Consider the following 288358-nt stretch of genomic DNA (forward strand, 5'->3'; position numbering starts at 1 on the left):
TGCTGGTAATAGAAACTGTTAAATTATATTTCCACCCCTATCTGAACCTACCAGTCTTCTTTTTCCTGTTCTTCCTGTTTTCTCCCCCCATCCTGATGGGGTGAGGTGGGGAATGTGCGCGTAGCTGTGTGGGTGCTTGCCTGTGAGCCGAGGTTATACCACCACAAACATATCCCTTGTGGCTAGTGTCTTTGCTTATCTATTCCCCAACTCTATATATAGACTTTCCATTTGAAAATAAAAGGTTGTAGTGATGATAAAATGTTCAACAATATCTATAATTAGAGTTCTCTCATTGATCGCTAAGCAGCAAATTCCCAGCTTTTCAGTGGACATCTCTTGTTAGCATGGCACTCTGTCATTAATGACTACACGAAGAAATGTGTAATTTGCAAAGCACAAATAAATTTGTATTGAAATGATGAATAACGGCCATGCAGAAAGATACAATCTATCCCTCCCCATGTGCCAATCTATGGATATGAGTACCACATAGAAATAAAATAATTTTTAATGCGCAATTTAACAATATTTTATGATTTTAAGAATTTTGTTGACAAATAGATTAATATACTTTTCTCTGAAATTTGTAAAGTAGTGCAATTTTGGTGATGAAAATGAAAGGATGCTGATGGAGTCTGAGGATGCAGAAGGTTAAAGGAAAATATTGATTTGGAATTAAAGTCAAAAACTGCTTAAAGACAGTCATGAAAAACTTCACCAACATCCTTCTAAGCATCTAGGCCTCCATCCAGCAAAACTCAGAACCATCTGCTTGGTTTCTGTCAAATGTCATATCACTGAAAGCTGTGTATAAGTCAGCCCATGAGGTTAAGCATGTGCTTAAGTGTTTTACTTGCAAGGTTACAGGGTCTTTTCAAATATAGAATGGAATTACATCACCCAGGCCCTGCAAAATGTAAGCCTGAGCCATTGCCTGCTAGATTGGAAGCTGGGCTTATTCATGTGATTGCAATGGTATTGCCTTGGCAGCATTCAGGAATGTATTTGACATGAACCTCTGTATAGAAGTAATTTCTTAGCTGAACACAGGTGCCTCTGACTTTCAGAGCTCAGTTCTGGAACTTTTTCTCCATGGATGGCCATGAAGTATATTTAGCCATGTAATCATTCCAATCCGCTTTCTAACTGCTGCTCTTTGCAAGTCAGATTATACCTGATCTGAAAAAGTAAAAAACCATTGTTTTACTTCAGGTCATTAGAGCTCTAATTGGCCATTACCTAACCAGAAACGTATATCCATTATTGCTGTTATAAATCTTTCCTCTCTTTTTCCTTTTCTTTTTAACCAACCAGAAATGAGAAAAAATCCAGCTAGAACTGGATATCTGCTTCAGATTTTTTTGCATTTCTAAATGATTTGATGTCCAGTCTGGAGATGGGTTTTCTTGAGTACTTAAAGAGTTACTTATGTTTAGGTTTGAAATGTTTGCATCAGGACAGTTGAGTTATATTCACTAAGAAAGGATGTGGAGTAGGTATTCAATTTTCTCTATGTAGTTGTGAGCAGTCAGTCGTTAAAGATGGTGTGATAGCCAAAGCCAAAACCCTGAATCTGGAAGTATTTGGATTTTATCATCCTGTTAAAAAAGGAGGGTGTATGTTAGAAAGATTGATGCCAATAAAAACAATGAATCTCTGGCAAGGGAATTATTTGAAAAATAGTTTCCTTGGAAACTGCTTTATACTTCATACATGCTATCTTTGAGATAACAGATTTTTCTTATCAAAACACCCACATGGCAGAAAGTACCTGTTTGTATTTTCTCCCTCTGCTTCAGGGAGAAAGAAAGGTTACAAGAAATTGATAAATTCAGAATATTTTCCCTTTCTTCTGACTTGTTTTTTCCTGGTATGATTGTTTTCCATCCCAAAAGGAAATGCAAGAAGGTTTATGTCAGTCCTGCAGCTTAGCTCATGGTACTGGTGGGAGTTAACATTTAAAAGCTAAGAAGTGGTTTACTGTCTCTGAAAGGGCTTCATCATTGAGAAATGCCACAGAACTTGTTTCTAGTGCTTGATAGAGTCTTTTGCAACTAAAACAATTATTGATGTTATAATTATGTCCCAAAGGCTTATACAAGTTTTAATTTCCGATGGTGACAACTGATATCAACTTTGATTTCTTCAAGATTGCTCATGGATTTCCTTTGAGGGCCAGGAGATACATGGATGAAGTTTAATGAATTGTGAAGCCTGAAAAACAAACAAATCTTTCCAGAGCAAATGGGGGCAAAAATATATTTGGGTACCTTTTCTTTTATGTAGAGTCACTTGAATGAACTATAATATTTATGAAGATTTGAACATGTAATTTCTTTGGAAGTCAGGCATACCACAATATTATGGCCACAAATTTTTACAATAGACATGCTTTTAAGTCAGAAATTACATTATGGCTGCTGCCCTACCTGCTGGTACCTGTGCAAATCTGAAGGATTTGAGAACTATGAAGAAGTGTGAATTCAAGAAATGACCTTAAGTGAAATCTCCTGCAGATTCCTAAAATAGAAGTCAGCTATAACTTTATGGTGGGATCCTAATCAGCTTTCAAAGTTTTGGGATGGTTATAGTCTGTGTAATTCTAGAGTGGAGTATCAGACTCTGGACTATCTTTGTCATACTTTTCCTAATAGTACTTGGTTTCTTACAAAAACCTAGGAGTTCAAAATTTTATGGTGGCATTCATCATACCTAACTTTATCTATCTAAATACAAAAAAAAATTTTTTTTGAGACGTCTGTACTGTTTCTACAGCAAAGGATGTGTGTCAACCATTTCCAGAGGATACTTAACAAACACCTTACAGTAGCTGTAAAAAGCAACCTTAAGTCTCTCTCAGACATGACTCTTTCTTTCCTTTAACGGGGATTGGAATCTTGATGACTTAGTTGGACTAGATAACAAAGTTTGAGACCTGAAATATTTATTCCTCAAGTCAGGGTCCAGGGAACAGGGTGATGACTATGTTCTCTCACACTCTGCAGCATTGATCCTGCTTTCATAAAAATAAATCAGTCCAAAAGAAAAGTCAAACATAACCAAACCAAATCAATAGTACAGTTCTCTTTGATGATGTGCCCAGAAATTAATTTTTACTATGGAAACCAAATCTTAACAATTGAAATATGCATCTTGATAAGCAGTTCTGTTTTGGTTTAGTGACCTTGTCTCAGAAATTTTAAGTTAAGGTCGTTTCCATTGCCTATTCACAATAATTCATGATAATTTAGTTATTGAAATTCTGCTGGGTGTCTAAAAAAGGAAAAGTTTCTAACTGAGTGAAAATTAAACTGGTCAATAATGTAAACCAAATTATATTTGCTGCATTTGAAACAGGTGGAGGTTTTTATTCTGAGTCTTTTGGTCCAGTGAACCACTGGGCAGTAAACGTAAAATATTATAGCCAATTGTAATTATTGAAATACAGATGCATTGCAGTCTTTAATGGAAGTAAAAACAAAAATCTGCTTAATTATGTGGCAGTGAGAAAGCGTATCTAATGTTGCTGAGAAACAGAAATATCAGTATGTGATTTAATTGGCCTTTATAAGTCATTTCTGTTTACAACCCCAACATTTCTGTTGATGACTTTTCTATATTTTTTGTTTCCTTAGTTCTATTTCACATATAAAGGGGGAAAAAAAAGAAAAACAACATAAGGAAAAACAGCAAATTGGTGCAACTCTGAGTAATGTAGATTCAAAACACAGCTTGGTAGCCTACTGTTATTGTCTAAAAATTCAGAGAAACTTGCTAGTACTGGAAAAATTGATTATGCAAATAACAGTGACTCATGCTGACCTGTCTTTTCTTTGGCTTTATGGCTTTGCAGCTTCTTGCTTTGCCTAAAGATAATCAATTACTTCAATCTAGTTTATAGCTTTCACCACAAGCATTTTCAGTAGATGTTAGGTCTGTGGACTTAACCATAAACGTTATACTGGTTGTACTGGTTGTACAGGGAAAGTTGTACAAAACTGGATTTGGCAGAGCGAGTTCAATCACAGAATCTTTCAAGAAAAGATGCTCTTTTTGTTTTACTTCTCTCCAGTTCTGTAGTTTCTAGTAGTATAAGTTACTATTAACTGCCTTTGTATGCTATGTTAATGTAGATATGGCTCATTAGAGGCACCATTCTGTATGTACTGGAGTAATTTGAAGATTTTTCTGTTTAGGTCTTCAGGAATGGGATCAAGCCTTAAATAAAACACTGTGGTCTCAATTAATTTTATGAAGGATCCTTGGAAAAATGTACTTTAGTCCTAATTTGTTTTAATGGTAAAAAGACTATTTATGTGTTTATGTTATTAATTTATTTATTTTTAGTTTTAAGGCTTCTCTTAGCTGAGCTTTGGCACCATGTAGAAGTGCCTGAATTAAAGTTTTCAGTTCAATCAAGAAGCCTCAGCCCCTTTGCAGTCACTGGGGAGGGAAAGGGACCCTCACAAAGGAATTCACATCTTAGCTTCAAAGGACTGTCTGGAGATGCTCCCTCTTCACTGGCCTTAAAGTGAACATGCATTCCTAAAAATTTGGGAATTGAATTGTACATGCTTTATTGAGATGTTACAAGAGCCATAATGTGACTGTCAAGATAGGAAAGAATGCTTCTCTGTACCAATTTGGAAAGAACCATACAAGATTTTATGCCCTACTGCTGCAATTAAAGCAAGCCACAGAAATTCCAGCCTCTACTATTTGGCATCTCTAATTTCCTTGACTTCAGTAAGGATAAATGGGTGTTTTTTCTCTTTTTTTTTTCTCAGAAATATTCCAGATTTAGCATCCTTTGCATGATAATTTAGAAAAACATTTATGTACATGTACATGTGTTCCTTAGTGTTCTTATGGCTTCAGCGTGACACAAGACTGTCTTGGGTTTAAGTATTTAAATGGGTTTCTGAATACAGTCCATACTTCTTTTTTTATGCCTTTAGGTGGAGTTAAAAAGCTTGAAAAATGGTGTTAGTTACAAATAGTCAAAATTAAGATCTTTTGTGAAATACGTTCTTTTTAGAATGAAATGAAAGCCTTAAAATGTAGTAATGAAAAAAGGAAGGAAATGAACTTCAGTAATTAGACCCTGGTGGGTGTTTCTGCACTGCCTATTTTTTTCCTGCTGTCCTGTTAGTTACTGAACTCCTCATGCAAATTGAGAGTGCTCCAGCCAGGGAATGTGAGAAGAGCTCCCTTTATAGCTTGGAGATTAAGGCACTCATCTGAGCTGTAGGTAATCCTTTTTGAAATTCCTGCTGTCAGCAAGAGTTCTCTGCATTCCATCCTCATTTTGACCATAAATTCCATCTTTGCTTGTTTTTGTTTTTGTTTTTCCTAAGGGAATTTTTAGAGGGGCAATAAAAGAATTGCTTTGTTCATTGTCATTGTGTATTGGAAAAAGATAAGGCAATCCCAAATATTGATATAAAAACAAACAATCAAGACAAGCAACTGAACTGACCTGATGATGTAAACTTTCTGTAATATTCTGGAAACTAGTCTTCCCTAGATATAGTGCTCTCATTTCATTGAGTAGTAGGAGTGCTAAATCCTCATAGCCTTCAGCACACCAGTTAAAAAAAAAGACAAGAAAAAAAAATAGTAACAACTGGTAAATGTCTTGCACAGCTGCATTATTGCCTACAAAATTGTGAAATCAACAAACTCACATCCAGGATAAATGAGATAGATAAACCCATAGAGTGCACCCTCTGAAAATGATTTTAACTCATCATCAATAATAAGAAAAGTGTCTAAATACCTTAAAGGGACACTTGAAATTTATGTAGTTTGACACTTAAATAATTCAGAAACATCCAAAGTAGTATGAAAATAACAGGTCTAGAGGTTTTAAAAAAATGCACAGAAATCTGCAGTATAATTCGCAGTCAGCTAAGATTTCTTTCAAAAGAAAATTTTAAAAAAAAATCCAAATGAAGGACCATAACTATTTCATTTGAGAATATAAAGAAAATCAACACAAGGAAAAAAAGAGGCAAGAGGAAAAGAAAATGTTGGCGACTTAAATGCCAGCTTCTTCTCTGTCAGCTCCTGATCATAGTTCAAGATTCAGATAGCAAGAAAATATGCTTTGTAGCCTGCAGTGGCTAAGAATTTACTGTATGCTTTATTTACATAGGCTGTGACAACTTGATTTGAGTTTGTTTCCAAGGAGATATTTCTTTGTCACTTTATTGTAATTTTGTTACTTTCTTTGAAACTTAGTGTTTTAACTTGTAAGTCCATCCAGGAAGATACCAAAAGTTCTGGTCTCTGTTCACTGGGGAACTTTTAAACATGCTTTAGCATTAAACGAATTTCATTCAGGGTAAAAATCAAAACCATATCTAACTTCAGTTGTAGGGTTCTGTCATCTTCTTTAACAAATACCCTGCTCTCAATTTCAGTTTTGCCTCTTATGCATTTAGTGTCTGGGCATCTGTAAGCATCAATGGTCTCTGTGCAGGATGGTCAGCCTATCTTGGGCCTATGCAGCATGTCAGTGCTAGCAGATCCACCTATCTTTTTGACACTCCTTATGGATATCTAACTGCAAGTCTTGTGTGGCCAAAAGAGAGCTTTTAATTTTGTCCCAGACTTCTTCTGCTCCATCTGTTGTTTTGGCATCTCAGGACTACATCATCATATGGCCTATCAGTCAGATGTGTAACTTGGGCATTAGCTTCAATTCGAATGTCTAAGTTCTTCCACCTGGGATATGGCAACATATTTCAGATTTTTTCCCCCATGGCCTTCAAGCACATGACTGAAACTGTCTTCCAGGCTCCTCTGCATTAATTACAGTGGGATGCTTTCACTGACTGAGGGAGATGACCTTGCCTCAGCCATGTCAATGCTGAATTCTCCTCCCGTAAAAGTTATTGCTTTGGTCTGTGTCTTGAAATATCCATTACTGCCTCTCTTTCAGTTTCCTTGATGGTTTCTCAGTCTTGCCATCTCTGTCTTAAAGAAACTTTATGACCATTTTTTTTGTATTAAGTTTTTGACTCCTGACTCTGGCTGATATCTACTGTCACTGACCCATGGAATGCTGATTCATTAACTACAGTTAAACTACATTTGTGACTATTTCCTGTGCTTTCCTTCGTAAGTGAGAAAAACTACCTGTAAAAAACTTACACTCTCTTTCCTATGCTGCTAAAACTGTTTTGTTAATGTTTCCCTCCATCTTGCTTGCTGTATATTGTCTCAACTTCAGTGTATATCTATCTATCTATCTATCTATCTATCTATCTATCTATCCATCCATCCATCCATCCATCCATCCTTCCATTCATCTATCTATCTGTTTTATTGCCTATTACATGGATTACATAGTTTTTTGACCAAAACCGTCTTTGTTGTAGGATCCTAAGGAATCCTATATGCAGTAAGACAAAAAAAACCATTTATATATAAATTGTTGTTAAAGATAAACCTAATCTAGAACACACGCTGCTATAATCAGGTTAAAAGTGCTGCTTGTCTTTACGGCATGATTTTCTGAATCAGTGCCTGCTATTCTGTATGCTTTCAAAATAAATCTTTCTGAGCAAGCTGAGCTCTAAAATAACTTCTCCTTCTTAAGAACAGCCAATTCAAAATAGTGATACAGAGGAGCACATATATATGCTATTTATTTGTGGGTTTTGCTGTAAATGAAAGAAATACTGCATTTTGTGGTGAAGAAATATAGATTTTTCACTAAAATAATTTTCAATTTGTCTTTCTAAGTGTGTTTTTTTTATAATGGACTATATCTTCATCTGAAAGGGGCATACAGAGTCTTGTGACAGGAAAAGAGATACATACCAGACTCTGGATCCATCTTCTCTTTTCCTATTTTGCTTAAGTGAAACTTAGAGTTGGTTACTTGTATAACAGCAGACTCCAGGAGATTCTATGCACTTATTCATTCTCCCAGCTGGTGCAGTGTTCTTCATTTTCTTCCTCTTCTTCTCCCATCATTGCATTCTTTCTATTAGTACACCGTAATTCTCATGACCAGACCAAATGTCAACTGTGAACAACAACTAGAGAAACTGTGTCCAAGTATTTGAGCTGGGTCTGACAGAAAACTGCTTCTAATTTGTTTATTTTTGAGTTAAATAAAATATTAGGATAGATGTGACTGGTTTCACTGCTACATATGAAAACTCCTATTGCAGTGTTTTCTATTAAGTTTTGGAGTTCCACTGGTACTAATGTTTTACATAAATCACACACTATATATGCTATTTTCTGTGTCAGCATGCTTGAGCCTATGGAGAATGTACTGCAGGACCAGACATCTGTGCCCTACAATCTAAGGGACTGTTCTGTGTTCCTTTCTCTACCAACAACTTTTAATTTTACAAGTTTTAAGGGAGTTTTGTCCTCATTACTTCTATGGATGTGTCCCCATTTAATTTGCATCTAGCTTGGATCACTGATCCTTGGTTTGTACTCAAACAGTTAACCTTTTTTCTCCACTCAACTCCAGACAACTTGAATATACTGCCTATTTCTGTCATGTGAATTTTCTCTTTTCCACTTCCATTGAAAATTCTTTTCACACAAATAACAGTGACATTTCTGACATTTCTGTGACATTGCTGACATTTCTAATGACTTGTTCCTGCTTGCATCAAAGAGCATAGTCCAGTTTTGTGGCCTGTGACCTATCAGGTGCTTTAACACCCCTGATCATTACTGTCATCTTGATTTCATCGGTTTTCTTGATTGCATTCTGTTTTGTCAGCTTTTGCAGCTCCATCACCTCCAATGTCTCTCATTGTTGCTTGAAGTGACCATCGGAGTGACCTTCAATACTGTAATGTCAGTCTCCTCAAGTCCATTCAGAATGCTAATGGACAGTCTCTTTGCTATTGTGCAAGACTTGAGGCTGCTGGAAAATGGTGCAAATATCTTCCAACATCAACTGCAACTTGAAAACAGATAAATTCAGTCATCTTCAAAGATTTTGAGAAAATGTTGCACCAAAATATTATTTACATTCTTAGTTTTGTTAAATCTCAACAAGACAAAGACAAGCATTCCTTTTAAGATTTCTACCTCATTGCTGTCAGAGAGACTAAAAATGAAGATGGGATGGGAAAATCTCAGTCAATTTAAACCAGAATCAAAATTCCTTTTATTTCAAGTCTTCAACATCATCACAAAACAGAATATTACAAGATATTGTAATATCTTGTGCAAATATTTAAGAATATTTGTACAAGAGGGAATATTCCAAGCCCCTCAATAAAGCACCACAACAAGGCAAACTGAGCAACCAAAATGACTGAGCTACCTCATTCCCTTCTGCTTGTAATACACCTGCAATGCATTATCATCTTGCAGAATGTACCCTCTCTGGGACACAGGATTTTGTGTTTATGTCATATCCAGGACAGCTGGGTTACAACTAGAATAGTGACTTTTGGTGCAATATGCTTTTAGAGTAATAATATCTACTTCTTTTAGTTATCCTCTCCAGATCTTCCATAATCAACATTTCTCCTCACAATCTTGCATCCATGGCTTCCTTTTTGTGTAGAGTTTACTCTTCCTCATATCTGCCATGCATCTCAAACACCTTTTGCCACATCTGTTCTGAAAGGCCAGTCACAATCTTAGACTTCTTTGAAGAAACCCTACCTAATTAGAAAGGATCAGGCTGCTGCTTCCATACACAAGGATCTTTCAGATACTACTAGGCTCATAACAGGCATGTCTCATGTACCTTGATACCCCAGAGACTGTGAGAGTGATTGAGATTAATTCTGCTGCTTAACTGATTCCTGCTCACCCCTCCTTCCATGATGCAACATAGTCTGGCTGGTGGGGAAACACCGACAGCCAAAACAGCATGCTGACAATAAGCTTATTTGAAACTATAATTAAGTTACACTTCTGTGAACAGTCCTTCACTATAGAAATCTGTTTTCTACCATCAGTGAACTTTATGGAATGTGTTCTGTAAAGCATGGTCATTCTTTTTACTCCTGGGAAAGGAAAGATGCAAAAAAGGAATGCATATATTTTCAGCTGTGTCCATCTGGTGTTTTTTAAATCTCCTTTTGTGTGCACAATATTTCATACATGTTTTAGACAGTTTTCAGGGATTCTGACTGCAGGGCCACTCAGCTGAAAAGGAGTTATACAAATGTCTAGGAGCCAGACTGTTTTTATCTCTTGCTAATATTTGAAAACTGGAGGCTTTCAAAAATGTGCAATTAGGTCACCTGTCCCAAGAAGCCCAGTGTAACACTGTAATCTTGGTCCAGCACTCTCATTTCAGCTCTTCCATCTCCTTCACAGCAGCCTGGCTTTTTCTTTCATCTCTTTTCAAGCTAGAAAGTGCAATAACAAAGTGTGGTGGTTGCTATTACTGTTTTATGTATATGCAGGGTTACTACCCTGACCTCTTAGAGGAGAAAACACCAGAAATGCTTTATACAGACCCATACATATTCAACACAACACATACTCATGAAGGAAATAGATTAAATAATGCTTTAGAAAGCTGAGGCATCATGCATACAAATACATTCTGTTTATGCTTTCCATGCTGACCTCTGGAAAATAAATATGCAGCTTCACCTTTTCTCAGAAGTGTACCTGTCATGAGATGGGGACAAATGTTCCAGTGTCTGCCAGGTACAGAGGGTGTTCATGGGGCTTCATTGGTGATTCTGAACAGAGAAGGTAAGCGCTGGTGCCGTGTCTGTCTTCCTCAATCAATAAAGACAGTTAGTGACATGAAGCAGAAACCCAGCCTGTACAGAAAAGTACTGGGGACCATGTGAGGTTGCTTGGAACTAATGCTGATAGCTGGATAATTCGGAAATGATGATGAAAAGCTCATGACATGCCTGAAAGACAAATGAATCAAAGATAAGAGCTGGAAGAAACCGACTATGTCACCTCATCTATAGCCAGCTGCCAGGGGAAGACTGTTTCCTGCAGAAACACAATGAAGTCACACTTGAAAACTTCTAGCCTGGATAAAAAGTGGGGGTTTTATTTTGTTTTGTGGTTTCTGTTGTTGTTATTTTATTTTTAAGGAAGATGTTGGTCAAAATGTGCAGTTTGTGAGACATGCATCTCAATACAGATTTAACCTCACCCTCATGATAAAAAATTGCCACACTCTGTACATTTTAACCATTTTCTAAATCAAGATGATATATCTTTCTTTTTCTTTTTATGTTCTTCACTTTTTATGTGCTTATTGTATAGTTTTATAAAAGTATTTTGAAAAAGCCAAATATCTAGTATAAGATATCTAGTTTAAGTCAGGAATTTTCATGCAGAATATGAGGTGTATAGTGCTATTTATTGCACAGATAAAAAAACCTTTATGCTTGGTACAATATAAATAGTGAGAGTGATGGGCTGATGAAGGGAGAACTGCAATTTGTACTTGACAGGGAAAAACATCCTGCTTCAAGTGTTATTCTGGACAACAATTTCAAAAGACTCTTAGCTCTAATCTTTACTCATAAAAATGTTTACCAAGTTATCCTTCGGTCTCCAGCGTTCTAGTCACATGCATGAAGACCAGCATCCTATTATCTCTTCACTTCTTTCTTCTTACAGTCTTTTGTCCCCAGGAAAAGCTCATATAAATTGCTACAAACTCAGAAAAAAAAAATTAGATGCCTCAGTTTTTTTTCCTTAATCTGTGGTTAAATGAATTAACAAATTATCATTTTCTGGGGATTACAGTACTGTGGTTTTCCATACAACACTGATGGTGTCTAGGCTTTTTCCTGCAGCTCTTCTGTATTTCTGTTTGCCCAGTTAAGATGGGAAATTAGGAGCTTCCAGTCTAAGAAACTGACACATACGACAGGTTGCAAGGCATTGGTATTGACAGTTATGGCAGAAAAATTAACAAAGGGTTTTCATGTTGGCGGCTAATTCTCAAATGGATCAGGTCTACTCTAAGATGATTCAGAATCATGGATCCAGAATAGTCTTTGTAAATATTTAAGTTGTATTTGAGTGTTATTTAAAATCTTTGCTGCATAAAGACCAAAGTAGATTTTTACCTTCATGTGTTTATTTTACAAGTTTACTGTTGTGAGATATAAGTAATATGTATTTCTTATTTTTCAATTAGGAATAAAAGCCACAAATCTGAAATCTGAGGATTGAGGTCCATGAAGAGGATTTTCAGAATCTTCTTAGTTAATGGACTGCATAGGTAAAGATCATTTCAGAGATAGCAATCTGGTTGATAGTGAATATAGTTTTATCAAAAATTGGAAGAAATTGGCTTCCTTTATGTAAAAGCACTACTGTAAAAAAGTTCCAAGGAAACAAAATGTCAGTAAATTGTTTTTTCAACCAACTCAAAATTAGTAAGTTTTTCTTTGACTAACTTGTTCTTTTCTGCCTCAATTTTCCAGCCGATTTTAATGGGTGTGTCCTGGGGTGACATTGTGATGTTTCTATCCCCAGTCGCCTGTTGGGTGTTGGGTCTGTGTTGGATATTGCCCTGTGTGCCTTTGGTGTTAGATCTGGGAGCAAGGGGAAGGGAGAGGCATGTAGTTTATTTTCCGAAACTCTCCTCGGCTGGCTGGCCTTGCGAGTCAGAGTCAGCAACACACTGCGAGAGACCAAGGGATCTTTCTTTTTCCATTTTTTTTTTTTTTAGTAGTTAGTTAGTTGGTGTGTAGCTAGCAGAGGGGGAGAAGCTACACGTTTTGTTCTCCTCCTGGTTTCTTTTTTTTTTTTTTTTTTTTTCTTTTTTCTTTCCCTTTTTTTTTTTTTTTTTTTCTTTTGTCCCCTATTTTTTTCACCTTCGCTTGAAACTGTTAAAATCTCTGGACTGAGGGCTTGGAGGAATGCCGTGGGGGCTTGCACCTGGAATCCACCGAGGTTGGCCCTGAGCAGCAATATTTCCCAGCGCAAGAGGGACTGAGACAGAGCAACCATCTCCAGGAAAGACTTCTGTTCTAAATCTATCATCTCTCCAGAGTGGCACAAAATTCTTGTCATTGGGTATTGTTTAATTTATTGTGCTGGGCAGTGCTTTGCCTGTTTAATAAACAGGGTTCTTTCTACTTTTTTCTGAGGAGGTTTTCTTTCTGAACTGGTTGGGGGAGGGGAGGGAGGGCCCCTTAGGAGGTTTCCTCCCAAATTTGCCCTAAACCTCTGCAGGTGCTATTTACACCAGTGGGACAGGTGAAGCATGAGGTTTTGGTCTTTGCTTCATTCATTTCTAAGCACCAGTGCTTTAAAATAAAACCTGATAAATTGAAGGCAGTTCGGAGACGAGCAACAAAAATGATCGAGGTAGTCAGGAGGGACTGACTTATGAAGAAAGATCTAAGTAACTAAGCGAGTTTGTCTTGGTAGAGGAGATGGGATGACACACCACAACAATGACATGATGCAGGTGAGAGAAATTTCATGGTGCAGCAGACAGGATGGTAACTAGGAGTAATGGGATGGAGTAGCAAGAGTAATTTTTTTCACTGAATCTTTGTGCAAATATCCTGATGGTGAGATGTATTGGACTGTGGGGTTGTGTCTCAAGGGGTGCAGTTGAAGCCCTGCCATTTGAGTCTTTTTATGCTAGAGATGGCAAAATACTCACAAGAAAGGGAATTACCTGGTTTTGCACCCCTCCATCACCAAGATCTCTATTTCTATAATGCACTACAGAGGGCTGACCCTGTCTGGGTGCCCAGTGCCCACCAAAGTTGTTCTATCATGACCCTCATCAGGAGAACAGAGGAGAGAAAATACCATGAAAGGCTTGTGGTTTGAGATAAGGATAGAGTGAGATCACTCAGCAGTTACTGTCATGGGTAAAACAGACTCAATTCTGCATTAACAATCAAATCAGATTTGGATAGTGAGAAATAAAAATTAAACCTTAAAAGCACTTTTTCCCCAGCCTTCCATTCTTCCTGGGGTCAACTTCACTCAGCAGTTAGGAGCTAGGTTAGGGGCTCCAGAGGCAGGCTGTGGAGCATTGCCTGTGGAGAGCCAGTGACTGTGGAGCAGGGCATTAACTCATCAGAGCAAGGCCCCATCTACTCCCTTCCCCACAAACATGCACCCCAAAACGTCTTGAGACATCAATCTTTCCAGTCTCTCTGCCTTGGCTGGCATTGGCTCTGTCAGACGTGAGAGAAAGTTCTAGCATCTTCTCACAGAAACCAGCCCTGTAGTCCTCCCATAACCAAAACCTGTCCACACAAACCCAGTGGATTTACAATTATGTTTTTGCTGCAGAGGAAGCTCTCCTAGCAGAGGTAAGATAAATATTATTGTCAACAGCAAAGAACACAGGAATATAACAGCTAAATTTAGGTTTTTTTCTTTTGAAAATGTTTGCATTTGTAAGCTTGGCTGTGCAAATCTCTTCTTTACATTAACACATATAAGTGTGTTTGAAAGCTGTGACAAAATGCTGATTTCAGACACACGGGAGGAAATGTAGTAATTTTAAAACACAAATGAGAAGAAAGGTAAAGAGAGAAAGTATGAAGCATAGGGGGGAATGACAATTTGCAAACTCAGCCAGTTCAAATCTTCTGCCACTTGGATCAAGATCCAGCTCCTGATGTGGCCCAAGAAAGGTCTGTGTAGTAATGTTTGCTTTCTCCCACACTGCTCTGGCTCTTTCACACATTCCTTGTTTGATAGTTCACAGTGCTCTGTCAATTATTCTTTTATCTTATTGCAGATTAAGTGTGTTATGTACCATTTTGATCTGCCTGAACTGCATTTTGTAGGGGTTAAAGGACAGTCAATACCTCTGTGAGCAGATATTTCATCCAATGACTATGCAATTCATCCCAAATTTGACAGCTTCACTCCACATTCTCCACAGAATCACAGGATTACAGAATCAAGTGGCTTGGAAAAGACCTCCAATATCATCAAGTCCAATCCATTATTGAGACCCAACATGTCAACCACACCATGGTACAAAATGTCACACTCAATCTTTCCTTAAATACCCCCAAGCACAGTGACTTGACCACCTCCATGGAAACTAATTCCAATACCTAATCCCCATTCTGTGAAGAAATTATTCCTAATGTCTAACCTGAACCTCCCCAGGCACAGTTTAAGATTATGTCCTCTTGTCCTGCTGCTGGTTTTCTGGGACAAGAGACTGACTCCCACGTGGCTACACCCTCCTTTCAGGCAGTTGTAGAGAGCAGTAAGGTCCCCCCTGAGCCTCCTTTTCTCCAGACTAAACATCCCCATCTCCCTCAGATGCTTTTCACCGGACTTGTGCTCCAGACCCTTCCCCAGCTCTGCTGCCCTTCTCTGGACGCATTCCAGCATCTCAAAGTCCTTCCTGAACTGAGAGACCCAGAACTGGATGCAGCACTCAGGGTGTGGCTTCACCAGTGCCAAGGATAGCAGGGAGAATCACTGTCCTAATCCTGCTGCCCACACCACTGCTGATGCAGGCTAGGATACCATTTGACCTTCTTGCTTGTGTGGGCATTGTGCTGACTCATGTTCACCTGGCTACTGACCAGCACCCCCAGGTTCTTTTCCACTGGGACATTTTCCAGCCACTGTTCTCCCAACCTGCAGAACTACCTGGAGTTATTGTGGCCAAAACAGACGACCTGCACTTGGTCTTGTTGAAGCTCACACAGCTGACCTCAGCTCAGTGATCCAGCTTGTCCAGGTCCCTCTGCAGAGTTTTGGTGCCCAAGCTGGCAACCCAACTTGGTGTCATCTGTGAATTTGCTAATGGTGGACTCAATTATCTCATCCAGATCACCAATGAAGGTATTAAACAGGACTAGGCCCCATCTTGATCCTTAGAGGACACCACTAGTGACTGTCTGCCAACCAGATGAGGCACCATTTGCCACCACTCTCTGGGCCCAACCCATTCTTAACCCAGCAAAGAGTGCTCCTGTCCGAGCCATGGGCTGCCAGCTTTTCCAGGAGGATGCCGTGAGATATGGTGTCAAAGCCTTTGCTGAAGTCCAGATAAACTACCTTCAAAACCTTTCCCTCATCCACCTGGCAGGTTACCTGGTCAAAAAAGGATATCAGGGTGGTTAGACAAGATCTGCTGTTCCTAAAACCATGCTGGCTGGGCTGGATCCCTTGATTGTCCTATACATGCCATGTGGTTTACCACAAAATTATCTGCTCCATTACACTGTTGAGCACTGAGGTCAGGCTGAGAGACCTGTAGTTCCCTCAATCCCTCTTCCAGCCCTTTTTGTGGATGGGTTTCACATTGGCCAACTTCCAGTCATCTGTAGACCTCCCTGTTTAGCCAGGAATTTTGATAAATGATGGAAAGCTTAGAGAGCTCTTGCACCAGCTCACTCAGTACTCTTGAATGAATCCCCTCAATTCCTGCAGACTTGGTAGTGTCTAAGTGTCTCAGCAGGTCACTAACTGCTTCCTCCTTGATTACAGGGGGTCCATTCAGCCGCCTGTCCCAGTCTACCAGGTCAGGAAGCCAGTTGTCCTGAAGATTACTGGTCTTATTCTTGAAGACTGAAGCAGTTTTTCTCTCTTATCTGTTTTGGACAAGATTTTGTTTTTTGCTCACTCCTAGTTATTTTGTCCACTTAAAAGCAGGTATCAAAGCTTAAAAGATCCCACAGCAGTGGCTGGGACCTAAGAGGCCTCTCTGAATCAGATTTTTATTCAGTTTTGGAACCACAAACCCATAGATGTATTTGGGGCCCCATATTCTGCTGAATTGTGTGGACTTGAGTCTCTGTTGCATCTTTGAGGACCAGAGTCCAAGGCTGCATACAGATTTCCTGCAATAGGTGCTTAGGTCTGTGCACACAATCACTAAAGAGGAAATAATTCAAATCAAGATCTTGGTTTTCAAAGGCTGACAGACACTGGCTTGGTTTCCAGCTATTGAACTCCAATTGGCTGTGAAACTTGGGTTAATAAGCTGCAGAAGACAGTCACAGTATCATCTCTGTCTCTCATGACTGGAGGTTGATTAGCAATCCCTGATGACAGGTCAGATTTTCATTACTATATTAAACATAATTAGGATGATATTGAAGTTGGTATCTGAATAAAAGAAGGAGAAACTTATTTTGGCTTTCTCCCATTAAAATCATAGTGGGTGTAGGCTACTCAAAAAAGCTTTTGAGATGTAAAAGCAATCTTAAAATACTATGACAAATCAATGTTTTTGGTGTTTGCTTCTTGCTTCTGCACTGTTCAAGGCTGTTTTACATCCAGAAAACTGAAATAGTGTAATTTGTAGAATGATTAATTAAGCACATGATGTGTGAGAAGTTCAATTTTATTTTGAATAACTAGTTAGGTGAGCAATTGAGTACTAAAGAGCATCTTTTTCATAAAATATTTTGAATCTCTTGCTCACATCTAGACAAAAGAAACAAAATCAGAGAAGATGAAGGTTAGTGAAGACTAAAACAAATGGGTTTTGAAATATATGATAAAGTAGAAAAATAATTTCTGATGAGCAAAAGCCACTAAGACACACAAGAGAGGGGTAAAGGAGGGGAATTGTAGTGAATTCAGTACTGAAATGATCTGATCTTGAAAAGCTTTAAGAGAAAAATGAAAGAACTTTGTGGAAGCCAATTTAAGATGCTATTGTTTACAAAGGTCTAAATTATTCTTAACTCCAAATTACCTTCAAGTATATTTCTTCTTCTTCTTTACGAGGCTGCCAAAATTTGGTATTCTAGCCTGCTTTTAACCTTCCCCACGAGACTCATTCCAAACCTCCTTGGAAGTCTTAAGAGAGTCTGGACTGCTGAAATGCTTGGCACTTTCATGAAGATGATTGAATAATAAACCTCTACAATAAGAAAGAAATAGGTTGGGGGAAGAGAGCTGTGATTTTTTTTTTCATTCTTTTCCAGAAAATGTGGTGAACTTGAGGTATGGTATTCAAGTTGACCTAGCTTATCTTTAAAAGAACAGGTTTGTGCTACACAGAACAAGACACCTCTGAAAATGCACACTTCTTTAACCACTTAAAGGCAGAGATTAAATGCTATGGCTGGTAAATTAACACAAAGAGATTAAAAATTTGAGTAGGGGAATGTCTTTTTTTGTAGGCAAAAATGAGAAGTAGAGGAAACATACACATGGAAAACCCATAAATGATCTTAAAGACTTTTTTTTTTTGGAAATTAAGCCTCACTGTACTACTATATTCCTATGCAATAACAAGTAGAAGGTCATGCACGTATGAGTTAAAAATAATGTAAAATCATCTTAACACAGGCAAAAGATGGACTTTTTATGGTTTGATCTATAGTTTAAAAATCAGGTACAAAGATGTGCCCATGTCACTCATTAAAGGATATATTGCTTTCTCCAAAGATTCTGTGTTTTATCATGACCTCAGAACTATCCTGTCTACCAGGACCATCAGACAAGCTGTAAAGCAGGAAAATGGCAGTGAATGGAGGGGCATTACTTTGGAAGCAAGATTCTTTGGTTTAGGTACTGACCCAGAGAACGTTAGATTGTTTATATAAAATGTAAAAGCATCAAGAGAATAGTGGGTAATTCATTCCTACCTGCTTGTCCCCCTGCAGTTCAGTCATTTGATTCCCTCTCAGAGAAAGGAAGGAGCCCTGAACATGCAGCTTTACTGCTCTTGTTGCTAGTATTTACTAGGGTTTGTTGGCTCTTTGTGCAGTTTTGGCTGGTATAGATTTAAATTTCTTCGTGGTAGCTGTCATGAGGTTGTGTTTTGGGTTTGTGATGAAAACAGTGTTGAGGAGGGGGAATGGGATAGCTGACCACAACTAACTAACCAAAGGAATATGCCAGGAAATATGGTGTTATGCTCAGCATGCAAATCTGCAGGAAGGAGGAAGTAGGACACAACTGGTGTGACAACATGTCTTTGCAAGTCAGAGGCGTGATGGAGCCCTGCTGTCCTGGGAATGGCCTGCCCATGGGAAGGGGTGAATGTGTTCATTTTGCTTTCTTTGTGTGAGTGGCTTGTCTTTACCAATTAAACTTTATCACAGCCCGTGAATTTTCTCTCTCTTACTCTTCTGGTTCTCTCCCCCATCCCACTGGAGGGAAGTGAGAAAGTGGCTGCATGGAGCTGAGCTATCAGCTGGGATTTAAACCACAACAGTCTTCAAGTTTAGGAATTCCTTCACCATGCTTCTTAGGGTAGACAAAGTGTTATTTCTCTCCCTTAATTTCCTGATGTTCCAAAATATTTACAAACAGCTCAATAATTCTTGCTCTCTTTTATTTAACTGTGGGGAGTTCAGGAGATCAGTCCCTCGCTGGTTAGAATGACTGAATACGTGCTTGAGGTTAAAGCAGGGGAGCAATTCATATGGCATATTTTCTCTAGGAATTTTCATAAGGGCCATAGCCTCAGGAGACAAAGTTGAAGGACATACACCACCTGATGACACCTGAAGATATTGGTCCACCTGAAAGCAGTTCCTAATTCATGAGCCTCTGAGAAGTGCTCTGAAATGAGCAGGATAGTTCTGGCATAAGAAAAAGTATTATGGTAACTTTTCTGGACTTGATGTTGTGTGACATGCACAAGTAACGTGATTCTATTACTTTCTAGAAGTTTTCTTCTACTAATTTCTTTGCAAATTAACCAAGAATCATTTAAAATGAAAGTTTTTCTTCCTTCAAGCTGTTAAAAAGTGACATGGGAATACAACAATGCTAGAATTTTCACACTGCTATGGACACTTTAAGTTTTCATTAAAACGTTGATGTTCTCACTGCCTCCAGCCAAAATTCTTAACAAAATTAAAGCAGCACCATTCAGACTGCTATAGGAAAGGTTGCTTTTGTATCAGTTTCCTACTGTTGCTGTAAATATTCACTCTGAGTTGAAACTTGGTACAAAGTGCATCCTATTGCCCTTAGAATGATTATTTTTTTGTATTTTATCTGATAACAGGTTTCTTTTGGAAGCAAATACTATACCAATATACAACACTGGTTGTAAAAGCACTGCCTGCTTCTACACCAGTTGTTTCCCAAAAGCATAACATGTATTTCTTTATTCTACAAAAAAGGAGGGAAATTCTCTGTTATTTACTTATTAGGGAGACTTGTTTGAAATGGAATTCGTCTAACACAACTTCAGCTGTGCAAAAGTTAATAATCTGTCTGATTTTCTATGAGCAGGCTTCCTCTTGAAATCAATCTCACCCTCTTCAGCCACCTTGTAATTCAAAGACTTTGTCTTCGTTCTAGAGTTTTCTTCTCTCACCCTACAAATTGCCATAATTTTGTTCCCGGACTGGCCATTAATTTGCTACCCAGCAGCAGCATTGACTGCTATAGCGCTTGCCTCACCATGCATCATTCAAATAGAACTGAAGGCTGGATTTTTGCACAGGTCTTATACAGAACACTCAAGTCACAGGCTTAACATGGTGATGTTGGCAGCAGCTAGCAACCAGAAGACATCAGCCCATGTCCAAAGAATCTGAGCCAAAACTCCCCTTTTGTGTATATGCAAAATGGTTTTATTTTCCCTTTTACACAATTATCATTCAGTTCTTACTGCATTTAGTTCATGCTATATATATGTTGTGAATGGTTTTGGTAAGTTGCCCAACTGGTAATAAAGGTTCGTAGACCTTTTTGAGTTATTTAGATGGATTACAGCTTTGCTCATTTCTCATCTAATTTTTTAACACTGTCAAGCTCCCCTCTCTTTCACTTGCATAGTCATGATTCTTAGATATCTTATTTTCCTGGGCCTGGAAAACCCTGATCTAGCCTCAAACCACAAAATATACAGGGACATTAGAAGACTAATTTAGACTAGCTGCTCAGTTTTAGGGCTCAACAGTTATATGAATTTAATTCCAACATCATCCCATTCTGCTTACCTTTCCACTGAGAACAGGAGGTAAAAGTAAGTCTATCTGACACAGATGAGGAGTTTTATTCAGATGTCTTCCTTATTCTTCAGTCTTAGGGAATGGCTGGATAAAAGTCTGTCTGGGAGCTTGATCCTGGCTGGAAAGGAGTGCATAGATACAGTATTTACAACCTTAAGATAAGGATTAATTCCGATTCCACATCAACTCCCTTCAAAGTGCACGTTTATTTATGAAATAACTGAAAATAGTATCTGGTTCTTCTTAAAAATGTGATATGGTTGGTAATAAGTATTAGTAGAAATAAAGAACTACAGTGCAAATAAGCACCAATGTTGGGCAGGTTTACTTTCTACTTGTCTTTCAGAAAGTGTAAGATCATTCTCTCCCGAAATGCTGACAACCTCAGAACTAAATTAGAATGGCTTTATGAAGTAGTCTTGAAATACCTTGGAGCCTATCTAATCCTTTCTTGTGGAAACAATCAGGAACAAAAGAGTCAAGGTTTTGAAATGTGTGGAAGAAACATGTTCTTTTTTCTATAAATAAAATGATTTTTTTGCTTTTCTTTGATGATGAGAACATCCTAGTCTTTTTCTCTGTGTCTTGCAGTTAAAAACAACCTCTGAGATTACAGAAAAAAAAAAAAGCAACAAAATTATTAGTTCCTTTTGTGACTGGTTGAACAGAGAAGGTATGAACAGAGTTTTTATTTCCCTCTATGTCATTAATGAAACACTAATAAAGTTAATTCATGCTCTTCTAAAAAGAGTTTTGTGTGTATGACAGATTTTATTAATTTTTCAGAAAAATATGAATTGATTAATTTGATTTCATATTTGGTGTGAGTCTATCTTTTATCAGGTAAGTTCCATCACAAAGGACTTTCATTACAAAAAGAAGATAATGGTTTAAGAAATGACAGTGCTTGATTCAAATTATCTGGATGCATCATAGTAAAGTAAAGGTAAAATCCATCTTACAACTTTCTTGAATAGATTTCCTCATAATTTGAGGCAAATTAGAGTGAGACTCATTTAGTGGTGGGTTTAATTTAATCTCACTTTCTTGTCTGAAAATTAAGCATCCAATCTAATCTGTTAACCTATGGTACTTCACTCATTAGTGGACACAGGCTAGTTCTACAAATTGCAGTTTGGGGTGGCCTGAAGTGGTTAAGAAAAAACTCACACTGGATGGTAGCCCCTGGCCCTATGCCTCTTCTGTGCTTGCACTTCATTCATCATTCACAAAGTTGTATTTTTAAGATGTGCTGGCTCTTTTGCGTGTTCATAGAGTCAGCATAACAAAGTCCTATCTTGTACCTGAATACCCTGCAAACATGCTGGGATGGGCAAACCTAGACACAGACTGTCTGGAGAAAGTCTCATTTGTGGGTCATTGCAGGTTTCTTCAGGGTTAGCTTTGATTCCCAGCTCCTGCCATATGGTTTCCAGTGTTCATCAAGACCTTGCTCTCTTCTCTCTCCTCTAGCATGCACACATTTTGTCCTTTCTACTGACTTGCAATGTAAAAATATATCTGTAATACATACAGTTAGTGATCTGACTATCTGAATTCAGCCAGCGGACTATAAACTGAATCAAGGGCAGCAGTGAGTATGGAAAGCAAAAGTGGTGCATTTCACTTGAGCAAAAGCAAGTATCTCCAGTCTGTCTGAGCTAATTACCCCAGGCTCTCTTTGTAGGCTGCGAAGACAGATTGTCCATTTTACTGTTCAATTCATCTAATCCTGAAGGAGCCATAAAAAGTCATATGAATCTTATTTTGAATGTAACTGTCTCTCTGCTTACTACACAGAGAGCTAGGGCCAATGAGCTCAGGTGTGAAGTCTATACTGAATTTGACTAGTTTGGGTCAGATATATACACTTCCAAAGGCACCTGTGTAGGCAATATTCACAAGTCGGAGTGCAGGTCACATATCTAAAAGGGCTCCTTAGGGATCCTGGATGGTTAGCTTTAGTGTATGATGATGTGCTAACTGTTCTGGTTTAACACAGCTGCTCACTGCCCCACCAACAGGATTGGAGAGAGAATTGGAAGGGTAAAAGCCAGAAAATGCATGTGTTGACATAAAGACAGTTCAAAGAGGAAGCAAAACCCACACACACAAGCAAAGCAAAAGAGGAAATTAATTCAGTGCTTCCTAAGGGCATGCAGGTGTTCAGCCATCTCCAGGAGAGCCGAACCCCATCATATATGGTAGAAAAACGACGTCACTCCAAACTTTCTCCCCTTCCTCCTTCTTTCCCTCAGCCGTATATAATGACCATGATGCTATATGGTCTGAAATACCTCTTTGGGCAATTGGGGTCACTTCTTCTGGTTGTGTCTCCTCTCAACCCAACTTCCAATGCACTTCCAACTTCCTCACCAGCACGGCAGTATGGAAATCAGAAACAGCTTTGGCTGTGTAAGCCCTGCTCAGCAATAACAAAAACACTTCTGTTAAATCAACTCTGTGTTCATGACAAATCCAAAACACAGTGCCACTGTGAAGAAAATTATCTCTACCCCAGCCAAAACCAGCACAACTGTGAAGACCTTTGTGTTAGTATCACATTAAGCTGCACCTGTTCATACCACTTCACAATCCCACAATGAGGTCAAGACATGCTTTCTTGATCAAGTGACTGTGTAGCAAACTTTTTTGGTTTATGTAAGCAACAACAACTTTGCTTTTTTTAACTATACCAATTTGACCATGCAATACCATGAATGGCTGTTACAGGACAGCCAAAAGGAGGATATACTGTGGTAGAAAAACATAAGAGGGGGAATGAAACAGTTAAAATGTGATTACCACGAAAGCTGTGTAAGGTTGAAGCTGAAGTTTAGAGACTTAGCTCCTACAGAGTTCTTAGGAGAATCAAGTTTTCTTCCCTTAGCTTTTTAGTGATGCATTTCCCCTTAGAACCACATGTAATCAGATATCTTTAAAATTACATGTGTAACAGTCTGGTTTTGGTTTTTTTTTTTTCAACAGTTTGTTTATAAGCCATGAGTCAATAACTCTGTTTTTAAGCAGTAAATGTCATTTTGATATAAATGCATGCACTTGCCATCCATTGCGAGGTGATGCCTAGTGTGACCATAAAGCTAAACTTCATTGCCTTGATAAATAGCTCATATCTTAGCTGCTCAACAGCAGGGTGCGGGAGAGCCCTTAAACTAGTAAGTAACCTGTGGGGTGAGTGCCTTTGAAAACTATAATTTGTCTCTTGATTTTAATTTCTATCATCTATTGAAGGAACAATAAGCACGGGAGAAAAGGAATATTTCGAGGAAACATAAGCTGTCTAAATAGTTGTACCTACCTTTTGGGTCAACAATGGATTAACTTTGTAGTCCTCTGGTAAGGGTTGAGTTGTGTTGTGCTGCTTTGGTCCTGATATATTTTATAAGCACCAGCTTGTGTAGTTCAGGAAAACCATGTCAACATGGAGCATACACTCTGCCAGAACAAATAGCAACAAGTAGACTCCTTTTCCTTTGAATAGGATTTACATGATTCTAACTGATGCCTTTTATTTTTTTTTTAAATCCCGATGCAAAGCTCAGTATTTATATCAGAAATACTGTACTCTATGTTCAGTTTATCTAGCAGAAACAATTTCTGATGAATATATGGGTGAGACATCACGATATGGTAATGTTTACTTGTTCAAACTTTCATTGTGCCTTTTAGTAACAATGCTGCATCACAAAGAAGGACACATAAGGTATAAGCAAGCTGTGGGTAAAGACATATATCATGTGCCTGGTAAGTACTTTGTGGCCTGGGGGGCAGATTCTCAGCAGGAGTAAACCGAAGTAGCTCTTTCAAGTACATACACTTGCACGGTGTGCACTGACAGTCAGGCTCTGGGGCAGACAGGCAAGCACAGCACACCATGCCAGGTTGATTTTGTGCCAAGAATCTTCATTTCACTTCTGCACAGAACTTTTCTCTACTTCTGCAGGCTGTAAACAATCTTCTGCTCCCTTTGCCCAGCTACCCAGAAATGCAATCTAAATCCTGGACAAAAATCCGTATTACAGAGAAAGCGTTTAAGGAAGACAGCAGATGTGTGTAACAAACATGAATGAATGGCAACAGCTGTCAGCAAGTGCAGCTCTGGTAGACACTGTCCTAGGAAGGAATTGAAATATATAGGGTGAAGAAAACCTTTGGGAAGGTTTCTTTCTACCCATTGTGCCTTCCCCTGTTAGGAAATAGACACAAATCAGGGTCTGATCTTTTCAAGCCCGATGCCAAATAACTTTTTCATGCACTGTGGTTCCTGTGCCAGTCATCAGATGCTGGTGGCCTAGGGATTTTCTTAGAAAGGTTAGAGTCCTGAATACCCATATCATTGTCAAGTGAAGTACTCCCAGGGAAAGTCTATTTTCTTCCTCTGGTTATACACGGATCTCAGAATGAATATTTGGGATATAGGCACTGCAGATATCTAAAAGGGTTCTGTCCCTGGTGTCTGCATTTTTAGTCATATAACCTGCACAAATTATCTGTGAGTATCTTCACAAAGTGTTCATGAGAAAAACCTATTAAAGACAGGTCTGCACTCCTTTCTCTCTTTTTCTCTGTGGGTGGTAATTTGCTGAGAAAACAGCTCAAACTCCAAAGCTGCTTCTGCCTCTGGCTGCCTACCCACCTCCCAATTACCACCTTGACGTAAAAATCTCCTCGGTTTTGAGTTATCTGTGCATAAGTAAGTGGTATCTTAAAATCCCATGTAGGTTCAATCAGGAACTGTGGGTAGATGTTCAAGAGTTCAGCTGCTGAAGGTTAATTTCATATTTGCTGTCAATTTCCCATGATTGCCCTTTTCTGTGTGACAGAATGCATGGAGGGCAGTTAGCAGGGCCAGCACTCAGATATTGATCTTGGGTTGGTGGCACACATCAGCAGAGCATGTCTGGACCAGCAAGTTGATTCAACATGTTTTCTGGGTTTCAAGCTCCCTTACAGGACTGGGAAGGAATAGGTGTCATGGAAACACAGGATGGTTTGGGTCTAAAGGGACTTTAAAGATCATCTACTTCCAACACCTCCACCACAGGTGGAGAAAAGACCACACTGGAATATCTGTCTGGCATCTGTGTCCTTCTACATATTTAGGAAAGTTAAGATGTATTTCACTCTAGTTAGTGACTTAAAAAATGTTAGATTGATCTCTGAGATTCAATAGGTGCATGGGAAGGTTTTCTAACCTCTTGACCTCCAAATTTCCTTAGATTTCCTGTCAATCTTGTTTAGCATTTTATCAGTAAACTGTAAAGTGACAGGCCTCGTTACTATTGAACACAGGAATTAGTGGCATGCGAAGGACTGAGGATCTGTCATTCAAATGCAAGCACCCTTTGGGACCAGAAAAAAGTCGTTTGGTGGAAGGGGGGAGGGGCAGAAAAAGGATGTTTAATTTTTTTAGTGTGTGATTTAGCCCCCTCCTCTTCTCCTATTTCTAATGGTCTTTATTGACAAAGAGGGAAGTAGTGATTAAGTTGTGATGAGGTCTGTATTACAGTCTGCTGCTGCAGGCTTTGCTAATTTTAATGTATTAAAGGCAACAATATATCACATTTACCCAAAAATAGTAAAAAGAGGCATCTATGTTGTATCTGTCTGTAAAAGGCAGGCTTGCCTCACAAGAAGCTGGCTAGAGTCCAAAGCACATTCATGATCAAAGCACATTCTGCAAAGAATGCAGGGAATGATTTTGCTTAAAAATCAGCTGCTGAAACAAACATCTAAGCATTCATTTATTTCTCATATGGCAGCATTAAAATAATTGGCAGCACTGCAGCAAGCACAACAGTAAAATGTATTTGTGCTTCATGCCACAACAGAATGATTTTAGTGGGGGCTATCACAACTTGAATGCCAATAAGGTACTGAGAGCTCTGAAACATAACCACCATACCATATTTGAGACTTAGGATTTACTCTACTTACTACAAAATCAATAATAGGATCATTTGTAACAAAATCTATTTGCTGAGAAGGATTGTCAGTGTAGGTGTTCATCACAGCAACGGGACGCAGCCAGGGTATAGTGCCAAAGCCAAGGATAGAAATGAAGGTCTTTTACAGCACACTGGCTTATAGCTGACAGTTTCAGAAATCTTGGAGGCTAGAAGGACATTAATGGGACTAAGTGGATGGGAAGATATTGTAGAATATAAACATCCACATAACCTTTGAATCATTTTGGATCTCACATTTCCCAAGACTAGCCAAAATGATCATCCCCTGTCATCTCAATGTTTGTTGGCCTCTTTCATGATTACTGTCTTCAAAACAAGTGAAGCTGTTGAAAGTAAAACCCTTCAGTTTTCCTTCTGAAATCTGTTCTGAGCCATGGCAGAAATGGAGTTTTGTATCTTTTTTATAGTTCATTAAACTTTTCACTGTATTTGTCTTTCTTTGCCTTAACTGTGCCTTCACTTGTAGCCACCACAAGTTAAAATGTAAAGCCGAAAGTGCTAGTGTTCAAAACATAACTGTGTTTTCCAAGGGAAGGGTGATATGGTTGTGTTACCCAAATCACTCCTTTTAGTAGAACTAGCAGGGTTTTTGAAGTAATCAGTTGTACTAGCTTTTCAAGCTGGATATCCGAAAATGGAAGTACCTCCATTTGGCGGGTGTTCACAAGCCTTGGTCTTCAACAATCTTCTGTAAGGCATGAATCTTCTGGGAAGCATAGGTCATTACCTTCTATGAAGACTTACCTAAAATAAGGGGTTTCTTTTGAGTAAGAATTCTTTTTCTTTTTTCTTTTTTCTTTGAATGCCCATTCTCATTTTAGGCATGTTTATGTTATATCTAGAAATGTCTAGGTGAAAAATGTCTAGCTGTTAAGCATTCCCCATCTTTACCTGAAATCACCATTCTTATAGGAGACAGTCACCTCTGATTCTACTTACTTATATTTTGTATGCATAAACAATTCCAACGATACAGATCAAACAATGTATTCAAATGATTGGGTTGCCTTCCTCTAACATCAGCTTGTGATCCTGCAGGTGTGAGAGGGGGAAGAAGTCCTCCTTTGCTATGGTTTACTGTTTATGGGTGTAATGTGTTGTTATAGATTCTGTCATCTCTGTCAGACCAAACTGCACCATTTTCCATGTTCTGATCAGCTCTACCTCTATCTTTGGACTAGATGATTCCTAAACTGTATGTATGGGAGCTGCATGTGATCCAGGACATCTTCTGTTAATCTGCACTTTGACACTGACTGTGTATTCAGTGAGTAACTACAGAACAGATGAAGCTTTTAATAGGAAGTTTGGATATGAGATCTACCTTTGACTGTTTTGTTTCTGTGTGAAGACAGAATCTGATGATTCTGAAGAGAAGATATTGAACTACTCTTAACAATATTGATTTTGGAGACCTTTTTATGTTGTCTGAATATTACTCAGCATGATATAAGATCCCACCAGAACCTACAAAAAAGACAGAAGATGAAGTTCACCCCTGTTGAAAAGTTCAAAATCTGAAACTGGTGGTCTTGGCTCAGGATCAACATTAACATTTAGAACTGACAATATAATGTTGAAATTACACAGAAGATAACAATTGAGTGCATTAGCCGAAAGTGCTACATATTCAGAATCTTTTGGAAAGACAGCAGGAGGAAAAGAGATTGGTGCTTATTTGCCCTGCTTTCTTAGGAAGAATTGAAATGGATAGTTTGATTTCTGCAGCTGACAAAATTGTTTTGAAGGGTGCTGCTGGAGGGACAATAGCAGAGTAGTGAAAGAGTGGGATACCAGTGGATAAAGTACCCAGTTAAACTGAATAACAAATCTCAAAACAACCACTACAGCTGCGGCACCTGCTCTCTGCCATTATCACTGCAAGTTGGTTGGCACGAAAGGACAAGAAATTTTTGCAATGAATGTCTGCTACTATGAATCATCCCAATGTTTCAAAGTGTTTTTCAGCAATGAAAAATCAACAGTGTGTTCGCATAAAAAAATGAGGACAAAGTCTCTAACATCTCTTTTATATAGCACAATGTATCAGACAATAGTGACTCAAACTAGAAAAAAATAGTGACTAAAAAGTTCTTAAATGTTTAAGGTGCAAATGGAAACAGTCAATTCAAAAGATAATGGGTGAAACAAATAATTCTAAATGATCGTCTGCATAATGACAATTCTGTCTGCACAAATGAAAGAAAGTGTTTAAGTTTTGCTGTTATGAGAATGGATTAGAGGTTTTTATAGCATGAAGTTTTTTCTGTTCCTTTGCAGTATATGATACCAAATAAATGAAACTGTGTAATGACCCAAATCTTCCACAGATTTTAGTGAGTGACTCTAATATGGTGTAAATCAGTGCAAAATTTGGCACTAGGTATTAACTGGAATCTGTGATATTTCTAGGGACTTCTATGCATGCAATCCATGAGCTTTATCTGAAGTCGCAAAATTTTTCTTGCATTGGGATGAAAGTATGAACTTAATTTAGCCTCTCAGATTGTTCCTGGCATTTAAGCTGTCATTAGTCTTCATTCTGATTTGGGAGAAAGTGTGTGCTAACAAGTCAGTTAGAAGACAAAAACTAGTGACTTCCAGCCACTAAAATGTTTGGCAATTTAGAGAAAAATCTCCTAGGACAAAAACCTGACTGCTGCTGCATAATAAGACATTTTTCCATATATTCACTTTTAGATTAACTTGAGAGAAGAGTTTGTCAGAAGAGACTCAGTCAGTGCAGAGAAGCTCGCTCTGATTGTTTGGCACATGGAGGAATGAAGTCCAGGAAACAGAGCTCTGACTAAGTATAGCTAAATACTACTTAGCACTGCTGAAAGAAAGGCTGAGGACAACATATGATACAGTTTTGTTTTTTTTTTTCTTTCTTCATTTTGTTAATCTGTTTTTAGGAACAATTTATGACTTTTGCAAGTCATCTTGTGATTTTATGTACTAGTTATGACATACCAAAGAAATATTTTCAGCAAATATTGCACTCTTTATCTTTGTTTCTTCACCTTAATTTTGTATTGAAATTTAGTACTATCACAGACAGTGCATAACTATTTATTCCCAGGAGAGCTCAAGTCCCTGGCAGGTTTACTTAGACACTCTCTTTCCCAGGTGTAATGTGATCCTTTCTCTTCCTGGTATGGATTGTAACCATTATCCCACATCTTCTGTATTTGTGATGTTTTGTCTGGGGCACTTTGTAGCTACCAGATGCCAAGATAAGTCCTATGTTTCAAGTGCTGATTCTGAAATTAATTTAGCTCAAGAAAGAATTGGAACACTACTGAAATGTTTGTCCTATCTTCTGCTCTTTACTTGGCATTTAGGTAAGAATTTATAGGCCCTTGAATGTCTGTTGTACTAAACTAAGGATCTTCTGCTTTTAATATAAGTGATCAGGCATGTGATGAGAAGAGTTTATTGATGGCGAGTGAATACGCAGTGAATTATTTCTTATTTCTCTCTTTCTCTTACTATTATGTACATAAAGAACAGATATTAGGGTACTAAACATTTTACATAGATGAAGTTTTTAGCCATTAAGAAGAGATAGGATCCTACAGAGAATAGTGTATAGAGAAAAAGAAAAGATCTCAAGGTATCATCTAGTGTATCATCTCTATCATCTTGTAATCCTTTTCATTAAGTCTAATTGATAATTTCTAGCTACCAGCAACATTTTATGTTTGGCTGTGTTGATTATTTTTTCACATTTTTCTAATTCATGTTTTCAAATTATGAATGTGTCCTTCAGGGTACTTACTATTCGTGCCCTGACACTCAAAAGTCATCATCCTCTGTGAATTTAATAAACTCTGTGCTCCAACATTGTGGTTGTAGATGAATCTATGGATGAGTAGAACCACACCCAGAACACAGACTTGCAGGACCAGAGGTCCTTCTTATTCTTTTGATGGTAATACAGAATGACTGACAATCTCTCTGTGTGCAGGGTCTTCTGGATAGTTTTATATCTAGGCCACAGCATTTCATCCACTTCTTGGAAGGGTTGAAGCATCGTCCTGTAAACCTGTTTGTCCTTTGCTACTGTCAATACAGAGAGACAAGAAGATTCGTAAGACCCCAGTAAAGACTTTTAAATTTAGTAGGGAAAATGCCATCCTTTGTAAACACAGTATAATCATGGTGCATATGAGTGCTTAAAAATTATTAGTGACAACTGAGAGATGAAGGAAGTTTGAGGGAAAAAACAATGGGGAGCTTTGGCAACAAACAATGTTTTGTTGCTTGCTGTATCTGGACCATGCTTTAGCCAGGGCAATACAAAACAAACAACTGATTTATTTATAGAATGAATAGGTCTGGCCACATACTCCTGACTAAGAGAAGCAAGAAATGTTTCTGGTATTGTGTATTATTATTGATAACATTTCTTTTAATAAGTGCGTAAAAAAAAAAGAAAAAAATGTTATCCTGAAAATGAAATGTGATGAAGGACTACCAGTGACAGACTCTGGACAAATGAATGCCTACAACTTAAGTATTTGGTCTGAAAAGTAGGAAATGGAGATGACCTAGTGGCTTTCTGGAGAATCTGGACAACTTGAGTTTTCAGCCACGGAAGCCTTGACTTTACATTGCCCTTTTTGATGAGATAAACTGGTTTTGGCTGCATATTAACACCACCAAGTAATTTCTCTCTCTTCTGGTGTTGATTGTATATAAGCTGTGCCTCAACTACATCTTGTCCTGCCCTTCTTACTCTTGTATTCTCTAAATGGAGAACTGAGGATTTACTGTTTTCCATGAAGTCTCAGGTCAGTGAGGAGCTAAGGTCACTGACTGCCTTGATCTCCCCTAGATGCCTCAGGGGAGGAGATGTGCTGGAAGTACAAAATGGACAAAAAGTATTGCAAAACATCAGTGGTCCTGCTGATGTGGCTGTGATTGTTATTGGATGTCAAAGAACTTCCAAAGTTTCAGAGGTTGCTCTAAATTATGCTGAGAGTTGAGCAGTTTCTAACTCTAAGGACTGGAGGGATGGACTACAGCCCCAAGTTGTTTTTACAGTATTAAATGTTTCTGTCATATTACACCATTGCTTTCAGAAAGGATTGATTGCCTTTAGCGTACTGGTCTAATTTTTGCAGACCTTTTTCAGTTGCTGTATCTTGTATTTGGTCTACATAAAGGAATGAGAAACAGAAAAAAAAAGGCTGGATTTAAACTTTTTGGTGTTCCTGATGCAAAATCAGAATCAGCAAAAAAGGTTGAGGTTTCAAAGTCACCACCACATCGAGTAGAAGGTTCTTCTCCTTCTTATGTTTTCTTTTAAGAGGCAGAAAGAGACAGACAGAGCCATAATATAGTGTACATTGCACCTGCTGTGGGTCTGACTGCCTTTATTTATGAAGGTCATCCCTCATGTCCTATTCTCTTGGAAATATCATCAGAGATATTTCTTCTTGACAAATATGCTTTAGGGGATGAATCAAATATTATTGAGCTGTCATTGCCTACAGGTTGCTTGGAAGACCTCTCCTTCCAGAGTAGTTCTTTTGCCTTTTGATATTTTAATGGGTTCTTGTATTAAAATCCTCTTGTATTAGAAACAAGAAAAAATTAGAATTAGAATTAGAATTAGAATTAGAATTAGAATTAGAATTAGAATTAGAATTAGAATTAGAATTAGAATTAGAATTAGAATTAAAATTAGAATTAGAATTCTCTTGTATTAGAAACTCAGGTCAGTAGTTACAAAAACTACAAATTGAAACTGCAGTTCTCTTAGCAAGTTGGAAAATTTTGCCAGCTTCCTTCTGTTGGGAAGTTTACAGTACCTATTAAAATATCAAGCCGTTAAGGGAAAACTGACTTCCCTGAGAGTGTCAGAAGCATTCTCATGTAGAAAAAATGGAGAATGTGAAAGCTGAGAGAGCAAGATAGAAACTTTCCATAATGCTTTTGTATCAGACATTTAGTACCAAAGCTATGTGTGGAACAGCTGGGCATTGGAGATTTGAGGTTTGGAGATTTGGCCTTGGCCTGGTGGGGGAGTGTTCTGGACAGTCTTTGATGGAAGGCATGAGATGGGTCACTCATTGTAGTTTTGCTGTGGATTCTTATCAGTGTCTTTTCCTTTGTTCAGCTCTGGGCACCTGCATCCCCCTGTGACAGCTGAATCATGTGCATGCTTGACAGACATAAGAGGGCTGAAGAATTTTAACTAAGTAGGTCCTTTGAAGTGCTGAATGTCTGCAAAACTGCTGTCAGAAAGTGCCAGATCTCCTTATTAAAAGCAGTTGTTATGTTTCCTGTCCCAGATTACTTCTCATGACTATCTGGCTTCAAGTATCCCATGAAAAAAGCTATTTTTAGTATGCCATACATTTATTCAGTCTTCTTGGATGCTTCCCAAAATTCAACTAATAAATGGCTCATTTTTCCCCCTCCAAAAAGCTTTTTAAAATCTGTGTTCCTCCTGCAAGCTTAAAACTCCAGGGGCTGAGACTTTCTGCAGAGGTCTGCATGTGAGCACACTGCCAGCCTTAGCCCCTGCTGCAGGAGTTAAATGCCTGTGTTGGGTTTACTAGCACAGACTCTACTGAATCCCCTCATTTCCCACCAATTCAGGACACAATCTGAACCTTAGGGTTTCTACATCTCCACGTTCTTGTGATTTTGAAGACCACAGACATCTCAGTTCTGTAGAAGGCCCACAAATCTAACAGGTATCATTGTTAAAACGACCTTTCTTTAAGACATGGAGTTTTCATATATTCATTTGTATGGAAATCATCTTGCACATGTTTCTAAGTCTCTTTTTGCAGCTATTTTGCTTTCATGGAGAAAAGACCTTTTGCTTAGGGATTTCAGTCTATATCAGAGTTTGAAACCAAGACATTGGAAACAATGTTTATTTTTTTCTGAACTTGCATGCCTAATTTCTGTATCATTGACTGGAACATACTGTGGAACAATATCTATCACAAGTACCTTCTAGAGGAAGCTGATCACCTTCATGAATACAATTTCTATTTTTCTCAATATTAGAAATTTAGCCAGAACCTCTCAAAAAAGAAAAGTAATTTGAAGGTGACAAATAATAGGTTTTAAAGATACTTACTTACAGGAATACACATATATAAACATTGTATGTTTCTGTATAAGTCTATAAGTGTATATTTATGAAAGTTTTATTACATATATATATATATATATATATATATATATATATATATATATACACACTTAGATAAAGGGCATTTCCTTCTATATAAAATAATAAACAAGGTCTGACCTCTAAATGGCCCTGATGACCTGGTGAAAAGTTATCTGACTTCTCCTGGCAACCCACTTTTCTTCCTAGGCTTTCAGGAAGCCCATTCATTTGTTCCCACCCAGCTTCCATAGGTTTAACTATGAGTGTTCTTTTCCTGTGGCTCATGTAATAACTCCAGCATCTGTATTGAACCTTTGTGACTGCAGTCGCTGTACCCTGTACAGCAGCACTTTGATACAGGTCATACTAGAGTAGGTACCTTTTTTATAAAAGCACATGATCTGTACTTAAAACAAATGAAATTGTTTCTGTCTGTTTTTACTGCCTGGAGTAGGTTTAGGGAAACTGTTTGTCTGCTTCATTAGCCCCTGATTGCCTACTATGCAACTATTAACATAAAACCTGTACTCACCCCATGCAGTTACAGCAGTGGTATGAACTGTGAATAGACAACAGAGCAGATGTTGGAAGGTTATTGCAGAATCAGAAATTATGTATCTTTAGATTTAACATCTATCTTCCTGATTCCTAGGAATTTGATTCCCCCTTGATTATTAAATAAGAAAAGAGCATTTGTTTTGGGTGAGCCTTTTATTTGATGCTCACGCAGTGTATAGCACAACAGGATGCCGGGCCTTCAAAAAGCGATGATTGATGATAGCTCCATCTCCATGCCTGTAATGGGTTTAAGCAGTAATTGCCACATCAATGCCAAAAGATTTACAAAGGTCAAAATCAAGAGGGAGAGAAAACCCCTGTCCCTGCCACCAGGAGAGTAATTGTTATCAGTAGCTCCAATAATGGCAAAAGTGCTGAGTTTGCTTTGTGATTTTGCCTTAAAAACTTGATTACGTTTCCCTGGTTTGAAAACCTCACTGTCAGGCTTTGCATGCTGATGACAGTCATTTTTCTCCCCACTTGATGTTGACCATTACAGTTGTCCTTGAAACATCCCCCCCTCACCACCCCCTTCCACCACCCAATCTCATTATAGTTTCAGCAATGTTCCTGCTGTACAACAAAAGAGGCTCAGAGGTGGATGCCTCCTCTGATATTCCAGCAGTGGTGGATAGCAGAGAGTGGTGCAGTGGGAGAACAATTTTCATTGGTTCGACCAGACATACTCTGGCATCCTGAAGAGGCACAGACATTGTGTTGGTTTGTAGAGAAGGACATTTGGGATATTTTGTAGGCATGGAAGTGGCTGTCAGCGAAGCTGGCGGTGTTATGATACTTCTTAGTTCAGTATTGAGCTCTGCCACAGGTGTTTTGACCAGCATTGGTTGGTCAGCCATGAAATGGCCATGTGCAGGGAATAGATTAGAGGCTGAGAGAGAGAAGGAAGATGCTGGTACTTCTGCCCTCCTTCATGTTTGTTTCTTGCATGCAGCCCTGGTGTCACCGTGAACTTTGTCATCTCTGTTCTTGACAGCACCAATGTTTTGCAGAGGTGGAAAAATGTCCTCCCTCCTTCTCACTGACTTTTGCGTATGCGGGAAGGAATAGGAAAGAATATCTTAGAATACATCTGGAATGGGCTTGAACCTTTTCATCGCTTCCATAGATGTCAAGGCAATGCACCAGAAAGCCACTGTTATCTTCTGAGGGTGAGGCTGGATAATCAGGTCTATCTGATTAAATATGAACTAATTTATCAATTTTGTTGGTTAAAATACACACCTCTTAGTTATGAAGTTTAAATTAGATAAAAATTAATTCAAGTATGAACAATATGTTCTGCCAAATCTGCTTCAGTCTAAGTTAGGGCCTTGTACCCTAAAAAATTTGTAATTTTTTTTTTGTTTGTGCAACATTTCAAGAGGCTGAAGAAGCATCAAGGGATTTCCACATGACAGCCTCAGGCCTAGAAGACCCACAGGCTGGCTTGGATTTTGGGGGAGACCTGTGGGCAGTGTAAAATCAAGCAGAGAATAGCTTTAGAGAAGACAGTTGTAGGGAGGTTTCCTTTCATGAAAACCACATTTCAGAAAGCTCTTGACTCCTGTTAATTACATAAATCTGAAGTTATCCCCTGATTCACTGGAGTTTAATCTCTTTTTCATCCTTCTTTCTAAAAGTTGACAATTACAGATGGGTGGCTGCTCACTGAAACATGATGATGCTTCCACCCCCAAGGTAAAGCGAGGTTTGTCTGGATGCACATCCACTCACTGGCTTTATTAAACAAGTTGTCCTAGTGTAACTAAGGCAATTGGGTTACACAGTGCATATCCTTGGACAAGCAAACCACTTTAAAACTATGTTTGCATTGACTCGAAAGGGTTAGTTTCAGCTCACTGGGTAAAAGTGTAGCTTTAACTACTGTGAGTAACTCTATTAGAGAGTTACCATTATGTTCACATTCTTATAACTAGGTCAAAATTACATTTACTTAGTTACTCTGCTGCAGTGTTTCAGGCTAAGGAAGTCTCCCTAATCCTTAGGATCCATCTCCACAAAGATCTCAAGGCTCTGATTCAGACCAGACAATGCTTTACTCAGTGCTTAGACCTGAACACAAACAGGGTATTTTTCCTTGTAATAACAGAGCATCTTCTTCTCCAGGCTGAACAACTCAAGCTCTCTCAGCCTGTTTTCATAAAAGAGGTTCTCCAGCCCTCTGAACATTTTTGTTGCTCTCCTCTAGGTGGACTTCCACAGGTCCAGATAATTCCTTAGCTTTGGGTCCCAGAGCTGCACACAGCACTCCAAGTGGGGTCTCATGAGAGCAGAGCAGAGGTGGAGAATCATCTCCTTTGACCTGCCACAGTCCTCTTGATACAGCCCTGGAAGTAGTTTGCTTTCTGAGCTGCAAATGTACATTTCTGGGTCATGTTGAGCTTCTTGTCAACCAACACACCTAAGTCCTTCTCCTCAGGTTTGCTGACAATTCATTCTCTACCCTTTCTCTCTATTTGTGTTTGAGATTGCCCCAACCCAGGTGGAGGATCTTGCACTTGGCCTTGTTGAACCTCTTGAGGTTCATAAAAACCCACCTCTCCAGCCTGTCAATATCCCTCTGAATGAAATCATTTTCTTCTAGTGTGTCAACCAAACCACACAGCTTGGTGTCACTAGAAACTTGCTGAGGGTGCACTTAATTGCATCATTCATGTCACCAACAAAGACATTAAACAGTGCCAGTCGCCATACCGATCCCTAAGGAACTCCACCCATCATCGGACCCCACTTGGACACTTGACCACAACTATTGGAGTGTGTCCATCTGGGCATGTTAGGCCAAAAAGCAGTTTTCTCCACACCCCTGAGAGGAGACATCTCTGGATGTCATTTTGTATATATCTACAAGTGCTTGAAGATATTAATTTCAGATTTTTGTAAACTAGGAGGTGTGCCAGGACAAATTAGTACAAAATTTGTTTCTTATATACTTTACCCATGCCTTTAGTTCTGTTTTCACTTGAAGACATGGTATGACAGTAAATAGACCTTTAAACTAGCTCTGTATGTGTGTTATTTTTATACCATTTATTTAATTTTTATGTCATGTTTCCATTTATTTCATGGGTCTGAGTGAGTCCTATGGACCAATTCACCTTTATTTTTTCTGATGCTTTAGCAATTTGTCTCTTTCCCTTCTATTATTGTAAGGTATAAGGAAAGACCAACTCCCTGAACCAAAATTGCCTCAAACAAAACTCCTACTGCTATGCTTCATATGTTTGTTTTGCTTCTAAAATTTGTAAGTATTATGTGGTGGCATTAGTATTATAATTATGAATAGATTGCAAAGCAGTATCCTTTAAGAAAAGAGTGCTTGCACACCTTTATATCAGATATGAAGGTAGAATTTTCTCATGTGAAAGGGTAATCTAATTTCTCTATGGTGTACATACAAGCTAATGCACAAGGCTGGATAAGTGGAAAAAAAAAAGTTACTTATTTCTGCTTTTTCAAAATGTGTCTTCAAATGCTGATTTTTTTAAGCAGCTTACAATACCCTTAACAACCATGAGCTACAATTGAAAAGAGATAATATCATTAATAAAAAAATGTAGGAAAACTTAATTTTTAGGTTCAGGCCCAGTTTTTTTACAGCTATATTCATCAAGTAAAGGTTGAGAGGTTGGTAACAGCTTTAGGAAATAATGGGAAAATAGAACTAGGTTTTTTTTCTTATCAGAGTTTAGTTAGAAGAAGGGTCAGGGCCAGGATTTGAAACTGGGGGTGCAGAATGTCTTAGAGTGATAAAAGCTATGGATCACATGCATTTACATGTCATAAGTCTTGTCATCCATAAGGCTTGTACCATGACTGACAAGGGAGGAAGTATTAATTTGTAAGGATAGAGAATCTGGAGTTAATGGAATTTGACCATGCCAGCCATCAAAGGTACAGAATTGAAATGTTTAAATGATGTAAGAGTGAAACGTAGTGATAGTTGAAATAGATATGAAGAAACCTAGGAACTTTGTCTTTTCCTCTTCCCCTTGACTTTAAATATTTATTATTCTTGTGTATGTCTTTGGCCCATTCATCAGTCTTGTCTAGATTGTGAGAAAGTGTTGTTTTTGCGCCTTTCACACGTTTTATACCCATTATATGTTTGGCCTGTTTTGCTGAAACATCATAAGTTCTCTTTCTTTCTGATTTCCCTGGATACATGAAAGAAAACTACATTTAGCTGTTACTGTTCTTAACATATACTTGAAAGTGGATTTGGGACAGAAGCTGAGACATTCTATAGGATTATTTGAAACAGGGGTTTACAAGATCTATTTCTTCCCTGCAATTTTATTCCTGTAATGGGAGCAGTCATCCACAGGAACCGGGTGTGATGCCTAGCAGGGAACTTGCTGGAGGGTCTAGTCAATTTTTTTGCCTTGAGTCTTCAAAGGAGATGGACCATGATGTTGCCTAACCTGTGATGTTTTTCCACTTTCCTCTGTTTCTTCTATAATCACATTCTAGTCAATACTATGGGCTATAGTTGTGAAACCTTTGATTGCTCTCTGCATTTCCGAATCTCATTGCTTCTTTGTCCATATTTAGTTTAATGAAATGTTTTCTGAATACAGGAGCAAGCATAAAAGTGAGCAGCTGCTGGAAGAAAGAGATTGGAAGAGGAACTCTCTGCTCAGCCTGCAATATGCATGTTAACCTCATATTTGTTGATTTTCTTAAAAGCGATGGCCAGTTTAGTTTTGCATGCATTATCATGCAGAAGTTACAAACATGTTTATATTTTGCAGAGCACTATGGCCTTGCTTGGATCTTTGTGGTGTTTCCCCAGACCTTTACCTTTGTATTCTGGCTAAACATGTCCAAAATCTCATACACCATGTGTGCCCTGCAATATCCCACCTCCAAATCTGTCCTTGAAAAGTGGTTTTGAACATTTCAAACCCCTGTTTTGAAGAGATCCTCTCTGCGGTGGACCAGAAAAATGAGTGTGCATGGTTTTGTGCTACATGCTGTAATCTATCCTGCCATGCTGTACAGAAATCTCTAGAGGTAGGGACATTTACACTTCTGAATGCAAAAGGTTAAGATAAAATTCACATTGTTTTACCTACCCTCATATTTATGGTTCCTCATCTTGCCACTGCTCATTTTACAAATGAATTTTTTAAACAAATATTTATCATTCATAATGCTACCATGCCATTAGCAAAATTATTCAGTTAATTGAAGAAGAAACCAGAGAGGAATAACAAGTCTTTCCCCCTGACATCCTATCTGTGAGTTGACATTTTGCTTTTCTGTGCTTCTGTTTCTTTATTTGAAAAGTTACCACACAGTATATGATGATTGCAAGAATATTAAACATGAAAAAGAAAACTTTCCCACACCAGGTCCATGACAGTCAGGAAAGGCAAACACAATGAAGTAAGTAATAAAAAATATTTTTTTTTCTTTCTGGATATAATTCCAGAAGTTTTAGGCATTCAAAGACTGCAGTAATGGAGACATTAGAAACACCAAAGAATGACAGTATCACTGCTTCTGTTGCAGTGGGTGCAGGGTAGGACACAGACATAAACTAATGTTTTAAACACAAAGTTTGAATGTAGTAGCAGTTCACACAATTAAGCCCGTGACTCAGTGAATTGCATCTTTTAGAATTTCCTCAGCTTTGACACATCATGGGGTGACTTTATGTCCCACTGTTTTCACATCCTTGTTGATATCTAGAATTAGCCAAGCATCTGTTACTCCAATGAAATCAGATATCTGTTCTAATACGGTTGTTTACAATACTGCAGTAGATCTGATTATTCTTTGTACTGAAAAAAAGGGAACACATTCAATCCTGTTTTGTTTTTCTTTGTTACAAAGGAAAATTATTTGTTTCATTATACTCTTTTTCTTACTGTTCAATTAGACTTACCTACCAGTAACTTCCATCAAATCTTCTCCTGATCTGATTTAGTATCTTTTAGATGAAAAATTATTAAATTGAGAAAGGACTTAATCTGAAATATATATCCATGCTCTGACTGCACACTCTTTGGGTACTAATAATGTTAGAGATTTATTTTCCACAAAACATTACATTTTTCTGACCACCCAGCCCTAATTAATCCTTGAAATCTCCTCTTTTTAATTGTATTTTTTGACAGGATGACTTATTTTCCTGGCCCAGCACGACTTACTGCTTCTAGTATCCAGTTCATGTTTAAAATAAAGGATCAAAATATTGTTCTGAGATTTATAGGTATAGATTTGGAGCAGTGGAATAGCTCCAAATTTTCCCTCTGTAATGGGAGGGTACTTTCTGAACATGCTTAGAGCTCTGCTGTCTTTTTAAGAGTCAAGGGAAGGAATGCTGCACTTCTAATGCATTTATGTGATTCCTGGTACAGGTGGACATTCATATCTTCTGAAAAGTGTTTTACATTTTTCACTAATAATGTATGGAGTGACTCACATCTTCAAGGGAACCAAAACTGCATTTTCTTGGACATCAAGGGAGATATCCCTTCTTCAAACTTCTATGTGGCCTAACACTTTTAAGAAGTATTAAACAAGTTCTGAGATGTATCCACATAAATACTCCTGGGTCATCTGTTTTGACTCTGGTGTTTCCTGACAAAAGGTAACATAAATTATTTTTATAGGTTACATGTGATATATACTCACTGTTTCCCTATAGCTGAGATTAGAATTAAATGTTTAAAATCCATACCAACAGCAAATTAATGAAGTTAGTCCATTCTACTTGCTTCTTATATTATTGCAGCTTGCAGCCCTCCCACTCTGCCAGAGTCCAAAATGTAAATCTCCAACTAGAACCATTTATGATGTAATTGGGACTTTTCTGTAATATAGTGCATCACTGAATCGATAATATGCAAAAAATCTTCCCTAATATAGACATTTGCCAAGCTGCTGAGTTCTGCAGTGATATTCATGTTCAGTGATGTTATGGAACCACTCTAGTTCATACATTTTCTTCTAAAATCCATTTTGGATGTCCTATCCTCAGTTAACAGGGAATGACTTGGATCTAGGGAGAATATTTTAAAAGCTGGATCTTCTGATTTACTGGGTATATTGCACAGCAGGGCCTCTAACTCTTATGGAGATATTACATTTATAGACACTTTGTAAGTCACAAGAAGAAAATTTTTGAGAGGAGCTGCACAAAACTGTCAGCAGCAATTCTAATTGATGCATACTACAGAGATCAAATGGAGGCTTTTTTCATTTATCCTCACAAGTTAGGGATACAGCTTTTTTCTTTTGGGATATATTGACATTCACATAAGATACCCTAGAGACCTCTGTGAGAAGAGCTGGAAAGTGGGATCTAACCAAACTATAGATTACTTACTTAATATATTTGCTTATTTATAATGCATGATTTGAAAGTATTGTTCTGATGATCATAGTTAATTTTAAAAAATGTATTTTCTAATTAGAGAATACGTACAAAAGCTTTATTAGGAATTCATTTGTGCCACCCACGATTATATATCCCTTGCCTCAATTTTACTTACAAACCTCTAGGAGTGTCTTTCTCCTGCAGAATTTCAGAGATTTCCTCAGTGTAATCTGGAAGTTCTTCCTTGTTACTGTCCATTTAATTTAGTTGATTTTATTGCCTCATTTCCTTCCTTATAACGCTTTCTCTCCTAAAAGAACATAACATATACTAGTCTATATGATCTAAGAAGTAAATTCAGTGTATGCCATTTCACAGTCTGGATTGACTCTGACGTTGCCTGAATCTTGGATACCTTGGTGGTTTACAGCATTCTAACAGCACAGCTATGGTGAGGTCTCAACATAAACTCAGATGGGTATTTGAAAATAGGAATTAAATTAAAATTTTCCATTGTCTGGTTGAAGTGGAAAGCATATTTAATTAGCACGAAATTGTCCATACTTTATTCAGTGTACTATTTAATGCAATGTTCAGCACAGATTATTTCCAACAGTGTTATACTTCTGATATTGTGTCTCACAGGAAGGAGAAGAGAAAGCAAGCATTGGATAGACATTGGTCACTTTGCTCAATACACATGCTGCAGTCACAGATGTGAGTATCTACACACTGTGAGAGAGGGGTCAGTGTTCACAACCACCCTTTGCTCTTTAGTCCTTTAATGGGGGGGGGGAATTACCTGTAGAATTGTAAATAACTGTTTGAGATCAAGTTGTATGCATTGCTATTTTTTGAGTGAGTATTAAACATTTCCTGATTAGCTAAAATATTTATCATTAAAATGTGTGATTTATTGATGCTATTTAATAGAGTTACTTCTTTTTCCTCATAGTACAGCAGCATAAGCTTCTCAACATTTTTATTTTAGAAAATGTAGTAATAAGCTCAAACTGACAGAGTCTAAAAGGTCATGTTGAAAAAGGCATAACCTTTGATTGGGATCTAGTCATAAATAGTCTCATTATAGAAGGTTGTGAAAAACTGTTGCTCTAGGGGAAAAAAATGCAAGTTTTATGGAATTTACTCCTGTGCTTGATCCAGAAACACATTTTCTCAAACTTGGTTAAAAAATATCAAAATATTTTCCAGCAATGGGGTGCTGTTCAGAAACCAACTCAGTGAAACATCAATCCTGGTACAGTTCAGAATATGAAGCAAAGCATGACAGGCATATCTGAAAGCCATGTACCATGTTTGTGATTTACAGAATTGAATGAGAGGTTAAATTCATAGCAAAAAAAATCCAGTTATTCTCAAAGGATAGAAGTGGATTATAGACATAGATCAGACTTTCCTGGTCTTTTGATTCTGTGTGTCTGTATTATCTTGGTGGGAAATGATTTTGCACTTAAGGTGACAAAGGCTTGGACGAAAGGCCACACTCATGTACAGTGTTGTGGAAGGCTGCTAATTGATCTGCACTGTAGGGTAAATTCACTTGGGATTTTTCATGTGGGTCAAAGTCACAGGAAAGGTATGGCAAAAATAGCCTCAAGGATCCAAGCAGATGCATAGGACTTGAGACCCTGGAATTTTGGACAGCCCATGTCAAAACTCATACTGTTGCTTACTTTTTATCATTCCTTTGGTTGTTTATTCTTTAATTTCACCACTGAGCATAATGCAGGTATAGTAAGTCTTTCCTCAATCTAGCATAGCCCTTCTGCCCTTTTATCATCTAATTTGATCATCATTCAGGTGAATGGAGTACAAAAGTGACAGGATCCTTCAAGTACGTTCTAGAAAGGGGGGATAGGGCAGACATGGAGCACATGCTTGTGTGCCCACATGTGGGGGTGTGTTCATACCAGCCTGCTTATGGTTCTTGCTTCATGAATGTGCATTTGTGGGCATAAAGAGTCTTCCATGTTCATTTCTCATAGACTGGGGGAAGGTTCCCATGGCTGTGCCAGGTATAAGGCAATTGTGGGCCATTTGAATGTTATTTACATTAGCCATGGACTTCTGTTTGCCAAAGTTTGATTTCTAATTTGAAGGAAGAATAAATTGAAGTGAAGAAAGAATTCTTCCTGTGGTAGCCTGCCGCATGTCCTATACCATCAGAAAATATATTCTTCCCATTCTGTGCGATTGGATGCCCTGTCCCAGTGTTTTCTAACAGTCCAAAAAAACCCCATCTGGCATAAACTACATTTGTTCTGTTCTAAAGGCTCAGTTTGGAGCTGAAAAAATGACCTCTATGGTTCCTGAATGTCTTTAGATGATGTCTCTAAGACATAAGATACAGATAATGGTGCATTGTGTTTAAAACTTTAGGATGGATTGCAAGAATACTAGATATAGTTTCTTTATAGTTCTGGACAAATACCTCCTGTCTGCTGTCCGTACACTGAGGGCAAAGCTGTTGTAATTCATGTCAAAATCCTTACAAAGATAAATCCATAAAGTCTCAGGATACACAAACATATCTCTCCAGGGGGACTATATTGATAGATAAAAGCCACTATGCTGTCAACAAATGTCTTACCAGTATATACAAAAATTGATGAGCTTTTCTTACTCTATTGGATGTCCTGAAAACGAGAAGAATTGTGACCCATCTCTGTCAGTTATTTTAATTGTGAGATGGATTTTCTAAGTGCAAAATTCTAGCCTGCAGTGCTCATAATTACCTTAAATAAAGAGCAGGAATTTTTTTACAAATTGTAATAAGCACGTCTTCATCTCCTAGGAAATTATAAGCCACTGTGTTTATTACTGAAAGGAAACAGACCAGGAAGTAGTTATGATGGTTAATGAGCTACAGATTATTATTTGTGAAGAATTCCAGACCTGTTCCATGAACCAGTCCTGCATGAGGTCTGAAACGGAAGTATCTGGTTCATCTTTTAAAGTCCAACAAACTCTTTTGTTTTGTTCCATATAATGGGTGGAAATATGTCCAAGAAAAAGATATGAAAGTGGTATACAGTTTTTTTTCTTTTCTATTTGTAGTGAAATTGTCAGCCAAGAAATAAATCAGATATCATGTTGCATCACAGTGTCTAGCAATGAAGCTGACAAAATATCTAATAAAAATGAAGTTATACGGCACATTTGGTATGTTCAATGGGTACTTTACTAAAAACTCTCACATTAGAGAAAACTATCAATGAAAGGTCATCAAAACTTGACCTTTGAGTTTGCTAAGTCATATAATGAGTTTTCCTAAGATATGCAGGAAATACTGTGAAAAAATGTTACACTTTTTGTGTTTGGGTGATTTTACAAACCCTTGAGTAGTATACCTTCAAATGTGGGAAATGACCTTTCCTTTTACCTGTAAGAGGGTCAGGGTGAAACATAAAGTCTGTTTGGCGGCATGCAATAGAATGGAAGTATCATTTCCCGTGTCTGGAATGTCACTGGACTCAGTCTAGATGAGTCTCTCTGATTTGACTACTTGTAGATCTGAAAACACAGCAGTCCAGCTTAACCAAGCTGAACTGCCTGGCATTGAATGTAATTATTGCTAACCTGTGAGCTTACCATAGCTGGGTGCTCCCAGGTTGGTATGCTGCTTGTGGTTCTTCAGTACTTGCTTGCTGGGCAGTTAGGTGTTTAGAGACAGTTACGTGTTTATACTTTCTTCTTGACCACTTTGCAAATTAGGCTGAAACTTCCAACTTCTTAATTACTCTTCACAATAGAGATGTACCTTTTCCCAGATAAAGCAAATATTCAAATTGTTCTGGTAGTAAAAGCAGAGCAAAATGGCTTTCCAAAATAGATTTTTAAGTAATCACACCTTTCACCCACAAACTCGCAGAGACAGACTAGATAAAGGGTATGCCCAGTATTTTCCTTGCTTCATGGCCTGTGAGTTACTAAATTTTCTCTGGCAATTAACCTGAGTTCAAAATTTCAAGCAAAATCTCTGTCTTCATTGCTGTCACATCTACGAGAGACACTCTGTCTTTGACAGCTCTGTCCAGGATCATAAGATACCTTCTTCAGCTCAGGTTCATTCCACATTTGGTCCATCATACTATGAACTTTGCAACTACCTGCAAAACTGTACTTCCTTCTTATCCATAACATTTATTCTTTGCTTACATCTATTCTGCTGCTCGCATCTATTCTCCATTTATTAATGACACTTGGTTGATCTTCAGTGTTTGATCTTCAACAACTTCTTCTGAGTCCCAAGTATAAAGTAGAAGTGGGAAGGCAATTTCCATTAACAGGATGTAGTTTGTTATTTGGTACAGATAGATGGAGAAGGATTCATCCTGCCAGCTTTAGGTATCTACAGAGTGGATACTCACATCTGTGTGTGTAGTTTACAATCCCTTTTTAGTCAGTGGAACAAAATTAGCACTTCATGGACAGAAGCTATCTTATTTGAAGTCAGTTATTTGAAGCAAGTGAGGGAATTGCTTCATTCTCTCCATTTGCTGTGGCTGGACGTGGTGATCCATGAGGAGCCAGGTGAGATAAATCCTTGTAAATATATACACCAAATGGACATGTCTGCTTTTCTACACTGCTGTACAAAATGCTCAGAAGCCTGAGCAGAATCTGCTGCATTGAGGTGATTCATTCTGCTTCAGTAGGAACAACATTTAGGAAATGCCATTGGGAAACCTGGTCCCCCACAGCTGCTGACTCCTGAGAGCTGCAGGATTTGTGCTTGGCTCAGTAGGAGGTCTTCCTGTGGCAACACACCTTTGGAAATCCTAGTGCTTGTTTGTAAGGAAAGGGAACCTCAATCCTCTACACAATCCCAACCTTGTCTCTACTTCAAATGCTTTGAAATGGGAAATGGGAAAACATAGATACATGTACCTCTTCTCACTACATCGATTTCCCCCAAAAACTTCATTTTTCTCTTCGGTCCTCATCTAAGATTTGCTAAAGGCAGCTGTTTCTAATAAAAGCCCTCTGGCTGCATGAGGGCAGATAAAGCCGTGACAAGGATGAGAAGGCAATACTGTGGTCAATCAGGAGTATTTGTTCTGCATGGAGGTACTTCTCCCAGCACCCTGCCAGAGAATCTATCCCTGGGCTACACTGCATATTATAATAAATATACCTTGTCCATAGAGAATAGAAATAGCTTGTTTATTTACAGTAAATATCTTTAGGCATGTGAGTTGGGCTGTAGCCTATTTTACATGTGGGAAAAATAAACCACAACACAATCATTGCAGGAATGGCCAAATTTGAATCACTATTAGGAATGTCAGACAACAATCTGTGCTCATCATGTCCCAAATCTCCTCAAATGCTCAAGCTGAAATCTCCTTTTACTCAGTACTGCTATCTCCATAGCAGACAGTCATAAACACACAAAATTGTATTTGCAACAGTGAGAAAACACTTCTGTGTCCCTTCAACACACACTGTGACCCGTTTAAAATGTCATTCTTTTTCTCTCTCTGAAACAGCCCTATTCTTAACCCCTGTGGCTTATCTATTCCTTAAACATTAGCCTATTTTTCTGGAAGAGGAGTTTGAAATGCATTATCAATTTCAACAGTGTTCAGAGACCAGATAAACAAAAATGTATGAAAATATTATCTAGCAGTCCTATTAGGAATAACACTGAGAAGAAGAAAAATTGTGGCACTCAGTTAATGTCCCTTGGCTTCAAAGCGATGTAGTTGGGCAGCTACACCAGAGATCAATGTGCTGGTAATAACCCCTTGGGTTTCCCCTGGACAGCTCATGACCTTCCAAATTCTTTAAACAGAACCATTCTCTGTGGTCCTGCAGGGAAAAGGTTATCTAGGGCTTGCTGGACACTGTTGGCTTCATGGCCATGGGGACATTGTGGCAGCAGCCAATCTGCTGCATGAAAGGAAGCTTTCATTATTAAACACTAAAAAAAAAAAAAAAAAAAAAAAAAAAAAAAAAAAAAAAAGACAGGTCAGTCTTCCTCAGGGTAAAATATCCTCCTTTCAAGCTGTTCAACAGATAGGAGTGAGTCAGTCACCTTGCATACAGTCATTAGGAGCATCTAACCACTTCATGCTCTGCTGGGAGACTGTAATAAGCTTCGTCTGTCAGATCTTCACACCCCACCTGTTAGCTTAAACATTCTGCTGTGTGGGGCCCTCTTTCCTCACTCTGCAGAAAGCATTTAACCTGCTGCTGCCAGCTTGGTGGGGAGTACAGTCCCTGCCTGCAGCCTGCCCACCTGCCAGCCCTGGTCTGCTGTGCTGCCCGGCACATTCTCCCAGCATCCCACAAAGGCTGGTAGGAGCTCGCTCCCACCCGAACAAGCTAGAGGCTGCAAGAGTACAGTTGAGATCTCACCTCTTTTCTCGCATGTCTAGTGACCTCATTTCACACATCTGATTCCCTTTCTCTGGCTCTTTTTACAGTTTGTCTCTTGCAGCCTCTGTTTTGCTCGTCATGTTTTCCCCATCAACACTTTAAATTTGTTATACTTAACAAAAGCGCTGCAGATTTTTATCTTTTGTGTTATTGTGCTCTTCCACTGTGTGCCTATTAGACGAATTTTTAAATTCTTTTTTTAATCTTTAGTCTACTATTTCAGATTTTAGATACCAGCCTCTTTAATTATTGTTTTATTTTTGACATCTGGAGTGGTGGTGTTTTGTTGTCCAGTTGGGCTTTTTTTTTTTCCCTAACTCTTTCTCACTTTCATGCTGTTGAAATTTTCAGTGCATTGTGATATAAAACTGTGTAATAATCACCACATTCCCTGGTTTATATCATTCAAAGGGGCATAAAAAATTTGAAAAATCAGACTTTCACTTCAAGAGCTCCTGATTTTGCTGGGGAGTTGCAGTTTTACTAAAAATTAAGCTGTGTTAACCCATGACAGTAATGTAGGAGAGGATGCTCAGGGTTTATAAACAAATTAAAGAAATATTGCAGTGTAGGATTTGTAAGTGATCAAGATTAATATTCCATATGGAGCCTGAGTTGTACAAATGAAGGTTGATTTCCTTGATATCCCAGACACACTGCTATCCTTCCCTAGCAAACCTGCCCTCATCGTCACTAACTTATTTTGCACAATCATTTATAATTTTTCTTTAAAAAAAGGTACAACTTTCTTTCAGTCCTTAAAAAATAATAAAATTTCAGATGCTTTATGTAACTAGAAGCAGCCATGAAGTGTTGCTCCCAGCCCTAATCTCTAGGTTTTTTTAGCATTGCAAGTAGGCAATAACTTGCATCTGTGCAAAACAATTGTCAGAAATGCTATCTAAAAATGACAGCATTTTGTACTTAATTTCCTTGCGTGAAAATATGTATCAAAGGTGACAGGAAAGGTTATAAGGAATTAAGTTTTAGGTGCAATTTGTAGCAACTCCCTAAGATACACATCTCTTCCTCTCTTGAAGACCTTCATGGAGGTATGCTTCTCCATCCTCACACATCTAAAAAGTCAAATCTTTTGGTGGATCAGGAGATTTCAACAGTGCTGCTCTGAATTTATGAACAGAAATTTCCAGCAGCTGCAAAACTCTCGTTCTCATGGTAGCATCTGGGGGTTTTTACTCTGGAGAGCTGTAATGCCATTCCTTAGGGATGAGTGGGGTCTCATCCTCACATAAAACAAGTGAAGATAGAGTTTAATGAACCCATCATTTTGGATTTGCTGCTAGAGCTGTCTTATCATGGGCAGAGCATGCACCACATAAAGGTTGACCAACTGGGAGAGTAGTCCTGGGAAGGGACATGAAGGATTTTGGTGCTCCAGTGTAGCGATTTTATAGAGATGAATTTTCCTCCCGTGTTTTTTATGATATGCTTTTAAACTAAGTGTGGCAAGAAATCCAAAGGGCTGTGGAAGGGGTTCTGAAATGGAATTGAAAGTTCATTTGAGCTACTTTAACAATACCCAGCAGTAAGCTCTCTTCTGCATACCCAAGTCAAATATCAGTAATGCAGTTTATCTTCTCAGTAGTTACTGCATCAGGCAGTGTTAGAGAACGTGCAATCATTATTGCTTTGTGGTAGTGGTAATTTATGAAGTTTATCTATGTACAAATTACATTAGAGGAACAGGAATCTGGTAACACCAAATGTGTTTGCATGTTGTGTATTCTCTAAAATGGAGAACTTGGTTCTTTTGATAGTTTGTTGGCAACTTGAGTAAATTTTTCTATTATCCCATTTCAGAGATAAATCTTTATGCTACTCTGAAGCATTAAGAAGACTTTGGCAGGACAGTATCGGTCAGCTGCTGAAGGGTTGTCATATTTCAAAATTAAATATGGTTCACCAAACTAAAAGCTTTCTTGTTCAGCCTCAGACATAGCAAAGTATCTCATTGGTGTTAACAAATGCCTTAAATTTACTGGTTTTCATCACTTTAACGGCATACTTTGTGCCCTGTTAACTCCATTACTCTACCAAAGATGTACTTACTCATGCAAAGAAATATTTCAGGCAATTATATCAAATTTTCCCTCTCCAGAAGAGTAGTCATAGAAATAATTCATAGCACAACATGAATAGCAATATGTGGAAAGTTTGTTTAAGTTGATGGGAAGTAAGAGAGGTTTATGCAAATAACATAAACATTCTAAAGAATGTGACATTTTAATTGAAAAATAATTAGAAGTCTTTTCATTTTTTGAAAAGACTGAACTAGTAAATTTTTTAAATGTCTTTGGAAAGGTGGGTAATTAGGAGAGCTTTTTAACAGCCTGCCCTTCAGTTTAATGAATTCAAAATATGCTCACAGAGAATGAAACGAAAGTATCATAATGTTGGGGTTAGAAAAGTTAGATTTAAATTGGATTGATTTTTGTTTAGTATTTTTGAACAAAGAAGTCTTGCTATTGAGGCAATAAACTTCCTGTAGGAAAAAAAAAATTCTAACCTCATATCATTTCAGACCTTTAGTTTGACCTCTCTGGGTCATCTTTCCTCACAAAGAAGAGGTTGTATCTTTTTTCTTTGCACCTAGAGAAAGGTAATTCTGATGTCCATTTCATTCTCTAGATGTTTAGGGAATATAAATTCTGTGTTATAAGCAATTGCTACTAAAACTGGTTAAAAAACACATTTATGGAATTTGTGGATTTTTTTTTCCAAAAGCCAAATATTTTTACTCCATCACCTCCACTTTTCTATGGAGATGAAAAGCACTTTTTCTGGAAGGGAAATTATTACTATTTTTTAAAAAATATGGTTTTAAACATTTGTGAAAAATGAACTAATCAGAGCCTGGATGAAATTAAATATATTTATATTTTTGGGGGTCATATATATAAGCAGATAAAATATATTCTGTAATTTTGTCCATCTTCACAGCCTAGTTCTTAGCATCTCATTACTAAAATAACTTCCCATGTCAAAGGAGCATTCTCTTACCCTGCTTTGTCTCAATCTTCCCATAATTTTTGATGAAGGAAGAGGCCTGGTATCCAGAATACTTGCCAGTAAGTTCATAAATTACAGTGTGAGTAGGGAAAGGGAGAGTTGTGTGGATAGAAAGTGCCATAGTCAGAAAGTGCCACAGTCAGAAAGACACACTGGGAATATTTAGGAACAAAGGTTATAATTCAAGGTTTTTCACTGATCCTATAAGACAAAATATTAATGTTTAGGAACTTTTCCTCTGCTCTTGGAGAAATAGAATTTAATTTTGGACAGAGGATTTTGAAAGGAGATATGAACAATCTGAATAACAAAAAACCCAAGATGTCTGCTCATTTGTTGGGGATTACACCTATGGACAGATTTAGGCAAATTGGCAAGCACCACTGATTACATTTTTATTAACTTCCCTCTAAAGCATCAAGTATGCAAGTATATCAAGGGCTGCCTAAGCAATTACCATACCATCTCATGCTATTCTTGTCATAAGGGGTTTATTGAGGCCTTTGGTCGCTTTTAATGATATTTTTGAAATATGTTTTGGATTACATTTTTAGAGGGTATATTGTATTTTTCTGTTTTGCAAGTGGTCTGTTGTGGGTGATCCCAAGGTTAATAACTTGTTCAAGGACTGTAGCACCTGTTTTCAGGACTAATATCTAAGAAAAACCTCCTACGACTTCTAGACAGAGTTTCCTCTGAACATAGAGAGCCTCTGTATTGGTTCTCTGTGCCCCAAAGAACATGGAGGTTTCCTCACTTCTAAAAAGGAAAAAAATTACCTTTCTGAATCCTACTGTGTATCTCTCTGTGAGCACAGAGATTTAACTTGCCCACCACAGGGTGCTTCAGAAATGCCATCTCTACTCATGAACTTTGCTGCAAATAATATAACTTTTTGCTATCAATTCTTTTAATTATACAACACTGCACAATAAATTGCTTGGTGACGATGTGCTGAATCACAGTAAAATATTTCAGGCAACTGGCAGACAAGGCTGCTCAATTTTATTACCATTGTAGATGTTTATTTCCCACCCTTTTCCTTCCAGGTCAGTAAATTCTGATAGTGGACCATTTACACGTTCTACAATCTATGTTATCCAAGGCTATAAACTTTACAAATGAATGGGGAAAACCTTGACTGCTAAGTTTTCTGGCTCTTCCATTGCAGTGCATCCATCTTACTTACTTGCTAGCTCTCAAGAAGGCAACGAAGCATTGTGACTTCATGAGAAATATTAAAATACTCAGATTTATCCCTGTGACTGAGACTGATACCATCACGGATGCTTAAATCTGTGTTTGCGCTATCTGCAGCAACTGCGATTTCCCTGTTCTGCATCTGATAGTTATTTACAGCATGGTAGAGTGTGTATGAGGGACCCTCAGACCAGAAAATTTACTTTTACTTTATTTTGAAAAGTTTTAAGTGATTTGATGAAATACAAGCACAGAAGTGAATTGGTACTCTCATTTACCTCTTGCACTTGCAAGCTGTGTTTGGGTGATTGTACAGGTCTGAAGAAAAGCTTATAATATATTCTCACAAACTTTTAATGTGAATTGCACAAAAAAATAAAAATATTACAAGAATGAACTGTATATATCACTCCTTTTGTTTGCACATTTGCAAAAATTTACATCAGTGCTTTCAAGAACTCCAAAAGGTGGGGTAAATATGAAAGGTCTTCCACAGCCATCAATATTGTTTTATAATCTGTGTGGACAGCTGTCCAAGACTGACAGAGAGAGAGAGGATTTGGTCTTTCTTCCACCTGACCCAGACACCTTTTCCTGAACCATTCTCTGGTTCTTCACTTGCACCAGTGTGTGGAATGATTCAAATGAATAAAACAGACTCACTCAACTTGCTTTGAACAAATCATTCTTAATTTGTGGAAATCTTTTCTATTTTGTCCAATGCCTGGATTCCTTTACATGGCCAACATGCTGAGAGCACTCCTCTCACTCCAGGCTGGTGATGGCACACAGCAGCACACATGTGCTCAAGCTGGCTGGTCCTCACACACTGCTCTGGTCATCAGCAGGTTGCAGGCTCCTGTCACACAGTGGCACTAAAATCCCTGTGTATCTATCTCATGCAAAATCTTAGACTATCTCTTCAGCTCCATAAGCCAGATTTTGGATTTAATTTTTTTGTCCTCTAACAAGGGGTAGAAGCAAGGGTCTAAAGGAAACTACAGACCTGCTCTGAACTTCTACATGGGAGTCTGGCCTGTTGTGTGTTTTTCTCATGTGCTGTGATGGTCATGTTTAAAAAAAAGCATCAGATGGGACCGCAGATAAGAAATGCCCTTGTACTGAGTATATAGCAAAATGAGGCACTGGTAAAAACAAATAAATATGACAAACAAAGGTTGGCTTCTCCAACTTCAAGAGTTTGCTCTACTGAAGAACAAAAATGCTGGCTTACAACTCTCTGCAAATCCACATAACCCAGGCACTGACAACTACTGCAGCCAGTAGTGAAAGATGATATTATACTCCTGCAGGTTTGAACATGTGATGGGTTTCCTTCAAAACCATGCATATATCCTAGAGTCTTAAAGCTGTCTGTCGATATCACTAACCATATTTTTTTGTCTGTGATTTCAAGTTTGCCATCTCAGCTTCTGCTTTCAAGCCATAGGGCAGGATATTCAAGAAGGTAGTTGAATGTAGTTCAAGGCAAGTTTAAATTTAAAATGTATATCTTCATTGCAGGACTGTAATCTTATGCTGTCTTTCATGTCAAAGGAGTATGACATTTTTTCTGTATATTTCAGTCCATCCAAATGGCCTTCTAAGATCCCTTTAAAGTTCATAGAGGAATTTAGATTGGGCTCATTCCCTGTCAAAAAAAAAAAAAAAATTACATATTCGTGATAGATGCATTACTTTCAGAGATGCCATTCTCTCTTAATTTAAAATTTAAAGCCTGATGCTGACTATCTTAGACTACATGTCTAGGTTTTTGATGGATACTGTTAGGTGAAATGAAACCAACCATGAGCATCTGATTCATAAGGATTTAGAATCAATAAGGAATATTCCATGGACTGCTTAAGGTTATGAATCATTCCCTTGGAAGAGGCCAGTAATATGGAATGGAAATCTGCATTGTCTTGAATGCAACTCTGAAGACTCCAAAAGGAAAATAAGAATTTGTGAAGCATTGAGAGTAAAGTTTGTCTTTGTATCTAACCTTCCCAGCTTAATTTGCCATTTACCATTATAAGTTACTTGACTTGCTTTACCAGGAGCTGCATTTTGTGTGCATGTTTTTCTCTGGGCAGTTTGTTTGCTGGCTTATTGTGCTTTAGAATCCTTATAAAACCAGGTGTAGCATCTCACAGGGCTGAGAAAATATGTTGCAAGAACATGAAGGTAACAGAGAGGAAAGCATATTATTTATTTATTTTATTTTTAAAATTTTTTTTGCTACGTGTTTCATTGAGGGGCAGGGGCATTTCCACATATTAGATGATATTCCATTAAGCAATCCAAGATAGCAAGATGCTTTACCCTTTGTTTTTCTGAGCAGGAACTTACTACTGTCATGTTTTATTTCTCACTGTCACAGGTGGCAAACTCTTAGAAAGAAAAGATATTTTTTGTTATTTGATAGTAAAGCATTTTACACAAGTGTTTCTTCACATGTGCTGAGGGCACATCATGTTATTATCTATGAATAAAAATAATAAACCTGAGACAACAGTAATGGCATTACAGGGCAACTTATCTACAAATATAATACTTTTTCCATTGTCTAACTGTAACCCTGCAACAACTGTTTGGACCCCATTGGTCATTGCAACATTTCTTTGACTTCCATGTAGAGTGGCTATTCTTGTTTCACAGATGAGAAATTGAGAACACAGACAATAATAAAAACAGCAACAGTATCAAAAGTCAGATAGCTAATTTAGCTAGCTAGTATCTCTAAGTTTCAGCTTTATCAAAAGGAAAAAGAATGAAATTCCACAATGATGACTCAGAGGAACCTTTTTAGACTCTTTTCTCTGAGGCATCCTTTAGGAAAGCTGATCTATAGACAGGTTTCCAAAGGACTAGGACATTGACTTAGCAAGAAAGAAGAGACTATTAAATCTCCTTTGGTGCTCATGCATGTCTGTTTCTACCATATCCACCAGCTTGACTGGGTTTGCTCCTCAGTGGTGGGCTGCCTCAGTAACCCCATGTAGGCTAGAACAACTCCCCAGAAACTCTTCTGAGTTTCTACTTTTGTTCCATCTCTTTCACTTGTGCTGTCATCGGTTTCTGGCAGCAGGACTTCAGCTGAACTGGAAGACCTCCTAATTTTTTCAAGCTGTTTTAGAGATACATATTATATAAGTTTTATGAGAAAGGTAAGGACTGTGCCTCTCCTTTCCCTTCAAATGATCACAGATCTTAGCAGAACTTTTCTGACATATATTATGTACCTAATTTTCTGTTCTATGGCTCTGGTTTGTCTTTTTAAACTCTGTTGATATGTTTGCATATATGATACAGTGTCTTGTATCCACCTTCCTGTAGTTTACACCACCTGGAATAAGCATAAAAGGTGAGAGATGTGGATTAGAGCTCTCATTTCCTTACTCTATTGCATGCAGAAACAACCCCGTGTGACAGGAAAAGGGAAATGGCCTCAAATTGACATAGAGAGGTTCAGGTTGGATATTAAAAAAAAAAAAAAAAAATTCTTCACTGAAAGAGTGGTTAAGCATTGGAACAGACCCAGGGATGTGGCGGAGTCACCATTCCTAGAAGTGTTCAAAAATGAGTAGACATGGCACTTTGCAGTGTGGTTTAGTTGACATTGTGTTCTTTGGTCAAAGGTTGAACTTGGTGATCTTGGAGGTCTTTTCCAACCTTAATGATTCTTTGATTCTGTATAGCAGAAAGCTCTGTGCAAACAAAGCAGCTGCCATCCTTTTTTATACTTTTTAAATTATTTGTCCGTCAGTTAGATAATCAGACTCTAGAGCAGTTCTTAAAAAAATATAGTATTTAATGATGACAGACTTTTTCATACTACATTTGTCTCTGGACACAAATTGAAAACCAAAAACACCTGTAAGTGAGATTGAGTTAAGATCCTTGTTTTTACAAAATTGTTCAACAATTTTAGAGACAATCTGTCTAATTTGGCAAAATCTACTCTATGTTGTAAAGAGCATGAACTCTCTATTATATTTACTTTTTAGTCTGTGTTACCAATGAGGCAAAAAAAGGACAAAAAAACCGTTTAGGAAAAAAAAAAGAGGTTATTTCAATTCTTTTGGTTTTTAAACAGTGACAGCAGTAGTATTTCAAGACAGAAAATAAAACAAAAGAGAAAATAGAGAAAAAGATAAGTTTTTGAAGAAACAAGAGAGAGATTGTGAAGGTAAGGAAGAGGGGCAACAAGAGGAAAGTCAGCTGAATAATTTTGAGGGGTTGTACTGGATGAATCAAATTCTGCCTGAGGTTTTCTATTCTATTGAGAAAAAAAAAGTAGCTATCTGTCTGAATGTGGTAGTCAGAGAACATACAAAGAGAGCCATTACAGGTATAGATCACAGTAGCAGAATGCAGCTCAGACTGAAAGGAGTACAAATTCCTGTCTTGCAAAGAGGACTAAGGTGAGAAGCAGCAGAGCAGATACTCTTCTGAGAGCAAAGAAGCATATCCATCTGAATATTGAGGAAAGAGCATGACATTGAGAGAGAAAACTTAAGCCCTCTTCTTTGTATGATTGCTCCTTTCCCTAACATCAGTTGTACAACCTGTGTTTTCTCACCTTCTTTTCCTGATTGAGTTTAAGAGGAAAGGCAGGAAGAAAGTGAACTCAGACACTTCAACAACTACATGAAAAACTGAATTTGGTATGATTCCACACAAGGAAACCTAGGGAGTCTATCAAACTGCATCACATTGTGCTGGCAGATAACCAAAGCTGGACTCAGGAAGTGCTACAAAATTCTTTAGAAAATGTTGACTTTGGCTGTTGAAAGAATGAAGGTCTTACAATTAATGGCATTGTAACTCCTCAGAATTGGGCAGATCATCCAAATAAGGTATAACCACATTAAAATTTTTCTGTCACCCTTCAGAAAAGGATTATTCCTTCTGCTTCCATGGATATACCAAGTAACTAATAGGATGGAGTCAGAGTAACATCAGATGGAAATTAAATGCCATGATCAGATGATTTCATATCTTTTTCTAACACTGAAGACTGGAGAAATATTTGAGATATTTTGTTTCTTCTTTGCAGAGAGATTTAGAATCAAGCCTGGTTGGTAAAACTGTGAAAAATTCATTGGTATGATCAGTGGCAGATTGGCCAGTAGATGTGTCCTGTTATGTCTATAAGAAGGTGCTGTAAGCACACCTCTGGGTTGCCGTGAGCTTTACAATGCTTTATGATTGATGTAAACCTGCTTGACCAGTGTAACATGCATTGCATATAATGAGACTCAGTGAATCCCGTAGTCATTTTGTGACACGATGGCTTTCTAGTCAAAAGAATTTTGCTTCATAAGCTGAATTCAACAGAGATTTAATTTTAAACACTTTTAAGAACTAACATTGACAGAGGTAGAGCAAGGACTCCAAAACTCTCTGAATTCACCCATTTCCCTGGCTGAATAACACATGCAGCACTTAGTTCAATTCCTTTCATATAAATAAAGTGAAAGAAAAGGGTTAAGTATTAAGTAAAGAGCTGAAGTTTAGTAGGTAGCATATGTGCCATAAAACCAATATAAAATTAAATAAAAGAATAGCCAAGGACAGAACAGTGTGGTTGTCAAGTGTTCTGTTCTGTCTACTGATATTTTCTTCTCTTCCACCTTAGGCAGATCACAAAATTGCAAATTAAACCCCTTAGCAGCTAATGTTTACTGAGTTTCTTATCATGCTTATTGTAAGGGTCCCATACAAACATTTTGTTGCAATATCAATTTAGGATTTCAATCCTTGTTTTAAAATACATTTAAATAATTAGCAGACCAAAGATCATCTGAGAAGTCTGCAACCTTAATGGAAGAAATTTCTGGGTTTTATTACAGACATGCAATGTCTTAGTTTTAATTCTTTGCTGAAAAAATAAAAATGAGAGCTTTTTTAAATTCCTCCTTTTTTTCCTCCAGACATGGTTTATTATTCAGCAACACCACCATTACATTCCTCAAGATTTCAAAGGCTACAGTTCCGTTCCCCTACTTTTAAAGGACAGTAGTTTACTGTTTGTGTCATGAAATTAATTTCAGGACATCAACCGAGTGTCTACAAAAGAGTCCCAAATTATCCCAGATATTTTAGGCTTAGAGAAGAAGGATTTGTCTCAATCCCTTGAGGCGTTACCTTGAGGTGATCAGATGCTGAACTGACACAGGTAAGGAAACCTTTGCATAAGAAAGTTTCTAGGTGAATGGTGCTCCTCTGCTTTGGCACATAAAGTAGGACATGTGGAAGGCCCCAAAATCTCTGTTTGTGCCTGGAGACTAGGTGGGATGTCTTCATGTCTCTGAAGTCAAATTAGACCCCTGAGTGCAGGCAACCAAACTGTGGACTGGATCTTCATTTATTGTATAAGAAGCTCATAGAACTGGTATACATGGACAAACCCATGCATACCATCACACACACACAAGTTGTGACAGAATTAAAATTGAAAATTTTGAGCTCAACCTTGCCCAAACCCAACAAGTTGTTTCAGGTAGAGGAAGGCTTTGACTGCATTCCCTTGAGACCAAATTCAGACTATGTTTTTGATTGCCATGTTCTGAGAGAAAAGCCTGTGAGTCTGTCTGGGAGCGATACTGGTTTATAAAAGAATTGGCATATTCCTTGACCCAGAGGGAAAGATGACAAGTTACTGATTCTGTGGTCCTCCAGATGTGATATCCTGTTATGATGCGAGAAAATGCAGTTCAGTTCTCTGCTTCAATTAATTTATTAAAAGTGACCAAAACTGGCATGGTCTTTTAAAAATACAGGTAGAAACAGTGCTGTGGAAATGGAAAAATGAACCAATATTTCTGATAAAGGCAGATAAAAAAGCAGTCTGACTGAATAGTTTGGCAGATCTGTCCATAAAATACAGATTGATTGATAGATAAATTAATGTGTTATGAGCATAGCCCTTGATAAGTTCTTATTCTTTGAACTATGCCTTTTTGCTTTCTGCTAGGATAATGTCTTATTTACTGCAGAGATGTTGTATGCAATTTATCTGTTTTAATGCTCTAAATTTTTCTATATTTTCTTCAAGATGGATTGTGATTTATTTTTTTCCATATAGGGACCCTTGATAACCCAGATTACAATTGCATTGTTTGCTGCAATAATTTGGATAAACTCCATTTATATTCTTGTAATGACTTGGGATTTTCCTTGGCTAAAAAGGAAATAAATTAATATTTTAATTTTTATTATAGGAAAGGAAGAATTTTTTTTTTCATTTTTAAATTGGACTAGGTTATTCTTCATAAAAGAAAAAAACCCCACAGATCGATGGGGTTTTGCCTGTGCTGCCCCATCATCTCCCTGAAGTAGTACTGTATTTTTCGGAAATTGGCTGGGATTTTTTTGTTAATTCTGTTATGTTGTGTCTGTGGAGGCACAGCTGTGCTGCAACATCTTGTCTGAAAGGAAAATAGAACGTATTGATACATAAGATGGACTTCATCAGATTTCATAAAGCAATTCCATACAATGGGGTTGACCTGCTTTTGTATCTCTTTTATCTTAGCAGTACCCAGGCACAAAATTCACTCTGAGATGATAACAGACTCAGTGTGATCCAGATTGTTCTTTAATGAAAGGATTCTACCCTTGCCTGGTTGTAAGATTTGGCTAATGCAGGAGGAGGTTGCAGCCAACAAGGTCTTTCACATGTAATGTATAATTGATGCAGGATTTGACTGGCAGCAAAGTCTCATCTTCAAAAGTTATTTTTATCAGTGCTTTCCTCAGTGTAATCTCTCTCACTGTTCAGAGGCAGAAAGCAGTCTATCCACAGGTTTTCATGCCATAGTACCAGTTTAATGATGAAGAGTCTTTTGAGAACAATCTTTATTTTATTAATGAGATCTTGCTTGATTTGACAAAATAATAATTTTTTCTTTATAAAAGACTGTGTGCTGCTTTTCATTTGGGGCTAGTGTGCCAGTATGAATATTTCTACTTCTTAACACAAAAATCTGGAATTATTTATTTACTACCATATATCTTATCAAAGCAGTAGATGAAAATTTTAACACAGTTGAAATCACTTGTTCTTATTTGTCTTTGTGGAATTTTACTTATCAAATTTACACTGATGTCACTCAGAGTGAAAGGTATTCAGCAACTTGAAAGATTAGTCAACTACTCAGTGTTAAGCCCTGAAGGAGGAAACAATCATGCTTTTCATTATTTGGCGATTTGAATACATACGTGAAATACTTTTTTAACAAGGAATTGATAGAGAAGTGTATTCTTCTCATTGAAAGTCATATCCCTAATGATATTACATTACACAAATGTTAAAACTTCCCTGAATCTAGTAAATTTACAGATGCATGTGAAAACAAGGAAAACATGATCCTGTTATGCTCTGCATCTTGGAAGAAGAAGTGAAAATTATTGAGGACACTATGGAAAAGAGATTCTGTGTGCAAACTCAGCTGCATAGGAGCAGTTTGGGGAGATTTGAGAAGAGTTTGTTTTACTTTTTTACTGATTTTAGCTTACTGCACAAGCCAAGTTTAAGCACAATCTTGAGCTGAATATATTGTTTCTTGTGAGTTACACATACTTTTCTATATTGCAAATAATTTCCTCCAGTTTTTCTGGATGAGAAAAGAAAACAAATGACTTAATGAATATCAATAAAAATAATAATGCAACCCACCAACAGAGAACCAGTCCTCTGTTCTGGGGACATTCAAAAAGAAAATTGGGATGACAAATCTCTTTATGTCCTTCAAGGAGGAGAGATTTGTACTGTGGCACGAAAACCTGTGAATGGACTGCTTTCTGCCTCTGAACAGATGGCATGTGGGATGTTCTCCTTTCTTCCTCCAGTTTTCTATGATGGTTAATTTGCAGGAGTTGATAATACTGGAAAAACTACATGCTGAGAGATCACTTTTTCTACCCTTCTTTTGTTACTAATTTGTTGCAACTAAGTTACAGAACAGGTTTCTTAGACTCCCACACATTTATTACATTCAAAACCTTGTTATAGGCAGAAATATCATGCTTTGTATGCATAGTCAAGAGTTTATTATTAGTTTAATTAAAGTCTTAAGAGTATAATCAGAGAATTATTATTACAGTAACACTGATGTAAACATTTATAGTGCAAATTATATGCAACTAGATTGACCTGCACACAAACGTTCTGATATTTGCCCCATTATATGAAGTTGATCTCATCTATCTCACCTCCTCCACTGCCTCTCTGGGACCTTCAGTCAGAGGAGAAGGGTATGGGCAGTCATCATCATCATGAATCCTTCACAGAGAAGAGTTTAAAACTGTTGGCGACAGTTTCTTCCACCTTTCTTTAAGATCTTGGGTTCATTTGTGTGTTTAGCAATATAATATTTCTTGCTCTTTCTTCAGTTGCCTGCAAACCCACATTGCATCTGTATTTACTGCATATCGTGCATGTGTTTTACACACTATGGAGGGTTGTTCTTTGTTCCTTTTGCTACCCTTATTTCTGCCCACATTCTAGGCTGTGTTATTCATATCCTTAGTGTCATCCCATACTGGTACTTTCAAGCCCATCTCATTCTTTTCCTCCTTATGGGCTGTGTTTTGCCCTAGAGCCATGGGTAACCCTTTCTGCACAGTCATTGATTGTTACTGTTATCTGTTAGTTTAAAATACATAAAAACTATTGCAATGCATAGTCCTGCACATAAAAAAGTAAAAGTAAGATAAAGGCAATTATCACCCGAACATTTGACTATTGCCGTTACTGTTTAAAAAAGCTCATACAAAGCTTGAGGCAGACCAAGACAATGTCTGACCAGTCATGAAGTCTGTTCTGTTAAGGTTAACTCAAAACCTGGATTTGTTAGAAACGGAAGTGCTGCACTTGCCTTACTGTGTGGGGACACCTTTGTGTAGGGCTTGTGTCCTCTGTGACAGACCCTTCAGAACTTTGTCATCTTTGCCTTCAGTAAAAAGGGTCCAAAGGAGCACCCTGGGAAGTAGTAGTCAGTCTCACTGCTGTTCCCAGTAAGATCATGGAACAGGTCCTCCTGGAAGATTTGTCAGAGCATGTGGGAGACAGGGAGGTAGTTTAAGGAATCCATTGTGTCTTCACCAAATCCTGCCTGACCTGGCGCGCTATGATGGAATAATTGCATCAGTGAGTAGAGAGACACCTATGGATCTCACCTAAACATACGTCTCTAATACACTTGATATGGTCCTCCACAGTATCCTTGCCACTAAATTGAAGAGATGTAGGTTGGTTTGACAGATCCATTAAAATGGATAAGGATTTATCATAAGGGCTGATGGTGAGGGTAGCGAGACACAGGAGCAGACTTTCTAGAGAAGCTGTGGATGAGAAGGCCAGTTTGAGTGGGGCTTTGAGCGACCAAGTCTAGTGGAAGGTGTCTTTGGCCACAGCAGGGGTATTGGAACTAGCTGCTCTTGGAAGATCCCTCCAATCCCAACCATTCCATGATTCTATGAAGGAGTGGTGAGCTGGGGCAGGCTCCTCTGTTCCTGCAGTGCAAGTAGCTATTGCCTGAGTGCTGCAGGCACAGCCTCACCTCTGTCTTTCAATATGTTCAGCAGAGCCAAATTTAACTACCAGTAATAAGATGCTAAAGTTAGGCTAAGCAGCATAAATGAAAAAGTAGGTACAAGCTATTGTTTCATTCATTTCTTTGTCACTTGTGCTGAGGGAGGGTCAACGCATAAGCTGCTCTTGTTTCATATTCCTTGACTTACACAACTGAGCCCTGACTGACTGATATCTGATTAACTTGCAATAGGAGCAAGTAACTGGTGAGGAACGATGGTTGCTATACTGCCGAATGCTAAAACTTTATGATTCGTGATCCTGAGTAAAAAGAGTATTTCTTTTTGTGAAGGGCTTTGTTTGCTTGTTTGTTTCTTTGAACTTTATTTTGTTTTATTTTAATTCATGACTCGTATATACACTAAACTTTTCCCAATTTCCCTTGCTCACCATCTGTTTTTTCTCTTTCTTTTTTTTCCCTTTTCTTCTCTGAACTTTCCCTCTTTTTCTCCCTCAACACCTGTTTGGTTAAGCAGCCATTTCTGTGAAGTTTTGTGACACAAATATGAACTGACGTTACTAGTCCCCTGACAAAAGCATTGCTAATGCTTGAAAAACTCCTGTCTGGAGAGTTAAAGCAGAAAAAAGAGAAACTGTGTTTCCCCTTCTGACAGAGATTTGGTCCCAAACCTGAGAGAGATTATATCTAAATAATTGTTCTGAGTATTTAACATATCAGTAAGAAGCATGTTGATGATAAACAATATTATTTTATTCAGCTTGCAGTGACTTTATTTGCTAGGACAGTTGTGCTAAATAGTTGTTGTAAAACAGCAGTCCCTGATACTGGTGTGGATTTTTTTCCAAAAGGCTGGTATTTATGATAGCTGGGATTCTGACTTCCTCTCTTTTTCTTTAGGATAAAGTGTGTTTGCTCAGAAAGTGAACAGAATCCATTGTGCTTATTAATGCAAAGTAATCTGGAGAGCATGACCAGTTAATTAAGCCTATTAGCCATGATCACAAGCATTAAGATCTCATCTGATATTTTTTTAAACAGGAATACCTCCTGTAAATAGCTCCACTGATGTGAATGAGTTGACATCAATAGGTATCAGGTGAGAAGAAGGAGGAATAAAGCAGGAATTGAATTCAGGTAGGTATTATCAAAAATTACACAAAACATTGAGCTCCAAGCATTTTTGTCCTTATTACTTTGCCTAGAAGTTGTTGACTGCAGAAGGTGCTGGGCACCTCTCTTTGTATCCTGACCTTTTACACATGGAGAACTGTCAGGCTGAGCAAGTACCAAGATGCTTATTTAAACTGTCTAGAGATGAGGATGTGACAAGTAAATGCCTGAGGTCTGCCTTTTTCTTTTAGGGTCTATCTGAAGCTCATTTCCCTGGCAAGGTAAAAATAGCCTTGGGTTCTTTCAAGTATTAATTTCCAGAGTTTCTCAAGGTGATCTGTCTTAAAAGGAACCTCAATTTGTAAGAGCTATCCTTCTGGGTGGTAAAGATGCTTGAATATCTTTGAAAACATGAAACAACTGAATGTCCATCTCTCTGCTGTTGCAGGAGTGTTTCCATGTGCTCCTTGGTCAAGAATTTCACCAAGGATCTGGGTCTCAACTGCAGCAGTTCTAAAGTGAAACATTGGGTGTACAGAAAGGATTTTCTTTTCACACTGGGGAGTTTCTCAGCACATCTGCTGATGAGATTACTCAAGAGCATTACAGGACTACCAAAATATCAATTTTTGGGAAAATTTAACGATTGCAAATAGAAGTAGCATATCTTATACTTTAAATGTGTGAAATTTATTTAGTTTAAAAAAACCCCAAACTTGAGTATAATCCTAAAAAATGAAAAAAAAAAAAAACCAATAACAAAATGCTGTGCTTTTCCTTTGGTGTTTCCTTCAATGTTAAAGGGCTTTCCAGTAATGCATGCCACTCGAAATATTGAATGTTGTGATCTCTCATTCTCTGGGGAAGAACAATGAACGTGTATGCAAAATGATCTTTGAGGTGTTTTTTTTTTTTTTTTTCTTTAAATTTAGGTGGGTTTTTTGTTGTTGTTGCTGCAATACTTAAAATACACTTATAAAGTCAGGGCCTTGGTGGGTTAAATACAGCTTAAATGAGTAACTAAATGCTTTTCTGATCCCAGAGAAACCATAACCTAGACATTAAGGGGAGGTAACAGAAAGCAGAAGGCAACAGACTCTAAATCATGTTGGTACTTCACATCCCAGCTCCAACTGTGCTGCTTAACTCTCTCTCAACAATCTGATATTTCATACAATTTTCTCCCTTCTTGATTCCACTTGTAGTGGTTTATATCCAGCTTTGCTTTTACTGCTGTAATCTGTATTGTTTATGCTATCTTCATTTTCTGTCAGCACAGCTTTCCCATTCCTGCTTTGCTGTACTGTATTGCCATATAAATAACTAAGGAGGAGGCAGCTGTAGCAAAAACTGAGCTGTGCTGCGTTTTATAAATTCCTCTTGTGAAAATTATAAATCCTTTGACTTATACAAATTGCTTTGCTGGAGGAAACGAAAGTGAGTTTTTCTGGTGCCTGTAAAGGAACAGAAACAGGCACAGAATTTGGTGGTGTTGTGCCAGGAATGTATCTTTCATTAATTTCTGGAAGGATATAGTCCATAGTCAAAGATCTCATCCACAGATGTACATTTCCTTGTCCTAGAAACAAAAGGACAAAAAAAAAATAGCATTAACCAAAACCAGGCACCAAATGAAACAAAGCCATCTAACAAACAACATAAAATCAAGTTTTATCACATCACTGTGAAAGATATACTCAAACAACTCACGGTAAATTACTGTGAATTAATCACCACTTCAGTGAAGACATTGCTCAATAATTCTCTAGGGTGCACTTCTGTAGTAAAGAAGAAGCTTTCCCTTTTACAGGAAAGCTTGGTGTTTCTGGGAGATGAACACTTTGTACTGCTCATAAGAAATCACTGGGATAGATATCAGTGACTGAACTGCTCTTGTTTAGCATTCTCAGTACCTGAACATTATCATTATAGAAAGACCTGCAGTACCTCAGAAAGCAAAGGGGATATTAAATTGTGGGGAAAGTGGAAGAAATTATGGGCCATCCAACGTACACCCTTGACAGTATATTGTTGAACTTGGAGGAGTGAATTTGAAAGAACTGTGGGTTTGAGCTCTCTCCTTGAATGGGAATAGGTCTGGGACTGTAACCCAGATGTGATGATGAGCTGTACCTAGGCCACTCAGAGCCTGTACCAGCAGTCTGGACGCCTCACCTTCCTCACTTGAGACAAATGAGATATGTCCAAGGGGTAGCATGAATCACATCCAGTTCATTCCAATTCATCCTGATTCAGGTCTGCTTCACTGTACCAGCCCTCTTTTGGGCCTCTTTAATTAAGCAGGATGGCCCTCATCCTCCAGTATTTAAGATACTTAGCTGGATTGCCTCTTAAGTCTGTCAGATAATATGCAATTATCGTTTGTTGGTCTCTGTCTGTTCTTGAAATAATGTAATATTACTTTAAATATCACCAGGTGGACATAAAATGGGCAGCAGGACTGCAAACAAAAAAAATATTAACAACCCTCAAGGTGCTCAGTGGCAAGGAGGTATAACTATACAACTCCCTGGAACTCCTGGCTTGATTTAACAGAGGTGGTTACAAAGAATTATTGCTCAGGATGTACCTCCTGTTTATTTCCTTGTTAATGCTCTCCCGTTGCTGGTTTGATTTTTATTCTTCTATGCTTGCCTTTAGAAAATGAGCAAGATGGAACATAAACTGGGAAATGCTGCACAGAATTCCCCAAAAGCTTACAGCCATCAAAAAGAGAAAAAAAAATTTCCAGTTTCTGTTTTAATTCTGCATGCACTGTCAGCTTCTGCATTTTGAAACATGCTGATAGAAGTCTGATCCCATTAAAGGCATTGAGAGTTTTTGCTGTGGAGTCCAATGCCCAGAGTATTGATCCAAGTATCTGACATACAGGCTATAGAGTTCATACTTCTTGAGTCAGGACTACTATTCTTTATAGAATGTTTACAGAACATCTCGGAAAAATAGGATGTCTGTGTATATATTACCAACTTTCGTGAGACAAATCAGACAAATCAGATAAAAAAAGATAGTGTGCTTTGAGTGAATAGATAATCAGCTTTCTTCATCCAATGAGTTAAAAATGTATGTTCCTAATATCTCCATAAATAAGAAATTGAGGAGCTAAATTTGTTAAATCTAAGATAAAAATTGTTTGGTCTGCCTGGTTTTTCCCTAGGAAATGAATGAAGAGGTATAATCCATCTTCTTATAGTAGAAATGTAAGTGAGAGGGTTTGATTGGGTCCATAGAGAGATCAAACATAAAAAACCACAATAAAGGGGGAACAATTGGAAGAAGCTGAATGAGTCACAGAGCAGTGTAGAATGATTTCCCTAATTTCCACCATGTGTTTCTGCTAAATAACTCCTTATTTTGCCTTTTATAATACCGTGACAGGTCTTACATTGTTCATCTCTTTTTTTTCAGATTCTCAGAGAGCTATAGGAAATGCAGCAGGATATACAGCTATTGTAAATGCACCTGGTGCAAATGTAACATCTGTTACCAACTCCACTCACATAGGTATGCTCTAGACATGAAAATAGTTCCAATTATACCTACATAAAGGTAAGCAACCACACTCCTTCATTGTGGGAAGATTCATTTTTGCCCAATATCTAGAAGCACTGTAGAAAGGTTCATATTTTTCAAGGCATTTCAGTGACAGTATTCACTCCAGATTTTTCATGTTTTCAAAGAATAAATTTTACTAGTATAGTGACATAAGAGAAAAAATAACAGAACTTTATGTTTTTAGACTAATCTATTTCAGACTAATTTCTATATCATAAGTATGATATAGAGATATATGTACTCAGTGTGCATTGACAGAAATCTATAATTTCCTGTAGTATACATCAGGTGAAATTGCATGAAGATTTTCAGTTGATAGCTATAAAAACATCATCTGCTTGCTGCCCAGATTTAGTGTGTGCTGGCCAGAAGGTGGTGCTTTCAACCATAGTTGTGCAAATCAGGAAAGAAAATAGGAATATAAGCTGTGTTAATAATATGAGCCACAGTGAATAACAGAGGAAAACAGAGACTTCTGTGCATTTTTCTAAGTCAAACACAGATTAACAAGTGCCACAGTCCATAAAGCTGCAAATATGATATGGAATCTTCTTTCTTAACACTTTTCTTTGTCTTGCTATCTAAATTAGGTTTCTCTTCCTGATTGCAGCACAGTGGTAGTGCAGCTTTGAAAGGAAGAGCAACAGCTTCTACCTGTGAGAGCAAAGGGACTTTCGCCTGATTGCAGAATCCCCATTGGATACACTGTTACACAAGTTTGGTTTAAGAAGCATTGGGAAAAAAGCAGCAAACGGATGTGTGTGTGGCCCCTACCCTTGAAATACCTTCAGTTTTTGAACATCTGCTTTGGCTTTCATTGACAGTCCTTAAAGCAACAGAGGAAAAAGTTTGCTATTATTTGAAAATGTGTAGATTGCATGTAGAAGAGGAGGAAGCAAAGGGCAAGTTTCACCCTGAAAATGGTTTTGCTTTCTGTATAAACAGAAGAATTAGAAGAAACCTTCTAGAGTCAGCTTCTGAATAGCTGGCACTACAGGATCACACACAAGTGAGCATCCAGCACCTCCTTAGACTCATATATGTTCTGCTGTTTCTCTGCTCTCCAACCACTTTGGCAGATCTTAGGGAACTCCCTCGTGCTTTAAGTCTCTACTGCTCAATCAGTGCACCCTCCCTACCCTTATGACTGTATAATTCCACCTCTGAGTAGTTTTATTGCCCTCAACAGGGTTATTTGCATATGTAAAGTTTATTCACATACTTACCTAAATGTTTGCAAATTCATGTCAAGAAAATTATCTTCCAAATGTCTGATTTGAAATTACACTCCTTTGATTAGAACTCTGCTGTTAGCCTTTAATATATCTCATAGAGTTGCTTGACCTCTAGATGATCATCCTAATTATCATCTCTCTTTTCACGTTAATTAACTACTTGATGGGAGATTTGAGATACTGATGAAATAGAAGAAAATAGGAAAGTTAATAACCAGAAGAATATTTTTCATGAATGTTCACTGTATTAAAAACAATTGAGTAAAAGTTCATGTACACATAGGTGTTTTTGTTTATCTTGGTTAATTACGCAGTGTTCCTGGAAACAAACAAACAAACCCACATGTATTTTAGTATCAGTAGCTTGTTTCCTTCAGACTTCAACAGAATTCAACAGAATCAACTTTCTGTTACAGTTCTTGAAAATCTCTTTAGATGAGATCTTTAATTGTGTTCCTAATGAACATGTTAAGTTTTTTAGCTCTGTTGATTAAAGCAAATTAATTTAGGACTTTAGTATTTGGGAAAGCTGTCAAATTCTACTCCAGGGATGAAGTGAAAACTAATAAAGATTTTATATCTTTTGAAATCTTTGAAGGTTCTTAATCCTTGGCGTTCCTGTGTTGTTGTCTTTGGATATTCTGTGAGTGAATTTTTCCCTTTCTCCCCCCACAGAAAGTTAGTGTAAGTCTATGAAAATTCAAATATTGTTTAAAAAACTTTGGTATATAAATGCTGTAGATTTGGCTTACAGTGAATCATAACCCATTGGTCTAGTCACAAAGTCCTTTTTCTGACATCCTCTTCAGGGAAATTTCTGCCTTTGTAACAGCTTCAGACAGATATGTGGTAATAGAAACTTTGGCATTTTCTATTAGTAAGTATAAAGAGATTATTACTATAAAGCAATAGAAAGCTAAACAATGTTATCAGTTTCTGAAGATTATATAGTTTATTAAATTTATCTAATCCTTATTAATTCCACACCTAGGGGATTTAAATTGATGGGCTGCTTTGAAATAGACTTTGGATCCAGGATGAATTGAACTATGTCTGTTCAGAACAGGCCCAAAAACCTCTATGGGGAAGATTCCTTATCTTTTCACTTGTATATGCACGCACCTATCTTATACTTTGGACTATTAATAAATAAATATTAAACACAAGGAATTTTCCTAGTAAGAAAAGTCAAATGCAGTGAAATCCACACTGTGGATGAAATGGGACTTGTACAGCCATGGCTTTGTAACATAATAACTTACAGCACAAATGCCACACTAACTGTGCCTAATAGAGCTCTATTCCCAATCCTCTTGTTAAAACTGCACCTGTTCATAAGAGATAGCTCTGTCCTGGGGAAGGATTACTCAGCCTCATAATTTTTCTTCTTCTTTCTTGTCACTGTCATACTTAATGCTGCAAAGGCTGGAAAAACAAAGGTCTCCAGAGGCTGGCATGGAGATATTTCTGCCTCACATAGAAAGAGCACTGCAAGCAGCTTCAGTTTGGCACCTGTCCAAGCAGGGTGACCCTGTCTTCTGCCTATGTTAAAGGAGGGTACCAGTGCCTTTACAGGGTGATTAAGTCCAGCCAAAATTGTTTAATGGAAATGTGGTTTTCTTTTCATTGCCTGTAGTAAACATTGACAATGAACTTCTATTCCCTGTGATAGGACAGCTCTGTTAACCACAGGATGAAATTCAGTATGTGAACTCAGAAGCAGGCAGTATAGAAAGCATCAGAAACACATCAGAGACCAGTAGAACTGAATCAATTTACATTCACAGAGATCAAACCCAGTATGTCTGGCATGTCTGGTGAATGCAACTGATGAAGAGGGCAGACATTTTAAGGATTTCAGTACAATTGCTCCAGGATTTCTGACAGAACATTTTTTTTCATCAGAAAATTACCTTTTCTCAAACCCAACTATTTTTCCAGGAACTGGTCCATCCATCTGAAATTCCGAGCTAAAACCCAGAAAATGGTCTCAAAATGGAATAAAGTAAATTTGAGGGGGGGTTTGGGGGGGGGGGCGGGGAGGTGGTTTGTTGACTTTTGGGTAGTTTGATTTTCCCAGAATGAATTTTCTTTGAAGATGTGCACTTGTGTTAAAAATGTTACACTTTAAGAACAGAAATGAAATTCAAAAAAACCCCAAGTTTCTCAGAGTGCTGTCTTCTTAGTGATTAATCAGCTTCTTGTAAGTGCTTTTTGCCTTTTTCTGGGAAATACCAAATTACCTTTGTTTCATTAAGAGCATGAGTGGATACAGTTTTCACTGTCACAAGCCTTTCCTTGAATAAAAATCTGGGATCTTTGCACAGCCTTTTTACTGTTTTTCCCAGAAGAGAGGCTGACGCAGGCAAGGACTCTCTCAGGACATATGTGCATGGATGGGAACAAGCAAACTCAATCTGCCTTTGCTTCATGGCCATATTGGCACAGAGCTGCTTCCCTCAAGATAACCTTTGGGATCAGGACAGTGGGGCTATAAGCTACTGAGTGCAATCTTGGGAGCTCCCAGCTTGTCCTGCTGCATTTGTATAGGCAGGCCAAATCCCACATCCCAGGTTTCCAGGCAGATGTGTCATGGATGAAATGAGCTGCGAGATTTGGGGCTGAGGTGAAGCAAGATGGCGACAGGGCTGGGAAGGAGGAAAAGGAAATTTATACAATTCTGATATTACTTTACAGTGCCTGAAAAGGTTAAGATTGCCCATGGGAGGAAGTGTTTGGTTGCTGGGTTTGGGGTCTGCTTGTCTGTTTTTATTCTTTTTTCTTTGACAAGAAGTGCTGGGAGCTAATAGTAATTTTGTGAGAAGGAGAAAATCATCTGAATGGTTTATGGGGGAGTTACTGGAGGTACCTGAAGGGACACTTTGCACTGCACACTTCCCAGGAGACTGCATCACCAGTTACTATTCTCCTGTGGCCAGATGCAGATGATCTTTATGGACCAGCATCACTTATAGGCAGTTGCTGCAAAGCCCTGTAGTGGCTAATTTCTCAGCATTTGCTAAACGTTAGCAGTCAGCTCTCTGCTGTAATAGATGTGGCATGGGAGAAAGCAGACATAATCCCCACTGCAAAGAGTTTAGGATCTAAATAATCTGCTGCAGTTTATCAGGCTCTGAGCAACACAATCATCAGCAGCCGAGTAGCTCAGCGATGGTTATCAGCAGATGTTCATCCCCAGCCTTGTGGAATTGAACACTAAATGATTAATAATTCCCATTTTAAAGTAAAACACATTAACTCAGAAATCAGGATTTGCTTAGCTTTTGCTGAGCATTAGTGTAATTCAGATAAAAAGAAATAAATAAAGTTACTGTGCTGCGAGCAAAGGCTAGCTATGATTCTATTCCCTGCTTACTGAGTATAAAGGATATTCTTAAAATAAAATCCAGAAAAAAATAGGAATGTGAATTTAAATCTAGCTGAATGATGAAAGTGGTCATTAGATTGGACCTAAATTAAAGGATTATCCTTAAATACTAGATCAAGGCAGATGGCTGACAGTTATACTTATAAAATGTATTTGATTCCTGGAAATTTGTTTATTTGATTCAATCAGTGCAAAATAAATATAATCCCTTTTACATTAAAGAAAAGTATTCACCAATGAACATCACATGAAATTACCTATGGAATTAGTGAGGGGACAGGACAACTGATGAAACGAGTTTTTTGGCACAGTAGGAGTAGGGGAACACTTTAATCTTTCTGTAAGGACAGACAGAAGATAGTCTGCTGTCTTATAGTGCATACTTGTCTGGATGATGAAAAATATAATTCATTTGAAAGTGCGATGGAGCATTAATATGAAGTTAAGGATGCCCTTGCCAGGCACTAAAATCAGTCATTATTTTTCCACCATGGGCCCAGACTAGAGCCATGTGCTCTATCCAATGAAGTTATGAAGCCATCTTGTCTTTTCTTAAAGCTCACACATCACCTCTCTCTCCATGAAACTTGGTATCTTGTTCCCAATACCTGACAATGTGGCTCCACAACTGCTGGCTGGAGCTGAAATTGCAACCTCTGCTTGTGGAAATCCATACAAACATCTTTTCAATGGCATATGGCAAGGACAAAACCCAGATTGCACTTGATTGGATGAAAGGTACACCTGACACAGCATCAAGTCTGGCACCCAGACTTCTGCTTTTGCCTGATTTTCCCTGTCAACATCATGGTACTAGCATGGAGACCCTTGAAAGTCTAAACATGTTTAGAGGATTTTGGGGTGTAGGCATAGAAGCTCAGGAATAGGTTAACTTTGTCCTTCATGGCTGGTGTTGCCAAGAGGGTCTGTTTGGCATCTTGGTTGGAATTGTCTGAACAAACATGAGGGTTTTCTGGGGAGGGGCAGGATCCACCAATGAAATATTCCTCTCTGGGCAACCTGTTAGAGTGTTTTATCACCCTCATTTCATGACTGCTCTTTTCTAATCTTTCAGATATCATGATGGTTGAGACAAATTCCTGATGACAAGAAAAAACAAGCAACATTCCCACCTTGAGGATGGCCAGCATAGAAATCCTGGGGAGCTGAAGGCTGGCCAGCCTTATCTTAGGTACTTGCAAGGTTGTGGTGACAATCCTCATATGTAGGAGTAGAGGATGACCAGAAGAAATTAGCATAGATTTTTAACGGTTCAATTTTGCCTGAAGTATTGCCTTCTACATTTGGAGAGGATTGGTGTGTTAGGTGTGATCAGTGGGCTTGACTTTAACATCTATGTAATCTCCATGAGCCTCAAGAAATCTATTGTTACCTGGTGTGCTGTCTAACTCAGGTTCTTCATTTCACTATTCTGAACGTCCTCCATGTTTTAAGGCTACTTGTGTCCATTCTCTGAAGCAAGCAGACAGCTGTCCAGCCATCTACTGCTCAGATATGAGAACTATTTATTTTGATGGCAAGGATGTGGTCTGGTCAAAATTATATGTAGACATCAAAAGCTAATACGTAAAGAAGAGCTTACAAACAACATAATGAGATTTCACCAGAAGAACCTTCTAGTCTTCAGAAACTCACAGGCAGGGACTTCCTGAGTGAGGGTGAGTCCTAGCATTCAGTGTCAGTCAATTTTCTCCCATAGATTTTTTCACGTCCTGATAGTGTGGGCATGAGTCTCAGGTGTAAGTGATATAGATTGTGTGCTTAATTTGCCACTTTGTTCAGAGGTTAAACTCCTGTTCCCTTTTAAAGGACTGTGACTAAAAAAAAAGGATAAAACTTTGTCAGTGGGATAACCAGTATTTTCCATTCATGTCTTGCTTTCCAACTTTCCTTGATGATTAACATTCTTCATTAGAGCAGTCATAAATTAGTGACTATCCTGAGATTATTTTTTTAATTTTTACTTTTCATAACCAAGGTTTTATAAAGAACTTATATGATTCAAACCATGAGATTGCAAATTATCACAAAAGCAATTATTACTATTTGCCCATTTACACTTTGCTGCCACCAAAGCATAGTTGGTTGTTGTTACTTTTGTGTACTCTTAAGCAGCATTTAACAATTTATAGTTCATCCTTGCTCTTAGTTCTAAGGGTTCCACAGTGTTATATAAATTGTTCAAGGGATCCTCATGGGTTTTCCCAGTAGCATGCATTTTCTTGGCTTGGATCAAAACAAAACAAAATTGTCACTTGACATTGATCTTTTCAATGGTAACCATCTTTGAGCTTTGTAGCATAGTTTAGGAATACATAATTATGATATAATGCACAATACAGCAGATAATTTGTCATATGTTTTGATTACTTTTATCACGTAGTACCAAGCTTGAGAGTTAATTATATTTTGTAATTCCATTAAAAGCATAATCATTTTTGCATGCCAAAAATCTCATATTTATCATTACGCTGAGCTACCAGCTGAGAATTCTGCCATTAGAAGGTGGAACACTTTCCAAAACAGGTGAAGTGCCAGTCCTGATTTACTGATGGGGAAGCTGAAGTGGTGAGGATTGAATTGATTTGCCTGTCGTAAGGCAACAGACAAGTACTGGCTGAGGGAATGAAGCAATGCCAGTAAGGAGCATTCCTCATCAGGTAACAAAATCAAGGTGTTTCAGTGGTCATGTATTTGTTCTCGTTTATTTAGTTGTTATTTCATTTTAGTGGAGGTGCCACTTAAAGGATTTGCTCCCCTTGCAGATTGGGTGGTTTTATTTTTTATTTTTTTTTTTAATATATATATGTATATAATGTGATTAAAACAAGATTTTCCAGAAACAGTTTAAGTCCTTGGATCACAAAAATCGTGGAGAGAATATCTGGGGAGTACCTGAATTTTCAAATCATACTGAACATTCCCTCTGAATCTCGCCATTTTTATCTGCTGTAATTCAAGAAAATTTTAACAAAAGGTTGATCCTGGTTTCATTTAATGATAGGAACCAGTTATTCTAATATAGATATTGTATTTTCTATGGTAACTTTCCTATCTTTTCTAATTCAGCCATTCTGACGATCAGTTCCTTGAAGTTTTGCAGCTCTATTTTTTGTGTCCACAACAGTATTTTATATGTTTTTTTACAAATATGAGACTTATTTAAAGAAATAAAATACTTCAGCCTCTGAGCCCTGGCATTATATGTGACTTTCTTCATTTTTATGTTGTTGTTGGTTTTTTTTTTGTTTGTTTGTTTGTTTGGTTTTTTTTCTATGTTGTAATTGTCTGTTACCTTTATTTACTTCTTTACTTCCTCGGTAATTGATTTGATTTAGTTGAAAATTAACCTCAGATTTAAGTTTCAAGGAGTAACTTTGTGAAAACACTATGGATAAAAGAAAACCAGACTCCAGAACTTTTCCTAGCAGTCCCTGATCTACTATACCTTCTCATTTTGTTGCTTTCCTGTTTGCAGTATTAAAAATGCTTATGCAAAGATGAAGTTTCTCTTCAGGTTTGGGAAATTTTTATAAGCATTACACAATTATTGAACTAACAAGTAGTGCTTTAATAGTTTAATTTTTCAAAGCCTAGTATGTACTACCAGTAAGCCAAAATAAATTATTATATTGAATTTTTCACTTCTATCTGGCTACATAAATGCTATACACAGAAACCAAGGTCTATTTAATCCCTTAGAATCATAGGATCATTAAGGTTGGAAAAGATCATCAATTCCAACCATAAATCCAGCATTGCCAAGTCCACCACTAAACCATATTCCCAAGTGCAACATTTACATGTGTAAAAATACCTCCAGGGAATTTGACTCAACCACTTCCCTGAGCAGTCTATTCCAATGCTTGGCAATCCTCCTGTGGAAGAATTTTCTTCATATCACAAAACCTGCACAAGTAGACTAAGAAGTTAACACCTGTATTAGTTTTAACACTTTGTTAGGTTTAATCACGTTTTCTTCCTAGGACAGTATTGGAACTGGTGGAATTTGTTAACACAGTGCATTTCCCATGCATCAGGGAAGTTAAAAAGCCCCCTTTAAGAATAGAAATATTTGTGCTGAAGTTATTAGCGGGGAAAAAATAACCTGGAAAGTTTTCAAGCAAATTTGAAGTGTCATTGTCAGTGAGTATTTGAATGTTGCACTATATCTAAGAAAACCTAATTAGTTTGCCTTTACTTAAGAAAAGGTTTCTATATGTTTACTCTGAAGTGTTAGTCAATTAATTTGCAAGCATTCGATAAAGAATCTCTATGATTTTTTATTGCTTTTCCCCCATGTATGTGTTCAAAGTGTATTAGTTAGACAGCATTTTTCTTCAGAGGACACTGTGGTCTATCAGGTAAATAATTTATATTTCATGTTGTATAAATATGTAATTTTGTTTTCTGCAGTGAATAATAAAGAACCTAGGTTTTCTCTCCTTTTATTAGAGTTGCAATAAGCATTAGGGACATACCTCCACAGACAAAGAGGAGGGAACACAGAGACTGCTTTTAGTTAAACAATGTACATTTTAACTTCTGCCTCTTTCTCTATTTATTGCAGAAAAAAAAATCCAAGAAGAGAAGAGAATATTTTCAAGACTATGAAGCCTAGAATTTAAAAGCTAGAAAATGATAGAATTGAGATTGCACATGCCTTTGTATATATGAACTTTCCCTCTCACCCATAGGACTCCTGCTTCAGCCAAAACCTTCTGTGAATACAAAAGTATTAATCCTTTCATCATTTTGGCTACTGCAGTCATTACAATGGGATCCATGGACTTCAAAATATGAATTTGTTTATTCCCATAGTACCTTCATGGAGGTAAATTATTTCCCAGTATCACAGTTGGACAGTTGACTGTAATCTGCTGCATAAAATAAGCAAGCACCAAGTTTTCACTAACTTATGTTCAAAGATTAGAGGCTCTTTTCCTGGTTTTTTTTTCTCCGTAATAGAGTACTTGGCTCTACAGAGTATCCACTATGGTGAAAACCAGCTCCCAACATCTTTCAACCCAGCTGTGAAGAATTAGAAGGATCTCTGCAAATGAGATCCTTGATCACCAATTCTGAAACCCAGAAAATGCAGGGTTTCCCTTAAGCAAGTGGCTCTCAGTTTCCTTTTACATGGAATAGCTTTTTTCCCTTCCTTTCTCTTAAGTCCATTTTGTCAGCCCAAAGACTCCTATTCAGATGTACAACAAGCACAGCACCGATTAAAATTCACAACAGACCCTATACCAAAACAGAGATTCTAGGCTGCTTGGAGAAAGATCTGGTTTTGTTTGTTTAACTTGGTCAGAGACAATATCTTTTCCCTTAGAAACAATGGATTTTTTTTTCTAGCTGGAACCTTCTGCAGAAACACTGATCTTGAATCAGCCCTTATTCATGGAAAATTTCGGCACCCAGTACCAGTGTCTGGAACATTACTCACCCTTTGACCTGCTGTAAGGACTTAGAGAGCACAGTAGCCAGTGCCAAACACTGTTTGGGCCACAGAAGAACTTTGCCATGAGATAAGTACAGAATGAAGTGACAGGATGGTGTTAACTCCAGGCCTGGCAGATATGATGTCCGGCTGGCACACCCTGGTAACTCATCCAGACAAAAATTCCCACTGGCAAACTGTGAAGGGAAGCAACTGCTCATACACATATCACAAAGAAAGATCACTCCAAGTTATGGGACAGAGGGCATCTGTGACCACTGATGACACTCCCTCCCCCCTACCCATTATGCCTCTGTGGATACCTGGAACTTGGACTGCTCTAAGCCACTGTGATGGGAACTTGAGATAAGATAAAGGTGGCACTATTGTCTAAGTGCTTACTAAGATGGTGGAGAAGGATGTATTACTGATAATGGACACAAAGAATGCAGAATATATGGGGCACAGGGAAAGCCAACTCAGCAACTCTTCTGAAATCATCAGCAGCTCAGTAAAAAGTAATGCTAGTAGGAGAAAAGCACAACCACCAACCACAACCCAGAGACTCAAGAAACTTGGGCTTTTTCTGGGCTGTTTGGAAAGGGGAAAATTTATTGTTATTAGTCAGGTATTTTAAAAATGTCATCCTGTTTATTTGCATACCATTTTGTATTTTTTTTCTGGATACTACTGTGGAGCAAGGAGGGAATGTAGAAGGATGTTCAGATTCCTTTTTCTCAATCTGTCTGTTCAATGAGCACTTTTTTCTTCCCAAAGACTGCAAGCTTGTTTCGTCAGTGAACTCTGCCTCAGAGACCTTTCAGTTTTCATTGTCAGTGCAGGCTTACTGAGATTACTTCCTATGGGAATTCTGTGTCTCTCAAACACCACCCTGGCTGTTGCCAGCCACACCTGTAGCCTCTTAGCCACTACCCATTCCTTGTTGCAAAAGAAAATAATAATCATCGAGTGATGACCTATGGTATTGAATTGTAGCTTGAATAATTATGTCAGTTTCTCTTCCTTTACCCACCAATGCTGCAACCCCACAAGAAGGCTGCCAAATTTGTCAGGCATGATTTGTTCTTAGTGAAGCCATGGAGACTGTCACCAGCCACTCCTTTATTTTCACTGTGCCTTAACTAAGTTTTCAGGAGGATCTACTCCATGATCTTGCTCTGCACAGAGGTAGGACTGACTGGCATGTGGCTGCCTGAGTCTTCCTTATTTCCCATTTCAAAATCGGGATTACGTCATGTATTATATTAAGAACCAGAATCTCACTCTGGATATGTCCCGGTGAAATGGAGTACAGCTCAATTACTTCTCTTCTCCTTGCCATGAAAAAAAAAAAAAAATTCCCCCCCTGTGCTTAAACCTTCACCTGGACATATGTGCACCATGATTAGTAATCAAGTCTGCACTGGGACTTGCACCTGAAAGTAAGTCAAACACCCAGAGAGCCCTGCTTAGTGTTTTTTTTATGAAAACTACTGTTTTGCCTTGTGGCTTCCTATTCTTTCCATTTTTTTTTTCTTTTCATTTTTTGGAATGAAAAGCATTACCGTGATCACTAATGAACGTGAATCAAAAATTCTATCAGTTCTATGTGCTTTATCAAGATTGACAGCTGCAGTTATCTTAGAATCATAGACTCATAGAATCATTTAATTTGGAGAAGTCATTTAAGATCATGTAGTCCATTAACCCAGCACTGCTATGTCCACCACAAATGATTGTTCTTAAGCACCATATCTAAGTGTCTTTTACATCTCCAGGAGAGCTGGCAACAAACCCAAATTATGACAACAATGATTATGTGAAGACACATATGCATGTAGCATTTCTCTTGGAAATAAGGCAAAAAATGCAGGCGTATGTCCAGTGGAAGCAAGGTCAAGTGGCATGGGAAAAGTACCAAGACATTGTTTGCCACTGTAGGGAGAAAATGGGCAGAACTTATAGGCATGTTGGCCAAACATAATTCCTCTTTCTGCCACCCTCCTTTTCTGATTCAGAATAAATCCATATTCAGTTTCAGGACTGAAACTGAAATTTTCAATTTTCCTGGTCCTTTTCAAGGACCAGGAAAAGGGCAAGATACAAGGGATTTTTCAAAAATTGGAATTCTAGGATTAGCAAAAGAACAATGGAAATTAACAGTGAATCAATGAGCTATATATAAATTCAGATAAAGTGTCAGCCTTGGCAAAAGAACTAAGAGTAGGAAGATATTTGGAAACCCAGTGTCAAATTTGGCCAGATGTCATATCAACTACTACACCTTCACAAGAGATCTGATTCTAATTTCTAGATGACTCTCTATTACTCTTACACTGCTTAATTTTGCAGGGGTTTATCATTCCTTTGCTTGAACCCTTCAAAGAAAAGAAATTAAATTTGTTTCTTGTCCTTCTCCCAAGAAGGCATAAAATTCCTTCAGAAGTCGAGATCTGTGGCAGTTTCATTCTAAGGACGAATGGGTAGAAGGAAGAAATACCCTTTATTCATTTCTATAGAGAGGGTCTTTGTCAGATGTGGAGGGGTTCATGTCAAACAAAAAGGTCTCCAAGGCTCAAGAGAGAGGAGAAAATACTCTTAGATTACTTCTTGCCATCCTTTTTAAAGAATAAGAGGACCATGATACTTCCAGAGTCCTTAACTGTTGAGATTTGACATTTATTCCAATTTTTTTCAAGTCAGGTTTATGTCTTTTTTCTTCCATACAACTCTCAGATTTTAGAGAGGAAATGACTGCAGAACTTTACTCCTTCAAAGGGGTCCAGAGGTGACCTGTAAGAGTTGTTAACCTCTCCTTTAACTCCTTTGTCCACTGCTCTTCTTTCATATTTTGATTTTAGCAGTCAGACCAAACACTTTTTGTTTGATTTGCAATTTTTCATTTCAAAAAAGAAACTCATTTCTCTGAATACCTTTTTCTATTTTTTTTGAGTAAGTTTATACTGAAATTTCCAATTACAGTGACTATTATTTAAAGGAATTCTTACATGCCCATTGAGAATAAACTAATGACTATAAGTTGAACTATCTTTTATGAAGCAACTTATGTTTGCCTGAAAGAAATTCACATCTTATAAATGTCAATGAAATCCTGAGGATGTTCTATCACAAAGACATAAATGCCTTCTAGTTCATGGGATGAAGGCTTTAAGTGGCCTGCAGAGCCATTCAGAGTCCCCTTTATGTGATAGAAAAATCTCTTTTTTTGTGAATGCCTATATGTAGGAGTTGCTTTGGGTTGAACATTTGAATTATTTGTCAAAATAAAATTGAATACAGTGGTAATTCAATAGCCCAAATATTTGCCCTTACCACACTTAGAACATGTCTTCCTAGCTCTGGAGACCTAAAACTAAAAATCACAAATATAAAAATATGCTTATTAATTTTATTTTTTAGTTACAGTTATTGTTATCACAAACTGTATCTGTGGAGATATTTTTCAGTGATTAATGGTTTCTTAGGAAGAAGACTGAGCAAGAATATATCGTAAGAAAGAGCAGATGAGATTTTGTCCTCATCCCACCAGCTTCTGACACAGAGACCATGGTCACTGCATGTAGTTTTCTGCCATGTCAGGGATATACAAAAGATCACCACACACATAAATTTATACAGTCACTTTTGGATACTTTTAATATTACTTCCCCTAATCTTTAGGAGGTTTGTTCCATAATCTTCCTAAAGCTACTTTTTTTAAAATATTCAACCAAATGGGACGTTACAAAATTGTCCTTTACAATACATCTTTCTCTTCTGGAGGCTGGGTTTTATTTTTGTTTTTGTTAGTCTGGCATTTTGTAGGCAACACTTTTGGCTCCACTAAACCAGTCTGTTTGCTCCAAAATTAACAGAATATCTGTTGGCCTGATAATTGTAGGTTCATTTGTGGTGAAAGCCACTCTCTTTCTCTCATGTATTCTCTGTGTTTTGTCCTTCTTTTGTATTTCAAACTGATTTTATAGCAGGAGTCCTTGGGCTTAGTACAATGTTTTTCTTTCTTTTTCTATTGCAGAATGTCATTCAAATTGTAGTCTCAAGGTCATTCATTGCTTCCTCTGTGTTTATCTTGACCTTTGGTATTTTTCTTCTGTGACAATATTCATTAGCATAGTCTTACTTTTGGTGGCAAAGATTATTAACAAAAATACTCATTAAGTGGCAAGATCATTTCGGTGCTGGTACTCTTTGTTCAGTAGTTCTTGCTTTAAACCCACGACACTTTGAAACATTGTTGTTGCAAAACTTTCTTTATTTATTTTTGTGTCTTTTATTCCGTCCATTCATATTCATTAGGAATTTTTCATGTAGCACTTCTCAAGGATTTTGCTGCAGCCTAGGTTCAGCATATTGCACTTCTTTTTTCCCCCAGCTCAGTTACTTTATCAAAGGTACACAATATGAAATTACAATATGCAAAACTTGAAACCTACTGTAAGAATGGATATGCACCACAGAAAGCGAAATATTGTAAGTGCAACACAAATGTCTTTTTTGTAACACTGAATTATTAGGTTGTATGTTCTCTGAAAATAGTTTGCTTTGGTGCCTGGTATTATATTTACTAAGTTGTTACACCTCCCACAAAAGAGGAAGTCTTTATTTTGCACTTGTTAAGAGGAAACTAACCTGATTTCACTAAGCACTGCTGTCAGAACACTGAGACATCAGGGGAAGTATTCCTCACTACCAATAAGCTCTGAGAAGTATTTTAAAGCAAAGCTTTAATTACATTTGTAATTTCTGAGTGTCTAGCCTGAAAGCATCTAGTTTTGATGTTGCAGTATGAACACAATTCAGTTATCATGCTGAGAATTTTACCTTTTAGAAAAAGCAAGTGGGAGAAAATTTAAGTCTAAGCAGCATACTATGTATAAGTAAATGAACTAGAAATATGCTGATATTGGAGATACCTTATTACTCAGAAATTTAAATTAACTTTGTATTTTATCAGAGAAAAACAAAGAAACGTTATTTTGTTAAGCTGAAACATTTGGTCTATAAATTACAATTAAGTTAGTAAGCTTCCAGAAAATAAAGTTGTAGTAATGAGAGCACAGAGCTAAGTGTACTGCTACACTTAGTATAAAAGAACATTTTGTTCCTGCAAGCATCTGATGCCCTGTGTTAAGCCTGAGTTAGGAAATGTTTGGAAAATATAAACACATCCCCCAGTGTGCTGTGCTGGACCTGCAACAACATGTAATAATTTTTGAGTAACTGGCTCTAGCTAATTTGTGGTGGATTTGTCCCATATCTATTGTGGAAGTGGGAGGTGTTAGCAGATGAGGCACATTCAGTGAGAAGAGAGGTAATACCAATGCTGTTGGCAGTAAAAGGAGCACCATGTCAAACCCTGGAAACAGGCTCATTTGAGCAAATACTGGGCACCCAGATGATGATGTGTAAACAGGTAATGCTGCTTGTCCTGAAAAACTGTCAGGTACAAAGGCATGATTGATGAGTGGGCACATCAAAACAATAAGCATGTAATGGAGCTGAAAAGTTGCAACTGTTCCAGTGAGTAGATGACATTCTTGTTGGAGGTGATTTAAAGAGAAAGAATGTGAGTACTTAATGTCCAAATCATCTTGAGCACTTTAACTGTTCAGTTTGTGCGTTTCAGCAGGGGACTGGGATTGCTTCCACATAGGACCTGAAGATGACACAAGTAGATGCACAGTGTCCTAGAGATGGTCCTGTGGCTTATGCAAGAGGGGGGAATGACTTTGTCTTTATCACATTGTAGGCACTGGGCATAACTCTGGTTTACATTCTGTGTCATGAAAAGTTTGCACTGATACTGCTTCTGTGGCAAGTCTTGCCACAAATCAACAGTATCTGCTCTGGAGGAGAACTGAGACCCTTCTTTTTCTTTAATATGCTTTGTATCTTATCTATGTTGAACAAAACTTTTCTTTTTTCTTTTTCTTTCCAAATTGTCATTCTGCCTAGCTGAATGAAATGAATGAGTTTTGTTTTTAAGCATTTTGGGCAATTTATATTCTTTGTGCAGGTACACAGTTTTAATTGCATAAATACTTCACAACTTTTTGTCCAGAGCAACCTGCAAGCCTTCTTTATCCACAGCATTTTAAGCCTACCTAGCAGGGGAGTAAGTCCGTTCTCAACTGCTATTGAAAGTGAGTATGTCTGGCCAGCATGAACCTACTGTAAAGATAGTGTGTACAATCCTTGATGTGTGATTCTTCAGGTATGAGAAGTCTACCACACAGTAGGAAAGAGGTCTTTGCCTCTGTGCCACTTTGTCATGAGTACACTTTTCTGACTACAGCCCAACTATCAAAGTCCCTTGTGAGGCAGTCCTGAAGGGAAAAGAATTGCAGGAAGGCTGGACTTTCTTCAACAAGGAAATTCTAAAGGCTCAGGACTAGGCCATCCCCATTGCCAAAAGATGTGCTGCAAGAGAAGATCAGCCTGGCTGAAGAGAGAATTTTAGCTTGAACTCTGGAAAAAAAGTATATCACCTTTCAAAGAACGGACAAGTGGCTCAGGAGACACTGTGTTTGATATTGTGTGGGTTTGAAGGGAGATAATTAGAGGAAAGCCCAGCTAGAACTTAATCTGTCTCCTGCTGAAAATGAAAAAAAAAAAAAAAACTTCTATAAACATACTAGCAGCAAAAAGTGGGCTAAGGAGGATCTCCATCCTTTATATAATGTGGGGGTAAATATCGTAACAAAGGATGAGGAAAAGAATAAAATACTCAGTGACTTCTTTGCTTCAGTCCTTAATAATCAGACTCCTTGTTCTCCAGGTACCCAGCAACTTGAGATGGAATATGGGGAAGGCAAGCAGAATGAAACCCCACATAATCCAAAGGGAAATGATCAGTGACCCTGCTACACCACACACCCACAGACAAGTCTCCTGAGCCAGGTGGGATCCACCCAAGGCTATTCAATGAGCTGGTGGAAGAGCTTGCCAAGACACTCTGTATCACTTACCCAGAGCCACAGCTCACTGGTGTGGTCCCACTTGACTGGAGGTTGGAAATAGGATACCTATCTACAAGAAGGGCTGGAAGGAGGATCTGGGGAACTACAGGCCTGTCAGCCTGACCTTGGTTCTAGGGAAAGTCATGGAACAGAAAATTTTGAGTGCCATCATGCAACAGATGCAGGACAACCAGAGAATGAGGCCCAGGCAGCATGGGGCTGGATGCCTGACCCAGAGAGAGGTGGTGAATGGTACCACATCCAGCTGGTGGCAAGTTCACAAGTGGTTCTTCAGGGCTCAGTATTTGGGCCAGTTCTGCTTAATATCTTTATCAATAATCTGGATGAGAGAATCAAGTCCATCCTCGTTTTGCAGATGATACCAAATTGGGTAGGAGTGTCAATCTGCGGAAAGGTAGGAAGGCCTCACAGAAGGATCTGGACAGGCCTTAGGTCTCTGTTTCAATTTTGTCAGCTTTTACAAGCCCATTCTCTGTCTATTGTCTCACAAACAGAAAGCCTCAACACCCTCTCTGCCTACTCTCATCATTATTGAAGAAGTCTCTTTCACACATAGGTTCAAGATACTGATTCACATTCTTCCCAGGTGGGCTTAGCATTATGGTCCTTTCAATTTCCTTGCAAATGAGTTGGCACTTCCATGAGAAGCTACCTCTTGTTCAAACCTGCAGTGCCCTTTTTTGGAGTTGACTTCTGGATGGGAACTTAAAAGTTAGCTTGTCATGGACAATTAAAGCAAAGTCAATATCCTCTCAGAAAGTCTCTAGGAAAGCTTCACTGTGAAATGTACCTTCTGCCTTTATCTCAGTTGTTTAACAAGCTATTAGTAGTTTAGTCAAGCAGAGGAAACAACTGAACTGTTTAAATAACATTAGCAGTTTCACTGCAAAGGGATGAAGTTCAGGTGACGAAGACTGAATCTGTCTCCTTAAGAATAAATCAGTTCTGGAAGGCAGGAAAAAGGAAGAGAGAGTTTAAGCAGTAGTGAACCCCTGAACACACTTTAAGTAGTAGTAGAAGTATAAATTCCAGCATATTTCCTTTATTTTCTTTTACAAAATCCAGTTGCAGATGTGGAATGTGAAGAAAACCCACACAAAGACCCTTGCTATGTAGGCTGATAAACATCTTCAGCTTTTCCACTGAACACTGGAAAGAAATGCCTAATAGACATAGTATCAATAAGATACTAAAAATATACTTTTTATTCCTTTTTGATATACAATTCCAACAAGCCTTTGGAATCTTCATGGCCACTTTCCATGTTTTATTCATTAATTTTTTCGAATTTAAGTTTTTTTATTGTTTGATTGAGTGACAGGCACTTTCTGAATGGGATTAGGTTATTGGAAGCTTCTTGAATCAGTCTCCAACCTAATGTGATTCTCCTGGGAAGCTGAAGCTAACAAGAAACACACAGCTGCACAGACTAGTTTAGGAGCTGGTAGTGTAAATCACTCAGCATGTGTGCTTTCCAGGGTCACTACTAGCTAAAATAATTTTTGGCATGAGCAGTGACAGTGGGAGCAGCGCCAGAGTCCTGAGGGTTAGGAAGGGTTTGTAGAGGTTTGTACTCAGCACACACTCTCTCTGTAAAGGCGTCACTTATTCCTCAAGGACCTTCTAGAGCTTTAGCTCAGGGATGGAAGCTGGCACTATGAACCAGAGGTAACTCCTGCTTCTGATGATCTACTAAAGTTAATTTCGCAACTGACAGCAAAGTGCTGAGTTAGGTCCCTATTCAGTCTATCTCACCTTTCTCTGCTCAGATTCATGTTAGTGACAAGCAGCTTTGTTCAGGGAGTAAATTAAAAGAAACTGTAGATTGATGTGATCCTAAATTATTGAGAGAGGTTTTATTCTCCCCTGATTTCACACAAACTCATATTCTACCCATCTGTGCAATGCATTCTTTTGTCTTCTAGCCAGTGCCACTGAAGAGCAGATAAGGGTTTTGGATCTCTGCCTTAAAATATGTCAGTCAGATGAGGCCAATCTAGTTCTCTTGTACCTACCTATAAGGCATATAAATACTTTTTACGTCCTGCTTATGTGTAAACAGTTTGCACATTGAGATACATATTTACATATGTTAACCTGGTGATTTCACTAGTTTATATAATTAAATACTTCTTTGACAATGCATTCTTTTTTGGCACCAGGCTAATGATAGAAAATTAAGACAGAGAAGAACTAAAATTCTTCTGGTCTCTGGAGATCTTCCTTGGTTAATGCAAAGAGCTTTGTAGTCTTTTCTGACAGTAAAATTTAGATTGAAAGGTGTCATATGTACTATTGTAACTTGTCTAGTAGTTTGGAATTTGGATAAAATCCTGTTGTATTAAATCTGGATAAATCCACATTGTAACGTACTCATTGCCTATACACTCTTCAGACTTGCAAAGGGTCATTGAGAACAGAGTCTGGGCAACAGTACATCAAAGAAATACCAGGGTATGTAATTTACAGGTGGTTTATATTTTCAGCTTTCAGATGTTTGACCAAAGGAACAATAATCTATCTGATCATCTTCTGAAAGCTTTCATGTTTATTTTACATCCCTAAGCTTCCTAATATCCTAAAACCTCATTTTGTTAAACTGTGTTTTCTTTTCAACTTGATAAGACAGATCACCAAGTGATCCCTTTGTTCTATCAATTAATCATTTGTTCAAATTATTAAACAGTCTGACAATTAAAGATTATGTCAATTAGATTTTTTAATTTTTAAAGTTTTGTTTCCTGGTCACTGTTTCTATCATGATTTTTTTGCTAAAGAGCTGATAAGTGTCCAGCATTTTCTTCTAATGAAGACAGTACAGCACTGTAAAAAGGTTACAGCTGAAGAGATTGAAATCATCTATGGTCTCAGAGGAAGAATTCAGAAGCTACTGAAAGCTATTTCTTTTGGTGTCTCCTGTTCTTTTACATTTTTTGCAAAAGTCATATATGAAAATATTATGAAGAATTCCCCCACAATTTTCAGTACTGTTATATCAGTATTTAAATTAATCTCCAAAATACATGTTACTTCTTTAATCAAAAAATAGGAAGAAACAGCAAAATTTTCTCACCTATAAACGTCTTCTGAAATGAGAAGCAATGCCTCCTAAATTACTACAATATTTTCCAGATTAAAGGTTTTCAAACCATAAATTCTTCCTTCTTAATGTACAGCCTTTCTATGTGCAGAACTCTAAGCATGGTTGTTTTAAAGAGGTTATTTCAATTAGCTTAACTCAATATGTCTTTCTCTCTTTTTTTTTATAATTAACTATGCCTTCAAAAGTCTTTTTTTCATTCCACACCTTTTATCAAGTTATTTGAGATTCACTTCTGCATTTTGATAAAAGATTTTAACAAGTCCCCAACTCTGATCATTGCAATATCGCTGCAGATTTGTGATCTGTAGGTGACAATCTCCCAGCTTTTGGGAACTGTCAATCTGCTATTGCTGCCTTTAATTTGTGGTGAATTTATATTGCTAATGTGACATTTTTAATCCTAAAATCATAATTGTAAAAAAATCAAACAGTTACAAACCTCTGAGAGAATTTTATGCACTTAGTATTATCAAACAAGTACTAGCATCAAGGACTTAATTTCTATAGTTGTCACGTTGAAACAATGCTTTTCATGTAATTGTCTCTGGACACAGAGTTCACACAAAGTTCTTCCTTCTCTGAACACGTAATGAAAGAGTATAATTTTAACTGGTGTGTGCAGTGGTGCATCTGCACACATAGAACACAATTATTTCACTGCCTTATACACAAAACTGGTGCATAATTTCTCACCCGCTTCAAAAACTAAATAGACCTTTGGTATATTTTCAATGCAAACTGTCTGACCTTGAAGATCTCTACCTAACTAAGAAGACTTCAGTAGGAGAAATAATTAATCAGTGGAGCACAGTGCAAACGTTCTAGTTTTCTAAGACAAATTTTGACATTGAGTTAATATGTTTTGCTAGGACAATCTCATCTTCTCTGGTCAAGAGTGAAATAGCTTTTACATCTACCTATCTATCCAATATATAATAATGAAGAATCATTCAACATTACAAAGTAGCTTGGGAGCCTCAGAAAAAAGACACAAAATGTAAGTGCAAAATATTATCTAAGATGAACTCCCTCAAGAAATGACATCCATCACCAGTTTCTGAACTACAGCCTAAAATGCACCCATTGAGGTATGTCAATTCCAGAGTGTATATTTAAGAACAAATTTCATCACATATAACTACAAAAATCAGGAAAAAAGTCCATGTATGGAAATTTGTCTCTTTAGAGGCATGAGAAATTGAATGTGTCATACTCAATTGGTATTAATTTTATTGCCAATAGAGATAGCTGAAATCTTTTAGATGTTGTGGTAATGAGTAACATGAAAGCAAAATAGCTAAACTGATATCCATTTCTTATTGCAATTTTTTTTTCCGTTTGTTGAATTTCTTGCTTCAAAATATTTTGTAAAGTTAAGAGAAATATTCCTATACACAAGCTAAATTATGAAGAAAAACTGGTTTTAAATCTGTTGGTTTTTTCTTCCTTTTCTCCTTGTCCTTTTTACAGTGTGGTCTTTTTAAAATGATTTTTGGGAAAACAGCTGTAGTTTGGACAGGTCTTGTGTTCAACATGAAAAAAGTTTTGATAGTATATTCAAAATCTGTCAATTTTCTTCCATAGGAATAAAAAAGATTTGAAAAATATATGAGCTGAATTGGAAAGCAAAATGTGAAGTTCTTTTTGCTATTCTTACAGAGAGTATTAATGAAATTGAAGAAAACTCAGATACTGATACTGATGAGAGGCCTGCCAAAACTTTCTTCTATGTTTTTATGTTATTGTTCTACAGTTACTACATGCAAATGTCTTCTGCTAAACAGTAGCAAGTTAAAAAGTGCAAAAGAAATTAGACAGAGTTAAGAGGGGAAGAGAGAAATAAGGTTGATAGTGGAAAATCTTAAAATTTCTGTGAAAGGTGTTGACCTTGGCTGGACACCAGCAGCCCACTGAGCCTCTCTGTCACTCCACTCTTCAGAGGGAAAAGGCAGGGAGAAAATAAGATGGAAAAAAAACTCATGGGAGATGAAAAGGCAGTTTAATAAAGGAAAAGCAAAGGTTGAAGATGTGAAAAAAGAAGAAAAAAATATTCTATACTTCCCATCAGCAAGCAATGTCTTGTCACTTCCCAGGAAGCAGGGTTTCAGCATGTGTAGTGGTCGCTCTGGCAGACAAGCATCATCATAAAAAAAATGCCCTGGCCACACCCCCCTGTTCCTCCCAGCTGCCTCCTCCTTTCTCCTTATTGCTGGGCAGATGGTTCATGATGTGGAATATCTGGAATATCCCCTTTGGTCAGCTGGGGTCAGCTATCCTGGCTGTATCCCCACTCAAGACTTTGTCCATCCTCAGCCTACAAGTGAGAAGGGGTGTGGGAGAGACAGCAAAAATGCTGTGCTGGAGCCTGCTTGTCCTGACCCTGTGAACCCCAGGATTTTCAAAGGAGCTGAAAAATAGAGTAGTGGCACTGTACAGAGAGAGATACAAATGAGGTGAATTTTGTGGGGACAGAGGTTATCTTTTACTGCAGCCAGTGAAAGTGTCAGTGATACAGTTTCTAAAGTGAACGGCCCAAACTGTTTATCGCAATAGATTTGTTGAGATTTTTGCTTATTTCCAGTCTGAATTCTTTATCTGATTTTCATTAACATTTGTTTTTGTGAAACATGTCTATTGAATTAAAAAGTCTGGGACTTTTAGCACACTCAAGTGGCTATTCAATTACTTCCTAAATGTTTGGTAACATTATCCAGGATGGTCTATGAGATCTTTCTGTGAAGCAAGAACTTGAATATATTTTGTATGGAATCATGGAATGAAATTTTAAAATTATCTCTTAAGTGTGAACCAGAAGATGGCTTCAGATTTGAGCCTTATCTGCTAACTGTGGTTTTTAAGGGTATCACCAAGTTTTGGGGCATTTTATGGGAGGCAGAATCCATTTTCTGTTTGCCAAGAATTTTGGAGATTCTTTCAGAATACTGGAGAGTAGGTGCAGCTACAATCCTCAATGTATCTTAATCTTAAAATAATTTCCAATAAACTAGAAATGTCTTTTAAGTATCAGTTACAGATTACCTTTCTTTCCAGTAAAAATTACATAGTGGAAAATATCTTCCTATCTTATTGATACTGGTGGCTTTCTACTACTTTAGCCTTACTACAGATTGATAAAATCTGCCCCATCCCATTTAAAATCTGATTATCCAAGAAAAATTCTTTTTTGTACCTTGTTACCATATCATTTAGCTCTCTAACATATAAAAGTATTAAAACTGAACCTTGAAAATATGACAGTGCAGTTCACTTTGTAAGTGGCCTCAGACCAGGCAGATAAATGTGTATGCTTTCAGGTGTATCTTAAAACAGATTTTAGTCTCAGCAATTACAAAAAAAAATCTCCAAATTTTTACTATTCTTTTGGAATAAATCAGATTTTTGCTGAGGAGAAAAAAATTTAGAATGGAATTTAGTCTTTTCCTGCTTCAAGTGATGGGTGATGATTCCAAACTACTGATTAGGTCCCAGAGACTGTTGGCAAACTGGAAATGTTATTAATAAAACAATAAAACATTTTTTCATCAAGGCACCAGTGTCCTTATAAAATGACCCTTTTATTCATCTCAATGATGGTATGTTGTTTACAGGTTGAGTAAGAAATGAAAAAAGGAAGAAATATCTCCTGAAGCTTTTTTTTTCCTCAGAAAAGGTTAAATAGGACTTATGCATGTTTTTTTATTTGTTTTCCTTTCTTTTCTCTCCTAAGAGCAAAACAATGAGCCTCATATAGCAGAGAGATTTCCGAATAACTGTGAGGAGGATTCCATTTTAAGAAAGGGATAAATGACAAGGATCCTTGTTGCCACTTCTGGCTTTGCTGTTTCCCTCAAAGATGAATTTTGGCTTCAAAGCTGAATGTAGAGGACAGTGAGCAGTTTTATTGGCTTGGGATGGGAGCAAAAGACAAACTACTAATTTGTGATCTGCACCAAGCTCTTCTTAGGTAATTTTCTCCTGCTGACATATATTTTTCCTTTTTTTCTACAAGTACTCACATTTGCATTCTGGCTGATTGGCTGAAATATAACCAAAATTTGAGTGTGTAATCAGCTCTATTCAGACAGATCCTGCTACCTGTGCATTGCTGCTTTCCCTCTATCTTTTTTGTATGTGCCTTGTTTCTTAATATCCTTTACGATATACATGCCGAGTAGCACTCAGGCTTGATTTACATGTACAATGCATTTGTGCACAGAGGAGCAATCACAGTAAGTTTATACACAACCCATCATTAATCTGTTCAGTAGTGCATTCCCATGTTAGTGTGGAGACACACTGACTTTCCAGAATCACACAGGGCAAAATTCACTGCTTTTACAAGGGCTTAACACAAGTTTTCTCCTCTGTGATATGTGACTACTATTATCCACTTAACATCAGGAGGCTGCAGCTCTGAGACTCAAGTCACTAGCATTTGTAAAATATATCAGAAACATGATGTGAAATATGTTATCTGCAGAAAAAAAAATTACAAACATATAAAAAAATACAAACCAAGTGAATGATCCTTTTTCATTAGGAATGGTGTTTCTCCTATTTCTGTATGTCTGCAATCTTCACATTTGCTTAATATTTTCTGATCTATGACATCTCACATTCATTTTCTTGTCTAATTTTCTAGAGTCAAGCTCAGAATGTTTTCCTCAAGTCATCAAATAAAACTAAACTGAAGTGGGGAGTGGTTGTAGCTTTAAACTTTAAGCAGCTATTAGGAGAATCCTAATTTTGTTTGGTAACTCTTCTATCATTCCCCTTCTCAAAAGAGAAACGTAACAAAACATCTGCCCCCATCCTATTTTTCTGCAAGCTTTGAGTCAAACTGAGAAACCTCTATCATGATTAAAATCTTTCAAATTCTTTTGTCTACTGGAAATAGTGGAATTTCTTGTGTAACAACGCTACTTATAATTCCTTATACATTAAGATCTCATAATCTACATTCTTAGTTTGCTTTTCTGTTTTAGATGCTTGCATACATTACAACCAATGCCAAGTTTCTAGCAAGCTGTCAGCCATATAAATTCCCTGATATATCTTAAACTGCTTCATAAATGATGGGTTTTTTAGACAAAAAGATATGATAATCTTGTGAACCTTGGGGAGCAGTATCTAAAGGATACCGAACATGAGGAAGAATTTTTTATTGTGTGGGGGACCATGCACTGAAACATTTTGCCCAGGGAGGCTGTGAAATCTTCCTCTGGAAATATTTAAGAATCATCTGAATGCAAAGCTGTGTAATACGTTAAAGGATGACCTTGCCTGAGCAGAGTGATTAGATCAAGTAACCCACTGTGAGCCTTCCCAACCTTACCCATTCTGTGATTCCATGATTCTGTGAATCTGTGATCCTACTTTCTTGGTAGGGAACAGTACTCTTGCCCTAAGATTTACAATCCAGTCTGCATAAACATTAATTAGTTATTTTAGATAGTATTATCTATTTAAAAATGTTTAAATACAGCTTTTTATTTGTCATAATTTTTCACAAGGCTTGATTGTTGCAATTTAGATGTCAGTCTGTTGAAGTGGTTGGCACAGTCTTGATCCAGTAGGAGTGGCGGTAGCCAATGAAATATTGTTCAATAGGTTAATACATGCTCAGCCTAGGTGGGAATACTCAGGTACCTCTCTGAGAATGGGGAGCTTTACACTGTCTGTTCCACCTTCTAAGACTCAACAGTTGCCTCTCATGTCAGAGCAGTTGTTATGCCTCACTGGAAGGGATGAATGTCTTCAGGCCTGTGTGAGAATGCATGAACATCCCAATATCTCCCCCAAGGGGAGTTTTCACACCTGAGCCCGTTGTGTAAGGAAGGGCTTTGGCAAGATAAAAAGCATTATCCCTCCTCGCAGGATCTGCTTCTTACTACTTCTGCAAATGGCTGATTGTTTTGAGTCATTACCCATTAATATTCCACTGTCTCACAGCAAGAGAGGAACTAGACATAACAAAATCTATGAACTCTAAGAGATTAAAAAAAAAAAAAGACTATTCGAAGATGGAATTTCAGACTGTCTTCTAAAAGACTTCTGAAGTTATATACATACATTATTATCCTTCTCAGGACACAGAATTTTTATGCAGCCTTTTGTCAAGTCTTAACCTTTCCCTAATGATTATCTTTCACTAAAAATTAAGGAGAAAGATAACATAGCAAAATCAGGTTAAAATAATTTTAGTTGCTCAAATCCTAGTAAGTAGTCAGGCATTTCAGAAGAGATATATTACCATTGTGAATATGTCTGTATTTTTATCAGTTTTATCATTACTCATTTCTTAAAAGAAATCATATTTATATCAAAATTTGCCACTATTTCTCTTTTGCAATTTATACTTTGATAAAATAAATTAGATCAGAATGTTCAAAACAGAGAACCTGACTTTTCTGATGTAGGGGTTCAATCATAAGCTGACATAAAAGATTTCAGTGCTTTGAGAAAGGCCATTGCAAATCTTTGACTTCTCCACCTTCATCTTCATTAAGAACTTTGAAATTGCAAGTCTGCAACTCTCAGTAACAGTCACTTTACCTAACTGCTGCCATGCAGAATTTAAGTCTATAAACTTCAGCAGCAATTCTAAATCCGTTTTCTAGGCTTTATTTTTGTTATAAATGAAAAGATAAATGAACCTCCTTGAATGGGTCAGGTCACTCTCAGAAATGTTCATTTCTCTCAGCTCATCAACAGCAAGGAGATACTCTGTTCAAGGAGCTGATTTAGGTACGCAAGATGTTTTCCTTTGCATATCAGAGTCTTATCTGAGTTGCAAGGTCTGGGACAGCTCATGGTTAAGCCACAAACTCTCATACACAAATGTAGTTTCAGATGGAAAGTATAAATGCAGTTGTTATGATTTTTAATGCTGACAATATTTCTCAAATTGAATTGTACTATGAAGAAAAAATTAATAAAAAAGAAAGCTTATTAGATTTATGTAATATTAGCATTAATGTTCCCTTTCACCATATGATTAAGGACTGCTATAAGGGACACAAGTTCAAACAAAAAAATGGTCACCTCACAGGAAAAATAAGCAACACCTATAAAAAGTTTATAAGGAAATACCTTGTCCATCTTATAGAATCAAGAGTTAATAAAGGAGGGAATCTTGGATAACGGTGTTCAATGCTTTTTCCTATCATTGGCTGAGGGGAGACCTCGTCGCCATTTTCAACATCCTCCTGAGGGAAAGTGGAAGGGCAGACACTTGAATGCTCAGTGACTAGACTCAAGGAAACAGCAGGAAGTTGTGTCAGGGAAGGTTTATGTTGGATATTAAAATTTTTTCACCCATAGGGTGGTTGAATACTGTAGCAAGTTCCCCAAGGAAGCGGCCACAGCTCAGGCCCAAGCCTGAGGGAGTTTGGACAATGCTTACATAGTGTGACTCTTGGAGTTGTCCTGTGTAGGGCTAAGGGTTGGACCTGATGGTCCTGATGAATCCCTTCCAACTAAGCATACCCTATAATTCTATGATTGCATGATTTTACTTCTTTTATTATTATTACTTTTTGCCAAACTTGAGATATCTTCTCAGAAATAACTCCTGACTAATTTTTTGGTGTGATTTTCCAACTTAATTGCTGTTCAAATATTTTTTTAAAAAAATAACCTGAAAAAGCAGAGCTCTTATTTTCCTTCAACAAGAAACTGAAATGCACAATTTTATTCTGATTTCACTGTTTCATTGGGGTTAAATTACTTTGGCTTGTGCTGCATAACTTCAGGACTGTCTCCTTTATTCCGTGAATCTCACCCATTTTCTCTGAATAGCAAATTGGAAATTACATGAAGTCTCATAATGAAGTATAAACCCATTAGTAAATCTTGCCACCAGGAGGGAAAAATAAATAGAAGCATCACTCTTGTCCATATTCCATACTGTATGAGATCATGGCCAGTATAGGAATCTGGGAGAAGAAGGAGGTGGGGGGAGGTTGGTGGACATTCAGAGTGATGATGTCTGTCTTCCCAACTCACCATTAAATGTGATGAAATCCTGCTCTCCTGGGCATGGTTGAACACCTGCCTGCTCCTGGGAAATGATGACTGGACTCCTTATTTGATTTACTTGGATGAGCAACATTTGCTTTAGTTCTTAAGCTGTCGTTGTCTTGATCTATGAGTTTTGTTGCATTTCCCCTTCTGATTCTCTCCCCTATCCCACTGTATTTTCACCATCATGCCACTGGTTGTGTGGGGTTTAGCTGCTGGCAGGGATCAAACCATGGCAGTATCCTGCAGCATCCCCATCTACAAGACACAACTGGGCAACCATATCTTCTTGAAAGTGAGGTCACTTCATGTCTTTGTTTAATCATATTAATTAATTAATTGTAGAAGAGCTAAGACATTTGGTGTACATCTTGGAGTCTACATACATACATCTATGTGCAAGTATCCCTACCTAGAACTGATTCCCACATAAATTTTTCACAAAATAAGGGATCCTACAAATTATGGACTGCAACAACATCCCTAACTCACCTATTATCATTTACAACTGTTCTAATAGTCACCTTCTTTGTGCTTTGTCTAATCTGAGTAGGCCAAAAATTCTCAAACAAAGTAATAGGAAAAAGGTCGTCTGAGGGAATTGGCAGACAGTGGCTAGAATCAGAAAAGAAATTATTTCATCTCTACCATGACAATGTCCAACTGAACATTGCCAGAACAGAGGTGTACTTATGAATCTGTAGCTTCTTCACAAAACCTGAACTGCTCTTTAATCTTCAATGAGATATATTTACTTTGTTAGGCAAACTTCCCATTTTAATATTATTTTTTTTTAAATTCACATTCTATCCCGCAATTCTGCCTTTGAAATCATCTGCTGCAAGATGAGAACATGATTTTTCCTGTAGTTTGTCACAAAGGATTTAAATTATTGATGCCTTTTATTCTTACTGTATTAATATTGGCTCAATTGACAGCCATTTCATTCAGAATGTCACTGGGCCCCCTACCACAAGGGAAAAAGAATGTCTGTTTTTCTTTGAAAAAGACAAAACCCTAATATGTCTACAGAAGAGGGATTAAATACAGATATCATTTAGTTTCAGAGTCTGGTTCTTTAAATATGAAGTTTGAAAGTTATCCAAACAGCACTACTAAGTTTTATTACACTATTTAATTATCCATTCTAAACATGAACACATCCATCACTAAATGGAGGAAAAAATACATAAAGATACTGAATCCTTGGCTCTAAGAATCAATAACAGTTTTATTCCTGACCTCATTAGGGACAAGACTTCCAGTGCAGCATTTGTTAACAGTACCAAAGGGACTGCATGGAAGGAAAACAGACTCTCCTGGTACCCTAAGAATAGCTACAAGTGAAGCAGCCATGTATCAGCTTCCTGATAATAAGACAGATATTTACCTTACCCTTTCAATAACATCCCAGGCTTGATATTTTTGAACCTACAGAGTTTTTAAAGCAAGCTGGCAGCTTGGTTTGTGCTGGGTGAGAGAAATTCTCTTGGGTAGGGATCTGAAATTAGGGTTTCCATTCATAAGCAAAGGGAACCAACTACATAAAAATTACATGAAAATAGAAGAGTGAGTGAAAATCTTATTTCCCATTTCTTTTTAAGCTTCTTGAACTTTCCAACCAGCTGAAGATGGCAGGTGTTTTGGGTCATGCTTCATTTCACACTAGTGAGTATGAGAGAAAATGTTTTATTTTCAGCAGTGTTAAGTGGCTGTGGAGCCAATTATTCCAATAGGCTCTAAGCAACCCTGTGAATCAGGCCAATTTTTTAGGGTCTATATCATCAGCTTTGTGTCTTGTCCAGTTCTCTAAAACTCTTCAACTCAGCACCTAGTGACCAAGAAAGGATAATAAAGCACACAATCTCCTCAAATAGTCTGTACAGTAATATGCATTCAGTATATTAAGAATATAGATATGCTCTGTAGTGTTGCTTAAGTGACTCTTCCCCCACATACAGTTCATTTAGCCACTTCTAATCTTTATTAGATATCTTTTCTATGCTTATAGCAATAAAAACCGTTTCAGCTAAGGTACCATTTTGAAAATATTTTGCTGATACATTGATTTTAGGCTTGAAACTGATGGCTTCAGAGGTTTGCTTTTAAATGTGGATCTTGGAAAAGAATAAGGAAAACCATGTGTCACAATAAGGAAATCCAAAAGGAAGAGTCAAATGTAAATAAATCCATACAACAGTTTTGATCTGTGCAACTTAGACATTATAAAGGGCTTGTTTCAAATCACTGGTATTTTCCAGTGCAGGGACAGCCTATACTTAACTAGCATTAAGTCGAAATACTTCTTCCCTGGAGCTTTAGTCTTTGGTTCTAACACACTTAATTGAAAGTGATCTAATGTCAGATGTTTGAGTGTTTGTTGTCAGCAAACAAGTAATACACCGTACCACAGGAAATGAGATGAGTCTGGAGACAAAAGTGAGTGTTTCAACATCATCATCAACTGGTATATGGAATAAAATATTTATTCACTGATGTGGGTAGCTAAATAGGTCCTACATGTAAATTACCTATATGCAGATATTCTTTACTAAAAGAAGTTATTTTCATAGTATGATTTTTTGTATGGATGTTTTGTTTTGTTTTTAATTGAATTATTTTTGTAAATGTATTTATGCCTTCAAAAATGTAAATGAACAGAGACATAGGCACAGACCTTGTGTGGCAGATAAGAAGCAATGACCACACATAGAGAATTGCAACCAGAAAACTTTGTTGGGAAATAAGTAGGGAAGGTTGAGAGCAAACTTAACAAAGGTTAGCTGGAAATGAATTTTCTTGACAATTTTTCAATGTTATTCAAGTTATTTTAGAATGTCTTACAATGTTAAAAGGAGGGGTTTAGATATTTTCTGAGGGTTGTCAGCCTTTCACCTGTCATTCCTCTAGATTCTTGGGAAGCCATAAGTCAAACAATCTACATCATGCTTATTAATTATGTTGATAGGATTTCAATGTCAAGATTCAAGACCTATCATTATTTTGTCCTAAATGACTTTTTGTTAGCTTTTTTTCTTTCTGAGAAAGAAATTAGGGAATTATGAATTTGTCTTCTAATCTTTCAGTCCCTATAAACCCTGTGCTTGGATATTTGGACACATATTTAAGAACATATCTTGGTCATCTGTATAAATAAGAAATATTTGAAGATTATATTTAAGCATATCACAACTATATTAAAGTAGAAATTTAAGATTGCCATTGACTGATGTATTGATACAATGTTTAAGTTCTTTGTTTTCCTTAGGTCATTCAATCCAACAAGTCTCGAAACCAAAGTTTGAGTTTGTGAAAAGAGTAAAAAAATGAACATCTTAAAGAGAAAAGAAGAATAAAAAGCAAGAATAAGGAACTGAAATGCTTTGAGATTCATATTTTCTTGTTGCGATGGTTCTTTATTTCTCTTGTGGATAATATTTAACAATAGAGGATGCCAAATTATTGGGAATGCAGGTTTCTTTAGAACTAAAGTAATCAAAATCCCAAAAATACAGGAGCTGTCACATAAAGGGATGCCAACATTAGTAGATCCAAAGGCCTTTGAAGAATCTCATGGGTTAAGTAGTGTAACAAAATTTTGCCCATTCAGAGGATTAACCTGGCATAAATATTCTTTTATTCAGATGTTTTTCTCACCATGCCATCCATTTTTTTTTCCAGAGGAAAACTATCTACATGGCATAGCTGCATTTTAAAATCAAAATATTTCCTGGCATAGAACAACACATCCTTCAGAAAGTAACAGAGTTCAAATGAAATGGAACACGCTGTTTCTCTCTCCTCTTGTGTCAGAAAACCTGCTCCTCTGAAGTGCAGAGACCTCTGTGAAAGAGTTCCTAAGGGGCAAATAGCCTGAATGTTTGCAGCAATATGCAGAGGAGTATGCTGCTTGCCATTACATTTTAATTCCTTGGCCACACAGCTCAGTGAGCTTCTGTCTCTGGCCAGCCGAAGTCGTTCCTGAGAGACACAGATTTGTTAGTGTGGCAATCAGAGCTGAGAGGCAAGTACATTCAGTTTGAGGGACTGCAGTGAGAACAACTGATGTACTCTGTGTGAGCATCTAATATCCAGTCTGGCCAGGAGAGCCAAGATTCTTCCATCCATCTGCATTTATAGGCACAGACTTGTGTACAAACCTGGATGTGACTCAGGAGAAAGATGAGACTGACGCATTTGTTGGCTAACAGTCAGTCATCCTGCAGTTCTTCATCTGGAAACAGGGTTGGGAACCCATTCTGCATGCAAGGTCACTATGATTTTGGCTGTCAAATACAGGAAGGATGCCTCCATTCGGAATGAATGATCTCACCTCTGGTGCTCAGTCCAAAGGATGAGGGGCAATTAAAGGTGATTTGTGATTGCATCATATAGACTACTCTGAGCGGTGCTTAGAAACATTACAGCTTATATTTTAATGGAGGAGAGCACCTTCTCTCTTCTGGACATACTGTGCAGCTCTCTTTACTATTGCTAAAAGGTTTTTGTTCATAAAAAGCAACAGCTGGACATCAATATTTTTTTCTTCCAGCATGCATAGTCATGAAATGACATTGAAGATTGGATCTGCACACATACAGAGAACCACTAGAGGCCATCATATATCTCTCTGTATAAGCACTAATGGGTTTAACTTTAAATGCAGAACATTCATACAGAGGAACCTGTTATGTCCATAAAGGAAGAATGGTCACTGCTGGGATCTCAGAAATGGAAAGGAGAAAAGTGCAAACTCCAATGGACAAAGAAAAAGAATAATTTAAATTATAAAAAAATAGAGAGATGAGAAGGAGAAATTTGCAAAATATTTTTTAAGGAATTAAAGCTGCAAATATTGTATATGGCTTTACATTATCAACAGCTATAACAGACGGAGAAGCAGCTTCCCTGCATAACAAGAGTGAGAGAGTCCACTGCAATTGTTTCTGAGCAGGTGGTTGCTGGAGAAGTGTTTTTCACACATTAACAGCAAAGTCAAATGTCTGTGTGAAGTTTGGTATCCAGGTAACATTACCAGAATAATTTCTTTCCCAGAACTAAGAATTAAACAGTATGGCTTTGACCTCCAAATGTGTTTGATGGCTCACAGCAGGCTTCTAGTTCTTTGCATCTATTACAACAAATTACCTGGCATAATTTGTCACATCCATTTGTTTCCCAAGGAAAACATATTAAGGTACAATTAAAATAAAACTTAAATGTAAACAAGGAAGAGTATTTGCACTTTCTAATGAATTTATAAATCCTATCATACTGTAATCACACTCTGTCTTTTCATTTGGTCCCATTAAAGTCAGCATGACGGTATTTGACATCAGCAGGGAATTCATCCACTCCTTTGCATTCGTACTTTCTCATCCCTGGCTAATATTTTATATCTATATTACTGTAATGCCTTGGAGTCATCTTCTATGGACAGATCTTCCACTGTGCCAGGCACAAACTTGATCTAATGATTAAACTGTAAATATTGATATATTTGCCTGAGTTAGAACTTCCTTCACTGATTGTGTAATTGCATTTCTCCTCTAATAGAATATAATCATGTCAGACTTATGCTTTGGAATCACCCTTTACTCTCATGAAGCCCCACATGGAATAGTACTTTCAGCTCTGGGGCCCTAGCATGAGAAAGAGATCAACCTGCTGGAGCAAGTCCAGAAGAGGACATGAAGATGATCAGATGGCCGAAGCTCTGACCTCTCCTATGAAGAAAGGCTGAGAGAGTTGAGGCTGTTCAATCTGGAGAAGAGAAGGTGCCAAGGAGACCTTAGAGCAGCCTTCAAGTACCTAAAAAGGGTTACAACAGAGCAGAAGAAGCACATTTGACAAGGCTATTTAGTTACAGGACAAAGGGTAATGGCTTTAAACTGAAAGAAATATGGTTTAAATTAGTTATTAGAAAGAATTAGGTTGATGAGACACTGGCAAGAGTTTTCTAAAAAAACTGTGGGTGTCCTGTCCCTGGAAGTCTTCAAGGCCAGGATGAATGCTGCTTTGAGTGACATGGTCTAGTGAAAAGTGTCCCTGCCCACAGTAGGAGGGCTGGAACTAGGTGATCTTTAAGGTCCCTGCCAACCCAAACCTTTCTGTGATTTTATAACTTTCATTTATATGACATGGCTGGATACACAAATGTTGTTATTAATGGTCAAAGATGTTAAATTCAAGCAATTCTCAATAGGGAGTAGCAGAATCATGAACTTGTACAGTTGTGCTAATGCAAAGGCTCATTCTTCCATTCAATGTTAGTTCATTATCTGTCTGTCCATGCGTCTATCAGTGCATCTGTGAAGCTTACTGTGTGATTATTGTGATGTTTCCTTAAATACAACGCTGGCTGAGATGTGTCTAACAGAACTATTTTGTCCTATTAGTCCTTTATTGACTTGAACTAAAAATATTGCTTTTCTTTAAAAAAAATAAATAAAAAATCCAAGGATAAATTTAGGTAAAATGTACAGATTCTTGTTCTTTAACTTGTCAGAAGATTCATCCTGCTCCCATGCCAACCACCTCTGTAAACTGAAACCACCTCAGAAATCCAGATTGTGGAGTCTGACTAATATCAGAGAGATATTTCTTATCACGCAACTTCCAGAGATATTATTAGCACTACTGATACAAGTCACTTCTCAGTGTTGGAAGAGGGCACTGCTCTTCAGTAGGAATAAGACTTCCAGAATATCTAAACAGGTCCTGTTCCAATTTTTTTTCAATGGTACGTTTGCCATGTAGCAGCATTAAGGTGTTTTTTCTGAATTACTTCTAAAGCAAACTTTAACTTGTCTCATAATTTGCAGACATATAGGAAAAGTCTCTGGCAGACCAGAGTGCTCCTCAGGATCAGTGATTTGGTCTGAGACTGGCATTTTCCATGATGGTTGCTCAAAGCCTCATCCAACCAGGCCATGAACACTTCCAGGGATGGGGCATCCACAATTTCTCTGGGCAGCCTGCACCACTGTCCCACAGTCTCATAGTGAAGAATCTTTTTCTTTAATCTAAGTCTACTCTCTTTCAGTTTACAGCCACTAGCTCTTGTACAATCACTACATGCCCTTCTCAATATTCCTTATCTTTCTCATAGGCACTCTTTAAGTTCTGGAAGGTGCAGGAAGGTCTCCCCAGAGCCTTCTTTTCTTCACTTGTTTATTGGATGCTGAGTCAATTTTCCCACCACTGCATACACTATATACATTTGTATTAATCCTAGTTATAGTTCTGGAGAAACTCACAGTTAACACTGATTCACAGTCAAATCTTTGACACACACACACACACACCTGTTCTGCTTGCTCCTTCAAGGGTCTACAGGGTCCATCCAAGTTCTTGGTCTCTTGAAGACTATTTTAAAATCTTCTTTCTCCCATCTCTTCCTGTTGCAAAAATATTAATTGCATGGGAACATGGACTAGGAAAATCTAACCTTAAAATTAGTGCTTGCCACTCAGACAAGGAACAGCTTACTTACAAATTGTCTTCTGGATTTAGTGATATAAGCTTGAAAAGCAACTTCTGCTTGCTTCTGCTTCTTACTGGAGATCACCACAGCTCCAATCTGCATGATTTGTCACTTTCTACCCTATTTCAATTAAAAAAGTGAAGAAAAAAAAATAGAAAAATTAAAAGGGAGCCAACAGAGTCAAGAACTTTTTTTGCTGAGCAGTTTTAATTTCCTTTTAGTTATTGAGCTAACAGACTAGAGAGGGTAGCAAGGTCTGCAAGGGGAAGAGACCAGCAACCAGCAGCTGTGAGGGCCAGTAACCTCTTTAGCCACACATCTAAAACAAGGAAAAAATATGTGAAGTTCTTACTCAGCTTGTTTCAAGGACCTCAGTGCACTCATATAATGAAAAATATGCTTTTTGTTGTTGTGCTCAGTCCCTCCATTTGTTGTCAATTTTAAGGAAAGAAAATAATATCCTTCTGCACCATTTCAGTCAGTGCATGACTTAAACTAATAAAAACTCAGGTGAATATCAGTACTATGCTTCTGTAAAATGAAAATATTTTAAGAATATATTTTGGTAGGTTTCTCTGATCCATTTGTCTTTTATTTTGCTTAAACAGTTATTTACTTATCCGTTCATTATATTTTTTTTATTCCTCACTGCCTCAGAAGCAGCAGAGGGTTGTTGTTTCTTTCTTATGTGTTTTTCATTTAAAGTTCTGTATTTTGCTTTTTTTTTTCTTTTTTAATTATGTCATCTAACATCAATATGCTTTGATTAAAAGACCTTTAGTATGCCCCTTGTGTGCTCATTCTGCACTTGCTCTGAGTTGGTTTGTAGTACAAGATTTAATTGTTTGCTCCTTATTGTTCTCTATCCTGATATTATTTTAATTAAGTTGATTTAAAGTACAAGGTTCATTTCTTACCCTAGAAGTTAAGGACCATGGGTGGAAGTCATATTCACTCAATCTGTTCCAGGTCTCACCTCTCCAGTTTTCAGAAGCCTTGGTTCTATTTGTTGGGTTTGTACAATGGTTAAGTATTCTTGCAGAGTGAGCCGTGCTGCTGTGTACCAAGCGAACCCAGCAGTGGTAAGAGCAGACTGTGAGGAGCAGTAGGCATCTCAGCAGTGCATGAACAGGCAGAAGGCTCAGGCCACAACTGATGGGCATGGTCGGTGACAGACTCTGAAAAAAAACTGGTGAGAAAGCTGCTTTCCTTTGTATATCATCCCACTGTCTCGGGAAATTTCTTAAGAAATCAAAGAACAGCTATTTTAAGCCTATTTCAGTCTGAAGGCTTTCAGCTCATTATTCTTTGCTCCCATGAATGTCCATTCTATGCTACAGAGGAGAATTTGATTTTCCAAAATTTACAGTCCATGTCAGCTACTTCTCTATACACAGAGACATTCTCTGATTTTTTGGGGCAATGATGTTGTTTTTCATATTAAAAAACAGATCACAATTCAAAGAAGTCACCAAACCTCCAATTTTTCTAGAGCTGCCAGCCCATCAACCTGGCTGTACATTTACTTTCTCTCAGTCTTTTATGCAAATGCTTTTCCAGAGTTATTCAGAAAACAAAACAGGCAAGCACACAGTGGTAAAAAAGACCAAATATTTTAGGATCTCTGACTAGATATCAGTCCTGAGATAATCAAAGCTTTAGTCACAGCCTAATGTTAAATACTTTTAAGTTCCATTAACAATTTTATCAATCATAGTTGGTTTTTAATAAATCATTCTACCTCTTGACCCTTACAATATTATTATATTGTTTGAGCCCAAAAGTTTTGTTTTTAACCTAACTGTTGTGTTACTCTTTGTATTGTAGTAGTATTTGAATTTATTCAGAGAGGTACTCTTATGAAGTATTTCTCTCTTCTTGTACTCCTTAATTATACTCTTTATATCTCAAATACAAAAGGAAAAATACAGTCTCAAAGTCCCTGTTCCTAGGTTGAGGAACTTAACTCATGAAGTCTTGGAGTGATCCTCAGTGTCAGAGTGAGAGTCTGAGGAAAACCCAGTACTAAATATATCTGACTTCTGGTCCAGTAATTTAATTATCAATTTAATAACTGATGCAAAAGGGTAAACTGGACAGTCCATTTAAGCATTCCCTTAAAACCACATTAGACGATTAAAAGAAATATGTTTGACATGGGAAACTGTATCCCAACCCTCTTACCATTCAAAAGGCACAAATCCACCAAATTTGTCATTGCTCTGCATCTCGAACAATCAACAATGGAGCAGCATTATTTTCTGTCACGTTAAAGCTCACATACCATCATTATAAAGATCAGTTGATGTTAAAAATGGGGTTAATATGCCCAGGAAGGGCAGTTTTGTAGTTCTGGATTGCTTTAAATGTGTGTCTTGTAGACATAATAAACTGGTCACTGAACAAAAATTATTTTCTTAGACACAGCTGTGAATTTTAACTGGTGTTAAAGAAATGATTCAACTAGATTAAGTTAATGCCAGTAAACAACTTCCACTGACACGACCGGGGAGAAGAATTACATTGCACTGGGGGAGTACTGGAACAGAGTGTGGAAGGAAAGGATATTGTCCCACAGTGGTATATTGACTTCTGCAAAGAATTAAAAGTGTTGAACTACTTCTATTACATGTGTTTCTGAAATGAATGCAAAATCATTATAGCTGTCTTCCAGCAGTGACTACAGCCTTCATCTGAGATTGGTATCCTCATTACTAAACAAACACAGTGAGATGCTCTGCTCTGCAGATCTCCCAGTCTAGAGACAGACAATGGTAGTAGGATAAGCAGGAATATAAAGAAATGATGCAGGAAAATATCAAAGCAGAGGTTTGTAGAAACAACACCAGAATATCCTTGTGATTAAAACTGTCACTGGCACTTCAAACGCTTCAGGTTCTTTGAATATTCCCACTACCTATTTTCAAACACATATCACTTTGGGATGATGTTTTCTCGCTTTCTTTTTTTTTCTCTCCATGTGTGCGCCTGTATCCAATTACTGCTTGAAATATTCTTCATCGTGTAGCAGGTTGGTATATCTGTTCCATACATGGGTAAATGTGTCACAAAGAAAAAGGGATGAGCAGAAAAAAAACTGCTTGTAGGTTGGTTATAATTATGTCAAGCCCTTACGACAGCTGCTCACATAGAAGTCTTTTAACCTTTTGCAGTATAAACTGCCCTATAAGAAAGTAAATATGTGACTATGCGTAAGTTCAAAATTATGCTTTACATATCTTTATCCTGTGGACTAAAACTCACAGGATGATCTAGGCATTTAGATCTCACCTAATCTTCACTATCTAATTTCCACTATGTGATAGTCAAATGAAAACATAATGTTCTCAAACTTCTGCTCTGTGACCACGAAGGTTTACTGGCTATGAAAATCTACATTGCCCGAGGCTTTTTTTTTCACTCCCTGACTGCTCCCAGTGCTGTACCTGCTCAGCAGAGTAGTTCCTTGCTTTCTGAATGTATTCAGCTGTACATGACACATTTTCCACTGGGAAATAAAAGTTGTATTTGCCTGACAACATACCTTAGACCAGCCCTGCAAGTCAGGAAATGTAAGGAAACTGCACCCTACTTATCAGTCCTCGTAAAAGAAGTACCTTTTCTTGTTACATACATTACTTCTGCTTCTTGGATAACAAATTTTTAAGTAAATATTTGCTTTCAGCTCTAAAATTCTCCAAGGGTCTAACCTACATTTGCCAACTTATTTTTTTCCAAAATACAACATAATTTTCATGAAGTTGTCTTAATTGGTCAAAATTTACATGCATGATTCCCCAAATAGCCCATCAGGCTGAAGAGAATTCTATCGTATTTAGTAAAAAAAGAAAAAAAAAATAGAAAAAAAACCCAAATGCCAAAAAAACTATATTTCTGCTTCTTTGGAGAGGAGTGAAATCCTATTCCTAAAAATTTAGAAGGAACACTAAGAATGACCTTTTGGACTGACATATTTCAGCTTCTGATATTGCATTCAGCCAAATCATAATCTCAATCATTAAATAAACAACAGCATGGGGTGTCTCTTTTGCTCCACAATATTCACAAGAAGGTGATCCAAAACCTTATTTAACCAATTGCTAAAAACGTTTCACTAGACTGGTTTGCACTGGGTCTACTAAGACAGATATCGGTTTTGAGTCTATGATTTCTCTAAAATCCTGTCTAATGTGTTTAAAATACAGGATGTTGAACTATCAGTTTGGCTCTGATGCATTTTTGTTTGAAAAAATTTCATTTACTGCCACAGTTATACCTGTATACATTCTGTCTTGATATGTTTTAATGCCAGAATGTCAATTTGTTTTAAAGAAATGGGGAAAAATCCATGTTAGTAAAACTGTTAATCTTAATTTCAAACACAATTTACAAGAAGACTGTCAGGTTTTATCTTTGAAGAAAGTAATTGAAAGAAAATATTGAAAGCCATTGAAGAAAGTATTGAAAATAAATAATCTGATCATTAGCATGTTTCTCTGAGAGCAGGTTACCATCTGGTTGTTTATCTGTACATTAAAACGAGCTTTAACAACCTGAAACAAGATTTCACAGTCCAGCCACCAATATCTGCTCATTTCTTCTTTTCAGTGAGAGGACAGTGATAGTTCTGATGATAGTATATTGCTTAGCATGCCAAGAAAATCTCTTTTCTGAATACCTGCTGAGAGATGAATGAATTATTTGATAGACTTTCAATGCACAAATGATTTAGCTGTGCTAGTTTAAAATGGTGTTGGTCAAAATGATTCATGGAGGTTATTTTCATGAAGTGGAGCACACTATAACAAACTGTATCCAAGCCTGGTATTTATGATTTTCAGCAACTGTGTGAACTTCTTCCACTCCAGGTAAGCAAACACCCTGGGTGCCATGCAGCTCTGCAGGAGCTCTGCTATACAGCCAATCATATGCATGCAGTGAAAAAGAAGGCTGATTAAGGAATATGGTTTACCCATATTTATTTTGACACTCCTTTTCTTGGCACATAGTAGGATAACAAACACATGATGCATATGCTAGAAAGAATGATTGTAAGTGGCTTAGCCATTCAGAGATACTCAACTAATCCCCTCACTTCCTCAGAGTAGGCTTATCTCTGTTTACTTCTACAAAGATCATTGATGCAGTTGTATTTTTTAAGGATTAAAGCAAGCCTGACAGGTTAAGATTTAGTTTTAGTCAAGAAACAGCATGGAGAATACGGGAAAGGAAGACAGATATTTTTCTTTGTAGGGTTGGTTCAGGAGATTACTAAGCTTCTCTTTTCCAGGGCACCCATTTTGAAAAGCCTGCATACAGATACCCACAAGCTGCCTAAAAAAAAGAGGAAGGAGAGGAATGTATATAAGAGGTTAAGCATGGTAAAGAAAATGAGAAGAAACTTAATGGACAGTAAACAGAAAAATGTACTAAACATTTATGGTGATCTGTAGAATTGTTTTATATTGTCTAACAGACAGACAGAACCAAGTGATAATTGTTTATCACAGAAGCTGGAGAGATGGCTGGGATCTGTGTAGTACACTCTAGACCCATGTAGAATCTCTATTTCAGATCACATATGGCTAGATGCAAGTTTCCTGGAGGACAACTGCTTAGAACTTTGTAAAGGCTTGACTGGCTTCAGTGGATGCTGAGCAGTCAGTAGCAGTATCCACTTGCTTAGGTGTAGGAATAAAACTGTTTTCTGCATATATCAATGCAAAGACCCATGTATTGACCCAAGAGACTAAGATATTATAGAGATGGAACTCTTCTGCTGGTTACTCTACTGTATTAGTGAACACGTGGTACTCCCAGCTAAGCATAATGTTCTAATCACCAGCTCATGAAGTGTTTAATCAGGACTATCATCCATCCCTGATACATGCAGAAAGACTATGAGTATTGGTAGACACTGGAGTTCTACTTCACAGGACATGACTGTTCTGTATCTTTTCCACCAGTTGCAGTACAAGTCTGTGCTCCAAAACATAACATATTTTCATTAGCCATGTTAACGGAGGTTGGTGACCTCACTCAGTGCACAGGTCAACGCATCCAGGTAGAAGAGAAAAGACTGAGTTTGTTTAGCTAGGAGGAATAAAACCTCTGTGGGAGCTGTATTCTTCTTTCCCACACAATCTTCATGCCACAACATCTCTGACTTCACAGTTTGAGCCCTTTCACACAGCAGCATTCAGGTTGTGGACAGGTACCAAAGCTCTGCAGAGATGTCTGCTTTGACAAGCACCCTAGTGCACGCTGGGACTCTGGTCTCCCTAAATATCCAGACTGGCACCTGTTTGGAGAATGATACATGTTTCTGACATGTTAAAGCTCCCTCTTGTTGGAGATTAGGGTAAACAGCTACAGGCAAGAAGACTTGGTGCACCTGCATGTTATGTTCTGACTTGGAGTTGGGCACACACCCAGGGAAGAGGAAAATGATTTTCAGTCAGGTATCAAGGAAACTTTACCTAGAATTGACTACCCATAGGAAACAAAGACCCACAGGGAAACCAGGAGTATGTCCTCAGTGATCTGCAGTTAAGGTCAAAGAAAGTGCCGTTTCCTCTCCACAGGAATGGTGTAGTGTTGCTCTGCTTCTTGCCATGAAACACAGTCTCAGATCAACATGGCAAATGAGATCCAAGCAAGGCAAGAGAAACCTGAGAGAGCAAGGCAGTGAAGTTGTCATTGAACTATGCAGTTTAATCAGTTAATATCTTTACAGACTGCAGTTTTTCTGACTGAGGGAACCAAGTGCCACAACAATCAAATAACAGCAACAGCAGTGAATGTGAGAAGAAAAACAGGCAGCTGTGTTAAAAAATAAATTAAAAAAGGACAAATATGAAAGCATTGCTCTGGGAAAAAGGTTTCTCAGTTGAACAGAGCAGGAGAAGAAGTTGTGTCTATGGGATGGTAAATGAGGGTCTCAATATGTCTACGATATAGAAATTTAGAAGAGAATATGGGATTTACTTGTGTTTGTATTTATTCCACATAGTTCTTCCACCCAAGGATTTGGACCCAGAAAGAACCTTAATATGGCACCTAGGACTGTTAAAATTGAACAGTAAATGTTATTTGCACCAGATGGTGGATTTCTGTGGTAGCAGAATAAAAATTTAAACTCGCAGATGATAGTGTGAGCAGAGGACAAAAAGTAATAGAGTACCTTTTGATATGAATCATAGAATAAACTCATCAAAGAAATGGTTTGGTTTTGAAGGAATCTAAAAGATCTTCTAATTCCAACTCCTCTGACATGGGCAGGGACACCTTCCACCAGGCCAGGTTGCTCAAAGTGCGATCCAATCTGGCCTTGAAAATTTCCAGGAATGGGGCAGCCAAAATATCTCTGGGCAACCTGCTTCAGTTTCTCACCATCCCCATAGGAAGGACTTCTTCCTAATATCTAATTTAAATCTTGCTTCTTTCACCTTAGATCCATTACCCCTCGTCCTGTCACTACACATCCTTGTAAAAAGTCCACCTCCAGCTTTCTTGGAGGTGCTTTTTAGATACTGAAAGGCTGCTCTAAGGTTTCCCTGGAGCCTTCTCTTACCCAGGCTGAATAACACTAACTCACTCAGCCTCTCTTCACAGAAGAGGTGCTTCAGCCCTCTGATCATCTTCATGGCCTCCTCTGGAGTTGCTCTCACATATCCATATCCTTGTCATGTTGTCCAGGTTTGGACACAACCCTTGTGGTGGGGTTTCACAAGGGCAGAGTAGAGGGGTAGAATCATCCACCTAGACCTGCTGGCCATGCTGTTTTAGATTCAGCCCCAGATGTGACTGGCATGTTGACAAAAAAATCGTTGTGTACCTCAGCCTTCTCCATGTTCCAGGTAACCAGGAACCTTCCAAAGAGGACCTACATTTTTCCCAGGCTTCTTTTTATCACCAATTTATCATAGAGGCTTTTCTTGATGCCCTTGGTAACCTAGGACAGGTTTAATTCTTACAAAGCTTTAGTTTCATGCAGTGGGTCAGCCCTGACTGGATGCCAGACACTCACAAAAGCTGCTCCATCTCTCCCCTCCACGGGTTGACAAGGGAGGGAAAAGACAACAAAGGATTCATGGGTTGACGCAAGGACTGGCAGACATCACTCACTGACTACTGTCACAGGCAAACCGATTCAGCTTGGAGATATTAATTGAGTTTATTACTAATAAATCAGAGCAGGATATTGAGATGTAAAATCTTAAAAACACCTTTCCACTCATACGTTTGATCAGGTGGCCTGTACCAGATTTTTGCTAATGATACCTGTCCCTGCCTTTCCTTTGATTCTGATCTTGGTCAGCCCCTCATCTGTCCCTAGGCAGAGCTCCATGCATTCAGATTCCATGCATCCATAGAGGATGACACTCCCTCCTCACCTTCCTTGCCTCTCCTTCCCAAAGAATCTGTATCTTTCCATTCCATTCCAATGTTCCAGTTACAGGAGTCATCCTTCTATGTCTATGTAGTCTCAATAAGGTCACATCCCTGTAGGGATGTGTGCATCTACAACTTCTATTGTTTTCTCTCCATGTTATATGCATTTACAGAGAGAAATTTATGCTGGCCCACAGATGAAGCTGAGCTGGAGTGGCTGGAATGCCTTTGTGTTGCTCTTCAGATGCTTTTTTGCTTACTTGTGATCCCTTTACAGACTCTGAGCATCTCGTTGGCACAGGCATTACACTGGTAGGAGTAGGATGGGTTGAAGTTTCCCTCTCCTACAACTTGCTTAAGATCCTCACCATCCTCACCATCTCAGCAAGAAAATGCTCATCCCCTTCTCTGACAGACAGAGTCCATCAGCCCCCACTAAACCAGGTTTCTCACTCTGAGTCCCATGGTCCAAGTAGGCGAACCCCTGGCTGTGGCACCAGGCTTGCAACCACTTGTTGATTTACCAGGTTCCACTGGTCCTTTCAAACACCTTCCCTTTGACCAGAAGGGCTGATGAGAGACTGTCTTTGGTCCCAAGACCCTGTCACTCCTCTTGATCCTGCTCATGATGCCCCTAGCTGTACTACTGGTGCCCACATGAAACAACAACTTTAAAAGCTTAATATACTGATACACATTGTATTGCTCTTTACAGAGAAAGGCAGTAAATCGGTTTATTTCTACTGATGTCAAACTAGCTTGAGGTGCTAAAGTCTACATGTTACACAAGTTACACCAGCTGAAAATCTAGTACAACATTTTCTGTCACATTTTCCATCACATTTTCCTGGTAGCATGGCTTTTAATTCAGACTCCTGAGTTGCAGGCCCCTCATTTCAATTCCCTGGAATGCGACCACAGCAGATATAGATCATTGTTGACAATAATTTTTTGATGTCATTGCTTTACAGATGCCAGTGTGATTTAAAATAAACTCCAGCTGCAGCAAGCCCTTCAGCTGATTTCCCTAATGAACTGTGAACCTCCAAAATTTTTCTACTGACCTTGTATGGAATATGCTTTGGAAAGGAAAATAGTACCATTTAGAAGTGAGGCTCAATTGCTGACTATGTGAACCGTCTGTCACTTACTGGCAGAGCTCAGACAGCTGTGACAGTGAGGAGCAGGTCACACCAACATCCTTTCAAAGCGAAAGTGGGAGAGAACCTATGGGAATTCAGAAAATAAAACACCTGAAGTGGTGAAAGTGTGTGATACGTCTGCTCAAGAAAATTACGGTTGAATGGTCCATTCAGGCTTTGGCATTAGGGATTTCAGCTCTTGTGCCCTGTTCTCTTTATGAACTCAATTACTTTAGGAAATCTATGAATGACAGTGTCCTTACTGTGAATACTGAGTATTTGTGATTAAATTAACCCCATTCAGAGACAACTTTTGGCAATATTACAGAAACCATATTGATGGTTGGCTTTTTATTAGTTGAAATGGAAGAAAACCAATAAACAATTCTGCAACAAGCATTTCCCTGGGTATTTCAACACATCAGTAAGAATGAAGCCTGTTTTTTGTGGTATTGTCATGTTACAGCTGCAGGCTGAATATATCAAACTAGATAAAACTGTATGGGAGAAACAAAACATACATCATTTAGTAGAGTTCTGCCTTACCTAATCAGTTTTCAGCTTTCTATAAAACCAGTTTCTAACATTTTTACATATTACAAGGCCATATCCATTTTAAGACACTCTGTATCCGTGACTTGTGTCATAATGGGAAAAGCATATTTTATAAGCAATGTCAATAAGAACAATAGGAATTTTCAAGGAATAAGGTATTAATTAATAGGAATGCAGATGTCAGACTTTGTTTCCTTTTGCAATAATCTTTTAATAACAAAGTACTGTTCTGTTGCCTACTCCCACTTCCTTTTTTTCACATGAAATTTTCAAAAACAATTAAAATATAACCATTGGTATATTGCTTTACACCTTCATTTCTTGAGCCAATTTTTTGTTTTACAGTATCCTTTATCAAAGCATGAGAAGTGAATTTTAGGGATGCAGTAAGGTACTCACAATCAAAAGAACAATACTCTTAACAAATGTCTTCACTGCCCCATTATACTGTGAGTCATTTGTCGGTTACTTTATACTTTCATGTCATAAATGATTCATGGTTGGATGCACAAGCAAAACAGTTCACTGAAACTAATCCCAGCAGTGTGCAGACCTATTTGTATTACTCTGGCAATGTTCCTTGCAGTAGCACAGTCAGTTGTAAACAAAACAGGAAAGGAATCTGCAACTAATTCCCATAATATTCACATATCACCAGGAGGAGTATCATCTTTGTTACTATGGATGTCTGTAGCCAGAATCTTCTTCAGCTGACAAATTTTCCCATGCTCCAGGAGAGGGATTGATCTCCTGTCAGTATCTGTACTGCTATGGTGGAGGCAAAATGGTGTAAAAAAGCAGGTTCATGTGTTGCTGTTACCAGTCTTGGTGGTCTTCTTAAGAGTTAATTGGCCACAGATCTGCTTCTAAAACATCTCTGGAAAAAGGCCTTAATTTATATCAGTGTTGCTGTTTTAGCCACTTTTTCCAACAACAGAAGGAATTTGTTTAACATGGATGTGTTTCATGCAGCCCAAAAGTATACTGTTTACTTGTATCCTTACTGTAACGGCATGCAAAGGTGGGTTCACGTTCTTAATTAAAATAATTAATTTATTTAAAAATTATTTGAAAAAATGAGGTCACATAAACTTAGAAACAAACAAATACAGGAGCAAATATACAAATAAGATGTTCATTTAAAACGTTTCCAAAATTTCAGCAGAATATACTAAAGTATTGCTTAGTACTGAAAACTTAGATTGAAATGCACTATATTTTATAGTATCTGCAGTGTAAATTTGCATGAAAGAAAATTAAAAGGAGAAAATAAGGAAAAAACCCACCCCAAACCAAAACCCCCAAACAGAACAGTGTACAATGCTTCTCAGTCAGTTTCCATGAAGAATCTTTGTTTTAAAGAAAGGCTTCCATCTCCTTATAAAAGAAAAACATATTTTGTCTGGGTTCCAGTTTGAGTGGCATAAAGATAAAGGTTGGACTAAGTTTTGCACTTTATTCTCCAGTGGTAAATAACAAGGGTTCCCACATAATGAATGGAGAACAGCAACTGTCCTTGAAAGCCTCCAGAGGGACAACCTGTTTATCTTATGTTGGGGGTTAGGTTTGTTTTTTTTTCCCCCATAAGTTACCAAGGAGACTAAGTGTTGGATACTTGAGAGTACTTAACCGAAACAAAGAGGTGGACGAAGTTTGAAGGGGGGAGATAACGCAGGTAAAGGGCAGAGCTTGAGGCAACTGCTGGCTGTTCTTTTTTCAGCGTTTGGGGAGAGAGAACGGCTGGGCTGTTGCTGGCTGGAGGAGTTTCACTGTGGCCAAAGGGATCCAGTCCTGGAAAACCTACTATCACCGGTTCGGCCTGAATCCTGAGCCTTCTCTGCTACCCGCGGGAGCTGGGCAGGCCCTGCCTCGCCTTCGGCTTCTTCGGCGCTGCTCCTCTTACTCCAGCGTGACCCTGCACCCCCTGTGCTGCCAGGACATCCTGCCCCTGCCTGCCAGGACACCCTGCCATCCCAGCTACCAGCCCGGGACTTTTCACTGTTTCAGCTTGGTGCTCTGAGGACCCTGCAGGGACACCGAAACCAAACTGCCCTGAGTTTTGTGAAACAAAGCCCTCAAGGTTCTTGGTACTGTTTTCTTCTGTTATTAATGCTGTAGTCGGGGTTGTTTTTTTGGTTTGCTTTGTAGTACACACTAGTAAAGAACTGCTATTCCTATTCCCAAAATTTTTACCTAAGAGTCTCTGACTATAAATTTATAATTGGAAAAAGGAGGGGGTGGAGGGGGGGGTGATTTACACTCTCCGTTCCAAGGGAAACTCCAGTTTTACCCGGCAGATACCTGTCTTCCCAAACCAAGACATCTTAATATCTAAACATGAACAGGCTGAAATATGAACAGCCTTTGTTCCATGAACAACCAATAGAGCTGGTTTGCAGCTTCTTCATCTGTCCCCCATAGGTCTTTTTAACCTAAAGTTATTCTGGAGTGAGACTCACAGAAAGAAGCAAGGTTGCCTCCTAAAGAGGTGGGAGTGGTGGAAGCAGCCCAAGGATGACAGATGATACTTAACAGCTGCAAGAGATCTATTCACTTTTTAAAGAATCACAATGGAAGTTTTTAAAAAAATTGACTGAAAGGGAAAAGACCCTTCAGAACAACAAACATTCATGGCAGTTGGCCTGAAATAAGAACAGAGTATCTAGCTATAGAACTGAAGGATCATGAAAAAAAAGCAATACAATGCTTACAAAATTCACATTTCTCCTCTTTTAATGGACGTCTTATGAAGCTCTTGTCCTAAATACTGAGTGAGAGGCACTTGAAGTATTATCACAGCATGGTCGTTTGGATGATATTTTGAGCTTGATACTGAAATAGTTATGCTATCCTCTTAAAACACGAGATATGACTAGAGGTGTCTCATGGATAGTTGTTAATGGGAATTCATTTTATGGGCTTGCCTTAATTTTGCCCAGAATTTTCTTTCTATCGATCTGTATTTTATCCCTTGCTCTTTCTCCAAAAAATTGTCTGAAGTCTCTTATTTCAATTTTTAAACCAAATTGTTTTTTAAATGTGTCTTTTTTTCCCTGTGAGTTTTATACAAGGCAGATGCTGCGAGACTGTTGTTGGATTGCAAATATCTTTTGTTTTTTCAGAGTCTCTGTGCTTGTGTTCAGAACTGCGCCGTTATTCTGATAGTAATTGTGCACTAAGGCTAACTAATGCACAGATGAATAAAACCTTTTAATGAAGAAAGAAATTTTAGTCAGTTTTCCTTTTTAAGTAGAATATAACAAAAAGAAATGAAGGAAAAACCTTCCTACTGTTCTTCAAACAAATATGAGCCTGACTCTCTGTTCTTTTATGCCTCATCTGTAGTTTCATGAAAAATTGCCCTTCTCAGCAAATCTTGTTTGAGAAACTCACAATGCCACCACCTTCAGCCAATTATTCTTTCCCCTGTGCAGCCCTTTGACACTGCTTAGTTATGTCAATACAGTTGATTCAGGATGCATATTGAAAATTAAATGGTCCAAGGTAGAAATAAAAACCAGCCAAGGATCAGTGAAATCTGACTCTGTCACAGTCTGTAAGGGGTTTGGGGTGCTGCACGGGTGCAGCTATTGCAGGGCTGCTGGTGTGCTTTGAATGATCACTTCAATTACAGGCTTTCTTTGATGTTAAAATGCTACTTTGAACATTTTTGTGGTGCCAGCAGTGACCCTCGAAGTTTGGCATTTCCAATAAATGTCTATTTTAGGAATTAGCTTCCAGAAAAGAGAAAAATCTACCACAGCAGTAAAATGATCTCTGCTTGAGAAAATGTTTTGTTCCTTTGAAATATGCTTTACATTTCAGCAAAATTTCAATGGAACATTAAACCTAAGGAGGTTCACTTAGTTTGCAGAAGCTGTGCTGTCTTTATGCATGAGTGTCAAGCAATAAAGAACATACACCCCCTGTGCATTCTCTTGGTAGGGGGCCTGTGGAAACTGCCGCTTTCAATTCTATCTAATGTTTACACGCTAGGCAGTCTTCCTTCAGATATTGAGGGTTGCTTGTTCCTAATGCTCAGGCATATAGACCAATCCATCACACGAAACTGTCAGTGACATTTCTACCCCTTTTCTTGGTTTTGTCATTAAAGTGAGGAAATAAACATGAGACCTCTGCTTTATCCCTTCAGTTTTCCTCTGTTAAGGGATTATTCATTCATGTCTATGTGTAAAGCCACGAATTACAAATGAATGCTGATGTATTCATTTTGTACCTAGAGTCTTATAATTCAGCTGAACTTTATCTGAATTTACTATGCATTGGTACTTCAACATGCTTTTGGACAAAGATTTTTCTTCAATCTATGTTTCCAAAAGCATCCAGATACAAGTCTTCTTCCTCAACCCCTAGTAGCAGGAAGAATATGAGGATGAATTAAACTTTTTTTTTTCTGCTCTTTAGCCTAAATGAAAGAGGTACAATGACATGGATTTCAGCTCTAAATGGAACCTACTTTTAGATTACCCACTGTAAAAGATACCTATATGTACCTATACCTGTACTTGTAGATCATAGAATCACAGAATATTCTGAGTTGGAAAGGGACTTACAAGGATCATTGACTCCAACTCTTAAGTAATGGCCCATTCAGGGACCAAACCCACAATCCTGGTGTTATTACCAACATGCTCTAATGGATCAGATGGACATTTAGAGCACATTAACATTTATTCCTAAATATTCCTGCAAAGCTGTCCAGGGAAGAATTCTTTACTAATATTAGATTGTGAAAAGCAAGATACATATCTCACTCATTTTGAGGTAGGAAAATTCAAGTTTCAGAATGGATTTCAGCTAGAAAAGACCTCCCAAAATGGATGTAATTTGGAATAGATTCTGGAGGACATAGAAATGTGGCCTTCAGAGAGGAAGTGTGGACTACGGGGCCACAAGTTGCTCTAGAGAAAAAGTTGAAGTTCTCTGCTTGATTAACCAAAAAGAAGTAGAGGCTGATAGGAAGCCCTTTATGTTATTTTTCCAAAGATCTTGAGAGAATTAGAGACACAAGATTTTCAGGGAGGCTTAAAATCCTTTACTACATCAATTGATATAATTATAAAGTCAAACAGACAGAGGTCAGGCACACCCCAGGTCTAGTCTATCTCACTCCATAATCCGGGAAGTGGGAAGGGCAAGTTTTCAAGAGCAATCTGCTGTGTGTTTTTAAACTGAGTGACCAGATTTGTAGAGAATAATTTACATTTTTAACCCAACACAGGTTTATACAGCACCACAGTGACTACTTTGTTCTCTGTTTTTCTTTTGTAGTTTCTAATAATTTCCTAGTAATGTATTTTTTACTATGCTGTTTTCCACTGATCCATGCAAGAGCTTTTACCATAAGATAACAGGTAAAGACTCAAATTGTGCGTATCTTATCTCTTTTTCTCCATTTATGTTGCTTTGCATTTAGTGACATCAAACTTGACTAATTCAGTTTTCTGAGATCTTTCTGCAACCTATACAATTAATTTCACTTTTGAATACAGTGAGTAATAATTTTGTAATCAGCAAACTTTTCTATATCACCTTTCCACAGAATATCTCTTCTTATGAACATCACAAGTCCTGGTTCAAATCATTTGGACACATCAATGGCAGTATCCGTCCACTGTGGGAAAACTCTTTCATTCCATTGTGTCATAGATTTCTCTCTTTATTCAAGGAATATGTCAGAAGGCTTTTCAAATCCAAAACCAATCTGCCAATTGCATCAAAGTTATCTTCATGCTTATTGATTTTTTTAACCAGCTCTAAAAGTTTTGTGAACCACAATTTCCCTCTACAAAAGCCCTGTTTTCTATCTTATTGCTCCATGTACATTTATGTCTCTGCTAAATCTACCAAGGTTCTAGCAATTTGTAGACTGCAGAAGTCAAATGTACAGACCTATAATTTCACATGTCTTCCTGAATGATAAATTTATAAATCTGTAGCTTTTGTCAAATTCAATTCCTTTACTAATGGTGATGTTAGCTATAAATTAGATACTACAGTTAACAATTACACAATTTACTACTTGAGCTCCTTCAGAGCTTCTGAATGAATAACATATGGTACTGGAGATATTTTACTCTTTATTTTGCTAATTTATTCTAAAACATCCTCCACTGACACTTCAGTCTGAGACTGTTTCAATGACTCACTTGTCAGAGGAAAAGCTCCTTCCGATTTCCACATTGATATAAAATATTCAGTCAGCTTTTCTACTGTGGCCATATTTTTTCTGTTCTTGTAACATCTCAATCATCTCTCAACAGGACAGGGAGAAAAAATATGTTTGAAAAATCTGTGGGTCAAGATAAGGACAGGAAGACCAACCACTGACTGTCATCATGGGCAAAACATCATTTTACTTTGGGGAAGTAAATTTAATTTACTTATCCAACAGAGTAGGATAATGAGAAATAAGAACAGATATAAAACCACCTTCCACCTATATCCCCATTTCATCCCAGGCTCTGCTGGGATGTTCACTGCTGACTCTTCTACCTTCATACCCTGAGCAGTACCGTGGGACTGGGAAGTGGGGCTAATGTTGCTACTTATGGTCTTCCTCCGCTCCACTGTGGGGTCCTTCACATTGGAGACAGTCGTACATGAACTATATCCCTACTGGTCCCTTCCACAGGGTGAAGTTCTTCAGGAACAGAATCTTTCAGCCTGGGTCTCTCACTGGGCCGCAGGTTCTGCCAGGACCTCGCTCCAGCAAAGGCTGCCCCTGGGGTCACAGCCTCCTTTGGGCATCCACCTGCTGTGGCTGGGATTCTCCATGGACTGCTGGAGCTATTTGGTAATTTTCTCCCCCATGGCCCTCCATGGGCTGCAGGCGCATGGCTGTTTCAGCACGGTCTGCACCAGGAGCTTCAGGGGAATCTGTGCTCCGGTGCCTGGAGCACCTCCTGCCCCTCCTTCTGCACTGACACTGAGGTTGGCAGGGCTGTTCCTGTGACATGTTTTCACTCCTCTCACATCTGCACTGAAGTTTGTTTACCTTGTCTCAAGTATGTTATCCCAGTGGTGTTGCCAGCATTGCCAATGGCCTCAGCCTTGGCCAGCAGTGGGCCCTTTCTGGAGATGTCTGTAATTAGCTGTATAAAATACAGAGAAAACACCAGGCTTTTTTTCTCACAGAGGCCACCTTTGTAGCCCTTTTGCTACCAAACTCTTGTCTTATAAACCAAATAATATATACATGTTTTATTACTAGTTTTACTTGTCTATAAGTTTATTCCTTTTTCATTATCCTTTTTTGCTTTTACTTTTAAAAAAGCAGACCATATGATTTTTTTTTTTTCTTTTCCCTATGTGGATACAAAATCTACTTTTAAAGGATACTTTATTCAACAGTGATGTGCTCTGTATTGACTGTTATAATTCAGAAATTGGATCTTATGATGAATAGCTCCATGAAAATATCAGTTCAGCATTCAACAGTGGTCAAAAATAAAATGAATATGAAGAACTATAAAGAAAAGAGTAGAAAAGAAAACAGAAAACATAATCATATAGGTAGAAAAAGCTCTTATCCCAAAATCTAAAATAGAATGTAACGGAACTGGAAGAGGTTCACAGAGAGCCACCAAGAATAATCAAAAATACAGAATGGCAGTCAAGGGAATTCATAAATAGCCCAGGACTATTCAGTCTGAAAAGCAACAATTTAGGAAAGGCTTTGACAGAAATCTGTCCTATCATATGGAAAGGGAATAGATAAGAAGGGACAGATGGTTCATTTTCTCTTCCAGAGTGAGAATGCGAGTATCGTATGCTGTTAGCAGGTGGTAGGTTCAAAGAAAAAAAAAAAAATGTAGATGGCTACATAATATGTAGTTAGGTAACTCTCTTTCCCCAGGTCACTTTTCTTTCAGTATTCTTTATTCTTTACTTTATACAAAAAGACAATGCAAGCAGTATATGGACCACTTACAAGACCACAATGATTTAATGGCTGGCTACAGCACCCAATGGGGAGCAAAAATTACCATTCCTGTGCCCTCATGCATTGTGATCGTCTCTTTATCCGGTGGGAAGTGTCAGTCAGCCCTGTTGTGACTCTGGCATGGGTTGGTCTTTGGTGCTGCCAAAAAGCAGATTCTATGCTTTTTCCATAGATCTGAGTAGTTTCATGTTAGTACTTTTCTCCTGAATTTCTAAGTTGCTAATTGTTGCCTCTCACTTCAGTTTGTGTATTTTACTTTCCTTACCCTGTAAAGTGTTAGTTTACTTGTCCCCTGACATCTGAAAAACAGGTTACCCTAAAACCAAGCCAAACTTCAGTGTTAAGTTGGAGGCAGCTGCATCTTAATGGGATACACTTTGGAAGAATTTTGCTCAGGATATTTTGGATGCCAAAGGTTTGCATGCATAGAAAAAGGAAGTGGACAAAAATATCACTTAAAGATATTAGATAGAAATACCAGAGACCTGATTTTATTAAAGATCTGTTTCTGTTTCAAGAAGCTCCTGAGCGGTAAATCACTGTGGACTTCAGAGAGCATTCACAGCATGCATCATCATTTTGATCTTCCTTAGAAATCTGTGTGTCATCACTGATGGAAGTGGGACATGGGGCTTGGCCAGTCTTTGGTCTGGCTCAGCACAGCTGCTCTTGTGCTCTGAAATCCTTTGCTCTGCCATAACTCTGTGGTCTGGATTTACTCCTTTGATATTTCTCTTAACACCTTTTTGCCAGAGGTTGCATGTTTCTTCTGGCAAAATGCTTTTAAGCAGTGTTATCCATACATATTTTTTTTTCATTTCAGTTCCTCTTAATTTTTTTTTTGCCATGACTTCTTGGAGGTTTTCTTTTTTCCGAAGTTTCTTTTTTATGAAGAAGACGTAGTATGGAGAGGAAGGAAAGCTTTTCAAACAGGTTTTGAAAGAGTGAAGTTTGAGACCAAGTACAATATTTTTAGTGTGTCAGTGTAGATTTAGCTACTTCATTTATACTACAGCTACTTCATATTCTCCTCTTGGATAGTTCAAAATGTAGTCATTTTGGTACCTCACTATTTAACTATTTATCATAACTCAATATTACAATTTCCTAGATAAAGAGTATTAATTAAAGCATCAAATTATCCTTCTCTTTTCATTTCTTGTAGTGACCTTAATGTTGGCATTTCTGAGGCTCTATCATGGACACATGATGATATAAAGCAAACCAAATAATATATTTTTTAATCGAAGCATGACATTTTTGTTTACATAAATTGTGATGATTGTTATGGTTAATTCATTTACTAAGTTTCAGTTTTCTTTAAACTCTGGATCTTTTCTCTAGCAGCCTGATCTACCTTGTCAGTGCTATATATTATCTTTTTTCCAAAGGCACATAAATGAATCGTTTCTCAACTGTAGTTTTTCTATTCTTGTTACGTCTGTATCCTCACTTCCAACCACTCTCTCAGTTTGTTCATCTTACTTTATTGTTTTTCAGTATTTAAAGACTTTTACTACCGGAAAAAAAAAAATTCCTTTGATCTAGTTGTCTATTTTTTTGATCCATGTTTTTGAGGTGAGAGGATTCTTTGATGTCTCCTATATGAGGTTTATAGAACTATTTCAGCCTCCTTTTTTTGGAGGCTGAAAATTTTGCTCTTAGAGGATGAATAATTTCAGACTGTCTTCTTTAACTGCCTTGTTAAATTCCACCTAATATTTATAAATCAAAACCTTCAACAGCTTCAACTATTTTAAATTTTGAAGTCAAATACCAGTGTGTATTCCAAATCAGCTTGGACAGAAATTATCCTATTTTTATAGGACCGATATATTTCAAAGGTTTCCGAAAATCCCCTCACATTACCTCTGCAAGCGTGTTTTAACACTGTTACTTGTCAGCTTGTTTACCAAATCCTGTAAGCCTTCCAGAAAGTGCTATTTAAAGATCAAATTTTGCATCCTTTCTCTCCCCTGCTAGTCATGGACACTTCATTGACAATGTAAAACAGGTAGAAACCTTATGAAGTTAATTGCTTTCATATGCAACAGAGAGGTTATGAGCATTTAGAGCTTACTGTGCTGAAGTGTTGAAAGGAATCTTAACTGTACATATTAAAGAACTTCTAAAGAAGACTGGTCTTGATCTTCTCTCCCTAGGATAGACCTCCAAAGAGTCTTTTTTTTTCCCCTTCCATTTACCTCCTGAGCTCATTAAATAAGTGGTAGGAGGACACAGTCTGTTCTGACTAAAATCTCCATGCCTCTTGTGGGAGAATAGTGATGTCTTCCCCAGACAAATGCTCCCAATTTTTTTACTGGGCATGACATTCTAAGGTATGGAATATAACTTTGGCCAGTTTGGGTCAAATGTTCTGGCTGTGCCTCCTCCTGATTCTCTTGCTCCTCCTCACTGACAGAGCTTGAGACACAGAAGAGTCCTTGGCTTAGGATAAGCACAGATCAGCAACCTCAGTGTGTTTTTAACATTGTTCTCCCACTAAGCCCAAAACACAGCACTGTGCCAGCTACTAAGAAGGAAATGAATTTTATCCCAGCCAAAACCAGGATACCCTCTCAGCATGGTGTTACGAAAGCAGAAACACCTACGAGGACCCTGAGGGCTAGGCATGAGATAACCTCCTGCTTGGGTAGCTTAGTCTAGAATGAAGTGAGCTTGGCCTCAGTTTAACCTTAAAGCACAGGCTGGAGGGAACAATTGTACAACAGCCATTTATCTGCCATGTTAGAAATCTTACTAATCACGTGGATGTGGTATTTTTTGTGCCAAAGGGGAGTATTGATGGCAGAAAAAGCAGCCTCAACTAAACTAGTGGAAGGTAAATGCTCAAAAAAACCCCCAAAACCCATCACTGGAAAGCTCTGATTGGGTAAATCCATTCTTATTAACTGAGCATTTTCATTAGACCTTTCATGGCTGTCATGCTTCATTATTCTTCATGTTTGGTAATGAATTTTATGGTATTGTCAAAGTGATACTGATCACTCCCTTGAAATGTTTTTAATTTAAAAATGTGCTGTGCTGTTCTGTGAGAACATTGCTTCCGCGTCTAAGGCAACTGTCTTTTATTATAGGTCATCTGGTGGGAATCCCATCATTGGTAATGGAGAGAGCTACATTAAGATAAAGGTGATTGTATGAAATAATTGCTATTTATTAGCATAAAAATCATTCATTTTCCAAAGTTTACACTAGATGAATATGCATGTGCATCTAGTACAAGTCATGACAGCTCAAATAATTTAAAGTGATTGTACTTTTCCCTAGCACTTTTTTGTTAAACAAATAGAAATTAAACTTGAGACAGAATGTACTTGAGAGATTTTATACCTTAAAATCAGTCTTTGTGTTCTTCTTTTTTTTTTTTTTGTTTCAATGTCAGTACCCTTACTTTAGAAATTACATTTACATATTAAAAATTCAAAGTTAATGTGAATCCTGATTACAGATTATTCCTAATCAGAAGGTAATGAAAATTATTCTTGATAGAAATGACAACAACAAACATAAGTAGTTATAGCATTACTTAAAAATTGAAATTGTGACCCATGGGAACATTTACTCTATTTCTAAAACACAAGTGTTGGATTGTGTTGAAGACACTAACATGTCAAAATATGTTTTCATGTTGAACTGCAAAAAATGAAAAATACCCATTTCTCTCATAAGTTTTATAACAAATGGTTTATTTCATTTAACTGGAAAATCTTATTCTATAAATATATATATATTAAAAGATTGAATAAATAGAGTCTGTTCTAGTTTAATCCCCTTTATTTGTTGGTTTTTTAGTTGATTCTTATAAATAAATACGTTATATCTTTTTCAGAAACGAGCAATTTACTGCTGTGTAGAATAAGAAGAAGCACGGAGGCCAAAGTATATTCAACAATGGATGTCATGGATTAAGGCTGGCTAGACACTCACCAAAGCTGCTCTCTCACTCTCTGCAGAATGGACAGAGGACAGAAAATTTAACAAAGGGTTCATGAATTGAGATAAGGATTGGGAGAGAGACCACTCATCAAATACTGTCATAGGCAAAACAGGTTCAACTTAGAGATATGAAGTGAATTTATCACTAACAAAATCAGAGCAAGATAATGAGAAGTAAAATAAGCCTTTAAAACACTTTCTCCCACCTTTTCCTCTTTCCCAGCTCTACCTCCCCATCCAGCGGTGCAAGGAGACAGGGAATGGGGTTTATGATCAGTTCATCACCTGAGGTTTTCTTCTGCTGCTGAGGGAGAGGAGTCTTCCCTCTGCTGCACCGTGGGGTCCCTCCCAAGGGAAGCAGTTCTCTGCAAATTTCTCCAATGTGGCTTCATCTCATGAGCAACAGCTCCCTGCAAACTGCTGTAGCATGGGTCACTCTTCCATGGGGAATTCTCCTTTAAGGACAGACTGCTCCAACATTGACCTCTCTGTTCATGGGTCTCCCTTGGGGCCACAGCCTCCTCTCATGGCTCCTCCATGGGCTGCAGGTGGATCTCTGCATCCCCATGGATCCCCAAGAGCTGCAGGGGCACAGCTGCTTCACCATGATTTTTACCAGGGGTTGGAGATAAATCTCAGCTCTGCTGCCTGGAGCACCTCCTTCCCCTCTTTCTTCATTGACCTTAGTGTCTGCAGATTTGTTCTTCTCACATGTTCTCACTCTGGTCTTCTCTGGTAACAATTAAAACTGTGGAACAACCTTTTTTCTTTTCTTTTCTTTTTTCTTAAATATGTTATCACAGAGCTGTTACCACCATTTCTAATTGGCCCAGCCTTGGCCAGCATCACAGTGTGCATCTTTGGAGCCACCAGGGATTGGCTCTGCTGGAGACAGAGAAAGTGTCCAGAAGCTTCTTTCAGAAGCCACCCCTGTAGCAACACTCCCCACTTCCAAACCCAGGCCATGCAAACCCAATGCAGTGTCACTTTACACTCATGGATTCCAGCCTTTCACCATGTCAAGTTGTAAATCCATTATCTCTTTGGGGCTACTGAGTGCACTGGAATACCAGCTACTGCTCCCTCCTACTGAGCTCACAAATATCAGCATCAGATTTACTCCCTTAGGGTTTGTTTTTTGGGGGTAGAGGGTGGGGTTGGGGAGTGGAATTTCTTTTAGCACAGATAATGGAAACAAAAAGCTTCATTTCCAAGTATTTTTGATCTTTTTTCATTTGATAGCATTTTGTCAAAAAACTACTTTGTCCTACAGACTTAAGTGAAAAAATTCACCCTAATCAATGACTACATATAGGTTAACGTCATGACTATGTATATATTAAGCTGGTTTCTCTTTACAGTGAGTGAATGGTTTAGGTACTTACAGAAAGGGACCAAACTCCCTTAAGGATGAAAATTACTATAAATTCAAATGATCCAGTACAATTAAGGTAGTATTGAGGTTTCCATGAAGTAGAATATCTAAGTTCTCAGTGAAAATGGTCCAAAATTAGAATTTTCAAAATTGTCCTGTGTTTTCACTGCAGTATTGATATACTATAATTTTATTATTATTGCAATATTTGAGTTACTCAGAAAAGGGGAAAAAAGAAAAAAAATATTGACATGTGGTATATTCCATTAATTATATCAAAGACAATAATGGAAGTGGAAATTAATTTCAGGGGTGATTTTTTTTTGTGCCGTTGGTGGTCCTTGTGCTCAATACTCTTTTTTTTCTTTGTATATGTTTTTCCTGAACTTGAATTTCATGCCATACAGAAAGGATTTTTTATTATATCCAAATTTTTATATTTGAAAATGATAATCAACTCATATGTATTATAGACGTGTTTGGTTTGTGGCTCACTTGGGACATTTTTCACATTCTGAGGTTCATGGAGGGCCATTCTAAAAAGGCAGACTTTGTAAATAGTTTTACTGTCCTGAAAAATGTTATGTAGTTATCATACTTAGTAGATCAGATGGTTTGTATCAGTACTTCTGCACTGCAACACCAGAAATAACTTGTTCTTTTGAGAAAGCATGTTGTGTGTCATATTTTCATATGGTGTTTGTAAGAAAATGAACATTCATTATAGTCAAACAATATTTTAAAATCATGCCTCATGAAAAAGTGACTAAGAAGTTTAGCATAAGATCTGTTTCTAATACATTAAACCCATAAATATAATTGCTCATATAAAAACTAATTCTCCTCTTTTTTTTCTGAACAGATTAAACAAATTGTGACTCTCAGTTTTATGGCATATTATGAAATTGACACAGGCTGCATGTAAAGTGGAAGTTATGCAGTGTTGAAACAAATCTGTTATGGGCACTGTATGAAAAGTATAAGATTTTTTTTCATGTTTTCAACTCTGAAATAATAAAAAACAAAGCTCTGTGAACTGGAGAAAACAAGGCTAGACCTCCCTTAAGTAGTCCTATGGAGATATTTTTCATGTCAGTGTGAACTTCTGCATGCATTCGGGCAGAGTAATGTTGGGGGGAAGTTCATAAGTATCACTGTTGGGTTTGATGTCTGTCATTTGGAGTCAACAGGTTAAGAACAATACCAGCTTCAGGTTTGCTACTAAATTTCCTGTATCAAAACTAAAATGAAGGCTTAGCTCCTTTAGTGTCCTGCCAGAAACCAAACTCTTCTTTTAGCCAGGTTCAATGTAACTGCATGTATATTCTCTGTAAGCAGTTTTGTTGAGCTGAAGTAGTTCTTATGCTAACTGTAGGCAAGATAGAGCAGCAAATCAAAGAGAAATATTATATTTGGGGATTCAAATAACTTGTATCTGGAAAAATTTCTGTTTGTTGATGTTACTGTTGGAAATACACTCTTGGTTTTTAAAACCTGGTCCCCTAGGGTCCCTCATGTTTTACGTATAAGGGAAGAAATATTCAAGTGAATACTGGTTTCTCCACTGTATCACTCCATGAAATAGCTTAAATAAATGCAGAAGTGAGTGGAAAGACTTTTTATCAGCAAAGGAAAATGGGTGACAGAATAAATGGTGATTGAATGAAATTTTTCATTCTGCATTTGTCAGTGGTCTGAACAAAAAAATTTGGACATGATTAGAGTGCATCTATAAAGTATAGACTTAGTTTAATTATTTGCTGGAATTGATACTAAGACTTTGGAGGATCTGACTAAAGACTTTACTTCACAGTAATCATGAAAAGAAAACTCCAGCAGCACTCAAAGGAACAGCTTATGCAGCTAATTACTACTTGTGAGGCTGCTGGCCAGCGGAGCTGGATTTACTCTGTTACTCTCCAGGCCCAGCTTTAGATGTGTGAGCATGGATGCTGGGGTCTGAGTACAATCAAATGAAAAGAAATGGGTGTATGTTAGTAAATCCATGTTAAAAAAAGAACTGGTCTCAAAACCTGAATAACAGATAAATAAGAGAAGTGGGTTAATGAAAACACAAATGAAGTATGCAGGTGTATCGGCAAATATCCCGCAGTTTCAAAGTAAAATTTATATGTGGTCTTTGTCTTCTTTCAATGATATTAAACCCCATGGTTTAGTCATGGGTCACTCAATCCCTCTGAGGTGTCTGCCCTCCTCTCAGAGTGGTCCAGACTGTGAAACACGCACCCCAACTCACCGGCTTTATTATCTGCATCTTCATTGCAACTGATGTATTCTCCCATCTGCCTTAGGAAGCTCAGCCATCATATACTCCACTTGATATTCAAAGATACCTTGCAGAGGGATATTGATCCAGTTAACATATGTCCTAGGGTGTTAATCTCTGTCCTCTTTCTTTGTCCACAGCTGAGGAGCTTCAGGAAGAAGGGGTATGGCAGTGAGTTGCCTGATACAACCTGCTCTTCTTCCTAAGGGCCCTTCAGGTATGGACAAGGCTTACACATCTTCTCTTGGCTAACTGGGTATGGGTCTTTAAGCCGGACTTTCCTGCTGTAAAAAATTGGGATATCCGAACTATCACAAGTGTACGCTATGACCCTGAGTAAGCTACTCAGTCTAATTTTATCTCCTATGTTTGCTCATGTCTGTTTAAGCTCTATCATTTTTAAGGTACCTTGCCTCTATGTTATTGTTCAGTATCCAGCACAACGAGGTCCTGATCTCTGGTGGAACCTCTACACATTATTTGGTTACAGATAATGAATAGAGCATATTTGCCATGCAAAGGTAATGAATATAGAATACTGAGGGAGGAAGACAGGCCCTTATTCTTCTTTAATGCTTATTATACAGATTGAGAAGAAACTAAACATCTTTTGCATGGAATTGGAAACTGACATTTTTATCCTCAAACAACAGCAGTACCACAATCTGCTGTTTACACAGTAAAGCAGAAGTCCATTCATTTTGTACATGGTTATCTGTGCTCCTCTAAATTTCCTATTTCCTAAATTTTTCTCCCTTGGACTTTTGCTTGTATTTTCTCTGGACAGGGGAGGAATGTAACTGTTTTTAAGTGTTTTGGGGGGAATTTTATAAATGTATAAACCAATGTTGGAATATTCTTAACATTGGTTTTTTGACCTCATAAATGAAGAGCTGTGGGCTTTGTGGCTATAGAGCTATCATACAGTCATGCTGCTGAGTACATTCTTATACAAGAGACAAAGTTGCCTGAACAGGTAACTATTTTCTTGTGCAGACTCTGATTCTCATCTCCACCCTCACCATTACACTGAGTAAGTGGCTGTCATTCATGTAAGTCTTTACATACTTTTTTAATGTATAATTTATAAAGAGAAGAAAATGAGGCACAAAGCAGACAACTGAATAGCAGAATCTGATGCAGCTCTGACTAGTCATGGGTATTTGCAGGAATGTCCCATGTTTCTCACCCTCTCTTGTCCCTAACAGAAAAGGAAGACTGGGACAAGAAGATCCTGGTGTACTGGGAAGTGCAGCCAGGAGACTAAAAAGACTAAAAATCCAAACTTGTTTGGATGTACACTTCCTATGGAGTTTCATGGTAGACTAAACATCTTTGAAGCTTTGAGAACAACTGCCTTCATTAAATCCATGTAAAACCAAGCTGAGGTAGCCCAATAACAAAGTCATTTTTCTGTCTGGCTTTCTGTATTTCTGTGGTTCTAAATAAAGAACAGACATTTCACCAGAACTCAACAATGTGGATTGCTTTTTATTTGGAGCAATCCTAGGAACTAGAGGATATGACATGTAACTGGGAACATATGAAGGCACACAGTCACAGGTCCAGGAGGCCATTGTAGTCATGAAAATGCATTTTATTAGAGATAATTCCTAGGAAACTCCAGGTTTCATGTCTTCTCCTTGATTTCTTGTGTGAGAAGTACTGTATAACACTTCTCAAGGGAATCTTCTGGCTATGGTAAAGGCATGGTTGTACACTCAGGCATGCTTCTTCATAGCAAAAGCACTCATGAAGTAGAGAGGAGAATTTTTCTTATAGAGCAACTGTGAGAGAAAAAGAATAAGAAAAACATGAGCAGCTCCAGAAATTGCTATAAGGGAAGTGTTTAATGAGTGGTGAGAGTTGTGTCCCTGCACAAGTGCAGAACAATGTGGTGTTCTCAGTTCACTGCACAATGACAGCCTGACTTGTAATTGTTAAACAATGAATTACAGCAATCAGATATCTAAGCCAAATTCTTGAATCATACAAAGTAGCCTTACTCTGTTGATTTGAGTGGAGTTACCTTGGTTTTCACCAGCAAAAATATATAAAAGCAATCTACATAATTTAGCAAAGAAGCCAAGTGGGATTTACATTTTATTAATTGTTTTATAAAGTCTGATAATCCCTAAATAAAACATAATGGCCATGATTTGGGTAATATACAGCTTCATAAAGACATTGTCCTGCCCCAAAGATATAGCATCAAATAAATGAAATGGCCAAAGTATATGGAAAGAGGTCCCTACACCAATGTATTGGATGACAGATAAAATGTGTAAGAGCATTAATGTATGATCCTTTATTTTGTTCATGCAAGTTTATAATTGTTAGTGACATGTGCTGTTTAGGAATGGATTGGGACAATATGATAAATTGGTTGCTCAATGGAAATTAAAAAAAGGCTTATATACATTAATTTGGTTGTTTCTAGCTTCTTGTGAAAGCACTGGAAAATATTTTGCCTTCTCCTTATAGATGATGTCCAGTCACATGGTTTTGCAGTTGAATAAATCACCTTTGAATTGGTCTCTTAATTTAATAGCAGTAGATACTTTATATATTTAAAGTATTTTGCTTTGCTCATGTAGTAAGCTGTGGTCCTTCTGTGCAAGGTTTCTTCTAAAGTTTTCTTTAACTACTCAGGGAGTACTGATCTCCCTAGCACCCATCACCACACAGTATCATCCCTATCACAAAAGACTATTTCAGAGAAACAGAAAGTCAGGTGTTCATCTTTCTAAACCAAAACATATTGATTGGACAAGCATAATAGAAAATAAATGAAGAATTCCTGAGGCATTATATTATTTTAGCAATATTGTATCAAAATCAAAATTTGGCACTTTATGCAGTATTTTTAAATGACAATGCAACTCATTGTGGCCATTTGCGTATATAATTCAAAACTTAGTGACAGTGACTAGTTAATAGCCAGCCACACATAGTATAAATAAATCCAAAAATGGAGGAAAAAAATAAAGCTTATTAGTAAAATCCAGCATGGATGAATGAATACATTTTTGGTTGCTCTATTGGAAAAAAAGATGGTATTTGTTGAGTTATAAAACAGTGACTTTCATATTCATTAAATAAGGAAGAAAAATGAAAAAACCCACAACTCTTGACATTAAGAGCATGTACCATGTCCAGTGCTTAAATTAAAATATGTATTTATGTACATACTTCAGGTTGTTCTGATCTTTAGAGCTTTTAATTTAGCTGAAGAATTTAGAGGTGAGTTTTATGTACTCTTTGTTTTCGTAGGATATATTTTAAAAATCTGTCATGCAAATTCTGTCTCTCTATCTCTCTCCTTAGGGCAAAGATAAGTCAGAGTAAAGATAAGAACAACATGCAAAATGATGAATGCCAGGTATACTGACTTGTTTGCTTTCCAATCTGCTACATGGTCTTTAGTTATTACTGTCTTTAAAAAGTTTTAGATTGAAATGCCATTGCATTAACTGATTTAGAAACACAGGTGAATAAAATGTAGATTAGTGAAAACAAAGATTTCTCTTCCTCTCTTTAGTCTAAGGAGAAGTAATACAGACTGAATTAACTCTTCCCTTGGACTAATGGTTCTAACAAAATATAAAATTAATTGGCATTAAACACTTCCATTTCAGCAATGACAGGTTTTTATTAATTTGATAACAAGAAGTCTAGAAATTGGAAACTGTGTTTTGAATGTTTATATATACATACATGTGATTGCACTTAAACATGGTTAAATATTTGCAGAATGGAATTTGTACTTTTATTAAGTACTTTCCACTTGAAACACCCCTTAACCCATACTATAAACTAAATAGCTGAATGCTTTAGGATTACCTGAAGATGAATAAGAAGCTGTAACTAATCACTGAAAACCCAAAGCTAAAATTCCTTTGAAGTGAGGCATGTTTATGATTTTTCCCTTTTACATTTAAATAATAGCAAAATAATATTTAATTTGAAATGTAATATTTTATTGACATTGTAATGTTTTCCTCAGGTATCTATCTGAACATACAGTAGATTTTGTGTTTCAGGCAAACTGAAGCAGAAAAACAACATCTGAAAAAAAAATGAAAGATAACAGTGTTATCATTTAAGATACAAAAGTGTTAATATTATAAATTGTCACATTGCTGCTGGCACGCACCAATGTGTGAATGTGAGTATCATGAAAGAAAACTGTGCAGACACTTGAATATATTATATTGAAAAATATAATTATTAAAGTTTTTAATTTAAGGACCTTAGCTGTGAAATATTGCAATAAAGTTTTGCTATTGAAGATTTGTTTTATTTAAAAAATATTATTTCTTTTGCTTTAGGAGATAGAGCATTTATACACAAGGCAACAAAGGGTTTGTATTGCCTTCCATTTATCCGCTTGAAACCAGAGCCACCTAGGTCCTCAGTATTTAGAAAAGCAGAAATAAAATTTTAGATATAGACAGTGAAGTATTTCAGACTTACCAGAATGTAGACCTCTGTCTTTAGTTTATGGGTCATAACTTGTGTAAATAGCCTACTACATTGTATGTCCATCTCATTAACTGCATACACTTAGTTTTTTTCTCATTCAAGAATTAACCTTACAACTGTACACCAAAGTTGGTAGGTGTAGCACTCAGAGTTTTATTTTCAGTCCTAAAATAATATCATCAACAAACAATAAAACCTTAGTGTTGTGATGGAATCACCCTCCCTCCATCCTATCTCTTTGGATTCAAGTACTGTTCCTGTCCCCATGGACCATTCTTGGGTCCTTTGTTTGAGGGTAATGTTTTGTCACAGTAATGATAGGGGCTGTAGGCATAGGTATAGCGAGTGGTTTTATCTTGTGTACAGCAGAAGGGTTACATACCAGACCTGAATGTAAGAGGGATTTAATTAGAAGCCGGGGGGACTGAAGGTTTGTGACAGGAATAAATCAATGTTTTTGATCATTAGACCTTGTGCACATTCTGCTGCTATAAGGGAAAACTAGTGCATGCTATTTCCTGCAAAACCCTTGACATAACTGTGATATATTACTCTGACATACTGTTGGACAGATTTCTTTGACTTTCACCATCCCCCTTCTGATCTCACTTGAAAATATTACTAAGGTATGAAAAAAATACTATTCTTTTCATTGCTACAGTAACATGTCGTATAACCCCCAGGCATGTGCTAGCTCTTTATCAAATGCTTCTTGTAGCAGCTAAATGTAAATCCACAAGGAAACAAGATGATAGTCATAGTACACTTAGATTACTGGACCCTCTGTGAACCATAGAGGTGATGGACCATGTCCTCAGTGGGAGCTAGGCTAATTTGTTTCAGGTGAAGATCTATTCCGGTTGTTCTAATTTGCCTCAATATAAACCCATGCTGTTTTTGAATGGCAGCTTCTGACGTTAATGTCAGTGAAGACATTGACATTGAGTTCATCTGGGGCTAGGACTGACATTTTGCCCATTGTTCGTGTGCCACCTTCTTCTGTGGGACGTGTGTGTTAGACATGGGGACAATAAGTATGGATTATTCCTGTCTCTTAGAAATAGTTGTATTGGGACTGACCACATGGAAAAAAACTTTGTCTCTTCATTCTCCTAATGCTAATTATGCAAAGTCAGATGCACTTTGAGTGACAAAGTGTTTGTGTGTCTCAGACTGTGTAACTGTAAATATAACTGTGTGCTGAAAACAGCGTGTGAATTTCTTTGCCTGTGCCTCTGTGCATTTCTTGGTGAGATGAGTCTGTTCTCCCACCTGGAGCAAATAGCAGATAATGCAAATATAGAAATTTTATTAGAAACAGTTAACTCCTCACTACCCATAGGTGGAATAGTTGCGTTGTCTATTATTTAGGTCAAACTTACAAGAAATCAAAAGTTTTCCTTTTCACAAGTGCAGCCTTGATTCAGATAGAAAATTCATATTCTCAAAGGTCCATTTCAATAAGTACTCTCTGCTTTTAAAATCCAATTTATACACATTTTGTGTTACATGTATTTTTCACTGAATTTACCTTCATTCAGAATTTTTTGTAGCTATATTGAAAACTGATGGCAGTTTCCTTTTACTGTAATTTTGCCCTAATGAGTGTTATGAGGCCTGCAAAAATCTCCAGTCACACTTGTTTAGATGAGAAGAGGTAATACAAATAATGTTTTATTTCTGATAGAAACTGGCTTTTGTGCTCACATACATTCCTGGAAAGCCAGATGTGAATGAACAACGAATTACAGAAAACAGCAAAACTTTAAATTGTGAAGGCGTTTGGAGGAAACAGGTTTCCCTTCCTTCTGTAGTGTTCCGTACATGCTTATTACAGTATTCAACTCCTTTATGGAACAGAGTGTTATGGTTAACCCATAAATAGAACTTTTCCTGCACGCTGCACTCTCTAGACTGCTTGGGAATTTGTGTTGGAGGTGAAAGGTCCAGCTGTATTCACAGAAAAACACACTTCCCACTACTTACCAATCAATATGATTGTAGCTTTATAAATTGCTTAAAATCATCAATCTATCTTCTATACTCATAAAGTGAGAAGTATATGACTTTATAGGGAAAAGCCTGTAACTGTCATGTGGAATCTTTTCTAGTTCAGTGGTGGTGGCTTTTTAATAGTTTCAGTCTGACACTGACTTGGAGGAACAGATGATATTACTCCTCCATAGTGTCTGCAAGACAGAAAACGATGATAATGAAACAAGGGCTATTAAGCAAACCACTAAGTTACATGTACATGCAACTATTACTCAGCTATTAGGAATATATTTTAATAGAAATATTTAAAGTAAAAAACCTGGAAAATTAATTTTTCCACATATTAATCTCATCTTCTACAGCACAAGAACTGCAAAACGATGGCCATTTTTTGCTAATAATTTTCAGTTGAACTCTGACATTTTTAGGTAGAGGTGATATCACTCAGATACATACCACCGGCATCAATTTAGAAACTGGTAGATCTGACATTTATCAATATACTGTTTAAAAATCCATTTATTTCATCCACGTTTTACTGAGGTAATGCTATTTGATTACTTTTGGTGTGGCGTTTCTCTTTTGTTTTGATTTGGTTTTCTTACTTCTGTCTAGTTTACTTCTTTAAATTCAGCATTGTTTTCTGTAGGAACCTTCTTTGTATTTTCCTCTTTCTGTGAATGACCCCTGACTCACCTTCATTTCAATAAGATGTTTGCAAAGAAGCAACACAAAAGCTTTGGGCTTTGTACCAGCTCTACCCCCAGACATTCACCTACATTCTGTTGAGATAATGGAAGCGTCCATAATGAGATCAATTTAGTGTCATTGAACAGTTTGATGCATCAGAAAAACAGAAACACAAATAGGCATGGAAGATTGAATCAAAATGTAAGGAGACATGAACTTTAACCACTTTCCATTTGGTTTCTCTTGCACTTAACTCTGGCGTTGTTTTGGGCTGCTATGGGAGACATGGTATTGGATTTGAGTAATAATGTCAGTATGCTACTTTTAATGCTTCTATGAAATCAAATAATTTCTACTAGATATATTAGATATACTAGAGGCTATATATTTCTACTAATATATAGCCTCTCAGAAAATCAATAAGCAAAATTGCTAAAAAGTACAATTCAAGTAATTTTAGTGAAATCTTTAGTTCAAAAATTTATAACATTTTACAAATTTAGGCCAGAAGGCTTACTGGGAATTAAAACAAAATATAACCTAACGTGTATTTACCACAGATCGCAAAAAAAAGAGAGAGCTGCTATTAAGAGCATCTGATTTTCAATCCCTAGGGCTAATGCATTCTTTAGAAGTAAAGAATGACATGGAAGTGAAAGAGTCACACATATAAAATCGAAAGGAAATAAAGTTCAGTAGTTGGGTTGCCTCAAATAAACTTGATATTTTCTTTGGAGTACATTTTCACGGCTCCTTTCTTGTCTAACAACAGTTTTATATCATAGAAAATCCCATGACTTTGATAGTGTGATTCCGGGTTATGACCTCCCTGTAGTCTTGCACTGAACCTTTTGACTATTGACTTAAAGACACTCTGGAGTGCCGGAACAGAGCCAACGATTGTGTGGAGGAAAAGGGAACAGAGTTCTGTCCTCCAGTACTCTCAAATGATAGAGGGATAAGCAAGTCTGCTCCCAAGATAAGATCACATCACACAGTTACTAGTGCTCAGAAGAAATATTTTAATGCATTAAACTCTGGCATCCCCGTTGTCAATCACTGAAGCTTTTTTAGTTCATATTCATCCCTGTTAACCTTCTCCTTCTCCTCCTCTTCCCCTTCCCCTTCCTCTTCCCCTTCCTCTTCCTCTTCCTCTTCCTCTTCCTCTTCCTCTTCCTCTTCCTCTTCCTCTTCCTCTTCCTCTTCCTCTTCATTTCCTTTTTTAAAATTTCATTTTCCTTTATTTTTCCTTCTCCTATTTTCCATTTTCTATTTTGTATTTTGTATTTTCTATTATTTTCTATTTTCTATTTTCTTTTTTTTTTTCTATTTTTTTTCTATTTTTTCTTTTCCTTTTTTTTCTTATTCCTATCAATTTTCTGTTTAGTTTTGTTTGTTTGTTTTTCTTTTTTGGTTTCCTTTAGCTTTTCCCAAATCCTAAAAGCCTTGGAAGATAAAACCTTCAAACAATACCACAACTGTAACTCAAAAAAAATATTTGCGAAGTCACTGTACTGTCCTTTTTTTCCTTCTTTAAATCAGTTGATTCAAACAAAATAATTCAACTGACGCCTTGGTATTTCAAAAGGTCATTTCTGCACCTACTAAATCTATGATGCCATCTTATTTGACTTTTATACAAGGACCTCTGTGTTTTAAATCCTGCTGTCTGTTGGGAGGATGTCTCTGTAAACAACTGAAAAATATTTCTTTTATCCTTTCCCAAATTCCTCCTTCACTGTATTACTCAAAGGAGTTCTTTGAAAACAAAGCAAAGTGAAAGCATTAGTCTCCTGATATGGCAAGATCAGCCATGTCACACTGCTTTCTGTTTGTTCCTTGTCTGTCTACTCTCCTCTTTTGTTTCAGCTTCTATATTTAGATTGTGAGCTCTCTGAGACAGGGGCTGTCTTGTTTTGATCCATGTTCTGTGCCAAGTGTTAAAGCAGTGCAAATAAATAACCCTAATGATGTACTGCTCAAGTGTGTCAGGACACTGTGGTGCTGCACTCAGCTAATCTGGCTGGTGAGTTGGGAGATGCAGGTAGATGTACTGACAGTGCCTGTCACTCCGTGGTGTTGCACCTTAACAGCCATGGAATCTATCAAGTTTCATATAAATTCACTAGTTCCCAGAGCTTGTTCTGAGGTTTAAAATAAATCTGTAACTGTAACTCTTCTTAATGTGCTAAGGAGATAAAAGCAGCTTGTAAACAGCAGTTTAAAAGGCCCAAGGCTGGTAATCTTCTCTTTAGCAATGACAAGTTTTCAAAAACTCTTTTTTTTTAGGACAAAAAGAAATCTATATTGGAAGAAATTTTGGGGTAGGAAAAAATATTTGGAATGTATTTAACAATGTAGTTTTGATCTTTTTCAAAGTAAGTTCTACCTAATTTTGAAATAACATTTCCTTGAAGAATTATGAAATTTTGAGAACACTTTTGAAAGAGAGGCAAAGAAATGTAGATAGTTCCTCCTAATTAATTTAATTTTACCAAAGTGAACTTCAGAAAAAAATTATTCAGGTATTTGGTTCTATTTTGGAAGTTTAAACATAACCATGTGAGGAGGAGATAATTCACCATTTGAAGTTTAAGAGTATTAATATCAAAACTATCATTTGCATCTCAAGCTTTTGTTTTAATTGTCTACTACATCACTGACTGTTTCCATATTATAGTTTGTATGATATTTTAAAAAGAAAAACCTATTTATATATATTTTAATGTATTTTATTGTTCTGTGACTTAATTTATTGCTATTTTAACTTAATTATTTATATGCTTTATAAATTCATTCTTAAGGCATATAGTAACTGTTATACCCTTATAGTTTGCTATGTTTCTGATAATATCATATATGCTTTATTGCCAGTTCTTAGCATAACTATTTCATTACCATTTTAGAAAATAAATGTTTTTTCAAATATATTTACATATTTCCCCAGGTATTCCCCAGTACATAAAAAAGTATTTTCAGTTGCTGATAACTAGTATCTGTAGGATACTAATTATCAGCAACTGAAACTCTTAAAGTCACTAACATTGACTTATTGCAGTCAATACCAAATTTTCAGTTGTTGTTAAAGAACTCCAGGATGGAAATTTACCTGAGAAAATTGCATATCACTTCATCTTCAAGGATGTTAGAAATAGTGATTAACAGTGATTGCTTTCCAGTGCATTTTCTCCACTTTTTATCTCTATTTTATTATATTCATTTATTTTATTTTATAACAGCTTAGAGTTCTTTTCTGTTTTGGGGTGGGGTTTTTTTTGTGGATATTTTGAGAGGGTGCAGGTCTTGTGAGGAATAGAACAGAGAATTCAATACTTTAAATGTTTTGTATAATTGTATCCTCTTACTTCATTCCTTGATAGACCCACTTTCTTCTTAATACCTCTGTAAAAGTTTTTCTTGTATTTGAAGGAAAGAACTGCCATAGAAAAGTAGGAAGAGATGTGGATGTATTACAGATGAGACAATGGAAATATCCTCTTCAGTGATTACAAGGTTAGGTTTCAGACCCTCACACTATAATTTTTAATCTCTATCAGTCTGAAAAATCAGCGAGAAATGGATATTTGTCAAATTTCAGCCCTGTTTCTTTGTGGATAATCTCAAAAATAAAGCATCTTTATTTTTTGTCAATAAACTTCTAAATCCTGTTGCATACAGGATTTTAAAAGTGTTGCTGAAAACAATACAGTTTATAAAGCCAATACAAGTTTGTTTCATGTCTAATTACAACAGCAGATCTTCACAGGATTTCTAAAAAGTGTAACAAGAAGCATTTATCAGCAATTTTTTACAATTCAAATAATATCCACTATTATGCAGTCACATTATGTAATGTATTATTACATCGTCAGTAAATTTATGGTCTGCTCAGTTAGCAAAGTGCTTTAAACCAAAACTGATCCTGTAGAATATTATGTAAGAGAGGAATTTTCAGGTTGAGACTTATCACTACATAAAAACATATATTTTTTTGTACAGAATGTAAAACTATTTAATGAAAACCAGGAAATTGCTTTTTAAAATATTATTTTCTATCACGAAAATGTTAGACTTACTAAGTCTAGATTGGACTTGATCTTTGAGATGAAGATTTACTCTTGCTTCATAGATTCACAGTACAATTTACATTGCAGAACATCTTTAAGGTCATTGAGTCCAGCTGTTTACCCAGTGCTGCCAAGTCCACCATGTCCCCAACATCTACATGTCTCTAAATACTTCCAGGGATGGTGACTCTACCACTTCCCTGAGCAGCCTGTTCCAGGGTTTGACAACTTTTTTGGTGAAGAAATTTTTCCTAATAACTAATATAAACCTTCCCTGAGCCTTACATGTATATCAGATACCAGGTGAATGGGCAGAAAGGGAAGAAGGAGTTGAGTGTGAGTACCTGTCTGGATGTTTTTTCTAAAAAATCTTGAACATATGTTCGTTCCAATCTTTGTGAGTCAGAGATCACTTTCCTCTGATCTGCTTTAGCTAACTTACCTTGCAGACATTCCTTTTTCATAAGCTTAGATTTATTTTTGATTTCTCTTCTGTCTCAGTAGAGATACCACTTACCGCCTTGGGTTTACAATGTCTCTTTGACAAATTGCCTGCAAGTTGGAAAGTGAAGTGCTGAGCCTAAAATCACCTTGTGAATCTAGCACAAGCAGGTTTGCCATTTTTGTCTAGGATGAATCCTGAGAATGCCAATGGCTCTAAGACTCTTGCTCTATTGTCTGTTGTCTGTCAAATGCATTCTGGCAATCAGAGGCTTTAAGAGTGCTCTTGCAACTTGGTAAGGAAGTGCTCTGCCAACCTTTGAGGACTGTCTTATTTGTGATGTGTCATTGCTTGGCAATAAATGAGCCTTAAAAGGTCTTGCCAAGCTCTTGGTATACCTGTTGTTTGACATCCTACCTCAAATCAATATGAAAAATAGAAAAAACATTAAAGTACAACTGAAAGTGATATTGCTTACTGAAATGCAAACTTTACGAAGTGATTTACTAGGAAACATAAGAAGTGAAATAATAGCATACTCTTAATTAGCTTTGTCTGATTTAAATTTAAGTCTGTTTTCACATCTCAGAGTGAAGGCTCTGATGCCTGGGTAATTCTTCAAGTGATTTTCACAGATGACACAGCTGTGATCCTGTCCTTTAGAAAGGCCAATCCTTAGGCTTTGCTTTCCTCAAACAGGATCATAACTTGTAGTAAACCTGCCAATCTTTTTCAACTAAAAGTAAATTCATCTCTATCCACTTCCTATATATCTCACATCCTTACAACTGAGTCAATCAGAGCATCACTTCTGTGCTAGCAGAATCCTGCCTGACACAGGATTTATCTTCATTAGAAAAAGATTTTCTTGTCTGTGGCCATGGGATCTGCCGGCTAGATGGGCTCAATTACATTTGGTATCTAGTCGACTACAAACAGATCCAACCTTCAATGAGAGCAGAAAAATGGGCTTTGGGCCTGGATATGGAAAGATCATTTACTGTCTTAAATGAAATTTGTCCTCCTGAATGATTTGTAGTTTGTTAATTGACAACTTAAGTTCATGGCATATGGTAGAGGGTACAACGGCAAAAATGATTTATTTAAAGTTATAGTGAATACAATGTATGATGCATATGAGGAAAGTGTAATGAAACCAAAAATGCGGAGTAACTCTAGAATTCAGCCCAGATACCCTTAGTTATTTAAAAATAATTTATGGATACCAAAATAATTTTCTATACTTATTCAAGAAGAGTGAGCTATTTCCAAAGTGAATTTCATTAAATTCTTTAACAGATAGCAAGCTGAACAGAATTCAAGACCTTCACTTGATGAGCCATTTACTAAGTAAAGTTGGTCCTAGATATCTGAAGTTCAGTGAGGGGAAATGCCAAATTCTGCACCTAGAGAGGACTGATTCCAGGCAACAGTACCCACGGAGATTCCTGAGTGTGATTCCGTGAAACTATGTTTTATTAAATTAACAGATTAGTTAACTTGTTCATCATAAAATAGAGATGAGTTCATCAGATCATTATTAATCATGAAGGAAGGCCAGGTGCAAGAGCTATTAAGCTTATTTAGGAGTCACAACATATTTGAAATATATGTATTGGTGGAACTAGTGGAGGGTAATATTCCAGAAGGTACCAAATGGGAAATAAATAATATCCAGAAGTTAGATTGGGGGTTTTAATTGTTATTATTTCTTTTATTAATTTAATTTTTAATAATACTCTGTGAAATAATGTAACCTGCAGGCCTTCTTTCCTCCTCATGTTTTGTTTAAAACCACTGTCTATGTACTACTAGCTGATGGATAAAAGATTACAAAGCTTGCTGCGCCAAAAGGAAGTTACAAAGTGTGAAAAACCTGATCAGTTTACATTCCTCCTTTTTCTGCCTTTATAGTATTTTGTAGACATTGTAGTGTTTTTGCTATCCCTGAGATAAGGCAGGGCAAACAGTCTGTGATTTAGTCTGTAGGGTAGATGTGATTCAGCTGAGCAAAGTCTGTCCTGAAAGAGGGTTGTGTTTAGCTAAAGTGTCATGACAGAATATCAAATAAACCTTAGCCGTTTGTCTAGCACTGGTCTATCCAACAAGCTTCACAGTAAAAACAAAAAAGATATTAGTATGGCTCAAAGAATTTGCAATCTGGTATTTCACATGATAAGAAAAGTGGTAGGAATAAAACCCATAAAAACAAAGAGAATGTGCGTCTCACACCCCATAGCTGTGTGAACCCCATCACAGCTGAGCTCCAAGCATAGAAGCGAGCAGAGACATTGGCATAAATAAACTAAATTTTGTGTAGCCTGTAGGCATGGCTGGCTGCAAGACAGAATTTCTACAAAATACTGAGTTGTTTTGTAGAGAAGTGAAACGTTCCTGGATTTGTGCTTTTGGCTAGTTTTCAAAACAATAATTCTTTCTGAGGAAGTGTCATTTCAGAGAACTTAATGCAGAATTTTATCCTCAGCTTGAGTCATTGGCTATCTACTCTGTGTTGCCTCTCACTCCAAGTATTAGATAAAGCCTTTTCTTGAACCTCAACAGATAACCAAAAGGCTTTGGATTATCTGACTTGGAATTCAACACCGCTCATACACCATTGTGTCATCAAATACATTTCTTAAAAAAAAGAAAACCATGCAGGCCTTGCCTTAAAAAAAAAAAGAACAAAATTAGTAGGACAAATCCACTGATGAAAAGTCAACATAATAAGCCAAGATAAATGGAGGAGATAGTAGTAACCATCTGTGTGGAAAATGGTGTGTTTGGTGATTAAAGGCCAGAGCATGCACACAGCAGGTACATACTATAGGGGTTTAGAGGGTAAAACAAATGCAAATTAGTGGAAGGAATTAAGAGGCCAAGGGCAAAAGCAAAATAGTAGTGCTGACTGCAGGAATAAGGATTAGATCATGAATGTAGTTATGCTGTTTATTCCGTTACTTCTAAAAGAGTGCATTTGAAACAGATTTGGCACATGCACTATTGTGCTCTATGAAGTAAAAAAAAAACAACAACATTTTAACAGATAAAATGCTGAACCAGAACCTCAGCCTTCTCTTATGCAGAGAACACAAAAGAAGGAAAGACACCTTCTCCAGATAAGTTTATTTTATATTTTGTGTTTTCATTTATAAAAATATCTCAGAGAGGTATGAGGTCTGAGAAAATACTTGGATATTTAAGTAAGGCTCAATACTGACAGAAATTTTGAAAGATTTTTTTACTTCCTACTAAAGTATTCAGCTATATTTCTAAGTGATTATACATGTACACTTTTCCTGTTTCCCTGCTGCAGCAGGATGTGGTATTGGGCATATGATTATTTATGAAGAATTGCAGCAAGGCAGAAATTCTTAACACTAACAATTGTACAAAACCAGTGCTACAAGTGTGCCTGGAAACACAGACAAGGTATTCATAGGCACTCAGGAAAGCTATCAAATACCTTTACCCTTGTTATCTCTATCATTTTTTTCAATATAGTCTTACAGGAATTTCAATGTTTGAAAAGAAAGACAGAAAAAAAATCTTTGACTATCTTTGACTATGATATTGAAGCCTTCTACTATAACATACTTATAACTCTTCCCATATATTCTAAGTACTTACTGATGTATTATATTAGTTCATTGTCTTTATCCAGAAATAGTTATAGGCAACACTCTTTTCAAGTAGCTATGAAAATTGCAGGTTAAATACAACTGCAGGCAGAAAGCAAAAAAATGGGAGAAAGAAATAAATAATGAAAAATATGAGGGGTAACAAGGAGTTATTTAAGAATATTTTGGTGAGTACCAGAAAAGCTACAGTTCTCTGGAGAAAGAAGGTCACACTGGTTAGACATTATGTAAAAGACAGCAGTTACATGCCACAAAACAACAAAAAAATTTAAATATTTCTTATATGATAGGAGTTCTAAAAAATTGTATATGGAAATCCATGCTATACAGGACTAACTTATGTCTGTTAGATACAGTAATAACATGAGGAGATGCTTTCTTATAGATCCCAGTAGAAAAAGGTATAATTAAAGAAAAAAAAAAAAGGTGGTCTTTATCTTGATATTCTATGTAGAATTATCAGTAAATGACAGGATGTTCAATAAATATATTGGTTCTGTTTGAAGAATAAACACGCATCTGAATAATGTCACATGGAGAGATGATGAAAGCAATGAAAGGGTTCTCATGTAATTTATGACTAATAATTTAAAGGATAAGGCTAAGGCTTATCTGGGCTGTTCATTCTGATTTTTCAAAAAGCCTTGAAATGATGTAAATGCTCCAGTGTTCTGAAAGAGGCAAATGCTTTACAATTTGTTTTAAAGGTGTTAAATTGGTCAACTTTTCTCAGCAACAGGTTCGTCATCATAATGTTAGTTTGCAGAGAAACAGTGATAAATCTCATATATATTAAAAGGTTAAAGAATCAATATAATTAATCTGGAAGAAATTAGAGAAAAATCTTTGGAGAAGTATGATTGGCATATAAAGAAAGTACAATTCATTTATTCTGTACAGATTCTCTAAGGCTTCTGACTTGTTTCTGAAGAACATACTTATGAAGAAATTAGAATGATATAAGAACAGACTGTACAAGTTCTGCAAAACAGAAACTAGCTAATCTCAGACTTTTACTATAGGAGGAACTGTCTATCTGGCCATCTTTTTTTAGGATTCAGTTCCTGGCATGTGCTTTGTACTGTTTTAAAAGACCTATTAGAATACAATAAATTCTACCAGAATTTGCTGTGAATCTCACTGGTCTATTAGAGAACCTTCTCTTTATTGCAATAAAATGGTATCATAAAATAGAACAGAAAAGAAATTAATTTGTATTTTCACAACAGATTTAAAAACAAATTTGAATAAATGCAATGCTTGCAGAAAACTGTATTTTTGCATCACTTTAGCAAAAGTTACTGTGAGGAGTTAGACACAGTTTAAGCTAAGTAAAGATTAGATGTGTGCTTCCAGGTTTTGATTGAAATATGAAGAATATACATGTTGTTCAATCTGTTTGTAGAGTATCAATCAAACAATACCTTTAAAAAGTGTTGCTATTGCAAACTTTCAAATTATTTTAGGAATATTTAGGCAAACAAGTGCTTTTCACATCAACCGAGTTATTGCCTATTATATGCTAGGAAGGCAACAAGCTCAAAACAACCCAACCAAAAAGTTGTATCTGCATGTTTTATTTTCTGAGGTAGATTTTATGTATCTGAACCCAAAATATTTTTGTAGTATAATGGAACTTCCTCATTCAGACATAAATGTGTTTTCTTGAGCTCTAATGAAGTAGTTAATCAAGTCTGCTTGCTCAACTACAGAACATATATTCCTTATATCATCACATAGTTTTGCACACATAATTGCATGTATTCCACAGTCCCTGAATAGTTAGTGATATAAAAAAAGATATTGTGGTAGGGTCTTTTTTTTTGTACTAGAGATAATTCAAATTCAAATGTCTAGGAAGTAAGTACTAAGTAAAGTTCATATATTAAAAAAGAGCATGTAAGTCCTTCATTCTCCATATACAAATTTGAAATCAACTTCTCCATTTATGTCACTGCAATTGGAAGTTTGAAAATTTAGGTACCTTTTCATGTTTTTACAAAAAAATTCACAAAATAAGTTAATGGCAATTTCAAGCTGAGAAGTTGGGTTGGGATGAAAAATGCAGAGTGTCAAGAATTATATTTCTGTGGATATAGTCCCTTTCCGCATATTGTTATAATTTTAATGCCCTCCGCCTCTTCTGATATTTCATTTGGGTCGAAGACAATATTTCATTTGTGAGAAGTTAACATGCAATGGGGGGCACAGCCAGGACAGCTGACCCCAGCTGACCAAAAGAATATCCCAGACCATATGTCATCACAATTAGCATATAAATATGGGGAAGAAGAGGGGATGTTCGCAGTTCATTTGGAGTGATGGTGTGTCTTCCCAAGTCACCATTATGCATGACACGCTGCTCTTGGGTTGTCTGAACATCTACCTGCCCATGGGAAGCAGTGAATGAATTCCTCTTTTTTCTTTGCTTATGTGTGTAGCTTTTGCTTTACCTATTAGGCTGTCTTTATCTAAGCCTATAATTTTTTCTTACTTTTAGCCTTCTGATCCTGTTCCCATACCACTGTGGGGAGGAGTGGGAGGGGCTGTGTGGAATTAGCTGGGGTTAAACCATGATAAAAAGTACATAACTAAAGTTAGGAATCCTGGTGGTACACTCAAATGCACACATGAGCATACCTACATACTTTGGAAGGTAATGACAAAGGGTACCTAGTGTTATTGTTGGTAGTGACTGTTGCAAGTGGGCAAAGGATTTTTGGATGCTGGATGACACTGCTTGGTATAAAGTCAAAAAATCATTTAGGTTGGAAAAAAAGCTTTAAGATCATCAAGTCCAATTGTTACTCTAACACTATCAACTCTATCACTAAATCATATCCCTAAGGGCATAATAAATCCCTCTTTTAAAATACCTCCAAACATGGTGGCACAATCACTTCCCTGGGCAACAGCTTCCAATGCTTCAAAGCCCTCTCAAAGAAAAAAAAAATCATAATTACCAATCTAAAAGTTTAATTTAACAGCCTTAGAGATCACTTCCACAAGAGAAAATCTCTACAAATATATTATCTCTCTATTTCAGAGTGAGCCTAAATGTGTAGTATCCTTTACCATGCTTGTTGTATTACCAGCAAACTCTGCATCTAATATGAGCCAGAGATGATAAATTCAAGACAGAACCATTTCTATCACACTTTCGGTCTTGAGGAGGAAGAGGATCCAGATTTATCTGTACTTGATGTTTTTTACCATATTAACACTTTTGGTGGCAGAATGCTCACAAAGGAACAGTGGAAGAAAGGTGATCAAAATTTGGCTCATTTACTGTAATTTTAATCTTCTGAAGGATGTAACATATTAATGTTTAAATAATGCTTGTATATATCTGGTTGACAACCTGGACTGTATTACCTAAGAAAATGTGGGGGAAAATAGAGCCATTCCTCTTAGTTTTAGACTGAGTTTGTAGTATAAAATTTGGCTGCATATTCTTTTCTTGGAACTTCATAAAATGTTACTACAAAGCATTATGACATCACTATAAAGTAGTCATAAGATGCACACTCTGTGCTCTAACAGTGTCACCTCATGGGAAACAGAGTAAGGGAGGAAGAGTAGTGGAGTCTCTGGCCATGGATGAAAACTGGCCTGTCCCCTTGTCCATCCATATGGTAAAACAAATAACTTGTCTGGTTCTGAGGGGAAAATGGCAAAGGACTCATAAATGGGAGAAACTGACCTTGAGAGTATGATAGAGGCCCTGACACTTAAGTACATGCTAGCGAGAAAAATGTATCATTATAGTTTGAAAGGCTTTTGAAAAGTATTCATTTTATATATTAGAAAAAAATACTTCTACTGCTATCAGCACTTTGTCAAACAGGTCTCTCATGATATTTCTCCTTTTTGTTGAAGGAATTTTTAATGAAAATCACAAAAAGGGAAGCTGATCTTTTATTCTTAGTTACATTTGCAGAGAAAATCAGAGACACTACAGAAACTACAGAGCCTTGACTGAAGCTGTTGCCATTACTATTTTCTGAAAGTAACAGCCACTGCAGAGTTAATCACTTGATTGCCATTTAGAAATGCCTCTGGAGTAAAGCCATACTGGCTTTACTCTAGAGCCAGAATGAATCAAAACAGATGCTGGTATTAGCCATGTGCTATTTATTATTTTTTTTTACCTTGCCTCAGGACACAGATAGTTTGCCACCAGCCTTTTGGGGGTGTTGCAAGTACGAAATGGGTGGTGGGCACTGAGTAAATCATGGTTTGTGTTTATTTCTTACTATCTAAGTACTTACTGGAGCTTCCCAAAGCTAAAGAATAGCTGGAAGTGTTCCAAAATTGTTCTCAACTTCTCTGGGTCACAGTATCAGAGAGGTCAAACCACTCAAGTAATTTCTAAGTCCCAGCTTATTTCTAACAGACAGAAAAATCATTCATGACTTGCTTCTGTGAACTGCAGGAGCACTGTTATCCTTTATACTTCATTTTCTTGAGTATCACAGCATTACTCACAGTAGAAGGTTCCACTCCTAAGCCACAGAAATAACTTTCTCTTAAATTTCAGCAATTCTGTGACTGTGTTTGGAGTTTTTGACCCCTATAAGACTTCATTCCTTTTTGAGATTTCAATCTCTGATTAATGTCTACATCCTCTGCAAATCATTCTGAACAATTTCCTTAGTGATCTGTCTCCTGAAGAGGAATTAGGCACTGAGGATCAAACATGGATATGTCTGTGTATATAATTACACTGTATCAGGTTCTGATGCCTAAATGAGAAAATGGTACCATTTAAAGTCCAATGTTGCTTTTTTCCCCAAAACTTTTATGATTATTTCTGCTCCTTTCTTTTGTGGAGCACAGAGATGTTAAAAGAAAATCACTGCAGGAACCTACTAATATTACTACTCAATCAGAAAAAAAAACTCAACAAAAAACCAACAAACCCAGACCCAACCCCAAACTAAAAATAGATAGAGAGATCCTGAAAGTTTTGTAGTGTATTTTCAGTCTTGTTTACATATGCATGATTGCTTCAGGCCCAGGGAGCTTAACATTTAAAGGGCCACAGTACTCAAGAAGCTTTACTCAAGAAAATAGTTTGTATTGACTCCCTTGTTGCTTGGTAGTTATTCTAAAAGGACAAGATGCTCAAGAACTGTAAATCAGCATAACTTTCCATTTTGCTGAAGAAATCCTATAATAATTTTCAGGAATGGGTATTTGGTTGGATTTTGCTGTTGCTGTTATTTACAGTCTTTGCATAAACAAGGAAGATAACACATTGCAAAAGGCAGTAAATGCCACAGACCTATAATATATTCAATCCAGATCTTTCAAATCAAGACAGGGAAAGAAACTGATGAGTCCAGCTTCTATCTATCACTAAAGGTGGTCTCCACATCACCTTATACTAATAATATAGCTGTCTAACCTTATCTGTCTGAAAGCTGTCAAGTCTGAGCTAGTCATCAAAGTTCCCTCTGTAGCAAATAGAAAGGGGTGGCTTCATCCATCAGGTGATCTGTGTCAGCCTAAGATAAATGTTTAATGTAGAAAGATGGAATAACATAAGGTGGGAGTGAGGTGAGATGCATCATTCTCGGGACAAATGTGTCTTCCTTTTTAGCATTAAAGGTCACAGAGACAATCTGGCTAGACTTGACCCACAGGCAGATAGAATTAGATGAGGGAAATCCTACTTGGCACTGTGGCACTTGAGAAATCATATTACTTTCCCAGGGTTATTTGCACATCCATAAAATGGAGCATATAATATATACCTATATCAAAAATATCTTGCAAAATTTGATTCATGATAAGTCTTTATGAGCCTCGAGTAAAATGCAGCATAGGCATTGTACAGCATATTTCTCTAAGGGCAAAAAGTGCAAATTCAATAAATTTATATTATCACCCTTTTTGTAAATACTTAGGCTTTGCATGCATCATCCCACCTTGAGCCTTGTAAACAGGTCTCAAAAAGCTGAAAACTTGCACAGAAAATGTGCACAGTTAAATGAGTTTGGTGATTGTCTAGCTATTTCTATTAGGCTGTAATGGACTTGGTATCTATGTCATGTTTTGCTCAGAAAAGAATGAGAAAGGGCTTTAAATGCACTTTTCATCTCAGCAGAATGACCCCACATGAATGCAAAATTGAGCCAGGGAAAGCTGTTAATCAGAGATTAAGCTCTAACAAATAAGTTTTTTGCCAATAATGTCTGTGGTCATCTACTGTGATGTGTTCAATAGGATCATGTTTTGAATTAAAACCCAGTCTTTTCCTGTTCTATCTCTTTTAGGAGAATGCTGACATATCACAGTTAGAAATTGTTCAAGGCATTAGGAAAAAAGGGGTAAACTCAGAATCCCAGACCTTCAGGTATCACATCTTGTTCTCTGCCCACGAAGTACTAACATTGAATGGGCTTACGGAAGCTGTAAAGTGAGAAGTGGTTCACAGGTAAAAAGTGCTGAAGTAAAAGAGAAATTTGGATTCCCACCTGAAATCTCACTTCTTTCCTATATATTTGCCTATTTACTTCAAAAAGAAAAGAAATAGGCTTCAGTTTTTCCCATCTGTTATTTCATTATATCATGACTACTATGGACAGAGAGAATGTAGCATTCAAACCTCAAGAAGTAAAGAGATGTTTTTTATTCAGTAGAAGGTAGGTGAGATAAAGACAAGCTGTGTCTAGCCAGTGGTGCTGACCCAGCAAAGCTTGGAGCATTTGCAGCAGTGAAGTCTCTTGGTAATTCTTCCTTTCTGGGTCATGTAAATCAGATGAGATTTGTTGAATGCACAGAGAATCTGCAGAAGGATGGATTCAGAAGGCATGTTGATTTTTAACTTTTTAGTTAATTCAAAGAGGCAGCCAGGTCCAGCAGGCCAGAAGGACCAGTTTTCAGTCACATGCCTGGAGAGACACCAGTGCAACTCAGCTATTAATCAGGCAGGAAGAGTTTCTTTCTTAGTCCGTGAAAGGGTCTGATCTTTGATGTTTTGAAGATGCCATCCTAGAGAATCTTGTAGTCACCTTCACACCCACCCCTCAACCCTGTCTCCTTATAGAGAAATCAAGGGGTTTTAACTGTTAGAATCTTAACTATTAAATTTCTATCTGTATTTTTGCTTTTTTAAAATATTGCATGGATTTAGGTCATGTGCTCTTGTCACACCTTGTCACAATTTCATTGGTCAAACTGAGACAAGATCACACAGCTACAGGAATCCAGCGCTTGGTCATGGATAGCTGAACCTCTGGGTTAAGAATTACACTTTACATGATACTGATTAAAATTGAAATGACTGACTCTTACATATATTTTTACAACAATCATATATCTTAAAATAAAGGGTATGTTCTGTGTATCTCCATATCTGACTCATCATGCTTGAGAATAAATGAATTTCTTCCTGTGTATCTTTCTAATTATTGCCTTGAGCTACTGAAAAGGGTTCCTAATGGTGCATGAGGAGACACCCACAGCATTCATTTACCAACCTGATGAGAAATTTCATGGAATACAGGAGACTAAACTGAATCCCTGAAAAGAAAGGAAATCAATATCATACAATTTGAACATGCTTCGTGTATGTGTACTGGAAATTTGGTCTAAAGGAAGGTAGATATTCTGGAATAGTTTCCAGTAAGAGAGCTGGTTTTCTATAGCATGGATCAATATATGGTGTGTCTGTTTGCATGAGCATAGGTCTGCACAGATGTCCTAGGAGAATTCTTTCCAGTCCTACACTATACCTAAAAAAACCCCCAAAATGAACAAAGCAATAACTCACTGAGGAATACATACAAATATACATGGAAATGAGTAATAAAGTGCCCCATATGTATTGACCACAACCCATCTTTTACTGGTTTTTAGAAGACTCCATTTAAAAGAGCACATTGATTTAGGATAGTATTTAAAGGTTTTATTTCAAGCCCATGCTTAAGGTGAGCTAACAGCTCAGTGCTGAAGGCTACACTGTGTGTTTCAGTTAAGAAAATTAGTTTTCTTAATACTCCCATAGCATTTTGTTTTTGTAGTTTTTTTTTTTTCCTTTAACGAAATGTAAGCATGAGAACCTATTACAAAAAAAAAACTGTTTAATATCACTGCTTTGGAAAATGTGGGTACAACTTTTTACTTACTAAGTCAGCATTACTTTATAGTTAAATTTGCAGTTTCTCTTTAATGTTTCCAGAATATCTTTTTAGTAGTCATCTGAATGACAAGAGATCTTTTCTGATTATACTTGAGGGGTTCTTTGAGTTACTGTAATATCAAATCAAATATGAGACATACAGATGTTCAGTCTTAACCCGTGTCATCTGTGCCACAGTCAAAATTATGCCTGTTCTTACACCATTTTAATAAGACTCCTCTAACATTTTTTTATTTGTTTCTACTGACCAAAATAATGTTTACTTCATGCAATGTGATTCTCAGCATTTATTAAGTGATCAGATATTACATATTCTTTTTGAAGAATAAAAAGTTCTCAAAGAATAAATGCCTGTGTATACGACCAGTAGTCCGGTATAATTCTGGTTTCTTAGACAATGGTGCCTTGTAGCTTTCTAGCTTCCATCAGTCTATTTACCTTCATCTCTGCTTTTCTGGGCCCAGCAGCAGATGACTAGTTCTAGCATGGTGGCACCAACAGGATCCTGCCTGGAACACTGAACAAGGGCAAGGCAGAGGTCTGGCATGTCCCTGGCTCCTTGTCCATGGACCATGTCCCAGAGACGAGAGTATTTTACTGTTTGCTCATTATGTTAAGATGGGGTTTTAATGAAATCCTTCTGTTTACCTGTGCGAGTTTGTTCCACTGATGTAGTTTTAGTGCCCAGATGCCTCTAATCTCATAGAGTTGAGAAGTAGGACTTTTTGCTTCCTAGCAGCATAATTTACTCTCAGAATGTAGCTTTGTCCAGCTAATACTAAATACTTCCATTTTGTTTTTAATTTTTTCATCAGATTGAATCACAAAGGGTAAATTGGAGTTCAGAGTTGCAGCTAAAATGTTCCTTGAAAAATTATCTTGATGGGTGCAAAAGTAAAAGAGGCTTTTCAAACTTTCTAATTGTAGAAAGTTTGTATGATGTGATAACTTTTTTTTTGAGGAGCTACCTAAGCATGTCATTCCTTTTTGACACTCTTCTATTTGCTGCTTTCCGTGAATGATGGTGTGATCAGAAAAAGAGTAGGCATATTAAATAACACTTAGGATATTTCCTAATTAACAGCTTCCTTTCCCAGAAAGCCTTGGTCTCTGACACTAAAGTTAAGTTCCTGCCCTGAATCACATTCATTAGGAACCTAAACAGGCTAAATAACATAAAATATAATGAAATAGCAAAAAAATCTTTTTTAATCCTCCAAGAATAAAAATTAACAATCTTATGACATTGTCATGCAGGTTTTGAAGAAGATTTCCTTTATTAACTCAGAGGACTTATAGGGAAGGAAGAGGTGGAGAAAAATAATTTGTCTTATCTCACACCACAATACAATTCAGTGGCCCAACTTGTGCAGAATTGTCAGTGATTATATTAAACATTATCCCTCTAATAACAAATCAACTACTTGTGAAGTTAGAGCATTAAGTGATACATTGTCACATACCACTCTGGCCACTGATTAATATCAATCATCAGCATTAAAAATTATGTTTAAGAGCACTGTCTGATCCACCCGAGATAGAAATAGATGGAAAATGGCAAATAATTGACTAAAGATGTCCAGATGGCGAATGAAGAACCCTGAGGAAACTTTGTCATAAGGTTTCAGAGCTGGAATTTCTTCTTGCTGAATTTCACTGTACTTCCCATATTTTTTTCACAAGGAGAAGCTGATTGAAGAGAGAGTTGCAAAATCTTTTGACGAGAAAAGAAAATGCTTCCCAGTGAGAAATCAATATGCATAACTTATCAAAAGTAGATTGAACAGTGACTTAATTAAGGTGTATAAAGATTTTCAGCAGAGGAAAATAGCAGATACTAATTGGCTCTTCTATCTTTTGGAAAAAAAAGCTATTGCAAAAATGAAAACCATTGGAAGTGAAGGCTAGAACATTTCAAATGAGAAATACAACACAGATTTTTAACTATGGCATAATCAAGCACTTGCAGGGATGGAGAAGACAAAAAACTGCAAGTGACCGATTTCTTTGTTTCTTTCATCTTCAAATGAAACTGCATATCTGTCCAGTAAACATGCTTTAGATAAATTAAATAGACCTGGAACAATGTAACAGTAAATTATATGTTCTGTGGAAAATTTAGGTGATTAAAGCAGGTGATAGATTTGCTTCAGGTTTTAACTGATGGCAAGGGCTGGCCAATTTCTATGTATTTACACTTCCTTAAAAAACCGGGGCTTAGATCAATATAGCTACATTTGCACAGTTGAAGCTCACTTTAATAAATCCTTCCAGTCTGCATTGAGAGTCTGCATCCAGGAGTCTGTCCTTCTCTATTTTCTAGCACCCATTATGCCCAGTTTGGTTGGCTTATCAGTCAGACTGCATAACCAAGAAGAGAGAAAAGTGTTCTCTAGTTCAGTTCATGCTTGCTGTGGTCCTTGAGTTGGTTATCCTTTTCCCAGACTGCAGCACACGGGTTGCCCCAGTGTGCTTTGTTCCCAGATGGCGTTTGCGAAGGGCAGAGTCTCTTCTGGTGTAGCCTCAGTCTAGGACTGCAAATGGCTCTAGAGACCTGAATTTCTCCAGCAAAGTGAAGTGTGCCAGAAGACAAAAATCCAGTTCACCATCAATTATTGATTTTTCTCCCTGCTTTGTTTTGTCTATTTATAATTGTCTCAGTGCATGTTTCTCAATCTTCATTTCAAAAGTGAGATTCTTCCATAAACCCCTGTATGTCTCTGCACATGACAACTTTGACAGTAGCAGTTACACATCAGGGCTAGGGCCAGCGGGCTAGAGAGAATTATGGTTCAAAGAGAGATTGAAGATTGTAAATGCAGGGCAAATAATACAGATAAAGTGGGAAGTGGGAACACTGAGATCAGATGACAGGAAAATATTACTACTTCAACTGGGTGTTCTAGCTATCTATCTTAGATTTTCAGAGGCATTTCCAAAATATGTGAGTGAGATAAAGATTTTCCCTCAAGTGGAGTCTTCTATACTATATTCACTAAAGCTCTGCCACTTCACTCAGAGGATTCTTTCTTGTAGGCTGTCACTATGAAAATAATAAGATTTGGTGTATTTTCAGAATGTGTTTCAGGAGGCACTGGAAACATTTTAAATTAATAATTTAAAGCTTTGAGTCCATGGTGTATTACTCTTTTTTTTGTTCCTAATCTTTTTTCACCTTGAGATCAACAAGACTGTTGCTACCAACTACAGTGGGAATTGGGAACACTAGACCTTTTCCTGTTTCTGTTTTTCAAATGTATTCCTGGTGATTGTTAATATATAAGACAGCTTGCTGTTGAACCTGAAAAGTGCCCCTTTTCAATGCAACATCCCCTGGACATTCCTAAACTTTACAAGTGCTAATTAGTCGTTGTACTATGTGGGTTTCACAGACCCACTCATATTCCAAGTAGTGAGGTCACTGACTCTATCACTGTGTCCCAAAGCCAGATCTGCAGTGTCCGTGTCATTCCTTGAAGATGTGTTCCTAAAGAGATCATAGAGAGCTCCAGTGATGTGGACTGCATAGCTGCCGTGGCAGTCTGATGCTGTTCTTTACTGTCCTCACTGTTATAAACATTCTTCATACATCTATCTAATCATCCTCATCTTCATTTCTCCTATTCTCACTGGAGATGGAGAACAAATTTCCCCTACCCCTTTGCAGTAGCTTTTCTAATAGGTGAAGGCTGTGCCATACATGATGGCACATGGCTCTTTATTGTCATCTAAATAAGTCCAATTATTTTACTATCCATATTTCTGATTCTCATTGCTCATTTTTCTCCCATCCCCCTCTCCCAGATTTAAGTGCAAATACAAAAAAAAGAATACTACAATCCCATTACACAGTGTGAAATACATTGCTACTTGGGTTATCTATTTCGTTAATGTTTTCCTTGGCCTGTATGTGTTCTCATTTTTATTATTTTCTGTGTATTAATTTATTCATTGATATTGACTGTCTAAAAATTATTTTGATTTAAATGAATCTTTGTCTCACAAAATAACTTGGAATATCATTACTAGGTGGACAAGTGTTCTGAATTGACTTTAAACAATAAATTTCCTTTATTAAGTTACCTTGACAATTTCTTTTTTTAGTTTCATTTCCTGGCTGAACAACTTGCTATTGAAAATTAAGCAGAATATTTCTCTTTTCTTTGTTTTAAAGATCATAGTAGCTCACCTTAGATAAGTCTTATCTCAAGTGTGTAAGCTTCAGTTTTCTTCAGGAGAATATTGATTGATGTTACACAGCCTTAAAACAATCTGCACGTTAAACCTTTCATTTCTGAGGTGTCTCTTCTCTCATACATTTAAGTTGTAAGCAGAAGTGTTTTAAGATTTAGCCTGGAGGTTTTAGGTAACTTCTTTGAGGTTGGAAAGCTAGATCTAGATATTTATAGTGTTTAGCACCTCATGGATAGACAAAATCCATAGGTGGAATAAAGTCAGTGAAACAGCACCAATTTTAGCTATTTAGAGTGCAGGGCAGCAGTCTACAGATTTTTATGGGATAAAGGCTTAAGTCACATTGTTGAGACATAAGGTTTTGCATTCAATTTTACAGGAAAATTAGATGAAGAATGTGGTAAAAGAGGACAGAGACTCCACGTGGGCCATGAACCACAACGTGCTTTTGTACACAGACCATTCAAGTGAAAAGACGACAGGACTTTGCTCCAGCAAGAAAGGTCTTCTAAGAGTACATCAGAAGAGTCTGAACACCTTGTAGAGAGACTGGTTCGTGGCGAAGCATTTATCAGAAGCATTCCAGACAGAAAATAGACCAAACGAACTTTCTTTTCCTTCTCCATTGTTTTCTAAAAATACAGTTAAAAAGGAATCTCTGGAAAGCCATTATTTTTTTCACTGATTTGTGGGAGTAATCTAGTGTTTGATGTTTATCAGTCAGGGTATGAACACAACTAAATATTAAACTTGTGTGATGCAAATTCTTTTGTGAACATAGCTGTGTTGTCATGCTTGTTTCCCAGTCCTCCTTTCAACAACACTCAAGCTCTCTCATGGAGAAAGACATTGCTTTCAATTTACTCTGCTTTACTAGACTATAAACAGGAGTCGTCTTGTTTGAAGACCTTATTATGGTTACCACTTTCCTCAGCTTTGACAGGAATATTTCAACACACGAAGGTTCAGTGAAACAAGCAAGGAGATGCATGGTGAATGCCCATCCTATAATGCATGAATAGTTAAAACTCTGTGATTTCTGCTGGTTGTATGTGACTCTGAATAAAACATTGCTGGAATGAGTTCATAACTGTATTTGTTGCAAAGTTTGAGATAAAGCAAATGAAATGGTTGTGGAAATGAATTATTCAGTCTGTTATCATATTGCTAGTGTGTGGTTTTTTTATCTGAAAAAACCTCCATATCATTTTAAATGTTTACGTTTCACGCATTTTGTTATGGTGGTTTCTGCTCCAGCACCTTGTTTTAAATGTCCATTAAAAGCATGAGTCAGGCTTCCATGGTACTTACTTTGGCATTTACTGCAATATGGTTTTCTTTCACTCACAGACTTAAATAATTAGGAAGACTGTGACTCATCATCAGTGTCCTTCTACTTTCCTTCTGTTACATAATGATTTCACAAAAACTGAAATATATTCCTTAAAATCTACAAAATGTTCTATGGAAAACAATAATTTAAAAAATCAATCAAGAGTCTTCATTGGAGAAGATTTATCTATGATAACTTAATATGTCATTAGAACCACAGATGTGAAGAAAGGAAATTGTTAAGTTTTGTTTGAAGGAGGATTAATTTTCAATTAGAGTCACTTACAATCCCTGGAAGAGTTTTTTGGCACCCATCTTTCATTCAGCATGAAGTTTACCCGAAACAGATCTCAAAGGTGACATTTCTAAATTGATACTCCGCTCATAAACCCTTGGTTAGATCTGAAGAGCTGTCAATGTTCATCATGTTTACATGGCAGGGTTTTGGTAGCCATGGATCTACAGGGGTGGCTTCTGTGAGAAGCTGCCAGAAGCTTCCTCCATGTTCAATGGAGCCAATGCCAGCTGGCTCCAAGACAGACCAACCACTGGCCAAGGCCACGCCCATCAGACATGGTGGTAGTGCCTCTGAAATAACACGTTTAAGAAGAGGAAAAAGAAGCTGAGCTACAGCAGCCAGGGAGAAGGATGAGGATACGTGAGAGGAACATACCTGCAGATGCCAGAGTCAGCACAGAAGGAGGGGCAGGAGGTGTTCCAGGCACTGCAGCTGAGATTCCCCTGCAGCCCAAGGTGCAGCCCCTGGTGATGGAGCTGTGCCCCTGCAGCCTGTGGGGGTCCATGGGGATGCAGAGACCAATGTGTGACATCTGGAGAAACCTGTGCTGGAGCTGGTAGCTTCCTGAAGGAGGCTGTAACTCTATGGAATGCTTGTGCTGGAGTAAGCTCCTGGCAGGACTTGTGGAGATAGAAACCCATGCTGGACTAAGTTTGCAGTCAGAACTTGTGACCCCACAAAAAGGGACCATGCTGGAGAGGTTTAGGTTAGATATTATGTTTAGGAGTGTTTTAGGTTTGATGCTAGAAAAAGATTCTTCACCCAGAGGGTGTTTGGGCACTGGAACAGGCTCCCCAGGACAGTGGTCACAGCACCAGCCTGACAGAGTTCAAGAAGTGTTTGGACTATGCTCTCAGGCACATGGTGTGACTCTTGGGGTGTCCTGTGCAGAACCAAGAGTGGGACTCCATGATCCTGATGAGTCTCTTCCAGCTCAGGATATTCTGTGATTCTATGTTCCCGAAGGACTGTACCTGAAGGACTGTGGCTGGGACACAAACTGGAGCAGTTTGTGAAAGGGGTGCAGCTCATGGGAAGGACAGTAATTGAAAGACTGTGTGGAGGATTGTCTCCTGTGGGAGGGATCCCACACTGGAGAGAGGAAGTGTGTGAGGAGTCCTTCCCCAAGAGGGAGGGAATGTCAGAGACACCATGTGATGAATGTCTGCAGACAATATTCCCCAATCCCCTGTGCTGCTGCATGGGAGGAGGCAGAGAAATCTGAAGTTGAGCCCTGGAAGACTGGAGAGGTGATGGAAAGGTGTTTTAAGAATTAGTTTTAATTTCGCATTACACTACTCTGATTTGATTTGCAATAAATTAAGCTAATTTCCCAAACCTGAGTCTGTTTTTTTCATGACAGTAATTGCTGAGTGATCTCTCTCTGTCCTTATCTAAACCCATGAGCCATTCATTTTCCCTTCCAAGCTCAGCTGAGGAGGGAAATGATAGAGCTGCCGTGGTAGGCACCTGGCATCCAGCCAGGAAAAACCCACCACAGAGTACTATGCCTTACAGCAGTTTATCATTGGCCTGTTCTCTTCACTAGAAGCTTTTTCCTGTCTGCTTAAGAAATGAAGTATATTTGTTAGGATGTTTTCAGAGATATTGAAGCCACCAGGCTTGGAAAGAACACTGACATGGTGATACTGGCATGGTGATACTAGTGTGCTCAATCCACCTGTCCTAAGGGCTCTCCTGATTTCAGGAAAAGGTGCTCCCATTCCCTTCCCTATGCTCCTGACAAAAGAAATAGTTTGGACATGATTGGTTTAAGAGAATGAAAATGAGTTTTATTATCTCGCTTTAAGTGGTGATGATCAAGCACAGGGCTGCTGCCAGCTACATACAGAAAGAACCAGTCTTCAGACTTGCCTACCTTACTATCCCTTTTCCCATCTCTTGGTCCTATCTTCTGTCTTCATCTGTATTGCCATACATTCTCTGTGTCAGTTCCCTTTCAAAAAAATCAGTGAGAATATAAGTACGTTTTTAGTCCCAGTCTTGATACATCCATGTTCAAATCTGGTATTACTGAGATATGTTCCTGGCATGGCAAATTCTATTACCCAAAAGTTCTGCAGTACCCCCATCCATTATTTGTGAAGTCTGGTCATTCCTCTTTTATACATTCCCCTTAACCACCTGTTAAATCTGGCCATATGGCAAGAAGTTATCCTGAATCTTTATCAGCTTTTTTTGCTGTCTGTCATATCCAGAAACTTCTTGTGCTCCTTAGTAGTTCCTTACATCCTGTCCAGCTAGGTTAGTCTTGGTCCTAGTTAGCAACATATTCATCTGTCTACAGTCTTGAAGAAAAAATTAAGAATTACATAAATGATGTTAAAAATTGAAATGTACAAACTACTTTTGTACATTTTTATATAATATTATTATATATATGCATGATTGGTTAGAAAGCAGTAATGAAAACTTATTGCATAATGAAATGTTACCCTACCATGCCAGGAGTGCTTGAAAACATCACTGAAGCTGTGGAGTATGTACTCTAATTAGAAAAGAGAATCTTATGTAATTAAGAGTCTTTGGGACCACGTGAAAGAATGGAACTTGACATTTTTAAGACTAGTGCAATACATGACCATAACCTCCAGATCACATAGATACTCTGATGTCAGAAAAATTAATTGTTAGAAGTGCTGACTATCAGGAGACAGTGCTGCTCAATAGATTTGTGTGCCTAGGAGAAAGAAGTGACAGAAAAGACATATGGATTAGGAACATGAAGAAAATCCAAGACAACTAAATAAATGGTCATAGCATGAATCTGGGCTGAGACTGGGAGAATGCTTTTGCAAGAAACAATGTTTAAGGAACTGCTTTGTACTCCTAGTAAGAAAGGATTTTTTTATTTATTGAGTCCATCTTCATTCAAGGTAAGAAGGACATTTATGTTTTCTCACATAGTTGAAAACTTGCAATGAAGAAGTCCATCATCATTGGGAATTTGTTTTTTTTTAAATTTCATGATGGAAATTGTGCAAAGGATCCATATTCCTCATGGCTGCTTCAGTGAAATTAGTGCCCACTATTTCTTAGATGGAGTGCTGAAATAATATATTAGGTTCTATTAGATGAGATAATTTATTGATCTGCACTATTGTTGTCAAAGTTTTATCCTTGTTTTATAAGGATCATTATTGATTACTAAATGACTTTAATTTCAGTAAACAGTACAGAGTGTGTTAAATTGAATTATCAATATTTAATTGCTAAATGTTAGCATATGTTTTCATTGATCTTTGGCAGGGGGTTTAAATTCAGAAATTTGAAATACTTCCGTAGTTTCCTACAAGATAGTAATTATTATTATATTGTTATTAGATTCCCTGGTAATTTTAAAGATAACAATTCATTTCATTATAACTGGCACCATCTTTTCATCCTGTTGCTATCTTGTGATTAGCACTGTAGTCTAGTGACAACTTTGAACACACTTGAAACCTTATGTCCTTGCCATTTCTGATCCAAAACGTTCATTAACATGGCAAGGTTACTAATAGGTGAGAAAAAATTGCTCTTTAGTCATTACAAGCTGGCACTGTGGTAATTAATTTGGATAGCTTACATGGATAAAGTAAGGAGGATTTGTCTTACATATTTAAAGAGATTGATTGGTCGTTTTTGTGATGAGTTCTTCTAAGTTCCTGTGCCTCTTCCAGGGGTCTATGCTTGCTTGCAAATGAGGGAGAGTGGGAAAAATGTCTATGACTCTTCCCTTCTTCCTTGTACAATGCCAAACCCAGTTAACCAACATTTTAAATACAGGGGATTGATCTTGGTTGGGTAAGAGACAGATTTGTACTCTGTTCTGCCTCTGCTTCTGCAAGGAGGCTTTAGCAGGGAAGGGGAGCAGGAAAGACAGCTTGGAACTGTGAGAATGCTCATACATGAAAAACACATAAGGTCATCTGTCAGTACCACAGCACATACATATGAAGATTGACCTTCTCTCATGAGGATGTATGTCATAACAACAGGACTTTCTCTTCTGTTTGTTGTGTCCAACAGGTTGTAGAGAACCAGATATTTATAATAAGTATAAAATCTCACCAATCTCTTGGCTTCTCTATAATTAATAATACCAGCAAAGTTAGAACTTCTGTCTCTCCACCAAAGTTCCTCGGAAGATGAAAAGGTTAGATGACCAGCAGGCAAGCCAAAAGGGGAATATTTTGTCTTGGAAATGCTGGAATATTTAATTTCTGAATTTATGAGTTTAGATTCTACAACTGCTTTTTCAAATTGGATTCACCAGCAAAAATTAGGGATGAGGAAGATGATGATGAAAATGAAGATACCTTACCTACTGCACTGAAGATTGTTACTCCTACAGAAAAGATTTTTCAGTGCCTCCTTTCTCTGGTGTTCAGCACTCTTTGTACAGTCCCTAAGGTAAGCAATTTGTACACCAAGAGAGTTCCAGCAACTCCTGGAAGTAGAGGAAATTAGAAGTGTTTTGTCAGCAGAGTGCTGGATGGTGGGATGCCAAAGAACTGTCTGTATAATTACACACTGCATTTGGATAAAGGACAGGAATATCAGAACTTATTTAACTACTTTTAGTGGTACAAAAAAGATATAACGCTTCTCAGATCATCTTAGTAATACTTCTTTATACCACATGAGGTAGGTAGCAGTAGTGAAAAATTTCCTACTTCCAGAAGCCCAGTGTAGTTCTTCTATGTGGTTCAGATGAGTGGTTGTTTGTAATAGAAACCTAGTAAGACAAACAGGAATAAAATATGACTGAGCAAGAAAACTCCAACAAATTCAGCTCAGATATCATTAAGGTATCTGGCATTAAAGCAAAGAAAAAACATCAAAAAACAACCCAGACGATCAGCAAAGGAAACAACTCAACAAAACAAAAAACCCTGCCAAAAAAAAAAAAAAAAAACAAAAAAAACCCAAAAAAAAAAACAAACACAAAAAAACAAACAAAAAAAAAAAAAAAAAAAAAAAAAAAAAAAAAGGAAAAAAAAAAAAAAGGCAAGAACCCTCTCTGTGTGGAAGAACCATAGGCTTAGTCTAAAGGAGAAAATGATATGGGAAGACAAGATACCTAAATCTGTGCCTGGACTAGGTCCTAATTCTCACTAGTCTCAGGAAGGGATGATTTCCCCAGTTCTTTCTTTCTCTCTCTTTCTCTCCTTAAGTTCTGTTTCTTGAAATCACTGTAACAGTGGAGTATTAGGTATGAATGCAAGAAGCAGCTCACATTTTCTTCACAGGACTAATATTATTCCTCACATTATAATTTTATCTATCTATCTCATTCTAAAACTTATTGAAATAAAAGACTTTTCCATCTACTTCAATAGGCTTTAAATCCATAAATATTAAAAATAATCTTTCTTGGAAGTTATTCCAAATGAAATGCTAGAACATGAGTTATGATAAGACAAGAAGCAATCACACTTTATAACACTGTAACTCTAACAATTACGTAACTACACAGTTATTGTAGTTTGTGTAATTATACTGTATCTAAGTAATTAGTAGTATTTCTTATAGCAGGGAGTTTAGTCCCATTTCTTGCACTGCTTTTTAATACATTTTTATTTCATAGTCCTACAAATCCATTTTACATGTAGTTATATGATGCAGTTATTTATGCTTCAATTGCAGTCATTTATGTACAGAACTTTGCAGTTAAACTGATGTATTATTAACTACCTGGATGAGAATACATAACTATCCCAATGTACACACTACACCAGTCTTAAAAGCCAACTACCAAGTAACTCTAAAACTTTCTGTAAGTAATACAATGCTTATTTTTTACCTCAGAACTTCAGTTCTAGATTAAGCCAATACATTTTTGTTGTAGAGTAGGTGGTTTTTTTCAGCAGGGCAAGAGGTGGAAGGTTTTTGCCCCACATAGGTAGGAGCTGAATGCCTCCTGTGTAGTACCAATACAAATTAAATAGCATAGGGGAACCAAAGGCTTCAGTTTGCCGCCAGAGCTTGAAAACTCTCCTAGTGAACTTATAAACAGACTGTAACATGAAAAAAGTACTAACTGGCCTCTCTAAGTTTTTTTGGTTACCAGTGGAGAGTGTTTGCCTAAGCTTTATCCAATATGTTTCGGGTAATGCCAGCTGTAGACTGCTATATATGCCCCTGGTGAAGTCTGGGGCATAGATTTCCTCCAAAGTGTCTTAAATAGACGTGGCAGCTTACAGACAGTGTATAATGCTTACATGCCAACAAATTACTTTGGACGAAAGAATATTTTTTTTTCCTTAGAACTTTGAAAGGGTGCGTTTGTGTCTTGGTTTAGGAAGACAGGTATCTGCCAGGTAATAAAAAAAACCAACTGGAATTTCCTTTGGAATGGAGAGTGTAACCCCCCCTTCACCCCCTTTTTTTTCTTTTTCAATTATTAATTTACAATCAGAGGCTCTTAGGCAAAGATTTGGGAAATAGGAATAGCAGTTCCTTACTAGTATGTATTACAAAGCAAACAAACACAAAAAAAAACCCCCAAAAAACCCACCAAACAACTACAGCATTAATAACAAAAGAAAACAGTACCAAGAACCTTGAGGGCTTTGTTTCACAAAACCCAGGGCAGTTTGGTTTCGGTGTCCCTGCAGGATCCTCAGAGCACCAAGCTGAAACAGTGGAAAAGTCCCGGGCTGGTAGCTGGGATGGCAGGGTGTCCTGGCAGGCAGGGGCAGGATGTCTCGGCAGCGCAGGGGGTGCAGGGTCACACTGTAGCAAGAGGAGCAGCGCCGAAGAAGCCGAAGGCGAGGCAATGCCTGGACCAGCTCCCGCGGGTGGCAGGGAAAACTCAGGATTCAGGCCGAACTGGTGATAGTAGATTTCCCAGGACTGGATCCCTTTGGCCACAGTGAAACTCTTCCAGCCAGCAACAGCCATTCTCTCCCTCCCTGAACGCCGAAAAAAAAAGAACAGCCCACAGCTGCCTCAAGCTCTGTCTTTTACCTGCGTTATCACCCCCTTCCAACTTTGTCCACTTCTTTGTTTCGGTTAAGTACTCTCAAGTATCCAACACTTGGTCTTCTTGGTAACTTATGGGGAAAAAATTCTTTAGAGAAAGGAGGAACAAACCTAACCCCCAACAGTTTGTCAAGATCTTAAAAGTGGATGAGACTTGAGCCCCATTGCTTTCTCACGTATCAGATTGAATGATGAGCACTGTACTGATCCAACAGTATATACCTGGATCAGCAATTCTATATAGCTGATACCAATGTTTCTAAGTGCTGGTGTTGTCTTTCACTACTTGTGGTATTTTCTGTACATCACCATACCCCCAAATCTTCATGCTAAGAAGCTACAGCTCTTACTAACCAGGCTCAGTCTGTTGCTCTCCAACAGCCTGTCCAGAAATGGGAAAAAAACCCTTGCAACATTGAAGAGAGCAACTGAAGGCAACTCACATCCTCACCTCTCTGCTCCCAGTAAACTGTTGAAGAAAAGGAGCATTTCTTCACATGTACTGCTAGCAAATGATCTGAAGGTTTCAAGAATTCTGCTGGGAGTAGGCATCAGCCCCCAGGGAAAATCAGATCAGCTCACTGCTCTTACTTCAAGTCACAAGTGCTGTCACTTGTGCTCTGCTGATATTTGAGTGATTCTTGTCCATAGCACTCAACAGTGCACCTGGGGCAGGATGGCACATCCTGGAACTGTGACCTTGAAGGACTCCTCTAACCACACCCACTTGCCATGCAGACTGTTTGCATGGTTACACACATCGTTAACCTACAAACATGTTCTGCTGCAGCATAATCCAGAGGTCTGTGTAAGGTGTTTAGGGTACTGAATGATGCACTTTAGAGGGGAACTTAAAAAAATATTTTATGATACAACGACATGAATGATTAAACTCCTATTTAGCCTATGGATGGAGACTCATATATTTTACCTTCCTTAAGTGTACGTGCAACAGACTCACCCACCACAATTATTTGGCAAAAGACCTCTGCAGCCATCCTAAAGTAGGGAGGATCTTTATGTCTTTAATTGTTTTAAGAGAAAAAAGAAGCCCAACTGGGTACCCCAAGTGAAAGATGTTTAGATCAAATGATAACAATTATACTGTATACGTATTACAGATATATTACATACTTATCCGACTGTAAATGGATTCAACTAATTTCTCCAATTTGAGGGTTTTTTTGCCCATGACAGTAACTGGTGAGAGATCTTTCCTAGTCCTTAGCTCAACCCACAAGCCTTTTGTAATATTTTCTCTTTCCTATCCAGCTGAGGAAGACAGTGACAGAGTGCCTTTGGTAGGCAACTGGTGTCCAGCCAAGAACAAACCACCTCACTCTCACAGATTCTCATTCCTCTGTTTGGATACATTTGTACTTCCAGGTTTTTTTCCTCTGCTTTTTAAATATGTCATCCCAGAGGCTGTATCACTGTTGTTGATATGTTGAGCCTTTGTCAGTGGCAGATATGTCCTGAAACCAGCTGGAATTGATTTTACCAGGCATGGGGGAAGTTTCTGGCAGCTTCTCACTGAAACCATCCCTGTAACCTCCCCCACCACCAAACCCCCCCAAAAAAACTATATTTAAGACATGAGTCAAGTGAAAATATTAGAAGGTATGATTGCAGCCTACAGTTCATTCTTTAAACGTATATATTTTCTCATTTAATTGACAGTGAAAATTGTTGGTGAAGTACAATTTTAAAGTGAAACAACATAATGTCCTGTCAAGTTGAGCATGTTCACACAATGAAAGCTTAATTTTGATTTGGCATTATAACTGTGGTTGTCAGGAACTTGCCCTCTTGTTCAAGTTATGCCTTAACATTTTCTGAATCTCCTACTAGAGTCAAAGTTAAATTTACAGTCTTGACATTTTCCATTGCCTTTAAATATCCCTGTGACTAGTTATTCAAACATTTTCATAGTAGCATTGTTCCCTTGTGTTTCTGAAGTTTGTAATGATCTTCTATTTTGAAGTTCTGAAATAAAGCAAGAGATAATTTGAAGGGGAAAAAAAGTATGATTATGACATCAAAATAACTTTTCAACTTTAGTGGGCTGAAGTACTAAGATAGAATCTAAAATAGAGCATTATCATGATCAGTCACTGAGAAGAAGAAAGTGTGCATGTATGGATATACATATAAAATTGTTAACCAGATCTTCCATTTTGTCAAGCATTCTGTCAGCACAGGGAAAGTCCGAGACGGTCACACCCCTTAATTTACAAGCAGATCAGTTCCATTAATATGAAAGCCCAGAGTTTGCCAAGTCTTGGTTGCTAGAGCCACATAGAAGAAAGCTGATGCATAAACGATGCATCTTTTTACTTTACATTTCTGCTATCACAGAAACACAGAATGTGTAGGTTGGAAGAGACCTGCAAGATCATTGAGTCCAACCCATGCCATAGCACCTCAACTAAACCATGGCACTGAGTGCCACATCCAGTCTTTTTTTAAACATGTCCAGGGATGGTGACTCTCCCACCTCCCCGGGCAGACTGTTCCAGTACTTAATCACTCTGTGAAAAACTTATTCCTGATATCCAACCTATATTTCCCTTGGCACAGCCTAAGACTATGTCCTCTCCTTCTGTCACTTGCTGCCTGGAGAAGGACACCAACCCCCACCTGACTATAACCACCTTTCAGGAGGTTGTAGAGAGTGATAAGGTCACCCCTAGTCTCCTTTTCTCCAGGCTAAACACCCCCAGCTCCGTCAGTTGTTCCTCACAGGTTTTGTGTTCCAAGCCCCTCACCAGCCTTGTTGCCTCCTCTGGATGTGCTCAAGTGTCTCAATGTCCTTCCTAAACTGAGGGTCCCAGAACTGGACACAGCACTCAAGGTGTGGCCTCACCAGTGCCCAGTACAGGGGAAGAATGACCTCCCTGCTCCTGCTGGCCACACCATTCCTGATACAGGCCAGGATGCCATTGGCCCTCTTGGCCACCAGGGCACACTGCTGCCTCATGTTCAGCTGCTGTCACCAGTAGCCTCAGGTCCGTTTCTTCCTGGGCACTGTCCAGCCACACCGTCCCCAGCCTATAACACTACAGGGGGCTATTGTGGCCATAGTGCAGGACTCTGCACTTGGACCTATTAAATTTCATCTTGTTAGACTCTGCCCATCCATCCAACAATTCCAGCTCTCTATGCAGAGCCCTCCTACCTTCTAACAGATTGACACACGCTCCCAGCTTAGTGTCATCTGCAAATTTACTAATGAAAGACTCATACCCTCCTCATCCATGTCATCAATAATAACATATCATAACATATCACCAGTCTTCCAGGAAAAATTCCCTGGTTATGACTTTGAGTCACCTTTCTTTGTGGTTGAATGCCTTCCTCTCATTTGGTACAGCTCTAACAGGATCTGTCTTGGGCTAATTCTCCCTGTGATAAAACTAGATAAAGTTACTGTTATATGAATGATGTCACTGGAGAAATTGCATCTGGAAATTCAGCTTTCTGTAGAGGATTTAAGAAAAAGCGTTAGAACAAGAGAGTCAATGTCCCTCTAATGTGTTGGAAAGCACATTATTGTCTACAGCTTTCCCACATGTAGATGAGTACTGAGTGTAAGTTGCAGACAGTGTTTATTCTCCAGAATATTAATATTAAAAATAAGTTTTAAAAGAATAGCTGACATAACAAGATGAAGGAGAAATATAAAGAGAAGATGAAAAAACAGGAGAGCAAGTTAATCTTTGGCACCATTTGACTCAAGATCATTAAGTCTACAAAAATAATAGCATGATTTTTCTTTATGCCAGTTGGGTGTAAAAGCCCCATTTTTTCTCCCTAATACTTATAAGGTGCTTTGTAAACCTTATGTACAGCTTTCAAGCAGACTAAATGGAGATGCTCTTGCATTATGTTCTTGTTGCTATGCACTTGAAACTTTTAGAGACTGTGGTAGTAACTTGTGATGTATATGTTACCATGGTGATAACTTTCTTAATGAACAAAATATGAAGTTGGCTCATAACACATACATACTTTTAGCCTGCAGACTGTAGGGGCTTTTATGAATCAGTACTCACACTTGCTCGAATGTATGATTAGTGTATTACATGGGGCTGATGGTATATGCTCAGAGGTTCTTATTGTGGCAGCAGATGCTGATCTGCAGAGAATTAAATATATTTTCCTGAACTAGAGACTTCCACTTGCATATAAAAGTTGTAGGAACAGTTGGGTACAACCAACTCATGTTACCTGCAGAGAGACTACATGCAGACTCCTTCAGGCATGAAAGCAATATTGCTTGGTTTGTATGGCACCACACTGAAGATAATAAATTCCCTGTCTAAGAACAGCTACAGCGAAGCCACTCAGCATCTTGTATACTAAAGAAAAGAATTGCTCAAGGCAGGTCAGCATCTTTTGCCCATTCACTGAGAGGGAATAATATCTGCAGGAAGAACCAACTTGCTTAACAGCTGTCTAAAGGGCCTGAAGACCTCCAAAGTCATCCTAGAACTTCAATAGGAATCAAAACTCTCCAGCTGAGCACCACGGTGTAGGCACAATATACTGCCAATTCTCCAGTGTACTTACTATTCAAGCTCATAACCCCTGCTCCTGCATGCTCTGAGGAGATGCTCAAGGCTAGGAAGTCTGTCAGTGCACTTAACGCACAAGCAAAATATTATCAATGTGCTGGTTTTGGCTGGGATAGAGTCAATTTTCTTCAAAAAAGATTTTAGGAAAGTTATCAGGTTCTGGTGAAGATGGGTGATGCTATGCCCAAGGTAAGATATATCCTGCCCTGCCCTATTTTGGTCTAGAGAACTAAGATGATTATATTCTTATTTCTGCACCTGAATATCTCCCACTCCTACTTTTTGGTCCCCAGATTTCAATAAGGCAGTAGGCAATAGGTCCCACATATGTAAAAATGAAAATTATGGTTGAGAACTTTTTTAAGTAAATTTTCAAAGACATCACAAAGGCAGGGTTTAAACAGAGATTATAAAGCTACTCAATCCTCTGGACAAACACAGAGTGATAGAATTGCCTGTGTAAAGAGTGATAAAGAAATCATAAATTTTCATACAACTGAAAAAAAATAATTTTAAGTAATATTCCATAAGGAAACTCCAGGCACTTTTTTAACAGACCATACACAAAACATTTTCATTTGAAAAAGCTGTTGCAAATGGACAGGCAAGTAAAATATGACATATGAGGATCTAAGCACACTATTCTCACTTTACTACAACATCACTACTTACACTGCAACTAGAAGTAATTAGTATTTATCACTTGCAGACTTCAAAGTGCTTTTCTATACACATGATTTGATGGGTTTCTTGAAGGTGGCAGAGATTGATTTTTTCTGGATCCTCAAAAATAGATTCATGCATTAGGCTATTGAAAGAGTGGCAAAATAATCCTATGGACGTGCCTGATGCAAAACACAAGGGAAATTTTCATGACACATATCTTTTCCTCACTCAACGACACAGCCCTTCTTTAATAATTTATTGCTTCTTTGCTCCAATTCCATCCATTTTGCCCAGAAATCCCAAAATCTGTCTTATTTTTTTTTCTTTTATAAGACCAGCTTTGAAAGGTTTTTCTTGCAAGTCATGACATGTTTATCCAGAGCATCGTTACATTGTTTTGTAGTGTATATGAAATTGCAGTCACAGTATGCATGTAGAAAAAATCCTTCTAAAAGCTTTATTAATATCAGATAAATTGATATTTTCTCAATATTGAAAAAGTGAAGTAGAGTTTTAAGAATGCAATAAGATTTCAATAATAGTCATAAAGATGAATGCATCAAGAATGTCTGTCTTTGTTTTAAATACCAAAATACATGACATCCTCAAGCATTTAAATTATTTATCAGCTCTGAAGGGGGCACCTGTAATGTACATAGAGGGAATTACCTAGTCCTGTAGCATAGTATCTGAATATACTAGCATTATGGTTTCTATCATTCAACACACCCACTTCCTTCCAGAGTTGTTTCCTTTCCTTTGTAGACCTGGTAAGATCTGATTTGGCCATCCTCTTTGGTGACACTGACAGTGGAACAACTCCTTTAGATGCTTATGGACTTCACTGTTCTGGGCAGTAATAAATTCCTGAGCACCAGCATTTGCAAAAGATAAACAATGATGAATAGCTAAACCTGCTCTGGTCAATCCACATAGCGCCCCTCAAAACTTCCCCAGTAGTACTCAGGGAAGGGATCTAAAGTCATCAGAATAATACTTTTTCATTGAATTAATTTGGCAAGAGGGGGTGGTATTATTTTAATGTCATTTTGGTAGAAATTGGATTCTATGGAAAAAAAATTTTCTTTTTAGTATCTAATACTCTATATACTAGAACTTTTGTTGGTAGCATCTTTACCAGTGGCATAAGACTTTCCATCCCTTCACCTTAAAGCCCATATTCTGTTCCTCATAATTTTACCAGACTTGGACAAAAAAAGACTAAGGTTCTTGTCATAAATTTATATATGTATTGCACTCAAATGCTGAGAAATCTGATGAATATAACTGTAAGGATAGTGTCCATTATATTTGGAAGGTCACAGGGATTTGATGGACAAGGGTATTCCCGAGCAATGACAGAAAGCAAATGTCACACCTATGTTCGAGAAGGGTAAGGAGAAAATAGGATCAAGGACACTACAGACTGGTCAGCTTCATCTTCACGTCTGGAAATGTGATGGAATAAATTCTCCTGAAATGTTTTCCCAAGCACATTAAGCAGAGCAAAATGAATAGGAGTAGTCAGACTGGATTTTCAAGCAAGAATTATGCCTGACCAATCCAATGACCTTCTATGATGATGTGACTGGCAAGATGAATGAGGTAAGACTAGTAGCTCCTGTTTATCTTGGTTTAAGCAAAGCTTTCCACTTTTCCATCCATTACATTCTCATACACAAGCTGATAAGCTTGTCTATAAGGAGAGTAAGATGGATTAGAAAAGTAGCTGAACAGCTGGGCTCAAGAGGGGCATCAGTTGGATTCAAGTCTTTAAGTGTGTGCCAGGAGATGATACTGGGACAAATACTATTGAACACCCTCATGAATGATGGGCGATGAATCAGAGCATGCCCTCAAATAAGTCCACTGATGACATCAAACTGGGTAAAGTAGCCACTGCATGAGATGGAAGAGCTGCCATCCAGATCATTCTCAAGAAAGACTGAAGAAATGGACCAAAAGAAAGTTCATGAAGTTCAACACAGGGAAATCCCACCTCCTCCCCCTGTGGAATCACAACACCAGGTTAACTACAGACAGGGGACTGACTGGAGGCAGCTTGGAGAAGAGGATCAAGAGGTCCTGTTTGTACCACAGTGACCATTAAGCATTGAGCCCTTGCAGTAGAGGAGGCCCTAAGATGACCCTTCTTTGAGCAGGGATTTGGAGTAGGTGACTTCCAGCAGTTCACTCACTCATCAGCTGTTCCATAGCTGTGAGGATGGAAACGTTCTTTTTTCCGGGAGAGCAACTTGCAGAGGACTTCCCAATACACAAAGGTGAAGATGAGTGTTCATAGGGCAGTTGAAAATCAGCAAAACAACTGAAACTTGAGAAACTTTGTATTCTTAGTGTAGTCTGCAATACTGCCTATTGACGTGAATGCAGAGTACTTATAGTCTGGATCTTGCTCTCTATCTTTCTCAGGGGAATATTCGCTTTCTATTCTGCTTTTCCTTCCTGCAGTCACACAGCAAAGTTGATGCACCTGATACATTTACCATCTGCACCATAAAATCACTCAGATTTCTTTGATGAGAACTGTGTAGCCTTGTACACATTAGAGATGTCTCAGATTTCCAAGTATCCTTTCACTGTGATGGAGTTTAATATAGCTTCCCAAAATAGCTTACTTACTAAATTTCTAACTTCCTGCAAATGTTGCTTCTTTAATTCTTATAACCTTGTCCTGCTGTACTGTGAAAAACAAACACATCTTGAATTATTTTAAGCTGAAAACATATTGGCCTGTAATGCTCTAATCAAACTAAACAGAAGATCAAGTTAAACAATGATCAAAACAGCTGGTCCTGTTATTTGTGAAGTCAGATTAAATTCAGAATATTTACCCAGGCAGGCATCCTCTAGCCATGTACAAGTAGTTCAGTTAAAAGCTCTGAAAATTGCATTTGCTGCTGCCTTTTTCTCATTATTTTATTGAGAGGAATCATTTAGGATATGAAATAACCTCTACAGCTGTCAGAGTCAGGTGATTACTGGAAAACCTCATCTTTCTTAAAAAAAGGTAATCAAGTAATCTGCCAACCTTTTTGCTTCCACCCCCCCACCCCCACCCCCCCCACCCCCCGACAGTGTGGACGTCTGCAAAATATGGATCTGGTCAGTGAGAGGAAGAAAAAAGGAAAGGAAGAAAAGCCAAAAATTAATATTGTTAAGCTTTGTGTTTTTAGAAAAATAGCTTTTTTATTTTGGAAGCTTTATTTTCTTACACAGCAAGCACTTGAGATTAACAAAGTTCAAGAAACCAGCAAATGAGAAAAAAAAAGTTGAAATGAGATATTGAGAAACCAATTAGGTTAGTTCTCTATGGATCTTTTCTTTTTACAGATCAAGATTGATTGCACTCAGATTGAATTGCAGGAGGCAAACTGAACAATGCTGCAGATAGAGCACTGTGTGCCTTGTGCTTCCTGGCATTCTAGAATTACCTTTCTGGACAAGTAAATTAAGCAGTGATTTTTCTCTTCCAGGTATGACTTCTTATACCTCTCTTGTCTTCTATGTCTACCAGTACACATGCTCTTTATTAAAATTCTTTGTCCTTAGAGTACAGAAAATAAAATAACCCAAAGGACTATATTTAATTTTCAGGTGATTTCATGTATTTCAAATTTTTAAATTTCATCATGTAAGAAATCTCCTCATTGGATGCAGATATTTTTTGATCCTTTGTTCAACAGGGATACATTTGGTGTATGCATCAATGAAATACTATAAAAATACAAAATAGTGTAACACTACTATGATATTAGGACAATAGTAAGGTAATATATATTACTAAAGTACTATAAATTCTTTTAAATTACGTTTTCCTAATTTATTGGCAGAATACATGTACTTGCCGTGTTTAAAAAAATCACCTGGGCCACATGAGAATCTGTATGTGTCAATAATCAAACTCAGGTAACTTCCCTTTCCACAGATTTGCTCTTTCTTTTCAAACGTCCAACATCTCAAGGGCATTATTGTAGATTTTTCACATGCTGGTAAAACTAAACCTTTAGACATATTCGTGTAGCTGTTTGGAAAGCTGCAGGAAATATCTGTCTCAAGAACTCAGAAAGCTATGTTTTAAAAAAAAGGAAAAGAAGTGGTCTCTTTTCTAGCTTTAGAGCCTTTAGGCATTCCCTGTCTGCAGTCACTCTGTGCTTTGAATTTGTTTCTGTATTAACCTCTCATTCTATAAACACCTCTTGTCTCAAAAGTGGAAAAGTAGGTTTTTTGTATAAATCCAGGAGCTCCACTGTCAAAGAAGACTTAGCCTTCACTTTGAAATTTGCCTATTGAAAAAAAATCTATTCTACAAGCACCTAAACCCAGGTGGCCTGAAGAGAACTTAATTTCTCAATAGTAGCAAAGTGGCAAACTGGGAAGATTACTGCAAAATGCTCATCTTAATCTAGCTGCCAATTCTGTGATCTTTCACGATAAACAATCACAGTTTGGGAACCAAATCAAAAATGTGTTATGGAAATGGACTATAAGGGACTTAGGGATATCTATTTTTATTTACCGTAAAGTAAATTAGTGTCTTGAGATCAAGAAATAAACATAATTACTGAAATGGGAGCCATGTAGAATGGCTCATGTGAGAATACTCTTCTTTATTCACAGCTGCATTGAATTCACACAAGGAAGCAGTGTATGGGTGGGATTAAACTCCTAATTGTAGTGACCTACACTTTGCATTGGATGTGGGCAATCTACAACCATCCCCCAGGCATTTCCCTCGCTTTGGGCATCTCTTTTCATCTGGAACACTTTAGAACATCTAGGACATCTGCAAATGTGACTCAGAACCTAGAAAAGCCTTATGCCTTGCTGGAATGGCCTCTGAGGGCCAAGGAGATGCTGGATAGCTTTTTTAATGGCACTACCTGTTTTTGAATAGTGTGGAAGTTTAAGGCAGATTTTTTGGAGGAGACTTCTTAAGAGGGCCCTCTCTCCCCTTTCCCAACCAGTTCAGGGAAGAAAAAACCTCCTCCGAGAGAAGTGGAAAGAACCCGGTTTATTAAACAGACAAAGAAAGCACTCCCCAGCACAATAAATTTGACAATACTAGATGACAAGAACTTTGTGCTGCTTTGGAGAGATGACAGGACTAAAAAAGAAGTTTTTCTTGGAGGTGGTTGCTCTGTCTTAGTCTCTCTGGCTCTGGGACACATTGCGCAGGATGAATCTTGGTGGGTTCCAGGTGCAGGCCCCCACGGTGCTCTCCCGAGTTTTCCATCTAGAGAGATTTTAACAGTTCCAAGGGAAGACGGAAAAAAAAGGAAAAAAACCCCAGGAAAGTAAAAAAAAAAACCAAACCCAAAAAAACAGGAGGAGAGGAAAAGAAAGTGAAGCTTCTCTTCCTCTGCTAGCTACTGCCTAACTGGCTAACTAACCACTGAAGAAAAAAAAATCTTTCCGTCCCTCGCCATGTGTTGCTGAATCCGACTCTCAAGGCCAGCCGGCAGAGGAAAGTTTCTGAAAACAAACCGTGTGCCGCTCCTTTCTCCCTGCTCCCAGACCCAACACCAAAGGCACACAGGGCAATATCCAACAGAGGCCCAAAAGACAATTGGGGATACAAACCTCACAACCTCACCCCAGGACAAATAGGTAGCAGGAAAAAGCAAAATCCTTTAAATAGTATCAGTCTGTCAAGTCCATTGAACATTTTAAGCAAACCTCCTTCAGTTATGATGGGAAAACAGATCCCCAGACCACATGCAGGCAACAGAACTCATAAGATAAAAGTTTAACTGTGTAAGAATTTAGAGCTGATTCTTCCCCTTTGACAGACATGATGTTGGTAGGATACATTTTTAAGAGCATTGGCCAGATTGCAGAGGGGTTCTTGCAAACTTTCCAACAGAAATTAGTTCTCATCTTAAGCTCTTTGATTATGGGAATCCTTGAGTGAATCAGTAGAGACTTTTTGAACTTTATCGTAAACAGGAATTAAATTCTATACATGTTTTAGGTATGTGCTTTTCTACAGTCATTTCATTCAAGAAACAAATAATATTTTAACAATGAACTCAGTTACTGTCCCAAGCAACAAAAGATGACATTAATAAGAATATGTCTTGTTTCTTTTGAAACAGTGGTGTTAGGATTTTCTTTTCATGGGCCCATTACAGGGACTTATGTACAGGTCTATATACACGACACATATACACATGGTAAAGAACTTGGATTTGGACATAGTTTTACATTTATTGGGCTTTTTTTTTTTTTTTTTTTTTTTTTTTTTTATGTTACAGTTTATTTCCAGCAAAATGTTTTTGTTCATTTCCAATTGAATGTTTCACTAAGTAATATTTTCACTGTTTTCAGTTTGAATAATACCCTCCTGACATTGTGTTTGCTGATAGAAGTAGTATAGTTGTGAAGAAAAAGCGATGGGTCTCATTTATTTAAATTGGCTACTTGGAAAGTTTGGGAATTATTTTTACTTTGTCACTTACTCCAAGTCCAGGAATAGTAGTACCACTTAGATTTAGCTAACTAATCCTCATATCTTTCCTTAGTCACAGCTTATTTTGAATCTAAACAGTCATCCAGTCTTTTCCTTAGTTTAGTGCAGCAGAGTGTTGCCTTTTAGGCCTGAGGAGCAGATGCAGAGCATCAGCAGTGCAGTGTTTACCAGTGTAACAAACTCCAGGTTCTGAATGTCAGTGTCACTGGAGCTGTGCTGAAGAGCACCAGGGAAGTTGGCCTGTCAATAATGGGCATGGCTTTGAAATTTACTTGTTATGAGAAATCACCCAAGGAAGGGGACACTAAGAAAAAGAGAGTCTTAATCCCATTGATAAAGTGTCATCAAATCCTACTCTTTCAACGATTTAAAGAGATAATCCCAGGCAGCCCTGTTGAAATTTTTCAACACCTAGTGATAATGCCGCCAGAAACTCCTTCCAGTGTTGTGACATTGCAGTCGTGTGTCAGCTTACGTGCTTGCCTGCTCAAATTTATGGAAAGCTGTTTGTAAAAAGCACAACATTCCCTCGCCCACTGAATATATAACAGATGCAAAAATACACTTGAGGTTATATACACTAGAAGACAAAACTGTTCAATTTGACACATTTAGCTTATTGGCAATGTGCTTTGTTTAAATTAAAAAATAACACTTTGCTAAAGATGACGAAGTAGAATGCTGCATTGAAAGAAAGTATTAATCATAATTAATGCAGTGATTTGCTCTTTACTAACATTGTTGGATCAGTAGCCTCAGGCCCAAATCCAGATCACTGGCCCGTTAGGGTAGACCGATGCATATTAAATTACCAGTGAATTAAAATACACAACATTTCCTATACGCCAACACCTAATTGAACTGTTCCCTTCTCCAGAGAAGTTGACTTTGCTTTCTGTGTTTAGATGTTAAGGACCCTGGTGAATGACTGGGTTTCATTATGTTTTTACAGCAGATGAAGCCCCACCATCCATTAACAAGTCCAGAGAATTCTTGGTGCTGCCATTCTCAAGGCTTTGGTTTCACTGGTGGGAGAGGGCTCTGCCTGTGCTTGATCATCTGTGACACCAACAAAGCCACGTGTTTGTGTTTTTTCAAGAGGCCAACGCCACTGGGGATGGTAGGAATGTTTTGTACAGGGTGTGAAGGAAGAGCCAGTCTTGTCGTACTCACAAGGGTAAACTGTAACAAAAAATGGTAAATAATACGTTTTGCTGGGTATTAGGGTTTTTTTCCCCCCCTCATTTTACATTAATTATTTTGAAACATCAGCTACTCCTGCTGTATATTGCGGGGAATCCACAGCTAATTATCAGACCACTGATTTGGTATGCCCTTTTAGTGGCTGTAAATTAGTGTAAATCCTGCTGATTCAATAATTTTGCTCCTCAGAGGGTCTCAGAGTCACACCTGAGGTTTAATAACTAATCTCTCATCACTTAACTTGCTATATTTTTCAAAGTAGTTTACAAAGGCTTTTGCAAAAAACTTGGCCTAACTGTGCTAATGCAGCTGTATTGGTCACCTCCACAGCTGCAGTGGGAAATTAGCACTGCTGGGGAGGAATGGATAGGTCTTCCTAGGAAGTGCTGCTGGTCGTGGGAAGGGCAGGAAGCCTTATGGCTTTAAAACTGTAAAGACTTTCAATCAATAACAAACCAAAACAAACCAAACAACCAAAAACCCAACAAAATCCCCCAACCAAACAAAAAAACCACAACCAACGAACCAAACCAAAAACAACCACAGATATTTATATTTGAAAAGCAGGATTTTTAAAAATATTTCATATGAATCTATATCCAAAGCCCTATATGAAGTTAGGTAGGAAATTCCATGAGAGATTCCCTGTGAGATTTCTGTGCTCTGATTCTGCTTGAGAGATAAATAATATCAGAAGATTTTATTCTCTTACAGGAAAATTAGGTGTTTCCATCTCAGTGTGAAACCGGAAACCTGCAGGTTAGACAAATGCTTCTATTCAGAGAAAAATTAAAACTAAACTTTTATTACCCCAAAACCTCTGGGAAAAAAACAAAAGTAATCCTTTTCTCTAAAATTTTGCTTAAGTGGGAAGCATAGGAGAGTTTCTCTTATGTCTCTGAGAAAGCAGTATTTATCTCTTTTAAATGAAAACATGAATAGTATTCCTTGTTCAGTAGCTTAGTGATCAGAGCATTACCCTGGGATTTTGCTCTTCTTCCTTGAAAAACAAACTGAAAGTTCAACGGAAAGATGCCTAACGCCTGTCTCTTTTTTTTTTTTTTTTTTTTTCTAGTTTATATTAGGATTTTAACTTTTTGAGTGAAAATGGTATATGGCTTCACTATTCTCTTTCTTGGTTTTTGTAAACACCTTACAGGTGAACTCTTCTGTAAAAAAACATGATTCTGATCGAAGTGCAAAGGGCAAAATTGTAAGAGACCAAATAATTCACTGCTGCAGAACCATCTTTTCCTGGGTGTGTCTGGAACACAGAGAGAGACAAGGTAAGGGATTTATCTAGCAATGTGTCCAAAAATCTTTGAAAGCCTTGTCAGTAACACAATAATAAACTTTTATGTTTTAAGCTTGTTGAAGTTCAGAATTTCTTTTCCACAGCAAGTCTTCATGTATTTGGTATAATATGTAATAACAAAAAACAAAACTCGTCAAGTAATTGAGTGGGGGGGGAATGAGAGTTAGAGGGACAGGGTTGAATCACTGTCAGTGTCAGAATGCCATCTCATAAATCAAAGAAGTCTGTGCTAGTATGGTTCATGTTAGATAATGAAACATGATTTAAAATAGAAAAAATTTCAAAATGATACCTGAAAAAATCTAAACACTGTGTTCCAAAATTGCCCAAATGTCCTATTGCCTCAGCTGTGTTTTCAGACCTCATTTGTCCAAGTAGACATTCCACTTTAGAAACATTAATGTTGATGAAATGGTATTTTTGAATGACAAATGCTTGGAAACCTTTAAACAGGTTTTACTGGGACTGTATTTTATTTAACTACTGATCTTTGATCCCTGAAGTCCCAAGGATCAAGAGCAACTAGAAGACACTTTCCCATTGACTTGCACCAAGCATGATCTTAAGGACTTGCTACTGCACCCTTCATTTTCCGTGCACAGTTGTCCTGGTGAAGTCTTCTTCACCCTTGTAACTCATGCATCTTTTGTTGAGTGGAGAAAATGACTTTGCATCACAAGAGTGATTTTCTGACATCCAGAGATGTGTATTATGCTTGTAGAGATTCTTACAGCTAATTGATATGCGATGAATCAAAGCCTTCTGATGTTGAAAGCAGCCTAGTATCACTCTTTGGCAACAATTTGGAAGGTTGATCCTTCAGAAATTGTATCATCTCAATTTCTGATTAGATTAAACAAAATTTTAAGGCATTTTGATGAATTATATTATTCCAAAAAGTAGTAGAATTTGGTCTACAGAAGGGATACGAGATGTTCAATTTAAATTCAATTTAAAAAGTCACTATACCCTACACAGTGGCTGACTTGCAAAATTCAGTGTACTGGGTCCATTGCTCCAGACTGCACAGGTTTGTGGGGTTTTTGATTTGCCTTTTTGCTTTTTATTGAACTTTCTTTGTTCACTGCACTTCTCAACAGGACGGAGAACAGGAAAAACAGAAGTGGTCAAACTCATGAGTCAAGACAAAGGGAGAGCTGTGTGGTGCTGAGCTGCTGGCTGTTGCTACACAACAACTAAAGATTTCCTTTCATTTTTAAGTGCCAAAAGTTTCTATTATGCATATCAGTGTTGCAAATTTAGCAACAAATCAATAAAGTATTTTTTAATTTCCTTTCCTATTAAAAAAAAAAAAAAACTGAATAAAGCAGTTAAGCATCTCTGGGAGTTTTGTGAAGAGTAAGAAAATGTTTTGTTTCAGAGGATAGCCTTTGCTGTTATTGTGCTGCATGCCAGGGAGGGACCATAGTGGACTCTGTTGAGGTTGAGTTCAGGTGGGTAAGCATCCTGGAGGGGCATAGAGATGAGGACCCATTTGGCAGTGGTACAGTTTGTGCTGGTGTGGCTGAATTGTGCCTGGGGTTCTGCAGTGTGATGGCAGCCAGGTGTTGGGGAGGGAGGCTGCCAGCTGTGAACTTGCAGGGCATTCCAGAAGAGCTCTGTGACAGGGCTGCAGCTTCACAACTGCATTCCTGCAGGAAAATCTGCTAACATGAAGTGAAAACCGTCAGACCTCAATCTTCTACCAAAGAAACCGAAAAACAAGCAAACAGAAAAAACAACATCAAAAAACCCCCACAACTAAAAACCCCCAAAATAAAACAAAATGCCAAAACACCCCAAAAATTTTGCACTTGTTCTTAAGAGCAAATCATATCTATCATGAAAAACCGCAACCACAGATCAGTGTCATTCTAGGGAAAATTATCCATAAAGATAAATTTACAAAAGACTGCTACTAAATGTTATATTGCATACTGTGTCATGTCCTATAACATGTACTCTGATTCTATGAAGAGACCCTGCTTGTAAAACAAAAAATACCTTTATAGGTTTCAGTATTGCTGATAAAAAGTTGTCATAATTAAACTGAATCGGAAAAAAAAAATCCTTCCTATGTTTTTATCTCTTGCTATTTATGTTTTTCTTCAAAAATTCTAGAACAAAGTATGTTACCAATAATGGGGCTCCTGTTCTCCTATTTTCTTACTTTTTACTGATCAAAAAATAAGTTCAAACACAGAGGGCTGGGATGAGGGGAATATGACAATAATAAGAACAATGAAAGCAACCGAATTTAGACTCTCATTCTGGTGTCGATATTCAGAATTATTCAAAGAAACAGTTCCCTAGCATTGCTCAATTCTATCAGCTGCTGAAGGAGCATAAAATGACTCAGATGAAGACTAAAATTAGGCTTCATGAATCCCATCCTAATTTTTTACAGGGAATTGGAGTTTGGGGAATGCACAGATTTTTTCATTTTAATTAAAATACCATAATTAGGTTCTTGAAAATAATTTGCATTCTGCAAAATGTTTTTGAGTTTGTCTCCTCCTTTCTGTTTTGAGACTAATGTCTTGAATATTTGTCTTTTAAAAGCTGAATTTCACTTACTACTGTTAATTATGGTTTCATTCTAGTGCAACATCCCCCTACTGATAATTTTTTGAGTCTAGACTATGGTGTTTCTTGGGATTGCTCAGACTGTAGTGGGGCTCCAGTACAGCTGACTGGAACAGAGAATACTATAGCTCTGCACTCTGTCATGGGGTCAGTGAGGACTATTCACCACCCCCAAACAAAAGAGTAAAAATGCAAATTTATAGATGCTTAAGAGAACTGAACTGCAATATTTTAAGTGTGCACGGTAATATCTTGTATTTTTCCTTACGAAAGAAATAAACAATCCTAAAATTGTAGTAACATGCAAAGTGAATTTCTCACATTTATTTGAAGAAATATGAGTTTCTCTTTTAATTAGAATGAGTCATAGGTTTTGCATTTTCTTTTGTGACAAAGATTTTCATTCTATTTATAGAATATATTATTTTTTAAACCCTGTTAGATAAAAAGTAGCATGTCAGCATGCCATGAGTGATCTAGATTTATATTTGACAATAAAGTTTTTTAGTTATAATTATGGTCTGAGAAATAATTTTAAACTGCAGTTGATTTTTTTAATGCAGGAAAATAATTTTCTCTTTCTGGGCTTTCAAATTATTTGACTTTTTCAGAGGAATGCAGTTTTCTCAATAGTTTCTCTGCATCATAAAGACAATAATGCTCTCATCAGTTCATTTCTTGGGCATGTGAATGGTTGTGTGAAATATATTTTTTCATAACAATCTTTATAATATTAAATTTAAGCTAATTCTTCGTGTTCAGATCTAGAACCTCAGTGCTCACATAAATAGCATCATTTTGCTATTTCTCATCCTAACTTTACTTCTGGATCACTTGGTTTTTCTATTGATGAGGGGTTTAGGGGTTTTGCCCCTGTGTCTGGCAAGCAATGTGTATCTGGGGACTACTCTGAAAGAGGTTGGAAGAAGCATCAGAGAAAAGAGAAACTCTGTTTATAGGCCATGTACAGAATAGCACCTATGTGATTTTCCTCAGGATGTCAAAGACCTCCAAAGAAATGTTAGATGTTTACAAACTGGAAAAGGCTGGAAAACACTTGATAATTGAAAAATAATTCTGATTCTCTAGATCTTACCCCACAGCTATGTTTATAGGCAATATTTATGCATTCTTTGGGAACTAATGCATTTTAACATTTTTCTTGTCTCTTAAAGCGGTAGATCCAAATCTCTCGTCCTCTCATTTAGGGACTTTTGGTTTTTGCTTTTGGTTGGTTGGTTTGGGGTTTTTTTTGGTTTTGCTTGGTTTTTTTTTTTTTTTTTTTTTTTTTTTTTTGTTTTGCTTTGTTTGCGTTTTTGGGGGAGATTGTTTTTCATTTGTTGGTTTTGTTTCGTTTTGGGTTTGGTGGAAGATTTTTAAGGGTTTTTGGGGGTGGTTTGGGGGTGGTTTTTTGTTTGTTTTTATGTTTTTTACTCTTGGTTTGATTTAATATTTCTGGAGCCTAAGTGCGTCTACTCTGATGAATAAAAGAAAAAAAAAGAGCAGCCCCTGGGTCCAATGCCAGGTAGAACTCTTTGGTTCAGGTCTATGCTATGCCAGGGACAGCTCCTCTCTGGCAGGCTGGCTAAATCTACAGGCACACGGTAACCCTTGGCATCTTCAGACTCAGGCAGTTCCCTAAAAATACAAAATGCAAAATAATTAGCATGTGTTGCAGTGATGCTAGTGAGAAAAATTTCAAGGTGCCTCAAATAATGCACGGATTATATTGAAATTTGATAGGGAGAAGTTTTCATAGCATGAAAATGAGACTGTGGCTTCTGTGCACTGGCATATGGCATATGTGAGTGCTCAAAGATATGATACAAGTTTGGATAATATTTTAAGACTAAGGAGAATTGTATCAGACAGACATTGTGCAATTAATTGTATACACACTGCCTTATGGAGAGAGAATCTCTATGGCATTATTCCCTGAACTGGAATGGAGATTACTTGTGGAAAACCTGCTGGAGTGCTTCAGGAAAAATATGGAGAGTCAGCTGACATTTAAGCAGTGCGGAGAACCAAGTCTGACTTGTTTATAACAAGTTTTCCAAACTCTTTCCTGACCCTGTTACAGCAGGCAATGTAGATGTATACTGAATATTCCAGATAAAATCTTTTCTGTGATTTGTGGTTCATTTCTAGTATAGTTTGGAAAAAATATGACGTTACTGGTATAGTCAGGAATCTGTCTTTATGTTGACTTTGTCATGATGCTGGTTCACCACTATCCTCCAACTGAGTAAAAATTTAGCCTTTGTTTCTATATCTGTCTGTCTCAAATTCCAGATAAGTTAGAATTCCAGATAAATTAGAATCATTCCTCTTAATCAGAGTGACATTCTAAAACTACTGATACTCACACAGCTGTTTATAGGGCATTTATTGTGTTTTCTGCTTCTTGAATGGACTTGGGATATGGGGGTGTTACAAGCATTCTCTGGGCTGTTCCCGGCTTCACTAAATAATATCTGTGGATTTTTGCTGAGATAAAACTAATACTAGAAGACTTCCCATTATGGACAGATTTGCAAAGAACCCAGTAAGGGTCGCCAAGCAAATGCTGACAGGTTTTCACTGGGAAAAAAAAAAAAAAAAAAGTACTGTGTATTTGCATCACTGAGCAGGGCATGTTCAATATGAATATTAGGATGCTAAGCCAAAAAAAGAGAAAAGAATTCACAGTTTCAGCAGACATCAGAACTGCTGCAGCTGTTTAGGGGTGTCACACAGGGCTAACTGCATTTAATTGCTGAAATCGATTAAATATAACTGTACCAGTAAATTTTGTAAAGTTCAACTGATGAGCTTCCACTTTATGGCCAAAATATATTTTATTCATCTTGTAAAACAGGTCTAGTTATAACTAGACACACTCTTCAATCGGTATTTATAGTCAGTGGAAGGCTCCCCTAGAAAATGATTAATTCCCCTGGGATTCTGTATCTCAGTCTAGAGGTGCCTGTCTCTCTCAAATAATTGTAGAAATAACCTACAATAGCTAGCCTCCAGACCTTTCTAAATCAAGACAATTCAAGACATGTGTGCATGAACATATGCTTTAAATGATTTTATTTCCGTATTTCATTGTTTTTCTGTATCATGTTTTCCACAGTAAAATACATTCTGATCTTTTGATGTGTTAACAATGCTTCCATATTTACAGTCATGAAGAGTCATTAAAATACCAACTTTTTTTTTTTTTCTGCCAAAAAACCCACCCCAAAAAAGCTCCCACCAAAACCTCAACCATCTGCAGGTGTTCTTTTGTCACATATGCAAGCGTGTTGGAGTTGAACAGAATTGGCCCCGGTTTGAAACCCTGGCACACATCACCAGTGATTGGCTTCCAGCTGGAGTGGATGTCAGTGATCACCATTCTCTGATCCTGGAAGACGAGCTACTTTTAAATTTGTCTCACTACTTACTTATCTAGACTAGAGTTTGACAGTTGTTCATGAGCATTTGATGTGAGACAATGTCAAAATCTGAAGTGAACATGAACAACAACTGTAATCTGCAGAGCCAATGATTTCTTTGCAAAATGTTACCAGGTTATGCAAGTATTCAACATGATATACATAATTTGTATAAGATAAAACCCCAGTATATGCAACTGATTTTCTTTTTTTAAGTTGACTAGTCTCAAAAGCCTTATCTTCCTTATTGAAATTGGAAATGTATTTTGGGATTATTTGCTTTCTCATCTACCCAGGGATTCAGATGAGACTAATGGGCCTGTAGTTTCCCTGATCTTCATTCTTGTCTGTCTTCACCAGTTTGTTTTTTTTACCATTGCACAGGAATTTCTTGAAGTTACCATGATCTGTGAAAGGCGGTTGAGAGTAGCCTCACAATAACATTTTCCAGCTCCATCAGCACTCATGAGCTCCAGGTCCCTAGGTCTTGTGGATGTTCAGCTTCTTTAAATATTCCCAAATCTGACCCTCTTCTACTGAGAGTAACTCTTCTTTGCTTCAGACTTTCCCACAGATTTGAGAAATTTGGAATCCCAGAAGATAAATCTTAGTGGTAAAAAACTAAAGTATTTTCTGTGTTCTGGTGCATCAGGTTCCCTGCACTGTTCACTTCTACTGCTGATATTCTTGTTGAAGCCTGGAACAGATATAACTCCAAATGGGTTTTGGCTTTCTTAACCACAGCCTCACCCTTGGAGACCGTCTCCACTCTTTCTGTATTAATCTTGCTTCTACCTCTTACGTTCTCTTTTTTTTTTTTTTTTATTTTTTTTTTTTTTTCTTACATTTGATTGTGGTTAGTACTTGCAAGACTCAATCCATATTCTTACATGCAGACGTTTTGTCACTTTTATGAAATTGACCACATATTGGGGTGGACCATATAAAAGCTTGGAAAAAGTGACCCTTGGAAATCAATCAGCTCCCCCAGACCCTAATACCTTGCTACCTCTTTTCAGGATGACAAACGACATCATCTCTCTGGAGTCAAGAATCCCCCAACCTTCACATTCCTGACCAGTTCATAATTTGCTGTAATTGTGAGCAAAGCTTCTCCCTTCATCTACTTCTCAACCACCTGTGCCAGGAACAGTGCACTCCAGAAACCACCCAAATTGATTGAGCTCTTCCATGTTTTCCCTCTGCAGACATCAGGCTGCTTTCAGTTACCTGTGAGGGCCAGGACTTTCCAGTTGTCTGAAGAGAGGACACTGAAAAGGGACATAATTAGGTCCCTTTTTATCTATCAAGTCATTCTCCAAAGTAGTGCTATTGACTACAATTAGCTTCTTTATTTAACATCAGAACCAAAAATAAACTAAATGCTATTAAGGAATTCACTGGGACAGTTGCCAGTCTGAAATCATTCTTTCAAAACTGGGGAAAGATCCTATGCATTCTGTTAGGAAATTATTTACCACAGTTTCAAATTAACATATAATGGTGGTTCTTTTGCTGGGAGTTATTAAAAACAGTAATAGCAACATGTGCTTACATTAAGAAGAAAACAAAACAAAACAAAACAAAACAAAAAAACCAAACCAAAACAAAAACCCAGTGCTGTGCTTCTTTTGTTTTTGAATTCATTTCTAAATGCATCAGTGACATTCAGAAAGAATTACAACAGGATAATGACTGGAAAATGACCTAACAATTCCTGTTAATTTTTAAAAAAAGATACATAGGCAATAAAGACCTGAAAAACCCCCTTCATTGTATAACTTGCTGAATGTGAATGAACAGATAGGGCTCTTTGGGAAAGATCTTAGGAATATGTGCTTTACCTGACAAGGAACAGAGGTCATTACTGCTAGAGTAATCAATAACCCCTGCTAATGCGTTCAGTTGGCAACATGAATCAGATCAATAAAACCTGCCACATGCTTTTGTTTTAGGAAATGAAACCTTTTAGTTCTTAATTAAGGGAGAGACCTCACATCCTTAATGATGTTTGCAATGACTGTTGCCACAGAGGATAATAACAACTGCATCTGAGGTTTGCTCTAAAAGACTTTGACAAAGTAGTTAGAGAGTTGAGCCAAAACTGATCTAAATTTATTTAATTTCTTTTAATGTAGCAAAACCAAGGGAAAATAATATTGAAGAAGAAGAAGAAGAAGAAGAAGAAGAAGAAGAAGAAGAAGAAGAAGAAGAAGAAGAAGAAATATTCTGATAAATTACTGTGGTTATCAGAGGAAATAACACTTCCATTACTGTAAAGTGTGTCTGCAATCTGGCAACAAAAGATACAGAATCAAACCACGCCAAAGTGCTCTGTGTGCTACTAATTGTGGATCTTTAGACATGGCCACTGTGAAATGCAAGTTATTTTTGCTTCCTCTCTGTTGTTCTTATTCTGACTTCTGTATGCTGTTGCATTTTCAACAAGTTAAGCCTAAGGGAAAGATCATGTGGAGTGGAGAGCAGGGGCAAACTAACAATAATGACTGTATTGAAAATGGCTCAGTTATTTACAGTTAATAAAAGGATAAGCATATGGGAGGGAATGGATTACTTTAAATGTTTAATCAAAAAATCATGTTTACATAATACATGAAAGATGCGAATGGGCTCATACACATGCATCTTGGTGATGGTGTTTCTGTCTTTTCCAATGCTTGTATGCTGGAAAACAACTGCATCAAAGGTTTGTATAACTGGAGCTAACACTTTCATTTCCAACATAGTTTCTGCGATAAGATTAGCTGCAATGAAGTCTTAAAGGTTCAAAGAGGTTTTAAGAGAAGCATATCTAAGGGTTCAGACTTGCAAAGCACTAAACCTTCAGAGAAACTGACTATAAATTCACCTGTCTCAGAAGGTGTGGGGGTATGAAAGGGAATAAAAATGGAAGATGTCAAAGGGAGAATTCCTAAGCATTTGCATAGCACCCTAACAATGTCACAGCTTACATTGCCACTAATCCTGAAAATGCAAATCTATATGTCTAATTTTACTCACACAAATGATTACTTGCAGGACCAAGCTCAAATATCATCATTATTAACTGAGAAATACAAGAGTCTAAAAGCACGATGATTGACACCCCTTTCATTTACACAGTACAAGACACACACTAAATGTGCTGAAAGCAGTAGTATTACAGCAGTTTATAACCAAGAAGTTAAAATTAGGCTAAGTATACCTGGAGGAACAGTGTGATGTAAAGGAGATCAAGATAGGTAAAGAAGTAAAGATATTACATTTCATGCACTTCCTCAAAGTAACTCTGTTTAAAAAATATACTCAGCAGATTCTTGGGAACAACACTTGCATCATGAATGCAAAATCTGGCCTGTATAAGACCAAAATTTTCTACAACAAATGTTTGGGGGTTATTTTTGTTTTACTGTTGATGGATTTTGATGTGTGGATTTTTTGGTTGTGTGTTTTGTTTGTTTTGTTTTGTTTTGTTTTGTTTTGGTTTGTTTGTTTGTTTGGTTTTGTTTGGGTTTTTTTGTGTGTTGGGTTTGATTGTGGGGTTTTTTGGGAGGTTTAGGGTTTGTATTTTGTTTGCTTTGGGTTTTCGTGGGTTGTTTTGTTTTGTTTTGTCTTTTTAATCCCTGGCTGAAACCAGGAGAGTGGCTTTGCTCTTTTGTGGGTTTGTGTGGGTTTTTTTTTGTTTTTTTTTTTTTTTTTTTTTTTTTTTTGTTTTGTTTTTTAATTTGTCACTTGTTTTAAGCTTAAACAGACTATAAAACAAGGAACTGTGACTAAAGGTTAAATTTTATGATTACATATGTTGCAAGTGCTTGTTCAGGAGAATAAGTTATTCTCTTGGGAAAAGACCTACCTGTACTCATTACTGAAAGAAGCACAGTTTAATAGCAATTCCTACCTATCTCTAGCCAGCGACAAATACAAACATCTAAAGTTGATTCAATAGCTTAAATGCAGGTATTAGCTGCTCTTAATTTTCCCTACCCTATTTTTTTTTTTTTCTGGAACATCAGGATACAGCTTGTATCTGACAGTAGACCCAAGCTAAACCTCTTGTCTTTCTGGCTGAATACCACAAGGCACATCTACACCAGATGTTTATATGCAAATGAACTGCCTCCCATCCAATAATAATTTCCTTTATTGGCAGCAGAGCAAGGGAGGTGAAATGAGCTGAATTAGAGACACCTCCGGAAGATGTCCATGTTGGGGCTGAAATGAAACCTTGAAGGAAAACAATGTTCTCTTTCTGATGGCAAAATAAGTTGCTTGATGATTTTCCCCAGGTCACATATTTCGTTCTTTAAAAAAATGAGTTCCACCTGGTATGAAAGTAACAGCACCTCTGTATGCTTTAATAATATATTCTGTTTGAAGCTGTTGAGGACATTGCTGCTAACTTGGATGATAACAAAGCTGGTCATTTTATTCATATGAATTAAAGTACTACAATACAATAATTATTCTCCCACACTTTCTATTTTTGAACAAGGCATTTCAAGTCTCAAATTCCTCATACCTCCAAGTATCTTTAGATGCTCATATAGTACACCATGGACAAATAGAAAACAGCCTATTTTAGAAGATTAAGCTGTATGAAATACAAGCTAACTTCCTGAGAAAATAAAGAAGGGGGAAATAGCTCTAAGAAGCTCTATTTCACCCAGATGAGGAGGTTTAGTAAAGAAAAATGATCAAAGCAGTGTAATATATGCCTGCCAGAAATAATAGGTACATATTGAAATTTTCACTTTTAACTTTGGGTATGGTTGTTTGAAGATTTACATATATCCATAGCTGTTGAACATTTTTCTTTCTACAGATTCCATAAAACAAGTTGTAACTCAATGGAATGTTTTTAAAAAATTCAGGAAAAGGGAAGAGAGGATACCAGGGAGATTTCAGGATTAACATGCAGTTCTGAATATTTAATTAGCCCAGGATAACAACAGGTAATTATGAAATCAAGCAAAGGTCTATTATGCATCATTTTATAATTCATGCGGGTGTGTCATAAAATTACAAGCATTTGTACTTTTAAAAAACTAACCATGTGTTTAATGCAAATGCAATCATGCTAATGTGATTCACATTTTTTAAAGTGCACATTGAAAGAGTGGGTAATAATGAGAGGCTTTGTAAACAAAATCACTGGGAGATACTAATAACATAGCATTACTAAGGCGTGTTATTCATTGCAAAATTTGGAGGAGAGAAAAAAGTGACCTATAATCAGCTCTTCATTTCCTGTTTTTAACTCTAAGGTATTTTAGGATTACATTTTTCTTTTGTTGTGCCTCTATTTGTTTATGCTTCTGACCATGGCTATGTAAATCGGGGAGAAAGAGTGAGTGATCAGAAGGGTTGAGGATATATTCATACCATTTCCATTTAATTCATCTGGTTAAATGGAAGGAGATAATCTCTTCCTCTGAACTGCCCCTGGCAGGGACTCTGATGACTCCAAGGGGAGCCTTAGGCTATGTGGACAAATTTGTATAGAAGAGTTATATATAAGTTATAATACATAGAAAATGAAAGGTGTTTTTCTGTCTAATGTTTATTGTTACATCAATGTCTAACCTAGATTATTTGTGGCTTTTAGTAAACCTGAAAATTTATGAGATAGTCACATAGGATGGCAAATATGATCTGGTGCTTGGCAGCTGGAGAGCATGAGGAATACTCCAGATCTTTCTGAAATAGTACAGAACATTTGTGTTTAGACAATTGAACCATGCTGTGGGTATCTATGTTCAGGTGAATTGAATAGCTTGCGGTTCCCCACTGGTGATATTGAGTAGAACTAGATGAATTTTGATGTCTAGTGCACTCATGGACCTTAATACCTGGTACAAGAGAGACACAAACTTTCTGGAGCAAGTTCAATGAAGGGCCATGAAGCTGATGGAGGCCTTGGGGCATCTTTTGTATAAGAGACTGACAGCTTGGGCTGTTCAAACTGCAGAAGAGAAGGCTGAGAATGATTAAGTCAACAAGTATAAATTGATGATGAAGGAATAAAGAAGTGAAGTCAAAGTCCTCAGTGGTGCCCAATGAACTGGTTGCCCAGAGGTGTTGAGGAATCTCCTTCCTAAAAACCCTAAAACCCAACTGACCTGCCCTGTGCAGTCAGCTCTAGGTGACCCTGCTCTCAGCAGGGCATAAGAGCTCTGGCTCTGGAACTGCCTTATCATAACAATTATTCTGTGTTTCTGTTTTGGTGAACTGTGCAAGAAAGGAAGCGATTTTGAAGAAAAAGATACTTAGAAATGCCCTAGTCAGGGAAGTGGAGTTTCTAATATCTGCATTTGTATCTGTATATGTAAAAACAACCAAGCAGATGACTACACTGAAGTTCCTTGATTTGTACTCACATGCATCCAATATCCAGAGTTCCTACAGTGTGGACACGGATGTGTCTAATATGATACCACATAATGCAACCTTAGAAGCATAATAAAGTGTTGCTGTAGACCCTCTCTTCTCTCCGAAGAAGTACCATTTTGTTAAAAATATGTCTTTAATGCCTTATAAATGTGCACTGGTGAAAACATGGCCTTTCAACAAAGGTTTTATGCAGATTCCTAGGCCTCTACTCATAAGCAAAATATATATAATTTTTTTTTTTTAGTAATTTCAACTATTTAAATTCAAAGCTATTGCTCATGCCAGGGTTCTTCACAAAAGTCACAGAACTACAGAATCACAGAATGGGTCAAGTTAGAAGGGACCACAGTGCGATGTTCATGTGGTCCAACCTCCCTGCTCAAGCAGGGCGGTCCTAGAGATCATGACACAGGATGGCATTTCAGATGGTTCTTGGGTATCTCCAGAGAGGAACAATCCACAACCTGTCTGGACTACCTGGACGGTCACCCGCATTGTAAAGAAGTTCTTCCTCACGTTCAGGTGGAACCTTCTGTGCATCAGTTTCTGTTTATTGCCTCTTGTTCTATTACTTGGCACCACTGACAAGAGCCTGGCTCCATCCTTTAGGGACCCTCCCTTCAGCTACTTGTAGACATTCATGAAGTCCCCTCTCAGCCATCTCTTCTTGGGGCTGAACCATGGAAATGTGACTGTACTGGATTTGCCTCTTTATACTGTCCAAGGTCTTTCAACATTATCTCAATGCTAATGCTCTCAAACATGACCCCAAGTCCTCACAAAAAGACATAAGACTGCTATATTTAGTCAGATCAGATCAAGGATGCTTTCAATTCAGCAGTCTGGGTTCAACTCAGTAGAAAACTGCTGAGAAACTACAGATAAAGCTTATAAGGCACTTTCTTTTAATAGCATCTCATTATATTGTTCATGCCCCATATTATTACTCATTACTCCATTATTTAGAGAAAACACGTTCTAAATAAGTTGTTAGAAATTATTTTATTAACAAGACATATTTTCTCTTAATACCTGCAATGGAAAGATTTTGCCTAATCTTGGCTTAAAAGCTTTCAATGTGTTGCTCTTGCATCAACATAAACTTGCATCAATGACTCAGATATAGATATATTTTCACTTCTTCCTAATGAGCTTAGTTTCAAAACATTTTTCTTTAAAGAGGAGTATGTGGAGCAGGTAGAAAAATTTAAAATGACAGCATGGCTTTTCTCATTCTAAGACACTCTACAGACTCTCCACCTAACTACTTTGGCTTCAGTACCCTTTTCTTTAAGATGATGTTGTAAATAACTGAATGACAAGGAAAGAAAGCTAATTTTATTGCTGCATCTCCAATTACAATCTCAGTCTAAAAACTTTAAATTATATTTTTAAACTGATACCTTGTTTTTCAACTCAAGACATTTTCTGAGGAGTAAGTGGTATTTTTCCTCTACAGTATTGTAATTGAAACTCTTTCTAGAGCATGATCTTCCAGCATTAGTCTTAGAAAGATTTTTTTTAATTTTATAGATGACTCATAAACTTTGAAAAATGGATCTTATAATGAAAATGCTGACATAACATTAACCACAGCAGCAAGAACAGTGCCACAGTAATTTATTTACATGTCGCTTTTCAATTCCTTTGCATGGTATTGTTATCATTTTTATGGCAAGTATTATTTTTCAACAAGTTTCTGATTTGCAATTTTATACTGCAATCTTTACTGTTGGCTGGGGTTTTCTTACAAATTAATTACACTCTTCAAGGAAATTGCTTAGATCTAGAAAACTGACACAATTTATTATTGTTTCCGAAGGGAAACCTTAATGTCCTCACTACAGTATGTGCTCAGCCCTATTGTAATTTTCTCTACAGTGATAAGTATAATAACATAAATAATAATGTAATAATAATTCTTAAAAATCATCAGAGGACATCTGTTCAAGCCAGGAAAGATTGCTGCTCTAATTTTCTTCTCAATTCCAAAGATTTAATATTGCCACAACTCAAATTTCTGTGAATTTATTATATATTGTGCCATTTAGAAGTGCTAAACTTATCTTATTTCTAATGGAATGAACTAAAATCTGAAGAAATGTATATAATCTGCTGAATTTAAGCTCAATATTTATGGGGAAGGAGAAGACAAGGACTTTATTCACAAGACAATTTTAGGAAGAATAATGACACTCTCTTAGGTGTCTGTAAACTATCAAAGCACACGTACAAGGAGATACTTCAAGACTTAATTCATGATCAAAATGATGACTTAGCTGCCATCACAGAGACTGTGGGATAGGCTGCACACCTGACACAGACATGGAAGAATACAATTTATTCAGAGAGACAAGCAAGGGAAAAATGCAGGAAATGTGTTTATGTCAAAGGTGTAAACTGGTTTAGAAACTACATGAGAATAGACTGAAAATCTGTGACTAATGTTAAAAAGAAAGAAGAAAAGGAAACTGCTATGACTGGGGCATACTCTAAGCTACCAAATGCATACAGTGGGTTAAACCCCAGAGAGGAATCTTTTTGTGACTAAGAGAAGAACTAGAGAAGTATCTTAATTAGTAATAAGGGGAATATTTAGCTATCAAGGGGCCTGTTGAGAGCCAGGAAAGGGAAGATGGATGGCTGAGGAAGATTTTGGAATTAGTTTGGAAGTTATTTAAACAGAAGATGGAGACATAAATTAGACAAGCAAGTTCTTCTGTACCAATTCTATTAAAATGGGAAGAAGTGGTTGAAATGAGGGTGTGAGTGTTAATACTATGATATGATCCTTAAAAAAACATCAGATAGCAGTAAAGTAAGAGCAAGGGATTCTACGGAAAATAACTCTCAGAGCTGGTAAGGAAGAAAATTATATACAAATATATATATGTGTGTGTGTGTGTGTGTGTGTGTGTTTAAAAATGGGGGGAAAATCACTTCAGAAGAGCCAATAGCTTTTAAAAGAAACAACTTCAAATTCTTCCATTTCAGATGATGGCTTAGGGGAAGCATCAATAGATTAACTCAGCTAAATCAAGTTATCTTTGCTGTCCTCAAATTCAACAGGAAAAGTTCACAAAATGCTAAAATGAACAAATACTGAAAAGAAGTATTAAGGGAAGCATTCACATGGGACTATAGGCCTTGATGAGAAAAGAGATGCAACTATAAAGGGATTTCTAAAAAAACTCCACTCTATCAGTACATTAACAGTTCCAAGAAAGAAGGTGTTAGTTTGTTAGAGAATGGAAACAAATTTGGTGTGTTAAGAAATAAATGTGTTTGAAGTCTTGTTCGTAAAACTCCTAACAGGAAGATTTAACCCACATCCCAAATCCCACTGTGTAGTTGGAGAAGCTTACATTCCACATGATCCTTTGCATTCCATTTTGCTTCAGTCTTGAGATGAAATCACAGAAGGACTTCTCCAATGGTATGCGTGAAGTTCAAAGTGCGCAGTCTGTTTATTACATAGTGCTACCTCAAAAGTTTAGGTGCTAATGTCACTATTCATAATGTTAATTGTTGCAGCCTTTATCCACTAAAAACTAAGACTGAAATCTAATAGGGAAAAGAAATAGTCGCTTACTTTTTACTCATGTGTCAACTATATCACGGTAAAAATATTCTGATTTATAGCAATGAAGGATTATGAGGGACGATTTGATTTTTTGTGGGTTAGTCAGTTTCTTTCTCCCAATTCATCTTACCTCATGCTTCAGGACGTTACAGAAAATGTCAAAATATCCATCTTCAGTTTTTAGATCTTCTTGCTTTACCCATATTATTAGTACTATCTGTTCTATGGTAACATTCAGAAGTTGAAGAAAATACAGTAAATGTAGTCAAGGCAGCAAAGAGTGCAAGAAAGCCTTGCAGCATCCCTCTGAAGTACATATTTTTCACTCATATTGCCCATCCACACTCTCTACTACAACTGTGCCAGGGGATGAATAAAGAAACACAGAAGAAATAGTCATCTTGACGTGCAGGGGAGGATTTCCAAGACTTAGCAGCACCAAGCCATAATTATCTATGAGAGGGGAGATAGTATATTTTGCATACATAAACTTGTAATTGTATTTCATCAGACATTCCCAGGCACTGTGAGATAGGGGGTGTATCTGGATACATCAATCTAGTGAGGCTAGAAGAAAACAACCTCTCTACCATGTCCACATTATCTTGAAAGAGCAGTGACTGCTGCTCCTCTTTGCTCACCTCATTGATATGTAGTCCTGTACACAGTGTGCTGTTTCTGACTCTGTGATGTGCACTAGCCCATGCCTGCTTTATTTATTTATTTTATTACTCACCTTCTCCAGCAAGATCAAGGGAATGGACCTCAGTATGGAGTGCAGGGGAAGGACACTTGGATTGCACAGGATTGATTATGTTTTAGGGCCAAACCACAGGTCGGAAAAAGGGGGAATCAAGGTATCTTGGGAGAGAACAATTGGGAAAATAGAAGTGTAAGTCGATAGATAAGCCAGTTGCGTTGCAAGCAGGTGCATCTGCTTGTCCATGCTGTACTCCTGATCATTACTGTGTGTTTTAGCTTCTCACTAACCCACAGTTCTAGCAATTTTCCTGAAAGAGGGTCTCTGTCCTGTGTGCAAAAATGTGTGTATGGGGCTAAGGGTTAGCCCAGGGGCTGGGACCAGGAGTCAGAGCAGTGTCCATGGTGCCAGCAACAGGAATGAGCATGGCAATAATAATTAATGAAGGTTCTTCCAGATATCACAGAGAGTAGGTGATGTGGGCTGGGACAGGGGCAGGATGTGTGCCTCTGAGGGTGCAACCACAGGAGGAGGTGGCAAATGAAGGTGTCAGTGTAAGGGATCTGGAGTCCAGGACAGCTGCTGGAGAGTCAGTAGGATCTGGGGGTGCACTGAGAAATACATTTGTGTGTGTGAGCATGCAAGGGTGTCTGTGCTGGCAGCTAATGTGGCACTATGGCCTTGAGGGTTTGTATGTCTATATGCCAGCAACTGGAGAGACTGGGGGACAGCTTCTGGTCAGACTGATGGTCAACACGGAGCTGCTGCAGCCTCCTCCCTAGCAGGCTGCTGCATTTGGAAACTCTGTAATATCTATAAACCAAGGAATTAATTATTTTACCCGAACCAAGTGCTACCTGTCAAGCTAAGGAGCCTTACTTGGTTCTGTATTCCCTGAAATTATTTTAGAGCATACAAAATTTTATTGACATATATAAAATATAACCTTACTTAAAATAAAGACTAGGTTTATGTGCCTCTTCTCTTTCTGTTTGTATGTATTTACACAGACAGTAGATTAAAGTACAACTTATTTTATTTTAAAAAAAGGATTATTGTATAACAATTCTCCAGGGCATGGAAGCTAAAAAGTTTAGCAGTTCAGCTTGTAAATCTATTATAATGTACAGCTAAAATCCCAGAGTCATAATCCCTGGTTATTCTTCTGGGTCAATGGTCATTTTGCCAACACCAGATCTTCTCTTCTTTCTCTTCTCTTTTTTTATGGCATTCTTCCTGGGGGATGTGAACAAAAATAAATGGTAAGGAAGAGGAAAAAACCTCACCCCAAATCGTCCCTCAGTGTTTGAATAACCTTTAAAATATTGCTATAGAAATGACGTTCCCATTGATAATATGAAAATCATTGAATTCAGAAGACTTCTAATTTACTTTGTCAAGTCAAATCTCATGCAAATATTCAAATTATATGAAGATCAAATGTAGTCTAAAATTGCATTTTTCACTGTTCAAGAAAATTTCTACTCAAAACACCCAATAAATCTAATGTCATAGCCTGAAGTGCCATGTCTTAGACATAAGCTATGTTTATCACATACCAGCACTCTCCTGTCCTTCAAACACTCTGTAGGAAGAGAGGAAAAAGGAAGCACAAGTTTTAAGCACTTTGATGACATGTTTGGCATTTGATCTCTTAGCTAAATAAGAGTTTCAATATTTTCATGGGCTTTCTGAAAAACAAGATCCTGCCTTTGTTTTATGAAAGTCCACTGAAAAAGGTCTTATTGGTAATAAAGAATTTTTTCATGGCCTATAATGGTGGTGTGCATGTTGGGAAAAATATTTATGTATAGAAGACCAATATAAACTTTAGGGAAAATAACATCCTTCATAAAAAAAGCAAAAAGAGAGAGAGATTCATCAAATGATTAGGTTGAGGAGAAACCAAAGCAACAGAAACCAGATGACAATACTGGTCCCTCAGTCTGCTGCATACTTGGTACTGGGTCACTTTTCTCAATTCACAGTTGGAAAAGTAACCAGCATGGAGCATTTAGCTTAGATAGATCAACAATGCCACTACTTCAATGCTATCTAACACATTTATTGATGACTGCTTTGCTTGTTAGTGTGTTGTTCATCACAAAGAGTCACTTCAAATGGACATTCATAATTTGCTTGTAGAATCTCATTTTTCTGCTGTGAATGTATCATTCTAGTGATTTTTTGGGACTGGTTTAACCCAAGCAGGCAATTAAGGACCATGCTGTTGCTCACTCGCTCCATCTCCTCCACAGGGGGATGGGGAGGAGAATCAGGAAAAGAGTAAAACTTATCCGTTGAGATTAAAATAGTTTAATAATTGAAATAAAGCAAAACACAAATGATGATGAGGAGGAGAAGGATGATGATGAGGATGATGATAATAATAATAGGAGTAAATGTAATATAAAAGGAGAGAGAGATAGTTGAGACAAACAAGTGATGCACAATACAATTCTCACCACCAGCTCAGCCTGTCTCCGAGTCATGATTGACCCCTGCAAGGCAACTCCCATCAGTTTATATCCTGGGTAGGATGTTCTGCTGTATGGAATTTCACTTGGACACTTTGGGTCTCCTGTCTCAGCCATGCTCTCTCAGAGCTTCTTGTCCAGTTCCTTACTGGCTGACCACAAGATACTGAAAAGTCCTTGTCAGGATAAGCATGACTAAGTAACCACCAAAACATCACTGTTATCAACATTATTCTCCTACTGAATCTAAAACACTACACTGTTCAGCTACTAGGATGAAAATTAATTCTATACCAGTCAAAGCCAGGAGAGGGACTTAAAAACTCTATTTTTTTTCCTTCTATGATTACTTTCGTAACTTATGAACAACTTCACAGCATGTAGGCCCTTTTTATAATTGGCAGCTATATTTTCCAAATAACTCAACTTTTGTCTGTCATGCAAAATCTAAAACACGCTACTAACCAATACAATGTACACAGTGGCCAGCTTTGCTGGTCATGTACTGCACTGTGACTAGTGAATGCTCTTAGCAACAGAGACCTGAAAACCAACAGAGTATCTAAAAAAATCTAAAAACATCTGTAAGATTTCTTGTCTGGATTTTCCTGTTAGTTTCAATATTTCAGAGAGAAGAAAAACTCTACATCATAATTTCATTTAGAGATATTTTCTTCCCATTTTTAGAGATAATTTGATTATTATTAAGTTACAATTTAAGGCCAGATTCTGAAAATATTTTATTCTTTACTCCTTTTCAGGGAAAACAAAGTATCGTACAATAAGAGTGAATTTACCACAAACTAGCCATGCTGGAGAAAACCTTAGGCAAAAAACGTTTTCATACAAACCATTCATTAAATGACTGTGAATAATGAAGAAACTAATACAAATTGCTGTCTATTCACAGGCAATTCAGTAATGGGCTGGATTTGACAAATCTCTTGTTACAAATAATTCACACCAGCAATGAATATGATCTCTCCAGCTGTATGTCTATTTGGTATTAATAGAGGTTCTTTCAGACCCATTTTTCTCCCTACATCATCTGTTTGTTTTGTTCTGTTTGTACAGTTTGCACAAAATTGCTCAGCTTGTGGTATATAGCCAGCAATTAACACCACTTAGCAGCTGTTAAATAGGGTAATCGCCCGTTGTTATCCTCATTCAGGAACTAATTGCTCTCAGTGCGCCACTCATAAACCCACCAGAGCACCAGGTATGATCTGCTGAAGATGATCTGATGTGAAAGGGGCTTTACTTTCCCTCCTCAAGGTTCAGTTCCACTGGCTACTAACACCTGCAGAGTGCAAGGACATAGAAGCACCATCAAGGATTTCCTTTCATAGGAATCAGGGGTCGGTGAGCCCAAGGGTGTCCAGGTTTGGTGGATAAGAGGAACTGCAGGTAAAATCACACACAACACTGAATGTCTGTGTGAGTAACAGTGGTGTTATTGCTGCCCTGGTCTGAACTGAGCAAACAGCAAAGTGCAGTATCCTCTGTGACAGCAGAATTTCTGAAAGGATGGTTCATGTTTTCTTGTTCCTTTTTCTGACTACTATCCTGGAGACATTTTTAATGCAGATGAAACAGGTTGTCTTTTTTTCCTATCAAAGCCGACTGCTCCAAAAGAATGCTAGTGGCAGAAAGAAATTGAATGTAATTAATTAATTAATTATTAAATTATCAGAATTAGATAATGTGATTTTGTTACATTATTTACATATGGAATACATTTAATATGCTCTTTTTGGTGAAGTATTCTTGAAACACCAATAATCAATAATGCGAACATATTTCAAATATATGCACATCTTCTCTTGGTCTGCAGCTACACATAGAAAAGAAATATCCCTCCTAATACAAATGAAATATGCTTTGTAATTAATGGGGAACTTACAAGGGCAGCAGTCGGAAACAGAAGATTTGTGTTTTATTGCCCGCACATTTCTCTTGGCAGCATATTGAATGTGGTCCTAGAATAAGTAATATGAAGTGAATCATGGTGCCTTGAATGTACCTCAAATATCCTTCATGACCCTTGTGCTGATCACTTATGCTGAATACTTTAGAAACACAATTGATTTTATGTTTCCTCTATTTTAAGAAGCTACTAGTATTCCAATTACAAAATGTAGCATGACTTGTACCTCCTTAAGAGCTGGATAAGGACTCTAGGCCTCCCATACTATTGGAAGACAGTTTCATCTATGTACTTCAAGAGAACATGCTGGCAGATGTGCACAAAAATCGTTATTCCAGTAAAAATCTCCCTGTACTTCCTCTGTGTAAAATCATACAATTGCAAGATAATAGGTGCATTGGAAAGAAATAATTTTTGATAGTCTGCAAAGTGTTAAAGTAGGATGTTATTCAACTTTTCCTTCAAGATAATTTAAATTACTCAGGTAAAGGTCCAGGTAAATATCTGGGCTGGAGGGCTGAGGTTTATTGACTCTGGTATGAGCTAACATCAAAAACAAGAGAGAAAGTTATTGTTTACACTGATAATTGCTTTTCTTTATTGCCTTTCTGTTCATCTGACACAGTTTATGAATGCTGTTTGGATGTGTGTACATGTAGTAGGATCAAGCATCAGTTTCAGGAGCTATAGCCTTTGCATATAATTCATATTAGCAAAGAAACATTCTAAAATAAAAAGCCAAAATCCAACAAGTCCCAAAAGAGTAAAGAATGTGAAGCAGCACAAATGGCTTGCAAGCTGAAATTCACAAATACTGAATGAAATTTAAATGCATCTGTTACAAGTCAATCTCTTTCACTGTATGAATTTATAGAGTGACTATATGTTTGCTTCTGTTAACTGTTCTGCATCAGTAGAAGAGAAATACAGAAGTTTAGCATGAATTCACTGTTTTGATTGTGAAAATAATGTGTCCAAGCATAATGTTTCTTTCTGCAACCATAGTTTCCAGATATTACCATCCATGCTGGGTCCTTTTGTTCTCATATAGCAAAGAGAAAGAATTACAGCTTTAATAATAACCAGCCTGCTGATCAAAACACCTATGCTGTTTTCAACAGCTCATACTCAAAAAAAAATGTCTGAAGCCTGGGTTTTGTCTCGTATTATGTGTGCATATATCAGAATTAGGTATGCATATATACATTTGAGACGATGATTTCCAGAATGAAACGCCTTGATGAACCTGCCTTGATCATTTGTTTACAGATGACTCACACCCACTTTTACTGTTGCCTATTGCTACCCACTTTTTTGAATATTAGAATAATCAGTCAGAGAGGAGAGTGGGATTTGAAAGTTTTTCCCTGAACAAGAAGGCTCAGATTTACAACTTTATCCCTCTGCAGAGGCTGGGACCAGATGTGTAGTTTGGTGACAGTTCTTCAGGGTACACAAAACACCTCCCTTGGTCCAGACATTTCAGACAATGTGTTCACATCCTCATAATTCTTCCCTTACTCCTCCCAGCTAGGTTCAGTACTTTCAGCCTGTTGGCTCTTCAGGCTTCTCCGACTTCTGCAGGAACATAATCCAGCATATACACTCTCTCAGAGGAATCAACATAACATTACCTAGTAGGATGAAAACAGCAACATTCTGACTTTTCTGAAGCTGTTATGCATTACACAAGAATCTACTGCTCTAGGCAAATGCCTGATATTCCTATAGTTGTTGGTATTATAAACAATCTCAAAGGGAAACATGCCAAAAATTTTCCACTAAATAGACTATCTGAAACCCCATGGACTTTCAAAGGACAAAAATCCAGTAATCAACTGAGTTTTGGATAAAATACAGAATTGAGAAAAAGAAAAGGCATCCATTGTAGATCAATTTTCTCATTTGATTTTGGGTTTTTAAAGTGACCTTTTTTTAATGATCATTTAATGAAATTTTCAGATGTTTTACAGTACTGTTTATGATATGTAAAGGCAAGAGACAACTTTCTACAAGTCTACTGATGTTTCACACAACATGTTAAGCCTATTTCATTAGGAGCACTGAAATTCAAACAGTTATCAACCATTTTAATCCAAATGTTAGTTTTATGTTTGTAATTGTTAATATTAGTCCTTCTTCCAAAGCACATCAAATTATAGTTCAGCCTACTAGGGCAGGATTAGTATCCAGTAGACTAGAAGTAATGTGGACTTTCTACTTCTCTTAATGGTAAGTTTAAAGCAAAACAAGATACTGTTTAAATAATTTGTCTGGCAACTGCAAATATGAAAAAAGGGGCCAAAAGAAAAATACAATTAAATTCAGTGAAATGACATGTTTTTCTGTGGGGGATTCCTACTGGTGAGAAATAAATGACAAGCTAAGAAATTAACTTTTCTATTACAACCTTTAAGGTTTGGAAAATTTCTCATTTTTGGCTTGTTGCAAAATCAAGAGATTGTTAGAGACATAATTCAGTTTTTCTCTAGACTGATCACTGAATAGGAAATATTTCAATGCACCTTTATTTTCTTTTCCAAAATATCATAGGCACAAATATTTTTTAAAAAAAGGTGTTTTTGTTCAAATAATAAAAAGGTCATTAAACCCATGATACCTGCTAGTTTAGTATATTAAGCTTTGACTGGTATTCTTAATCTTGTCCTGTAGAAAAATAGCAAGATATAATCTAATTATCAACAGTTGAAATGTGTCCTATAGAGTTATATCTGCCTGCATTACAAAAGCTTCTTTTGGCATACCATGTGCAATGGAGACAATGATTCTGTGGCAAATACTGTCATTTCAAACTGATCACTTAACCCACTATGTTATTGAAGTTTAAATCCTCTACATCTTTTATATCATAAAACAAAACTGAAGGGAATTTCCGTATGGAGGGTGCCTGTGAGACATGAGAGATGGACTTCATTCCGTTACACCTTGTAGGAAGTAGTCCTGGACCAGATCGTTGTTAAGGCTCATTAATATTCTCTGCTGTTGAAGAGCAAGGGCTGCTGGCATTTTGGCAGTAATCATGTCGGCCACTTGACACTGTTTTGGCCTTGAGATGCATAAATCAGTTACTGCTGCCTTATTTCCATAGTGAGTGAGCAGATGTAGGATGGGGTGGCAGGGATATGCTTTCACTTGCTTTCAGCTGCCAGGCCTACTAGCTCCAGGAATTTCTGTTTTCTAGCTACCTACTCTTATCCTTGCACTTCCCTTGCAGTCATAGTGGTAATTGTGAAAACACATTGGAAAAAGCAAGTTGTTATGCTGCCTCTGTTTACCGATCTCCTCAATTCCCCAGTTCTCAGAATAACTGTAAGATCTGAATGCAATTTACAGTAGAAGATCTTGTCATCATGAAATGTGTCTGCAAACAAGATACCAAGCTGCATTTCTAAAACATCTGTTTAAAGTTCCAAAATGTGCTTTAGACAATGGAGAGACTGCTGTTTTTCTGAAAAAGATAAGATCTTTGCCTTAATGAAGAAAGATTTTCAGGATACTTCCAAATCCTAAAGCTCTTCTTTTTTTCAATAAAAACAAATGTGGCCCAAGAGATTTGTAATAGTTCTGCACAAGTCTCTGAAGCAGGGTCTGTAAAAACCCATTGAAAGTATTTTTGTTGCTCAGCTTTAGAAATATATTCAGTGCCTCCTACCACTCTGATTGCACTAAGAACATTATACAATAATTAGTTTTTTACTATTTTCCTATTAAGCATTTCTTCCTTTTTTCACCTGGCTTGTCTTGCATCCAGTCCATGCCTTACACTCCCCAAATCTAGATGCTGGAAAGGTGTTGAGAAGCAATTAAATTCTTTTCTTCATAGAGCTCAAGTAGAGCATGTAATTTTTTGCCACAAAATTCTATGAAGGCCAAAATACAAATGAGTTAAAAAAGGGACTGGACCTGTGCACAAAGAATAAGTCTTCAGTGGCTGCTAAACATGATCATAAGGATGTAACCTCTGGCTTAGAAAAGTCTCTGAACAGTAATTATGGAAATTTGGGAGCACTGTGAGGAACAGAACTGCCTGCTCTAGGCCTTATTCTATTCAGGGTTTTTTATTGGTTTGTCTTGTTTTTCTTTTTGTTTTTTTCCTCTTGGACTCTTTAGTAGGGTTTAATGTAATTTCTTTATGACTCTGTGTAGCAGCTCTCATTCTGCTTCACATATTTCCTGTGCTAGATACAACCTAGTTAGTTTATAACTGCAAGATGATACTCTAAGTTAAAGAATGGAAAAATAAAGGAATACAATGGCTTCCGTATACCCTTTGCAGTAAATTTTTGTTATGTATGTCAGTAATTTTTTTCAATCCCTTATTTCTGAAATCCCTTGTGCATTAATCCAGTTTTTAAGCTAATATAGATAGGAAGAAAGTTCAATTCTCTAATTATTATTATTAGTTTCTGTTCAAAAACATTTTAACTGCTGATACTTGGTTTTGTGATATTGAAATGAAATGCAATAGGCATCTAGCAGAAAACTTCTGAACAGAAAAATTTGCTTGATTTGGGTTTTTTACCCCAGTAAGATTGGATATTTTTCCTAACTAATTTTCTCTAAAAAATAGGAAATAAAGCACCTATTTTGAGGTGTTTTGTGCTGTCATTTTCTTTATATTATTTTTCATTTAGTGTCTGAATAACCTTTAACTTATAATCATGTTGCCATTGCAGATATAAAATACTAATAACTAGTTCAATGGCGACTTACACACAAGATAACTTTGTATCTAATTACAAGCAAGAGAACATGATAATACATCACATCCGTATCACAGGCATTCTCTTTGAAATCCACAGTTGTGCCTTAATAACTGTTAAATTTAAATGCTCAATATGTTCAGATATATTTTAAGGATTAAGTGGCAACTTTTTATTTCTGTCCCCTGATTTTAGCCCAGGAGAATGAGATTCCTTCCACACACATGTGCTTATAGTGGTGTATGCAGATGCATCTTGACAAAAAGATTTCTGTAGTGTCTGAAATTAGACAGTAGGTCCACTAAATTCTTACACAGAAGCATTTAACCATTAAAATCTTGACTAATCTGAGCAGTGAGATATCTGGATTTTTCAAAAAAGTACCAAGTAACCATGAGCTTTCTTTTCATCCCTATTAGTCAGATCACCGTCTTCAAAAAGGATCATTTGTATGCTTCCTTTAGATCTCCTCTTGCTATTAAGGCACTTTGAAAACTCTTTTTGTTGTATGACACAACAATGGCTAATTTCACTCTAACTGAGTTTCGACCTTTTGCATCTTCCTCCTGCATCTACAAAACAGAGGTCTGTATTCTTTTTGAGAAGCCTGACCTTGCTTCCAGAGTTCATACAATTTTTTCCTCTTGATCTCAACATGGAGTTTCATATTCAGTTAAGCTGGTCTTCTACCCTGCTTGCTTGATTTATGACACAGTGGAATTGTTGCTCCTGTTGGTCTATAATGTGGTTTTTAAATACTTACCAGCACTCTTGAACTCCTAAACCTTCAAAAGCAGATTCCTGGAGTACTCTGCTAAATAGCTTTTTGAAGAGGCTAAGGTTTTCTCTCCTGAAGTCTAGGGTAACAACTCTGCTGTCCTTTTTTTTCTTATTAGTGACAGCAAATTGGAGCAAATTGCCAATAGATGTCAGGAGTCTCCCTCACTGAAGATATTCTGGGTAGTCTGGACACAATTCTCTGCCATATGCTCTAGAATGACCCTGCTTGAGCAGGGAGGTTGGACTGTGATCCCTTCCCACCTGACCAATTCTGTGATTTCACCAAAAATTTTAGACTTGACCATTTCATGATCAGTGCAGCCAAGGCAGTCACCTGCCATCACACCTCCCATGACTGGGTTTCAGATTCACAACAACTAGTACAATATAAGTTTAGACAGAATATCCTTTGGAAGAAAAATCTCTGAAACACTAATCATCAGGGTCTATCATAAATCAATATTCTTAGCGTGTCTATTTCTTACACAGGGCCAGTTCCCTGTTTTCCCACCAGGATCCCATGCTGTATCAGTTCTATAGCACTAGAAGGTTCTCCCTGATGGATTCCTGTTTAAAAAATAGTGCTGTGTTTATACCACAATTGATCAATATAAATCGTTTTATTATATTATTTCTAGCAGAATTACATAGCATAAAATTATGGTTATTCCAAGTTAGAAATGTTGTTCTGGGAATGCATCAATCTTGCAATTTGATGCAGAGATACCAAATTAGAACGAAGAGTTCAAGTGGTCTACTGTGGTAGGAGAGAGCTCACTGAGGGTTAGTATACCCTGTGGAGAGAAGGTGTTTCATGTGTTGATTGACTCAATATTCTTTTTTTCCTTACCCGGTATGCATAGAGCTTTTCAGGAAAAGAAGAAACAGTACGTCTTCAGTCCTATTCTTCACCATTAACACTTTCTATCTCATACTGCCTATATTCATAGATAAAAATCCTTTAAATGCTGCCCGTTCTACTTTCTCAAACACAGTGGAAACAGGTATGGAAATTCAGCATCAGAAAATGACTGGCCTCTTCAGGGTCAGAATCACTTCTTATTGTGTTGTTTCTGAATGACCTGAATGGAATACAGAGCTCAAAAGACCGCTATGTACTGCCAATATAGAAGAGGACTAGAAAATAAATATTTTCCGGCATTGTCAGTCAGTGTTTTGCCTGGTTTTTGCTAGACTATGAAGTGGAGAAGGAGTAAGGTGAAATCACCAGTCTTTACATCTTTTCTTCATTACTTTGATATGTTTGTCAGGAAAAGCTGAGGTATGCAGTCACTGCAATGCATTGGTCACTGTATTTGTAAAATGGATTCAGGGTGTAGCCACTTTTAAGTCGTTTGTTTTCCCTTCAACGTATTTTTCCAAGATTTCAAAGGACAATTTATTTGTTCTTAAGGAGTACTCACAAGGTCTAACCTCAGTGTTTAAGTACAGCAACTTTCGAGTCCTGCTGTCCAAGGAAAGGAGTGAGTTCCACTTGCATGCTACTGAGTTATTTTCTAGCTTTGGCTCACCCTAAGAGAAACCTTTTTCTCCACTGAGTGAAAAGGGAAACTGAAGTGACTCATCTGTAAACGTAGGACTCTGATGGATGAGTGGCAAGGGCTTGCCTTAGAATGGTACACCCACCTCTCTATCTTGCTCTCACTTGATGGACTCTGGACCTGCTCATTAATCAATTTCTGAACCTCTCAGCTTCTTACAGTAAGATATCACTGATACCACCTTTCCTCGAGACATCCTGCTACAAACTACAGATGCTGATTGATGGGTGGAAATGGCTTAAATCAGATCAGTGGCCAGCTTCCATCTGTGTTCTGCCCTTGCTGCAGGGACATCTGAAATGGACATTAATCAAATCTTGCGCAACAAGAGTTTATGGTGCAATTTTATGAGGGAAAAAAACCTAACTGAATTTAGCCCGCAATCAGGAGGTCATTGACAAAGAACTCAGAAATCTCTGCAGCAGCTAGTTAGAATGGGCAGGACAGGGTAGCAGCTTCATTTGTTGTCTCAAGAAAAAACCTTCTTGATTGCCAAGAAAACTTTTGGCTACCTAAGACAGATGTCTAACATCAGAGAGTGCCAATAGCTTCTTTAAAATCTCTCTAATCATATCCTTTCTGAGACTGCATGCACATGTACTATCAGCTCCTGTCATGATGTACACTTATTCTACAGGAGCAACACTGAGCTCTTTGATTTCTTATGCAGAGGTTATGAAACAGTTATGAGACAACCACAACAAGTGGCAGTCATAGCATGGCTGAAGAACTGCAAATTTTTAAAACTTTGTGCTTTGTACACTTTTATTTGGTACTTTTAAACCAGACATTCAATATCGCAAACATATATTTGCATACCTGATAAATGATTTGCAAGTTTCCAATTTTAAATTTAAGCAATATTAAATAAGCCATGAAATGTGGTGAATTCCAGTGAATAATATTTTAACTTCAGTAGGTTTTTAAATGTCACCCAAAAAACCACAATGTGGGAAAATCAAAGTTTTACAGCTGATGACATATCCTCAGGATCAAACTTCAAAATTTCATTCTCTTTGTCTGAGGCTAAAATTATTTTTTTCTGGGTAGTGTTTTACTCAAGCAAAGACTAATGAAACAATATATTAAAACAATTATAAAACTGTAGTGGTTTGAAAGCAAAACCAGTGAGACACTCCAAGTCAGAAATACAATTTAATAGGAAGAGAAAGAAAAAAAAAAAAAGAAGAAGTAAAATAAAATGAATCCAATAATACAAAAGACCACTGACAGAGTCCGAATGCAACCTGACACCCTGTTGGTCAGGGTGTTGGAAACAGTCCAAAAGTAAGCCCTCCTGGAGTGGCAGATGTGGTCCTGTTGGAAGTAGAGATGGTCCCATAGAGAAAAGGGTCCAGAGATGGGAGTCCCGTGGGAACACTGGATGTCTGGTGACACTTGTGGCTCCTTTTTATCTAGATGGAAATGGTTTGGCTCCTCCTCCCTGGGTAGAGCATCTCACAATGGGATGATGCAATGTGTCATGTCATTGGTGAGCTTTAATGGCTCATTAACAGAAGTTATCCCCATGGAGGCAATGGGAGGGTGAACAGAGATAAGAAACAATGTCCCAACTGGTTTTAACAGCTGGCTTGTTATCAGAAAGGCAGTTTCCCCCTCCCTCCTGGAGTTACAACAGATAAAGGAAAAAAAATCTCCCCAACTGGGTTTCAACAGATGGAATAGAATAAACATTTTTTTGGTTACAAAACTCAAGACAAAAACTGAAATATAAAGAGGGAAAAATCTCATAAACATTTATCTTGACCTTAGATAATTTTGTAGTATCTGTACACGAAGAGGATTAAAATGGAGTTACTTATGAACAAATGACTATGAGCTGTTAATTTAAAGGCAGGAATGTGAAATTGCCATTTTGATTGAATATTTTAAGAATGTGTTTTAAATGGATTCCATTAAGCTTCGTGCTCAGTCACCACTGAGCTGTACCACTCATGCAGCTTGTTCTGTTCCTGTGAAATATTAAAGCAATTTGAAGACCCATTGTGCTGTGATTGATACTGATGTGCATACAATACACGTGCTTGTCTTGTAATGGTGGAATCAGAGACTGGACTATGCTGAATAGCGAATTTAGAGATAACAGCATGTTTATTTGTCTGATAACAGGATTTGGTACTGAGATGAAGAGTCTATCAAAAGATATGACAGTTAAAAAAAAAAAGCCATAGAAAGATCAATGTTTCAGAGAACAGATGAGATTTGTCTCACTTATTCACTTCTCTCAAGAGCTTGGTTAGTCATTGATCCATCTTTCCTATGCCCCAAACATCTAACATAATTTGTGTAAACTGCTCATAGATGATGCCTGTTTCTTTGCTCTACCATGGAAATAATCTAGACGACTAGATAAATTTGAAGATTAAGTTTTTTGGGTTTTTTTTTTGTGGTTACAGCTAGGTGATCTAAATCCCACAGTTCATGTTGCATTTGATCTGAGAAATATTTGCTCTATTTAACTGTATCTCAGCCATTTACAAGTAATTTTTGACACAATAAAAGCTACTACCAAAAAAAAAAAGAGAAAGAAATGTAGAAGAAAGCTATTGTCTTTCCTCAGTATGATGGGGTAGGTTTGAGTTTTTGAATTTTTTTATTTGGTGTTTCACCTTCCTGAGTTTCTGAATTATTTAATTTAGTGCTGCTTACTCTACACTGTTTATCTACATGTTAACGCTTCGGAAAAAATGCATGTTTTAAAGTATTGTGTGCCTGAAGAAAGGATACAAACCAAATACTTTCATTCTATTGTTTTAATTTTAACTAGAACAAAGTTTGAAATGACAAAACTAACAGCACTTTCAGAAATGACATTTTCAAGCTGTCATTTCTATATCACAGCAGAAGGTGCTATGGCCTCATTTTGGCTCCCAGTGCTGGATCCAGGCTTACTCAAAAATGCCGAACTTTCTCAGTGAGCTGCCAACAGTTTGCCCTAACATCTGGGCAATATTCAGAAAACCATATTTGCTGTCAGTAAAACCTCTAGAAAAGCAAGGAAGAAAAGAAGAAAATGTTGAATGTTCCTAAAAATATTTTTCCAGGCATTGAGGGAGCCCTATGATGAAAATGGTCAGTTCTATATTCATCATAATGTCAGGAGACATAACAACATGTATTACCTACCATGTGTCAGTAGCAAAGCGGGACTAAAATTCCCAAAACACCTTGTCTTTTCTTTCAAGTTCTCTAGTAGATTTGTGCCTTTATAAGGCCAAACAATATATAATTGCCTAAATAAGAATTAATTCACTCCAGATCACCAAAAAAAAAAAACAAACAAAAAAACAACCAAACCAAAACCAAAAAAAAAAACCCAAAAAAACCCAACAACCTGGTAATGAAATGGGCAGAAAAAAAAATCCTTAACTAGCTCTTCTTATATTAGCATTGAAAATGTTTCTAAAAATTTTCTTTATGAATCCTTTGTTATACTATGCTAAAATAAATTATTATCTTCCTTATTCTGTTTTTGGAGTGAATTATATATTGTAATTGATTACTTAAGAGGAATTTATATACTGATTCAGGATGTGGTGGAGTTAACTTTCCTCATAACAGCCCATAATAATAAATAGTAAACTACTAATAAACTGCTTTTATCTCAGCTCCCGAGCTTTTCCATCATGTTTTCTTCCCCTGTCCCACTGAGAAGGGGAGGTGAGAAAGTCATTGGGTGGGGATCTGACAGCCAGCCTAGGTCAATCTCCCTTGCTCTGGAGTTTAATAACTACAGAAAACTTTCAAGTGACTTCCAGCTGCTACATGTGCTGTATTCATTAAAGCTTGAGGTACATCTCTCTTTCCTGCCTGCTTTTATTTTAATTCTGTGTGAAAACTATAACACTTGCTTTTCTGGATCACGCCTACAAAAACCTTAAGAGGTCATTAATAAAATTTTATAATTACAGAAAACCTGTACTCCATGATTTCTGATAAAAGCACAATTGAATGTCCATTCAGTAATTTAGAAACCATCAATAAATATTGACATTTAGAACAGAAAGAAGATAGCAGAGGTAACATATAGCTATTACATTTGAGAAGACCAAGAGCATCTACCATCTATGTCTTTATGAAGTTTCTTTGAATAGTTTATAGTAAAAAAGAAGATGGATTTTCCTTTAGATTCTTTACCTACATTTTTTATCATTATTTTTATTGGATTTATAGATTTATTGGATTTTTATTGGATTTTATTTTATTTTATTGGATTTATATATTTGAGGACTTGTTTTATTTGTATTTCAAAAGATAATCATTAATCTGTGTTTTAAGACTTAAGAATCAGTTTTAAATATAATGGAATAAAATTTTAAATATGCATGTTTACTCAAATGTTTTTCAGTTTTTAAAAAAAACCCCAAAACTTGCCTAAAATCTGCAGAATTTCATAGGTAGATCTAAAAAGGAATTGGAAGCCTATTGCAAAAACTGGGAGACTGAAAACTTCTATTTATCTGGAGTCTTCCAAAATATACAGACATGCCTCCTGTCCCCCTGCTCCGCAATTAAGAAGTGATTCAATTTGAAAATTAGTCTTTGGGCATTCAGGTAACTCAGGAAGACAGAAAATTTCACTTTTACACATATCACAGTATGTTAAGAGTAGCTCATTACAGGTCACAATCAACTCTAGCAGAACTATGGTGTATTTATGGCAGTCCATAATTATGCTTTAGTGAAAACTTTGTTATTTTCTTTCTTTGACTGTATAACAGCAGCATTTCTATGGCCACTGCTGTAGGGGCAAAGTAGATAAGAGGAATAATTTCCCATTACAGAGAAATGCTGCTACGGTGGAGGAAACATTTACCTTTAATTCATCTCTGGACTTCCACCACAGACTTAAACTGCAGATGTCTTTGGAGGTTAAGCAGTCATAAAATCTGACCTTCACCCACACTGATAAAATTAACTCTATTGCTTTTAGTCTGCTGATGGCAGATGGTAAGAAAAAGCATTTACATTGCAAGTCTGAGTCCCCTTGTATTTTCCAGTGTATTACAAGTGAAAAGCTTTCAATCCTTCCTGTGCCATTGCTGCAAAAATAAGCAATCTGTCAAGCTTCAGAGAACCTTGTGAGGCTTCTCTTTTCTTCCTCTGGCCCCTGACTAAGGGATGGACCTCAGCCACTGTGCTGCACTGCAGACAGCTGAAAGGCTCAGATGCAACTTCACAGAGACCTTCAGCTGGGCACTACACTGGCCACTGACAGCTGGAAAGGGGGTCTGCAGGAACAGGTCACACCTCAGCATCTCATTTCAGCTTCCTGTGTCCAGCAGGAGTGTGGGCTTTCTGGGTTTTTTTAAAACTATTTAATCTGCTACCTCTTTTCAATTGAACTGCAATTAGAAATGTGGGCACATTCTATTGTCTTTCTGACAGAATGAGCACCTCTTAATTTTCCACCTCTTCAGTTTGTAAGAGCAGACTACTATCAAGAGGGTGGGAAATGGCCAGCTAGGACCTTGCTGCAATTTGCTTTTACAGGTCAATAGTTTGGACCAGGTCCTGTTACAAGGTTAGGCTGCAAAATACAATAGGAGGTAAACCCGAAGATTTTTAATATTGCTTTTCACAGTAAACCACATGCACCATCTGTTAACACACATTTTCAGTTGCTGCAACTCATGTAATTATGGTTAATTTATTGTATAAATTATTAATGTATTATTCAAAGTGCACAATACTAAAAACAACCAAGTATTAACTCCTGGTTTTTTTTTATATTAAATCATCAAAAAAATTATTAGTGTTTTCTGGAATTTACATTAACATGAAAATTTAATAATTTTTGAACTTTTTCCAATTAATAATTACTGTGTTGTCATTTAGGAGGAATTTGAGATTTTACAGGCCACATTTTAGTTCATACTTTCATGTTGTTTGCTTTATTTTTTTTATTGGAGAATAAGATATCATGGTGATCAGAACTGGTTTCATACTGGATCAAGATAAGGGTTCAACAGTCAAAACAAAAAATCTCTAGAAAAAACCCAGAACAGATAATTGATTTTTTTAATGCACATGTGATACACAATTCAATTGCCATCAGACAACAAATTGTGTTTTTTTTTTAGAAGTAGATGACCAGACTTAGAGCTTCTTTGAAAATATGTACACATAAAATATGTATATATAATATATAAAATATGCATATATGCAAGTCAAATGTGATTCAACTTCAGCAATAAAATGTATTTTTTATCTAAGTCTGTTGTAGTCCAGGATGAAGCAGTAGCATAATCTGGACTCCCCAAAATAGCCAATATCCTCCTTTAGTCATAGCTTGGAGCAAAAGGATCAGTGCACTGTGCTATGGTGCTGTTGGATTTTGTCACTTGACTCCTACTGACCCCCGTGGGATTTGGAAAGTTGAGATTTGGAAGGTAAGAATGTCTGACATACTTTTTCTCAAAATGAAAACAAGTCTTCCTGGTTCTTTCTATGGCATTTTAGAACACTGCATAAGGAAGGAGGAACATGGCAATTATGCTAATTCCTTTCTTCCTTTAAATACCTTTCTGAATCACTTATTAGACAACGTGATCTTGCAGCAAAGTGCCATTGCTTTTCTTATTTTCATAATCATCAAAATGTCCTTTGAGAAAAATTAAAAAACACAAGAAAATAAAATTACAACCATTTTTTGTTGTATCTAGACTGTAAATATGAAGACATTTTCATCTAAATGTCATGACTGACCTTCACTAAGAAAATGTTGTGCTTAACATGACAACATTTTATTTTATTCTCATGTCTGAAAAAAGAAAGTGTTGAAAAGAACACAATTTCAAGCTTTCAGTTTAATAAAGAAAATGAAAGTTTTTTACCCAGTAGCAATTTATAGTGTAAGAAAATAGAGTGATGCACTGGCACAGAGGACAGTTCCTGGGTCTGACTCCAGGAATTTCAAGGGCAGGTTTGAGTTGAATATCAAAATTGTATATACTAGCTTGGATTCAGACTGCTAAAAAATGAATATTGAGTTGTTAGTAAGTTTTTATGAATTTATTAGATTGTGCAACTTGATGATATTTCCTCACACGCTCATAGAAGAAGCGTGAATAGAAGTTATACTACAGTGCTGACAATTTGTAGCAGATTTTGTGATGAAAATATGATCTCCTTTACCGAGTACAAGTAGGATTTTAGAGATTATATTCATTAATTCCTTTGCAATATTCAGGCCAGCCTGTTTAGTTCCCAATAAATGCACAGATCTTGCTGGCATTCAACAAAGGTAGAAATTGCAATGGCAAGTTATCTCAGCAATTCTATATGTAGAATACATCTAGAAGTTAAGTCTTCCAATTGTTTCCCAATTCCAACAGTCACCTCTAAACCGAGGTGACTAAAATCACTCTTTCGTGCTGTATGCCTGTTTCCAGAGGTTAATTCCTCAGAATTTCTTTTATTCAATGCATTGTGTGGGAAGATACACACTTCCATAATCCACTATGTATGGTATTTCATAATCACTTTCACTCAAGTTTGATACAGTTTGTACCACAAGAGAGCATGACAGTATTTAAAATGGACCATCTTACATAGAACTTGTTTCCACAAGAATTCCTACAACGGGGCTTTCATTCCATGGCTGTCATCTCTAATGATTTTGTTATAGCTTTTGTGGATATTTGGTGCTACTCCTTGATAGTTTTAGGTCTTGAAATACATCATTATATATTGCTTTTGACTTTCTTTTAAAAAGTTGAGCCTCAAGTATTCCAAATTTACAAGAGCAGCGAAGTGCATTGTGGGCAATAAGAGCCCCAATACATACCTGTGAAAGTCAGTTCCCAAGTGCTACTTCACAGTCTTGTCCTCCTTCTCCCTGTTTTCCATATACCACTCTTAATACCCCTTTCTAAAGCCAGGCAAAATCTCATTGAAGTAGTTGAGATGGAGTAGTTGAGATTTATAAAGCTGATTCGGATTTGAGTGATACTTCAGAAGGAAGAGCAATGAGAAACTATACAGTGATCATTGCAAGCTAAGTTGGAACGTGTGCTTATACCAGGAGTCTGGCAGACCTAAGTCTGAACAAGAGGACAGCTTTAGCCAACACAGGGTTTTGACAGGTTTTCATTTATAATAACTTTGATAACTTTATATCATTAAATCAATCATGATAGAATTGATGGGGACAAAACATTATTTTTTAAAAATATTTTTTTAGTAATGGAACCCTTTATGAAGTTGGAACATCTGTCAATAGATGCAGGCAATTAATTTATTAAGCTTTTCCCATCTTTCATCTTTGAAACTTAACATCCAAACCTCTTATGTTATTCAGCCATTCAATATGCATGATGTGAAACCCAGGGGTTGTTTAGCTGCGTAAGACAGAAAAGTGAGGAGAGGAGAGTTGAAAAAGGGGCTCTTTGCCCCAAAATGGAGATATATTGAGGAAATCTAGAAATTTCCTAGGCTTCTGGATTTTTTTATAGTAAGGCTACTGATACAGAAAACGCTTTTGTGTTTCACTGCAAATGACTAGAATGGTAAGAGTTTCTGGACAAGCCAGAGTTAAGCAGGAAAGCTAAAAGGAGTATTAAGCAAGATTACTTTATGTCGGGATCATTTAAACTTCCCTGGTCATGCTGAATACCATCAGACAGTTCTGACTGCTCTCTGCAATTTTCAAGGGGCTATGTATAAAATTTCTAGGGATAGCTTGCCATAGAACAACTACTTATTTATGGAAAAAAAGCAATGCATTTTTATCTGAAACTGGAATTTACAATGCCTTACATTGCACTTATGAAACATTGTACTGAGTGCTTGTGAATGGTGCTATTATTTCTTGTAAATGCATGAAATATTTTTTTTGAAAGTTTAAATTGGAAAGTTTTATTATTATTTATGATTAGTAAAAGAACAAACAGCCTTAAATTGATTCTGTCTAAGTATCTGACAGGTAATTCTAACAACAAATTTGAAACTGTCAGTATACAAATTATTTTATAAATTTCTTTCTTTTGAGAGTAGCTTGGATAAAGAGTAAAAATAATTTTCCTGAAACTGAATCTAGTCTTAAATGTATTCATTGTAACAGAATGATATAGCAACCTAAATTTTACTTCAGAAATATATGAATCCCATAGGTCTGAACTTAGTTGGGTCTTCAAGTCCCACGGGATATAAGAGTAGAAAACACTCCTTATTTCTAACAGTGTGAAAACTAGGGATCATGAAAACACATCATCACTGAGCAGGTTGAAACAAGCGAACAAGAAATATATTTTTACCTGAATACATACACTGTGGAAACTCTGCCAAGCAGAATTCCAGATGCCAAATTGCAAATTGGTTCAAAAAGCAGTTTTGACAAACTCATGGAAGAGATACACATTGAGGCTTTAGCAAACAAAAATATCTCTGGCTCCATAAATCCCTAGACAGTCTTCTGTAAGCTGGGAGGATAGAGCAGAAAAAACCTAGGATAAGCCTGTATCTTTAAGGCTTGCCTGTTTCTCACAGGCTCTGTCCTGTCCAGCTGCCACTTCCTACTGTCAAAGACCGTTCAGCAAACAGACCCTTGGGCTGGCTCAGTGTGCTCTTCCTATTTTGTTGCATATTGTGCAGCCTCCCAGAATCAAGTGAGTCTCCTATTCACTCATTTGATCTAGACATGCAGGTTGGTTGACACAGATGTGTTTTAACTCCACAGTGGAGCTGTTGAGTGGATTTTTGACTCATCATCAGATGTGGGGACTCTACATTATTACCAAGTTAGTGAACCATTTATTATCATTTGCTTATTACACCAAAGAAAGAAACAGCATAGCTAAGAGGGAAGCTGCACTTAAAACTTGGCGCTTTTTTTGCCATCTCACACACTGAGGATCTTAAGGCTTCTGTCCTTACGGTCAGTAGAGAAACAATTTATAAATCACCATTAAATGACTGGTAGGTTCAGACTTAAGAGTGCACTAAAAAGACAGAGGATTTGAAAAAGATATTTATACTGAAAGCTCTATTTGCAGTGTCTACTTTAGATGTGGACATACCTTCTGACATGTCCTCTAGCTATTGAGACCTTCTCCATAAATAAGACAGGCTGCCAGGGTACTCCAAGGCTCTATACTGCAGCAAATTATTTGTGTCTTTCTGAATCTACATGCTCCATTATTTCTTGTGCATGTACTTAAATTTGCTCCAAGGAAAATTTCATCTCCAATTTCTTCTGCAGTACTCCAATGAATTTAAGGGGCAGGAATTGACATTTAATAAGGAAATTTGTAAAATTAAGTAACTTAGTCTATTTCTTGAAAGAATTACTCTTTGTTTTTCCCTACAGAAATACATCTTAAATGTTACTTTATTATCTGCTCAAGTCCGCCACTGAAAATTCTGTATGCTAAGAAACAGTTTATATTTATTTATCATTAGTTAATATGGTATGTGAACCTTAATTTTTAAATAGTTGACTATAAATTTCATTTTTATGTAAATGGTCATTTGGAAAGTCAAAGGTTGTAATTAATTGATCTGGAGATACCTAGTGTTCTTGCAGATTCAAAGCAAGAGTCAGAAAACAAAAGAGTCCAATAGAAGTAGAATTTCCCATTTTGTCTGGAAAATCTTTCAATTAAAAAATATTTTTTTGTCAAACACGAGTTTAAAATATTTTATGTAGAGATCTTTGCTGGATCTGCCTGGCGTAGAATTAACTTTCCTCATAGCAGCCCACCCTGTGGGAGAGGGGACTGAATGAGCTACTGGATGAGAATTTAACTTTTGGCAAAGTTAATCCAATACAATGTGACTCAGTTTTCTTTGCATCAGTCGACTGGTAGCTGCTCTCCTTTTTATTTAATTCGTCAATAGTGATCACCTGAAAATAAACTAAATTATTTTTCTCACTCTCATCAATGTTCTTTTTATCTACTACTTCATAGCCCTTATTTAATCTTGCTAGTTCTGTACATCTTTCCCTTCTGATACTACTTTAGATGCTGCTCTATACAGTATGAACAAAAGAAGCAAAGCTTGTTATACGCACCTTTCAATGTCATACATAAAAGATATTTATCTTGGGAAAATAAATAGAAAACCCTTGAATAGCTATAATATATTGAAAAATACAATTGAAAGTAACACGCCATGTCAAATTTTCAATACTTAAAAAAAAAAATTTAAAGTATATGCTTTGGACCTACTCACTTCCTTCTGCTTTCCTCCTCTTTTTAACAGTAAATACAATAGATTAAAGAATATCCACAATTCAGTTTTTTACTAAAATTTTTGTAAGCTTGTTCAGATTTGAAATGAATCTTAGTCTTTGCTTTTCATTGCTTTAAGTTAGATCTTCAAACTGTAAATAAACAGGTTCTAAAAAGAGTAACTGAGTATCAAGTTTATCAGATGATTTCTCTTCTTATGAATAGACAGAATTTGATATCAAAAGCAAAACAAAACCCAACAAACAACACCCCCCCTCCAAACAAACAAACACAAAAATACAGCCCCCCTGCTCCCCCCCCCCCCCCCCCCCCGGACCAAACCCCAAACTGATATAAAAAGAATCCGTGAAAACTCAGTCTCGTGGGAAATAGAAAGAGATATGGAAAAAAATCTCTTTAACACATTAAAGTTCAGTGAAAATTACATCATAAATGATTCACTTGGCCCTGTTAATTAGATATGGCTCATTTTTGGAGGCTTGGTTCTGTGCCCTAAAGTTGCTTCCTCCTCACTGTTAAGGAGAGCCCAGGACAAGAAGCTCAAATATAAATATATGCCCTGGGGAGAGGGAGCCTGCTGCATACCCTGTATAAATACATTACCTTTGCAAATGCATCAGCATCTCATTGTTTAAATGGTGAGAAAATGCTAACTCTAAATTCATTTATTGATATTTTCTATTCATTAATTCTTAAAATGGTATTCTCCCTGGGCAGTATCTGGTGAAGATTCTGATACTGTATATTAAGAAAGTCTTGCCTGCATCATTTGAGAATAACATAGTTCCTTTGGATTTTTTTTTTCCTCTAACATTATAACATCAAAATACATCTATGCCAGGATTCCAGAAGGGTGACTTTGTTTCATTTTTTTCATTCAAACTAAGTTTGGACAAAGCGGATTCTGTTTTATTGCTGTAATTGCTTAGGATTGAACTCATTTTAGTCATTTGAAAAAAACATGTAATTTTGGGTTCTGACAGCAAGTTAAGCAAAGATTGAACTGAAATAATATTTGTAACTGTCAGCAGGAACTCATCTACCCAATAAGACACTTTATTTATTTAAAAATATTGTAAAAGAAATATTTCTACTTCTGAGCCTTTCAAATTAGGTGACTTAAATTTTTGACTACTAATCAAAAGTCAGTTGTCATTATTACTCTAATAACAACCTTCAGCTTATTATATTACTGTAGAATATTATATTCCCCTCTGTGGAAGAGGGCTAGAGATAGTGATTCCAAAGCACAGCTCAGTTAACTTTTTTTTTCTCCACATAATCCTGCATTATAATAATTATATAGTAGGTTTACCATGCTCCAAAATATAACCTGAAGTTTTCTATCTTGAGTTTCTGAATTATTTAAAAATAAATAAAACATGAGTTAAAATGTTCTCACAATGAGATTGGAGAGGAGAAGTTGCAGAGTGATATTAAAAACACTAGTAATAAAAGATATATTGTGACTGCTTGGCAAGGAGGCAAGGTTTCCATGTTTTAACAGGGGACATTGTGATTCTACCTTCCAGGCTCTGTATGAAAGTAGACCAGTTCCAAAACACAAACAAAACTTACCCCAAGATAGCACTTTAGTAGAATCTTCAGGGAGTTTCATGGTTCATTTTTCAATTGAGATGAGGTCAGAGAGAAGGCAGGCTGAGTACAGGCATCTGGAGCAGAAAGAAACATCCAATCTACAGCTCAGAAGAGGAGGTGCGAGGACCAAGGCCCGGAAGAATGAGTAAACAGAATAAGGCAATAGCAGGGGAAGGAATTTGGATAAGAAAGGCAAAAACGAGGACTACAGTGACAAAGCAAGGGCAAGAGAGCCTGGCAATAGCAACAGTAGCACCAAGCCTGGATTGCTACCAGGCATCCTTAATCACCACCTTGCAACAACAAATATGCTGAAAAACTCTCAGGGCTGATGTGTATTCCAGTTTCTAGTAAGTGCCCTGTGTAGAGGTTACTTATGGTGTCTTGTGCCAGCCTGACTACAGTAAGGTAGGTCATCTTGCAGCCTTTTGAACTGTTGTTCTGAAAGATTTGACTCTCAAAAAATCACAGCTCAGCTCCAGAGGAAAAGATTTCTTCCCCTTTTTATTTATTTTTTTTTTTTGTGCCTCTGCAACACAAAGACTTGTGGCTGTTTTTCATGTTTTTAAAAGCTAATTATAATTGATACATGTGGAGTGCTGCAATTGCAAGGTCAATTACTCAGAAGTTAGGAAAATGTCAGAATTAAGGTTGCCTATACAGCCTTAATTAGTCTGTCTTAGATGTAAGAATTACCATCTATAATTACATTAGCTCATGCAATTTTTTTCTTAGTATTCTCTCCTCATTCAGTTCACAGACTGCCAATCAAGTTCTATAATGAAATAGACTGTCAGCCTTAGGATACCCATGCATTTTTTTTTTCCAGAGAATGAAGATGCACAGCTAATAAAGCAGGAGCTGTATGTAAGAAGATTTAATAATTGTGATTGCTGGATACTTCCCAAAGAAACTAGACTTCATCATAGTGTTCCACTGTGATTCTGAACAAGTCACACTCATGCAGTGTGGGCTTTTCATCTCTTCCATGTCTGGTTGCTCTAATCTGGAGCTGGAGAATAAGAAAAAATACAGTGTGATCATGCAGAGGCTGTTCTCATAATGCATAAATGTAGGGTGAAAAATTGGGGTAGCATTTGAAACCTTAATTCTGATACTTATTAGTTTTGAAATACTCATCTGGAAATATTTTCATTTAGTGTTTCTTCTTCAGTGCTTTGCTTGTGTGTTTCTTAAGTGTTAAATGTGACTGGGCTATTCAGACTTCGGTGACAATCTTGATTTTTGTCATCCTGCCAAAAGAGTCTAGACTTGAAACATTTTTAAACATGACTATACCTTTAGCATTCTGACTGAGTTTAAGTCAGAGTTGTGAACAGCAGTGGTTAATTCTTACATTTCCTTACTCTTCTTTCTTTTCTTTGGCTAATTCCTATATTCCCTTATCCTACTTCCTTCCTGTAAAAATGCAAATTTATTGCCATATTAATAATAAAATTAATGTAAATTGTCTAAATTATCTCAGTTAGTTTTAACTATCTAGCCATGAAAGTCACAAAGTTTTACAAAACACAGACGTGATAAATTAAACCTGACATGATTTATGTACAGTTGCTTTTGCTGTATGATGAAGAACATTGGCTAATGCATTCCAGACTCATTTCTCTTCATAATCAAATACCAGTGCTTTTAGCTCACCAAAGTAAACAGTTTGTGGGGAGGGGCAGACTGTGTCCTGCATTCTACCGCTCACCCCTGGGTGAAAACTGTTGCTGAAGATGTGTTGAGATGCTTCACACAGTATCAACCCCTAATGTTCTATCTTGCTCTGCCTTCTGGTTCCCTGATGTGCTCCTCTAAGAAGCTGTGCAACTTGTGATAGTTGCATGACAAGGATGTTGTTTCTCACCGGTTTCTATAACATCAATGACTGGTGAATGCTCACCTTGGGTAGCCAGAAGTGTCAGGAGGAAATCTGTGTGAGTATCACCAGGGCGGAGGATGCTTGCGCAGCTCTAACTCTGGGTGCCTGAATAAGGGAGCACACGGCACCCATCTACTGTGTCTTTTGGCTCAGCTCTCTTTTGGTAAGAATTGCGTCAAATTTCCAGCAACAGAGAAATGAATGGTACCTATAAAAGATTCAGAATCTGGGGTTAGAATAAAAAGATATTTGGAGTCATATCAAAATCCTTCATTACAATAAATTGGGGGGTTTTACACTTTTTTTTTAATCAAACGATCTCAGAATACTTTACAAAAGAATTTTTTAACCATGTTTTATTTAATGTTTTGTCAAGTTTATATTTAATGTTAGTGTTCAAAAATATGCTACAATTTCAGTATGCTTGCAAAGCCCCAAGAGAGAGAATATTAAGTAGTATCTGCTTGATACATAAAACTTAATGATGAAACCATCAGAGGAAAAGGATCAAGGCACACTGCATGTAGTTTGTCTTTGATGATCTCTCTTGTCATGTTAGTAACACTGGAAAACCCACTTAAGCAGAAAGAAAAAAGGAATGAAAATAAAAATCTTTCCAAAACTTTCAAAATTAAGCATCCTTTCTGTGGACAAAAGAATAGCACTTAGTTTCTGAAATTAATTTTAAAAAATAAACCAATTATTTTTTTTTAAATAATGGTAACCATTAATATTATTAATATATATTCTGTGCTGAACAAAGTCATTAAGTCAATATCATCTGGAACCATTTTAGACAAGTTTGATTATCAACTTATCTCATTCTCTTACTATTATGATGCACAGTGGTGTTTTGACTAGAGTTACATTCAGCTGCCAGGTTGGCTTTTACAGCTGCAGAAATGGGAGTAACTTTTGTACACAAGGATTTTGATCATAGTGTGATTAACTTGTAGACCAAAATCTATTTTTGATTCATCTAATTTTTTTTTTCACATTAACCAAAAGTGCAAAATATTGACTTACTGGTTCGGTCAAAGATGAAAAGGGATTGTAGATTAGGAGTTTTCCAATTAATTATTTTGAAACAAAGGTAAATTGGAAGAAAGAATCAGTTTTGAAAGAAATTAAACTGCTTTTTCTTTACATTTCAAAAACGTGGATAAGTTCTTTGCAACACTTTTGAGGCTTTATGAATTTGAATTTCATCTTTAAAAACTATTTTTGCACTATTCATATGTAAACTTACTAAATCATTAAAAATGAAATTAAATATATTTTCAAGATAAAATGTTTCTGATTCTATCATACTGTACCATTATCATTATATTAATATACTTTATATAAAATTTTCATTTTTGTCTAAAAAGAGAATAGACTTCTAACCAGACAAAACAAGATTTTCCACACAGGTTTATTGAACATGAATTTTGCCCTAGGCAAAATTTAGACATGATCTGTTTGATTGGAAAAATTAAATCAGATTTAGAACTCTTGAATTATGCCTTCCAAATCTATTATTTTTTTTTCTGCTATGCGACAACAGTGCCACAGCAAACAGCCATGGTATCTAGAGCTGGGCTGTATAAATCTTATTTCAGCTTAAATCATCCTAAACTATCAGAACTCAAGTAGTGTAAAGCTTATGAAATATTAAAGCATGTCATGATATCAGCACAGCACAGTGAAATAAAATAACCATATTATCAAATAAAATTCAGTAGAGTGCATATTTTATAAAAGATGTAAATGTTTATGCCTACATCAGAGTTCCTAACTAAAATTTTATGTTAGTGCTGACAGATGTTTGCTCCTTTTAAGAGACATTTCAAATCTGCTGTTTCTTGAAAAGACATCAAACCAAGACAGGAGAAGAAAAGAGCAGAAAACAACTTCTACTTTCCTTGTTTCTGTTCAGTTTACCCTGGCTAGAAGGTCCTCCCTGTTTCTTGAATTGGAAGCAGGAGTTTGAAACTTTTATCTCCCTGCAGTTTTTTTGCTGATTACTCTTAGCAAACTCCATCTCTCTTTTTTTCATTGCCTTCTTCATATATATATATTTATATATATATATCCATATGGTTTAAAAGACATAAGAAAAATCTTATATCTTGGTGGATATTGCACCAGTTGAGAAGCTTATTTTCAGTCCATGCTTCAAGAAGTGTGTAGGCAATTATATAGTTATGTACAGACTGATAAAGACTGCAGGTTTGTTAGGTACCTGAAATAACTGCCCAGTGCCTATGCTGCTTGCTTAGAAGCCCTTAGAAATCTGAATGTGTGGCCTCTGATAGAAAGGTGGATATGCTTATTTATCTATCATTTGTCATAGAACCAGAAGTACTAAAAAACACCCGTCCTATTTCAATTTCAGTGTCATGTGAGTAGATCTTTCAGAGAAGCTCCTAGTAAAGAAAGAATATTAATTGTCCCTTCAAATTAGGATGACGAGGACTAAATAATCTCACTAGGCTCTTGTCTGAACAGTCAGTCTAAGATTATTGATGGAAATCAGAGATTTAATTCATCAGAAGTAGGGATCTGAATTAACATTCTTTTATCACTAAAATTAAAATGTCTGTTTTCCAGTGGGGTTTCAGCTTATTATCTTCTTTCCTTTTCACATGGCCTAGTAGAAGCAGGTGGTCTGGCATTAATAAAAACCACCCTGGGGAAAATTCTGAAGAATCACTCCTTTAAATATGCCTCATTTTGTCTACTTTACATACTCATTCTCCAAGATATCCTTATACACATTGAGATCAATACATTAGAGTGTCTAATTCTTATTACCTACACAAATCACTCTTTTCATTAACATCACACTTACATTAGCAATTATTAGCATATTACCATAATTACATCATTATTATAATTTAAACTTGCAGATAATTTATTGCCCAAAACCAATTCTATTAAGCAACTCAGATGCTGAAACTTGTTATAAATAACATGCCTCTGTTCTCCTTTCTAGCCAACAAAGTTACTTTCTATTACAACCTACATGCTGAGTATTAGGACAGCTTTCTCTAAGGCCATACCCATCATTGAGTTTTCTCATATCAAACAAGATGAAATTTTGTTCTACTAGGCAAATTTCTATTGGGCTAGAAGACTTCTGACCTATTTCCTTCTGGAGCAGATGCATTCATCATACCAAAACCTTATGAAGAAGGTGGTGTTGCCACCTCAGCTGTGGTGACTCACTCGAAGAAGAAAAGATCATATTAGGAAGAAGTGTAATCAAGCTGAACAAAAAAAGGAAAAATTGTGACTAGCAAAGGAGACCCCCCTCTCTGTAGGAAAACTAGAGATGAGATCTTCAAAATCAAGGGATTATCTTGGTCCCTGGAAAGAACATTAAGGCAAATCCTCTTCAGGTTCAGTTTCAAAGGCATGAAGGAGTAAGTATCCATCAGGAATAACTAAGAGAGATTTTAAAAGGGGTCATTCATGCCTGTCCAATGTGAATGGCTGAACTGAAATGACTAGCTACATGTCCAGGTAAGAGTGGTGTAAAATATATTTACTGAGGATATATATATATACACATATAAAAATAAAATTGAATTTACTAAAGCTTTCAACACCTCCTACATCCCCTCATGTGGAAGCTGAGGAAGTGAAGTGGTAAGTAAATGGAAGATTGCCTGGTCAGCTGTATTCAAAGGGTAAAGCACATTGCATTTCCAATCTAGCTCTGGTGAATGTTTCAATTAACAACTCCAGGGATAGAAGCTTGACAGAAACCTTATGAAGTTTGTCAGGCAACATTGCCAAGTTCTGCACCTGGAGTGTAGTAATTTTCTGGTATAGGATAGATTGCTGGAAAGGAAGAGCCATCATAAAAGGCTTCTGGGGATCATATAAATTTGTTCCAGTTTGGGCTGGGATACGGTTAATTTTCTTCATAGTAGCTATTGTGGGGTTATACTTTGGATTTGTGCTGGGAATAGAGTTGATAACACAGGGTTTTTGTCACTGTTGAGCAGCGCTTGCGCAGACGCAAGGACTTTCCTGCTTCTCACCCCACTCCACCAGAGAGGTGTTTGGGGATTCACAAGGAGCTGGGACAGCTGAGCCCATCTGATCACAGGGATGTTCTGTTCCATATGGCATCACTGTCAGAAAATAAAGCTGGGGGAAGAAGAAAAAAGCACAGGACATCTCGAATGATGGCGTCCATCGTCCCAGGTCACTGTCACATGAGATGAAACTGTCCTGGCTATGGCTGTAAACTTCCTGCTGATAGGAAGTGGTTCATTAAGTGCTTGTTTTGATTTGCTTGTGTGCACAGCTTTTGCTTAACCTATTAAATGGTCTTTATCTCAACCCATGAACTTTCTCACTTCTACCCTGCAAATTGGCTTTCTTGTCCCATTGTTGGGGGACAGTGAGTGAGTGACTGTGTGGTGCTTAGCTGGGATTAAACCACAACAAGATTCAGCTCTAAAGTGAAATTCCATTGCAAATATCCATCTAGTTCTAATATATTTGGCTGTATTAGAAGAAACATGGCTACAGTATGGAGAGAAGTAATGATTCAGAAGTTACTGACACTGCTCAGGCCAAATCTGATCTACTGCAGCCAGTATTGGTCCTCCTTTTCAACACAAATGAGGAAAACCTGTTGGAACACCAACAGATAATAGAAATGACAAAAACTTTGCACAGGGGAGAAGTAAGAAAAGGCTCAAGAACTGAGCTTCATTAATCTGGTGAAGAGGTGATTAAGAGGTGACCTAAGAGATGTCTGAAGTGAATCTTTATAGCTGGCACTTGAATGTCAGAAAGAAGTTAAGATCAAATTATTTTTTGCTAGTAGCAAACAATAGAAGACTGGACAAAGGTCTCAAAATCTGACTTGGTGGTTCATCTTGGGCAGTCTGAAAACCAAATCAGCGCAAGAGCAGGGCAACACTGAGCCAGATTATTCAGAGGACTGGTAGTATATTAAATGTTGACAATCCCTGTAACAGAAATTTTTACAAGACAGAGATAAAATTATTGTTTTACTGATCATGACACTATCACATATATATTTTATTCATACTAATAAAGACATTGATGACCATTGGATAGTTAGATGACATTCTAAACTCCTAGGTAAATTTCTGCAATTAAACTTTGCTGTAGAGAATTGAAAAGAACATTTATACTTTCAAAAGGGAAATACAAAATTCTATCCCAAAATGCACTATTTTAGAAAGCAAACATTCCTCCAGTGCAAGATGCTTGACTATATATAATTTGGTTTGGTGCACTCAACTTTGGTTTGTTGCAAGATGCCAGATTATTGAAATGGGAAAGGAAGAATGTTCACAGCTGAAAGTTAAACAAAGAAAATAAAATTAAAAAAAAAAAAAGAAATTAGACAACATGGAAATTTTTTCACGTCTTTTTGACTTGCATTCAGTTGTTTGATTGTCTGTTTTCAGCAGTAAGTGTAGAATTTTTTGTTACTGATAATTGGAATATAAACATAGGCTAGCCCCTAATTTGTCAATTATGCTTTCAATTAGTTTTATATGAAACCTTATTTTGTATTTAAAAAGTCATAGAAAAGTGAGAAACACATGCTCTGAATTAATGGCAGTCCAGTCTCCAGATGTATCCAATTCAAATGTTTGCAAGGTCATAAACCAGGTACATAAGATTCTGGCCTAATGAAGCACGTTGCCAGTGTCTTCTATTTTTCACGTCATCTTTGTAAAGCAGAGATTGCCCACTATATCTGTACTAGATTGGAAATATTAGCAGTGCATTCTAAGATATCTGAGAAAAATTCTCTTATGTCTTTTAGTCTCCATTTAATTGTACAACTGTAATGGAAAAGATAATTTGGGATCACAGTCTTTAGGATACATCCAACTAAAGTATCCCACTGGGATCACGAAATAACATGGCAGCTTTTAATTAGGATATTTTGCATGAAATGTTTTGCATAGTTAACTAATATAAATAAGCCTTTATTGCATAAACTATGGAAATCAGAGTATTAATTCAACAAATGCATTAAAAATAGTATTTGAAGGACACATTAGGAATAGCCAAATAAGCATATAAAAACCTCAAAAGAAAATATGTCTTCCTTTTTCTTCCTTAAAAAAAGAAAATCTGAAAATTGTTCTCTTTTCCGTTCCAGTATAGCCTGTAGATGGATATCCCAAATCCAGCTCATTGAGACAATTGATATAATGAAACAGAGATTAAATCATAGGACAGAATTATTTAAAATAGATACTACAGCTGTGAGGCTTCTGAAGTTCAGGTAAGGAGGAGACAATAAAAAAGAAAAAAAAACCCTGAGAAAGATTAGGGATGGAAATTACTCCCCACCAACTGACTAATGCCCAGCCAGTCCCCAGGCATTGTCTTCCTGTCACCTCCCATACCATTTTATGGCTAAACATGATGGCCATGATATGCAACATGTCTTGAGCCCCTACAGCTGTTCTGGCTGTATTTCATCCCAACTCTTTGTGCTCCCCCAGCCCTCTCACTTGTGGTGTGGGGCGAGGAGCCGAAAAGACTCTGACGCCGTGTGAGCCCTGCCCAGCAGCCGCTGAAACATCCCAGGATTAGCAACACTGTTTCCAGAACAGGTCCAAAACTCAGCCCCACACTAGTGACTGTGAAGAAAATTAACTCCATTCCACACAGAACCAGCTCATGGATATTTTCAATTCATATTCTGCATTCATTATTTATTTCCTTTCCAGTAAAAGGAACCTGGGTAATAGTAATATGCAGGAAACAATATTCTACAATGAGTTCAAGTCTGGATATCTAGGGACTGGGAACTGCAGGTATTGTTCGTCATATACTTGCAGAGCAGGTAATAAGTTACTGAAAATCTCTTTTCCAATGGTCAAGAACTCCCTTTTATTATTTTCAAACTGTCTTTGTATGTGTAAATTGTCTATTTATAGTCACATTTCCATTTGTATTTGAGATTACTTGCTGTCTTTTCATGAGATAAGTATATGTATTCAATAAAAACTGCCTTTCATACGCAGCATGACCAGTAAAAGAAATTTGCTTTGTTGTACAAATTCCATTCTCACTTTCACATTTACATTGATGTGGAAACATTCTAGCTAAATCAGTGTTGCAACTTCTGCATTATAACACTGTAACATATTACTATTTAGTTTTTTATATCCTTGCAAATCAAATCTTCAGAATATCCTAAAGGCATAAGAAAGGGCATTCCAGATTGGGCCTGTGTCTCAGTGTTTTGCCTCCAAGGTGTGTGTGTGTAATACCAGATGCAGAAAATATGTACACCCACACATACATACATACATGCATACATACATACATACATACATATATATATATATATATACATGCACATCTATTTTCAGAATAATTTTATTCTGCTGTTTCTGTTCCTTCAAAACTTTCACTGGGAATGGTTTGCACACGTGTATAGCATCACAGAACCATTAAGGTTGCCAAACACCTTTAAGATCAGGAGGTTCAGCACTGCCAAATCCACCACTAAGCCACGTTCTGTAGTGCCTGTCTTTTAAATACCTCCAGGAATGGGAAGTGGTTCCTGCCAATATCTCCACATCTTCAGTTTTGGGCTTCTCACTATAAGAAAAATACTGAGGGTCTGGAGCATCTGGAGCACCTTCAGAAAAGAGCACTAAAGCTGGTGGAGGGTCTGGAGCACAAGTCTTATGAGGAACAGCTGAGGGAGCTGGGGATTTTTACCCCCGAGAAAAGGAGGCTCTGGGCACACTTCCTCTCTCTCCTGTCAACCAACTCCAGTCATAAAAACTATATTCAGTTTCATGTTTTAGTCCAACGTCCATTTTAGTTTAGTCCATGATTAGTCCATGTTTAGTCCATGTTTAGTCCATGAACTGTATTCTAGCACATGATGTGTACAGTCCTAGAAATTCTCAAGTGCAGTTTGTTAGAAGTGTACAGCTGTAGGACGACTAGATATATATAAAAAAATATTAAAAAAATATTGGTGAATAAAAGCTGGTCCATCTAATCCTACAACACATTTCTGTAATACAGAAGAACATTTGCCATTTTAAAAGGTTGGTCTGCAGACAAGAAACTTTCTTCTTGTGAAAATGTTATTACATTTGGTGTATTTGAGTGGTGACATGAAGAAGCTCAGAGTATCAATGCAGCTTCCACAGCAACCTTTTGTCTCTGTAGGATAGAGATAAAACTTTGTGTCTTTGATTCGTGGAAATGAAAAAACCCAAAAACAAACTATACACTGGGTTGCCAGAAAATCTAATAAATACAGTTTTATATCTTTATAGTTATCTAAAATGTATCTAATGTAAATATCATAGTTGAGTTCTAGGCATGTATAACCATTTGGGAAGATGCTGTGAGAGAAACTGACCCCATTTAATAGAAAGATCATGTATCTACTTAGTTTTTCTGTCTCATCTATTTATTAGATGTCTGGAAACATGTAACAAATATCTATAATTCTAGGCAGCTGTTATCAGTTACAATTCACAAAAATTTATAACACCTCTGTATCTGTTTCATTTATTTAGAATTATGAATCCATAACTTAGATCTTGAGTTACTTTTTTTTTTGGCAAATTTTTATTTTTATTTTTTAAATCCTGTGTAGATTAGGAATAACTAAACTACAATGTCTCAATTCACACCTGGTTTACATTATTGAAGAGAATCTCCACCTATTTAACAAAGATACCTGTATGGTAGATTTGAATCCCTGCTACACACACGTGCTGGCAAGCTTCCGAGAAAGGTAATCTTTATCTACAACGAAGCTATTATCATGGACTGTAGTGCTAATGCTGTGACATTTCACAATGTCTGATGTGTTAGGCTGAGATATATTCTCTCAGGACTTATATTTCTTGGCCAAATGAGGAAGACCTTTGGAGGATATTACTTATTTATGTGTCTTTGTTTTTAAGAAGCAACTCACCAAAGCCCAAATGAGTAGTGCTGGTGTGGTTGGAACTTCTCTGTTGTAGGATGTGAAGGTTTATAGATGAGTTTATAGAATGTCAAGTCATATTATCAACTACAGGGGGATATGACCTGATGGGCACAAAGCACATCTTCAAAGTGTCATCCTGATACAGTAGAGACTGAGAGCCACTGCGTCACCCTAAAGTGGTTTGTAGTGATACAAAAATAGCTTCCACTCTGGATACAAAAAGACTACAGCTTGAAAGGTCAAAACATTCATAATAATTCTTGAAGAGAAGATCTTAGGCATGAGGTGCAATGCTTTTCAATTCCTTTTGTTTGTTCTATTATCCTAAATATAACTGTATTTTGTTGGGTTAGTAAGGCGGGCTTTATTTCAATAATGACTCAAGGGTGCTTTTACAAAGACAACAGCAGCATCAAATGTCTATTTAAAGCCTCTGAGCTCAAAATTAGCCTCTGAGTTCAGACAGGTTTCAGGTGGTGTTTGGGGAGGAAAACTAAGGGAATTGGGTAAGGCATTGCTGTCACCCAGCTCCTGTCCTACATTCATCTGGTGGCTTTGTTTTAGCTGTACATTCTTCACCTGTGCATTCAAAAATGCAGTTCTATTCACACCAATGCCTAACCTTGGAGGCGCTTCAAGCATGTAAAGGACTGCTGTCAACAGTGACATTTTCCAGGAAAGTGAAATTTGGCATCTGAGCAGTCCTGGCTTCTTCTTCAGTTGTCCCCGTGGGGTCCATGGTGTGGCTGTGAATCTGTCAGTGTTATTCATGCCACACTTACTGTAGCAAGCCTTGCACACACCATACGTGACACTTGTACTGCTGTTGTTCCCTGGTTAGAGGCTCTATCCCAGGAATAATAGAACCAACTCCATTCCTTCATTTCTTTGGAGGAATTACAGGTAATCTCCCTTCTGATATCCTTTTTGTCACCTTTCTTTGAAGTTTACCTGCTTAGAATGAAATAGAACTGTCACAGAACTGCTTTATTAAAGGGTTTGAATTAAGAAGGATTTGGGTCAGCATGCTGTATTTTATCAGGGTTGTTTTTAAATTAGTTTTTAATTCTGGGAAGTAGATGCCACTAAAAAACCTGCAAAGGCCTGAAAACCCACACCTTTCTCTGCCTCCACCACCCTCTGCCCCTCTGAGAGTACCAGCACTAAATCATACCAGAAGCTCACTTTCAGTGATGCTCAGCAGCAGATGTTCAGAGAATGAACATTAAGAGCAGGCTATACACAGAGTGGTAATTTCCTTGCTTCTGTTCTTGTAGCTTCTGACTCTCTCTGGTTGAGGGACCTCCTGAGCTAAAGCCAGAGGCTGTAATCAGACCACCATGTTTAGCACTCCTGGCTGGAGCTTTCCTCCATTACCTTGCCTAATCAACTTTTGAATCCATTTATACTCTTGGCAACCAAAACATGCTGTAGCCACAGGTACAACAATCCATTTAAGTATAGAATGACAAAGGTATTTCCTTTGCATATTTGAGAAAATTTCCTTTGTAATTGCATTTGATGTTCTCTCATTTCCATGTCATCAAAATACAATTACCCATTCCATATTACTGATGTTTTTACAGATCTCTGTTTTATCTCAGTCATCTCTTGTCTGAGTTCAAGTGCCCCAATCAGTTTAATACTTTAATATTTTACATGTCTTTCAGCCTACTAGTGACACTATATTTCTTTTCATGTGAGATGACCAGAACATCATGAGGTCTTTAAAATGTGAGTGCACCAGTGATTAGCATATATTTATGGAATTATACAGTTTTAATTTCTTTTTCAATTCTGCTCTCTGTCCTTCAGTCAGCTGTTCTGGACATCATCTTTTCACCACAGTTAAGTATCACTCTTTCAGAAGGTTAACAATAATTTTGGTTTCCATGATTTTTTTTAAATCTATAAAGTTTATATGGACTTCAGTGCATACAAAATTCAATGTATAATTAAATTAATAAATTTTAATGGGACATACTAAATATTATAGAACTTTCACATGAAGTAAACTGAACTTGATGCAATGTATCTGTTTCGTTTGATTCCAACTCATGTGAAACTACGTCGCTACTCAGAAGATATTTTCTTGCAAGACTCTGGAGCAGAAACTAAGACCAATATACCCTCCTGGAGCCTAGGAGAAATATATTGATGGCCGGAAGTAAACATTTTAGAGAATCTGGAGCCAATTCATTACTTACTGTTGAGGAATTTTCTGTGGCACCTTTAAAGGCCACAACATCAGGGCAACTCAGCTTTAGAGATTTTCTCTGGGGGAAAAAAATCCCAATGTCACCTGTAGCACTCCATGCCACGGCACCAGGATGAGACACTGGGTTATTTCTGATTTGTGGTACAAGAATAATGCTCTCTAAAATTCTAATACTATTTCCAGCATTCTTGACATACCTTTGGAGGACACATTTCTGGCCTAGTCATAATATCTGCAAGTGTTATAAGCTGGGACATGAATTCTACTGATGACAATAACAACTACATGGAGGCTTTGTGGAAAGATTTGTGCCCTTGTATATTTTACTTACTGTTAAATTTATCCTACTATTCTCTTTGTCTCTCACTCCCACCTTTCACTTACAATGTTGGAAATATGCCAGTTCTGTGAAGGTTATTTCTCCTCTTCCTGATTGACACATGTACTCAGTTTGAAGAGCTAACAGCACAAAAGGTAATTTTGGGATCAATATAAATAAAAATGACACTTTTTTGATTGCAAGTTCTTTGATATTGCTCTGGGTAGAAGCAGTAGTGGACAGGTGTCATAGTGCAGCTAGTCTGAAGCTTCCCCCAGACTTGACCAGCCTAGCAATTAAACAAGCCCCTGGGTGAGCAATGATAGGAGGGATTCGAGCTCAAACAGAGATCTCAGCCAATCCCATGCAACCATAAATGTAGACACATCACTGGCCAGAGATCTGGATGGAGAGAGATCCCAACCCATCAGCTATCCAAATCTAGGGAATTCAAACCTCCTATAAAAAGGGCAGTCATAATAAACTCATGGCTGTTGAGGATGCTTGATGAGTTTGTGTCATTTCTGTCTCCAACCAATGACCCCTAACATAACAGACAGGCTTGGAACACGGTGTGGCGTATGATGAATCACTTCTTCTGTGTCGATATTTTCTTTGTCTTACCTACTGAATTGCTAAGATTAAGACATGGATGTTCTATGTAATATGTTGCTCTGTGTATATGGATGCAAAAGCATGACATGGAGTAAATCCATTTATAGTTCACTTCTGACTTTTAGGGATATGATCTCTTCCACTAATTCATCAGCTTCAGACTAATTCTACTATTACAAAACAATGAAAAACTGCCATCCTTCAGGAGCAGGCAGCTGCTTAATACCTCATTCTCTTCTCAGATGTAGAATTCTCTGCTTTATAAAGCACACCAGGTTTATGATGGAAAAGGCAGAGCAGAATATTAATTAATTTGTCCTGGCATAAAAATTTCATGTTTTTTAAGTAATGTAAAATCTCAGAGAAGACCTAGTTTTAGACAGACCACACTGAATATTATGGAGAGGTTTTTAGGCATTTTAAAAATGAAGGTAGATTGAGGGCATTCTGCTTATTCTTGAAGCTGGGAGCCCAAGATCCTAATTCAGTCTGAAACTCAAATCTGTGTGACTGCCAGACTGAAGCCAATGAACCCCATCTCTCAGTGGGACTGTGCTCAATGCCACGCTGTGTGTGGATATGCATATCTGATTTTCTGTAACAGGGTGGATAGCAAGCCCTTGCCCATCTGCATTTCCAGGTGAAACACACTCCATGTAATCTCAGTGGATCAAGTACCAAAGAAAAACAGAACAGTAGAGAGAGCAAGAGAAATAAAGGCTCAATTAATGGAAATGAGCACTGTGTTATAATAAAGTGAAAAGGTGTTGCTACAAAACATGGATTTTCAAGATTTCAAAAAGAAGGGGAAAATGTATTTTGTTGTGCATCTGCAAGTGATGTGGAAACTCTGCATTTCCAATAATCGGCTGGGGACTGAGGAAGATATTAGAGTCAAAAGCAGAAACACTTTAATATTCTTGCCGAGAAATGCTATATGTGTTTTCTTTCAGTTCACCTACTGCCACCTAACTTCTAGGCAATTCATAGGGTGTTGGTAACTTTAATGTTGCAGAGCTGCTGTGGAACTTTTCCTCCAGAAAAGGCATACTGGAAACACCAGGTCCCCACAGGAGGCTGCTAAGATCATTCAGACCCCAGACAGCAAGAAGGAATTAGCAGTTTTATGAGGATTCTCTTGAGCCAGCTGTAACAGTTTCATTGACATTTATGGTCAATTTTTATTAGACATAAAGGGTATCTAAAATTTCTTATTCTACTACTTAGTAGTATTTCTTGTTCCCATCTCTACCCAGAGATTCTTCCTATGTTGTGTTCAAGTTAAAAACCAGACCAAACCAAAACCAAAAACAAGATGATAAGGCAGCTTTGCTGTACAACTGTAAAAACAAAACAAAACAAAACAAAAAACACCTCTATACAATAGATTCTGTCTCTGTGCCTAGTAGACCATGATGGGACCTAATATTTCTGAGGCGTCATTGTCTTCTCAAAGAGTAAACAATTCCTGACATAAATAGAATCCTAATTTTCCTATACAGTAGTTGTCTGAAAGCTATATGAAAAATCATGAAGCTGATGGAAACAAACAGGGTTAAGACATACAATGGTGGATATGAGGTGCTGTCCAAAACCAGATAGAATAAGAGCCTGCAACTCAGGCAGAAGCATAACTTCTGCACAGACAGGAAAATGTTCACTGGCTAAGGGTTTAATTTGGTAAAAGCTAAGTAGGAAATGAATGTAGAATAAGTAGTTACAAACACAAACACATATTTATTCACAGCCATATTATCTATCTGCTGAGTTCAAAAGGCTGATAAATAGCATGAGTTTATTCATTGTGAATCACTGATGGAATTTACTTGTTTTCACCATGTGAATTGCTAGCAGACACATCAGGGTTTTCCTGACTTTTTGTTATTCAAAATAATTCTCTGAACGTCCTGAACAAATAGTATTTCAATGTACAGACTTTCATATTTACGAATAGTCATGTATCATTAACTGTTTTCTAGCTTATTTGGAAATTCAAATTTCATCTTTTTTTTGACGTGTTTACACATGTTAAAATATCCCTACATCCTGTCTAATATTGACAATACTTAGAGTTAGATTTTTGGGGCAAATATTTGCATTATTATTATATTCTGTGCTTTATTATTCTGAAAGAATATACTTTAAATTCTCTGGATACTGTTTTCAGAATATATATTTGAGTAATTTTCTTATTTTTCTAGTTTATTTACGGAAAATAAATAGAAATGCTCCAAGTAGAACTGGATGGAAACTTTCCTACCATATCTCCCTTCAGCAATCTTATTCAAAGATTACCAACTCGTGCAGCATATTATGAATGGATTGTTTTATGACCTTTATTAACACATATAGTTAAAAAACCATAATGAACAATCAAACTTCAATATAAACTTCATTATTTCCCCTTGAAAAGGTTTTCTTTGAGCTTTTTCCATGTACCATTTCATCCTTCAAATTAGTAGTTTTATCTATTCACCCTTCTGAAGGTATCCAGTCCTTAAGAACTTTAGGATCCGTTCTTAAATTTATGTACCTTAAAATTTCCAGTAGTTACCCTTAATTCAACACTGATCACTGTGTGGTGACCATAGACTTTACTGATGTGGGCAGAATAAAGAGCAGAGTAAGAAACTCATATTTAGGAGTTTTCACCACACTCAGATCAGGGAAGAAGAGGTCTTAAAGGTATAGGTGGGGAAAAGTAGATACAATTAATCTGCTATTAATCTACATACTGTTGGTCTTTTATCAGAGGATAAAATTACACAAAGTAAGACTTGCGAAAAGGCATGTCTCAGGTAGTGTTGTCTAACAAGCTTGAGGAACGTAACGGGGCTTCATGTTTGACTTCTCTATATCAAACTTTTGTCTAAACTCCTTTTACTTTCTTACAGTGCAGAAGTATTATAAGTAAGAAAAACTAGAGAAACCAAGAGTTAGAATTAAGACACAGGAATTTATTTTTGCAGAAGTGTGATGGCCTCTTTACAAATCTTTGAGGAAAGCTTAATGCTAGTAACACAACAGCAGAAGTTGTATATCAGAGAAGCTTCTGTCCTGGCTTTTGGTCTTATGTGTTTAATAGAGATGCATTAATGAAAGGAAGATTAAATTCAAATTTAGCCTAAATGTAACAATTCTCTAGATGGATTCCCATGACTAGCTTTATTTTTTTAAACCTTTCTGTCAGCAAGAACAAAATCGCTATTACGTAACATATTGAACACAAAGAATTATATAAAACTAGTTCTACCCCCATCAGGCAAAAAGTCCACCTTGGTCAAAAGCCTGTCTCACACAAATCTGTCTATATTTTAAAAAGCTATATATAATGTTAGGAAACATCTATTATCTGCTGTCAGCACAGCACTTGATCCCCTGACAGGTACAGAAGTCTTACAAATGGGGAACCCATAAATGGTAAGGGTTGGGTCTTGTGACTGGAAAAATTTTTGGCCAAGAGGGCACAATTGTCCCAAATCCTAAATGAGAACCACACCCCTTCAGATACCATCTGTCTTCATATCAAAATGTATTTAAGATTTTTTTTGCACTTTATCACAAAAGCAATCACCCTGATTGTCTTGTTGGGGAGTGTTTCCATCTCTTCTGATTCTGCCATGCTCAGCTGAAACACCAGCTCACAAAATAGAAAGATGGGTAATTTTTTTTCCCTCCAACAAATATTATTATAGTTGTACATGTCATTTTATTTTTAGATTTGTATTTTCATAGACCTTTTCCTTTCATATTATTTTCTACATTTATCTTCCTCTCATTTAGTCCACTTATGTTTAAGAAAACACTTGTTTGCATTGGGTTTTCATTTTTTTCCTGTAGAATTATTCTTGGTGTAATTGGTTTTAATTTTTCAATTGACAATGATGTTGTTTTCTAAATGTCTTTTTCATTTATGATTTCATTTCTAGCAGTTCTGTTTCCCACCTCTGAGCAGATGGCAGCTTATCAGGAGAACAAACCTTATTGTCCCTTCTTTTTGATACCAATATCAAGATAATGTTAGCCTTATGCTTTTCTTTTTTTATCACCTTGTCCGTTTCAGCTGCCTTCTATCCTCACTCCATTGTATTTATTTTAGCACATTAGTTATATTTTCTAAACCAATAGACTTTAAAATTGAGTATGGTAAGAAGTAAAAAATTAACCCCAAAATTAACCCCAGGTCTGTACCGTGAGAAAAAAAGTGGTTAAAAAACTTATGTATAGGTATATGTAATCAAATTAAATGAAAAAGATTTTTGTCTACATTGGCATATTTTTAACACAGCTAACTAAAAATTCAAACCTGTGTAAACAGAAAATAGAAATAACAAACATTTTCAACTGTGTTTAAGAAAAAATGTCTCTAAAAAGGATTGATTTTTTGTGGATAACTAGTTGTGACTCAGCTGCTGTGTCATGCCATAGCTAAGAGAAAAAATGCCTATGGGCAGAATGATGTGACCTCCTGGTGTTTCAGCCCATTTTGGTCACATTGCAGAAAATATTGTGGAGAAAATGAATTTCTATTTATTTATTTATTTATTTTTAATTTTTTTATTATTTCACCAGGAAAACAATCATGTTAATCTGAAAAAGACTGTCAGTAGCTGGTTTAGACTTGTTTAGCCTTTTAAGAGTTTCAAAATTTAAAAGTAAACATTATTTTATATTAATAATTATATCATCCAATTTGTGTTGGCTATCAAAATTAACCACAAATTCTGAATGGTTGCAACAGAAAAGAACGGAAATTAGACTCCTCAATAAACAAACTATTGCTCAGAAAGTTTTGTTCTGTTTTTTCCACAGACCTAAAGTCCAAGAACATCTCCAATTACAGACCATTATATAATTAAAAAAAAAAAAAGAAAAAAAGGAAAAAAAAGGGATAATGATATCCACTAGATGAGAATTGTAACTAGGCAAATTCAATCCAGGAAATAACCTTTCCTTTCCTCTTTTTCCTCTTCCCTTCTCTCCTTACCTCAATTAAACCTCAGAATAGTGAATCTCAAAATATCAGAGCACAGGAAAGTGCTCTGAGGTCTCTCCAGAACCTTGTTTTCTCCAGGCTAAACAACCCCAACTCTTGACCTGGAGAGGTGCTCCAGCCCTCTGATTGTCTTTGTGGCTCTGCTTTGATCTCACTCCACCAGATCTTTGTCCTTCTCATGCTGGGGACCCCAGGGCTGGATGCAGCACTGCAAGTGGGGACTCAGCAGAGCAGAGCAGAGCAGAGGGACAGAATCCCCTCCCTGCCCTGCTGGCCACACTTCTTTGGATGCAGCCCAGGACACCTTTGGCTTTCTGGGCTGTGGGTGCCTCTGGCTGAGTCATGTCCAGTCTCTCATCAAGAAGTTGTTAGTTACTTACAGTGTGGCCACATGGAAGAAGCATACAAAGGAAATGCAAATCAGAATAAAGCTAGAATGATATGCCATGGAGAGAGAGTTCAGAGATGCAAAAGGATAAGGGAGAACCTCTGACTGAGTGATGAGGTTCAGAGTGGAGCCTCTTTCTTTCCAAGCTCCTGATGGAGCTGGGGGGTGGCTAGATCCAATCTTTATCTCAGACTTGGACAACATTTACATCTAACAGAATCATGTATATGGATTTAATTAGTACTAATTCAGCATTCTACCAGTTACTTATCAAGGATCTACTGTGATTAAGAGGTCTGCCTGTCCTGAGTAAAGAAGGATCTCTGAGTCTCAAGTCAGGAATCTCAAACCTTGAGAGGCAACTCTGCTCAACAGAAGAGTCAGTGGGTATGCAGTCCGGATCCAATTTAGGGAGAACACAAATTAGACTCAGACAAAGAAGATTGTCACTAGTAGAAGGTCTTTCTGCCTTGAGGAGCAACTTTGAGAGGTGTCCCATCCCAAGAGGTGATTACTGCCATATCAGCCAAATTGCCTGGTAGGAAGAGCTCAAAGAAAGTTCACTTTGTCGTATTTATGGAACAAAGTGGTAGGCTCACAATCAAATTGCATACAATGGGAAGGCATGCATGAGACTCCTGGTACCCACAACTTTCTCTGTTTCTTGATGAACAAGTCTTGGAAAAATACATGGTTGGTATTCCCAGCTCACATGCATCAATGCCCACTGAGTCACACTGCTCCTTTGGAGTTTTCCTGGGAAAGTCCCTTGCCCAGCTATGGCTCACACCTATATCACCTTTGCAGCCTACACCACAGCACTGCTGTTGGGGTAGGGTACTGCATCCATCACAAAACCTGACAAAGTCATTAATTCCTCAGTCCTTTTTGTACTGAAAGTAATGGGAAATTTTATACTAATGACAATCTGTTCTTATTAATCATACCAAAGTTTTTATGACACATAACTTATAAGCTTGTCTTGTCATATTTTGCAGCTTTCTCTCTAAATGTACTTTTGTTCCTCCTTTGCAGAATCTTACTGGCAGATACTTTTTCCCCCCCAAAAAACCCCTGCAAAATCCCAGAAAATCTTACCACAGCTGTCAAGCGGTACTCCAGCTGTCATTAGCATAACTGCATGTGGCAGAACACTGTGTAGGTGGTAATGATACTGTGACACATGTAAGTGTCCCTTTTCTAGAAGGGGTGATATCTACACTTGTGAGTAGTGTTGAGCACTCAGAACAGTTCCAAAGTTTTCTGAGGACTCGGTACTGATTCAATTCTTTTTCAGACTAGCTCCTCTCTAGCACAGTGCACTACATACTTGGTAGTTTTTTGATGTCGATGCAATTCCACAATGAATCTTCTAGGTTAGTCTTATTATAAATAGGTCTAATTTATTAGCTCAAAGATTACTTGAAGATATAAATTTTAACATTATAAATGGGTACCATTGGGAGATTTCTTTCAAAAACACTCCACTACTCTGACCTAAAATTCTGACAGAAATGTACTCTGCAAAATACTCTTTATTTTCCCCTCCTATCCTTTTAGCAAAAGATTGGGAGTTCAGAGATCTGTTTTACAGACTTAACTTCAGACTTCTTTCTTTTAAGAATAAAGCAAGCAATGCAATACTCTGAAGCAACTTCAACCTGTTAGGATTTCAAAATAAGATCTGAAAAGAACACACCTTTCTCTTCTTCTGAGATATTGACACTGGCAGTGTTCAAGATGGTAATAAGAGAACTGCTTTTGTTCACTTGCTGCTGCAGAATACAGCAGTGAAAGAGGTAGGGTGATTAATCGTGTGCTTTGCACTTCCACAGCTCTTCCAGAAGCTGGTGGACATTTCCCTGTGAAATTCAGTAAGACATTCCTAAATTATGTCTATTTTTATTTCATATTAAAAATTATTTTAACAGACAGTATTAAAAGCTGGGAGTGATCAGTACAGAGTTGTCTCGATGCAGATCAAAACTATAGATTACCACAAGTTAAACACTTTTGCCCATTGAAAATAATTCCACATATAACAAAGTAAACAAGCATAAAAAAGAATTAAAAAAAAGAATTGTGAACCAAAAGCACCTCAAACAATAGATAGATTAGGGGTATTTAAATTCTTTGCATGATTATGAGGTATTTTCACATTTTCATCAGAAACACTTGTACCTCTTTATTTATAGTTGCTTTGATTCCAAATTTGACTGAAATTCTACCTCCTTTCTAAAAATCCTCATCTGGCTTTCAACCCTTTGGTCCTATCTTTAGTAAAGGGATGTCTGAAGCCATTGTGGTGCCTACTGCCAGAAGTATTTCCGCTGTTACTTCAGAGCAGAATTGTGCTATATATGGTGTGTGCATTATATAATTCATGTAACTTGCATCCATTTCCACAGTACTGGATTTTTCCAGGTACCCCTCAAAAGTAAGCATGCATATTTAATAGCACTGAGGCAGTCAGTATCTGAAACATGGTCATGTTCAACATGTAACAGAGTGAACAACAACTGCTTTCTGGGCTGTGTGACAGTGTCATGACAAGTGTATAGATGGTGACATGATAGGATGGGACTGGAGTGTAAGGCCCTCATATGACTTTATTAGGGCCACTCCAGGGAATATGGTGCTTTAAAAATAATTGCATAAAGTATTACCAGCACAAGAAGAAAACCTCCATAATCCTATCTAAATGCCTGTAACACAAAGCTCTTGTTCGATTGTCCCAGTACTCCCTTCTTTCTCCCTCTGTGAATTCAAAAACAAGGAGAGAGGAGACTGATGCCTTCTGACAAGGCTGCATAAAAAACCAAAAAATTCCAGGAGAGCTCAGGAGGGACCCCTGGAAATTGTCTAGTCCAACATGTGCTGATGTGGGTCACATAGTACAGGGTGTTTAGGTCCATGACCTGTTGGATTTTGAACAACTCTTAGATGGAGGCTCCACAGCCTACCTGCTACAGTGTCTGACCACCTTCATAGTAATTCTTCATTTTCTTTAAGTAGAATTTCTAGTTCTAGAATTTCAGTTTATGTTCAAATCATTGTCTAGGTTCTATGGATTGCATTGATCAGCTCTACAGTGACTGAAACAAGAGCTTAGATATTCAGTGCACACAAAGACACCTACATATGAACATCTAAATGCAAATGTCTTATCTTGAACTGATTACCATTTCATATATCTGTTATTTAAGATCTGTAAAGCTTACGGGCATGAAACTTTAATAGCTTGAGAAAATCAAACAAGTAGGTAAACAAAATATGGCACAGTGCACAGGAGAACATACTAGCAATGGTTACCTAGCAATGTTACTTGCTTAACTGCCTAAGTAGCAAACCCATATTAAGACTTAATTGGAACTTTAACTGGAAGACAACATTCAGTCATGTTACTACTGCTGGTTATTCACTAAAGCAAATTAAATGGGTTTATTACCAAAATTATGAATGTAAGGTAGTTTCTCAGAACCCGCTCTGAAGGATTTCCAGATGGTGTATTTCTTCAGGTAGTAAAGGAAACCATATGCTTTCTGTCTAAACTTCTTTCTGCCTTAAACAAAAGAAAATAATAACAGAATATAACATAATTAAAGGGAAAGGTTTTCACCTTCATCAGTTTTTATGTAATATAAGGAAGTACATGAGTTGCCAGAGATCCACCACATCAATCTAAATAGACGAGTGCAAATAAAACTAGGTTTCACCTTTGCACCTCTTGACAGTTTGAGGGATTAGGGACCCCAGTGGCAGCAGAAGCCATTAGAGTCTATGTGGGTATTTCTGACAAAGTCGTAAGTTTTCAGACGAAGAGACATGAATTGGTGTACTGGGTTTTTATTGCCAAGCTTTGCTAGCAGAGGGCTACAGGGGTGGCTTCTGCTGGAAGCTTTCTTCCCGTATAGCAGAACCAATGCCAGGTGGCCCCAAGATGGATGTGCCACTGGCCAGAGCAGGGCCAATTCGAAATGATGGTAACACTGTGTGATAACAGATCGAAGAAGAAAAAGAGAAAAAAGTTATTGCACAGATGTGATTGTGGCTAGAGAAGAACGGGGTGAGAATATCTGAGAGGAACAGCCCTGCAGACCTCAAGATCAGTGCAGAAGGAGGGGCAGGAGATGTTACAGGCACTCACTGGGGCTGAGATTCCCCTGCAGCCCATGGTGCAGCCCACGGTGAAACAGCTGTGCCCCTGCAGCCCATGGAGGTCCATGAGGGAGCAGAGACCCACCTTCGGCCTCTGGAGGAGCTGGACCCCACAGTGGAGCAGGTGGATGACTGAGAGGAGGCTGTGAGGCCATGAGGTGCCCCTGAAGCAGGGTCCAGGCAGGGACCTGCAGACCATGGAGAGAGGAGTCCATGTTGGAGCAGGTTACCTGGTAGGACTTGTCTTCCAATGGACTACCCATGCTGGAGCAGCCTGCCCTTGAAGGACAGCACTCCATAAAAATGTGACCCACATTTCAGCATTTCAGGGAGACCTGTTGCCCATGAGATGGACTCAAGTTGGAGAAGTTCATGGAGAACTGTCTCCCATGGGAGGGACTCCAAGCTGGAGCAGTGGAATGACTCCTCTCTCTGAGCAGCAGCAGAAACGTCGTGTTAGGAACTGATTGTATTCCCCCATGCCCACCTCCCTGCAGTGCTGGGGGGGAGGAGATTGAGCTGGGAAGGATAAGAGGGGAGAAGGTAGTTTTGAGTTTGGTTTTCATTTCTCATTATCCTGCTCTGATTTTTTTTAGTAATAAATCAAATCAATATCTCCAATTTGAGCCTGTTTTCCCCATGAGAGTATTTGGTCAGTGATCTTTTCCACTCCTTAACTCATGAATCTTTCATTATGTTTTCTCTCCCCTGTCCAGCTGCAGAGGGGAGAGATAGAGAGGCTTTAATGGGTGCCAGCATCCAGCCAGGGTCAAACCACTTCAATTGGTTTGTATCTTCATTGCTTAGGATTAGTTTCATTTAGAGTAGATTTTTCTCAGAGAGCTGCAGTGGTCCAAAATAGTGTGAGGGAGCAAGATTATGATTAAGCATAATTGTCAATCAGGTCCTGATTTTATTCCTAGAAGCCTTTTTATTCAAAGATGTAGATTTTATGACTTTTTTTTGCAGCTCAGTTGGTACTTAAGGAACAGCAGTACGAATGAGAATATGGTTCATTATCACCTTTAGAAGTGTTGGGGTATTTTTGGACATAATTCAATCCACCAATATTAGAGATTCCCAAGCAGTCTCTGAGTGAGATACCAGGTCTCTGCAGAGATATTTGCTTGAGGAGTGTAGTCATTTTAGAGCAGTGATTTGTCCATTCTAATTAGCCCTGCTTAGGCAAATGAATCCAGTAATTCAGTTATACTTCTTCTAATAGTAATACTTAGTTCGAATTATTCCATACAGATTTCATTGCTGGTACTATTTTAGTAAAATATATGATGTAGGTGGGGACGACTTCTCAGTAGGTTATAGTAAGTCAAAAACCAAAACTGGAGATTTTCCATGTGAAGTAAATCATTTTGCAAATGGGCATCAAAGAAAGCACCATTTTAAGCCCCAATTAGTACAAAATTTCACAGAAATGAGAGCATACTTTGCATCCTGCAGAGATACAAAGCTCAGATCCATTCCAATTATAAAACATGATGATTGGTATCTTTGCAGCACAGTACACATCCAATGATTATATGATAATACTGTCACTAGGAACTGCTTGCCCAATACAGACCAAACATCTGTCTCTTGACCAAAAAATCCTATAAAACTAATCAATTATTCCATAAATAATATTTTAAGATACTTTTTAATGCATAAGATTTAGGAACCATGTATGAAGCTCTACCTCAGTGACCAGATCCATTGTCAAATTCTATAGCTGATTCCAAAATGTGTTGGTGACTGACTTGTTCTGTTAGAGCTGACCCATTTGTATTCATTCAGCAACAGTTGCCAAAGGGAATGCACAGGTAATATAGCACAGCCATAAGCTCTAATTAACCTCCCATGGCAGTTCAGCAGACACAGAGAGTCTTGTGTTTCATTCCTATTCTGTGCCACTGCCAAAGACCCTGTCCAAAATAACCTAGACACAGGAACATCTGATGAAAAGGGTACCTAGAATCAGAATGTGCTATAAGCAGCCTGCTTGCTACTGCTATTGTAATGGGCCCTGAGGCATGCCGAAAAGTCACTTGTCTTCTCAAAAGAAGACAAATGTAAGATTCTATTTAAATTCTTCTTGCTTCAGTTTCCATTTTGCCTTCAGTGATATCTTTTACAAAAGATAATTAGTGCCATGAAGGAGCCATCTGCATCACTCAAAATCATGTTGATTTTCTACTCCCACTGGAGCTGAACCTTTAGCCTTTAGCTTCTCCATTTGGTGCCTGTGAGACTAGCCGTATGTCATGGTCATTGACAAAGATAAATAATGATGCCTTCCTGAAGTAAAGAGAAACTATTAATAAAAATAATGTGAAATGGGTTGATCTGAATGCTTCTCAATGGTAACATGCTTAAACAAAATCTTCATCTTCTATTAGCACTAGAACTTCATCTAAAGGATCTCAAAAATAAAAAGAGAAAAAAGATAAGATAGAAATTATTTAAACATTACAGAAGCAGCTTCCTGCATAGACTTTAGCTACAGCATTCATGATAGGATGTGTAGCCAAATTAAGAGAATGTTGCTGAATTTTTCATGTTGTCAGTCAGGGTGCAAACTTTATCTTTACTGATTTCAGAGAAAAATGCCAGCCAAATGAGAAGAGTTTTTCTTGTTGTCTGCCACTTCGAAGAACCATACTGGAAGGGTTTCAAAACAACCCCCATGCCAAGCCTGTTGTCTTTAAATCAATTCCCTTTTAGTCAGAAGAGAGAAACATCAAAAACATCAAAGATGATTCTGTATCAACATGCCTTGTCATCCAATAATTTTGTAGACTTTTTTTACCTTTTACAAGGCTCCATGATTTCATATTCTGAAGTTTGTATCAGAAATTCTCCTGAAATCTTTAACAGGATTCTCTGTCCCTATATGCATTTTCTTTCCCAAAGCGCCTTCTTGGAGTGCTGATAACTATTAAATGATTAACCCCTCAGGGTCCAGTCCAACATATAGTAGGTCATTGATTTAACTGGAGACTTAACTCCACAAATACCAATACATTTGACCCAAAACCCCCCAAACTTCACACTGTTGCTTAATATTCCTTAGTGGAAAAGAATAGCAATTGGATGGTTACAGAGATGTGTTGAGCTTTGCCACAACTTTATCACAAAAGAGATTTTCTCAGTAGGAGAATGGAACTTGGATGAAAAGAATGACAATGAATTTCTGATCACTGAGGAAAAAATCTTGTGATACCCAATGTTGAAAGCTGTTATTACACTAACAATAAGTCTGACAGACAATATCGACATTTAATCTTTTGTATTTAAAGAAGAAGAAAGAAAATACTCACCCAACAATATTTTCATTCATATTTATTTTTCCAACATATTAAATTCATCTAACTTACTTGTTGTAGCTGGTATTGCATCTGAAGTCAGTAGATCAGTGAACAACTTAAAACATTTGAATTTGAGGCTGCCAGAGTGGTGTTCAACCCAATCAGTTGGTACAATCAATCACTGTATGTAACATAGAAAGCCAAGACTTTGGGACTAGCACAAATTCTGTCTTGCTACAGAGAAGTTACTGCAGTGGTTATTTTCCTGTTAATAACATTCTTACGACTCCAAGGTGAACCACTCAGACCTTTACTGGGAAGCAGGTTTAACTTTCCATTCATGTTTTTCTTTTCTTTGTTTACTGTTTGTGGCTGTTGAAATGTCAGCCCTCAGAAGGAGCATTCAAATGTGTTGTTTTTTAAGTCAACTTCAGTAGCACAAATTTCAGCTCTTGTATACAAACTGCAGTATTGGGAGATCTAAGACACATTGAAACTGAAGCCTGCAATACTTAAATAAATAAAGTGTCAAGATGTCTGGTTTAGTATATAAGTTAATAAAAGAACAAGGAAAGAAGTGCTACCATTACTGACAGTTTCAGCCCCAGCATCCTCATTAACAGAGCAGAAGATGATTTTTTTAAAACACATTTATAATCCTCTCTGAACTACTCTCTGAAACTGAAACTGTTTTTGCTTCCTCAGTGGTTGGCATTACCTTCCTGGATGTTTTGATGCCTCACAGTAGAGACTTTGTGATGTGCCTTGGGTTTAGGCTTTATGGTTTTTGTGAAAGGCACATCAAATACATAAAACAAAATCAAAGTGTCAGAACATCAAAAAGATATTACCTGATGCTTTAATTACTGTGATAGTGTAGAGAGGGAACTAAAATTTAGATTTTTTCCTTACTGGAGGCTAATTTAGTCCACATTATTTTTTTATTTAATATTGGAGTCTTCAGAAAGTCTTATGCAAAAAATATAGCCAGGGAAACATCCGAGCAGATATTAAAATAATTGTGTTCACTTTCCTGAGTACATAAGAACCTTCGTCTTTCTTCAAAAGGTAATGAGGTACAAGGACAAATTCAGAGTTAAATATTACTTAATAAAGCTTGAAAAATTAGCATCCTATTGCTGGAATTACAGGGATGGCACGTCTGGAGGACTGAAGCAACATTTCAACTAAAATAGGAAATGTCTCCAAGCAAATCCTAAATCTAGCAGAATAGGTTACTAGAATATATACCAATAAATGAATTGTGCTAACACCTTATTAAAAGCTGGGAAATTTGGCAACTTTGGTTAATCAATCACTGAATTGTAGTAAAAAGAGATAAATGAGATTTGCGTGCATACCTAAATCATCCCTCTATCAAACTCAGATTATTTTTATCAGATTATTGTCTAGTCCACTTTACAGTGACTCACACAATATGCCTTCCAAAAATAAGTCACAGATACAGTTTTATGATATAATAAATCATATGGGACTGGTTTAGGATATTTCATTCCACTGTAAAATAGAAATTAGGATACAATTCAATCCACTAACAGACCTTTTCTCTACAAATTCTATCATTTTTTCCTGTTTTGTTAAGTGCCAAATTATTGCCTCATCATTACTGCCTTTCATTACTCCTTTCTTTGAATTCCCTCCAAACCTAAAGTCATTGAATTCATTGTTATACAACTCATTAATGTCATTCAGTATTCAGTATTTCTGCATGTTTTTTTAGTTCAAACTGACCTTTAAATATGTTACTGTCTTTGAATAATTTATTCTGCCCCTTTTAGAAGTTTAGCATCCTAAGGAAAATTATTTTGTGGGTAAGGTTTTGTTCAGATATATTTTGGGAGAGTTTGTTACCCCAAAAAAAAAAAAAAAAGAAAAAAAAAAAAAGAAAAAAAATCCCCATACTACAAACCAACAAATAAACAAAAACCTTAGACAGAGCTCAGATTATTTTCTGTCAGATTTCCAGGCTTTCCAGATGGAAGTAAGATACATAAATTTAGATAACATCTTTTGTTTATCTTCATGTGGTTTGGATGATATTTCTCTTTTCTAACTCTTTATACAACTTTGTGACAATTTGTGTAAAAATTTTTCTTTTTTGAATCTTACTTATACCAAGGAAAGGTCTTTGCCTAAAAAATAAGGGAAAAACCTTTCCCATCCTTTTTCAATGCTAAATCTGTTTCAGAATCTCCGGTTAAAATTTGGTACATCTTTATACTTCCAGGTCTTTCCAGATTTACCTTGGAGGACCACATCTAAGACTAGTGAAACAGGAATTTTGAGTTATTTTTATAGTATCTTTAAATCTTAAATACTTGTCTAAACCACATCATTATCATTGCATATTTGGTCATTAACAAATGGCTGCTCACTGCTTAGTCTACCTTCACATCTATTATTCTATGGATGTTTTGTATAATTGATTACACAAACTCATTACATAATAATGCATGTTATTGATTATCTAAACCATGCAGTAATTGTCTGAGTGGACAATCTAAGTTTCTTAAACAAGAAGACCTTTTTTACTATTTCACTGAGCCTTGAAATGTTCAAGACTAATTTGCGCAGATTGAAAGAACTTAGTGCATTTTCTTTTCCTGTTCCTTCCACCAGAAATTCCATCAGTGGTATTCCACAAGCCTTCAGGTAACTCTAGTAACGTTTGACTCAGTTAGTCAACCAGAATTTACATGTGCTAAGGCTTATTTGCCACATACAAAAGGCTTTATTTATTGAGGAGTTTTAGGGTTTGTTAGTGATGAGCACTTGTTTTGTTGAGAAAACATACCCTGAGACACATAACGTATTCAGGTTGCCATATGCAGTCTTGGACAATCTGCTGGCAGGTCAAAAGAGTGTCGGGGCATCACAGCTCTGATACAGCTGGAAAGAACTGAGATTTTTATTCTGACAGCAACCAACCTTCCTTCCTTCCTTCCTTCCTTCCTTCCTTCCTTCCTTCCTTCCTTCCTTCCTTCCTTCCTTCCTTCCTTCCTTCCTTCCTTCCTTCCTTCCTTCCTTCCTTCCTTCCTTCCTTCCTTCCTTCCTTCCTTCCTTCCTTCCTTCCTTCCTTCCTTCCTTCCTTCCTTCCTTCCTTCCTTCCTTCCTTCCTTCCTTCCTTCCTTCCTTCCTTCCTTCCTTCCTTCCTTCCTTCCTTCCTTCCTTCCTTCCTTCCTTCCTTCCTTCCTTCCTTCCTTCCTTCCTTCCTTCCTTCCTTCCTTCCTCCCTTCCTTCCTTCCTTCCTTCCTTCCTTCCTTCCTTCCTTCCTTCCTTCCTTCCTTCCTTCCTTCCTTCCTTCCATTATAAATGACCCAGTCCCCAAGTGGGAATGGGTTATTGAGAACAATAAAAAATATTCACACAGCAAAAGGGACAGCGCCGGGAGCATGGCCAAACACCAGAGGCTCGTGCACAAAATGGTGACTCTGCCTTTTGTACCCCTGCTATAGCATCAGTTTTATGCATATTTATTTTGATTTTACAGAGTCTTGCCCCTGTGTCACTCTTTTTGGCGTCCATGTAGTTTTGTCACCATGGTCATCAGAGTTATCGTTGGATGCTGCTCTGATCCTTTTTAAGGTTGTGTCTCACAGGTTTGGCTAGCAACAGACTGTTCAATGTGAACTACTAAACCTACATTACAACATACAAAACCATCTTTGTACAAACCAACTTCATGACTAGGCCAGTAACAACATCAACCACTTTATAACACACATCATTATCTTAACATTAACAGCATTATAATATTTAATTGATAATATAATTAATTGTATAATTAACAATAAAATATCAATTCATATAATAGAGAAAGCCAACTTCCATTAACTCATTTCTCACACTTCCTTCCTCTTTATTATACATAAGGCATGTTTTTCCAGCTCGAGGTTGTATAATTTCAGTGATCAGTAACTGAGTCACTAAGTCCTCTGAAAGTCAGACTCCCTTCAACATCACATTGCAACAAGAGACATCAGACACCAAGTTTGTGTTACCTGACTCCCACAGCAAATTCTCATAACAAGTGTTCTTCATAACCAATAAAATAGGCTTTATCCCTGATGTCTTGTAAAAAAAACTAAGGTGAGGAAAAGTAATGTAATGCCTTCAGCCTTTTACTTACAATGGCTGTCTGGTACATACTGAGCCATAACAAAACAAAATCTAAACATGATGGAAGTTTGAGTACTACATGAAAACAGTGGGCAACACAGTGCTTCCAATTGTATACAACCCGACCAGTGAGTTCCTTAACAGGACCTGTCAAATGCTATATTCCCAGATTATCATGTAGATTTTGATTAAATATTGCTGAACAATTTCATTGTCTCCATAGCATAAAACTCAGCTTTTATAAAACTCTTTTCTCTCCTGGTTCTCTAGATCTGTGTATCTCAAAGGGAAAGGTTAATGAATTTTTAAATTGTTAAACTTTTGATAGGCATCAAACTGTAGCAACTTAGCTTTTTGTTTAAAATTAAAATTTTCTGTTGTAGTACTTACACAAAGTGTATTAACTCTTTGAAATGATCATTCCAGAAAGATTAATGCCAGAGGGATAAGGTATATTAAAGTCTAACTCAGACGGTAAAGCTTTCAATTGGTAATTACTGCCCTTTTTATCATCATTATAAGCTTTTAAATCCTGTTGACTTTTAAGTCTTCTCTAGCTTTACTGCTTGGTTTGATACTTAGCCTGAGTCTGTCTCCTGACTTGCTAAGAGTTATTCCAAGGAGTTGTTATACAAATTATTCCTACTCTGACCTTTATAAAAGCACTGTGATAATTGCATGTTTTCCCTACAGTAAATCCTCATCTAAACTGGTGTCATCTGCAGCAATAAGGAAACAGCCCTTCACAGGGACAGATGGACACTTTAGTGTCCATCATGTGCAATTTAACTTGGTGTGTCACTCACATGAAAAGAGTTCACATGCTGGCTCCATTAAAGGAGCGTGAAGGTTTGAAGCCTGGGCTGCCATGCCCATACCAGAGCCATTGAACTGCAGCGTGCTCTAGTGCAGCAGTGTTGTTTCCAGAAAACTTCTATCCCCTTTGTCCAGAAACCTGTAATTCTTCATCAAAATTTATATTTGCAATGAAATGCTCCAAATAAGGTGAAAAATATGTCTTTTCCACAATATTTATATTTTTAATGGAAAACCGGTAGAATTTTGTATTTAAATTTGTTGTGTCAAGAATGGGATTGAAGAGTGCCGTGCAATTCAAAAAGATAGTAAAATGAACTGTAAAACTTTCCTAAATCAATAAAAGAAGTTTTTTGCTAGATGTATAACACCTGCAGAGCCAGTTTTGATACCTGTTGAGCACATGGTTTATCAAAGATAAGTGCAAAGAATAAAGGAGTTTGAGAACCCAAAGAGAATCAACTTTATGATTTAAAGAATTTATGATCTTGATCTCTCATATAGAAGAATGTTATCTGCTTGCAACAAAGTACTTAAAGATAATATTCAAGTCCAAAATTATAGTTGTAAGTCATAATGAAAAGAACTGACATTGACGGAACTGAAATTGACAGAACTGAAATTGGTTGCATATGCTGGCATTATGTAGGTTGGGTTTTGCTTGTTTGTTTGTTTGGTTCTTTTTTTGTTGTTTTTTTAACTCACTTTGCAGAAAGCTTTTATGCATATCACCATGTTTACAATCAGCCCCAAGAATGTTACATAGCTGTAATCCTATGTACACATGAGGATGAAGAAAACTGTTTATAGTTCTACATAGCACACTACACAATAAAAATAGTCAAATGCTTGTTGAAGTTAGAAAAGATTTTCACACAATGGTCATTGGGTTGCCTTGAGCTTGTCAGTGTTAGAGATATTCCACTTCTACAAAAGTTGAGCCACAATGTGAGGAGCACTGTGGACGGTGCCAAGGAGGCAGAGGGTGGCACCTGTGACTAGGTGAGAGAGAGGAGGATTGGGCAAGCAGCTGCATTGTGCTTAATTTCCATCTTAAAAGTCGAAGTGTCTTAAACCATGACAATTACACATTCTCTATTATATTTTAACTCAAGAAGAATTTCTTCCACATAAACTAGGTGTTTACTCCCACAAATATGTTGTCAAATCAAAAAGTTTTCAGTAGAAATACTGTTGCTCTGACTGACCCCTCGCAATAAGGAAGGTAAAAATATACTGTTTTAAAACTTCTAATTATAGATTTCTTTTGCCCTTGAAAAAGCTGGCAGTCACTTTACTAGAAGTCATAGTGGCAGTGTAAATGAGACAGCAAAGGGCCATACATGAATTATGGGTTTCAGAATAATTTCCAGAAGACAACATGCTATGCTGGTTGAAAAAAATGTGTTTGCTCCTTCACTGTTTTGCACCTGTTGTATCTATTTTCACCCTTGTGAAAGATAATTGTATTAGTAGCACCTTATATTCTCTGTACAAGAGAAATAGGAAACCACCAAATTTTGACTACTTAATTTTTATTTTAGTAAGTTGTTTTGTTGTTTAGTAATTTGGATTTTTTTTTAATTTTTGTAATGAAGAAGGGAATCTAAAGTGAAGTCAAAGTAACACAGTTCTTCAGCTACTTCTAATTGATGACCAAAAGACTTATTGTGAATATAAAGACCGCGTTACAATCCTTCCTATACATTTTTGTACCTAGAAAAGCGCACAGTTGAATTTTTCCTAAAAAGGTGTTAATTCACTAGTCTTCTTGATTGTATAGTACTAATATAGCACCAAGATAAAAATTTTCATTTTTATCTTAGCCTGTGATTTTATTCTTTTGTGTGAGGATGAATTGCACTCTTGACTTTAGTATGATGAGTGAAACAGACAAGTGCACTCCAACTAACAAATTATTGTAGACATACATATAATTGAAAAGCATTTTGCATATAAATCAAAAGTGGAGGACACTTATTAGAATGAAAGTTGACAAAAATCAACAGCAGTTTCTAAATTTTTTAGTCACAGGACATTGCATTCACAACAAATAATTTAGCTCCAGCTTGCATGCAGTCTCACAGAGGTTTAGTCTCACCCCAAAGATATAATGCAAATTAATCTGCTCTTCCTGTGTCTTCTGTTTTCATTAAATCTTTGTCATGGCTGATTCTCACAGTAACTGTACTTTGTTTAGAGTATTTTGTGATATCAGATGAGTGCCAAAGAGAGTAGGTGTATTTCATGTGAGAAAACAGAGAGGCGGCATGGTAAACACACTGGAAAGATCAAAGAAGTTTTCAGTGCAGAGGAAAAAACAAAAAACATTCTAATACAAGCATGGGGGACTTACAAATAATATATTAATGAAAGATTGAGATAAAGTAGCAAACTAGAAGCAGAAACCAGCTGAAATATCATGTTCTTCTTTTAGTACACTCAAGAAGAAAAGCACGTAAGGAGCACAGTTGAATCCACCACTAAACACATAAAAAGAAAGCAGAGTGTGGTAAAAAAAAAAATCCAAGGTAGGATCATCGAGGAATAATATTGTTTCAAGTCTGAATATTGACAGACCATTATGATGAGGTCCACTCTGAAATGCATTTAGTCAAAGATACACATTGCAACAAAAAAGTCAGTGTGATTCCCTAGTCTTTAAAGCACTCAGGATTTTTGGTGATCATCTGATAAGTGGAAAAAAACCAAAGCCCACAAAATCTGGGAATCAATGAGGTTGCTGAAATATAAGGATTATGTATAGAGTGCCTAGGATGAAGATGCAAGGTTTGTTTTTTTTTTTTTTTTTTTTTTTTTAAATCTGTGTGTTGTGTCTCATGGCAGCAGGCATGACAGAAAACAAGAGAAAATGATTGGAATGATTCAGTAGGCTCTACTTGTGTCTAGACTTGGTGCTGAGTTTCAGAGCCACGGCCCCTAAGTCAGAGGCTGCACTAATTACTCAGTGATCCAAATGTTTTAACGGTAGCCTATTGTCTGACCATCTGAATGCAGAGACCAGGATATCTTGTCAAATACTTGTTTTTAACAATCCTGTAACTTCTGACTATACTACAAGAGGGCTAGCAATGACAAAGAGCTTGTTGAATCCCTATTATAAAATAAAAGTCCTCGTTATTTAGGAGTTCCTTATATTTTTTTTTTTCTCCTTATAAATCCATCCAGGTCAGTATGTAAAAACTGACTTCCTATTTTAATCAAAACATTCTGTAGAATCAGCTGAAAATTTCAGTAATAATGATTTTAAGTTTTCTTTTAGGGAACTCATAAACCAAAAGCCGCTTAGGAACAGATAGACAAATGGCAGAATTTGTTATTTCACAAAGAGCTGGAAATCGTGTTCAAAAATGTTGAACTGTTTTCCAGCTATTAGAAATATTGGGACAGTCATCAAAGAAAAGCCCCTAAATTCTGTATCTCATATGTGATCATGGCTAAGAATAGATGCATAGGTGAATGTGTGAGGAAAAACCTAGCAAAGCAAATGTTTTTTACTGGAATGGTCTCCACTACACCCATGAATTTGCAGACCATGAACTTTTTGAAGAAACAGTGTATTTTCATGTGTAATACCACTCACTGGGGCATTTTCCTATTAATTTCTGTGAGTTTCAAATTGCTTTAAGAAGCCCTTGATACCTCTTGAAATTCAAAGTAAGTTGTACCAGACACCTCCACTGTCAGTTTAATCCGATGCTCTCAATGTTTATATTTGAAATGACAGTGAAAAATATTTCCCCATTCATAATCTCCATGTAATTCATGATTTTGTATATCTCTGCTGCATTTCCTTGTCCATTTCCTCCCTGTATCAATTTAGCAGACTGAACAATATTATTCTCTTTAGCAGTTCTTTGCACGGGGGATGGTTCCTTACTGTCTCAAACTAAATTATTCCTGTCACTTTTCTTCCTGCCTTTTTCTTCTAAAACTACTATATCCTTTCCTTAATAGTAGAGTCAGATATCTAAATATATTTCAAGGTGAGGGTCTTTGAATTGAATAGTGGGACAAGTTTTCTTTCCTCTTAAAAGAAAATAACCCCACTCTGTTCTTTTAATTCTTCTCAAGAATTTCCAGCATTTTTAGTTTTGCCTTGTTACTGACCATTGAGCTGACATTTTCACACAGTGAAATCAAGATCTCTTTCCTGAGCTCTAATTGCTCACTTAGAGCCATGAATGTGTATTCAAAGTTTGGATTATTTTTTCCCTAAGGGCATTGCTTTAGATGTAGATGCATTGAATTTTTCTGTGTAGATATTCAGTGATATTAGCAGACTTTAACACCTCATTGTATCTTTTTCCTGGAGTGTTTATGAATAGCACAGGCACCAGCACAGATCTCTGGATGTCTGTGGAACCTTTCTCCACTAGTGAACCCTCTCCACTGGGAAAATAGGCCATTACCTCTCACTTTTGTTCTTTTATTTATTTTTTTTTTTTCTTTAGAAGCATTCCTCCATGCAATGGTCTCCCATTTTATGCCGAGGTAGTTTACTTTCTTGAAGAATGGCTCAGGAGGAATCTTTTCAAATATCTTTTGGAAATCCAAGAAAACTTGGAAAATATTTGTCTGTGTGGTGACTCTCACAAAATACTAAGGAGTTTGTCAAGAATTATATCCCTTTGCAAAGAGGTGGAAGACTGTTTTCTTTAATTTGACATCTATCCTCCAATCTTGTCTTATAATTTCCTTTACCAGTCAGAAAACTACAGACAAAATACGTAATTGTTCACAGCTCTTGGAATTTGCCATGGACATCCCTAGAAAAAGTGGTAGGAGTAACTAAAGAAGTAGTCAAATCAGTCAATGGCATCCTAGGAGCAAGCCAGCTGCCTGCCAAAAGACAAGATTTAAAGTGCCTCTGGAAGTGGGGGTAAATATCTAGCTTTATGTATAGACACCTACTAATGATACCTACTTTTGGGAGACTAAATGAGGCGCTGAATCTTCTCACCCCTTAAGCTGTTGAAATCGAATATCTTTGGCGAATGTCATTGCTGACCCACTTCTGTAGTTTTTAAAAGATGAAAAGTTTTTGTGAAGATCATGCAAGGTCCCTGGTGGCTGAGGAAAAGCCATTACTGCTCCCATCTCCAAAAAAGGTAGGAGGGACATCCCTGGAGCTATAGGCTGCTCAGCCCCAGCTAGGTCCCTAGAAAAACCAAGACTTAAGTCCTCTTCACAACCCTTGTTGTAAACATAGAGGTAGAGAAGGTAAATGGGAACAGTACACAAGGATTTAACCAGAAGTTTGGACTAAACACTTCCTGAAGTACTTTCCAGTCTGAGGAAGTACACAGTACTGTAACTCTGTGGTTAAAATCCTTTGTTGCACATAGTGAACTTATTCAGGGATTGTTGCAATGTTAATGAAATATATTCCAGAGATTTCTCCTATTGGAGTTAGATCACTGGAATATGATGCATCATGGGCTTACAGTGTCTAAAGCATTCTAGAAATTTTATAGTATAACAGAGTTCCTGCCCTGTAGAGCTGAAAAACAGGTAGAAAAAGAAAAACCATAGTACATTAAAGAAACTGGAGGAAAATGTGAAGTATTCGAAGCTTGGTCATGTTTGCAGCTAATATATATCACATTGTTATATCATAATCAAGTAAAATAAACAGACCACGTATCTAATCTTTTAATGAATCCAATTTAATTTTGTGTAATTTTGTTTAATTACTCATTTAATTCCCAGATTGGGCATGCAGCTGTAAAGCCAGATGACCAAGGTTTTGTACTTTACAAAACTGGACACAAACAAATTCCAGCACATTTCAGTATGATGAATGATTGTTATAATCTTCAAAAGAAATCAGTGCCATAAATTTTTTTTCAGAATAATGTTATTCACACTAAGAAACCTTGATGATGTTTACTCATCATATTGAGCACTGATAATAGTAACTTTTTTTCAGGAGAGGAAGTCAGAGTACTAAAGGGTAACACAATATCTACATACTCGCTGAAGGAAAATATTTTTGCAGTAATACCTGTTCAACTCAACATTAAAATTTATAGTTGTCACACTTAAAAATGGCATTCCATCGAAAAGTGATGAGTTATGGCAATATCTCAGTAACATGTTTAAATCAAATATGGTTTTTAAATGGCAGAGTTTTCTAATTTCCCCTACATACATCTGACAGATAATATAAGAAAATTTTCTTCTAATTCAATATATATGGGGCAAGCAGACAACATCCATTTCATCTAGTCACCTTAAATATTGAGAGAGAGTTAACAAAAATTCCCTAGGGAATTGTCACAGTTTCATAAAATGACTTACATCAGTTTTCTGGTTTCTTCTCCCATACTGCTTCTGAAGACAGCATATCTGCATTGTTCTGGTCTGATGCCTGTCTAATCTGTGTTTATCTTCATGATTTGGATTTTACAGCCGCATCACTTAGAGCTCACCTCTATCCATAGAATGAAAGACCGTATAAAAACATTTCTTTGGCTGAAATTTGAGATGCTAATTTCTCAATTTTCAAAAGAACTTTTCAAAAAAACTTTTTTCAAAAGACACATAGAACAAGAAACTTTCATGGGTCCATAAGTCGAAAATTTAATTCCATGAATGGTTAATTCTTAGCATGTCTGTCAATGGTAAATCCTCTACATGTCCTTAATCAGTTGAAGAAAACCCATCAGTCAGCACCACAAACTTTTTTTTCTCTTAATTTTGTAAAGGTCATAGTTTTATTTGCTGTTCTATCTTGACTTATATTATTATGTGTGTTTTGTAATATGTTGTGCTTAAAACTTGACATTCTGCTTCCTTAAGTCTGCTACAAGAAGAAGCAGAACTAAGAAATCATCTCTGATATCTCTCAGTGCTCTTTATTGATCCTTTCAAAGATGGGCACTGACACTCTCATTCCCACATTCTCTGATTTATTTCAAGATTCCACTTACAATGGAAATTTATAATTAATAAAATATTAATTAATAAAATATTCTAATTTTTTTCCCAATTTGTTTATAATCACTCTGCTGTAATATGGTCATCTCTGTTACAATTTCACATTGAAGCCATACAAATCAGTGTAAAAATATTGATCAGATTTCAAATCAGAATTCTAAATTCTTGGTTTTCTACATCAGTTACTGCTTCATGGAGGTCTGACAGTAAGCTTTGATACAAATGTCTGTCAAGATGTTTATTCTATTACCATCTAGCTACTTCTTAAATGCTTAAACATTACTCAGTACTTTCCCTGATATATTTATAGGATCCAGAATTAATATGTGTATGGTTCTGTTCACAAATGTTTACTTTGCAAGGCAATTACATTTATCTATGCTCTCCGGTCCTGTGGGAGTTCTTAAAGATAATTGCTAATGGGTTAGAAATTGATTAGTACATTTTTTGAGTACTTTGGTCTCTTAGAAATTGTGGCCTGTGGACCATTGGAGGTCTGTAAGACACCAGATAATAGTTACTTATTTCTCTCTAGGCAGAATAGCCTTCAAAAAAAAAAAAAAAAAAAAAAAAAAAAAGCATGGGAAAGAAGATAGCTCATCCAGCAAAGTTTCTATTAAAGATTTAACCCCACCCAACAAACAAAGCCCTAGAACTCAAAAAAAAAAACCAACCAAAACAAACAAACAAAAAAAAAAAAACCAAAAAAAACCCAAAAAAACCACAAACAAACAAAAAACCCAACAAAAAAAACCCCAAACCAAACCAAACCAAACAAAACAAACCCCAAAACAACAACAACAACGAAAAAGCAAAAACCAAAAAAAGAGTACAAAAATAAAATGGGTAAGAAGTAAGAGATAAAGACCCAAACCATAGTGACAATACTATGGAAGTCATCCTGTGGATGTTTTTTCAGAAATATTGGGAGGAATAAGTGGGGGCAACTTCCAACTATGCCTATTAGTATTGGTAACAGTAATCTAGAGGAGTGAAAACCATAGCCAAGGAAGTTTACTGATACCAAAAAACAGGTTGCTAGTGGATAACTCCACAGTGTTTGCTCAGCACAGTGAATCACTTAATCTGATTCAACAAAAGAAATTTAAACAAACGAGTTCTGAAATGAAGCAGCAGCTGACAATGGTACATTTCCAGAGCTTTAAGATTGTAGGGCAAAGAATCTACCACATAAAACAACATTGAAAATCTGTCAGTCATTTATTCATCTGCCAACTCTCTGCATGGTGCATGGTGGGATTAGATAATTTTCCTTTCAGAGATAAATATATATCTTCAGGTAATTAGGTTGACAGAGGAAAATGTGCAAGAGGGTGAGGTACAGAGCCAAGTGCCACTGTTCTCTTGTCTGCTTCCTTGGCCAGAATTCAAATTTAAGCAGAGGAATAAAAAAGAAATGCACACTACCACTTAGCTGAGAAAGAGCAGAGGAAACCTAAAAATCAGGTTCAATTTTATTCCCTTTGTTCTTATTAATAATATATTTGCATCAAGGAGAATCAAGACTTCTTAAGAGTTTGTGTTTAATCCCTCTATGCTCTTTCTCCAAATATCTGTAGGACATCCTTCATCAGATTTCTGCTAATACGAAATACATGAATAGCTAATTTAGCTGTCAGTGGGATAATTTCATTACTTTTACTCTTCTGCCCCTTTTCTCAGCTATTTAAGGATCTAGAAAAAAAACCCTCCACCCAAACCTTTTCAAAGTGGTCAGCATGTTCTGTTGCATTTGTGAAGGACTATGAATTGTATAATACAAACTCTTGAAATGCCATATATCTATTAGATATATATCTGATATATCTACCAGCCTGAAGTGAGAATTGATGCTGTGCATTCTAACAACTATAAAAGATATAGTTTTGATATACTTAACTGCAAAAACAGTAAAATAACTGTGATTAACTGATTTCTAAATTTCCCATGGTATATTCTTATTTGAATAGCAATTTTCCAAATAAAGGCATCAACAATTTTGTTCAAGAACATATCCAGGACATGTCTGGATGCTGTGGGTTTTGATGATCCATATCCTGCAGAGAGTTCCCAAGTCACTTGAAGATTCTGTTTCAGTACACCTCCAGGTGTGCTGAATTACACAGGTAATTCTGCTTTAATAAACAGCTGAGAATTATAGTTGAACTAATTTAATGCTAATTTACTTTCATATAGTGGCTTGATGTTAGATGAAGAGGGAAATCCAGTTTCAGGTTTCTCTTTAGCCTGAGAAAGTTCAGACTGAAAACTTTACAAAAGGGTGAACTAATAACTCTGACATACATTTAGCTATCAAGGAAAACCCACTGCACTTATACCCCTTCTCACTGTGAAGGAAAGAATACAAGTTTCATTGAAGAAAGGAAAATAAAATGATGTGCTGTAAACTAATACTTGTTTAACCACTCAGCAAGGAATAGTGTTTACTGCCTGAAGTTTATATTTTATATTTAATGGACCTCTTGACCACTTTGATACCACAATCATTTTGATATACAAATCAAGAAGAGTTCATGCTTTGTGGACAGATGTGGGGTTTTTTAATTACAGCAAAGAGAAGACCTCTTCAATGAAGAGAAGCACGTTACTTAGCTTCAGACTGGTATTATTAGTTGTACGTAACTTTAGGCAGCAAAAAATTTGAGAATATCAAAAATTGTATTCATGACATTATAGTAAAATCAAACATGATAAGGTACTGTGGAAAGACAGTGAAATTGTCACAGGCTCTGATCATATAACGAGTACTGAGCAGAAGCTGCTGTGCACCCATGCAGAACATTTCTTTGGAGTTCTTGGCAAGGATGAGGTAACTGTACTCTTCCCAGAAATCAAGAAAACCCAAAATATTTCCACTGAATACCACTTTTTTTTAATTATTATTTTTATTTTTTTATTCCTGGACTGCCAAGATCAAGTGCCATCCAACATGAGGAAAAAAAAATTACTTAACAAAGAGGCAGTATTTCAACTCACTTCCCTATCCTTTCCCCAAAATTAATACTTATTTCCTTCAAAGCACGCATATCTAATACTCACATTTATGGGACAGACTTTTCCTTTTTTGTGTGTGTTTGTTGATTGCCTTGCCTAGTGGTGAGCTAGTCAGTGTTTTGGATCCTACAGCCTTAGTTCTTTACAATTTTTTCCATATAGTTGGATGTCTATCCTTATTTCTTTCCCATATGAAAAGAACAGTAAAGGCATAATATTTCTAGAACATATGGATAAAGAAAACCAGAAATGACTGAAAACTTGTCATAAAATACATTCTACTGGAGAATGAAGATGCAAAAAACCACAGACCTTACCAAAGAGAAGTAATAATACATACCTTGAAAAATCTTCATTTGGAAAGTTGATTTTATGTTAGTATTTCTTTCCAGCAAATCTTCTGAAGGGTGGCATAGAAGAGAGAAATGAAATGAACAATAAAATCATTGACCATGATCTGCAGTTGGCTTTTCCAAGCATTATTTCTATAACATTGTGTTGATATGAGGGAAAAAAAAAACCACAATTACTTTTTTTTTTTTTTTTTTTTTTTTTTTTTTTTTTTCTGTGTGTTTATTTGAAGGATTCAGAATTCTAAAATAGTTACATGGCTCTCTCTTCAATGTCTAGGAAAGTCTAATGTTACTAAAGAATGATGAAACAAAAAAAAACAAAACAAAGCACAACAAAACAAAGCAAAACAACCGCCAAAAAAACCAAAAAACCAAAAAACACCTGTGTTCAAAACATTTGGTCCTTTACTAATTAGCAAGCACATATATTAAAAAATCTCAACCACCTAAAGTGAACAGATTGCTTCATTAACTGGAATTTTCATGTCTAACTTTTCCTGACATCTAGAATATTATATGTTAAAATCAGGTTTTTTAGTAATGCTTCCCTGTTGAGGGCAGTCTCCACATACATAAGAAGATTAAAAGGTTTAGCTGCAGTGAGATAGATATTATTTATGTATCTGGTCCAATTGACTGAGACCTGACTGAATCTTCATTTTAGTGGAAGACAAATATGATGTTTCAGGATGTATAAGTTGCCTATTAGATTATCCACAACTGTGCAACATTTAATTCAACAAGAAGAAAAATGTCAAGATTTCTTTTTTTCTCGTTAAATGCTATATATAATTCTGATAATTCCATACTCAAGATATAGACCAAATAGAAACAATCCATGAAAGCAAATTAGATAGACATCAGCAGGGCATAATTTTTTTTTCATAATAATATTTATGACTTGTTTAGTGTTTGGAAGCAAGTAATGATAAGGTATGTGTTGCCTGTACATATATTAGGTAATGGCATACTGAAGCAGTCACAAAACTGCTGCTATTTATCTTAACACACAATAAGCCAGACAAAAGATATTCGATGTAACTGACAAAAAGGGAAATATCCAACTAGCCTGTGGAATTCACTGCTACCTCATTTTACTCTTCCCAGTGAATTAGGAGGTTACACTAAAGAAAGTGTAATGAGTATCAGATGTGCAATATCCTCATACTTCTGTGTATACAATCAGAGTTTGCCTAAGCTTGGAAAAAACTTATTTTGAAATTATTTAAGAAGAAATTCCTATATGCAAATCATAGGGGAACTTCTGAATGTTTGAAGTTTCCAACACCTGAATACTGTAACAAAATAGACTGTCTGAACCCTTAAAACTCTTACATCACTGAAAAAGGATGTGGTGAAACCAAACTGAAGTGTGCAAGACAACTGCTTGTCCATGGGCTGAAAGGATTTCACTCTAAAACATGAGCCAGATCAAACTCTGATATCTGACCTTACATGGTCTGAAGAAACTTTTCTTGACTGTGTCAACCACAATAAACAACTCTCATGACACAGATTTTTCTCAAAATTTGTGGAATCTACAAAGTTATTATTTTGTAACTTCACATCTTCATCCATCTGACCCAGTTAAAAGGAATGTCTTCCTCCTCTACATTATCAGCTGCTCTTTATTATATTTAGTCCTGATGGACTCCTTCTACAGTGAAATATTATTCATCAAATATGATAGTATCTAGCCAGAAGTGACTGACTATTTCCCTCCCCTTGAAAAAGCTTTTGAAGGCCAGTGTTCAAGTATATACACCAATGAATAAAACAATTTCATCTTCAGTATCATCCGTCTGGAGTATCATCTTTCAGGAGTAATAAATCCACTCAGAATAAAAAAAAAAATTGATATTGTTGGTGACATCACAAGGATCTAAAGGCTACTTCCTAAAATAGACATTTTTTAGCAGAATGTTTATAATATTTCTATTGTTGAAGAACATTCTTTCCTTTCTTTCTCTGAACTTGTCTGAGGGGCAAGAATTTTAATGCAGTTGTACAGAAAACACAAATAAAATTACAAAGTCAGTAAGAAATAATTCACAATTTCTTTTTCTTAGTAATTATAAGCACAGAAACAAAACAGAGATATAGACACAAGATTTGACTGGTTTTTATTCTTCAACAACAAATTTTACTTGATTTGCATTCATATATTTATTTTTAAAACAAAAAATTCTTTCTTACAAATTATTCTTACAAGGATTCTGTAACACAAGCTCAGTCACAATAAGACTTATGTATACAGATAAGAAGAGATTTTTAAAGTAATTTTTGTATTTAATTGCCAACATTTTATGACATCTCATGATTTCCAGATCTGAAACATGAAATGGTCTGAACAATTTAAAGTTGTAAGTTCTTAAACTAAAGTAAGTACTTAAAACTAGCTAAAGTTGCAGTTCATGCAGATTTAGAAATAATTTTAAGGTTTGAGGATTAATGAGCTCTCGTTGTTTGAGCTTTCAACTCTGGATCACTGATTTTTAACCTAGTTCAGTGGTGTCCACTGCCTCAAACGTGTTACCATTTGAAGGCTCCTTGGTAGTTCAATTAAAGCCATCTGTCAGACACAGATATCTACGGGAAAATTATTTACATAAAGAAAATCAGTTCAATGAAAATAAACCTTGTTTCTTCAACTAAGGCCATGTAATAAAACAGCATGAAGATCATTAAGGGATTGTTTTCCTTGCTGAGATTAAATCCATCAAAGTGTTCGTGGACCAAGGAAAGGAAAGAAGGAAGATGGAGGAAAAGAAGAGGAAATATTCCACAAAACACAGTTAACAGCTTCAGCTGTTAAGAAGCCTTGCTCAGAATAATTTTAGCAATATAGAGTTTGTAACCAAACCATGTGAAAGAAATACTGTATTTGAAGTTACAGTAAAGTATTTTGAGATATCCTGATTTACTTAGCCTACTCAGATTTTTTTCCAGAATGTCGCCAGCAGCACACTGTAGGTAAATTGCTGAGATGTTCTGGTTTTTGTTACTGATATTGCCATGATGAGGAAAACTTATTCTCTTCCTGGGTTTGGAAGGATTTCCATCTGTACCTGTCCTGAAAGACACCTGTGACAAATCTTCCATATGTAGAACATTAACTTATAACAGAGTGAAAAAGCAATGCCTTGCTACTTCCCACACTCTGAAGTGTTAATGAAAAGCCTGCAGAGCTCTTATGCTTAAGGCCAGTTCCAAACTATTCAGTGGTTTCCAACCAGCTTCCCGCTATTACTGTGATTAGATTTAGGAATAATGAATTAATGTGAATAGGAAAAAAACCTGTCTCTCTTCCTGATGTTGTGTGCTTCATGCAGAACAGAGAGATCCTAGGGGCCAGAAAGAAAGAAAGAAAGAAAGAAAGAAGAAAAGGAAAGCAAGCAGACTTTTGCAAACTTAGTTTTCTTAGTGGAATGATAGTAGGAGAATTCTTCATTCTGTTCTGCACAAGCTCTTAAGAGAATTTGCAGTACCTCAAAGCTATTCACCAGCACAACTTTCATCCCTCTCATTTCCTTCCTGTGAGTCCAGTTCCTTACCACAATTATTTCATCCGCGTGCGATTTTGATTTAACCCTCCTTTCTGTCCATTCTTGGTTTGTAAAAGAAGGTATGAATATTTACTATTATACTCATTCAACCACACTTTTCTTCAGGTAGATGTCATTCAGTCTTTGAATCACAAACCTTTACTGTTCTTATTCTAAAAATTCTCGCTTTCTGTTATGGACTATCAAAGAGTTCTCATTTGATCCTTTAAAACCTCTTCATAGAGCTGAAAAAAGGCAAAAATCTGAGAAATAAGGCTGGAACATTTCCACATTGCAATAAACAATTGGATACTGGAGAAGAAAAAGAAGAATCTCAACTTTGAGTCAGAAATTAAAATTACTGGCCAGCTCATCCCTTACATATCCTTTGAAATAATGGAAGAAAAGAGTTCATGAGCAAGATCCTCTCAGTTTCTGTGGTAGCTATTCTAAATTTTTGGTATCCATACTACATTTTTTGGTTTTATGGGATATAGTACAAAGTTTAACAAATTTCTGCAACAAAGAATAATTTCTAAAACTCAGAAAATGTTCCTCTACTGTGTTATTTTCCATTTAGCATATTGGATCTAAGTGCTTTTTAAGTTACAGTTTGCTTTTCCAAGTACAAAGGAATCTGATGAACAAATGTCTTAAAATTTCCTCCATGGAGTGACCGCGCATCCTTACTGAGAAACACAGTTCCATGTAAATCAGTTTCATTCCTGATATTTTTCCAGCAGAGGCTCTGACAACACAGCCTCATGCTCAGCCAATTTATGTCTGGATAATCTTTACATTTGGGTAGCATTCACCTCTAATCAAGATCAGAGTCCCTTTTCTCTGGAATCAAACTTTTGTTGCAACAGAACTCAGCAGTTGTTGACCTTGAGTTACTGACACCAGATAACAACATAATAAACCTACTTTATCCATTTTTTTCATTTCAGTGGTTCTACTTTATCCCCATCTGAACCTTCACAGAAAAAAAACACAAATGCCACAAGCTGCTGCTTCTCTCTTAAAATACAATGATCTCAGTAGATTTTGATGATGTTATGTCACGTAGATATCAGTGCTGCTGTCTACCCAAGAGATAGATCCTTACACAACTGTTGCTAACGTGTTATCGGCCAATGACTTGTTAATTTTGGGTTTAGTGGTTAAATCAATCCATTCAATAACAGAGCTTAACAACTGTTTTGAAAAAGGACATACTGCAAGAAAGAGGAATAAAGTCATTTCAGATTGGAGTCTTTACAGCAGTTAGCCTAAAGTTTGGGGTTATTCAGACCTGGTAAAAGGCAGAGAACACACTTGTTATCTAATACAGGTGTGATCTTAATATATGTTGCAAATTTGAAGTTCATGACACTTTTGCTCAGACGTGCATGCAGGAAATAAAGATAAAGTGATTTAAGAAGGCAATCTTAATTGTACTTTTAGTTTATATTTGAAGTCAATACAAACAAAACTAAGTGAAGTATTATTCTGCTTGTGCTAAACTTTCTGAGTTTCCAGTTTTGAACTACTGAAATTCTGAAACAAAACCTTCCAGAAGACAGACCAGATTCCAGACTGTTTTGGTAACTATGGCTCATTTCTGGAAGAACCCTGTTTACATTTAATAGTAAGAGTCTAACAGAAGAGGAAATTGAGCTTCAATCTTCTGCAAAGCCAGCAAATCTACTTAGCACCATGCTGTTACTCTCTGTGAGTGTAATAGATAATGCACCTAAAATGTGCACAGGCAGCTGTGTGAGCAAAAATCCGCCATTAAACTCTGACACCTCTCCCAGAAATTCAGAAGTTCATTAAAATATTTCTAATAGAAATTAGTCATCCCTCTCTAAGGGATACTTGCTTTCTTGCAGTGCAGATATTAAAGATAGAACTTCCACACCAGACAAGCAATTAGACGTGTGCAGACAGATCACCTAGTTGTTCATTTATTCTTTAATTGATTTGGGTTAAATAGGTATTTTCTAAAGGACTCAATAACTGAGAGAAGTAGTCTGAACCTATAAAAGGACCGACAATTTTGTCTTTATTCTTTACCTATACTCTCATCCCAGATCAGTGGAAAGAGTAAAGTACATGGTTTCCATCTTGTGCTTTAAATCTGAGCAGGCTTGTAGCTTTGCATCTAGGGATTAGTTCTATGTACATAATAATTTGGCAAACCACATGGTATAGAATGACCACGGAATAAAGTAAGAGTGCCCTATGTTGTCTACTTATCCAGCATATTTTGGGAGTCAAAATAATAAGAAGTTGAAGAACACATTCTAATAAGGAATGCGTTTAGCCTCATGATAATACTAAACAGTAGCAATAGTTATTCTGAATCATTGCTACTTATTATTTTGCATTTACATTTTCTTAAGTGCAGGTTCTATTTTTTTTCATATCACTAGGATTATTTTTTTCCAACTTCTGACCTGTCCTATCAAACCAAGGGTAATGCCACACAATGTTATTTTAAAGCAGACTATAGCCTTCTAATATAGATTTTAAAAAACGTTTAAAGTCAGCAGTGAAAATTTCACTGGCTAAAGGTTTCCGTTCCATTTGCAGACAGCCATCTAACTGTGCCATCAAAATTTTATTGACAGACAGATTTATGAAACTTTTAACTTTGATGAAAATTCCTTAAGATTCCCTGTTATATGAATTAAGATTAATTCTGTAACTCATAAACTCAATTTACCCAGACTGGTTTTCATATGGTATATGTATAGTGAAATTTGAATTCAGAAAGAAACTGTGGTAGTGATGTCATCCCTTCAACTATACACCAAAGAAATCTGAACATTTTCTTTCTTTTCAGTGAAGTTTTTCAAACCAAAGATATATGATTTAGTGAAAAGTTATGTCCACAGGAATTTATTGCTATTATCCAAGTGGTGATATTGCTCAGTCTTTTTCACAGGTTTTCCTTTAACAGATGGAATTCAAAATGGTTCCTATTACTCATCTGGGTGGATGAGCCTTTTCCTCCACACATGGGTGCATTGAATACCTAAGTTGGGCTCTGGCTCCTTAATTTACAGTACTGGTATTTTTTACCAACTAGAAGATGCATATGGAAGTGGAAACACGTATGACATACAAAGTAAAGCAAGTAATTACTTTTTGCTTGTGCATGAAACTGGAACTGATGGTCTGCAGAAAAAAACTGAAGGGAGAAATTTGTTTATATAATATCCTTGTTTTCTGTGGTACTTTACCTAGGAATTACCTGGAGTAATGCCAGCAATTATTAAACATCAAATCTTTGGGCAATAGCCGAGGATGACTTGTCAGCTGTTGGGAACAAAACACAACACAGCTGGACACCAATGTAAAGGTGCAGTAAATCAAACAAAATAAAAAAGGGCAATTTTTAGCTTCAGCACAAGATGTGTTTTACATATCCTTTTTCTGTTATGCAAGGATCGTTTTTTAAAGATATTTGGGGAAGCTTTTTTACTATAATTCATACTTTCTTTTTAATACCTTCAATCATAGTCATATAAAAAAATTCTTCCTTAAAGTTTGTGTTAGAATTCCAATGAGCCTCATGTCAGATACACAAAAACTTGTAATTACTCACCATATAACTATGTTCCTAAATTATTAGGCTTGTGACCAAAGTAATCAAATCCTGAACCACTTTAATAAGTTTTTTTCTAATTGTTCAATTAAAAAAACCACACCAACTTAAATATGTCTCTCTTGAAAACAATATTATTTCTCATGAGCTGGAGAAGTGCTATGTTCATAAACACAATTAATCTGCAAAATACCCTGAGAAAAGTGGGCTCAAGTTGAAATCAGGTTGTCTCACAGGTAGAGATGTGTCCTCTGGTTTTTTGATAGTTTAATTATCCGTGTTGAGGACCTGTTCATCTGTGCTTGTTTACCAGATTTCCTCTTATTGCTGCCATTTTGGTCTGGATTTACCAGGGAATGACTAGGGAAGCTATCATGGTTTAGATATAATGTGATCAGTTACCCCAGCATCATATGCTGGGCTAGCTGATTAACAGAATCCAGTTATCCTGAATCCATACTCCACTACATCCATCATGACCATGGTAGCCTTGATAGTCTACTCATAAGGGTAATCTCTCTGGTGAAAAATGTCTATAAACCTAGAATATTCTTAAACAAAGCACCTGAACATACTGGATAATGTAAGGCCAGATTTTAGAAAAAGTGGCAGTATCTATACTAGTGAACTGAATAATTTTCTAAGTGGTACAAATCTGACATCTTAAACCAGACAAGTCAGGATTAGATCTAGATCTCAGGATCTAGAGAGCTGAACTATTGATACAGTCCCTGGTACTGTTTTGGTCCACTCTTATATGAAGTGGCCAGACAAAATTTGGAGCCTGCAACAGGAAGTGTGAAGGCCAACACCTATTTTAGCTCTATGGCTAAAATTGCACCAGGTAGCCTCAAGGTCATCTAACAATTCTGGTTTTGTTTGCAGTAATAACCACATCAGGGTGGTGATTACTCATTTCCTAAATTCATGTTTATACATGTATTTATTAGACATAATTTTTTCCAAGAAATTATGTTTCTGTGGGTTCTAGCCAAAATTTGAACTATTTTCACTGATTTTCAAAAATATATAAATGAGTTTTGAATAAACTTATCCGATAAACCGTTACTGAACTGCTGAGCTAAAGTGACCATCCATGAATAAGCTCTTTGCCTAAAGTAAATGTATCATAATTTGGATCAATTTTAGTCTGTATTTGTGAGTTATGTTTTAGGTTAATTTCCTTGTGTTTTTATTAAGCTAAGATTATAAACGCATATGATTAAAAGGAATCTGCTGAAGAACCATTACTTTTCTTCATTGGAGATCTCTTTTGAAAATATTTCTTAGTGATTTGTCTTACAATGCTATTCTCAAAAGATTTTGGATTTTCTCTAACTGAGTCACCAGTAGTGGTACTATATGCATCTGCTACAGGAATATTAAGATTCATAAATAATTTCCATTAAAAAATCTACTCTCTGTCTATCTTTGTTTTTATTGTATAGAAGGGCAGAGAATGTGATTAAGTAGTAAAATTACTAATAACACAGCCTCTATAAAACAGAAATCATGTAGATTTTGCAAAGACCAAATGTTTTAGTCATATTCAGTCACACTAAATTCAAGCATATTAAACGTAATGAGAAATCAAAATTTCAATCAACAGAAGTCACTATTATGTACTTTTCTGATGTTTTAATTTAAAAAGGATATCTATGAACTGTTTTTCATAAACCTGTGGGGTTTTTGTGATCAGATAATAACAATGTTTTAACAACTTCTTCTTATAAGCAAAACTAACATAACTCTTAGTTTTACACCTAACACTTCAAATTTACACTAGTTATTCTTTCATTATCCTTCTCTGTGTGTGCTGCTGCCCATTCACTCAACAACCTCATTTTTAATATTTAATATATATCTCCCATTTTCCATTTGTATCTTGTTTCCATTCTTTATTACGCTTTTTTTCAAACTGGCCAGTATAATCAGAGAACAATTCTTTGTCCTCTAGCAATCCTGATTAAGTACTGCGACTCTACGGGTGTTCCTGAGCATGAAAAACCAGCCACGAGTGGACGGAACTAGTTGATATGAAGACATGTGCCACTAGTTCCATTCAGAGTTCAACAAAATTTTACTGCAGAACTACCGAACATTGTTGTAGAGAATCATTATATATATATATATATATGATCGATCTATCTCATATATACACATATATATATATATGATATATATATATATCATATAAATATATATATATATATATATAAATGTGTGTGCACACATACTCTAATTTTTAGCCTTTTCCAAAACAAATAAGCTGAAGACCAAGGCAAGTATACTAGTTTTCTTACTGTAGTATTTCTGCTTCAACTTTTTTCACTGGTTTAAGCAATTTAATTTATGCTGATGTTCTCTCATGGGGTAGATATGCAGAGGCACATATTTTACTTTGCTCACTGTGGTAGCTGGTTGTGTCAACATTTTACTTTGTTGCCCAACTTGTTTCGTGCTTCTGGTTTCACCAAGAAAAGCTAGTAATTTTAGAACATGCTGACAGTAATTTGTAGCCTTGCAGTCGCTGTTTAGTGCAGCTATTGGCATAGCCTTTTCTCAAAGCAGAGTATTGCAAGGAGGATAATGTTCAGATGTAACACTCAGGGGCTGGTTTTGGAATATGGACATAATCAGTGGAATTAACAGCATATATAAATTGTCAGTACTTTTTTTATGTTTTATGATGCCGTGGAGTTCTGCCCACTTAGACCATTTAAAGAGAATTTTCAGCTCAGAAAGTCTCCCATCAGGTTCCCAGTTAACAGCCATATAATAAATGGAAAAGAATTCATTGGATAGAAAAATTTTATGCCACAAATATATGTCTGTACTAAAATAACCATAATCCTTAGGGTAATATGAAGGTAAAATACAATGCTAGTTTTCCAGTTATTTTTTTTTCTTGAACTCCCTGCATTTATAACATTTCCAATTTGTTGTGACATACATCAATCCTGCAATATTTCAATGCAAGCTATTTACATGATGACTGTTTACCTAGTATCTGAAAAAGGCACCATGCATTTAGTCTTATTGCATACCTCTGAATCACAAGATGATAAATTCCTGTCTAAAAGAAATGTGTGTGGTGGTGGGATGGGGGAAGTAAAGACAAGGAGATAACAGGTCTGTAAATAAATAGGATGTAAACTCAGCTTCCTGATAAACCAAGGGGTCTTTCTTTTATTACTCACAAACTAAGGCGATCTCTTATAACAGTTTTATTCTGCATTTCCCACAAAGAAACCATGGGGTGAAAAGGTGAAATTAGCTATACATTGTGGTTAAAAAAAACTTAACAGATGTGGTTATAATTGTGATATTACACTAATAGCACTCCACTGTTCAATCAGTAACTTGTAACAAAGTACTATCCCCATGATAACGTATTTGTACTCGAGTGTATGAGGTGTGGATGGCAAGGTTTTGGTAGCAGGGAGGATACTGGGGCGGCTTCTGCGATGTGACCTGGGAGAGGTCTGACAGAGCCAATACCAGCCGGCTGCAAGACAGACCCACCGCTGTTCAACACTGAACCCATCAGCAATGGTGTCTTGATTTGGGAAGACAGGTATCTGCCAGGGAAAGCTGGAGTTTCCCTTGGAATGGAGAATGCAAACCACCCCCCCTTTTTTCCAATTATAAATTTGCAGTTAGAGGCTTTCAGGAAAAAGATTTGGGGATAGAAATAGCAGCTTTTTACTAGTATGTATAACAAAGCAAACAGAAAACAACAACTACATCGTTAATAACAAAAATAGTACCAAGAACCTTGAGGGCTTTGCTTTACAAAAACCCAGGGCAGTTTAGTCTCGGTGCTGCTGCAGGATCCTCAGAGCACCCAACTGGAACAGTGGAAAAGTCCCGGGCTGGTAGCTGGAATGGCCAGATGTCCCGGCAGGCAGGGGGTGCAGGGTGTCCCGGCAGGCAGGGGGTGCAGGGTCACACTGTAGCAAGAGGAGCAGCGCCGAAGAAGCCGACAGAGGAGCGGGGCTGGCCCAGCTCCCGCAGGGCGGCAGAGAAGCTCAGAATTCCAGGGCAAGCAGATGATGGTAGATTTTCCTAGGACTGGCCCCCTCCAGCGACAGTGAACTCCTCTCCCAGCAAGCAGCAACCCAGCCTTTCTCTCTCCGTGAACGCCGAAAAGAAGAGAGCAGATGCCTCAAGCTCTGTCCTTTACCTGCCCCAAAACTCGCATTAACTCCCCCTTCAAGCTTTGTCCACCTCTTTGTTCCAGTTAAGTACTCTTAAGTATCCAACACTTGGTCTCTTTGGTAACTTATGGGGAAAAAATTCTTTCTAGTAAAAAGGAACAAACTTAACCCCCAACAAATGGTAATAACACTTCTGGGATAATGGAGTCAGGAAGGGGAAAAAAACCTGCTGCACAACAGCAGCTGGAGAGAGGATTGAGACATGTGACAGCAACAGCCCTACAGACAACAAGGTCAGTCCAGGAGGAGAGTAGGTGCCCCAGGTGCTGGAACAGAGATTCTGCTGCAGTCCATGGGAGTTCCTGGTGGAGCAGAGATCTGCCGGTAACCCATGCAGGATCCCACACTGAACAGGTTGTTATAAATGATCAAGAGTCAATCCAAAATCCAAAGATTTATTTAGCAATTTCAGAAATCAATTTCGAAACGCCACGATAAATCAGGACAACATTGATCGAATGTTGGGTGGGCAGTGGGATGGCAGCAAGGGTGCCTTCCAATCTTGCCCACAAATTCTGGGTCTCAGTACAGGGTTCTTATACAGTTTTTCTGCCTGAAGGCAATGTCCATTGAAAAGTCCGAATATTCATGTATTCTTGTCTCTCCTAGTGAGGCTTTGAAAGGTTTTCCTGGTAAAAGACGTCCCACATCTTTTGGGGCATTTGATGAACTCATCTCCTAGATTTTCCACCAAGATCAGTATCAGATTCTTGAGTAGCTGTGAAAGTGCGGTCCACCCTTGATTAATGGGCCATCTCCAGGTTAGCTTCACTGTTTCTGTTGCAAATTTTGTGGTTTCACAGCTGGACAACGGACTTTGGAATTTTGGAGATGCCCTCAGATTGCTTCTGAGAATCCAGGTTTTAGTTACAATGTATAATTTTATCACGTACAATTTTAATACGTGAATTTATACACTGCATCTATTACAAGGTGAATGCCCAAAGGAGTCTGTGTCCCCATGGGAGGCCTGTGCTGGAGCACACTTCTGACAAGACCAGTGGCCCTGTGGAGAGAGGAGCTCACACTGGAGCAGGTTTGCTGGCAGGACTTGTGATCCCATGGGGAACCCACAATGGAGCAGGCTGCTCCTCAAGGACTGCAGCCCATGAAGGGATCCAGACTGGTGCAGTTTGTGAAGAGCTGCAGCCCCTGGGAAGGGTTCACATTGGAGGGGTTTGTGGTAGACTGTCTACTGTGGGAGGGGCCTCATATTGACCACAGCCCCCATTCCCTGTTGCTGGTGGTAGGGAGGAGGTAAAGAAAGCAGGAGTGAAATTGAGCCTGGGAATAAGGGAGAGGTGAGTGGAAAGGTTTTTTAAGAATTGGTTTTATTTCTCATTTTCCTATTTTGATTTTACTGGTAATACATCTGGCTAATTTCTCCATGCTGAGACTGCTTTGCCCATGAGAGTAACTGGTGAGTGATCTCTCCCTGTCCTTGTCTCATCCTTGTGTGGGGTTGAAGCACGTGTCCTGTTAGGAAAGGCTGGGGGAGCTGTGCTTATTCAGCTTGGAGCACAGATGACTTCATGGGATCCTAACAGCAGCTCCCAGTGACCATAGGGAGGTTGAAATTTCTCAGGTTGGAGGTGTTCAAGACTGAACTGGATAAAACTCTGAAAAGCCTGATCTGACCGTAAAAGTGACCTTGCTGTGAGCAAAATATTTTTTTGGACTTGAGACATCCTAATGTCCCTTCTGGCCCAAGTTACTCATTCTGATACAGTGGTTTCATTTTCTGAAAAACTTGAATGTACTAGAAATTTGATTGAAAAGTGTTTGATGAATGCAAAATGAATTGACTTTTTCAGTTAAGAATGCTGATGCTTGGCATCACAAAGTGTTACATGTCATTCAATTGCATTTTACTTATACAGCCTGAAAATGCCCTCAGTAAGTATAACAAAACCAAGCAATCACAGAGCTTAGATAATGAATCATGAATATGTGAAACAGACAGATAACAGTAATACACATAAATAAACTCCCATGAATATTGTGGAAACTTTCTAATAACAACTAAGTTTACAGAAATTTTAATCAATTTGAAAATAATTTCCAACAAGCCTGAAGTTGAAATTAATTAGATGATTTATTAATTAGAATATTTGATTAATCTTTCTATATACAAGTTGTGTGTGGTAAACAGTTCAAGTTCATATGTGCAAGTGAAAATGTCATATTTCTGCTGTGGATGATTTGTATTCACCTGAAACAGCTTTAGAACAGGAGTTGCTATGAAAACAGATTGCTATGCCTTGTCGACTTTTATTGTATTTTTAAGTGCTCCCCAAAGTTAAAGAGTAACACTCTTCTCTATTTTTCTCTAAATCTACATCACTTGACATGAAAATCTTGTCTACCAATGGTTTAGATATTCCAGGAACACAAAAAGCATATTTTTTCTATGCTTGCTAATGGAAAAAAAAAAAAAAATCACAATTTGTTTACTTTTCTTATAAGGCAGAACCATGTTGGATGCTCAAACATTTTATTGCTTTGCCTTTTCTTATTGGCAAATAATGTGTATCATTTCTTTAAACTGTTCCACATCAGAAAAATAACCATCAGTAACCCTTGGACAAGTAATAATGAAAATAATTGTCCTTTTAACCATGAAAACAGTGAGTCTAAAACCAAAAGTACTAATAGAGAGAAAACATCCTCCAGTTCTTCATTCTCTAGCTATTTCTACCTCGGCAATTTTTTTTCTATTTGACATTACTCTAAAGAATTTACACTATTCTCTGCTTTTCCAGATAATATCTAAAATATATGCAGTTACAGCCTGAGACTGTGAGTATCTAAATCAACTTCTAATTCAGAATATCTTTTAACCTTTCTTAGTCTCTGAAGTTTACAATTTTTTTTTTATTTATTGTTTATAATTTGTTTGATTTTTAAAATTTATTTGGACTTTTTCACTAGTGACACTCTGCAGGGATCCATCTTAGGCCCTGTGCTCTTCATAAACGACTCTAATACAAGACTTAAAAGGAGCACTAAGTTTGACAAATGACACCAAATTGACTCCCTCAAAGGCAGAGAGGTCCTGCAGAGAGATCTCGAGAAGTCAGGGGCTAGGTAATCACCAACTATAAGAAGTTCAAAAAAGGGAAGTGAGGTATTCTGCACCTGGGGTGGTTCAACCCTGGATGTACAGACAGACTGGGGAATGAGGTGCTGCAGAGCAGTGCTGCACAAAGGGACCTGAGGGTCCTGTTCAATGGCAAGTTGGACATGAGCCAGCAGTGCCCTGGAATCCGGGAGGGCCAACCCTGTCCTGGGGGGCATCAGGCACAGCATGGCCAGCCGGGCAAGGGAGGGGGTTGTCCTGCACTGCTCTGAGCTGGGGTGGCCTCACCTCCAGTGCTGGGGGCAGTTCTGGGTGCCACAATATAAAAAAGACATAAAGTTATTATAGAGTGTCCAAAGAAGAGCTATGAGGATAGTGAAGTGTCTTGATGGGAAGTCATATGAGGAGTGGCTGAGGTCACTTGGTCTGTTCAGCCTGGAGGAGACTGAGGGGAGACTTCATTGCAGTTACAGATTTCTGGTGAGGGAAAGAAGAGGGGCAGGCACTGATCTCTTCTCTGTGGTGCCCAGTGACAGGACCAGAGGTTGAAGTTTTGTCAGGGGAGGTTTATGTTGGATAATAGAAAAAAGTTCATGTTCCTGAGGGTGGCTGGGCACTGGAACGGGTTCCCCAGGAATTTGGTCAAAGCACCAAATCTGACAAAGCTCAAGAAGCATTTGGACAATGCTCAGTTTGGAAAATGTCCTGTGCAGGGATGAAAATTGAACTCAACAATCATTGTGAGTCTCTTCCAAACCAGGATATTATATGATTCTGTGATTCTGATGTAAAAATAATGAGATAATGACTCAGAAATCAACAGAGCATTACAGAGACCATTAATGAAACCTCTACTCTCATCTATAAAATCTATAGTTTAAGCAAGACCCAAACACCTGGCAAATGCAGGCAATTTGAATTGACTCTTAACAGTCAAAACTGCCTGGAGAATGAAATGCTATTCACTATGGAAAAGTAAATTGAAAACTAAAAATGAGAATGCTAGAATAGTTCTTAACTGTTCTTTGAGTTGGATGATTGGTTTGTGGGTTTTGGGGACTTAGGGGAGGCTGGAGGGTCTTTGGAGGTTTTGAGGGGTTTGTTCATTTTGTGGTTTGATTTTGTTTGTGAGCTTATTTTTCCATTCAGAATGAGAAATGGCCAATAACATCAGACTTCTTAGAAACTTGAGGAATCCCTGTGTGCAATTAAGCAGTTCTAGTACAAAAACCGATTCAGCATAAACTAAGGCAAATACCAATGACCTGCTATCCAGGGAGATATATCCAAGGAGATTACTCTTTCATGCAACTAAGTCAATAGATGTCGAACACCAACAGGAACTATGATTATTTCTGTATTATATTGCGTAGCATGTAGCTCAATGTTGTCATTATCAAAAAAGCCTCTATCCTGAAAATATTCAGCATATACTGATGAAAATCTGAGATGTTTAGTTTTAAAAAGGCTGATATATTCAAGAGCAACTGAATGTGGTTACGGTCAGAGACAGGAAAGGATTAGCTTTGCCTCTTTCAAAGATCTAGGGAATTTAATAAAGACTAGACAGCTGTCACAACATGGCTATGTCATCTTCTGGCTTTTTTTGACAGAAATTTGTATCTGAAAATACATTCTATGAAGATTTCAAACCTCTAACTTCATTAATATTTGGACAACACCTGGAAGACCAAAAATCTAAAGGAGATAAGCGGTCAGATTCTGGAGCCCCATTAGTTCAGTGAGAGCTGAGATTACATTTTGCTTAAGCTGTGACATTATTATGTTTTTGCTGGTTCCAGAGAACTCTAGAAATCTACAGAGGTTTATGTTATAAATGTTTATGGGATGTGAAGTTTGTTAGGATTTGTCAGCACTTGTATAGCAGATTTCACAATCAGAAGTTTCCAATTCACATCCTAAGATTCCAAATAATTTCTACACTTTCCTTCTTACTTTGGCAAAGACACCCTTTTTTTCCTTCATCAAACATGATGCCCTAAATACATAGAAAAGCCCAAATAAAGTTCTGTGAGAACACATCACCAATAGAGGTGAAAGAAGACAACAGAAATTCTTCCCAGAAATATATTCTATAGATACAGGTGAAAAAGGTGAATCAAGAGCCATTTAATAATGTACTAAAAATGGACCCTATTACTCTACAGTTTAGTAGTAGCAAATGGTCTAAAGATACACAAATGTTTAGTTTTACTGTGGTAGCAATTGATCCCAGGACATCCCAGGGCATTTAAAAGTAGGTATATGGAAATATACATTAAATTAATGTTCTATGATAATTCAATTATCCAGACACAGTCTACCAGAAAAAAAAAGTAAAATTTTCCATTATCAAGCGATAATGGAAAGTGGAAACCATTTTTAGATAGGCCTAAGCTTACTTACTTTTTTTCTCCCTATTTTTGCTGTGGAAAATAATGAAAGGCTAAAGACTACCAGGGTTCTGTGTTAGTAGGGACATATAATTTACTGCCAGTTTTTGAAAAAAGAGTGTGAATGCATGTGAAGAGGTGTTAATGTTGGAAAATATGTTTCATAACTAATCAAACAGAAAATATTTTCTAGTGTTCATCATGTTCATTAACGGAAAAGTCACATTTTGTATATGTGCCTTCTTTTGCATTTGCAGAGCACCATTGCTTTATCTTGGTGACTCTGGTCACCAAGCTGAGTGAATCTGATTTCCATTTGAATTCACAGAAAATTGCATATTTGTTTCATTTGCAGCTAAATAGCATGCCAGTGCATTAAGTTATTGTGCACTACTCACTGGTGTGATAATCATCTTCAAACCACTGTAACTGTTAAAACCACAGTATTAAGTGTAAGCACAACTTTTAAAGCAATCATCAAAGCAGAGATGTACAAAGTCATACCATTTAATACAGATTCTCAATAAATGAATGAAAATTCTGCAATAAACGTCTTGTTTTTGAAAGGCTAGGTTGGAGCCAGCTCTCTACAAGCAGGAGCAACATGTTCCAGTCTTGTGTGCAGCAAGAAGCATCATGGCAGCCTTTGGCATCTTTCCATTACAAATGATGCTCAGAGTTCATTTCAGTTTATAGTGTGCTAATAAGATGTACTATAATAAATCCCCGCTTGTCATTGGGGAAAATGAAGTAAAGTGGAGGACAACATTGCTTTCAGTTGTTGGAGGCATGGAACTAAAGCCAGGGAATGACAGAAGCCTTTCACTGTGTCTCATCAGGCTCTTTAGTCTTTCTCATTTGAAATCTAAAACCCTGAGATAAATGTGTAGTCTCTCTCTGATACACTGCAAAGTATTCACAGATCGCAGCAAGCTGGGATTTTACAGGAGGCAGCACACAGGGAGTTAGTTCATGAACAACCCATCCAAACAACTGCTCAGATAGCTGGAATCATTTGTCTTTTCCAAAGGCCTGCATTTCAACGAGAAAAGTAGTCCAATTTCATACTAGTAAAAATGGAATTACAGGAGTATTTTTGGTGTAAATCTAAAATAGTTTTTCAACAGCCAATAAAAAAGCTGTTCCTCAGCATGATCTTCCTTGAGAATGTCATTCAGAGAACAAAATATCTGTAGAAGAATAAACACTTTTCATCAGTATACTATATGATTTCTAATCTAAGATAAATTGCTCAATGCAAAAGAATATTAAAGCAACTATTTTCTCTTTCTTATAACCTTGATAAGGAGAAATACTCATCCATGATAAAGCCAACAGCCAAAAGAAACCTATCCTAACACCAACTTACAGAGACAACTTCACTGTGAATCGGCAATTGCCTCCAGGCTGTCTGCTAAACACTGTACTGAAAGTACCAGGGGAAAATAAAAACACTTGTAAAATCTCTCTCTTGTATTACTGCAGGAAAGGCTTTTGGTGTTACACAATATTCATTCAAAAATATGGAAATCATATTTAGTCACTGAATCCTCACTAAAGTATGCAAGCTTCTTTTCACCATCTGTTTCATTGAATGTACAAATGTAATCTAAACCTATATTCATCATCATTGTCATCATCATCAAAATATAAAAATAAATGCATTTTGGATGGAAAGCTAATATTTTTTAAAGAGTGCCTAGAGTCCTCTTTCCTCAATTTAATGAGCATGTTTCCACTTTCAGTTTTCCCAACTTGGCACAACACCTCAGCATCTCTACCACTAATTCATTCATTCATTCTACAGATTAATCAAAAAAAAAAAAAATTCTCTTTCCTTGCTCTCAAATCATCTGATTTCCATATTTTTTTTACTTATAAGAATATATCAAAGTGATAATTTTGCTTGTATTTGTGTGATTTCATCTGACACGAAATGAATTTTTAAAAATCTTATTGAAGATTTGAGTTCAAACAGGACTCTTTTATTTTATAAATTTTTCTGCCAGCTGTGTATTGTGGTTTAAATGGCAGATCGTCTGTAACTAATCTGATGTAAGAAATGGCTGCTATGTCCACAAAGATCTTGTTACTTCTCAGGTTGAAAACAGGCAGTGGCCATGCGAAAATCTGAAACTCCACAGGAGAAGAGATATAATCTCTACCAGTAAGCAGTGGTGATAGGCAGGAAATCGTGCCTAAAACACAGGCAGGAAAAAATATTTTATAGTACATCAAGTGGCAGACAGGAAACAAGGCATGTTTTCTGACTCCTGACTTCTTTCACTTTGTACTCTCTTCTTAATCATCATCATCATCCCATTGAATCAAAATCATTGACTCAACAATGACTCACACTATTAATCACAATGTTTATGATTTTCTCCTGCATACAACATTTTATCACATTAAAAGGATTTTCCCAAACTCCTTCTGCTTTTATTTTTTTGTGCAGAGATAACTGCCACAAATAGCAATTCCCTTTAGGATTAACTGGAGCATTACTTCCAATTGTTGTGAATGTTACAGAAGAAATCTAAATGCAGTCTTTGAAATGTAACAGAAAATACAGTCAGGATCCATTCCAGTTAAACGCTTTCATTAATTTTATTGTATTTGTTGTCACTGTTATCTTTAATGTTTTACTTCAGCTTTTAGTCTGTGGAAGTTGTGGTTTTTTTTTTTGTTTTTTTTTTTTAATGTCCATAAACTCTAATACTCTGAATAGTGAAATTCAAATTGAAATTAGAAATTGCAAATGTTTTTCACAGAAAAGAAATAATAAACAATATCCAATTGTATAATTTTAATATTTACACTTCCAGATTTCCATCTGAGTTTCCTATATTATATTTCCTATACTACAGTAATAATGATTTTTGGCACTGCAACAGTGAACTTTAATTGCCATCAAGTGCTGATCACTGTAGTATTTAAGACACTTGCATTTTCCTTGCAGCTTTTCTCTGCAGTTGTTAGGACGTCCTTCATCAGTTTGAAAGTTTTTACACTTAAATGAGCATTTTCTGTTCTCATCCTCCCTTAGAAAAAAATGCTTTTATTATTTTCATTATTTTATCTTCATAAGTAAGTTAATTGCAACCATAGTTTGAAATCCTAGCTTAGTATATCTTTGTCATGAAGTTAACACAAAAAAAAAAAACAACCCTTCTGCACACATAACAAGTAATTTGGAGGTGCTCATCCTCCATAGCCAGTCAACAACTTTATGACAGTAAACAATTTAAACAGAAATGTCAAAAAACATAAAGAACTGGACTGATATCTGCACCTGTGTGAAAAGTCATTTGCAGATGACATAAAACTAGGAGGAATGTCTGTCACCACCTGCTTGTGTTGCCATTCAGTGACACCACAACGGCATGGCAAATTTCACAGGGAGGGTTCTTGTGAAGTTCAGAAAATAGGGAAATGTCAAGTTCTGCACCTGGGGAGGAATAATCTCAATGCACCAGGCAGGACTGTGGGAAGCAGCTCTGCAGGAAAGGACCTGGGTGAGGTGCTGTACTCTCAAGCTGACTATAAACCAGCAAAGCGTTCTTATGACAAAACAGCCTCCTGGATTCCATTAGGAAAAGCTGACGGACAATCAAGGAATGTGATCTCTGCTCTCTGCTCAGCCCTGGTGAGACGCATTGGGATTGATGTGTCCAGTGCTGAAGCACAAAAACATTGAAAGACTTGAAGCACCGTTGCTGGGGAGGAGGCTGAGAAAAAACAGATTGTTCATTCTGGGAAGGAGAATGCTTTCATTACTGAGAGGGGGCATCTCACTGGTGTGTGTAAGTAGCTGATGCATGTAGTAAAGAATATTGAGCCATTGGTGCCCAGGTCACAGGACAAGAGACAAGGGGCAGAAAATGAAATAGGGAAAAACACTGGAAAACACAACCATCAGAGAGATGTGCCCAAGAGTCAGATCATGTGCCTGAGAGTGCTGTTCACTGAGATTTGAAAGAACTTAGCCCCCTTAGGCACCTAGTGGTAAAATCAAGGATTGAGAAACATTCTCCAAGAGTAAAGAACAGAGAAAGAGTCTTGTTAGCTTAAAAGTAACTTTAGAACCAGACTAATTTCAATGAATATCCTGATAGTTCTATCATTGTTACAGAAAATACGCAGATACTACATTGTATCAGGATCAGAGGACCGGAACACTTCTCTTCTGAAGACATGCTGAGACAATGGGGTTGTTCAGCTTAGAGAGGAGAAGGCTTCAGGGAGATCTTAGAGCATTCTTCCAGTACTTAAAGTGGGCCTAGAGATAAGGAGGGACTGCACATCAGGGAGTGCAGTGACAAGACAGGAAGTAATGGCTTTAACCTGAAAGAGGGTAGATTTAAATTAGATGTTAGGCAGAAATTTACTTAAAGGGTAGCAAGGCACTGGAGCAAGTTTCCCAATGGAACAAGATGCCTCATCACCAAAAGTATTCAAGGTTGGATGAAAAACCTGGTCTAGTGACATCCCTGCCCATGTCAGGGGCTTTGGAAACAGATAATGTTTAAGGACCCTTTAAACCCAAACTCTTCCATGGTTCTATGACTATATTATATTCAGAATATTATCATTAGGGTTATATTAAAAAAAATTGCAACCTTAAATATGCATGTGATATTTGAAAGGAGAGACTAGTAAAAACATTTAAAAGTTGTTATGAGAGAAATAAGTTGTTTAGGACCTGGTCCATCTCACTTATTTCCAATGTTTACTTTAGCTTAATCACCCCGTAAAATATCTATTTCTCACCACAGACTGTAAAGTGAGACTCAGTGACAAGCTCAGTATAGGTGTCAACATTGTAAATACCAGAAAAAATCAATTTAAAAAATGTTCCTTCTTTTTGATATATTCGTGATGTATACAGCACAGAATTAGAACCCTTAGTGAAACTTACAGAGAGAGAAGAACACTACATAAAGCAATCATTGCTTAATGTTTCACTTAGGAGAAAAAAAACAGAATCTGGAAAACTTCCAAAGTTATACATCTGTTCCTTTTAATTTACTGCTCAGAGGAATGGGCACATCAAAAAACAGGAGAAAATTAATACATTTATTATTAATTGATGTTGTCTCTATCTAAAACATTTAAATGATCCTTTCTGATAGAGTAAACCTCTGGCTACACTTTTAGTGCTAGGAAATATGGTCAAAACACTGCATGCTTCAGCGAGAAAAACAGTGGCATAAATGGAAATTCTCCCAGTGCTTCTGAAACATTAATTTAGAATTCCAGTGTGGATCCAATGGGGACAAACAGGATATAATTACATAGCAGACTAAGTTAAATATGATTTATTCCAATTACCTAATTTTTGATTGGTTTGAAATATTATTTAGTAGTAAAAAAAAGTGAGAAAATGGGTGTGATCATTTCTTTTGGATCTGAAAAGGCAGAAAAGGAAAGAAAAAAAGTCAAAACATTTTTGTGAATAATGTTTTGACATAAGTATAATCTCAGAGAGGAAAAAGCCATATGCTATGTAAAAATAAAAATAAAAATAAAAAATATTAATAATTGAGAAGAAGAAGAAGAAGGAGAAGAAGAGGAAGAGGAACAAGAGGACTGTGCACACTGCATTTACTGTAGGACTGATGGTGATGCTAAACATGCCCAAAGATTTGATTGGAGTAACCTGCAGTGCTAAGGTGAAGTTGGTGTGGTGAGCTTGATAAGGCTGCCACCAAAGAAATGTATCCTTTTCCTTGGGTACAATTTGTATCATTATTGCTACTCTATCAAACAATGTAAGATTGTTTTGTTTCCGGAGCCGAACATATTCTGGTTGTATTTCCTCATAAAATCCTGAGGTTCTTTGGAAATATGATGCCCCCCATTTCACAATCTACATTGGTTAGAAGCTGTTTTTTCTTTTTGACTTCTGATGATTAATTAAAAATTTTGCCATCACCACTTACTCTGACTCTGGAAATTATCAGGCAAGATTTTTTCATTGTTCAGACTGTTCTAAGAAGTATACTTTAGAATAATGCCCAGTTTATTTTCAACATTTAAAATCTAATGTAGGATAGGGAGCTTGCTGGGTGTTCATCCCCTAGCCCTTGAAGTGCCCTTCCAATACTTACTTTCCAACAGGATTCAAATTTCTAATGGTTCATTTATTAAGATTGTTCCCTTCCTTTCTTCATTTGCTAGAATCAGTGTTTTAAACTTCTGTTGTGATAATCATAATGATTTAATTTTCACCTACTGTTGCTATACGTGCTCGTGCGTAATTCATCTGGGACATTTCATAGATTTTAAATACTCCTTATTCTTTTCAACAGATTATTTCTGCTTAATGTAATTTATATTTAACTATGATAAACAGATACTTATGAATAGAAAGTTAGCAGGGTGACAGGGGTGGGATATGCAGCATCTTAAATGTATCTGATGTGTTTATCTACCACTCTTCTCATTTTGTAGAAAATTAATCATGTGTGGTCTTTTCAAAGAGCTGGTATTATACCAGACACCAAGTCAGTCTCAGCTTGTTTAGTATTCAGTATAAGATAGTGATGTTCCAGCTGGGATTACGGAACTAATTGAACAGCCTGTGTTTGACTAAGGTATCTGACTATCAGTCTGAGTAGGAGTGACTCAAATATAATAACCTGTAAATGCCCAATGCATTCAACCCAAGAGAAGACCAGCAAGGATAATTGCACTGATAAGTATAAATCAAGTTTCAAAGACAGAGCAAGTGGAGGGAGAGAAAAGACCAAAGCTGTGCCTCTTTTGAAAACAGAAGTTAAACACCAGAAAAAAAAATTAAACTGACCACATTGAAAAGATAGATTGTTCCTAGAGGATGAGGTGTTTAAATAACAAACAACAAAACAAAACCAAAAACCAACCAAACAAAAAAACCCAAAAACCAACCAACCAACCAACCAACCAACCAACCAACCAACCAACCAAAAAGACAAAGAAAAACCCCCAAAAAACCAAACCCAAACCCCCCCCCAAACCCAAAAAACCACAAAAAAAAAAAAACCCCAAAATTAAACATCAATAGGCAGAAATCTGGAGAAACTGCTGAAGGAGAGCTCCCAACAAAGTGCTGGGGGACTCAAGTCTATGTATGTTTTAGGGCCATCTGCAGAACTATGTTGCTGGTTGCACAAAATGAAGGGCTTGTTTTCAGACCATTCAGCTAAAGGGGTATCAAGTTTTTCACTGAGGACAGGATAGTCTTGTATATTGATTTGCAGGTTAGCCAGTCTTTACAGATGTCTGATTAAATCCCTGAGTTTAGGTGATGCTTAATAAATGTATTCTTCATTTTGAGGTCTGCCCCATCTTGAGAGGAGGTGGTGAACAGCGGATACAAATGAGATACCCAAATATCCTTCCCAGTAAAGTATAAATGTTACAGGGGTGCACACACTTTTGAGGGAATAAATACCCCAAACATCTTTAAGGAACCTGGGAAGGGAAGAGTGTTTTCTGCCAAATTTCCAGGAACCTGAACAGGAGTGAGCACTGTGCAATACCAAGTTCAGCTAAAGGATTCCCTGGCATCTACAAACCAATAGTTTTTCTGCATTTTAAGACATTCTGTAGGCCTCTTATCATTCTGAATAAACCTACAACATCACACTATTGTCTTTTTTCTCCCAGACTAAAGATCTTAACTGCAGATGAGATGTCATGGCAGTATTTCCCATTTGTAATATAAAGAGAGCTATACTGTCACATTATGCAACTCGTTAATTAGAAAAAAAGATTTCACATTGTGTTATGAAGAGAAAGAAGAAATCTTTCCAGCAGTAAACTGTGATATCATCAATGCACTGTAGTACCCAGTGAGTTTGGTAGATGTGCAAATGCATCTACTTATTTCCTAAACTTTTTGTGTGATAAAAGTTTGACCTTAGGGTACCAAGTTTGAGAAACCAGTAAGCTTAGCATGGTAAAACCTTTTGGAAATCTTCTGTTAATATAAAATACAGAAAATAATCATAATTGCTTACATATTTTCCTTTTCATTTGCATTTTTTTGTCTTTTTTTAATGACATTCTTACTTTTGAGACAGTAGATCTGAGTAATTCTTCAGTAGACACATGGTTGTTGTATGACATAATGACAGTGCTACATAACTGCTAATACAGTCAGTGTGAGAAGAACTTTTAAGATGGATACCATTTCTGATAAAAAAGAGGAAATACTACTATTATCATATCAGAAAAATAAAGGTATTGGTAAATGACTCAAATAGAGCAGGCTTTAAAAGAAAGAACACCTAAAAGTCTTTTCAGATCCTTTACTTAGTTCTTTTCCATAAAAAAATTTCAAACACTTCAGTAAAACACTGCAGTAAATTAAATAAATTTTTTAGAGAGAAAGTAGAGTAATGAAGCTAATTACTTAAATAAAATAAAAGGTTGATATAACTAGAAATGGACCTGTTTGCCCAACCATGGACATGTTCTATTTAAACAATGTCAGACATCTGATAGCAAAATAATGAAAAGTAGGAGCATGTTTCAAAATGTTTTTTCCAATTACTTGCTGTGAGCACCAGTCTTTAAATTCTGGGAATACAAATGGTGGCTGAATTATGGTATGAAGTGAAATGAATTTCGTAGGATCAGCTGCATCTCAGAAAATAGTGTATGACTCAAACCTTTATGGTTTAATTCAGTAAAACTGACAGGTCCTGTTCACAAAGTCCTAAGCACAAAA

The sequence above is a fragment of the Chamaea fasciata genome, unplaced genomic scaffold (genome assembly GCF_029207755.1).
Source record: "Chamaea fasciata isolate MVZ Bird 193981 ecotype frontalis unplaced genomic scaffold, bChaFas1.0.hap1 SCAF_2, whole genome shotgun sequence".
Classification (NCBI taxonomy): domain Eukaryota; kingdom Metazoa; phylum Chordata; class Aves; order Passeriformes; family Sylviidae; genus Chamaea; species Chamaea fasciata.